At 45.3% G+C, this 288,358-nt stretch overlaps 3 protein-coding genes across 3 annotated transcripts; 1 reads left to right on the top strand and 2 right to left on the bottom strand.

Moving 5' to 3' along the window:
• Positions 1-29,138: 29,138 nt before the first annotated feature.
• LOC119166703 (methylosome protein WDR77) lies at positions 29,139-165,881 on the bottom strand. The gene is made up of 9 exons (XM_037418025.2): positions 165,541-165,881; positions 156,030-156,215; positions 145,369-145,513; positions 127,557-127,609; positions 113,406-113,473; positions 96,975-97,029; positions 83,333-83,510; positions 36,920-36,997; positions 29,139-29,308 (listed from the first exon to the last, which is right to left on the bottom strand). Exons 1-9 carry the CDS (start codon positions 165,728-165,730, stop codon positions 29,158-29,160), a joined length of 1,104 nt encoding a protein of 367 aa, XP_037273922.2. The 5' UTR covers positions 165,731-165,881; the 3' UTR covers positions 29,139-29,157.
• On the bottom strand, positions 69,216-73,797 carry LOC142783813 (uncharacterized). The gene is made up of 2 exons (XM_075882422.1): positions 73,209-73,797; positions 69,216-69,460 (listed from the first exon to the last, which is right to left on the bottom strand). The coding sequence occupies exons 1-2, from the start codon at positions 73,785-73,787 to the stop codon at positions 69,419-69,421; spliced, it is 621 nt and encodes a 206-aa protein (XP_075738537.1). The 5' UTR covers positions 73,788-73,797; the 3' UTR covers positions 69,216-69,418.
• A 19-nt stretch (positions 165,882-165,900) lies between the features above and the next one.
• LOC119166704 (uncharacterized protein CG1161) lies at positions 165,901-225,949 on the top strand. Its single transcript, XM_037418026.2, has 4 exons — positions 165,901-166,059; positions 209,659-209,768; positions 211,534-211,783; positions 219,886-225,949. The coding sequence occupies exons 1-4, from the start codon at positions 165,991-165,993 to the stop codon at positions 220,030-220,032; spliced, it is 576 nt and encodes a 191-aa protein (XP_037273923.2). The 5' UTR covers positions 165,901-165,990; the 3' UTR covers positions 220,033-225,949.
• Positions 225,950-288,358: the final 62,409 nt, after the last annotated feature.

A 288,358-nucleotide genomic window follows, 5' to 3' on the forward strand; every position in this document is an offset into this window, starting at 1 on the left:
ATCAAAAGAAGTAAAGAATTATGAATATATTGGCGTTACTTTCACTGACAATGTTTTTTGGAACCTTTACTTTGTAAAGACATGCTCCACTGCATTCCGCAAACTAGCTTATCTGTGACACAAACTTGAAAATTCTTCAAACGTTGAGTTACTCACGTACCTAACCAAACTAGAATATGCTTGCGTCGCATGGAATCCGTATACAAAACCAAATATAAAAAACTCGAGAGAATAGAAAGTGTTAATTTCATCGCGAGCGTTGATGAACCACCAGACAATGAAGAAGCAGTGTCAGCAAGCACGAGAGAGGGGACGTGGCGATCGTGTTGACCACGGTGCAAGTAGCTGGCCGTGCTTGCTTTAGGGTTTTGGCCAAAGTTTGTGTAGTTACTAAGGTTTCGTTGTCTTTGTTAGGTGCTCTTATAGTGCTTTTACAGTTAAGTAAGCGCATTTAGTGCTAGAAAGAGCACTCAGGTGCCGTTTTTCTTCACCTGTACCAGGGGCTTTCCTCTGGTCTGCTTGTCTTCCGCCACAGGAGATACCAGCGGATCAGTTTCTGCGCAACGGCACCCCCCCCCCCCCCCAGTTCCTGTGTGTTGCGTCTTCACGTGTTGTTGTGTGGGTGCGCGCGCACACATTGACGCTTCGGCTGGCAGCCTGCACCTCATCAGATTATTGCTGCTACCACGTGTTCATTGTTATCGGTCTACCACTAAGCTGCCTATAAATACGTTCTACACTTCTGAATAAATGTTCTTTCGTTCTGCTGAATACGTTGGAATCTTGCTGGTCCGGCGCTGCTATGCGCACGCTATGGCTATGCTACAATGTGGCTCTTTTCCCAAGCAATAATGCCTTCATTCGGATGAAGAATCTGAAAGTGGTCCAGGTAGAGCTTAGAGCTGCTACATCTCACTTTCACAGCATCACAGAGGTCCACCAGTTCGGCACAGGCGGTATTCTAGCTATGCTTTTCATCTGATCAGCTCTGTGTCCAAGACCTAATAAAGTGCTCGATGTTCGCGACGAATCCGGTGAGCACAATTATTCCCCCGCATCTGGCTTGTGTTGAAGGTATTGTTCGCAGCGTCAATGTTAACTTGACCCCATCTAAGGTATTAGATGTTTGCCGTGACTGGTGCAATCTCTTTTTAGGGCCGAAGCTCCTTAAAGCGGCACCCGTTCATCCCTCGTAGTAGTGGTAGTCGTAGTGTGTAACCAGTCTTACGTTTTGACGTGCTACGTGGTGCGGTTGGGAGATTTCTCCTGTGCGTTGTTGAACAATGAAAAAACTCCCAGCGTGCGCCTTAACTAAAAGCCGAATTCTCCTGTCTCTCATTCCCCATCTGCAGCCATTGACATGTACATTGAGCACTATCTGACAAGAAAGGGTTGCTACGTTATACTCGCTGGGTGTAACCTCCTTGGTTTTAGAAATGTTTAGTGAGCGTTGGGCCGCAGTACCATAAATACAGTGAACTAGTATATATCATGAACTCGAGGTGGCTAAAGGAAGGAAGTAGACACGAAGCACAAGCCGTAAGAAAGTGTGCATGTGCCACCTCTCCTTTAGTCCTTGGAATGTCCGCTGGATAGCGGTGCTTCTATATGGGGAATATATGATGAAAAGATGCGAGATGGTGGTGCTTGAAGTGTTGAATAGATGGACGAAGGGACACACAGACAGATGCATGGACGGACGCACGGATTTGCTGCACGGACAGATGGACGCATGGACGGACGCATGGGCGGATGCATGGACGAACGCACAGATGGACGTGCGGACGCACGAACAGACGCACGCACGGATGGTCCCACAGGCGGACGCATGGACGGACGGAAGAAAAAACGGATGAACGGATGGATGCTTCGCCCCACTCTCCATTCTTCACTCTCCGTGAATATGCTGCCGTTTTTAGGTGTGCACGAATTGTAGAGAAGCAGAAGATCCCGACTGAGTCGGTAACTATTTTCTTTGCTGGAGTGAATCTCCCAAGCGAAATCAAGGCGTGGCCACCAATATACAAAGTGGATCCGCTATCACCGCGACCACTCCAGTGTACGAAGTGCTGGCGATATGGTAACACTACTAAAGGATACAGGTCAGCAATCAGATGCCAGGTGTGGGGAGACAACCACAAAGCGAATGACTGCAAAGGTAAAGAAGAGAAATGTTGTCTCTGCAACGAACAACACTGTGCAGATAGCCCTAATTGCTCAGCTAAGGCTCAAGAAATAGATTCTTGAAATTATAGGGCGTAGGCGCTGTTCGCGACGAGAAGCCACAGAGAAAATAGAGGCCAGAACTCGGGGGTATGCCAGTGTTGCAGCATGACGTATCTCGGAAATGAATGGGTCGATTTCCCTGAATATCGCGGGGGTCGTATAAAAGTTTCTAGAAAAGGCCATGGAACGACTGACTTTTAACCTTTGTGATTCCCATTCTCAAACACTGGCTAACCAGAGGACTTGCATATTTGGTAAACCGGGAGAGTCAGGCCTGGTATCCCACATGTTGAGATTTCACGACCAATAAATGACGTTGAATCTGAAACGGTGCCATCGTATTATCCGTCTGCAAGACCCTCTGCAGCAGATATCTAGAGCTAAAGTGAGGATAAAGATGCAGATACAATAGATTCAGATGACATAAATTTGGACCCTAGGTCACTGAAGCGATCTAGATCCCCTCTGTCCATGAAAAGTAACTCATCAAAACAGACAAAGAAGAAAAGTATTTGAAGGAAAAGGAGAACCTTTCAAAGAGAGATTTTTTTAAAGAAAGAATTATAGATAAAGCTGTAGTGGAAGCAGCTCTTTTGAAACCATAAGGCCACTTAAGATTCTTCATTGGAATTGCCGATCAATTTGTTCTGAATCTACGAATTCAGTATACTTCACTTCTAAATTCGCTCCTGATATTCTAGCATTACAAGAGACATGGCAAACTGTGCATAATTTGTTTCAGTTAAATAACTTCTATTCTTAACTACTAGACCGTTCATCGAGAGGTGGGTGTCTAGCTTTCGTAATAATAATATAATTAGTACGAAAGTCAAATGTTCATACAGACATATGTAGCCCGAATGCGGAATTTCGGCAGTAGATATTACATTACCAAACTGCCGTCATTTCACCCTAGTTAATATATATTTTCCCAATGGAGTTCAAGACACATGAAGTTTGGATCTAGCTACAAGGTCATGGTGCAAGGACAAAGCTTTAGTTGGATACTTTTGATTACCATCACACGAGTTGGTGTTTCAGAACTGATCTGAGTGGAAAACACTTGTGGGAGTGAACAATGGCTAAGGACCTGACGTGCCTCAACGTCAGAACCCCCAGATTTATTCATAATCACTCCAGGTCGGTCTCAGATTTAAGTTTCGTCAGTTCGGCTATTACTACTACTTCTTGGAAAGCACTGGACATCTAACATCTAACATGGCACCAACAGTGACCACTTACCGATAGGTTTCGAAATTTCTTGCCCAGCAATTACACCATGTTCAAACGTACGTGCATTTCTAAATTACACTTAATTCAAGGATGATCTGAAGTGAGCGTTGCCTTCTCACTCGGAAGAGAGTGATGATACAAAAGCACTGAAGATAAATGCAGTCCTTAAAAGAGCCTACAAAAGAGTGGAATTTACTGTTGAATCCACAAAAAGGGCTTATAGCCGTTGGTAGAATGATGAATGTACAAGAAAGCACCGACGACGTCCGGCAGCTTGGAAGCAGCTATTACATAATCAGTCCCCCACAACTGGGCACATTATAAATTCATTGCAGCGGGCTTTAGGAGAACGGTAGCTCAAGGTAAATAAGAATATTGTTACGATTGAATAAAGGATAGGTGGGTTTATTTACAGGGTGAGGATAAAGTTTGGCCGTAGCGGTAAAGATGGAGTCCTCAGGCCGCACCAGACAACATCGTCTTTCTCTTCTACCTACCCGGCACATACTATAGCCCGGCTCATACCGTAGCATTCCCCGGTTCACAGACGAAGCCCGCTGGGCGAGTTTAAGTCACTAGAGGGATGAAACTTCTTGAGGCGAGCCACGTGCGCCAACTGCGTTCGATTTGACCGACGAGAAGGTGTCGTCAAGCGTGCCACAACGTACGTCAAGTCAGTCAAGCGATCTACAATGACGTAGGGGCATGTGTACTGCGGTAAAAACTTCTTACATAAACCAGGTTTTCGTTGGGGTGTCCACAAGCACACGGATTCACTTTGCGGAATTAAATGGCATTATGGCGTTCATCGTACCATTGCTTGGAGAGATTTTTTGATGCCAATGTGCGCAAGCGAGCAATTTGGCGGGCTTCTTCAGCCCGGCACAATGTTTCGGCCACGGACTCATCGGTAGGGAGCTTAAATGGGAGGATTGTATCAAGGGAGCTGCGTGGTGATCGAGCGTAGAGCAGGTAGAAGGGCGTGAAGTCCATGGTCTCATGCTTCGCTGTATTGTCTGCGTAAATAACAAATGGTAAGATCCCACCCCAGCTTTTGTGATTGGATGCAACGTACATAGCTAGCATGTTAGTAAGAGTTCAATTGGTACGTTCTACAAGACCATTCATCTGGGGATGGTATGGTGTCGAATGTCTGAACTGTGAAGTGCAGAGGCGAAGCAATTCTTCCACAGCGTCTGCGATGAATTGGCGTCCACGGTCACTGATGATTACTTGAGGTGGACCATGGCGAAGAACAACAGAGCATAACAAAAAGGCAGCGACGTCATCAGCTGTGGGAGATGGTATCGCAGCGGTTTCGGCGTATCTGGTAAGGTAGTCGACGCACATTATTATCCAGCGGTTGTTGTTCAAAGATCGCGGAAACGGGCCCAATAGGTTGATGCCCACTTGCTCGAAAGGCGTAGTAGGCGGTTCTACGGGATGAAGAAGGCCGTGCGGTGCACTGGTAGGTCGTTTGTGACGCTGGCAGTTGTCGCAGCTCGAGACGTATTGTTGCGTAAAATCTCGCATTCGAGGCCAGTAAAAACGCTACTGCACTCGATGCAGGGTGCGAATGAACCCAAGGTGTCCTGACGTTGGATTATCGTGCATAGTACGGAGAATGTCGCATCGAAGGCTTTGAGGTACAACCAGTAAATAACGTGTGCCGGTTGCTGAGTAATTCGTTTTGCACAACAGTCCATCACGAATGCGAAAGCGACCACTGCCTTTGACATTCCGAGCGTCAACGAACAAAGGGTCTAAAATAAACCATTCAGTTGTTCTCGTTTGAAAATATTGGCGTCAGGAAACGTGTGAGAGACCACAGCAAAACAGATGTCGAGGGTATCTGCACTGTCCTCCGTCGTCGCCATAGGTAGGCGAGAAAGGCATTCAGCGTCCGAATGACGTCGTCCACTTCTGTACGAAATGTTGAAGTCAAATTCTGGAAGGCCCATTGAGCAAGGTGGCCAGAAGGGTCTCGGAGGGTAAGAAGCAAACATAATGAATGATGGTCTGTCACAATCGTGAATGGACCACCGTAGAGGTAACATCGAAACTTCTGAATGGCGAATACAGCCGCTAAACATTCTTGTTCTGTCACCGTATAATTCGTTTCAGCCTTGCAAGCAACAACATGTTCTGCATTATCATGGCGCTGAACAAGCACAACTCCGATGCCAATTCAACTTGCGTCACTGTGCACTTCTGTAGGAGCAGAAGGATCGAAATGACAAAGAATAGGCTGAGATGTCAGTAGAAGATTCAGTTCAGAAAGTGCGGCATCACAATCAGGTGTCCATTCGAATGGGCTGTCTTTTCGCAACAAGCTCGTCAGTGGGTGTACTACGACCGCGAATGGGGGCACAAAGCGGCGAAAGTAGGAACATAGGCCCAAGAAGCTGCGAAGTTCCTTCAGTGTCTGGGGTGGTTTGAATGTGCCGACTGCTTCGATTTTGCGGAGATCTGGCCTGACACTATCTTTGTCAACTAGGTGACCGAAGACTAAAGCTTGTTGTTCACCGAACCGGCACTTCTTAGAGTTCAAAATCAAGCCAGCCTTTCCGACACAGTCTGAAACAAGGCTTAAACGGACGTTGTTCTCTTCGAAGGTACGCCCAAAAATGACGACGTCATCCAGATATGGATGACTGCCAGTTGGGCGTGTTGGTAAAGGTTCATGATGAAACAAGCGCAAAAATACACACACTCAGAGAGGACACAGACAAGCGCTTGTCTGTGTCCTCTCTGAGTGTGTGTATTTCTGCGCTTGTTTCATCATGGATCAACCAGATAGCATAAGCACACCTCCCAATTAAGACCACGACGGACAGAGTCCATAAACCTTTCAAAAGTGGCGGCGGCGTTGCAAAGCCCAAACGGCATCACATTGAATTGGTACAGTCCATCAGGCGTCACGAATGCGGTCTTCTCCTCGTCTGAAGGGTGCATAGGTATCTGCCAATACCCTGATTGTAGGTCTATTAAAGAAAAGTACGAAGCCGAGTGTAAGCAGTCAGTAACATCGTCAATCTTAGGCAGTGGATATACCTCTTTTTTGGTCACTGCGTTGAGTCTTCTGTAATCAACGCAGAACCACCATGCACCATCTTTCTTCTCAACCAAGATGACTGGTGCTGCCCACGGGCTACACGACTCATCAATGACACCCTTCTTCAGCTTTTCCTGAATCTGGTCGGCAATAACTTTTCGTTCTGATGACGACACTCGGTAAGGCTTTTGTCGGATCGGATGGGCAGTGCTGGTGTCAATCCTATGGTGAGCGAGAGGGCATGGTAAAGGTAGTGACTTCTCCTCTTGGCAAAAGTGAAACACTGAAGCATGTCGCCTCAAAAGATGGCGTAACATCTGCTGCTCGTGTGACCGCAAAGTGGCGCTAATCATACCTAGGATCTGTGACTCTTAGGGGCAACTGCGCTTGCCAGAGACTGTATCTTTCTCGCTTTCATCGTTGTTAACGACCGCTACGGAACCTTAAGTGGAATCATCCAGGACGCCAAGCTTCATTCCTCGAGGGAGCACAACCGGCATTGGCGAACAGTTCAGTGCCCACAGAAAGGTTGCTCCTTCATCAACAGATACCAAACAACGAGAGACGAGTATGCATTTCTTAGCACATTGCACGATGGCAGGTTCAACGATGGCGTCAAAAGATGTGACAGATTCTGGGGCGAACACCACTATTGACCTCATTGACCATGGCGGCACTCTCAGCTCATCGAAAACAATCAGAGCGTCCTTCGCGGACTTCGGCGCCTCATCGACGAGGGCAGGAACAACGTCATCGCTGACGGAAAGTTCACCGCTTCCACACTCGATGAAAGCGCCACATCCTTGATGAAAGTCAAGACCGAGAATCACATCGTGGGTACAACGTTGCAGCTCAAGAAACTGTTGGGAACACCTTTCCTGCCAATAAGACCTTGACGGCAGAAACTTCGACAGGATGAAGTACTTCCCCACCAACACCCCGAAACCTTGATGATTCGCCCCAAGAAAACATAACTTTGCGGCCAATGCGACTTTTGAAAGAAAGACTCATAACTGATATCGTAGCACTAGTGTCCACTAAAGCATTCGTACAAAAGCCATCTATTTACACACGTATATTGTCCTTAGACATTATAACTTGCGGAGGCATCGGAGGCAAATCCTGTTGTGCGACCTCACCTCAATCGGTCACGCTGGCTAGTTTCCCGGCGGCGGCGGTGATTACAGGCATCGTCCCGGCGAAGGGGAATGATGCAGACGGCCAGATGGAGGCGTCAAACTAGGGTCAGAAGCGGGAGAACTGCCACGGTGATTTCCCCGCCGTGAGGTACTCCTGGAATAGGCGGGCCAATGACTGTTGTTGTGACCAGTGCCCGCTGGCGAAAACTCTAATGGGGAATGGTATCAGGATGTCGGCTCTCTCTGTCGACGACAGAACCGAGCTATATGCCCGGCGATACCGCAACGGTAGCCCACAGGGACTTGGCGGTATGCATTGTACTCCTGGAAGGCATTGCGCTGACGTGGTGGTGGTACAGGTACTTCTTTGTTCGGGTCGTAATAGGTGTTGGCTCGCTGATGGTGGTAACTGAAGCGGTCTTTGTACCTCGGCAGCGGGTAGTTATTGCGCTGTGACCTCGGTGGTGAGGGTGGCGTGTAGTTGCAGTCATCGATGCCTGCTGCAGCAATTGAGACGAGAAGGCGAGAGGGAGGTGGTGCGGGTGTAGCTTCGTACGGCGTCAGGCGAGAATGTCGAGTGAGCTCTCCTCGAACGATCTGGCGTATTGTCGACGCGAGATCAAGCGGCGTGTACTCGTCAACACTTGCCACGGTGGTTACATTCGGTAGGTGACCGAACTTGGGGGTGATACGTCACATCTTCAGGGTCTCGAATGTGCAACAGTGGCTTACGACGTCGGTTACCGTAGCAAGGCTGTCTTTGCTGATGAGGAACTGATATACGTCCTCGGCAATGCCCTTCAACAGGTGGCCAACTTTGTCTTCCTCTGACATAGAAGGGTTGACAATCTTGCAGAGCTTCTAGATTGCGTCAACATAGGTCGTGCACGTCTCCCCCGGGATCTGAGCTCTCTGAAGTAACGTTTGGTCTGCTTGCTTTCTCTTAGCTACGGAGTCTCCGAAGCACGCTCTTATTTCAGAAACAAAGCAATGCCATGACGTGAGGGCATCTTCGTGGTTCTCGTACCATACGAGTGCTGTGTCTGTTAAGAAAAATACTACATTGGTCAGCTGGGTCACTGCGTCCCACTGGTAGTATTTTCTCACCCGTTTGTAGTGTGTGAGCCAGGCGTCCACGTCCTCGCCAGATTTGCCACCGAATGTGCGAGGCACTATCAGATCCTGATGCAACCAGGGACCAGCCGCACGCGAACCTGGCACTAGTGGTGCTGCTGGGACAGGTAGAAGGTCTGCAGCTGCGGGGATCCGGTTTCCTTCTTCGCCGTGAGACATCTCAGCTGCCAGTGGTAACGGGAGCAGTCCAGCAAGGCGGTGGCTTCGTCGTAGATCAGGTGCTTGAAGCGTCGTGTTGGTTGGTTGATTACCCAGCACCTCCACCACAAAACTGTCACGGTTCAATTAAAGAATAGGTGGATTTATTTACAGGGTGAGGATGAAGTTCCGCAGTCGCGGTAAAGATGGAGTCCTCAGATCGCACCAGACAACGACGTCTTTTTCTTCTACCTACCCGGCACATACTACAGCCCGGCTCATACCGTAGCACTATTGATGCATAACATCCACTAAACACTGCTGCATGAAAAAGAAGGACGAAGTGAGTTTCGTTTGATGATGGACTGGCGCCATCTTGTTCGTCGAGTTCTGTGCGTTCTAAATAGATTATTAAAGAAATTACTCGTAACATTATTGGTGGAGGTGCACGACCCCCGTACCTCGATGGAGACGCGCAGCGGTCGCACCATCGGCGACCTTTCGACTGCTTCGACTGCTGGTACTTTCTCTACACCACCCTCATCAGTCCAAGCCACCACTTACGTCACAATTCCGCACCTCCGGGATCCCAGCACTTACTCCGGTGATGGTATGATCGATCTTGACACTTGGCTGAACCGGTACGAGTGCGTCGGTGCTACTCACCGCTGGGTTCCCACGCTCAGGCTCGCCAACGTGCTTTTCTACATGGACGGCACTCCCCGAACATGATTTGAAAGCCCGAGCGGGGATCTTTTCAAAAAAAAGATACGCGACCTGTTTGGCGATTTATCTGGACGTCAGCTCGCTGCGAAGAAGACCCTTGCCACACGGGCCCAGTCTTCTACCGAATCCTCCGTCTCCTACATTCTTGACGTCTTGGTCCTTTGTTCCAAGGCCGACCAGAGAATGTTGGAAGACGAAAAGGTTAACCACGTCTTGAAAGGCATGGCCGACGATGCTTTCAACCTGCTGGTTTTTAACTACGTCTCGAGCACCGACACCATCCTTAAAGAATATCGACGTCTCGAACAAGCTAAAGCCCGCCGCGTAGCCCAAAGCATCGTGCGCCTTTCCAACACAGCGGCAACTTCTTCGTGTGACGACGCCTTCCACCAGGCCCCTCGATGTGACAACCTGACGCGCATCATTCGTCGAGGGTTCGAGGCAGCACAACCGGTACCCACGTCATTACCGACGCCTACGCCTTCCCGATCATGATCTCTTTGATACAAGCCGTCGTTCGTCAAGAGCTATCGAATGTCGGCCTACATCCTGTCCCTGATGTATACTCTGCTGAGCCTTCTTATCGTCCCCCTTCTGCTCCTCGCATACAACGCAATCCGTCCGAATGGCGTACTCTTGATGACAGGCCCATATGTTTTAACTGTCGACGCGTTGGTCATATCGCTCGTCACTGCCGCAGCCGCTGGGCTCCACCGTCCCATTATGCACATCAGTATCACTCCACTTCTGTCCGCCAGTCGTCCCCATCAATTTTTCCATCAACGCCGACCCCATTTTCTGCTCCCGCAGCACCTCTGAGCAGACCTCGCTACGGCCGGTCACTGTCCTCTGCTTGTCGTCAGTCTCTGTCGCCCCCACAATGCCGTGCTGCATCCCCGACCTATTCGCAGCACCTCCGACCGGAAAACTAGGCCGTGCAGCTTCTGGAGGCGGAGCTGCGTTGACGACCTTCGTAAAAAATCCTCGATTGACGTTAACGACGAACCGGAACCTTTTGTACGTTACTGTCGACAATGTTCATGTGAGTGCATTGATAGATACTGGCGCGCATGTGTCCATTATGAGTGCTGACCTTCGCCGCTGACTTAAAATAGTTGTCACGCCCACCCTCAACCGAGCTGTACGAGTCGCCGATGGAGGAACTGCCGCCATTCTTGGCATGTGCTCTGCGCGAGTGTCTATTGGGGAGAGAAGCACTGTCGTTCTTTTCGCCGTCATCGAACATTGCCCTCATGAACTCATACTCGGTATGGATTTTCTAGCCACGCACTCGGCCCTCGTAGATTGTTCAGCTGGCTCTCTCCATCTCGATTAACCTCTCTTTTCCGACCCGACCAGCCCACCGCAAACCAGCCTCTGCTGCATTGATTTCACGCGCCTCCCGCCTAACTCTGCCACACATGCCGACATATCCTCCACGCCGCCAGTACCTGATGGTGATTACATTGTGGCCCCAATTCCTGCCGTGATGCTTACGCATGGGGTTGCTGTGCCGCATATGATTCTGACGATTACGAAAACCGCACCTTCCTTTCACTGGTGAACTTCTCACTCACCAACCAAGTTCAACCACAGGGTATCTCCCTGGCCAATATTACCACTCTCGAAGATGACCATGTTGAGCCCTTCAGAGTTGACGATTGCTGCAGCTCAGTCAGTGGTTCCACTTCATCACGTTCTTGGGGTGCCGACATCGAGCGAATGGTGTCATCGGACCTCACGTCTGAGCAAGCTGCAGCGCTTTGCCACGTTCTTGAGGGCTATCGTAGCATTTTCGACCTTGCCAGCAACTCTTTAGGCCAAACGACTATTGTTACTCATCGCATAAATACTGGCCATGAAACTCCCATTCACCGACGCCCCTACCATGCCTCTGCGTCGGGGCGTGCAATATTCCAACATTATGTAGGCAAAGTGCTTGCGAAAAACATTACCGAGCCTTCATGCAGCTCCTGGGCTTCTCCAGTCGTCTTTGGTAAAAAAAAAGGATGGAACATGGCGCTTTTGTGTCGATTACCGTCACCTCAATAAAATTACAAAAAAGACGTTTATCCTTTACCTCGCATCGACGACGCCCTCGACTGCCTGTACGGTGCTACTTATTTTTCAACTATTGACCTTCGGTCAGAATACTGGCAGATAGCCGTCGAAGAGATGGACCGCGAGAAGACCGCATTCATCACTCCTGATGGCCTTTATCAGTTACGAATGAATGAATGAACAGATTTTATTTCTGGAGAGATACAAAAAAACGAAGCGAAGCTAAAGGCCATTCGGCCTGACGTGGCTTCGCTACGCGAAAAAAGTTCCGCAAAGAGTGCTACTTTGAATAATAATTATCACAATACAAGGAGCAGCATAATAACAGAACACAGAAATAGCATAAAAGCAAAAATAGGTGACAAATAGGTACAAAAAATAGGCTGCATAGACACACAGAATCACACATCTAGGCTCTTTTCATTACATATCCGAAAAAACACATACTTACACATTGATATAGTCATATAAAACACTCATATATTCATACAAACATCTGCCCATATGTACGTACATACTACTCTATATACACGCGTGTTGTACCTAAAGGTGAGAGTATATGTGGAACCTAGCCAGAATTTTATTGGAAACATGATGTTTACTATACTCAATTAATAAGGAGATGTTTTATGTGATTTTTAAATTACGTTAATGAGAGGTTAAAGTTTAATTGTTCACCTAAATGATTTATAAGCTGTGGGGCGCGGTATGCAATTAGGGCTCTACCATATCCAGCCCTATAGTAGCAGGAACGCGAATTTGTTGCCTATGGAGTGAGTATTTGAGTGCGCCTTCCTCTGCCGTAATAGTGGGGAATTTGTTTTTATAAATGTAAAGTAATAGTTTATGTTCATACACCCATCTTGCTTAGAGTATATCATGTTTTATGAATAATGGACCGCTAAGCATCTCACTTGGGTTACCATAATAATCATCGAATAGGCGGATAACTTTTTCTGCAAGATTTCTAGTTTATTCAAATTCTTCTCACTTGTAGTGCCCCATACTAGCATACTATAATATAAACGCAAATAAAAAAGAGCATAGTATATCTTTTTTAGCCAAATTGGTATAAGTGGATTTATTTTAATTATACACCCAACAGTCTTACTTAGTTCGGATGCGAGAATATCAACATGAGTATTCCAAGATAAATTTTCTTGAAACCGCACTCTGAGAAATTTTTGCAATTTAACCTGCGCCAGCCTTTGCTTTTGAAAAAGATGTCAACGTCATCCTCGTATGGCTTCTTGATATGCTGGAATACTATGTACTTACTTTTAGATATATTATGCATAAGCTTATTTTGATGAAGCCATTTTCCAATTTGAGTAAGTAATCATTTACTTCAGTTTCAAGGTGCATGAGTATTCTACCTGTAAAAAATATGTTGGTGTCGTCAGCGTAAATAATCAATTTTGGGGATCGTCGAATGTCACACAGATAATTAATATATGTTATAAATAGTAACGGTCCAAAGATTGAACCCTGTGGTACGTCATTTTTTTACAATTTTCAATGGGGAAACAAGATTACCCACCTTAACATATTGTTTTCTTTCGGCAAGATAACTTGTTATTAATTTAGCTACCACACCCCTTACACCATAATCATGCACCTTAGATATCAGAATATCATATTTGACTGTGTCAAAGGCCTTTTTCAAGTCAACGAAAAGACTTATGGTGTAGGTTGTGTTTTCCATGTTTTTTAATATTTCATCTTTCGTATCTCACAGCGCCAACTCCGTAGACTTACCCCTTTGAAACCCATACTGTTTTTTATTGATTATCAGGTGCTTAGTGAAAAAGCAATCAAGTCTGGAGTGTATTATTCCTTCAAAAAAAAACGCCCCGCCGCGGTGGTCTAGTGGCTAAGGTACTCGGCAGCTGACCCGCAGGTCGCGGGTTCAAATCCCGGCTGCGGCGGCTGCATTTCCGATGGAGGCGGAAATGTTGTATGCCCGTGTGCTCTGATTTGGGTGCACGTTAAAGAACCCCAGGCGGTCGAAATTTCCGGAGCCCTCCACTACGGCGTCTCTCATAATCATATGGTGGTTTTGGGACGTTAAACTCCACATATCAATCAATCAATCAATCAATCAATCAATTATTCCTTCAAAAACTTTAGAGAGTACCGGCAGAACCGATATCGGGCGGTAGTTCGATAATACATTTTGGCACCCTTTTTATGAATAGGACAAACGCGGGCTATTTTTAGTTCTGAAGGAAAAATGCCAGTTTCTAACATAGTGTTCGTGATGTATGAAAGAGGGTGTGAAATTGGTGACGCTACATATTTTATCGGGCTGGCTGCTATTTCGTCAACACCTGCAGCAACATTGTCACGTATTTTACAGGATAAGTTTTCAAGTTCACAAGGTGTAACCGGAGTAAGGAAGAGTGAGTGTGATAGACGCTATTATCTGCTACAGGCAGATCTGTTACTCCACAAAATGAGTCTGTGTAGTCGCCAGCGTTCACAAAATACTCATTCATGGCTGGTAGTGCTTCGACATCTGCCTTAATATAGCCTATGTCTGACTTAGCTCGTCCCGTGTGCTTACGTCGATTTTTTCTCCCGCGGCCTCCATGTGGCTCTAATATTTGTGCCCCTTTAGAACCGTCTTCGGCTACACTGTTGGTCTCAGAGCTCTGAGACCCCCTAAACAACCTGTGGATTGACGACCCATCCTATTCCCAACCCTCCTGCCCGTCGCACCACTGTAGTGAATGCCATCCTGTGCAAAGGGGCGAGCACCGGGCTCGTACACGTCTTGCTTCACCTCCGTTACGCTGTATCCGAGTTGCCGGCTCATACACTTGATCACACCGTTGGCCTCCACTACCCTCCTTTCAGTCTCACGAGACTGCCCCCAGACCTCTGGGACTGTGCATATGGTCACATGCACACCCTCAGAGGCTTCTCAGAGCTTACGCATCCCATCTTTCAACTATATTTGAAGGTTCTCATCCTTGCCCTTCAACACATCATTAAGCCCAGCATAGATAATGACTAGATTTTCGCCCTCCATGCTGTTTTATACAACCTTTCGAGCATTGGCCAGTGCATCCACCATGCTGTTCCCTGACTGTGCCTCCACCGAAGACACCATCCCTAACCCTGGCCTCGTTAGAGTCCCCCACCACTAGGACCCTTCTACGCTCCAATCACTGGCTTCCTGTTTGTGATGGCACCCCTGTTTGCTTCACCTGTTTCTCTCTCTGCCGTCTGTCCTGTGTTTATGCTCCGCTTGAAGACCGCTGCGCCACCGAGCCATATGTTGTCGGAGCCTCCGTGCTGTGGCAAGACACTGCGGCCCCTGACCTCCCTTCTCGCCTGTTCCTTCCCGCCTGCCGCCTTCTCCGCTACCCACGCCTTCCGTCTCACACCGCTCATGGGCGGAGCAAAACGCCATTAGCTCCTTTACCCGCTGCTCTAGCTCGGTCCGCACTTCCCGTTTTTTTCGAAGGTCGCCCTTCATTTGCTCTAATAGGTTGGCGGTAGCCTCCTCCCGCTCACGCGACGCTCCGAGCTGTTTTTGGAGCTCTATCTTCTGCTCCCGTTCCGCCCTAAGCTCCCCCTGAAGCCATTGATGTTAGCCTCCATGCGCTGCACGGCCACCTTCAGTGACTCGCACAGCCTGCACACGAAACTCGCCTTCTGCGCGTCAGCCAAACTCGTGAATGCTGTCTCATCTATTTAGCACCAGCAATTGCATTCTTCGCACTGCACCAGCTCACTCTCGCTCGTGGTTTTCCAAGCCTCCTTAGCCATCGCCCGCCCGACCATCGGACCGTGTGCCCGACAAGACTACCTTCAACCCTAATAGCGCTATTCAGCCGCCTCCGTTAACTCTCCTAACTCAACAACTGTTTGAAGCTGCCACCTACACCGCACACATACGTGTTCGATTTCGCTTGTAGCCTCTCACTAGGTCCCCTTCGTGTTCAACTCTAGCTCTTTGACAACTAACCAGGCGCCCCGACCTTCTTCAAAACAGCCACCTAGCCCGTTCACGTGGTCAACGTCACTACAACGTTGCCCGTGTCCCACACCTACACTACTCGCATCGCTAATTATTGATAAGGAGAGAAAAAATAACGATGGTGTTCACAAACACAAACAATTGAAGAGAAACTTATCTCTCGTTGCGCGCTGTTTCTGCACCAACTAACCTTGCACCACCTTGCACGATCTTGAATCCGCCGAACAGATTAACCCTACCTATTCCACGTCGCTTAATTTCTAATCTTGCTTGAACTTCTGATCTCATGCACAAGACAGCATTGCCGAACGTTAGACAAGGAACCCTGACCCCTTTCCATATTCCTCTCACAACATCATACCTATTGTATTTCCACATTGCCCTGTTTTTCATCACTGCTGCATTCCTGTTACCTTTCGTCATTACGAATATTTCGTGTTCCCTTATGTACTCGGTCGCATTGCTTATCCATACGCCCAGATATTTGTATTTATCTGTTACTTCTAGCGTGACCTCCTGTGTTCTAAGCTCACTACCTTCGTCATCATTAAATATCATGACTGCTGAATTTTCCTTAATAAATATAAAATCTAACCTATCTCCCTCATTACCGCAAAGTCATCAATCTCTGCAAATCTTCCTTGTTGTCGGCCATTAGCAATATATTATCTGCGTACATTAATGCTGATAGTGCCTGATCAATCAGTTTTCCTTGTTTGACTAAAGAGAGGTTCAAGCCAAGTCCACTTCCCTCTAGTTTGGCCTCTAATTCTTGTAGGTACATCATGAATAACAAGGATGACAGTTGACACCCCTGCCTAAGTCCCCGTTTCACCTCTGTAGGCTTGGATACCTGTTTTTCCCACTTTAAAACTACCTTGTTGCTTTTAATGATTGCATTTAAAATATTAGTGACTCCATCTTCCACACCCAGTGTGCCTAGTATTCCCCACAAGTCCTCTTGAACCACACTATCGTACGCTCCCTTGATATCCAAAAATGCTAGCCGCAGGGGCGTGTGTTCCTTTTCGATATTTCGATGCACTTTGTCAGTGAGAACCGATTGTATTCTAACCTCCTGTGTTTCCGAAACCCATTCTGGAGTTCCCCCCGCACCCCCTCAACCTCTATCCATGCCTGCAGTCTTTCTTTTATAATCTGCATCGCCAGCCTGTAGACCACTGATGTCACTGTTATAGGACGGTAGTTGTTTATGTCCGCTTGGCCCCCTTCCCTTTATAGATCATGCTCAGCCTGCTAAGTTTCCATCCATCGGGGACTTCACCATCGATTATTGTTTTGCACCCTGCCCCTCTCAAAGTCTGTTTAGACTTCTGACCCAATGTCTATATCAGCGTAATTGGAATGCCCTGTTGATGTACTACTAAGAACCCTCTTCTCAACCATTTCCCATTCTCGTTGTAAGAATGTCGCCACTTGATCTATGTTTGTCTAATGTGGTGCATAAGGCGCTTTTTGTTGAAATTTTTCTGTCACCCTTGTTCTTATAAATTTAATAGCTTCGCCTTCTTCTACCTTACCACCTTGAGCTGTAGTTATAAACCTCTGTTCTAGGCTTGTCTCATTTCTTAGGAAGTTATGATGGTTCCCAAATTTCGCAGCTGCCTTTCTGTCCTTTTTCTGTACTGCCAACCACTGAGCACCCTTTCTTCTAATCTTTTCAGTTAATAGGAGGGATGCCCTTCTAGAGCTTAGAAAGTTTTCCCATTTTCTTTCAACATCATCTGTCGGTTCATCCACTTGCTTAGCATGTCTGTGTTCCCTGGAGGCTTCCTGACGTTTTAATATGGCCCTCTCAACTTCCTCATCCCACCAACTCTTGGGCCGGTGTCTTCTTTACTGGGGTGACTTGTCACGTGCCTTAGCAAACTCTAGCTCAAACAGCTTAATTAGATATGTGTATGTCCACCTTGTTTATTATCCTCAGTGATTACTTTCTGAATTTAGTAGCAATTGCTATTTGCCTCTCTGAATGAAAATTTTCCTGTAGTTGGTCATCTTGTCTCCTTCCCACTTTCACTGCTCTTCGAAAACTTAGTTTGATACGTTTGTGATCACCATCCAGACTTCTGGAGCCACCTTCATCTATGTGCATTCCCCTGAGCCTATCGTACATCCTACGTGACATCAGTGCATAATCTATCGTCGACTACAGCCTTCCTACCTCCCATGTTATTTGCCCTTCACACTTCTCAGTATTGTTACAAATGATCAGATCATGCCTTTCACACATATATATGATCATTTTGCCTGTTGAGTCAGTATACCCATCTATATATTCTATGTGCGCATTCATATCTCCTAGTATAAATATCTCGCACTCTCCTCCTAATTCCTCAACGTCGTTTATATATTATCTCGATGTTGCCTGGTCTTTCTCTTTGGCCTTTGCTCCCGTCCACAAGTACACCAAACCAAAGAGTGTCATTTGCCCTGCCACTTTTCCTTTTAGCCATATATGTTCCTTGCACTTCTACTTGACCCTTTGCCATTCCATATATTTATGAATGAATGCCCCAATACCACCCCCCTTTCTGCTGCCTTCTGTTCTATTGCATTATTCCCATACGTAGTCCGGATTGCAGGGTGGTTGTTCCATGTCCCGAAGATGTGTCTCCACAACCCCATATACCATCAGCTCCTCCTGCCTCAACTGCTCTTCTATCACTTCCCACTTTAACCTATTCCTGCCACCCAGCATGTTATTGTAGCCTACGTCTGACTTAGCTCGGTCCTAGTGCTTACGTCGATTTCGATTTCTTCTCCCACAGACTTCTTGTGGCTTGGATATTTGTGCCCCTTTATGTCCATCTTTGGCTACACTGTTGGCATCGGGGCTCTGGGTCCCCCTAAAAAAGCTATGGCTTGGCGACCCATTCTGTTACCGACCCTCCTGCCCCGTCGCACCACAGTAGTGAATGCCATCCTGTGCAAAGGGGCCCGCGCCGGGCTCGCACACGTCTTAGTTAACTTCCATTACACTGTATCCGAGTTGCCGGCTCATACCCTTGATCACACAATTCACCTTCACTACCCTCCTTTCAATCTCACGAGGCTGCCCATACACCTCTGGGACTGTGCATATGGTCACATGCACACTCCCAGAGGCTTCTCGGAGCTTACGCATCCCATCCTCTAACTTTCTCTGGAGGTTCTGGTCCTTGCCCTTCAACACATCGTTGAGCCCAGCATGAATAATGACTAGATTTTCGCCCTCCATGCAGTTTTCTACAACCTCCCAAGCTTTGGCCAGTGCATTCACTATGCCCTTCCCTGACTGGGCCTCCACCCTCACTTTCCCGTCTTCCTTCACTGTCTTGAAGACGCCATCTCTATCCCTGGCCACGTTAGAGTCCCCCCCCCCCCCAGGACCCTTCTACGCTGCAATCGCTGGCTTCCTGTTTGTGATGGCGCCCCTGTTTACTTCACCTGTTTCTCTCTCTGCCGTTTGTCCTGTGTTCCTGCCCTGCTCGAAGACTGCCGCGCCGCCGAGCTGTATGTTCTCGGAGCCTCCGTGCTGTGGCCAGACACTGCGGCCCCTGACCTCGCTTCTTCCCTGTCACTTCCCGCCTGTCACCTTCTCCGCTACCCATGCCTTGCGTGTCACACCGCTCGGGGCCGGGGCAAAGCGCCATCAGCTCATTTACCCGCTGCTCGAGATCGGTCTGCCCTTCCCGTTCTTTTCGATGGCCGCCCTTCATTTGCTCTAATAGGCTGGCGGTAGCCTCCTGCTGCTCACGCGACGCTCCGATCTGTTTTTCGAGTTCTATCCTCTGCTGCCAATCTGCCCTAAGCTCCCTCTGAAGCCCCTCGATGCGAGCCTCCATGCGCTGCACAGCCGCCTTAATTTCAGTGCCCCGCACAGCCTGCACACGACGCTTGCATTCTGCGCGTCGGCCAAACTCGAGAATTCTGTCTGAATTATGCAGGACCAGCGCTTGCATTCTTCGCACTTAACCAGCTCACTCTCGCTCGTGGTTTTTCTAGCCTCCTTAGCCATCGCCCGCCCGACCATAGGACCGTGCGCCCGACAGCCCTACGTTTAACCCTAATCCTGCTATCCAGCCGCCTCCGTTAACTCTCCTACCTCAACAACTGTTTGAAGCTGCCACCTACACCGTACACATACGTGTTCAATTTCGCCAGTAGCCTCTCACTAGGTCCCCTTCAAGTTCGGCTCTAGTTGTTTAACAACTAACTGGGTGCACCGAACTTCTTCTAAACAGACGCCTACCCTGTTCTTGTGGTCAAACGCACTGCAACCTTGCCAGTGCCGCACACCCACAGACCTCGAAACGCAAGTTATTTATTATGAGAGAAAAAATAATAATGGTGTTCACAAACACAAAGAAATGTAGAAACTTATCTCTCATTGCGCACTGCTCCTGCACCAACCGACCTTGCACGACCTTGAATTTGCCGAACAGGTGGAGCGCGCGAAAACACGTCCGCACAGCTCGGAAGTTGGGCGAGAAAACCTAGCGGATAAAACATAGCCTAGGACATTGCCTAGCAGATAAAAAAAAGAAGCCTTGAGACGCATCAGTGAACATAGAACGCAACGTGCGCTTATCGCACGCTGCATCCGTGGACAGATTATGCCCGGGATACATTGGGGACGTGTGCGCTATGGATGAATCGATAGATGTCGCTGTACCCTTTAGATCGGGCGATGGCTAACGCCACTTGGCCGTAATACTTAGTGAACTAACCATTATATTCATCTTTTTTTTCTTGATATTGTGAGGTTGAGGATTCGTACTTTGCAGTGAAGGGTTTAATTTTCACTCGTGCCTTGACTTTAGCCTTAAATCAGATAACCTCCCTCTACTTAATTCTACCCGCTTAAAGTCTATTTTGTCCTCCCTGTCCCTAAACCCCAGTGCTTTGAAAAACTCTGCGCCATCATCCTGAACTTTAGGGTGAAGCCCTTTACAGAACATTATCAAGTGTTCGGCAGTTTCTTCTTCCTCTCCACACGCACTGCATACTGTGTCTACCCCTTCGTATTTGGCGTGATATGTCTTGGTTCGCAATACTCCCATCCTGGCGTCAAACAATAGAGAGCTACCCCGAGTATTATTATAGATTCTTTCCTTGGCAATTTCCTGCTTAAAAGTTCGATAGATCTCTAGTGCGGACTTCTTAATCATGCCAATTCTCGACATGTCAGTCTCCGTTTCCTTCACTCTCTTCTTAACCGATAGTTCTTTTTGGTTTGGCCACCTGCTGTTTTCTAAGTATTTACCACTCCACTTCCTGGTTCGCTTCCTCCATTTTGTATCGACATTCTTCATGTACAAGTAGCTGAAAACCTTCCTAGCCCAACGCTCTTCCCCCATTTCTCTCAATCGCTTCTCAAATTTTATCTTGCTGCTAGCTTCCCTGCCCTCAAATGATGTCCATCCCATATCACCTTGTACTCCCTGATATGGTGTATTCCCGTGAGCTCCTAAAGCAAGCCTACCTATTCCAAGTTGCTTAATTTCTAATCTTGCTTGAACTTCTGACCTCCTGAACAAGACCGCATTGCCGAACGTCAGCCCAGGAACCATGACCCCTTTCCATATTCCTCTCACAACATCATACCTATTGTAATTCCACAGTGCCCTATTTTTCATCACTACTGCATTCCTGTTGCCTTTAGTCGTCCCGTATATTTCGTGTTCCCTTAGGGGTCGGTCCCATTGCTTATCCATACGCCCAGATATTTGTATTTATCTCTTATCTCGTGCCTGACTTCCTGTATTCTAAGCTCACTACCTTCGTCATCATTAAAAATCATGACTGCTGATTTTTCCTTACTGAATCTAAAATCTAACCTAACTCCCTCATTACCGCAGATGTCTATCAATCTCTGCAAATCTTCGTTGTTGTCAGCCATTAGCACTATATCATCTGCGTACATTAATGCTGGTAGTGCCTGATCACCGAGTTTTTCTTGTTTGACTAAAGAGGGGTTGAAGAGAAGTGCACTTCGCTCTAATTTGACCTCTAATTCTTGTAGGTACCTCATGAATAACAAGGGTGACAGTGGACACCCCTGTCTAAGTCCCCGTTTCATCTCTGTGAGCTTGGATACCTGTTTTTCCCACTTTATAACTACCTTGTTACTGTTATAGATTTCCTTTAAAGATTAGTGACTCCATCTTCCACACCCAGTGTGTCTAGTATTTCCCACAAGTCCTCTTGAACCACACTATCGTACGCTCCCTTGATATCCAAAAATGCTAGCCACAGGGGCCTGTGTTCCAACCGATGCCAACCTTTGCCAACCGATGCTCTTATGTATAAATGCACTTAGAAAAGAAACGCTTACGTGTCTCTTTTATGAGTGCCCCTAACAGCGAATGTCAGAAACTTTGAGACGGGGCAGTGCGAGCAACGCAGCTCCTCTGGTCAGTGTGCAGTGCCAATGCGGAAATTGCTGCTTGCAGCAGAAGAAAAGTTACGGCAGGCAACCTCTTTGGTCCCCGAGATGGAGATCGTTGATGAACGACACCACAGAAAATTAATCCAAGGACAGAAACAGCCAGATGACATTGTGGAACGTGCACATGAGCAGGCGACATGAAGTGCAGTGCGATTGGATAACCTGAAAACTCTTCGAGAGTCAACCCAGGCAATAGCAACCTGCCAGCGATCGTGCATACGGTCACACCATGAGGTCATCCAGAAGCTCCAAGGGCATTTCGTACCGCTTGCTGAATACGCGTCCAGTAACTATAGTGTGAGCATTGGACAAGGCGACAAAACTCCCTCACCACAAAGGCAACCTAGAAAGGAAGAACTTGCGGGACTGTTTTGGCAAAAAGCGACTTCAAGCGGTAGAAGCACAACAGCTGAATGAGACCGCTGAACCTAATTGCCTATTTTAGAGAGCTGGCTGTAAAGGAGGGCATGCGTCTGCATGACAAGTTGAAGGAGGAGCTTCGCGAAATGAGCCAGCTTGAATAGCAGACAGCTCATCAGGACAAGACAAGCCGGCAACAACATAACGTCAAAGAGATCATTCAGCTAACAAATCGGGTGGTGACAACCATTCTTGCACCGTGGAACAATGAGGGGGCGTTATCCTAACAAGGCCTGTCCGAAAGTGCAAGCACCTGGAACTGCACGACCAACTTCGCTGCGCAGCCGGGAATGTTAATTCTATCGCGATGTGTTGATGGAGCAGGCGATGAAGCAGAAGCGCCAGAAAGCAGGAGTGAGAAACGGGGTCCTCCTCCGGGAAGTAGGTTCTCGATGGCCTCATACGTGTAAATAAGTCTCTTAACTACCTTGACAGAATCTAGTACTTTCAAGGCTGCTCCACACAATATCTCCCATACAAAGAAAAGTGGTTTGCTTTATTTATAATTGATACAAACGTTCACACTCCCCATTCCAACAAATGTTGGCTTACGAATTTCCTTCTCGTCAACTCAGGAGACAGTACCGCGTAAAATTTTATTGCGAGGCAATTGTATGGAGACTCTCAGGTGAATTTTGCCGCCAATGTCGCCGTCACTTACCGTATGTATTATATATATATATATATATATATATATATATATATATATATATATATATATATATATATATATATGTGTGTGTGTGTGTGTGTGTGTGTGTGTGTGTGTTGCGTGTGAAATAGATGATCAGAGTTTCTTCCGGCTACCGTAATAAAAGTTATAAACTTCGAGAATAATGCAGTATGGATATATATATATATATATATATATATATATATATATATATATATATATATATATATATATATATATATATATATATATATATATATATATCTTCATGCGGTAAACTGACGGGTAGTGGGATACTAGCAGTGGAAAGCCACAAGACAGAGAACGAGGAAGACGAAGTGTTTGGAGAACAGGAGTCCGATGGCAATGGCTGCCAGGTTAAAGCCATGTTAAAGTGTATTTTGCTTTTGTGTGTTTAGTGACCGTTACAATACATATACAAAAACGCACAAAAGAAAAATTTTTGAGAAAAATACTCAGACGCGCAGATTCGAACGTGGTAACTCTTAAATGTCAGCGCGAGGCAGTTACCACTGAGCCACAAAAAAGCACCTTCCTTAACGTTCAAATGGCAAGCTACTTATATCTACCATTTACCGCAGGTTGCGGGCATCTCGGGGGAAACTATCGTGTTGTCAACATTATCTGCGAAACGGCGCAATGAGCGGTCGTCGCCAAATCGTCACGACGCGGCGGTGAGCGCTCTCATCTAACACGCGTACTTTGCCCTGCGGAAAGGCAGAAGGGTGGACACTAACGCGCGTGCTTATCTCGCAGTGGTGACGATCGTAAGTCTTGGCTAGCCTTCGGCTTTCACCAGAACGATTCTGTAATAGTTACCGGGGGCACAAAGGTCACTGCGATGGTTGCAGTCTCCGTTTGCGAAAAGGACGCATTTTTCAGACACAGCTAAGTAACAATTCAGACGCTTATTTGCGTTCATCTCTACCTGTGAGCACATTTCGTGTGTCATTTGTGCGTATATATATATATATATATATATTTCTTGCATCGCCTCTAATGCCCGACTGGATTACGCACTCTTCACGATGGTGGGGGTTCGATATAAGGGACGCATATTCAAGCTTGGTGTGTATGGGAAGTGAAGGTGCTAACTTGACACATACACAAAGTTTGTGTATATTGCCGCGAAGCGTATTGCGGATAGTGTTGCGCGTGCCTGCGGTTTTGCGTCGATTACCGACGGTTGAATAGTGTAACCAAGAAGGACGTGTACCCTATACCAAGGATCGACGATACCCTAGATCGTCTTAGTGATGCAAGGTACTTCTCGTCCATTGATCTGAAGACAGGGTATTGGCAAATTCAGGTTGATGAAAGAGACCGAAAAAAGACCGCCTTAATCACGCCGGATGGATTGTATGAGTTCAAAGTGATGCCATTTGGACTTTGTTCCGCTCCAGCAACCTTCCAGCGTCTAATGGACGCAGTACTGGCAGGTCTCAAGTGGCAAATATGTTTCGTATACCTGGACGATGTGGTCGTCTTCGCTTCCAACTTTAGCGACCACCTGAAAAGGCTCCGGACGGTACTGGACGCAACTAAGTCATCAGGGCTGACACTGAAGCAAGAAAAATGCCATTTTGCCTATGAAGAACTACAGTTCCTTTGCCATATTATAAGCAAAGATGGCGTAAGACCAGATCCCGAAAAGACAGCCGCTATCGCACAGTTTCCTCAGCCGCAAGATAAAAGAGCAGTGCACCGATTCTTAGGACTGTGCGCCTATTACCAGTGGTTCGTCAAGAACTTTTCACACATTGCTGACTTTTTGACGCAGCTCACGAAGTCGGACGCCCCTTTCAAATGGAAAGCTGCGCAACGTGAGGCATTCAAAGAACTTCAACAACGTGTACAGTCACCACCGGTGCTGGGTCACTTTGATGAAAATGCCGAAACTGAGATATGCAGACGCCAGCAGCATCGGCTTAGGTGCAATTCTCGTTCAGAAGCACAAGGGCTGCGAGCGCGTCATCGCGTATGCAAGCCGCTCACCGTCGAAAGCGGATGTGAACTATTGGAAGTGAACTATGGAATTCCACGTCTGAGAAGGAGTGTCTTGCGATAGTATGGGTCACCTCGAAATTCCGCCCATACTTGTATGGCAGACCCTTCAAAGTCGTAACGGACCATCTTGCATTGTACTGGTTGGCCAGTTTAAAAGACCCTTCTGGCCGCCTCGCTCGATGGAGCCTACGGCTTCAGGAGTTTGACGTGAAAGTGGTCTACACGCCTGGTCATAAGCACTCCGACGCAGACTGCCACTCAAGAGCCCCTGTCGGCGCACCACCAAGCCATGAAGACGACGATGCCTTTCTTGGGCCTATCAGCAGCAGCACCTTTGCATTACAGCAGGGCTCAGACCCGATCCTGCAACAGTTGATCAACTACATCGAAGGAAAGGCCTCCATACCACCTGCACTGTTCAAGCGTGGGATATCCTCCTTCTGTGTGCAAAACGGGGTGGTCGCTAAAAAGAACTTCGCACCGAATAAGGCAGCTTACCTTCTTGTCGTCTCAAGCAGCCTCAGAGAAGAAATTTTACAAGCGTTACATGACGAACCCACTGCAGGCCACCTCGGTTTTACACGCACACTCCACAGAATTCAAGAGCGATACTACTGGCCCCGCCTCTCGTAAGATGTTGCGCGGTACGTCAAGAGTTGCCGTGAATGTCAGCGCCGGAAGAGACCTCCAACAAAACCAGCTGGATTTCTCAAGCCAATTGAACCCCCGTCGAGACCATTCCAACAGATTGGTAAGGACCTGCTTGGACCTTTCCCCACGTCAACATCCGGTAACAAGTGGATTATAGTGGCCGCTGATTACCTTACCCGATACGCTGAAGCTAAGGCCCTTCCGAACGGCACAGCCGTAGAAGTTGCCAAATTTTTTGTCGAATCAATTCTCCTCCGTCTTGGCACACCTGAGGTACTAATAACAGACAGGGGAACGATGTTTACGGCTGATCTTACTCAGGCAATCTTACATTATAGTCATGCAGATCATCGAAGAACAACTGCGTACCATCCGCAGGCAAACGGTCTCACGGAAGGCTTGAACAAGACCATTGCCGATATGCTATGTACGAGGACACAGAACACAAGACCTGGGACTTAATTCTGCCTTACATGGTCTTCGCCTACAACACCGCGGTGCAGGAGACCACTAAAATGACACCATTTAATCTCGTCCACGGGAGGGATGCCGTTACTACCCTGGACGCCATGCTGCCTATTGTCACCGATGAAAACAACCTAGACGTGGCCGCCTACCTTCAGCGCGCAGAAGAAGCCCGGCAGCTTGCTCGTCTGCGCATAAAAGACCAACAGCGAAATGACGCAAGACGCTACAACCTGCGGAGACGCGATTTGCGGAGACGCTACAACCTGCAGAGACGGAATCGAGGAAGGGCAAGCATTTTGCATTCTGCGCGGTGTGTGGCTGCGACATCAACGTTTCTCACGGAGGCAAACCCGACGTTGTCGCTCACGTTTCATCCAAGAAACACGTAAGTCACGTGCAATGCCAAGAAAAGCAGCAGCAGCTGGGTCAGTTTTTTTCAAAGCGGAACTCTGATAGTGACGTGATCCGAGTGGAATGTCTCTTCACTGGGTTTCTGCTGGAACATAACCTTCCATTGACCGTCTCTGACCACGTGGGTCCCCTGCTACGCAAAATGTTCCCTACTTCGGATGTCGCAAAGCGGTACGGCTGTGCAAGAACCAAGACAAGTGCAATTGTTGGCGAGATGGCAAACCATACTCAGGAGCGCATAGCGAGTTCTTTGAAGCAAAAAGTTTTCTCGGTTGCCATCGACGGCAGTAATGATGGCCACTCGCAGTTGTACCCGATCGTGGCGACATACGTGGGGGAGTCTGGCCTAGTTGAGAGTCGACTACTTTCTTTGTGTACGTTGACGGTACAAGCAAGTGGTCGCAACATAGGCAACCTAATTCTGGAGGCTCTCGCGTCGTTTCATATACCGGTCACGAACTGTGTAGCGTTTTGTTCCGACAACGCCAACGTGATGCTTGGTAAAAAAAATGGTGTGGCAGCGATGCTGACGGAAGTCCAAGAAAATTTGATTAAAATCGGGTGCGCATGCCACTTAATAAACTTGGCAGCCGAGAAGGGAGCAGAGTGCCTTCCAGCAAAAGTGGACGAAGTTCTTGCAGATATATTTTATTACCTGGAAAAGAGTGCTAAGAGGAAGGAGGCCTTGAGGCAGTTTCAGTAAATTCATGATGCAGACTTCAGAAAAATCTTGAAACATGTCCCAACTCGATGGCTATCTCTTGGGAAATGCTTGACCAGGCTCCTGGATCAGTGGAAGCCTCTGTTGAGCTTCTTCTTGCATGAAGTGAAGGACAAAAAGAGTCCCAGCTTTCTTGACTCATACCAGATCCCAAAGGCAGCAGCAAAGCAAGCAACAGCTCCAGCAGAAAAGCCTGATCAGTGCGAAACGAAAAGAAAGAACTTGACACAGGCTCCTTCAGTGCCAGCGAAAAAAGCCAAGGTTTCCTGCACACAGAAGACTGACCAGCACTGCGCAACACGTGAAGAACGGTTTTTTGTTTTCCTCAGCCTGGAAACCAACCGAGCATACTGTCTCTTCTTACAGAATATTATTCCCATTTTCGAGAAAGTGAACCCCTCCTTGCAAGCACAAGCTCCCCATATCCACGTGCTACGGTCGCTTCTCTTGAAACTTCTTCGAGACATTTTCTCAAGATTTGTAAACCCCTCGTGGCTGAAACGAAGCCCAGAGCTGCTCAACTTGGACTACCATAGCAGGGAGGCACAGAAAGGGGACGAGGACCTCATCATTGGACAGGAAACTAGGACTGTGGTAGACAAGCTAAAGCCCAGTGAGCAACAGGAGTTCTTCGAGGCAGTTCGGCACTACTTTGTGACAGTGTGCGACTACATGCGACACAAGTTTCCCCTGACAGACCCTGCTTTGCTTAATGCAGAGGTAGTTCAGCTGAAAACCCTGGACACCATGTCCTTCCGAAAGGTTCGCTTTTTTTGTGGACTCTTTTCCAGCGATGCTACCTCTCCAACCGGGAGAGTCGAAAATGGAAGCGGTCGACGCACTGGAGGTAGAGTTTTCCAAGTTGCAGGCTCAGGATCTTCCTCCCCATATTCTACAAGAAGAACGAGTGGATGCCCAGTGGAGAATGGTGTCACAGCCGAGAACTGCAGATGGAAGGTTGAGGTTCAGCCGAATTGCTGAGGTGATGCTTGGAATTTTGTCAATTCCACACAGCAATGCTGAGTGTGAGCGTCTCTTCAGCCTTGTGAGGAAAACAAGAACTGAATTTCGGTCGTCCATGTCCGACAAAACTCTCGGACATGTTCTCCTTGTGAAGTGTGACCAGGCTGGACATTGCTACAACCAGACCTACACGGAAGACTTCTTGAGGAGGGCCAAGTCGACGACCACCACCTTTGTTCAAAAATAAGACAAGCTAAAGCCCAAGGAACAACAGGAACTCTTCGAGGCAGTTCGGCACTACTTTGTGACAGTGTGCGACTACATGCGACACAAGTTTTCCCCGACAGACCCTGCTCTGCCTAATGCAGAGGTAGTTCAGTTGAAAAGCCTGGAGACCATGTCCTTTCGAAAGGTGCGCTTTTTTGTTCAAAAAAATAAAAAAAATGCCCCCCCCCCCCCGGGCAGGTTCTTCGTAATTCTGTGTCCCAGTATTTGGCAGGTCTGCAGAGAATTAACAAATTGTTTTTGTGTAGTAAAGTATAGCTCTAAAGCAATACAGTCCATCTCAAAAGGACTTTTCGGTGGGACAGTTAGCACATCTTTTAATCGTCTCTTGACCACATTCTGAGCCCCATAGGAACAAAACCAATTCAATAGTTCAAATATGTTTATTGGGCAGAGGGTGGTGCATCTCCGCTCTCGGGTGAGGGTCCAACCGAATGCTGCAGGACTCTGCCATCCCAGGCCGCAGACAGAAGCGTGTGCTGGCCAGTCCAACACAGGCCTCGCACAAAGTCTGTGTGCTCCTCACTGTTGTAGCTGCAAAACATAACATGGGTTTCATATCACACAAAAAATGTGGCTTATTATATTATTGCTTATGATTTGCAATTTGTAGGATTTTGCCTTGATGGTTCTTTACAATGGTTGCTAAAATTCAAAATAAAACCTCATGATTTAAAACTTGGCTCACTTTGCACAAAAAGATATTGTTTTGAAATGCAAATCTCATTTCTTTTCAAAAATTGTTAATACAAATAAATACTTAATGATGTTGTGATCCTATGATTAAAAGGTCCCATTTAAGTGAAGCAAAGCATCAAGTGACCTTTGCAACCTTCACAAAAAGCCACAGAAGCTGTCTGGATTGATAAAAGGGTCTCTCCAAGTGAAATGTCTCAGGCCCGAACTTCACCATCACCGGCTCTGTCCGATTTTGTATGCTTTCTAAACTAAATAAATGACTTATTGCAATTTTCCAGTGCCTAAATATTGGACATGATCGAATCTGGCTACAACCCTCACCGAAAATGAATTTCCGCGCCGTATTGACCATGCCGATGGCATGCATTGTGAAAGCATCCAAATCCCTCGGGGATGAGGCAACCGTTGCACACATACGTGCTATGCACTGACGTGAAAGCAGCGAAGATGACGAAGTGGTTGAGCAACCTGACTTGTCATCGCAGGAGGCTCAACAGATGATGCAACCCCTCCGCAGCCTTGTTTTGGCAAAGGGCTTTCACCGTTTATCTGTGCGAAACAACTAGATGCTCTCAAAAGATGTGCGCCACCTTCAATTGAAGCAATTAGAGCTCAGACTATGAATCTTTTGTAAACAAACAGTACTTAGTTGCTCCAACTTAGTTGCATGCAAATAAAATGTTTTGATCTCTATTTTGTCTTTTCGTCAACCCGCTGACAACAATTATACGTTATAACGAAGGAATTTCTTTGAAACTTGGGTAGCGTCATAAGTGGACTGCAGTGTATAAAATGCTAAACTGTTCACTGTTCTGCACAGAACAGTGCATTTTAGCTAAAATGCTAAAATGCACTGTTCTGTGCGGTGCCAAATGAAGAGGGTCGAAGAAGCTAGCATCACTTCCGCAGCACTTCATTTTCTTTGCAAAACGGCAGCAACCCGCACGACAGTGCCTGGAGCGCCACGTCATTGGTAAGGCCAGGTAGCATGACGAAGCGGAGGCCGAAAACAGTTAGGCCTAAGCTCCCAGACCAATGACGACTGGGTTAAGGGCGACGGAACTGAGTGGCTCGTACAGTGGTTACTGATGGACGGCGACTGCAGCGACTAAGTGAAAGCATTAACGACAAACGTGATGCAAAACGGACGTAGAAGAGTCGGCTTAAACATCATGCGAAAAGTAAGAATGTTCCATTTACGAATTGCACATGAGAGGCCAATGTTGCCAAACTGTTTCAACAGCTGGGGACTGAGCATAGCCATTTCTATGTTGAGTAATTAAGAATATTTTAGATGGGCTCATGTATTTCATGTGAAGCTTGAGTTTATTCTTATCTTATTGTGTGGCAAAGTCAGTTGTGCCAACATGGTCTCTCATATCTCTCTCTCTCACACAATTCCATCCGGTTTGCAAGCACTCCCGAGATAAAAGCACAATGATGTACAGAAATAAACGCGATGTGACCAAAATTTTCTGTGTCTTTAGTTTAGTGTTTTTTATGTCCACAAGATTGGTAAGTCTAAATATTTATTGTTCCTTTTTCTATAAAATTTTCAGACACACGGAGAAGCGCAATGAACATGTACCAACTCATTCAATCCATGGAAGTACTCTGCGTGGAACAAACGAGGCTGAAGAAAGGAGACTTGTGAATTGCACTTGTCCGTGTGTCTCTTTTCTCAGTCGCCGTTTGTTCCGCACAAAGTACTTAAATTAATTCGTTCCAAACAGGCTGACCAGTAGTTTTCAACTCACTCAAAGTGCCATTTCATTGGGATCAAATTATTCTCCAACATTCATTAAATTGACGCAAGAGAGCCAGTGTAGCCAACAACGTAGCCTAATTTGGCATCAACGATTAAAGTGTCAAAAATGTGAAAAGAGGACTTGAAAACAAAATGAACTGAAAGAAAAGAAATTTATAATTAGGAAGCCAGAAGTTCGAAAGCAGTTTTGTCGCTTTAAACAAAATTTACACAAACAAAAATTTCCACATGAAAAGAAAAGACGTCGGAGCATATAATGAGCTCTTTCATGTATATTTTCATCACATGGGCCTCAATGCTTGCTTCAATGAATCTCCAAAAAAAGTAATTTTTTCTAAAACTTTAGGATATCAAATTTTACAACATTTTTAAAAATAAATATTTATTCACATTGGTTGAAAATGTTTTATAGGATAGTATGTTAAAGGGTAAAAAGCAAAATGATTTTTTTGGCTATAACGCAGTCACCTTATTTACAAAACATGTTTGAATCCACATTTATTCTTGCTGCTTTGCTAAGCCTATTTAAGCCAGAAAACTAACACATGGTTTTATCTGATGCATCAACAGAAAGAATAATCAGAATAGAATGCTTTAAAACCCAATGTGTCATTGTACGCAGTTTCAAGATTGAATACTGCTGCCCATTCATTGAGCCAGTGGCGATGACTAAGAAGCAGTGCGAGAACACTTGGCCAGGGTAAGGACAAAGAAGCCGTTGTTGTCATTCTCAAGTGCTAATAAAGTGTGATTGTTTTTTGTCCTCTGTTCAATCGTTCATCCCACATCCTCACGCTGGTGGAGGTGCCGGGTGAGCTTCACGCTTTTCACTTTTTCGTGAGCCGATGATCGAGCCTGGAATCGCCAACATGCGTAAAAGCATCTGTCCTCCCTTTCGGTCAACATCCACTAGGCTTGGCGCTCAAGCTCAATCTACCATTACCACTGCAACTCCATCACAACTCGACATCTGAATCACATCCGCCAGCCCAAGAGGAACAACCAAAAGTCAGGCAGCCCAATAGCTACAGGTCTTGCTCCAAGCTTGGACATGAGTCAGAGGCAATAACTCTGGATCGCCTTCACGACACCGAGTCTAGGCAAGATTCCAGGGAAGACATGGCGAGGCAAGTGGAACTTGCTGTCATAGCACCCAAGACTCCTGTCCAGCGTCGAAGTACCAGAATTTGACAACCAGTATCGTGCTACTCACCTTAAATAATTGTTTGCATCCATTATTAAATGGGGGAGGGATGTGATAAAATTAGTTTGCCGTTTCAGCACCCGGAGACGTCAATGTTCGCATGAAATAAATACGGTGCACATGACCAGCCAGTCAGTGTGCACGAGAGACTGAACGAGAGCATCACTATGTACCAAAGGCATGGCCCACCTTTTCTGTAGGGCAGACCCTGAGATGCCCGAAAAAAGCAAGTTACAGTATGTTATGTGAGGAGTGAAGGAGAAACTGTTTGCAGGCCCACCGAAAATAGACACTAAATTCGTACAGCAATCAAACGAGCTCTACAGCAGCAATACCACTGGCATCACCCCTACATGATTAACCCGGTAGCGAGCACCCTCGTCATGGCTTTGAAAAACATCAAGCCTCTACATGCAGACATTCGGAAAATTCTGCGAAAGGACTTCAGTTTAACTGCACCATCATGACCAAAGCCGGCACTGTCTTATGTTGCTGATGTTGTCTGGGAAAAGATCTGTCAAGCTCTTTATTCATTATACTAAGGCGATGTGTACAGCCAAACCTGCCGAGGATGACGGCGTAACTACGCCCTAAACGTACTATGGATTAAACACTAGCAACAAATTTGCATCTCCTGGCATGTGCCATCACCGTCAACAAAGGAAAAAACTCGGTGCCACTGAAATTATTGGCTGAAATGCCCACCGCAAAGCCATTTCTTTCCTTTAGCCAAAGTACTAAAAAGTTTCTGACTCTCGCACCATTGCCCGATAGCACGGGATGGCAACGCCGATGAGTATGTCGAAACTGCTGCGGGATCCGGGATACGCAGCGTTGTACAGCGACAGAATTGACAGAATCGGATGTTCGTTATACAGTGGTTCCGTGGCCTACTTCAAAGCACAAACTGATGCAGTTTTCTTTTTTAAAACGCGGTACAGTCGCAGAGAGCCAAACCTTTTATTGCGTGGCTAGTTCTGTGTGGCCCTTCGCTCACTCTGCGCATACCGTGACTGCCGATCCCCTTGCTATAGAATACACCCTTTCCATTTCAGGCCATGCACAGATTTGGCGAAAAGCCTGCTGGGTTAACGCGGCGATGAAGAGCTTTCCGCAAGCAATGTGCTCTCCGCGATGTTCTAGCAGTCCTGGCAGCGAACGGAAGCGCATTTGGGCTGTCACTAAATAAAAGCGTGCATCATTGTAGCAGCAGCGCTACGCTTGATGTACAGTGCGCGTGTTGGCATAATACAGCATGGTTTCTTGGTGCCCACGATCCGCAATACTAAACTCCACGACAGTGAGCCGCTTGTGTTTCCGTAAAGCAGTGCGCGCTTGAACACGGTCCCGCAAAACGAAGCAGCAGCAATCGGCAGCCTAGCGCGATCAGATAGTCGCATACTAAATGTCTGCAGTAGTTGTAAAGTGATAGTATGCTACACGCATGCCTGAGCAGATAACCGGGGATGTTTACTAAGATCAGGCTTTTCGCTAGTGATGAGTCATACCGGCGCGTTTGTCGGTGGTGGCCACCTCGCCTTCGTTTTTTTCTCGACGGTTACTCGTAATGTCAACGCCGCAATCGCCCGGAAGTTGATTCAACTCATCGGTTGATTTGCGCACTTATCAACATGACGCAAAATCATTCACGGCACATTGTGGCATCTGCAAAGTTCAGCGGAGCAGTAAAATGTATGCTTAAAGTATGCTTAAAGCAGTAAAAGTATGCTTAAAGCGGGCACGTTCTAACGAGGTTAGTGCGTACCCGCTTTATACTGGAGCTCAATACTGGAGATGACGCTCAATACTAGAGATTTCCCCCTTAGCCCGATTACGCTTTGTACGATAATTGGCATACATACAATGAGGCTCCTCTGAATCGTCCGTCAGTAACGCTTCGCGATAACATAGACAGTCCTCAAATTTCACCCATATTTGTCCGGCCACTCGTTCACTAGTATGAGTGATCCCCATTTGCCTCATTGGTTAATTATACTAATTTTATAGAACCATACGGTCATCTTGCATGCCAAAGTCTTTGTCTTCAAGAGTTCAATTTCACTGTTGCGTACAAATTACGAAGATGACACGGTGATGCCGACTGTCTTTCTTGGTCTCCTGTTGAAACAGCAGACCACGACGATGGCAACACGGCATTTTTGGGTGGCGTGGACACTGACGCTTTTTCATGGCAGCAGCAGGAAGACGCTGAATTGCTGCTGCTCATTGACTGCCTCAAAGGATGAACCAATAGCATGCCAAAATTATTTGCAAGAATGCTGGCATCGTACTACTTGCGAAATGGCATACTTAACAAAAATAACTTCTCACTTTGCAGCAGCAGCTACTTACTCGTCGTTCCCTCAGCCCTTCGACGTGAGGTACTCCACGCCTGCCACAACGAGCCAATTGCCAGTCGATTGGGATACATCCGAATATTGGCAAGGACTAGGCAGAACAACTAGTAGCTCGGTGACGAGTTGAAGGGGCACTTTTTTTTTTATCGAGGCGATTATATTCAGGCACAACACTCCTGCAATAAGTATCATCGACAGCGGTGATGTTTTCATGGCCAAGGTCAAGGACACCGTTTTCCGACAAGTGGCACCACTCAGAGGATGACATACCATCCCCAGACAAACGGGCTTACTGAACGTCTTAACAGGATCCTGGCTGACAAGGTCATCATGTACATAGAGCAAAAGAACTGGTACGACATCCTACCCTATGTCATATTCGCACACAACACAGCTCGTGAAGAGACCACTAGAAAAACGCCCTCCAGTCTCGTATAAGGCTGTCAAGTTGCAAAAACGTTGGATGCAATGTTGATTAAAATGATGCCCGTGAGACAGATGCCGAAGAGTTAATGCAGCGGGCAAAAAAAGCTGAACAACTTGCCCGGTTGTGAATCACCAAACAACAGGACTATGATGCCAGACAATCAATCTCCAGCACAGACCCGTCATATACAACGTGGGCGACAAGGTGAGGGACGCCTATTCATCGTCATGGGCTCTCAGAAAAGGTGTAACGGAGATACTTTGAACTTTACAGGGTTCTCCGACCCATCAGTGACGCCAATTGCGAGGATGTTTCGGACAGCCCTCAGAGTTTGGAGCACTGAAGGCATTCGCCAGGAATCGTTCACGTGCTCCAGATGACGCCATGCCTTCCGTCAGTAATTACTGTTTTTTCTGCTTTCTTAATGTGCATTATAGAAATGATGTTTTTTTTGAAAGATGTGGGGACCTCTGGCGTTCCCGCGACCATTTTGCGGGCTATTCGACCGTACGGCCGCTCCTCTCCCTTTCTCGTGCTCTGGTAAAGGCGCATGGCAATAGCTGGAGCCACGCGCGGGCGTGTCACGTGTTCTCGGGGGTTGTGAGAATCGGCGAGGCCAAGTCAAGTGCGCGCCAGAAAGGCTCTCTCCTCCGTTGGCCGGCGCCTGGTAAGCACGTGGTTTTCCTTCGTCTGCGTCCAATTTGGGAATTGCCGGATTGTAGCCTGCCTGTGTGCCTACGCATACCCAGCAGGCATGTTTATCCGAGTGTTAGCTTTGGTAGCGTACGCTAAGCCAAACAGCGGTGCCTATTGCTTGCCACACCAGCTGCACTTGCCGGAGGCTTACGCGTATGAGGTTTGCTCATGCGAACAGGCCCAGTGGCCAATCGTGAAAGTGCGCACTATAACCGCGAAGGACCCTTTTAGCTCGCCATGGCCAGCTGAAACGTGCTCACGGTCTCCCCGTCATCGTGAAGTCTGCGTGCGGGAGCCTCTGCTCCCCCGCATCTCGGGAGTGGATGTTGTACTGTCATTTGGGGTGCCGCCAAAGGCAATAAAGTGGTTGTGCGTTACTGTTAAGATCGAACACTGTCTGTTTTGTCGTGCCGCGCTGAACGTGTTGTTAGTTGAGCGTGCGCAGAGTGGTGGCTCTGTCGCTCGCTAAGCCTGAACCCGCGGTGATCTTTCGTTACGATGAGTAACGAGGTCATCACAAGGGAGATTAATGCGACGTGTATATGCCAGTGACAATGACCAAGAAACAGCGCGAGAACCCTTGGCCAGAGCAAGGATGGAAAAGACAATTCTCTACATTCTGCAGCAACTAATAAAGTGTGATAGTTTGTCGTTCTCCATTTTATCGTCAATCCAGCGTCAAAATGATACACATAATTTAATCCCACCTAACTCTTCTTTATCGCCAGAACATTTAAAGGGCATCACGTTACCACATAATTTTTTTAACGATAATTCTATTAAAATCAGTCACACAGTTACCTTCTAGCTTAAATTTTTTCAGTAGAATCACTGGTGATTCAATTTCGGGCTGAGACATTTCACTCAGAATGACCCAGAATAAAGTGCACGCATGTAACATAGACTTCTACAGAAACAAAGCCATGACAACAGAATATGCAACAAAAGACTTTAAGATGTCGGATGTATGAAAATCGGTGTTTGTTCAACTCACATGATGCTGTCCTCTGTCTTCAACACATCGACCACCCGCACAATCGAGTCATCAGCACACACCGCCAACAAACTTGGCCTGCATGAAAATGTGGTTGTAGACATATGAATTAAGCACTGTTGTCATCTTACATCAAGATTGAGGCTTTTCTGCATGCGAAATCAAAGCCAGATGCAACAAGTTACCATCAACACACAGGCCACAGTGAATAACAGAAAGCTAATCTAGTTGATATGTATTAATTATAAAATATTAGCACGTGCTGACACAGATGCAAAAAGGAAGTTCGGCCCCAACAAATTGACTGGTTGCCGTACAAGTTTAGTTCAGAAGGTCTCTTTTAGCTACAGTCGCTACTACGTTGGGCAGATATAATGTCGGATTAACCAAAGATTATTGGAACACAGGAAATCGCCAACTTTCTAATCTTTCTTGACATTGTTGAGAATGTAAGCGGACGCCAATGTTCGATGAATGCGCAGTTTTGTACTGGCATAACAGTGAAGAAACACTTCTGATTAAGGCATAGCACATCGACAATAGTAATAGTGCTAGCGTAACTTAGCAGTAACTTGCATAAAGATGAAATCAAGAACCATAATAAATTATCTTTCACAAAGACCTCACGTGTACCAGATAGATAGATTCGCATAAGCATGGGCAAATCAGTTTTCATGTCTTCTTTCATTTCCACATTCACTTGAGGTGTAATAACTTCCTTCTTGTGACCATGTCTGCACGCCCTGTCTCTTTATGATGAACACAGGCAGAGCATGGAAAGCAACACCAACTGCTGTAGAGATGTCTTGAAGTACTTCGCTTTTTTCATTCTCCTGATTTCGCCGAGACATCGACGAACACAACCACTTGAGTTACTTTTTCCCCGCCAGAGATGTCGGCGAAAAACGCAACTTTCATTTACGGAAGTTCATTTCACCGTGCCATTACAAGGGAACGCGCCCCAAATGCAAGCAGTGAGTGCCGGCGATGGGAAGTTTGTCTGCTGCTATGCCTAGCCACGGCAGTGGCAACACACCTGATTTGGATTGTTCGAGCTTCATTCCTAGTGTCAATGACTTCGTGAGTGCTTCAGAGTTAAAGATAAAGGCTGACAATAAAAGCAAGTGTCAGGACGAACACGAAAGCACATTCATTTGTAAGGCCGATGCGACGCAGAACCTCGTCAGCGGCGCAGTATGCCCTAACTGCGACTGGTGCGAGCTGTCCATTGGAGTATCAGCAAGTAGACGATAAGGACTGGCATCATTTTCGAAACTTTATTGCCGAAATGACGCATGTGCTGCAACTGTTGTTTCTTTACACGTACACGTCAAGTCACGTGTATCTGTCATGAAGTGGAGGCGAGGAGACGTTCGCCAGTGGCAGTGCAGGGGACAGCTTTGCCGTGAACGTGAAGTCGGTGGTCACACCGCGTGCGATAGGCGTCAGACACGGGCTTGTGCAATTTTGTGCAATATTTGGTGTTCGAAAACCAGTGCACCAGAATACTTTCACTGCCACTGGAAAAAAAGTGCATACCGCTGCCGAAAATCTCACACGAGCCCGGAAGCATTGACTCATCGCCGCAATATTGCAAAAAAAAAAAAAAAAACCGCTGAGACGAGGCAGCTTCCAGAGACTGTCAGGGTCCAACATATGGTGCTGGGTCATTCTGAAACTAACTTTTTCTAGATAGCCTTGCTGACATTCTCTGTGAATTTCATGCCAATTGATTGAAGGGTATAGTATCAAACATATTTTTGAACTTTCAAACCTGCTTTTCTCAATTCCTCCCTTTTTGGCATTTTTAAAGTTTGTGCATTAAAATTTGTATGCTTCATGTTGTTGGATCACAATGAAACTTGGCATGCTTAAAGATTAACATGTCCTGAATTCAAATAAACAACTTTCAGAGCTCTCCAAGGCATATGAAACTAGATAATTTCAAAAGCTTGTTCATTTGAGTATGGTAAAACTGAAATTCGGCATTAGAATATTTTTCTAGGCCAGTATACATTAGTTACAGAATGTTTCTTTGCATTATTGAATTCCTCAATTCATTATGAGCAAAATTTACTATTATTACAGCTTTGTTTTGTTTATTATTGTTGACTAAACTTGCAGAAAGCTGCATTGTTTTTCTAAATGCACGTTCTGCAAAACATTAACCAAATGAGCTATACAAAGATGAAAGCAGATTTGAAGAGAGGAGCTCAAACTCTATAACAGGAGCAAGTTTCATTGAGCTGTCACAAATATCTGAATAAAAAGTTTTAGGAGGAGCATCTCATCTTAATGGATGAAAAGAGGAAAATTGTGATGGCTAGTTTTTCTATTCATTATACAACACTATAACTATCAGACAAGAAAGCCAAAAAAAGTATAAGGGATGTTGTTTGTGGTAGCTATAGCTCAGTTGGTTTAGCCCAGTTGGTAGAGCATCGGACCTGTTATTCTAAGGTCGCAGGTCAAGTCCCTGCGAGTGGCAAGTTATTTTTTTGTACACTTTGCTTTCTTTTCGTTTACGTTTACACCACGACTGCTACAAGCATCTCTTTCTTTCGTGTTTCTTTTTTGTCTGTTAGTTCTAATTATTGTTCAATGTACCTTTCTGGTTAGATACAACATCACAAAGAAAACAAATAAGCCAAATGTGGTGCTAAAAACAGCAGCCTGAAGATAGCACGTATAAAGGTAAAAATGTTGCTTCTTTAAAGCACTGATGCAACAAAAGCATACCTGCCAAGTTCAAGGATTCTAGTATTGAATCCGGGAGATTTCTGCAACGAGGGTGTGCGGGGAGAGGGGGGTGTTGACGCGATGAATTATTTTACATTTTTACAATTTACTCCATGTTTGGACCAAAAGAAAAAAAAAAAGACATCACGCAAGAACAAAAGGGGGAGGGGGGGGGGGGGCGTCCAATCTCAAGTGCTAACATCGGGGTTGCAGTTTTAATGGCTTGGAGCAGCCGAACACATGAAGTAGGTTTCCCACTAAGTTGAGAGCTTTAAAGGGGAGCGCAAATACTCTAGAAATTTCGCTTCATCAAAACAACTAGCAAAATTTATTTTCGTCAAAACAACTTGCGCGTCTTCGTGCGACACACGTGAATGAATGGGACTGCACAGCTGGCTGCCGTGGAAGCGCATGTCAAAGCTTTGGCTTTACTCGCTGCTAGGTTCTTTAGACAGGAACACCAGAAGGCTTCTAGCCTTTTTTTATGTCTTTACTGCCTTTAATCTACAAATACCGTATTTACTCGATTCTACCGCGCCCTCGATTGTAACGCGCACCCGATTTCCACCGCGAAAAAAAAAAAAACGTAAGACATCGATTGCAATGCGCACCCATTTTTCTTGCTGGCCCGCATGATCACACCACTCGAAAAAACTACTCCTTTCGTGAGCGTCTTCCATTTAAATATGAGGTACGAGCGAAGCTTGTGCTCATCTGACGTGTAACAGAGCATTGCGGTCACTGTAGTTTTACCGTGTCAGCACGCGAACTTGCTTCGCCCCGTTCTTCTCGACGGTTGTGGTGCCAGGCATGTCGAAGTAAAGAGGCGTCTGATCCGCATTCCAGATTTGCCCAAGCAGGTAGCCGTTGTTGCGCCGCGAGTTTAGGACGAACCTCTGAAAACTGTAAAGCTTTTCATCGTACTTCTCCGCAAAAGTTTTCGCATATGCGTGTTCCCCTTCGGAGGGAAGAGCCTTTCCTCTTCATATAGTTAATTAGCCAGCACCTGCTCGCTTTAAACTGGCTCCGCATTAGACCTTTTTCTAAGACATTGCATAGCCCGCACTTGGGGCAGTTTTGTCGTCACGGGGCGCTGTGCCGCTCGCTGCTCAAGCACATACTCGCCGAGCAGTTCTTTAATTTGCGGAAACCGACCGTGCTGTGGTCCACTGAAGCCTTTGCGTGAAGCTTTGCTGTCGACAATCTTCTGCTTTTGTTTCCGCCGGTCCCGCACGCACGTTTCGGGAACGACCGCGCTGCGGCCCGACTTCCGTCCGTTTCTGCACACGCGATGACTTTTCTTTTAAAAGTGGCATCGTGGTGCACTCGAGTTTTTGGAGTCGGCCCTTCCACGCCGTCAATGCTAATGCACTACTAGATGACGAACTCCTCAGCACACGTACGAAGTGCCGCACATGGGAAACACATAGGCAGAAATAGCCGACGCGCCATGCCGACGCACGTAGGGGGCGGCCATTTTGGATTTGCGATGGCAATAGATTGACCGTAATTTTTTTGTTCGTACTCAATTCTAACGCGCATGCGATTTATGATCTCGCTTAACCGGAAAAAAGGTGCGCGTTAGATTCGAGTAATTACGGTACGTTAGCCACATGCCCTCGAAGCTCGTGACGTAGATTGCTATCGCCTCGGCACGACCGCGGTTTCGTGTGCGGTGATCGCGGCAAAGTGTAGTTCCGTTTTCAATCCGTGTGCGGTGGCTGCACACGAGCCTTCAAAACAAAGTTGTTTTATGCTATCTATGATAGCATCTGCTACGATCTTGTCCAGAGCGTTGCTTTAACTGGTCGAGCGTTAGATGGTGCACACTTATGGAGCACTGTCAGTAATGTCGTCGCCATATGTGATCGTGTCAAGAACGACCGTGATTTCGTCCACATCGGCTGCAGCAACAACCACATGCACTGTAGAAGACAATGCCTGCTCTAGTCGCACTCGTATTTCTGAAGCTTCGAGCAAACTACTCTCGATTAGCCTTCGTTCGACGGTTGCGGTACTAAAGTTCATATCACACACCCCGATTTGAAAAAGCTTTCAGAACATTCCAAGTGTTGCCCTATGGACACAGTGGAATTTGGCTGGGGAATTTCATGAATTCGTATCTGCCATGGTTTTGCATCACTGGGACTACTGTACGTTTTTTACTCAATATTTATTAAGAAAGGACATGAAATAGCCTTTTAATGGCTTCTAAGTCATTGTGGAGTAATTGGCAATGAACGATCGAGTTGCCCGCTTTGCTCATACTGAAAGCAATCACATATCAATTCCACTTTTCACAACTAAAGCTGCACGGAAACTCCGCATGCTTGCTCGCAAGCGCACCACATCACAATAGAACGAGTCACATTTCCCCCACACACGATTATGTACCTTAGACCCAACTCTCAGTCTTCGAATTCCTCCAGAACTTCGCCAACAAGACTCTAGTATGCTGTGCAGGTTATGGTTGGGTGTGGCATTTACCAATGCGTATGCGCTCCGCATAGCAATGGCCGACACTGCTGCATGTGACCATTGCAGTAGTGACAAAACAACTTGGCATATTCTGTATGAATGCCATCAGTACTGCTAGCAAAGACAGTCACTCTGCAATGCACTAGACAAACTGGACAACTAGACTCTTCCGAAAGAAAGAATCCTGTGCTTCTTGCATTCAACCGGCCTCTCCAAACGACTGTGATCGGAACGCCCTGCATGTGAGGACATGTGTATGTTTTTCCTCATTTATTTTATCGCTCTCTACCTCTTTCCGACCCTTATTTCCCCACCCATGTACAGGGTAGCAAACCAGTTCTTCTAGGTTAACATCCCTGTCTCTTCCTTTTATTTATTTTTCTCCTTCTAGATGAATGCCTCCTAAATTCATTTATATTAAAATGCGGTAGGTTCGAATAAAGCCTGAGGCGGACATACCTGCATTTTTGTGAATGCGGCCAGATCACGCACAAAAATTTCGATTTCCGGGAGATTTTCATGACAACCGTACAAACGGTAGAAACGGTCGAAATCCGGGAGTCTCCCGGAAAATCTGGGAGAATTGGCAGGTATGCAATAGAGTGCCAAACCGTCAGAAACAACCCAAAACCTGACATACAGACAGATGTGTACCACAGTACAAGAGCACTACAACTGTGGACGGGTGATTCCATGAAATCAACACGGCTCTAAAAAATGATATTTTAGATTTCATTGTTTATTTATATTTTGTGCAAATACCACTCAGTAACACAAAAGTGAACTTCGTTTTTATTAGCTGCATAGTTGTACGGAGGGACCAATTTCCTTCCTTGTCATTTTCAAAAGTTGACAATATAAATACACAAACATTATTTGATGAAGATTATTTTTTTTTCTAATAAATGTATGCATAATGAAGAGTGAAGCAGCATTGTTTGATGTTTGTAGGCTTAAGCAACCTCTTTCTGAAAATGTCTGAACAGGTAACATTTTTTAAAAGTTGCTTGATTTGAGATTCTTTTTTTTTCCTAAGCTAAATAAGCTAGTGTTTCGTAACTTGATGACCAATTACAACATAATGTTAACAATATTTCCTGTTAATACCATTGCTGTACCTCAAACACAAAATTTTATAAATGGCCTCAAACTTTCAAATTTGTCGAACGAAAAGCCTAATTAAAAGATATTTAAAAAACCCCATCTTTGATTTTTCTTAAAATCTCATAAAACGTTCCTCACAGATGATAGAAAAAGAATATTGAAAAACATATTGAATTATCCTATTTGCAGCGACAATAATACGGATGGAAGTTCCAGCTTTTCGAGCATGCAATCAGGCGATAAACGCATGAGAAATCGGGCTAAAAAATGTGGACTTGAGCGTCTGTTTGAACAGGACTATACTTACAGAGGAGAAGCATATTTAGCCCATTGAGGAATAAATTTCTGTAAAGGCCTGATATTTCCTTCACCAGTAAGCACTTTTCTATGCATTTCATCAGTGCTTCTTTAGTGCTACTTCCCAGTTTGTTAATGAGACGGATGGGAGACCCATCTAAGCCCGGGGAAGTGAGCTTAGATATTTTTCCTTCGGCCTTCTTCCAGTTGGAATTCTCGAGTACTGCCTCTTCCTTGGTTGCACTATTTTTCATACTTTTACTCACCGGGGAAGTCCCCTGGGCACCCTTTGTAGATGAATCTGCTATTGCCTTTCGGATATAACCTAGAGCTTCATACCCTTCGAATTTATTTTCTCCTTTATGTACCATACATTGTTGCATTGTGACAGACTTCCTACTTAGCACTTCTAGGTGACTCCGAAATATTCTAGGCACAGCCTTATTCTTTTAGCAAATCGCTGTCATCCAGCGTTAACTTTCATCTTTATTTTTGCCTCAATCAATTTCACCACAATGGTTTCTTTTCTCTAAATATATTTCCCATATTTGATTGACTTCAGCCTGTGGCTGCTTCTCCCTTTTTGCCTGTCTGTGCTCACGCCACTTCTTGATCGCTTCCTGGATTTCTCTGTTCCATCTACTTTTTGGCTTTCTCTCTCCTTTCCAGCAAGTAGTTTTCTTCTCTTTTTTTTTCATCTCCCTCGTTATAACATGTAAAAGCTCACTATGCTTCCAGTCATTGCTCTGTAGTTTTCCTACTTTGTTCTTGACTGTTGCGGCTAAATTTCTTACCTTTGTGTCATTTAAATAACAGTTTCCAAACTTTAATTCTGTGTATCTTCAGTTTTATATCCCATTTGTAATGCTACGCGTTTATTTTATTTATTTATTACATACTGCTGACCTGTTTACCAGGTCTTAAGCAGGAATGGGCATACAGAAATGTTTACTACAAAAACATAATTGACATCACACAGCATACTGACAGTCGTTACAATTCAACACTTTTGTATTAACTAAAGAAAAACATTACAACAATGGCATAGCTTTGCTGATCTAAACGTACTAAAAAAAATGGAACCATTGTGCAACTCTGGGCTGCATGACTGTACAAAAAAAAAAAAAAACTGTTAGTGGTTTTTGAGAGCATGTAGAAATAAATCAACTGTTGGACACTGTACAGCATCGGGTGATAGGCAATTCCACTCACAGGTAGTTCTTGGAAAAAATGAATACCTGAATGTGTCTGTGCGGTTTACGTAATCTAAAACTTTTTTGAATGATGTGAGCGCATAGCATATTCACTTATTTGTCTAATGTGCACTGTTTTCTGATCACTACCCAAGCTGTTAATGCTTTCCTCATCTATTCTCATCACTCTGAGGTTGCCATAGATTTCCCCTGTCATAAGACAATTATCAATGCTCGATTGCCTGTGTTCAACTTCCCACCTGACCTGCCCCTCACACTTAGGCCCTGTGTTCACTATCTCAAGACCATGCTGCTCGCAGAGATCTAGCAGTAACCTGCCATTGGTGTCTGAATATCTGTCACGGTCCTGTATGTGAGCATTCATGTCCTCTAGAAGAATTATTTCGGCTCCACGACCAAATTCGTTGATATCAGTGCGCATACAATTCACCATCTCTTAATTTTTTTTTCCTTGCAGTTATTCCTCGTTCGCAAGTAAGCTACACATACAGACACGTTTTCTTTCCCCCTGCTATGCCCAAACCCCAGAGGTGGCCTGAACAAGTTTGTTTCACTTTATCCCATTTGGCTTTTTGCTATGAATATGATTTTTGCGTAAATCATTTTTTGCGTGATATGTGGCTTGGTCTAGAGAGGCACAGATGAGGCATCTCATCTCAATTTAAAACAAGAAATTACTTATCCCGTATGCTGAAGAACTGAGTCGGTAACACATAGGCCCACACTATCAGTGTCGTGTTGAGAAGCATTCTCCTTTTTACGTGGAGGAGGCCCGTTGCTGCTGAAGTCAAAGCGCTACCGTTTGCATGCGTGCCTGCTGATTCACCATCGCCATTCTGTGGAGTCACTGTCTCTACGCACAATAGATTTGGCATTCTTTTCAGCGGTCGTTTCAGGCACTTCAGATGCAGTGTAACCTTTGGCCCCCGTCGCTTCCAAAAAGTCGGCAGTAGAGCCAGCCGTTCTCGCAGAGTTTGCCTTTTTTTTTTTTTTTTTTGCTGAATGGCCAGGTATTTTGGGAAGCACCGGTAAAATGGGAGGCACAGCATCTAAAGTGAGCTTAGGTTTGTTTGGTGCCTGCAACAGGACGTTTATCTTGCATTCTGGATGATATGTGGAAGATATCGCTTTTCGAAGGAAATGCTTCGCGCACGTATGGTTAGTAGACTGCAAGGCTGTCAGATTTCGGAATCGCCCATTGCCACTTATCCAAGCGCTCTGGTTCACGCGGAGCCCTGAAAAGTGACACACGCTCCATACAAATCTGATACCCCGACTTGTAAATTGGGACAAAACACCACTTGCCGATTTTGAGGGGCAGCCAGTGACAAGACTGCTGATGCGTACTCAGAGTCACATGCAGCACCGAGGTCTACATGCACTGAATCACAAAGCGCGAATCAGCTGAACAAATGTACTGGCAGGGCTCACAGGCACAGGGCGGCGCATTTCTAAATCACAAAAGCCCATGCACACAAAGCTTTTAGGAAGATGCTCTTTGGTGCGCGCATTTCGTAATGAGCGCCGCACTGTGCGAATACCTGGCATGCCATACATTAGCGGCATCGCAGCTTGTGCGACGGCAACTACTCTTACACCGAGCTGTGGGGTGAGTGCTTGAGAGAGGTTCACTTGCGAATAGAAACTCAGTTGAGTTCGGATTCTGACAGCTGAGAGTAATAAAAAATCACGAAAATAAAGAAATCACAATAACACAGTAAATACAGTCACTTTGAATGCTCTGGCAGAGATGTCTGCGAAAAGCACAACACAGCGGAGTACTCAACTTTGGACTATTCATATTAATACACGCGTTACTGTGAGCTTAAATGAGAGGCACACGCTTCTTTTTCTCACTAAAGTGACCTGGCTCAGAACACTTGTATTAAAGCACAGGTGGCTTGTAACTTTGGTGAGGTGAATAATTTATTGCTTCAGATATTTTTCCTTCGATTGATCAAAGCTGTGCATGAGCCAACTTCGTCGAAATTTCAGTCTCGTGTGCATTCTACTACAATCGAATGTGCCCCTGTTCAATGGTGTTTTCATGTGCAAGTTCGTAAGCGTTCTTAAGCCCACAGCTTCAACTAGATTCGTAAAACATCGCACAAGTATCAAATTCCTGGGTAAACTTGACTTAAGCGCTTACAGACTGGATATAACATCAGATTATCTTTCCTGTGCACCCACAGTGACGCAGTCACCGTGACTTTTTAGCGAAGGTTCGTGGACAAACCCACTTGTCAAGCATCCAATAATTTCTTGGCTTTGAGTCGTTCGTGCATTGAAAAACTTGTATATGCACCAAGCAGTCCTTTATGTCTCAGAGTTGTACCTTCAAAACAAGTCCAGCGTCAAATGCCGCTTCCTAGCTCGTAGAATGAGTGGGTCAACACACACTGCAGAGAGCCACTTTGTCCAAGTATCGCTGTTTAGCATCCGCGTCCAATTTCTCAGCGTACACGCTCAAGCGAGCCCAGCGGGCATCGCCCATGAATGCAGCGAAATTCACAAATTATAAATGTCGTACCTTCTAAATCTAAATAAAATAAATCAAGAGCAACACGCCCACAGTAACTTGTGTGCACCTGTTGAAACCGCCGGACCCAACAGCCGGTATGCCGCCGCCCGCCAGTATGATGGCCTTCAAAATGATGGCCGCGCGGTTGCCAGCACAGCTGGCGCACTTTTTGCTGCCGCGCTTCGCCAAGCTGACGTCCCGTGAATAGAACCTATAATGCAACTGAGGCGAATAACTATCACTTTTGTTCATTTATATCACTGGTACCTATAGCACGATTCAAAATAGCCGGCCATCCTGCTATTTTTGGTGCTGGGAGCGCTACCAGTGGCGCTACCTCTCGGTCACCTGCAGATCACACCACAGCTGACCATTTCTCCACAGAAAAGAGTTACGTCAGGCTGAGCTGCTCCTCAAGCATTTTGTCTGCTAGGCGTACATATTTAGTCATGCCTTGTCACCTGCAGTACCATCATCTCCGTACAAAGTTTTGTCTAGGGGTCAAATACAACACTCTGGAGCTTGGAATTGCCACGATTCGGGGCATCGTGAATCATTTTTGCCTTTGCAGAACAGGGATTTTAAAATAGACGGAGTTCCAAAGCAGCAATGACCTGCCCGAGGATGCATGCTTTGGCCATGCTCGCTCGTGCGTTCAAATTAGCTATATTGGTGTGTTTTGACATGCACAGCATTCAGGTATACACAAAGGGGTCAATGGAATATCAGTAGAGGGAATGCGCACCAGTGGAGCAATACAATACGTTTTCTGGTTGCCAGATTTTTTTTCGCGCCTCCAGATGGCCCCACCTATCTGGCCTCTCAAGGTGACGGCGACAGTGACCCACCCGGTATTACGCGGACGCAAAAAAGTCTAGGGACAAACCAAAATTCATAATTAATGATAACTGCACCATGACTTACTGGGTTAAGCTACTTTGGAGCAGCTTTTGCAGCAGACAAAAATATGTTTTAGAGAAGCAAAATTGCCTTTCAGAGAAGATATTGCTAGAGTCAATTTTAGGACCCCTATTGTGTTCACGAAGAAATCCATAAACAGGGATTGTTTCCAGCTGACGTTCTCACAAGTGGTCTTGTGCTTCTAAGAACAAAACTGTTTTGTTCTAGCCTTGAGAAAGACAAGTCTGCTTGTCGAAACGTCGGCCTGACACAGCCTTTGTTTACCGATTTTTTTACCCGCCCTTCCTGATGTTTTTTTTAAATACTGTGCTCATGACCCACGAATGATAAAATTACAATGTGCTGCACGCCACTCAAGCATAATGAAGTGAAAACAAAAAAAATATATCACCGACAGATAACCTGACCATATTTAATATACAAAGCCAAGCATAAAATTTCAAACATAGCACTTCATTATAACATGACTGAAGATCAGTTGACTGGCAGTTTTTCAGAAGCCACATTTTTCAAACATGCTTGAAAATTCAGACAATTGCCCGACAGCCCTATCACAAGCCCTATCGACGTCTATGGATAAGAATATCTGAAATTTTCAATGCTGAAACCCTTCGGCGTTCGATTTCTTGGGCTTTCAGCCATCATTCCAGGCATGAAACAGCATTACTTAAAGTCCCTACCTTTGCTACGTCTATCACCTCGTAGGCTTAAACGAACGCTTTCAAAAATCGTTCGACGTCACAGTAATGTTCAAAAGTCGGCTTTGCCGCAATGCAAAAATACTATGGGGTGAAGATAATTAAATTTGAAGGGGCAAGTATCACCACGGAGTGAGGTGATGTCTAACGGATAAGCACCGGAAATGTTCGAAGGCGTAGTGGAGGATTTGCGTGCAAACACGCCAGTAAGACTTAATCGCTTTACAATAAGCATCTTCAGCTAACTGCTTGTTACTTGTCAACGTATGCACGCTTTTAATCACTCACGCACACTGCCTTTCTGTGCAAATCGGCTAAGTTCCCCGCACAGACGCGGTGCCTTCATGAATGAAAGCAGCTTCCTATCGCCACGCCCGTGTGCAATCAGGAACAAAGTAGACATCAAGAACACTTTTTTTATGACACACACGTTTGTACAAAAGTGCCCCAGTAGGAACGGCGTCAGCTGTGTAGGCTATGAGCTGCATACAACTAAGAACGATCGGCCCCAAGTAGTAGCAAGTGTTACGTGCTTCTCGCCAGAGATTTTCGTACAGTGGCGCATCTTCTAACTGCACACACGCATCGTGGAAGTACGGACGAGTATTTCTCTATTCTGCCACATCCTTTATGTTCTGCGTCATCAATTCCACACACTTTATGCGATAAGTCCGCAACTTATTCCGGGCTTCGCTGGTATCGACGGCACTGATCATGCAATGCATATTTGAAAATGAATGCTGGCAGGTCCTGAATGTATTTAGGACAGCTTGAGCGTGCACTGAAATACCTGATAAGTGTACTCTTGGAGGAATTGAAGCTGTATCAGACGGGGCTGTGGCGATTTGATTACTTGATCGGATAAAAAGTCATGAATCTTTTTTCTAACAATTTTGCGGTCTCTAGAAAGTCCAAAAAATCAGGCATTCACTGCGTCCTGACCATGCATAGTCCCAACATTGACATTTGGCCCAGTTCGGCTTGGCTTGGCTTGGGTTGCACATTACAAAGGTGCACGGCAATGTCATTTTCAACGGGAGAGCCTAGAGTATTTTCGTTTCTGAAAGTCCGAGCACGCCCTTTGGCACATGTTGGGCGCAGACTCGCCAAATTTCGAGGAAATGTAGCAGTGTGTAGCAGCCAGGGCAATTCGGCGCAGTTTGGCGCAAATTGGTGCAGCAGTAGCATCACTTCCTGCATGTTATTTGTTAGCAATAATATCTATCTATACGCTACCCTACTTTGATAGCTTGTGGTCCCGTTGGCGCGTAACATATGTATAATGAAAAGAACATATTGTGGGCATTTATTACTTACATCATTCTCATTTCTGCATGATCATGATCACCATCATCCACTTCCCTCTTCCTCATGGCCACTCGGTGCCATCATCATCGTCTGTGGACTGGCTCTGCCCGTTCGTTTTGCGAGGTCTTCCCTCAAATAAACGCTGTCGCAACTAAGACTACCAAGACTTCATACGTGGTGGAGGTGGATTTTCGGTCCTTTGACCTCCCGCAGTCCGCACTATCCCCTGGAGCTTCATTTAGGCCGCCGACTGCACCCACTGTCAGGCAGCACGTCCAAGACCAAGCCTGCTGGCGCTGATGTCATAAACCACGCACCGCCGCAAGCCTCTTCCCCCCCTATTTACATACACGGACATCAGCGGGAACCCCCGCTCTTCGCTGCTCTTCGTGCAGAAGACGTAGAAGACTGGCTCGATGACTACGACCGCGTAAGTGCCGCTAATCAGTCGAACGAGGCCGCCAAACTGCGTTACGCCCCTTTTTATCTGACCGGAGTCGCAAAGACATGGTATTTTAACCACGCCATTGACTTACCCGACTGGGCTACCTTCCAGCAGCAGCTGCGACACGTTTTTGGGACACTGGACATTCGATCCGCCATCGCGAAGAGGACACTCGATACTCGCCGACAACATCCCGGTGAATCGTACACGTCATACATCGAGGATGTCCTCGCACTGTGCCGGTGTGTCAATCAATCCATGCCGGAATCCGACAAAGTGCGCCACATATTGAAAGGCACTGGGCCTGTTGCCTTTAATGCCCTCACTGTGCAAAACCCAGCTATCATAGCTGACATCGTGACGACATGCCAGAGCCTTGATGCGCTTGACTCCGTTCGTCTCCGACCGGACATAGACGACCACCACTCCACGTCTCATGGCCACCTGCGTGACCTCATCCGGGACATTATACGCAAAGAATTGCGTTCTATGGGCTTCACACCTCCTACACCACGTCCTACACAGTCTTCGGGAGTGCCCTTGCGTGACATCGTCAGGGAGGAACTTACATCCCTGACCGGTTTTGCACCCGTACAGCCACCTGCTGCACGTCCCATATCCACCTACCTTCAAGTTGCTGCCATACCTTCCAGCGACGTACACGCGACATTGCCGCTGCCAACCTACGCGTCGGTTGCTGCCGCTCCCCTGGTGAATTACCGTTCGACGCTCGCTGACTCTTCTTCGGCCCACTTGACCGGGCTATCTCCAGGGGCCCCGAACCCCTTCTACTTCACACCCTGGCGCTCGTCCCGCCCTGTCTGCTACTACTGCGGATATCGCGGCCACATATCTCGTTTCTGCCAAAAGCACCAGCAAGATGAGTGTCGGAACGACATGCGTGGACAGGATTTGTACACTGGGACCTCTTATCAAGGTCGGCAATATTCGTCTCCCCCGCACCGGTCTTCATCTCCCCCGGCATCGACTGCACCGCGAAACAGCCGAAACATGAGACGCTGCTCGCCTTCGCCCTTCCGCCGCTCCACTTCTCCACTTCGGAACGCCTCATTCTCCTCTGATATTAATTCGGAAAACTAAATGATGCAGTTTGTGGAGGAAAAACTGCATTCGAAACTAGAACTGAAATTCCTCCATCAGGTACGTGCAACATGGTTTCTGTGAAGTAGAAGGAGTGCGAGTCGATGCTTTGGTGGACACAAATGCGACATTGTGTTATACGTGCTGATTTGTGTGAACATTTAAAGAAAGTAATGACGCCTTACGATGGTCCCACGTTAGTTGCTGCCCAGGGGAACGTCATTCGCTCTACCGCGTTTTGTACTGTGCGTGTTTTCATCGACGGCATCTGCCATCATGTCCAGTTTGCTATCCTGTCCCGCTGCTCACACCGATTAATTTTAGGGTGGGATTTCCTATCGTCTGCTTCCACGGCTATTTGTTGAGGGCAACGCGTGGTTCACTTTACAGACACCGACTACATGCTTCACGACGACAATCAAAAGCCACTGCGTTTGGTCGCAACAAAAGACATCGAACTGCCGCCATTACAAGAACAAATTGTCAGCATTACGTCCAACGACATCTATCACGGTGATGTATTGGTCTCCCCGCCACCACTTTGCGTTCGTAAAGGCATAGTTCTTCCATCCGGTGTCGTTCGTTTTTGCAATGACTCTGCGCTTATCACCGCTATAAACCTTACACCAGAGAAGATCTTACTGCCACGGGGCACTACTGTGGCCCGTGTTGCCAACTTCGAGCCTGTATTTGTCATGCCAATTCAGGCCATTGCATCCAAAGACCCTTCTCTCGGTGAGCATGTTTCCACCTCCCCCTTTACCACTGCTATCAGCAGCGACTTGACGAATTCACAGTCGCAGCAGCTGTTCGCATTGTTGCATAAGCACGCAAATTCTTTCGATATTTGCTCGTCTAAGCTGGGTCGCACTACTACTACAACACATCGAATTCAAACAGTTGAGACATCTATCTACACCGCCGACCCTACCGCGTGTGTCTAGCTGAAAGAAAAATTATAGAAGAAAATGTTGCTGACATGCTTAAGCGAAAAGTAATCCATCCCTCATCTAGCCCTTGATCGTCTCCTTTTGTTTTGGTTCGTAAAAAGGATGGCACAGTGCTTTTTTCGTGGAATACCGGGCGCTCAATAAGATCACACGTAAGGACGTGTACCCTATGCCACGCATTGACGACGCCCTTGATTCCCTACAAGGCGCGGAATTTTTTTCAAGCATCGACTTGCGTTCTGAGTACTGGCAGATTCCCATGCATGATGATGATAAAGAGAAAACGGCGTTCGCAACCCCCGATGGGCTATATGAATTCAACGTGATGCGTTTCGGGCTCTGCAACGCACCCGCGACTTTTGAGCGCAGGATAGACATCGTGCTGCGCGGCCTGAAATGGAAAAGTTGCCTTTGCTACCTGGTCGATATTATTATCTTTTCGTCAACGTTTCCTGAGCACCTAGAACGATTGGATCAAGTTCTGACGTGCCTTGCACTAAAGAAAGACTCTTTCGCTAGCAAATCTATCAAGGTCTTAGGACACGTGGTTAGCAAAGATGGCATTCGGCCCGACCCTGACAAGATTTCTGCAGTGCTTCACTTTCCGCGTCCCGAAAGACCAAAGGAGCTTCGCAGTTTTCTTGGCCTCGCCTCCTACTTTCGCCGGTTTATAGAGAACTTCACCTCTATTGCTGCTCCATTACACCAGCTACTTGCTTCCAACGTCCCCTTTCTGTGGTCTCAAGAATGTCAAATGGCATTCGACCAGTTGAAGCGGGCCCTCACATCTGAACCTCTGCTCTGCCACTTTGACGAAGCCGCACCGACTTTCCTCTCTACTGATGCTAGCGGCCTTGGTATAGGAGCAGTTCTTCTACAACGCGACAAGTCTTCCCTAGAGGAAGTTGTTCCATATGCCAGTCACGTACTCATCACTGCCGAAAAAAAAACTACACGGTAACTGAGCAAGAGTGTTTGGCTGTGGTTTGGTCGGTGCAGAAGTTCCGTCCCTATCTCCACGGCCGGCACTTTCAATTGTTACGGACCACCATGCTTTATGCTGGCTTTCTACACTAAAAAACTTGTCCGTACGCTTGGGTCGGTGGATACTACGCTTGCAGGAGTACGACTTTGAGATACCGTATTTACTCGCATAATTGGTGCACACGCATAATAGGCGCACCGCTAGTTTGGTCGCGGAAAATTCGATTTTTTTCAATTCCGCGCATACTAGGCGCACCCCGAACTTGGCCGTGATCAGAAACGATTCTACCCCCCAGCGGTACAGTTGGAATGCGGTCCCCGTACCCTGAAGAAAAAAAGAAAGCAAATCGACGAGCAAATAAAAAAAATTTGAAGTGCAACGACCTAACCAAAGTGTTTGTCGAAATAAAACTTGAAAAAAAAAAAAAGCGTTCATGAGCGAAAAAAAAAAGACTGTTCCATCAATTACTGATATCCCCCAAATCGCCGCGCTTTTTGGAGGTCACGTGTACAACGCCGGGGGCTCGATCGCCATCACCACCATCAGAGAAAAAGAAAGAAACGCCATTTTGCAAGCGGTGTGCGTATGTTGTGGTCGTGTATTGAACTTTGGTTCCACCATGGGGAAGTACGCGAGCTACACGGCTGGGTTTAAACTGAAGGCAGTGCAGTACGCGCTGGAGCACAGCAACCGGGCTGCAAGCAGGCATTTCGGCGTTGGAGAAACCAGTATTCGGTATTGGAGGGACCAAGAAGAAAAACTTAAGGCGACTTAAGTTTAGCTTAAGGGAAAAGGAGGAACAGCTACGACTTTTGTGTAAATAAATTTTACGTGTGTGTGTGTGCAGTTGACAGCTCTCGCTTGTTCATTAAAAGGTATGTAGGTATGTTTGTTTTATGCTGAATTAATTGGTAAACGATAAAGTCGCCTTTTACTTGACAAGTGTGCAGATTTAAAGCGCGAGAACCGAGTTAAAAAATTTTTCGAAAATTTTACCCCGCGTAATTGGCGCACCCCTAACTTCGAGCCGCATTTTCTGAAAAAAAAGTGCGCCTATTATGCGAGTAAATACGGTAACTTAAAAACCAGGTAGAAAACACCAAGACGCCGACGCTTTATCTCATTGCCCGCTTCCAACTACCCATATCAGCGTCGGTGAGAACTCAAGCGCCACATCTACCAAAGTTCATACGCTCGCATCGATAGGGCAACCCTTTTCGGACGACGAGCCAACATTTATCTACCGCCAGCGATCCGACCCATACTGCAGATGCATGATTGACCACCTTTCGGGAGTTTCACATCCACCAAACGCGTGACTTCGTCATCAACTCCTGCATTTTAAGCTGGACAATGGGGTTCTCTATTGCCACATTTACCACCATGACGGTCAGCGCTGGGTTCCTGTACTGCCACGCTCTCTTCGACTTCAAGTGCTCGAAGCCTTCCACGATGACTTGACAGCTGATCCTCTTGGTTTTAAAAAACTCTTGACCGCATTCGATGTCGTTATTACTGGCCTGGCCTTTCTTCTAGCGTAGAGCGGTACGTCGGTTCCTGCTACCCATGCTAGCGTCGTAAACGCCCGTCTGCACCTGCTGGACCTCTACAGCCACTTTCGTGCCCTTCAATGCCGTTCGAGGTTGTAGGTGTCGACCTTTACGGACCTCTCCCCGTAACATCTGCTGGCAAACGATGGATAGTGACTGCCGTGGACCACCTGACACGATACGCTGAGATGTCCTCTGTTATTACAGGCTCAGCTGTAGAAGTTGCAGATTTTATTCTTCAGTCATAATCCTGCGTCATGGGGCTCCTCGTGTACTGCTTTGTGACCGTGGCAAAGTGTTCCTGTCACAAATGGTAAATGAAGTACTGCGCACTTTTGGAACTACTCATAAGACCGCTTCAAGCTACCACCCGCAGACAAATGGTCTCACAGAAAGATTTCATCGAACCCTTGCTGACATGATAGCCGTTTACGTCCAACCCGACCACAAAAACTGAGATACTCTTTCACCATTCCTGGCCTTCGCCTACAACACAGGCGTTCAGCGAACAACTTGCTACTCATCGTTTTACCTCGTGTACGGACGCACCTCGACTACCTTTCCTGACGTCTCCTTCTTTAACAGCCATAGAAATTCATGTCAGTCTTCTAGCGAAGAATACATTTCCTGCCTGGCCCAGTCCCGCCATCAGGCTCGCATCAATACTGAAGCCAGACAGCACGAGCGGAAGATCATCTATGACGCATCCTATCGCATTGTGTCTTTCCAACATGGTGACGAGGTGCTTGCTTTTCACACCTATTCGCACTCCTGGTCTCTATGACAAACTCCAACCACGCTTCATCGGGCCACACATAGCTTTAGAACAGACTTCCCCGGTCAATTATCGTGTGACATCACTTGTCGCCCCAACAGACCGCCGTTACCGCAGCACCGAGATTGTCCACGTTTCTCGCATGAAATCTTTCACGCGACATTCCCCGTCACTTTGACTTACGGCGGTCAAGGTGTCCGCTTCCAAGTGGGGGGAATTACTGTGGGCATTTATTACTTACATCGTTCTCATCCCTGCATGACCATAATCACCATCATCCGCTTGCCTCTTCCTCATGGCCACTCGGTGCCATCATCATCGTCATCGTCTCTGGACTGGCTCTGCCCGTTCATTTTGCGAGGCCTTTCCTCGAATAAATGCTGTCGCAACCAAGACTACCAAGACTTCATAATATTGTTACACGACATCGGCAACGAAAGAGCATCATAGCCGACGAAGACGATGGAAGCGACCGTGCTGATGTTGTTGCTGCTGTTGTACCTCCATCTTAGCTGCAGCTGCCTCTGACTCTCCCTGCATATTTTGTAAATATATTTATTTCATTCATTCTCTCACCCCCGTGACAATATGTATAATCAAAAGGCGTCTGGTTCATTGTACCTTTTTTTTTTTTTCAGCATATGGTTTCCCGATATGCTGACTGACGAGTTAACATTGAACCATACCCTTTCCTTTTGCCGATATTTAATGAGTGGTTTGCATCTTTGAAATTTCAATAAATAATTCAAAGTGCGGCAACGAAGATCAAACACGACGAGTGAGTGCACTTTCAGGCTTCGGCGCCAGTCGACGCGACGATAAGAACAATCGTAACGCAGACGTCAATGGTAGCAGAGCATCGTCGCTCAGGATGGTATGTGTGGAATGTATCACACCCAACATCTAGCACTAGTTTCGATGTCCAAGGGGCACTCCATTTTTCATTACGCTCTGGTATGCTGCTTGCTGTTGATATAAAATAACGTCTACATGACATACATAATTCAAATTTGGTGAAGAGGACCTACGCACACCACGCGATCGAATAAAGGCACATCTAGATTCTGAAATTTGATGCGAGTGCTCTTTCAAGAACATGATCATTGCTTCACCATTTGAGGATAAAATGTAAGTAATTTCAGTTTTTCACTTTTGAAAAGCCAGAGCTCAGGAGCACTACTCACTTTTAGGCACATCGACACCAATTAACATTTGTTTTTTTGCTTCGTGAGATAACCATGAAACCCGTGACAGCATTGTACTAGTACTTTTTGAACATACAAAATATCCCCAATTATGTCCTTTTTAACAGGCACTCAGTTCAAGGTGAGCTAAAAACACAGCATGCCTTTTTGGAGTACAGTTTCTTCAAAAGGCAAGTCCCACAAAGTCCCATTTCTGTCGAAAAGTTAATTAGAGCACGAAAACTTGACTCGATCACTCACACACGCACACACCCATGCATCAAACACACAGCGCTCACTTCCAACTGATTTATTCATAGCCCGAAGGCTTCGAATATATACAGGACACATTGTGCGCACACACACCAAAGAAGGCCAACAGCATACATTATCAAAACGTACAGTTAATCAATGTCATAGCCTTAGAGCGATAAACTGAAGTTCGCTTGATAACAACAAAATTGAAGGACCGCTTACACAGTGATCTTTATTTTTTTCAATGGAAAAGGCTTCTAACACTTCACGTGAAGTTTTACTTGCGCTTCTGCCCAAAATCTTCGTTCCAGAAAATCGTGCGTCACAACCACACGAGATGACATGCGCAACCAGGTGCGCATACTTACTTGTCATCTTTTTTCGTTAATTTTGGACGTGTTCCCTTAATTGGTGTCACAAAACGAGCGGTCAAAAAGGGCGCGCCGCCAAATTCTCGCGTCGAAACGCCGGAGTGACGCCGCGAGGTCAACTATTAAAAAAAAAGGAGAAAAGAAAACAAACATTCAAAGACTCTCGGGCGCGCGACTCTCTTCCTCAGAAGCGTGGGCTCGCCGACGAACCTCCTAACCCCACATCGGCGGCCGAGCAAGCACTCGAAATTTCTAGATGGAAAGGGGCGTGGTGATCCCGGGTTGAGTCATCTGTCGCGGACGGCATTCGAACCGTCTCGCCCTCTCCCCCAGCCTTCGCTGCGTATCGCAGCCGACGAGATGACGAGAACTTTCTGGAATCTCTCGCGGAAGGTATTTAATCGAGCGGTCGAGACGAAAGATCAGGAGAAGACGGAAGTTAGCGCCAGAGCGCGTAGGGATTCCGCCGTGTAGTCGGCGAAGGTTTTGTCCGTGGAGGCAAAGCAGGAGAAGAAGATGATTTCCACCTGAGGGGTGACGACTCGAGGTACACGCAAGAGTGTGTGTTTACCGCTATCGAGCGAAGACGCGTGGCAACAGCTGCGTGTATGAAGCCGACGTGTTTCCGGCGAAGAAGTTTGAAGCTTGGAGAGTGGACTATTGAAGGCGCGAGGTTTCCTGGAAAAGAAACTTCGAGGGCCAAGTGAAAACGCGAGGTTTCCTGGAAGAGAAACTTCGGCGAGGTTTCCTGGAAGAGATACTTCGAGGCAGCGGAACTACAGAGGTTTGCTGGGAGAGAAACTTCGGCGGCAGCGGAACGACCACAACGCTGGACTTTGAGTGAGTGATTCTCGGAAGAGTATCATCCAGACTTTTGTTCCAAGAACTTCGGACTGAATAGGTTTTCTATCTCTTTAGTCTTTAAGTGTCTTGGTTGTTCAATCCATGCGACTGCATTGTAGTGCGTATTGTTCTCTGTGTCCGTTGTTCGAGTGTGGCTGATTGTACTGTGTAGTACGTTGTTTGATTGGAGACATATTGTATGTAACTATTGTGAAGTGTGCATTCTTGTGTATTGTTTTCGATCTGCCAATATTGAGAATATAATTTTGTTTGTTTATCAACTCTCGGCTCTGACTTGTTCTTTGGGCCACAGCCGGCGTCCGCTGGCGCACCAATTAGGACCACTTCTAAGTTGTCCACGCTTTCATGGTGTGGTTCGGGGGGCCGATACTTGGGCCCTTGGAATTAGCCCGGCGATCGCCTCCCGAATTAACGGGACCTGTGTGACAATTAATCTGGCGTCCGCATCAGGACCTTTTGGTGCACAGTGTGTCCAAAGTAGTGAGAAAGAGCCTCGAGTTGTTAATAGTGCTATCGGAACAATTTTGTGTGTTGCTCAGTGTTCTCGTTAACGAGTGCAGGAGAGTGTTCCGATAGACTGATTTAGGCAGATACTCTTTGCACGCGGCAAGGTTTTATTTGCGAGACACCATGGATCTCGAAAAGTTAGTAGCTCTTGGTGAGAAGATGGGTTTTTCTGGCGCCGAACTACGGAAGTGGGTAAGCCAGAAGGAGAAAGAGGCGGTGGAGAGAGAGAGGTTGGCAGCTGAGAGAGCCAAGGAAGAAAAAGCAGCTGAGTTGGAACGAGAGAGGTTGGAAGCTGAAAGGGCGAGAGAAGAAAGAGAAGCAAAGGAGCGACAGCTAAAAGAAGAAAGAGAAGCAAAGGAGCGACAGCTGAAAGAAGAAAGAGAGGAAAGGGAACGGCAGCGGCAGCACGAGATGGAACTCGAGCACTCCGTTTGCAACAGCGAAGTGAAACTCCCGTCCAAGCTAGTGTTGAAAGCAGCGAACGGGAAGATCATGGCTTCCGCTTGAACCCAAGCAAGCTGCTCATAGCGTTTGATGAAAGGAAGGACGACCTTGACGTGTACCTTCACAGATTTGAGACGATTGTGAGGAGCCAGAATTGGCCGGAACATCAATGGGCAACTGCTTTAAGTACTTGCTTGAGTGGTGAAGCGCTCAGTGTGTACGGTAGGCTGATGCCAACCGATGCAGCCAAATATGCAAAGGTGAAAACTGCTTTGCTGAAGCGATTTAGATTTACTGTGGAAGGATTTCGGGACAGATTTCGTACAGGAAAGTCAGCTGATGGTGAGACGGCTACACAGTATGCCGCCCGACTTTGCCATTATTTCGACAGATGGATTGAACTTTCAGGGACAGAGCAGGAGTACGATGAGCTTAGAGAGCTCCTAATTAGAGAACAATTTCTTACTAGTTGCCACCCAAGCCTGTCGCTGTATTTGAAAGAGAGGAAGGCTGAGTCGATTGAAGCATGCTCGAATTGGCTCATCAATTCTTGGAAGCGCAAGGTGGAACTAATTTGGCCAGGGTCAAGGAGTGTCCTGAAGATTCGAAGAAATCGGCTCCCGAAGAAAAGAAGCGTGCACTGGAGAGCATTCCGCGATGTTTTCTGTGTAACCGAGTGGGTCACCATGCTAAAAACTGCCAAACTATCTTCACGAGCCCCACGGTTGTAAAGTGTTTCAAGTGTGGTCGGACTGGGCACAAAGCAGACACATGCCGAAACGGAGCGAGTCAAACTCACCAGGTGTCCTGTGTGCTAGCAGCTCCGAAATCCGATAATGCCGTCACCGACGGATTTGTAGATTTGAAAAATGGGGAGAAAATCCCTATTGTGGGTGCTGTAATGACAAAACAGCCAACCGGTGTTTCGAAGGGAATGCCAACGCTGCCTGGAAAAGTTGCGAACAAAAAGATGACGGTGTTAAAAGATACCGGCAGCTCCACTGTTATCGTGCGGAGAAATTTGGTGCGGGAAAGTGAGTTAACAGGCAAAACGAAGCCGGTTTGCCTAATTGACTATACGGTTTGGATGCTTCCCGAAGCACAAATTGCGGTTGAAACCCCGTACTTCAGCGGAAGGGTTACTGCTTTATGCATGACGACCCCCCTGTACGACCTTGTCATCGGAAACATCCACGGGGCGCGAGGACCGAATGATCCGGGATGCTTGGGAGAAGACCCTAAGATAGAGTCCTCGCCAACCCAGCGACCGCGAGATACAAGGGAGGAGCAGCCCATGACGGATCTCACTAGAGCCCAAGGTGAAGCCGCGGCGCATGAGACAGTGAATGAGAAGATGATCGTGTTGAATGAGTTCACGGGCCGGGCAGCTGGACTTACGTCGGCACAACCTCAACCGAGCAACAGTGTGAAGGTGACGGAGTCGGCCAGCCAGGCCAAATGTCGGGACGTGAACAAGCGGGTGAATAACCGGGCAGGATTGGTTGAGCGTCACGACCCGTTAGCAGTGTCGGAAGTAACAACGATGGCTGAGACGCCGCCTCAGATACCGTCGTTGAAAGGGGCTCGCCAGGACAAGGCGAGCAAAAACAATAAGAAGAGATCGAGAGAGCACCACTAGAAAGGGCGCAAGCGCCGCTCGAAATGCACAGGATAGGTGATGTGGTCAAATCGGAATGTGTTTGGCAGGGCTGAGCGCCATATGTTGTGTTAATGTTCTTGTTATCCCGCGTCACAACTGTATGTCGAGCGAATCAAAATGTTTCTTACGGTGATGTGATGTATAGTATTGTATAATTGTTGTAATGAGAGAACTGTGTACATTTGTATTGTTTGGAATGTGTGATGGAGTGTTGCATTCATGTACCTGTGGCTATATTTCATGTGTTGTGGAATTGAATTACAATGTACAATCGTATTGAGTGATCTACTGTGAATGTGAAGTGTCATGAGCTACGAATTGTGTTACAGTCTGTGAGAGTGTGTGGTGACTGTTCGCACTTGTTTGTATGGTTTTGAATATTATGAGATAATATTCTTAAAGTGGGGGGCAGTGTCACAAAACGAGCGCTCAAAAAGGGCGCGCCGCCAAATTCTCGCGTCGAACTGCCGGAGTGACGCCGCGAGGTCCACGATAAAAAAAAAGGAGAAAAGAAAACAAACATTCAAAGACTCCCGGGCGCACGACTCTCTCCCTCGGAAGCGTGGGCTCGCCAACGAACCTCCTCACCCCGCATCGGCGGCCGAGCAAGCACACGAAATTTCTAGATGGAAAGGGGCGTGGTGATCCCGGGTTGAGTCATCTGTCGCGGACGGCATTCGAACCGTCTCGCCCTCTCCCCAGCCTTCGCTGCGTATCGCGCCGACGAAATGACGAGAACTTTCTGGAATCTCGCGCGGAAGGTATTTAATCGAGCAGTCGAGACGAAAGATCAGGAGAAGACGGAAGTTAGTGCCAGAGCGCGTAGGGATTCCGCCGTGTAGTCGGCGAAGGTTTTGTCCGTGGAGGCAAAGCAGGAGAAGAAGATGATTTCCACCTGAGGGGTGACGACTCGAGCTACAGGCAAGAGTGTGTGTTTACCGCTATCGAGCGAAGACGCGTGGCAACAGCTGCGTGTGTGAAGCAGACGTGTTTCCGGCGAAGAAGTTTGAAGCTTGGAGAGTGGACTATTGAAGACGCGAGGTTTCCTGGAAGAGAAACTTCAGGGGCCAAGTGAAGACGCGAGGTTTCCTGAAAGAGAAACTTCGGCGAGGTTTTCTGGAAGAGATACTTCGAGGCAGCGGAACGACAAAGGTTTCCTGGAAGAGAAACTTCGGGGGCAGCGGAACGACCACAACGCTGGACTTTGAGTGAGTGATTCTCGGAAGAGTATCATCCAGACTTTTGTTCCAAGAACTTCAAACTGAATAGGTTTTCTATCTCTTTAGTCTTTAAGTGTCTTGGTTGTTCAATGCATGCGACTGCATTGTAGTGCGTATTGTTGTCGGTGTCCGTTGTTCGAGTGTGGCTGATTGTACTGTGTAGTATGTTGTTTAATTGGAGACATATTGTATGTAACTATTGTGGAGTGTGCATTATTGTGTATTGTTTTCGATCTGCCATTATTGAGAATACAATTTTGTTTGTTTATCAACTCTCGTCTCTGACTTGTTCTTTGGGCCACAGCCGGCGTTCGCTGGCGTGCTAATTAGGACCACTTCTAAATTGTCCACGCTTTCGTGGTGCGGTTCGGGGGGGCCGATACTTCGGCCCTTGGAATTAGCCCGGCGATCGCCTCCCGAATTAACAGGACCTGTGTGACAATCGGTCATTAATACACCGTTCGGTTTGGCCAATGTTCACTTTTCCGCAGGATAAGGGTATGGAGTACACAACCCCCATGGAACACTTAACAAAGGCCCTCTCCTGTTTCTTCTGACAGCCGCGCTTCTTTCTATCGCACACACTTTGGCACAGTCTTCCAATTTTTTCTGGTGCTTACACCAAGTAAAACTGCACGTGAAGTGTTAGAAGCCTTTTTTCATTGAAAAAAATAAAGATCACTGTGTAAGCGCCCCTTCAATTTCAATGTTACCAAGCGAACTTCAGTTTATTGCTCTAAGGCTATGACATTGATTAACTGTACGTTTTGATAATGTATGCTGTTGGCCTTCTTTGGCGTGTGTGCGCACATTGTATCCTGTATATATTCAAAGCCTTCGAGCTATGAATAAATCAGTTGGAAGTGAGCGCTGTGTGTTTGATGCATGGGTGTGTGCGTGTGTGAGTGATCGTGTCAAGTTTTCGCGCTCTAATTAACTTTTCGATGTGCTCTACCAACTAGCCCAACAACAAGTTCTCTTAGTCCCATTTCTGTGCTTGTGCAAATATTCTGAGTACTGTAGACTCTCAGTAAACCAAAATCTATTAAATGAAACTACTGCTTAAACAGAATTATTGCCTCTGCATTGCTTGGTTTCTGCCTTGTATTCTGCACTCATGTTCACCTCTCAGTAAACAGAACTCGTGTTAATAGAATATATTTTCTCAGTTCCTTCAGGTTCTGTTTACCGGGAGTCTACTGTACTTCGAATATTGAAACGAATATTACAATACCCGAATTTGCTTTGATTCAAATTTATGTTATAGAAAAATTCAAGGTATTCGAAATGAACAAATAGGTGGATATTAATTAGCATGTAACCCCTTGCAAAGATGGTTCCACTGCAGTAGAGAAGTGCTACACCGTGAATACACCTACTAAGAGAAACGCGCACTGCTGCAAATCCCGACTTCAAGATTAAATTAACATACTATCCTGACACCGATTTATCATGTTTTACACATAAAAGCTTATTGTCTTAGCTTATATGAGCTCCAAGTACAGGAAATTAAAAAAAAAAAAACTGATTCTACAGATCATTACTTGCACCAACAAAAGTCAATTTCTGATACTATTCAAAGTTGGTTCTTTTGAACCATAACAAAAGACATTCATGACATTTGCACATACCTTCAGATGTTTAAGACTGAATGTACCGTAATTACTTGAATCTAACACGCACATTTTTTTCGGTTAAGCGAATTCATAAATCGCATGCGCGTTGAAATCGAGTGCGAAAAAAAAAAAAATGAATACGGTCATTCTATTGCCATCGGCATTTCCAAAATGGCCACCCCCTACATGCTTTGGCATGACGCGTCGGCCATTTCTGCCTGTGTGTTTCTCTTGTGCGCCAATTCGTACGTGTGCTGAGGAGTTCGTCATCTTGTAGTTCATTAGCATTGACGGCATGGAAGGGCCGCGTATTTGGAATTGTTGGCCCCGCATCGCACGAAAGAGGGAAAAGAAAGAGTGCGAGGAAGACGTCAGCGCCAGCGTCAGGATTGCTCACGCGCTATTGGTTCCTCTCTGTAGGGGACGCGCACGCCTGTAGGTGACGTGCTGGTGACGCACGCATGCACCCGCGATAGAATGCGCGGAGTTTTTCTGGCTGTTCAATCATAGGGAAGCACCCACAACTTGCCGCCACACTCTTTCTCCATCTTTCCCTTATGCCTTTCTGCCTCTCTCTTTCCGTCTCCCTGCAAGAGCTGAGCCGAACCGTGCTGCCCGAAAGAGTTGTAGAAGAGTGAATTTTTTTGTTTTGTTTTATTCAACCAACCACTACATCATATGTGCCACCGCTGACATGGTCGATGGTCATGTGCGAATTAAAGTTCGAAATTATCATCTAACGTTCAATCACATGCATCGCAGCGCTTCTTTCACACACCATACTAGTTCCAACTGCCTTTGCAGAAACGCGATTCCGACTATCATGGCAGACGCCCAGACGCTCACGTCTGAATTAGACGCCAACACATCAAACATGAAGCGTGTTTCGGTCAATGACGCCGCTGCGAATGACATGGAAGCCTCGCGCACGTGCGGAATAGACGCCAGTTCGGCCGGCCCATCAGAGGTGAAGTGCCTCCTCGTCGACCTCTGCACGGACGGATGCGCACGAGTGGCTCGCCAGCTACAGCAAAGCAACTAATAGGACGATCCACGTCGTACTAGTTCCATTGTTGCTGTCTGTGCTGAAGGCGTCACGGAGGCACTTCACGTTGACAGTCAGAACCTCTTCGCTCATCGAAACCATCACCGTGCTATTGCCATCTTATCGAAATTCACTCGCTGGCCTCCTCGCCACACGGTAGCGATCTATCCAAGACACCGAAGGGGCGAGGGTGCTTCAGCACGATGGAACAGCCGTAAACACTTCTCTGTGTTTCCGTGACTCCGCGACGACAGTGACTGCCGGCGTGCCTTCGGGAGATCGGTGGCTGAGCGAAAATTCGCCCCATGTCTTTGCTTCAAATGACCACGAAGCGGGCAATCTTGGGGGAGTTAACAACGGCCTCTGTGAGGCTTCCGCGGCGTCTGAATAGGCAGCTCGAGCACCCAACTGAAGTCTTTTCTTCGCTACCTTATTGTTTAACCCAGACCCCGTCCCTCGTTACCACGGATTATGGCGGGGGCTGCGCCGCTTAGCTGGAGAGGGTCTATGGCAGAGCGGGGAGCATGGCTGAAAATGAGGAGCAGATGTGCAAGTTTAGCCGGTGTCATGCGTCACCAGTACGTCACCTCCAGAGGCGAACCAATAGCGCGCGAGCAATCCTGAGGCTGGCACTGGCGTCCTCCTGGCGCTCTTTCTTTTCCCTCTTTCGTGCGATGCGGGGCCAGCAATTCCAAATACACAGAAGGGCCGACTCCAAAAACTCGACGAGTGCACCACGATGCCGCTTTTAAAAGAAAAGTCATCGCGTGTGCCGAAACAGACGGAAATCGGGCCGCATCGCGGTCGTTCGGAGTACCCGAAAGGTGCGTGCGGGACTGGCGGAAACAGAAGCAGAAGATTGTCAACAGAAAAAAAAACACGCAGGCTTTAGTGGACTACAGCAGGGCCAGTTTCCGCAAATTGAAGAGCTGCTCGCCGAGTATGTGCTTGAGCAGCGAGCGGCACAGCGGCCCGTGATGACAGAAATGCTCTAAGTGCGGGCTATGCAGTTAGCTTTAGAAAAAGAGCTAATGCGGAGCCAGTTCAAAGCGAGCAGGTGCTGGCTAACTAACTTTATGAAGAGAAAAGCCTTTTCCCTCCGAAAGCGAACAGGCATGGGCAAAAACTTGCCGGAGGAGTACGAAGAAAAGCTTCACAGTTTTCAGAGGTTCGTCCTAAACTTGCGGCACAACAACGGCTACCTGCTTGGGCAAATCGGGAATGCTGATCAGACGCCTCTTTACTTCGACATGCCTGGCACCACAACCGTCGAGAAGAAGGGGGCGAAGCAAGTTCGCATGCTGACATCGCACCACGGTAAAACAAGAGTGACGGCAATGCTCCGTTGCGCGTCAGATAGCCACAAGCTTTCCCCGTACCTCATATTTAAACGGAAGACGCTCCCAAAAGGAGTCGTTTTCCCGAGTAGTGTGATCGTGCGGGCCAACGAGAAAAATGGGTGCGCGTTGCAATCAATGTCTTACTTTTTTTCTTTTTCGTCGTGAAAACCGAGTGCGCGTTAGAATCGAGGGCGCGGTAGAACCGAGTAAATACGGTACGTCATGAAAATGCGGTATAGCACTGTTGTCGGGCAAATGACTTCGCTTGGCAGGCAAAAGCCACTGCGTCTACCGCAGTTCCTGCTGTGTTTTCGCTGGTGCATGTGCTGTTTGTGGCGGTGCAAAGAAGAAAAAATAATGTACCTATGAGCTTTTACGGTGATTTGCGCAACAAGGCACAAAAAAGATAGGCCGGGTTTTTTTTTTTTTTTTTTTTTCAAGTTTTCTGTTGATGATAATCGTCGCAGATCAGCCGCAGCTGTGAAACATGAAAACTTGCCTTCGACGCCACTTCATCGGTTATGTTTTGGAGCAGCTTACCCAGAAAGAACGATTAGCTCTCTCTGGTGTGGGAATAAGCCCCAAAATTACGCATTCTTTATTAAGCCGTGGAGGCGTATCGAGCACGTTTACCTCAAAGCACGTTAACATTCTAGAAAGCACTGCCATATGCAAAGCATTTTTAACGGTTCCCATTGTTGATATAGCTGGAGAAGTCGTGACACGTCACAAAGATATCATCATACTCGCACAAACTAAAGGTGTCACTCGGGCATCGAGTCAGAGACTGAGCAGGTGTTCCTTTCTGCATGGGTATGGTTTATTAAAGTAGCGCTCGTCGTCACGCTGCGCTCGTCGTCACGCTGCGCTCGTCGTCACGCAATCGTAGAGTCCGGCAGTACGCTTTTAGCTGGGACGACTGGGCGGAGCATATGCGCCGTGACTTCACTCGGCGCCTACCGTGTTTACAAACATAGAATAGGTTTATAAGTGTACCGTATTTTCTTGCATATAAACCGCACCAAAAATTAAAAAAAAAATCACCTGAAAAGTGGGGGTGCGGGCTATCTGCCAATAATCCGGAATCGGAGGTAAACTTCACAGCAATGCATGGCCTCCCGTGCAGTCCGCATCCCCATCGGCATCATCTGGTGCAAAGGCAATAAAATCCAACGCAGGCCACAGACATATCCGCTCCGTAGTGTGTTTATTTACTTTTTGTGGGGTTTGTTTAATTTGGTCAACAGCGTCACAACAGCGATTTCAAGCGTATTTTTTCGAGTCAGGTGTGCCAGTTTGCACCATTGGTCAGCTTTGTCTAGGGAGGCACCATGAGTTGGTCTCGGCGGCAATCACCGCAAAGAAAAACTCAAGATTGTAGCTGCTGTGGAAGAAACTGACATCAGAGCTGCTGCGAGGAGGCACGACGACACCGAGCCCTGCATTCGCGACTTGCGAAAAAAAAAAAAGCCTCTCTCTCGAAAGTGCATGCAAGGAGAAGCGAGCATTTCGCGGCCCGAAGGCTGATGTGTACCCCCTTCTTGAGACGCAGCTTGTCAAATTTATTGAGGAGCGGAGGAGTAGCGGCCACACTGTGCCAACAGAGATGGCGCAAAGGGAAGCGCTGAGGCTGGCCCGCAAGATGAACATTTCACGTGAGTTTCGGGTAAGCCGTGGATGGCTCCAGCGATTCATGGCCAGGCACAGATTGTAGATGCGGCGGCGAACGACTATGTGCCAGCGGCTTCACAACGCCTAGGGGATAAGCTGTTGAGCTATCAAGGTTACGTCATCTGGCTGCCGAAGGAGCACAACTGCTCGCTCTCCCAGGACGGAAATGGTGATCGAACGGACGTGTACTTCGAGATGCCTATGAACACCATTCTGCAGAAAAAGGGCTCGAAATCTGTAAGCATACTGACTGGCAGAAACACCAAACTACGCTGCACAATGATGTGCGCTTTGGCAGACGGTACTAAACTGCGCCCGTACATATTCTTCAAGCGCCAAACGCTACCCAGCACTCCACCGCCACCAGGGATTGTTGTGCGAACCGAAGATAACGTGTGAATGAATGGTGACCTCGTCTGTGACTGGATTCGCACGAGCTGGGAGAAGAGGCCGGGCACTATGTTGGAACGGCGGTCGATGCTGGTGTTTGACTTGTTTCAAGGCCACTGCACTGACGCAGTGAAAGCGGGCCTCGCTGACCACCGCTACCACCTCGTGATCATACCCGGTGGCATGACTCCCATGCTACAGCCACTGGACGTGTGCCTTAATAAGCCGTTTAAGGCGCACGTGAAGTGGCTGTATGCCGAGTGGACGGCCGACAGCTGTTACTTCACTTTATTTGCTTTAAGTCCTCCTTCAGGAGTATTACATAAGAGGTGGTGTTTATTAAATTTATACAATGATGTTTTTAATGACTTCGGAAAACATAGATGAGTTAATCATGGCAAAAATGGCGTGAGGAAGGCCATTCCAGTATCTTGCTGCTCGTATAAAAAAGGAGGCTTGGAATGTTGTGGTCTAGGCACGTGGTAGTGCGACTTAAAGCGGATGAGATATGTGTGGAGAGGGCGTTATGTACGGTGGATGATTCAGTGAACTGAAATACAACATATGAAAAGAGAGAGGGCGGCAAACTGTCGGCGAGAAGCAAGTGTTTCCAATCCTGATTCTGTCTTCAAAGATGAGATGCTGATATTTTATTTATTTATTTAGAAGAATACTGCCAGTCTGAATGCCAGACTTTGGGCAGGGGTGGGCGGTACAATGAACACAAATGCAGGAAGTACAAAAAAATATTGAACAGATTATACAGTGGTACAAAAAAAAGGAACGCGTTGATTCACATAGAAAGGAAACTGGAAATGCAGTCCACAATTGCCGTGCCATACAAGGCTATACTGAAAACTGCACGAAAGTAGTGCTCAGCAGGTTTTGCTGTGTGGAAAAAAAAAAAAAAAAAAAAAAAAAAAGTTCAAGTACAAGAATAGTCAGCAACAATTCAAAAAGTACATCCGGGCATGTTAGTTACAAGCGTGGCAAATTGTAAGGCAAATATTTTGTCTAAAATGGGCACAAGAACAAAGGCACTGTAAAGGAAATGGGAGTGTAGCTATCAGAAAGATGGAGCAGGTAACGCACGGAGAAATGATTTCAGATCGACACTTTCCAGAGCCTCTGGTGGCAATTTGTTCCACTCGTTGATTGCGCGGGGAAAAAAGGAGTACCTATATATGTTAGTATGACAGAGAAGCTCATCAATTCTTTTAGGGTGGGAGGAGCGCGTTTCGCGGCGCAAAATTGGTTTAATGTAATTGGTTTTCCGAATTGCTAGCTTGTCATTATATATGAGGTAGAACAACTTCATTCTTTCATGGTAACGTCTCCATTGCAAAGTTTTCAGCTTAGCGCTTTCCAAAAGAGCTGATGGAGATGTGTCGTGTCGGTAGGCATTAAACACGAACCGTACAGATTTTCGCTGTATTGATTCAAGTTTATCAATGTTAGCTTGTGTGTGGGGGTCCCATACAGGCGACGCGTATTCAAGTAATGGTATTACGTACGTTTTATATGCGAGTAGCTTAGTCTCGCGGGTTGCTTTAGCTAGCGTCCTTCGTAAATAACCTAGTTTTCTCAAAGCCTTTTTTTCAATGTAAGCTATGTGATCGTTCCACCTTAAATCAGATGTGATTACAAGGCCAAGGTACGTATATTGCGAAACGAATGATAAGGAGTGATTGCCTAGGTTGTATCGGAATTTTAAAGGATCTTTTTTGAGGGTTATGGTCATCGCAACAGTTTTTTTGGGGTTTATGTTCATTTGCCATTTCGTACACCAGTCTTGAATTTTAGATAAAGAATCGTTTAAAAGAAGCTGGTCGCTAGGATCATTCACTTCTTGATAAAGCACGCAGTCATCTGCGAAAAGCCTTATCTTAACTGGTATATCGCGGACAATGTCATTTATAAAAACCAAAAAGAAAAGAGGCCCCAGGACGGATCCCTGAGGTATGCCGGATTGAACTGGCGCGGATGGCGAGTTGGTTCCACCAACTGTGACGCACTGGTACCTGCAGCTCAAGTATGCTTCGATCCAGGCTAATAAAGAGTCATTTTTCAGAATCGCCTTGAATTTGATTAGAAGCTTACGGTGTGACACGCGGTCAAACGCTTTCTCAAAGTCTAGAAATAATATATCAATTTGGCTTTGTTTGTCCAGACCAGAGGCAAGGTCATGTACCATTTCGAGTAGCTGCGTAACCGTCGATAAGCCGCGTCGGAAGCCATGCTGGCGACTGTCTATTATGTTGTTGCTTTCGATAAACGCGGAAAGGTGCTTGAATATTATGTGTTCCAGAACTTTAACACATGCGCATAACAACGATATTGGTCTGTACGCGGAAGGTATGTACTGGTTTGCCTTTTTTGGTATGGGAGTTATTTTGGCGTAACGCCAGTCGTGAGGAAGTTCTGCTCGAGAAAGAGATTTCCGAAAGATTAGGTTTAGGTACTTAGAACACCATTCTGCGTAGCGCACCAGAAAAGCATTAGGTATGTTGTCGATCCCACTAGATTTCTTATCATCTAACTTGAGCAGAAGGGAAAATACGCCCTCTTCATCTATTTCTATATTGTCAATCGGTGGCAAATCACCAAACAAAAGAAATTCAGGTTCCGTGCCATTATCATCAGTGAAAACTGAACAGAAGTATTCATTGAGTATGCGCGCTGTTTCTGAGCTGTTAGTCACCGCATTGCCGTCTAAGACAAGAGTAGGTGCCGATTTTTTATTTGGTGACAGATACCTCCAAAATTTCGCCGGGGACGAAGAAATAAACTTTTTTAGTTGCACGTTTTGATAATGAGCTTTAGCGTCAGCAATACAGTTTTTAAGCTGCAATCTCAGTGCGCAAACCAAGTTGCTTGTGGACGCTTCGTTGCGCCGTTTCAGTTTTTGTTTTACTTTTTTAAGTCTTCGTCCCAAGCGTACTATCTCTTTGGTTATCCAGGGGTTAGTGTTCCGTATTATTTTACGCTTACGTGGTACAAATTCGTCAATGCACTTTGTCACAAGGTTTTTGAAAAAGTTCCACAGGTGATTAACCGAGTGCTTATCCGACTCGTAGAGGGATACAAAGTGTGCGAAAGAGCTGTCTAGTACGTCAAGTACGTCAACATCACTTGCACGTGCAAACACAGGAACAAAAGTTTCTCGCTTTGTCACCTTGTGGATACAGCTTAATTGCATATCCAGGCATACAATTTTGTGGTCCGATATACCCTCTAAGATTCGGATAGTTGGATTTCGCTGTAATACCCTGTGGTTGACCAAGAATAGATCCAAGACTGATTGTTTGGTACCTTGGACTCGAGTAGGTGCATGAACAAGTTGTGTTAAATCATGAAACAACACAAGATCAAGAATATGTTCAGCCTCATTTGAAAGCGCATAGGGAAAGTCATTGTCCCAGGCAACGTGGGGAACGTTAAAGTCTCCAACAAGCATTAGATTACTGGAGTGATTTCTATAAGGCAATAAAAAGTTATTAAGCCTTTCGTAGAAAGATATGTCTGAACTAGGGGGCCTATAGAAACCGCCAATTATCAATGCACATTCTTTCAAGATAACCTTCACGACAACACATTCGATTCCTATGATGTCGGGCAGTCTCAACAACTCCAGCGAGTCCTTGAATATAATCGCAACTCCGCCACCACGCGTATCTCTATCGTTTCGAAGGATGCAGTAACCCGAGGGTGTAATTTCGTAATCACCAATGTCGCTGTTAAGCCATGTTTCTGTGATTACTATAATTTCTGGATTGTGCGCGATGACTATGCTTTCCAAATCGGTTGTTTTATTTACGATGCTGCGAGCATTAATGTTTAGGCAAGTAAAACTTTCTGTGTGACTGTGTGGTCACGCATCTTTTTGCCTTGCCCTAGATCGGCGTTTTGAAACTGATACTCTAGTCATTTGTTCGTCGTCCCATTCAAATAGCTCATCATCAATTCTAATTTTATCGTGCACGAGTCTGACTTTCTTTCCCGATTTGCGTAGGTCAGCCGTGCTATCCCAGAGCTGTTTTCTTATTTGCCTAGTGGCAGCGGAGAAGTCTTCAGACACTGACATGCGCTTTCCTTTTAGCTTAAAACAGTTTTGTAGAACGGTTATTTTTTCACGATGGTCGAACAATTTCAGTATCACAGGGCGAGGTTTATTTGGTTGGCGACGCCCCATTCTGTGTAATCTTTCTACTGAGTGTACTTCTACTCCCAAAGTATCTTTAAAAAGCTCAGTAACGACCTTCTCGCTTAGGACAACGGTTGATTCATTCTCGCTTTCCGGAATACCAAATACCACAAGGTTGTTGCGTCTGCTTCGGTCTTCTAAATCCACAAGCCTTTTTTCAAGGCACTGCACAGTTTTTTCGATTTTGTCAACTTTTTGCAGCTTGGATTCAATGGCGTTTAGCCTTTCTTGTATAAGTTTCTGACCATCAAGTAATTGTTTGAGAAGTTCCGCGGTACTAGGTCCGGGATTGAGCTCTACGTCTCCGCACAACATTAGCAAAGACCGTACAAGATCCCATGTATTCACAAAAAAAGCATGTAGACAGCTTGGGCACGTCAGCTGTATAAAACAACGATTGCTTGTTTTAACTGAGGAGTAATCGACACCAACCTGTACAAAGAACAGGAATGGGTTTGACATGACGCCGTTCCGATGCCAGCCGACGTGCCCACTGCGCGGGTGTTGCTGCAGCCGTCCTTTTATAGCCATAGTCGATGCAGTCGAGGCGCCATCATGCGGTGTAGAAAGATTCAGCACGTGCGGTTCTTGGTCATGGGTAAGCTGCTGATACGGGAGCGTGATGGCATTTATCTTCGTCTGCGTAGTCGATGCGCTGGCCGCCGTAGACACCACAGGCAGGAATACCTGTACAAAGAACAGGAATGGGTTTGACATGACGCCGTTCCGATGCCAGCCGACGTGCCCACTGCGCGGGTGTTGCTGCAGCCGTCCTTTTATAGCCATAGTCGATGCAGTCGAGGCGCCATCATGCGGTGTAGAAAGATTCAGCACGTGCGGTTCTTGGTCATGGGTAAGCTGCTGATACGGGAGCGTGATGGCATTTATCTTCGTCTGCGTAGTCGATGCGCTGGCCGCCGTAGACACCACAGGCAGGAATACCTGTACAAAGAACAGGAATGGGTTTGACATGACGCCGTTCCGATGCCAGCCGACGTGCCCACTCAGCATCTGATATCATGCTGATATCAGATGCTGATATACGGAGTAAATGAACCTAGCAGCCCGATTTCAAATTGATTCAAGTTCATTTACGATATATATATGGGGGGGGGGGGGGGGGGGCTCCAGTTGGAAGATGCATATTTTAGGTTTAATCACACCAGTGATTTATAAGCAAGCATTTTTACATGTGGTGGAGTATGACGTAAGTGTCGTCTAAGAAATCTTAGTGATTTATTAGCTGCTGAAATGATGATAGTGGTGTGATTAGCCAAGAAAGGTCATGAGACAAGGCGACACCAAGGTATTTGAATGGCTCAACTGATTCTAATGGAATATTAGCGATTGAATATTTGAACTTAAAGGGGTTACGGCAGCGAAAAAAGGAAACAATTTTACATCTATTAGGATTTATTTTCACTAACCAATGATTACACGATGTTTGTATGTTGTTAGGGTCGTGCTGAATTAATGTTTGGTCATGAGAGTGTTGGGTACTGAACGGTAAATAACACAGCCATCTGCAAACATGCGAAATTTACACCATGCATGTGTTGATACATCGTTAATATAAATGAGGAAGAGAAGAGGTCCTAGGACAGACCCCTGCGACCTGACGTTACAGGCAGTCGGTTAGAACAAAGATTGTCCATAAAAAGGAACTGGGAGTGGTTAGTCAGGAAAGATGTGATCCATGCAAGTACGCTGTGGTGTAGATTTAACAGAGATTATTTTAGAATAAGGCATTTGTGAGGAACAATATTGAATGCTTTAGCAAAATCTAGGAAAATGGCATCAGTCTGAACGTTACAGTCAAGGTTGGAATGTAGGTCGTGAAGGAAAATGGCCAGCTGTGTTTCACAAGAATAACATTTCCGGAATCATTGTTGACAGGGATGAAAAAAGTGTATTGAATCTAAGAAGTAGATGATATAGGAGTAAATGACATGTTTCATGGTTTTAAAGGGGACACTAGTTAAGGATATGGGACGGTAATTTAGTGGCGAGTCTCTGTTGCCTGATTTGAAGACTGGAACAACCTTTCCCACTTTTTAGTCTGGTGGCAGAATGCTTGATAATAATGACTGCAAAAATAACAGTTAAGTACATGGCACACACATGTTTAATGTTTATCAAGAGTTTTGAGCTAATATCCTCCACGCCTGCAGACGATTAAACTTTGTTACTTTCTATGATCAAAATGATCCCGGTCGTAGTAAAAATAATTGGCGACATAGGCTCTGCACTACTAGAAGGTGAAGAAAGCTCAGAAAATTAACTTTCGTAGGTAAAAACAGAGAAAAAGCCTTGTTAAAAGTATTAGCACATTCAATGTTGTTAGGTGCATCACAATTCGCCTTTAGAGCAGTTAGGTATTGTGCGTGTCTACTGAGGGTTCATCACCCGCCACCAGAATTTGTGAGGGCTGTTTGCAAGCATTTTAGGTAACTCCTCATGAAAAAAAGAGTGCTCGGCGTTTTGTGTAGCCCTTAGATATTCCATCTTCAGTGGCATAATATTTGTCCCATGCAGACGAGAGCTTAGACTGTTCAGCTGATCGAAATAGAGTTTCTTCTTGTTTTTTATAATTTCTTAAGTGTATGGGAAAACCATGGCTTACTTTGGTTTGCGGTGAACGTGGTTTTTTAAATAAACTTCTCGACAAGAGAATATGACCAAGCTTTCACCAACAAAGGGTGTTTGACTTATTCTTTCGAATTCGGGAAGAAAATACGTTAGTTCATTATTAAAGGCGCTATAATTGAGTTTATCATAAAGGCGGATCGTTTTAGTAACTAAATGGCATTTTATAGGCTGAAACGAGAAAGTCGCGTGGATTGCCTTGCGGTCACTAATGGTGCGTAGATATATTGTTACGCGGTGTAAGTGCGGCACTAGGAAAAGGAGGAAGAAGCAAAGGGGGAGGAACAAAGGTGATCTCTTTGGTATTTTTGTTCTTTAACAATAGGCACTCAGTGTATCACATATAGGCTACTACAAGCTTTCATGGCCTATCCCCCAGAGTGGGTATGTGCCAGTACTTACAGGCAACAAACAAACAAATACAGTTGAAACCTGCAGTAACAAAATCGCCGGGGAAACCGAAAAATTTCGTTCTCGTGAGAATTTCGTTGCCGCGAGTATGAGACATAAAAACAGTGATACGGGCAGCAGAACGAAAATTTATTCCAAGAAGTCGGTCAACCTACTTTGCCGACCCTTGCCATTGCACAACTTCAAAGCTCTCCCTTCGCACTGGAAAAAGTGGTCCATTGCTATGTCGTCGTCATGTACGCCGAAGAAGGAGCGAAGGGTATCCAGCGCATCTCAAACAATCCGCGGGTTGGATTTCTCCCCATGCGTCTCTTCTTGGTCCTCGGTGTCGTCAACTTCGCGCGCGCTTTTGATAATTGCCTTGTCGGTCACTTCCTCGTACACGACTACGTCGTCATCGGCACGAACGAATGCATCAACGGTGAGTTCATCTAGAATGTCGATGTCGATGGCTCGAAGTTCACCCCAGGCGTTAGTCAAGGATAGAGGCACTGCACTGCCACCACTCTCGCCGTCAAGTGCGCCTTCGTCCAAATCTTCGTCTGGTGAGGCCGAAGCGCAATCCATGCGTGATGCTTGCACGGTGGTGGTGAAGCCCGGTGGTGGTGAAGCCGCCGTGCCTGTTGAGCTTGTCCAACGACGCCATCTGCACTCCATCATGATCATTTGCCATCGCCTGCTGCAGTGTGGCCAGGCATGTTGCCATACACAGACCCCATCGCCGATATAAGTAAACAAAAATGGCGGTAACCACGCTAGCACGGCAAAAGTAGACGTTTACAAATTTTGAGTGCGCATAACACGCACACGAGCATATTGCCACCATTGATGAACGAGCCACTGTGGCTCATACGCGATTTTGGGCGCGAAGAAGAAGAGAACATCTTCGTTGCTCTGGTTCAAGTGAACTCCTGGCTGCGGGTCTTGTTTTGTTCGTGACATTACTGGTGGAGGTGCTGGGTACGTGTACTTCGGCTGTGTCGGCCATCGTGGAGACAGCTACATCTCCCAGAGCAAGGATCAGCCGCCGCCTGCGTGGGTTACCCCCTGAATTTGGTCCCTTGGCATCGACACCCAGAAAGATGGCAACTGCGATGACAAGCCAGGCGGTCCAAACCAGCGATGCCCATGATTCTCATCTCGCCCATGTTTTTCACGTGCCACAGACACCAAAGCCGTTCCATGGAGACATCTTCGAGGATGTTGATGACTGGCTAGACCATTTTGATCGGGTTGCCAGTATCAACGAATGGGACGATGTTCGCAAGCTGCGCCGAGTTTACTTCTACTTGGAGGATTCTGCGAAGACGTGGTACGAGAACCACGAGGGCTCCTTTGCAACATGGCAAGAGTTTAGCCGACAGCTCTGTGACGCCTATCGCAACACCGAGAGGAAGGAGAGGGCTGAACAAGCCATATCCTGCAGAAACCAACGGCCGAACGAACGTGTATCCATGTTTGTCGAGGACATGCTTGGGCTCTTCAAGCGCGCGGACCCTGCCATGCCTGAGGAAAAGAAAGTGCGGCATTTGATGCGCGGAGTAAAAGAACAGCTTTTCGCTGGGCTCGTGCGCAATCCACCGACGACAGTCGCCCAGTTCATCAGTGAGGCAACTACGATGGAACGTACGCTGCAGCAGCGGTCGTCACAATACGAACGCCAGATCCCGGCCACCACGTGCTCTATCGGCTCTGACAGCGAGAGAGACAGACCCTCGCAGACTTCATTCGAAGTATCGTTCGGGACGAATTGCGACAGCTTCAGGCAGTGGGATCCCATCCACCTGTGTCAGCCCTCGCGGATGTAATCAGACAAGAAGTCCGGCAGGCCGTCACACCCCTGGCCCCAATCGCACCGCCGATTCCCGAGGCCCCAGTCCTGACACGCAGCGGCATTGCGATCCCCTGCGCCACCGGCTACAGACACTGCTATGCGGCCAAGGTACCAGGCTATGCAGCCATTTCACGACACTGCTTCGAGCCCACCTCTCGGCTCAAGGTTTTCGAGCCCACCCACCTATCCGCCGTCTATCTCAAGACAAAGTGGTAGCAAGGCAAGCACGTGGCGCACCTCGGATAACCGTCCGCTCTGCTATCACTGTGGCGAAGCGGGTCACGTATACCGGAACTGTCAATACTGGCAACTAGGTCTCCGCGGCGTCCCCCCTGATGCTCGATGCCCGCGCTACGGTGAGCGCCCCCGCGAAATTGAAGCCTATCTCACGGGCCGACGTACTCCTTCGACTATTCGGCACACCACCAGTCGAGATCACCATCGCCTCGCCGGTCTACGTCACCCAGTTTGCCCTCATCGTCTTCCGCTCCTTTCAGGAGCCGGTCACCAAATCCCCGCAGGGGAAACTAGGAACGGCGACTTCTGGGGGTGAAGTCGCGGCCCGGCGAACTGTAAAACACCCTCCTTCGACGCAACGACCGGACGAGGGTGATTCCGGTTTTGCAGTGTTCTCCCACAGCAAAAAGATTGTTTCTGCCGAAATTGCCGTCTTCGTCGACAATCATGCTATTAACGCCCTCGTCGACACCGGTGCCGACTATTCCGTAATGAGCGCCACACTGGCATCGGAACTGCGGAAGGTTACCACGCCATGGCAAGGACCTCAGTTGTGCACGGCAGGTGGCCATCTGGTGACGCCTACTGGTATGTGCACGGCACGCATACTTTTTGCGCTGTGAATCGCCAGTGAGTGACTGACTTCATTGATAACTTCGCGTCTTTCTTTTTGTTTCGTCTTTTCCTTACATTTTTCCTATTTTTCTTATTTCTCATTTAACTTTTGTCCCCACAACCAACTACGTTATTCCGCCTTACGCCATTCATTTTGCTCGCATGCTAATTTTCATATAATTTTCTTTTCTTTTTTTTGCCTTCATGTACAGCATCAAAACGATGCTTCTTGGGAGAGGGGGTAATGCCACCATTGATGAACGAGCCACTGTGGCTCATACGCGATTTTGGGCGCGAAGAAGAAGAGAACATCTTCATTGGTCTGGTTCAAGTGAACTCCTGGCTGCAGGTCTTGTTTTGTTCGTGACAATATTTTCGACGGTTAACCTTTGGCGGGCGGGTAAAATAACGCCCGCACCATGGTAGAAAATTCGTTAATGCGGGATCGCTGTCTAAAAACATTTCGTTGCCGCGAGATACGTAATACATGGCCTTCTATGAACGTTCGCCGGGGATCCGAAAATACTTCGTTACCGCGAGGATTTCGTACTAGTGGGGTTTCGTTATCGTGGGTTTCCATTGTATACAGTGCAGGTCTCATCGGGTAGCTGAGCTTTATGTGTAAGATTCTGCTCAGCACGCTTATTTTGCAGCTAAGTTACCAAAATACTTCTTGATCTCCTCAAGGACGGGGTTCCATGTATGTAGTCAGAATATCCTTGTGGTTTTCGTACCAAACGAGGGCAACATCAGTGAGGCAGAAAACCACGCGTGATAGTTGGGAAGCAGCATTCCATTTGTTGTAGTTGCTCACTCGCTTGTAATGATTGAGCCAGTCATCTCATCTTCAGTTGCCTTGCCCGAGAAGGGCCCTGGCTTCTTGAGGTGTGGCCAAGTAGCGCTGGGCGCTGCTTTCTGAGCGTCTCCATTGTTGGACATGGAGGGCAAGGAAGGAGACAGGCCGGCGAGGCAACAACTCCGGCGAAGTCCTAAGGGTAACGGTCCCGTCCTTGGTTGTTATACCCCCACCTCAAGCACTCTGTACGTCCTCAGTAGACGTTTGGGGGTTTATTGGTACACGGTTCGGATGACGAGCCGTATAGACCCAGGATGCAAGAGAGGTCTTCTTTTTCGTTTGTCCCCCTTAGCTTCTTTCTTCTTTTCCTAGTGCGGCACTTATTTCGCGTAACAATATTACTGATGATAGGCTCTCGGGATAACAAGTTAGTATTAAATCAAAGATGGAATTGCTTTCTGTGATGCACGCTGGCTGGGATACCAGTTGGATAAGATTGCAGTTGAGACAGGAGTCTACGAAATCTATAGCGGACTCGCAGCCTACAGCTGACGGGATGCTACCACTCCAATCTATATGATTGAAATCGCCAAGAAGGAGCATCTCCGCTCTTGAGTAGCGCTCACTATGGTCACTCAGATTGTTGTTTAGTTTAGATGTGAAATCAGGGATAATATGCGGAGGCCTATAAAAGACACCAATAAGGACGGTATGGAGGCAAGCACGGAAAACAACCCAGAGAATTTCCAACTCGGGAGCCTCAGTCCTGGCCTAAATAGCACGATAATTTTTCATGCACGGCTATCAGAACACCACCCCCTCGTGCGCTCGTATGGTCCTTCCGATAAAGGTGTAATCCTTGTAAGTGATGTAGCACCTCTGCATCGGTTACATCATTTGTTAGCCATGTCTCAGCTATTACCAAACGTTATTGCTGGACGATAAAACAAGCTAAAAAAAAGCGTCGCGCTTTGGAAAAAAAACTGCGTGCATTAGAGAAGACTACTGACAGCGAGAAGCTTAAATTAGGGTGAGGTATGGCGGTGTTCCATGCAAGTTATGCATCAGGGTATCTGCCAGAAGAAAAAAAAAAAGGGGGGGGGGGGACATTAGGCCTACACTGAGAAAAGCTAGGGGGGCAGAGCACTCCCACTTTCCCCAGTGGTCATTGTCACCTGGGCAAAGAGAAACCAAGAACCGAGCCAAATTTTTCCTTTCGCACATTGATCACGTAATTACATAATAAAATTTGTCCTAGGCTTCTGCTGTGAAAATAGCCCTTTGTGTCTCATGACCTCGCACTCTGGGCTTTCAGCAGGCTAGGCCGCTTATTCAATGTTGTCGTGTCTTGCGTTCAATCAATGCAGAATAGGCGACCACTGAGCAGGGGCCCTATGACATTACAGCACCTTGTGATGATTTCATCCTGCTTGGCCTAGCCTAAAATTTTATGTCAATGATGACGCAAACACTGATCGGAGCTAGAAAACGTTTTATGGACCGATAGAACCTCTTTCTGTTTAAGCAAAATCGAAATCTTTATTTGAGAAGGAACATCATCAACGCTGCTTTACATCCAAGCAGCTGTGATTCAATGAGTGTGCATCGATGCTAGGACGAACTGGAAATACTGAAAGAACTGAAAAAAGATACTGCTTTAGTCACACATTAAATTGCTCCGCTTTGCTTATCACGCTGCATTGCTTACGAGCTTGCAGTGATCATGGCGACTTGCAATAAGGCGACGAATAAGGCAGTGAGCTCATAGAAAAGCCCAGTTTTCAAGCTTCCTTCATGTACTGAATCAGGAAGATGGTCAAGGTCCACGGTTTTTTAGTACAAGAAAACTGACCTGACAACTGGCGGCCCTCTTAGATTACATTCTGAAGCAGACACCGTGCGACTATTACAAAAATGTTTAGGTTTTGTTCAGCATAGTAAGGGGCTGTTTCGTGCACAGGCATGATTGTGTTGCTGTGAGGTTTCACAGAATTGTGAAGTGATATAGTCTCATGCAAATGATTTTATGGCACAATTTTTTTTTCACTCGATTTTATATGCAGAGTGCACTCCTTTGCTATGTATATACACCTTGCAGGCGTGCCATTGAATCTTATATTTGCTAGGTCGCACAGTATCTCATGGGCAAGTGAAGCTGTTCTTCATCTGGCGTGATATCTTTGCTTTCATCATTGTTATTCACAGTGTTGGATCCACTTGTGCCTATAACTTGTGCTTGATGCGCGGAGAAAGTACTCCATCAGAGTGGATTTCACGGCCGCCACAATTCCATCTGCCGTGCACACTTCCAAGGTGCACAAGTTTAATAATGTGGTCATGATCCCTGACTTGGTGACACTGTGATAGATGACAGGAATGGCGAGGAATTTTGTGACACTGATGTCGGTCGACTCATGTATGATCAAGCTGTAATAGCTCTCCCCAATGTCCCGTGCCAGATCCGCCTTGTGTGGATGAAGAACGTTCTTAATCACGTAAGTGCACTTAGAGCGGCGCATTTGATACGCTCTTGCAGCTTTGCTGTCAGAAAACGACTTCTTACAGAGTTGGCACAAGTGATCAGCAGTCATAATTGAAGAATGTTCGGCGATAAATAGAGCAGTTCTGCCCTCAGCGGCATTCCCTGGTTGGACTAGCCTTTTTGTAGTGAAGCCCAGTTTCTTCTAGATCGAAGAACTGCCAGCCAGTTCCCTATGCTTCATAGAGTTCGCTAGAGCTTTCACGTCCGAATATCTGCTGCCTAGTTGACAGCCGCAACGCTTGCACGTGGCAACTGGTTTTCCATCAGCAGACGCTTTGCACTCCAGCCATTTGCTGAGTAAGGGATCCCTTAACCATTCCGTCCTGAACTTCTGCGAATATACCACTTTCGGCATAACTCAAGAGGAAGGGGAGTCGGGTTACACGGAGAATAAACAGGACCGTTTTCCGACACCAAGCAGTCGGACATTATCCTTTGTTCTCTGTAACTTTGAACGCCTAACTTCCCACCGGGACTACAGGCGCCCCCTGCCGCTTGCGGTGCAACGAACGAGCCCACTCCATGCATGATAGCGGACTCGCTGTTAGCACGGCAAGCGGCGGGGGGCGCAGAGTCTACAATTTGGTGCATCGCAGCTCCTCCGTTACTTATCACTTAGAAAGCGATCGCCGCTTTGAAACCTCACGGATTTGTTTGTCTTAGATAGACGGAGCAAGTGAACAGGAGCCTCTGAAGTTAAACAATTTCCGCATTTTCAAAAAACACGAAAATGATTTCTTGCAGGGCGATTTTGAATCGGTCCACTGTGTGAGGTATTCGCCAGAAACCCGCTACGTGCACAAATGGCCTGTCAGAAAACCCGCTAGACTGATTTCTTTTCCCGTCAACATAAAATAAAATCTTCCAGACTTAGCGGGAAATCCGCTAAATTGGCATCAGTGGCGCCGAGCCCCTGAAAAGTCAGCTGCAACTTGCGTCAGCATGTCGTATGGCCAAATGATAAGATGGGGCATGGCCGCTAGAGATGACTGCTTACAGCACTGAAAGTTGAAGGTTCTCCACCCATTTTAAGTTGAGCTCAATACTTGCAATATTACTCAATATTACATACATTATATCAACTCTGCATTAACAGTACCAAATCATTACTAGAGGATAGACCACTACATGCCGACGCAAAAACTTGAAATGTGTAAAGTTGATGTCACTGCTTCTTTTAAGCTTTTTAGGCTTATCAATTCAGGTCGGTGCACTAAGTTCTCAATGATCCATTTTTTTTTATGAAAAACAAATACCAAACACAACAATAAATGAAGGTACAAGTGAATTCGAAGTTCGAAGATTAGGCCAATCCATGGACTACCCATCATCTCCATGATATTGAATGATTGGAGCATCAGAGCTCCCTCCAATAGATATTGTGGAAAATGCTACATATTGAAAACCTTAGAGCAATAGGTTGGGATAAGTAAAATGAGAAAGGCGTTGCATCAAGATTAGCAATGGTCACTCACGTTTCTGGGCAGAAGAGAATTCGGCGCAGAGGCCGCTGACTCAACTCCACGCGAAGCACGTCCTGATTGGGTTGTCGGAGGTCACGCACTACCATGGACCCCGACAGCTGGCCGACGGCATAGCTGCTGGCACTAAGGGGCTGCCAGTCCAGCGTGGTTGGGCCACAAGTGTCATCAGCTGCACAACCGTTGTCAATGCAAGTGCCGTGACTGAGTAAGAACAAAGAAGTACTTTCGAGGGCTTGTTTTTCTTCGTTAGACACAATATTAAAGAAGGACACTTCACCTGAAAACTTCTGAGAAGTTTTTCATTGACTGAAACGAAACTCACTCAGTTTTGTGTATGTTTGTTTGCCAATTTAAAATATGCAGTTATTTTCCCAGTGATGCTATTTTTTTACTCGTGATGCTATTTTTTTACCTAAAGGATGTGTGTCACCTGTTTCTTTTGGCTATTATCCGGAATCGACTTGCTTACCACCTCCCTTCTCTTTTTGTCATGACAAAAGTGGCTGAAAACTTGCAATTGTGGCGTTTCTTGAAAGAAATTGTTGAAGCTATGCAGTTTTTGAAAGTCAGATTAACTTTTAAATATCTCTACATTGTAGACAGGACGACACTCACTACTGCGCTTGTCAGCACCCTTTTCCCTCAACCTGTTTATCGAGAGCAACATTCATCTCGAACTGGTCAAGATGCGTTTTACCGTGTGCATAAAATGTGTAAATCGTCAGCAGCAAAAACGTTCTTCTTTAAGCTACACACCTCCACATTACCTGTAAAGATGTGGCTTCATGAAAAAGGTATATATGTGCCCTGGGCTCTAAACTGCAAAGCGTGCAACGAGCCTCAAATAATCAACTATTGTATTATTCATTGCTGTGATGCGTATCATTTCTGGGACATTCTTAAGAGAACCATCAAAAACAAATTTCCTAGAACAGCTCATGGTGTTAGGTTTCTACTGTTAATAAATACCCTTAATAATAACGTGCCATACGATTTAATCATGTTGTTGGGCCTCCATTCATTATTGCGGAGTCGCATGATTCACTGACATGCTGAGCCACCTCGCTCGACAAAGTTTGTTTTCAAGAAGAGACGGCCAATGTACGTAGTGTTGTAGTGACTTTCAACCCTGTTGTGGAGTGGCTTAGACTTTTGGACATGTGTGTTTGTTTACCGGACTTTTTTTTTTATTTACATACTGCAGCCCATTAAGGGCTATAGCAGGAGTGGGTGAAAAAGAACAGAGCAGTGAATTACAAAAGTACCACTTCCGGGAACACACTACAATATAACACACGAACAAAATACAATATACATGGCAATTCCATTCAGTACAAAAATAAATATCCAATGAATGGGCACTGCGGGGCATACATATTAACAGAACAAAGCAAGGAACTATTGGTTAGATACGACTTTCAAGAGAAGGCAGGAATTGATTTATCGATGCACTCTTAATCTCATCCGGCAGTAAATTCCATTGTTCTATCGTTCTAGGAAAAAAGCTAAATTTGAATAGATTGGTGTGTGCATGAAAAGGGGCGAGGTTTAGGGCACGATTATTTCGAGTAACGGTTGGCATAGCATACGTAAGATAGCTGTTATCGGAGAGACGGTTAACTGAGTGAACGATGGCATGCAGGAATTTGAGCGACTCGATATCGCGTCGAGTAGAGAGTGAGGTTAGATTTAAAGTAGTAATGGCGGATGTAGGCGAATAATGGTGGTCATAGCGTCGACAAATGAAACGGATTGCTTTTTTTTGCACAGATTCAATTTGTTTTATTTCTCTTTTTTTGTACGGACACCAAACGATAGAGGCATAATCAAGAACTGGACGAATTAGTGTTTTGTACATTATTAATTTAGTTTCAAGTGGGGAAGTTCTGAGGGTACGTCTTAGGTAGCCTAGTTTTTTAAGAGATTTGGAGCAGACTGAATTGATATGTTTAGACCAGGAGAGGTTAGTGGTGAAAATCACGCCAAGGTATTTATAATCTGAAACCCTTTGGAGCATTAGGTCATTGAAAGAGTAGTTGAAAACGGAAGTCTGCGTTTTGGTAGTGAACGACATCGAGAAAGTTTTATGGAAATTGATATTCATTTGCCATGTGTCACACCAAGAGCAAAAGGCACTAAACGAATCATTGAGAAGATAGTGATCTTGGACGGAGTTAATGGTGTTATATAGAATGCAATCATTGGCGTAGAGACGTAATTTACAGGTAATAGATTGTGGTAAGTCATTAATAAAAATCAAAAATAATAAAGGACCAAGAACGGACCCTTGTGGTACCCCTGATGTGACTTTGATTTGAGATGAATTGCCAGAGTTAAAGCTAACGTATTGGGAGCGATTATACAGAAAATTGGCAATTAGGTCTACTAGACTGGAATTTTTTAGGATGGCACCGAGTTTTTTGAGCAACTTAGAATGCGAAACAGTGTCGAAAGCTTTTGCGAAATCAATAAATATTACGTCGACCTGGTGGCCGCAGTCAAGACTTGCAGAAATGTCATGGGTAAATTCTGTCAATTGGGTTAAAGTGCTGAATCCCCTACGAAAGCCATGCTGCAGATTAGATAAGACGTTGTTAGTCTCAAGAAAGTCGATTATATGTTTATAAATGATGTGCTCCAATAGCTTGCCGGAATGTGGTGTCAGCGAGATGGGACGATAGTTTGGCAAAAGCTGCTTATCACCAGACTTATAAATCGGCCGAACCTTGGCCGGTTTCCAGGCACAGGAAAAACACCCGAGGATAAACACTTCTGAAATACGATGGTAAGGTAACGAGATGTCCATAATGCATATCGAATTAAATAAGAGTTTGGAATACCATCGGGACCGTCTCCCTTTTTTGCGTCTAGATTCAGAATAAGATTCAACACACCAGCATGACTGATAGTTACATCAGTAATTGAGCCTATATCGGAAGGGGAGTTAAAGGCAGGGGCATCATGATTATCGACAGAAAATACAGAGTGGAAGTAAGTATTAAACGCATGGGAGATTTTCTGGTCATCAGTAATAGTTTCACCGTTAATCAAGAATGAGGAGGAAGAGCAGCTACTAGGCAGAAGTGATGTCCAGAATTTGCGAGGATTATTTTTGAGTAAAGAGTGTAATTGTGTGCCAAAGAAAAAATCCTTTGCAGAAGCCATCATTGCAGCAAGCTGTTTTTTAGCTTTCAGGAACTCATTCGTGCTATTAGGTATATCAGGATTCATTCTACGCCTCAGCCTGCGTACACGACGAGATAGGTGAAGAATATCTCTATTCATCCAAGGAAGTTTCTTATTCGTTTTTTTTTTAGTTTTTATTGGAACAAAGCGATGAATGCACGACTTTACAGTATTTTCAAAGTACGACACAAGAGTATCTACGTCACAGTTGCTGCCCATGGATTCGAACAGAGAAAAAGCATCAGCAAGGCCATCCAAGATCGAAGTATCGTTAGCACGATTAAAATCCGGGAATGTTGTGAACGAATACAAGGTTTTAAACACAGGATAAGACAGGGTCACGATGACTGCCTTATGATCCGATATACCTTCGGTAGTTTCACATATAAATCCAGCCTCCGCAATGTTAGAGCTTACAAACATTAGGTCGAGAAGTGCGTCCAGTCGAGTTGCATCACTAACCAACTGCACCAAGTCATGCAACAACGAAAAATTGATTAGCTCTCGGCCGAGGCCAGGTTCTCGACCGAAAGGTGTCAGAGAAGGCTAATGAATTCCGGGTGCATTTAATCACCAATACAGATAATATTAGATGAACCAATATTGTGGTTATAAATATAACTATTGAGATTGCGTATATGATCGACGGAGGTGCCAGGTGGGCAGTAGCAGACACCAACCATGAGATGATGCTTGTTTAAGTAAAGCTTGCACCATACCGATTCAACATCTAGAGGCACAGGCAAAACAGAGAACGTCAAGTCCGACCGAAATAGTAAAGCAACTCCCCCGCCTTTGCCGCTCCGTCGATCACAACGAACTAGGGCGTACCCGGGTGGAGTTATCTCAGAGTCGTAAACGCCTTCATGTAGCCAAGATTCAGTTACACCTACTATGTGCGGGGAAAACGTGGATACCAGAGAGACGAAGCTAGGAAATTTATTCAGTAGACTTCTTGCATTGACATTCAAAATTATTAGGTCATTACATGGATATAGGGGTAGTCAGGGAGGAGATGAAGATTCAGCGGTGGGAGCAGGGTGACGTGAAGATCTACGGAAGGGTACTTTAACAAGCGTGTTAGAAGTTGCATCTAAGGTATACTGAATGTCATCAATAAAAAGTTTACTGAAGCGCAAACGTACTTTAGACCCGCTGTCACGAAATGAAGCAGAAGCATCCCAGAGCTTTCTCCGGACAGAGCGCACACTTTGGGAATAATCTTCCGTAACGTAGCAGTCGGATCCTTTGAACTTTGAGACGTTCTTCATCACTTTTATTTTATTGCTGAAGTCTAGAAGCCTCATAATGACGGGCCGAACATGGTTGACTCGGGACCGCCCTAGCCTATGACAACGTTCAATGGGAGGACAGTCTATGAGCAAGGTATCACTGAATACTTGTGACACCCTCGCCCGGAGACTGTCACTATTTTCGTCGTCCTCTTTTTTCAAACCATGCAAGATTAAGTTGTTGCGTCTCATGCGATTTTCAAAATCATCATTTTTTAATCTCAGTTCATTAACCATCTGTGACAAAGCCGCAAATTCACTGTTGAATGGTACCAATGAAACAGGCGGTGCTGAGACGGCATGGGAAGACTCAAGGGCCGAAACACGCGAATCCAGAGAATCCAATCTAGCGTTGACGGTATGGTGAAAATTTTTGATGTCAAGGATATCTTTAACCATTTGACTTTGACCGTCGAGGATTTTAGAAAGGAGTTGCTCCACAGACGAGTTACCATCCATCAAAACAGTGCCTGCCTCATTCTTAAAACGTGTCGTGGGCCCCTGAGCATTCCCATCATTACTGCTTCCTTTAGCGGCAGAAGGTTTAGGGAGGCCGGGATTTAGTTCAACCTCGCCGCTCAAGAGAAGGCGAAGTAAACTATATACGGCATGAGAACAAACACTGACAAAATTGTGTGGGCAGGGCAGCAGCAGCAAATACCGATCGTCAGAGCGAAAACACTTGGTAAGATCAAGATAACATACCTGCAGAATAAAAACGAAGCGGTTAGGCATACTGCCGGCACTGCCGCTGCCCTGCCCACTGACGACGGAGACCAGGTCCAGGGGTTTAATACTTTTCTTTGATGACGTAACAGAATGATGACAGTCGATGATTGGCTGGTCGAGGTGGTCTTGCGCATGTAGCACTCCGGTTAAACAGCTGCAGGGCACACCACGGAAGGCACACGCGCGCGTGACAGAGCAGTCCGTATGGTAACGGTTGATGCTGGGCGTGAAGTTCCCAAAGAACGATAACGCAGCGGTGGTCGGCCCATGCTCAAAACAGGTTGTTACACAGGAGTGTTGATTGAGGGTCGTCACGAATCTGAAAACCTGCAGAATAAAAACGAAGCGGTTAGGCATACTGCCAGCACTGCCGCTGCCCAGCCCATTGACGACGGAGACCAGGTCCAGGGGTTTTATACTTTTCTTTGATGACGTAACAGAATGATGACAGTCGATGATTGGCTGGTCGAGGTGGTCTTGCGCATGTAGCACTCCGGTTAAACAGCTGCAGGGCACACCACGGAAGGCACACGCGCGCGTGACAGAGCAGTCCATATGGTAACGGTTGATGCTGGGCGTGAAGTTCCCAAAGAACGATAATGCAGCGGTGGTCGGCACATGCTCAAAACAGGTTGTTACACAGGATTGTTGATTCAGGGTCGTCAGGAATCTGAAAACCAGCAGAATAAAAACGAAGCGGTTAGGCATACTGCCGGCACTGCCGCTGCCCAGCCCACTGACGACGGAGACCAGGTCCAGGGGTTTTATACTTTTCTTTGATGACGTAACAGAATGATGACAGTCGATGATTGGCTGGTCGAGGTGGTCTTGCGCATGTAGCACTCCGGCTAAACAGCTGCAGGGCACACCACGGAAGGCACACGCGCGCGTGACAGAGCAGTCCATATGGTAACGGTTGATGCTGGGCGTGAAGTTCCCAAAGAACGATAACGCAGCAGTGGTCGGCACATGCTCAAAGCAGGTTGTTACACAGGAGTGTTGATTCAGGGTCGTCAGGAATCTGAAAACCTGCAGAATAAAAACGAAGCGGTTAGGCATACTGCCGGCACTGCTGCTGCCCAGCCTTTTGAAGGTTTGTTGTACTGTATGAAATGGTGTCTTGTACATGTGTGCACGTGAGCATATAATTAAAACAACTGATTGTATTGCTATGTATCATATCATTTGATTGCATTATTTTCATGTATTAAAAAGAAAAAAAGCACCAGAGTGGCGTAGTGGTAGAATACTAGGCTAGCACACAAGGGATCGAGGTTTGAATCCCAATGTGTCTTTAGTGTTTCTTATTTACTGAGGCTTTTTTTTTCTTCTTATGTCATGCGATAGTGGATACGAACACTAGCGGCAGCGGCGGTGGCGGACAACTACGGCGCTGCACGTGAATTGTGCTGTGATCTCGTGACAGCTTCCGTTGTAAAAACCTGAAGATGCAGGATAGTTGTCACAACTGTCCTCGCAACGGCAAACCCAAACTTGGTTGCACCTGTGCTGCCCTCGTGATTGCAATCTCTTTTGCGCCTGATTATATCAAGTAAAGAAGAACCTTTCCGGTGTGACATGCCAAGTTGAAAATTCCCTGGATAGCCCTAACAAGTGCTGACAACTTGACTGCCTCATCAGTGGCAGCCGCAGATGTGCACTGCGGTGCCGAGTCCACGAACAACTTTACACTAGTCGAATTCTGAAAGGGTTGAATAGATAAAAACAACTTTCTGATTTTGAATGCAGCGGCTCGCGTCAACAGAAATCAGGGTGTGCATGTGCAACAATCGAGTGGCGGCATGGGTGTCGGCAGGATTTGAACTTGGGCGGTGAAAACGGATGTTTCGTTGAGGCTGGAGGAGCGGTTAAAGCACTGGTACAGCCTGAGTAAGTGCTGATGTGGTTTGAGGGGGGCGATTGCCTTTTTCGCACCCTCCTGCCAAACTGGTGGTACACATTTGTCATAGCTTTCAACATCACGCCTGGGAATTCAAAAGCATGTGAAAATTCGGTTGCCCTTCCGCAGGAAAATCCGGCGCATAAACTAGACGTTCTAAATGTTTAGTTGGCAACTTTCTGTAACTGCCATTTTTTCTTTACCTGTATTCACATTCTTAGGAGGGCAGGCCTGCAAACATTAAACTTTCAACATTTGCAAATTGAAGAGAATGAAAGTTTACACCCAAGTTGCCTGACTAATTTGAAAAATGACGTTTTGATAAAAGTGGGTTTCTTCCTTCCTCTGATGAATTATGTTATACGCACTCAGTGGTAAAATCAAAAGCAGTCCGACCAGTACTGCATAGGAGCAACCGTTTTCCCTTAGGTCTACGAATGCTCACAGCCAATGTAGCGTGCTGTTGGCCCAGCGTATTATCAAAATATGCGCATGCTCAAACATTTCGGCAACGAGAAATTAGTTCCGTCTTCAAAACATGAAAACGCCATGCTTGGCAAAGCTCTTGTGCAGAATAGTGAAAATGTAGCCCAATGTACCGCGATGTCTTTTGGAGAAGTTTGGGGCAATTGGCACATATATCACATCACTGAAACAATAAATCTGCAGGCACGGTTCTGTAGGCATGGAGTACGTTACCTCGACGAGGAACGAAAATGCCATTAGCATTGTCAACTTGAGGCCTCACAATTGGTTTGTAAGCTATTAGTTTAGTAGAGGTAAGAGCCAAGGCTAGTATGTGACCAACACAACCAAGGACTCATTTACTAGGATCAGTAATAATTAAACTTCTCAGCAAAAACAGTAGACAACAGCACACACAGAGTTGACGAGGACCAGCTCAGAATCACAACTCAATTTCATTGCACAAACACACAAACATACAGCCTACAAAAAAGGTAAAATGACCTGCTTATACAGCACCAGAAAAAAAAAACGAAAAGGGAAGAATGGAAGTGGAAAATGCATGTAACTACCCCATAACAACAGGTGCTGAAGAATTCAAGTAGGCCAGTTCTCTTCTGGATAAAAACATCAGTATACGGACAAAACTTCCTTGAGCTATTGTTGCAGTTTCAATGATAATTGTAGAGCTTTCGTTAGGGTGAGCTGCAAGAAACAAAGGAATCTACAAGAAGAATCTGAACTTAGTGAGCAAGAATATGACACTTGCCGACATGCAAAAGGGAAGAAGCCACAATGTGCTTTTGTTGAGAGCAATGAATCGCATTGCTCATAGGAACCCGAGATGAGCATTTTACACATCGGCACCAGGCCCACAACTGGCCAAGCTTGCCGCCACCACCAAATGCACGGCCAAGCACAGTGCACGGTAACTATCTGTTACTATAAACCATTATACATACTTAATTTCTGGAAGTTCAAATGGTGAAATTCTGGCATAATTAATATAGAACAGCAAGCAATATTTGAAAAATATGCAAAAGTTAGAATATTTGCACAGCCATAGTTACAGTAAAAGCTTGTTATTTCAAGCTCGGGGGGGATCATATTATAACACTAGTTGAATTAGGCGGAGATCGAAGGAGTGGTTAGGCACTAAAATGCACAAACACTCTATGGCAGAACCCAATTAAGCTACCTCTGAACTGAATATCACAAACTAGGCGCTACTACAAATTTGTAGCAGGTGACTTTGTTGGTTAAGTTCATAGAGCAAACCAAATTATTTCATCACTCAATTATATGCCATAAACAAACACTGGCATACATTCACATGAACAGTGAGCAGGGGTGCAACTGCGGAAAAAATTCACAGCTTTGCCGCAAAGGCGAAGCAATGAATGCCATAGAAACAGATTGAAAGGACACTAGCAAAATGGCAAGCAGATCGAAACAAGCCCGCCATTCCTCACACATAAATAACACACAAAACGTACTCACAGGTACAGATGAACGCGAATAAGCGTCTCAGTTCTTACTTCGCTGTGTCTGAAAAGTGCACTCTTTTCGCAAACTGAGACTGTGCAACCATTGCAGTGACGTTTGTGCACCAAATAACTACAACAGAATCCTTCCGGTGAAAGCTTAAGGACAGCCAAGACATAAGATGCTCCCAATCGCGAGATAAGAGCCCGCGAATGAGTGTTCAGGGGCTTTACGACTACCCACTCCTTTGCACAAGGCAAAGTACACAGGGAACACAGAGGAAGTTTTTTCTTCCTCCATGGCGTGGGAGATGAGGACGCGAGCCGCTGCACGCTCATCGTGCCATCTTGCTGTTAATGCTGAAAACACGATAGTTCCCCTCCGAAATGCTCTTCACTAGTGGTAAGTAGCTCAGTGGTTAACACTTTGCACTCACACGCAGAGGTTCCAAGTTCGATTCCTCGCGCTGGAGTCTATTCCTGGATTTTTTTTTTTCTTGCATTTTCATAATATATACACGTACACATATACGGTGAGTGACGCCGACGTCGACACCGGCGGCAAAATCCAGCCGAGAGTGTCCATATAATAGCTATCGCAAGATTAGAATTTGGAGCAATTTTCGGAGCAGCAGAATATAACTTTTGGAGGACTAAAATCCAAATTTGGAGCAGGTTGCAGGGAAAAAAAAACATCCTCTCTTTATCACAAAATATCAAATTTGCAGCAGTATAGAAAAGGCCTACAGTTAGAAAAAAATGTATTCATAAACCTTTCAACATCACCTAAATAGTAAAAAGTGAACGTAAGAACTCCTATTTTATTAAAATTAATACTTTGAAATATGCCACTGTGCGATCAAGGATGAAGTTCACATTAGCACTTGCCGCACCTGTCAGATCCTAAGACAGACTGTGAATTCACATGTGTATCTGCCAAGCTGGCGACCCTGAAATTCTGCCGATTCCTAAAAATGAGGAGTGGGAGTGGTGAAAAAAAGTGTGGTGCACACTTTTTTGTTTTTCAAGGCTGCTCAAACCTCATACAATGCTCCAAATGATTGCCAGTAAGCCAGTGTAAACTTTTTAGACGTCAGCAATCATACCAGTAATAAACGAATTAGTAATCGGAAAAAATGTGCTGTGCTCTGTGACTAGCGCTAACAGTCCCTGTCAAACCTGAAGACGCTCTTCCACAAGACACCAGTGTACTGTGGCAAAGGTGGCTTAAATAAAGCGTCCTTCACGGCTTAAAACAAGGCCTAGAAACTTTAAAATCACCACACCACCTTCCTCCCGGCCCCCCCCCCCTTTTTTTTTCTTTCCTGATAGGGTTAGGTTTAGGGCACTACCTCTCCGCACGCTTTCAAGGTGCGTTCGACCAGATAACAACATGCACCTGTTGGCCCAGCAACACCGGCTATTTATTGCCGGGACGATGCAACTTTAAGACAAAGGTGTTTTATGTGTCCTTTCTACAGCAACCAACATGATCACCAGCATTCACAGCAAGAATTTGGTTGCGTGCGGAAAACACGGCACATGCTTCCAGCTTTAGTTCCTAAAATAATATAGCCATGTTTGCTGGCTACAAAATAAATATTTCGCGAAAAGCGTTATGGGCTACGGCAACGCGAATTCGGCCTCAAATTGCGTTGTCCCGCCGATCGGTGTCCGCTGCAGTCAGTGGACCGACGGGCGTATGGCGTTGTTACTTTATTAGGTCAATTACGCCTCGCGGGTGCTCAGACCTTAATGAGTATATATCACACCGTGGGTTAGGGTCTGGATGCCTGGACTGATTTATGATGCAAACTGCATCTGGCCAACACAGCTTACATTTCTCGCTCTAGTAAGTGCAAGTGAGAAAAAATATTGAAGCAGCATGAACATTTCGACACAGCGTGGTACAATTTAAGCGAATTTCATGGTTATGGCACAGCTTAGCTCAAAAATAGAAAAGTGTATCAAATTGGCTCAACTGGTACAACTGTTGCACCCCTGAGTGGGCCTTAAGCTCTAAATCATTTGTTTATATGCTAGAGTTAACGCAGAAACATTAAAAGTATTTGTGGTCTGCCCTGGATGTCCTCTGGACCGAAATGAAGTTAAGAGAAGAAAGCTTGGAATAAGATTAAATAATAAAGCTCTATCACACCCTGGCTTCACTACACTGCACAAGAGGTGTGTTGAAGAGAAGCATTAGTGACAAGGCAAGCACAAACATAAGGTTTCTGCAAATGACGGGTGTCATAAGGTCATTCCAAGGAAAAAGGTCCCAACCAGAAAACCAGCAGTCAGACAATTAAAGAAAAGAGACAAAGAAAATTCGGTACAACTGTTTGAAATTACCTGCATACATAATGCTTTTACTAACGATGGCATTTCATTGCACTCAATTAGTTTTGAATGCATGAAAATCCTATGGCATTCTCTCTTTCACTTACCCATGCAGCCAAGATGCGATTTTGGTGCCCCTGTGCTACTCACACGGTTGAGGAATAACTATGACGCCCTGCAAACAGGTCACATGGCAAGGGCAGCCGACAGGCCCTAGAAGCTGAGGAAAGCGAGTGGCTGAACCCCTTGAATCCAAGGACTGAGTCCGGCCAGGAACGTACAGCAAGTGCTGAGGACTAATGCAACTCCCCGTATTTTAGTTTTTCTTAGCAGTTTTAGACTTAACGAAGCAACTGCATGACTCGTTAGGCGGCACGTGAATAGCAAGAAATCCCCGCGGCAGCGCCACTCAGTGTCAGTGCGATTTCCGAACAAACATTGGCTTCGGAGCAAACGAGCTGGAAAGATTTATTTGCAAGCCAGACAAACTTTTTTACCCGTAATTGCAATAGCAATTATACTGACACTCTCTACTGGTTTTTGCAGTCAGCGTCCCCATCTTGTTCCGCATGCATAGTGTGCATTGACATCGCCTTGGCCGCCCTTTGTGAGTCCTTGTTGGTTGAAACACCACGTGCACTCTTAATCGAACTCGCAGAGCGAGAAATTGTGACGTCAGCTTAGTGCCGGTGCCCCTCGTGGTTCTTTGTGTTCCCTCTTGGCGCGGCTGGCAAACTGCAGCAAGTAGCAGAGCACCAAAGATTGCAGGGATCAAACGATGGCATGTCCTCCCCTCCACTGACTCCCTCCAACAAGATAAAAGTTCATGGTGACGACCATGTCAGCACTCAGCGCCAAATACCTGTGACGTCACGTGAACACTATGTACAAAGTTTCTAACTGATAGCATGCCTCCATACATTGTACACAGCTAAGCACATACGAGCAGGGGTGATATAGCTCTGGCCAACTGGGCTGGCCCTACGTCACCTCCTGACGGCGATCTTCGACAACAGCGTAACTCTGACCTACTGGACTTGCACGCCATCACCTGACGCAGACAAGAGCTCTCGCAAGTGGTGCCCCGTCCTCGGACTCCTGTGACCGTGTTTCCATTTTTCCTTTCTCTCTTATCCCCTCGATATGTCCTCGCTCGCTGTCCCAGCGCATCTCTCTCTCTCTATATCCTTACTTCTACCCTTTTAATCCCTCCTCACCCCATCCCCTATGAGCTACTGTTGAGGTGTCGCACCTTGATGCAGACAGTTACAGGGCTCACTTTTCTCTTCTTTTTCCTCTTATAGCCACATCTCTGAATGCGGCTGAAGCAGAGATCAAGCAAGCCGGCTTATCTGTGTTGCTCAGGGGGGACATGCAATAACATTACCTCGTGTGTTAGAACGATCGTCGAATATTCAAGCGAGGAGGAAATGCCTTGCCCATGTTTAACGAGCATGAAGGAACATCGAGAGGGGGTGGGGTTTCTCGCTAGAGCAACAACAGTGAACTTTGATTCTAAGAGCGCAGCAGCTGACGCCTGTACTATCTCTGCGGGCATTAGCAGTCGGCTAGACTACCCCCATTCGTACTGCGCTCTCAATGCGAAGAGATTGTGCAAAAAGTGTGCACCAAAGAGTGGCCATATTCTAAGGCTTAGTCTTATGATAGGCATACCGAAAAACATGGCGCAGTACAGTTAACATGCATTTAGTTTTCTTTTTGTTCGTAATATCAAACTTTCGCATGGTCAAGCTTTGATTCAGATGAAGATGCTGTTTACAGCCCGCAGTGGCCATAGCTGTAGCCCACTGTGGCTGCGTTGCGGCACGCAAAGTTACTCATGAACAAAAAAAAAGTCACTTTTCTATTTGTTATCGCCAGTTCGCTAATACATGAAAAAGACTGTCGATGACATGCTGAACTTTCAACAACAAAGATGCACATGGTGGTGCAGAGACTTTGGTTAGGCTGAATATAATGATAAAAAGCGCATACTTGAAACAGAATGAGTAGAAAACATCGGCGGAATTACGGAAAAACTTTAGTATTGTTTGCTGGGAACAAAAATATTTTGTTGCCAGTAAAAGTTATTTCCGTGTAAAACAGGTGGATTACTCAACTTTGGCACAGTAGGCACAAGTTTTACTCGAATGTGTGCAGCAAGGTGCAAGGACATTGAATTGTAGCAAAATGGCAAAATTGACGACCAGCACTGACTGAAGTGCACTGCATCTCACCTAGAACAGTGGCTAGCTTGCTCAGCCTCATGTCCCAAGACTTCACCTTCCCATCCTGAAAGCAGAGGTGATGGGACACAAAGGTCAGGATCTCGTTTGCAAGGTGTCACTTCTACAGCACTAACGAGAACAGACAATGTCATTGTATGGTGAAACACACTTCTTTACTACAGCATGTCACTTGCAACGCATAAAAATGACAACCATGAGATCCGTTCAAATTACATTTTGCACTCATCTATATACAATAGAATCTCGATGATACGATTACAGTAGATGTGAATTCAGCAATGATATAAACATTAAGGTTGCTTTGGATGAACTACATTATATGAAATACGCCGCAATTCAGCGTTAAATTAAGGGTTTAAAACCATGGATGATACGAACGTGCTATTGACCGCTGCATGTGAGTGCCGCAATGCGCCTTCTCTGTAAGAGGAAGGCCCGTTAACACTTAGCCTCAAAGGAAGCTTATGCAGCAAAACTCATTAAAGTTTCCCTCGCTTCACAGCCGGAAAGGCGGCCGGAAAACCATGTCGCAAGGCTGACGCTAAAAAGTCAGTTTGAAACCAATTTTGCCGCCAAGCAATAGTGTATCGCCTTTCTGTTATGGGTAAGGCTATGCCGGCTGAACTCGCATGGCGGCAAAGGCATCAGCGATGACTCGCTTAGGCGCAATCCCGAACTACCCGTGCAGTACGAAAAAGCTCACAGCCTTGAAAAGGATGCGCTGATTGAGAGCCTGGTTTGAATTATGATCGCTGCGAACACCAAAAAAAAGAAGATGGTACAGCAGCAGCGAGTCAGCATGTCTTAACGTGTCCCGCTTTTGGACTGCCGGCTCAATTCGTCACTGCCGCTGTAAGTGCATCCGCTTGTGTCTTCTGACGTATCTCCCGAAACAACGTTTGCAAAGGTGTAAGCTGTTTCTTTTCAGTGCTTTGCATCCATAACTGGAAGTCAGTACGGATTTTAATGCTCACTAATAAATTCTCAAGCGGCGACGGGCAGAATGGATGTGAACATTTTCGACGAGCGCGGACGTGCTTTTGCAGCCGCTCCGGCATTTTCGCTTGAATTCTCCAGTGTACATGAATCCTCCAGGACTCAATTCTTTTGTGTCAACTTCACGATGCATTTTTACGCTTGCTTAAGCGGCAAAGCGAGTGAATTTTGAACACTTAGTGAACAATAGTGAATTTTCCACATGTAGTGCTTGCGAAGTATAATAAATGACGAACAACACGGACAATTTTGCAATCCCGATACGAGTGATTGTTTGTTGCACCCTGTTCTTTTGCACATGTTAAAAAAACCACGTAACCGCTTTAAATACCTTTTTTTCTGACTAATAAAACTTCAGTTGTGACAGCAAGTGCTGTGTCCTTGTCAGCCTCTTTTGTCCGTCTATTTTTTTATGCGCTTCAACAAAATTTTCATTTTACGGCTATCTTTCATAAAAGATTCCCAAGGTGTGAAAAACTGTCGATTTGTTCCCAGAACTTAGGATGTCATTGGGGCATGAGAAAGGTCAAGGGACCCCTCAGCAGCCCGTCTTAAATTTTGGTAGCACACTTATATGTAAGGCGTTTTGTGGGGAGTGTTTCAGCTGAGATAATATAGGAAGAAAAAAAAAACACAAAACAAGGGGAGGAGGCGGCGAGGTTAACGTTTTGATGAGAGATGAGAGTCGAAAAAAGCAAGCTTTTTTCTAAAATTAAATATTTCTTCTTTTTATTTTTTTTTCCCCAATTAAGTTTCTCTACTTTTGCAACAAAAAGACTAAAAGGGATTTTAATTTACTTCTAGTTTAACTATAATCTTCAGTCTTTTGGTTGGAGCACAAGGTAGCTACTAACACTAAAAAGAGTTTATTGCCTAGAGTCCCCCTGAAATCATCACCAGGCTGCTTACCATTGCATTTCATGAGGAGTTTACTAAAGCAAGAAGTTCATTATAACAATGACAGCCAAGCTCTCATGATGAAATAAATCACCAATTAAAAAAAACATGCATTTGCCGTATAGATGAGACCTAACTTATGCCTTTAAAATGAGTTTTTCACAAGATCCATTTTCCGACAACTTCTTGAGCTAGGACACCATGTTTTTTGTACTTCTGATGATCAGATCAGAATTAAGTTTTGCACACATATTCCTTAGCCTCTAAGGGGTGCAAGTTTCTCCTTTCAAACATCATATTGCTTGTATGATTATTATGAACTTAAAGGAAACAATTAGTAGGGGCTGGGGATTCAATGAATTTTAACATTATAATTTTTCTTCTCCATTAAAATGTCTTAGAATGCACCTCATTGACACTTATTTGCATATCGCAGTCATTGTTAATGTAGACCAAGAAGAGCTATGAATGGTTCGGAACCATAAAAGCTTAGCAGCATAAAAAGTTTATCCAAAAGAAACTATACGTTACCCATGGTCATAGAACAGAACAAAAAATCTACCACTTACTATATAACTAATTCCATATCTGAAATGAGCAAAAAGCCTATATGAACGGAAAAACATATTACCGTTGGCTGCCGATTAATAAGACGTTTTCCTTTTTTGAATCAGACATCTCCCCTTAAGGGTAACAAGGACAGTTTGTGGAACCATGGCTGTCAAAAGTAAGCACCATCTAAAACTTCTTAGATCAAAGGCATAAAACACTGCAGATATGCATTTTGAGACATCACAAAAAAAGACTTTTTCCATTGAATGGGTAGGCAGCCTCACAAGCCGGTGTTGGGCAATGCGTACCAAGTATTTTACTGTGATCTTCTCAAAGCCAGCCGGACGGCAACGGTCACTATCCCAACGAGTCAACACAGTTCCACCGAGTTTGCAAACTATGCCTCTTACGTGTCGCCTAAATAGCAAGCATTACTGTCACGATTGCTGAAGACAATTCACTCATGCTTGTTTATGTTCACCACGAGCAGATGACCCAGCTAGCAAGTCGCAAGTCCCTCCCGGTGATGTCGCACTGCCATGACACCACACTGAGAAGCCATATCAAAACTGGAAGTGATTTTGTTCACATAGCATTATTAAAAATATTTACAATGAGTTCAAAGGCCCCAAAATGTTAGTGTTGAGGTTCAAAACCATTGCCGACACCAGTGCTGTTGCTTAGAACGACAATCCTAAATTATTCTCAATTCAAGTCAGTATTTTAAGTCTCACTGGTTTTCTTTGTGCACAGTCATTTCTCATGGATTCAGAACCTCTTTCTCATGGATTCAGAGCCTCAGAAACATTTACACCGAATCGCTAAAGTGTGATAATATTGTGCATAAGACATGACTTTCTATATTTTCCACCAGCGGAAATCGTATGTTCCAAGTGTGAAAAGTTTCAGCACATGTCAAAGCTATGACTTGCCACATTAATATCCTGTGCAACTGCTTTCGCTAAACTTTTGGCCGTGTAAGTGCAATGCCCTTTTGATCTAATACGAAGAAGCCATACTCTTTTGCCAAAGTATTGATAGTGACCAGGTGCACACTTGAGCACGATTATACAAGTTTGAACTAGTCCACGCAAAACTAGGTTTCGCGTAATAATCGTAATCCTATTCGGTGCCTCAAAGGGACCGACAACTAATTTTTTTCAACCCAGTTTTTTTTCAGTGCAACAGAAAGCTTACCCTTCGTAGTGTTTGCAGCTGCCGTAGTTAATCCCAAAAGCACGTAGTCATTTCATAAGCAGTTTTTTTCTATCTGAAAAGCTCTGAACATGGATAAGCCCTTTCATCCAGCAACGCTGAGAGTCGATAGCTATGCCAGTAGCCTTTCTGGCGAGTTGTGCATGCTGTCATTGTTCTGCTTTCGCAGGAGTTCCTGTAACTATGCTTAGCCAAATTTATTCTGAACTTTACAACTATTGTTGAAAATAACAAGCCATTACAACGACATGATTTGGCTTAATACAGCTCCTCAGTATTTGTACCTGATTGTGTGCGCCTGTGCCCAAGGTTGTTGTGGCTGTCTCATGGATTGCTTGACCCGTAGTCGTTACTCTCTCGACACACGAGCCAAGCCAAGTCACCGAAAATGTCGTTGTGCATGTGTGCCGCCATGCCAACTAATAGTACATGTCATTTATGAGACAAATTGTACATAAACATACCACGTCACTCCAAAATCCTAGCGACCCAAAAACTACATGCATGATCTCGTGAGCATGCAGAAAAGTTGCTCAAGACGCACTGACGAGCATGGGATGATTGCGCCATGCGAAGGCAGCGCCACTTCCATAAATACTACCAGAGTCCTTCAATTTTACTGGTCACGAAACTGCTCCGTAACTCAATGGGAGAGCTTCATATGATGCGTTGGGTTGCCGCGCGGTGGCGCCACCATCTCACTGAGGGGATTCGTCGGGCTGGTCGGGCGGCGTTGCGCTGGCTCGAACGACGTTGCGAGTTGTTTGCTTTGTGTGAGAAACGTGCATATCGTGCTGTTGTGATGCGGCGTTAGTGCAGCGACGATGCCGAACACGTGTTGTGTCCCGGGATGTCGTTCCGGGTACAAGGGCAGAACAGAAAAAGTTTCCTTGTTCTGTTTACCCAGCGACGGCGTGCTGCGCGAGAAATGGAAGCGCTTAATTCCAAGGCAAGAAACGGGTGACTTTTGCTTCGACTCTAAGTATGTGAGAGTGTGCGAGAAGCATTTCGATGACAGTGACATCGTCCGCGCAGATGAATTCGTGGTGAATGGCGAAAAAGTGTCACTTCTGCGCGACAAGCCCCTTCTGAAGCCTTGTGCCATTCCAAGGAAGTTTGACGGCTTGCCAGCGTATTTGACGAAGCCGAAGCAGCGGTCACGGACCCTGACAAGAAGGTCCCCAGCGAAGCGACGTCGTGAATCGTCCTCATGTGCCCGTAAAACAGAGTTCACGCCAAACCAGGCACATCGGGTGCCGCGTCGTGTGATGAAGGTGAGTTTACGTCCAATGTTGTTTTAACTTTCTTGCCCGTGCAGTGATTATATCGGTGAAATTTCGAAGGAGTGTGTGAGCTGAAAATGCGCTATTTGAAACGATTTTTGAAATTTTTTTGCAGATCTTGCACTGCCCACAGATCTTGTCGGCGAGCGGCCAACGCGCACTGCGGACTCGGCGTGCCAGACAGATGAATTTACCAGCCCTCTCGCCGAGGTTAAACTGCTGAAGTGCCAACTTCGGGCAACGAAACAACAGCTGACCTTGTGTCAGACGAAATTAGCCAAGATGAGAGTGCAAGCGAGCAAGCACAAAAAACTTGAAGAAAGCCTTCAAAAAATGTCAACCCGCACGAAGTTGATTTTTGATCGGTGCGTGATGATTGTTGAGCAGGTTTTGCTGGACAATCGTACAGCTTCAGCTGCTGTCGGCTGCCCCACCCACTTTGTTGGGACGACTGCTGACGTTCTACACCTTTTTCTTCGGTGCCGCCTGCATTTTTTCAGACGCGAAAAAAATAAGCAGTCACGTGTGACAAAGCGAGCAACATGCCCAGCTGGTGGAGGGAGAAAGCCAAACTGAAGGAGTAGTGTAAACGCAAAGCAGCCCTTTGCGAGCCTCCTGGACCTATAATTGTATAGCTCACTTATAGGCGGATTTTTGTTTGATCAGTAAAATAGTAGCTGTGTTTCCTTATTTGTTTGCAAACTTTATAACCTTGTGGTCAGGCTCGCATGCAAAAAAAACCTTTCTGGTGTCTTTGTGCTTTCACTTTTAATATTTCCACGAACTATCGCTCAGAATTCGTTTTTTTTTGTAACCATGCGTGGCCGCTTCCGGTTTTTTATCTGGTGTTTCAACTGAAGCGCCCGTTTGCTCTTTTTTTTTGTACGTCGCGTCGGGCAATATTGTTGATATGGAAAGGTTGTCACCTTGTCACTAACTTGATTTCTTGTTTGCTCGAAAATATTCTCGACCCTATTTTCATGGATCGAAAATGAATGACATCCCGAGAGCAATTCATGCATAGCAAATGCCGCGTGACTCACTTTATCGATGTCTTCTGCGCAGGCCACGCTGCGGACTGCTTCTTTGACATTTGCGTTTCCTTCTAGTCTTTAGCAGAGCATGAGTTCGCTTTAATAAACTTCATTCAGTAGAACTTCACGTTTGTCTTTGTTGCGTGGCAATATTCTGTTTCGTCCGTGTGTACACATCAAAGCGCAAACAATAAATTTTTGTACGCTGCACCACGCTCTTTTGTCTCCCTTCATAATATTGAAATTTATTTTTGTAGCATGTGATAAAAGTTTGCGCTTTCTTTTTTGCAAGGATTGAAAAGCGGGTTCGCGGAAAGACACACAGTGCAACATACATCATTTCGTGTTTTGATCCTTTTCCTTTATGCAGCGCTTTTAAATGTTACTGTACCACCTCATCGAAACGAGAATATTACTGGGGTATCTGGGTGCTCAGCGCATTCCAGAGCACTCAACAGATTCATTAAAAGCCTACTCTGAAGGACGCGTACCTGCTTCTTTTCAGTTTTTTTTTCGTTGCATTATTAATAGGCCCGCAGCTACGGAGCTACCGTATGTATTGTGGTTACAAAGTTTTCTTGAAGGAAACAAACAAAAGATATTTTAAAATCGGTAAACAAGGCGCTGCGCTTGCGCCCAAAGACGCGAAAGCAGTTGCCGTTCGTGGCCGAGGTCTGCGGCGATTTATTCGAAAAAATAAAACCCCATTAAAGGCAGGTGGTATACACAATAATTGGGCGATTCATCGCTAACAACTACGAAAAGAAAAAAGAAACCTAGCGCGCAGAGACCAGAAGCAGCGAGCGTTTTCATGCCAAAAGCTGGCAAATATGCCGCACGCGCGGCGGCTGGATCCCCTCAGTGCGACGGTGGCGCCAGTAGTGGCGCCCGCGTACCCTATATGAAACTAGCGCCGAAGTTTCGTGACCAGTAAAGCATTGAAGGACTCTGATACTACTAACACTGGCCTGTATGCACATTTAATGGCATAATATCTTTTATTATGAAGGAGTAAACAATATTTTTTTCAATACTAACAAGAAAATTGTTGACCGCGTCCACTAGTTTTCGGTCACATGAGAGGGCACATCAAACAATTCAAGTTCCTGCTACCAGGTGGCGCTTTTGCAACTTTTGCAAAAGGCCATCTTCAGATTGGCACGGCATGCAAGTGTTTTGTGAAGGCTCCAGATTCACTGCGCAGATAAGTGTTCTTACATAGTTAAAGCCTGCTTTTATTAATTATTAGGGTAGCAGTGTAAACTTTTAGAGCACTTATTACTTTTGTATGGCTTTTGGGGGGGGGGTCAGTCACCTGGTACTTCTTTTATTTGTGAAGGTTTTTTTTTCTCCCGCTGCCCCGTGGTGGAGGAGCACATACATTTTGTAGTAGAGCTTAGACTTTTTTTGCTTAAGGCAGGGTTCGTCATGCACCGCATTTGTATTTATCAACTAGGACAATTCAGCGGAACAATTGGTGTCAGAAAGACATGATTAAAAAAACTAAAATGTTTAGGATGTGGGGTGGGTTTCAAAATAAAGGCTAGAACACACATGAATTCAGACGAGGTTGATGCCAAGTGTAAACAATGTGAGGTCGAGGGAAAAAAATGGGGATAATGATGGTTGCCTAAAGTGAACTGCTGATGAGAATCCTCGAGAGGGAGACTGCGTTGGTGACAGAATAAGAAAAAGCTAGGGCAATGGGAGAAAGGCTTAAGTCAGCCGAGGAGGCACTAGCGAAGGTGAACAAAGGAGCAGCCGATGGCAAGAGCGGAAGGGCACCCGCACCAAGAACAGCGAAGAAGAAAAGAAATACAGGTTAAAAAAAAACAGGTTCAACCGGTTCAATGGTCGGTCCCAAAACCCAGCTTCCGCGAGGCAGGGTTCGTACAGGTTTGCAAAGCGAAAATTCAAGAATATTCAAGGACTTTCCAGGACCTGTTGGAAGTTTTTCAAGGAGTCAAAGCGGCGTGCAAAGTTGAAATTTTTCACTTTAAAATTTTCAAAAATGACCAATTTTATTGTACTTATAATATATCGATATCACATTAAAAAAAAAAAAGAGCATAGTCTTTATAACTTCTTGCACTCTCTCTATAGGGAGAGGGCACGATGTCTGAAAGTTACGCGCTGATGGGCTTCAACGCACATGTGTAGTCAGGCCTAAAAGAGGTCGTGCCACTATATTTGTGGCTTGCGCACTTTGCTGCAAGCTTTTATTATAGCTCTAATAAGCACGATACACCCACCAAGATTAATTTATTCTCGCTATATGATTTGTCGCCTCTTTGATATGGACAATTTTCAGTTCATGTTTGTGGGGACTGAGTTGTGCAGGTACGTAGTAGTGTAGCTGACTTAGTCTCGTGATCAAAAGCTGTGCTCGCGTCATGCTGAGTATTGTCAGCTCTCGCACACATGTGCCACACAAGCCCCTGCAAAACAAACTCTCCGCTACTTGCAGCACCCGTGATGCTTTGCCAGTATGTACGGGGCAAAAGTACGGAGGTCACTCAGCTGACTACAGATCTGGTGTGACATTACTAGAACTTTTGTTGCCCTTCCTGCAGAGCTAGGTCAGCGTTGGACGTACTCGCAATAGGTCTCGATTAGGAGAATGACTATTTAGGTACACTTGGGAAGTGACTTAAAATATATTCTTAAACACAAACGGTGCTTGCTATAGCCTTGAAATTTGATGGCACAATTCCATCAAGAGTGTCAGCTTGTGCACAGTTCAAACTGGCAGCACGTTGCTCAACAATTAAGAAGCAACATCTGGGACAGTGGTTAATTTACACTTATCCTGTGGATACATGCGCATTCTTTTCTAGCACCGTTCTAGGTTTGTTTAAGCAGCAGGCTTCCAGTGTCGAGCTATGACAGTCGTTCATTAGCACTCATCCTGTTGAGCGGCGCGTTGTATGTATAGGGTTGCTTGCCCTTCCTGTGACATTCTAATTTCTTGCTATCACATTTACTGCTCACCCTCACCAGAAACTAACCTTTTTTTTTCACATGCCCCTTTGCAAAATGGGGTCATGTGCACCCATGCTGTATTACTGCTTCAGAAATAGGGAGTTTGACAGGTTCACACACCGATGTACCACATTTAGGAGGTCGCAACGTCAATATAAGAGAGCAGTGCTCAGGAAATTCAAGGATTTTCAAGGATAGCAAAAAACTCCAGGACTTTCAAGGGTCTTGAAAATGTATTTTCGAAATTGAAGGATTTTCAAGGACTTCAAGGACCTGTACGAACCCTGGCGAAGTAGTTGTGGGGGTGGGAGAGGAAAAAGCAGCCGCCGTTACGAGTGCAAGTAACCTCCAGGTGCAGGACACTCTAGCAGAAAAGTCACAGAATGTGATAATCACCAGACACTTGAATTTAAATCGATGCACAGAAGCAATCAAAGAAAAGGCAAGAGGAAACAAGAGGGTTTCAGTAGAGACCTTTCCAAAACATAAGCTGGAATCAGTGATGAAGCAAGTAAGCGCTAAACTCACAACTGTAGCTAATGGACGAAACCTCGTGATAATTGCTGGCAGTCTAAACGATGTCTTGAATGAAGAATCGGCAGAGCTATCGACTACATTGGCAAAAGGGGTCAATACATGTGCACTATTTACCCTCAGGTACAGGTAGCGGTATGCACGATACCGGAGGTATCGGTGCGTGACTGCAACCTGCACACAGCGGTTGTCGACACACACAAAGAGATATGGCAGATGAGTCGACATAAAGGTTTTGAGGTAGTCAAAATGAACAGAGAGATGCATAGGTGGGGTGGATTTCAACGAGACAGAATTCACTCCGGTAGGAGGCTACGTCGGGAGATGGGTGGTGACTTGCAGTATACACAGTAGCTTTTTGGGGGGGCACACTGGCCCTTCAGGGGTCCATGAAAGCTAGTAACGGGGCAAATAACCAGGAGGACTCTTCGACAGGTGGTATAGCCAAAAAAAAAGAGAAAAGGTAAAAGAAGGAAGTAGGCGCGTTTTGCAATTAGTTACATTTGCATGCAGGGTGGCAGAAAGACGGCAAAACGTATAGAGATTGAGGAACAAACAAGGAACAGATAGATGTTTATACGGTTAAAGAAACACACATTAGAGACTTGAAAGAGCCAACAGATTCTGAATTATACATGGGAAGAATGCAACAAGATCATATCAGAAAGGAAAGGTGGGGGTGTTGGAATGCTAATCGCTAGCAAAGCGAAATGGGATAGAGTAAAACAAACTTGTTCAGACCACTTCTGGGTTTCGGGCACAGTAGGGGGAAAGAAAATCTGGATAGGTGTAGCTTATTTGTGGACGGGGAATAACTGCAGTTAAAAGAATTTGGAGACAGTAAATTACATAGGTGCCGATATTAAAGAATTTGGTCATGGCGCCAAAATAATTTTTCTAGGAGACATGAATGCTCACTTACAGGACCTTGATGGATATTTGGACACCAATGGTAGGTTATTGCTAGATCTATGTGAGCAACATAGTCTTGAGATAGTTAATGCGACGCCTAATGTTGAATTCCAATGGCGGAGTCGGAGCAAGTTTTTCTGCTCCTTTCAGAGCAAGTGTGTTCCAATGACAGAGTGAGAGCGAGAGTCAAAAGTTCCAATGAGAGAGCCGGAGGGGATTCAGAGCGGGAGTCCCTCCGTGGAGCAGGAAAAACTGCTCCGCCGAAATCGGTGGAGTGGACCGGAACTCAGCGTGACGCATATCCTTTAACACGTTTGCCTGCTTAGGGGCGCGGCTGGCGCGGCGCGAGTTGTGTTGTAATGGCAGACGGCATGGACGGCTCGGCTGCCTCGGCAAAGCGTGCGGCAATGCTTCTGCTACTCGATAGCGACAGCAGACATCGTGGACAATAGCTGTTGCACGCTTGGGGTGATGTCCATTCCACACATGTGAATAGCGCTGAACAAGCCAACGAACGATGCGGCGATGCTGGTAAACCACGTGGGAAACAGACAGCGGAAAAGACCACGCGCAAGGTATCCTGGGTAACGTGGCAGCTTCCGCCCTGCTCCAGCAGGGCAGGTTGTGTTCCGATGGCGGATTTGGAGGATTTGCTTTACGCCAGAGTCGAGTGCTCGCTCGCGAAGTCGGTCGGCTGCACCGACTCCACCATTGGAATTCAACATAAGTGTGAGGAGCAGATCACATGGAAAGTTGGACAAAGGCAATCAATCATTGTTTATAGTCTTGTGACAAACTTAGAGCGATGAGAATAGACGAGAAAGACATTAACACCTTGGGTGGTGATCGCAAATGCATTGTTAGAAAAAATTGACGAAGAAGACGTGGGGAAGTGCTGGCCTTGGGATTACGCGCTGCAGCAGCAACCCACAGAGCCAGGCTGCGGTTTATTGCAAATAAAACCCTCTTTGTACGTAACAGGAGCCTTGATTTTTTACATGCATAACAATACAAATGAGATATAAAAGTGTGAAGATCAGAACATGGAATAAAACTTTGTGAGCTTGTATTTAAATGACACACAAATAACATATGTAGCCACAAGAGTCAAGGACAAAGTAGAAAAACTACCTGGCAAAGACTATAATGAGCTGGTTACTTGTAATAACAAGGAGGATGGAAAAAGAGAAGAAAACTACTTATTGAAAAGGAAAGAGAAAGCCAAAAAGTTGATGGAACAAGAAAATTCAGAAAGCAATCAAGAAGTGAAGCGAGACATCACGGAAGCACAGACAGGCAAAAAAGGGAGATGCGGCCAGAGGATGAAGTCAACCAAATATGGGAAATATATTTATAGAAAAAAGACATTGTGCAGATTGGTCGAGGCAAAAATAAAGGTGAAAATTAATGCTGGATGACCAAGATTTGCGAAAAGAAGAAGGCTGTGTCTAGAATATTTTGGAGCCACCTAAAAGTGCTAAGTAGGAAGTCTGCCACAATGCAACACGTGTGGTAGATGAAGGAGAAAATAAATTGGAAGGGTATGAAGCACTAGGTTATATCCGAAAGGTAAAAGCAGATTCGCCTACAAAGGGTGCCCAGGGGACTTCCCCGGTGAGTAAAAGTATGAAAAATAGTGCAACCAAGGAAGAGGCAGTACTTGAGAATTCCAACTGGAAAAAAGCCAAGGTAAAAATTCCTAAGCTCCCCGGGCTTATATGGGGTTCCCCTCCACCTCCTTCAGGAACAAGAAAATAGCACTAAAGAAGCACTAATGCAATCCGTAGAAAAGTGCTTAGTGGAGAAGGAAATTTATTCCTCAATGTGCTTCTCCTCTGTAAGTATGGTCCTGTTCAAACAGACGCTCAAGCCCACCTTTTTTTAGCCCGATTTCTCATGCGTTTGTCGCCTAAGTGCATGCTCGAAAAGCTGGAACTTCCCCCCGTAATATTGTCGCTGCAAATAGGATAAACGATATGTTTTTCAATATTCTTTTTCTATCATCTGTGAGGAACGTTTTGAGATTTTAAGAATAATCGAAGATGAAGTTCTTTAAAGATTTTTTTCAATAGGCTTTACGTTCTACGAATTTGAATGTTTGAGGCCATTTATAAAATTTTGTGTTTGAGGTACAGCAACGGTATTAACAGGAAATATTGTTAACATTATGTTGTAATTGGTCACCAAGTCTTAGATGGTGTTCCCATCCGTCTCACTAACGAACTAGAAAATAGAACTGAAGAAGCAGTGATGAAATCCGTAAAAAGTGCTTACTGGAGAAGGAAATATCAGACACTTTGTGGAAAAGTAGACCGAACCTAATCTGTCAAGACAAGGGGGAAAAGGTTAACATTCACCCGTATCGACCACTAACCATTACATCTGTGCTATATAGGTTGGCGATGCAGGCAGTAAAATAAAAAAAATCTAAACGTGGGCAGAGCATCATAACATTTTGGGAGAACTTCAGAATGAATTCCGTATTGGCAGGCGGTCGGACAATAACATGTTTGTCCTTACTCAGTGTATAAATATATCTTAAATAGAAAAAAAGCCCTTATACGTTTCTCATCTGGACATCACTAGGGCATATGACAACGTTAATCACGAAATTTTGTGTGACATATTGAAGAAAGTGGGCATAAGTGATGACTGTATACAGCTTTTGCGAGAAATATACCAAGAAATTACAGCTCGCATAGAGTGGGGAGGATTAAGAAGCAAGGACCCCGGTGAAATTAACAAGGGGCCCTGTCACCACGTCATTCTGCGCATCGAGGGAACATGTAGAGTCTGCAGCCTACCTTGCAGCAAGGGGCTTGGTGGCACCAACTGTCAGCGATGCCAGTGGGCTGGCCCCCTCATTCTAGCAGCGGGGTACAGCGGCGCAAGCAGAGCCTGAGGTCAATGTGGTCGACGTCTCGAAGACGGATGAGGGCGACCCTCGAGACGCGGAAATGAACCGGACCGAGCCCGACTCAAAGGGAGACTCCAGAGGAGCCGACATTGATGACGAGAACGCCATGGATTTTGTGGCAGCAACCCGGGTCGGAGACTCCACTAATGATGCTGAGGCGATCTAAGTCATACTAGCTTACGACGTCATTTTGAACAACAGCGTTGTGATGACGAAAGAAAAGGTGAAAACAGAGACGCCGATATCAGCCGGAGATGCCGCTGACCAGGCAATCGATTCAAGAACGGTTGAAGCAGCAGCTGTAGTCGAGGTCAAGAAAGAGGCCACCGAAGGAGGCAATGCCGTGGCCAAGAGAGCCACCGTGCCTGCGTCATGGCTATTATCACGACGCCCAGCGCAGCCACAGATAATGAATCCAAGCACAACTTATGGGGCAGTAGGCTTGCGAACACCAACCGAGCCGCCAACCTCGTGGCACTGTTCAGCACGCGCAATGAGGTAATGTCCGCCAAGTGTGGCGTTATCAGCAAGATGTTAAGTGCTCATAGTTCCGGTTTCAGGCCAATGAGCACCGGCAAGGCACCTGAAAATTGCACCCAGCGTGGGAAAACTATAGAAATGAGCGCTAGGACGCTCTTCCTCGAGCGCACGAAGCATGCGGCCAGCGGTGCCCCGCTGAAGCCCCAGGAGACCGGAGCTGTTTCGTCGACAAGAAAGCTGGTGAGGCGGCGCCTTTTCTTTGAAAAGGAGGATTGTGTGGGGAACTCCCGATAAACATCATATCCCCACTCTCGTCCATGTCGGCATCGTCGATGAGAACACCCATTACAGACCACTGCGCATGCGTCCGATGCGAACATTCTTTATAAGGGGACAAGGCGAGCGGCCAAAGAGGAGTTGCTCGTGAACTGCTGTGCGGTGTGCATATGTGTGGGGAGTGTGGTTCGCAGGAGCCAGGGTTAACGGGACCGGTGAGGAACTGTTCACGGAAGTTTATGTTTGTGTATTTGCATTGTTCCACAATTAATTTTAAAGCTTCAGTAATAAATCCCCTTTTGAGTTACACCGAAGTCGATGAGTAGCGCGGCTCGTTGGAGTGTATGACAAACCCAACAAGGTACGATATGCCTCGAGCTCTGTGGAAAGGTGAAATGGTTCCAGGGCTTATATTTGGGAACTCAGCGATGAGCAAGAAGCCAGAGGTCCAAGCAGGAATGGATGTAAATCAAAGGACTGTGGGACGTCTCGCATTGTAAGCCCACGTGAAGACGACGAATGAGGCTGTAAAGGGGGATATGGGATGGACAGGTTTTCAAATATTGCAAACGAGTTCTGCGGAAACCTGCACGGTGGCGGAAGGGTTAAAAAAGGGAAAGAAGACAACCACTTGTTTGTAGCACGAAGCCACAAGAAAACCCATACAGATTTCTCAGAAAGAAAAGCCTCTTCATTGCGGAAAAATTCGTCCTGGTCTGGGGTTCGAACCCAGGACCAGAAAGCTAGCAATTGACAGCACGAGGGCAAATTAATCGAAAACTTGGTTAGCTCAATTGGCAGAGCAACCGCCCCGAATAGGCATGGGGTTCGGGAGCGACCCCCCCCGAACCTCATCTTCGCCCCGAATAGGCATTGCTCCCGGGTTCGAACCCCGAACCAAAACAAATTTTTCGGCAAGTACAAGGCTTTTCTTTCTGAGAAATTTGTACTGGGTTTCCTTGTGGCTTCGTGCTACAAACGGGTGAATGTCTTCTTTCTCTTTCTTAGGCTTTGAAGTCCCGGAAAGCTCAGAGCAAAATGAGATTTGAAGAGAGGCTTAGGAAAATGAAGGAGAGTAGATGCGCAGGGAATGTGTTCAGGTATTTGTATAGAAAGAGCGTGGGCACAAAGTGGAGAAAAAGAACTAGAAAGCTCACCAGTAAACATACGACTGGCTGGCAGTGTGTTTGACACGGCAACAAAAAGCATTAAGCAAAAAGTCAGAGAAGCGGAGGGGATTTATTAGATGACATCGATGGAAAAGAAGCCGGCTCTCAGTAACTACCGAAAGAGCAAGAACGAAATAAGGGGAGAGGTTTCATTAAAATTCAAGGGGAAGCGCTTTACCGTACGAAGCGAGGTCAGGTTGCTTTAGAACATGTAGTCATAAAGCGAGATTCAATAAACAGGAAGAACAATGTACATGCTGTGGGGGATCTAAGAAAACGGTGGAACATGTTCTGATAGAATGCGGTGATATCCACCCAGGTATAGGCGTGGGTACAAGCCTACATGAGGCTTTGGGTTTCAGGGACAAGCATGGAAAGATGAACACGTCCGCGATCGAAGCAAGTAAGAGACGGTAAGAGTACTGGTGGCAGAAAAGTAGAGATAAAGGACAGAAATAGTGGAAAATTGAGGTCATTATACCCGAAGAGGCAAAGAAATGGAACACAAATTTACATTTTTCTTTGTTGATAAGGCATTAGGCCAACATAAACAGAAAGGTTTCTTTTCATTTTCCTTGCAAGCCTGGTGGCACACATGTAAATGCCTTGCTATAAAGGAAACGCTGATAGCATCCATCCATCCATGAAGAAATGAAATATAACTGCACTTTTGACAAGAAAAATGGTTGGTTTGAGTCATTGGGAGGGACAATCTTTCCAATCATGCAGTTAACTCATTTCATGTTCTGGGCAGTTGTCGGTCCCTTTCACTATAAATATAAAGCCATTCTAAAGGTGTCTGCAGTTATTACATTTTGGACAAAAACAAGCTGTCATGTGGTTGTCAGAATGAGAGTTTACTTTACAAGCAATAGCAGTTGTTTAATATTTTTACAACAGCAATTAAATGACAGTGGGTACTTGGGAAACATATTTCTCCATACGGATGAAACATAATTTTGCTGCAGTTTCATGCCTAATAAAGCACGGGAAAAGTATCTCTTTAAAAATATAAGTATTACCAAACGTTACTTGCCCAAGCACTCAAGCTTTTGTTATTACAAAAGATAATTCCTATAGTCACTACAATGTTACAGTAACAAGAAACAATCAGAAATATATGAAAAAAAAAAGCAAGAACGCCCTAGTGGGAGCCCTACTGGGAAACTTGCCTTGCTGCAGGAGAGAAAGACGTTGGGGTCTGTGGAAAAGACCACCTTCCAGACTGCATCACAGTGCGCTGCACAGGGCCAATAAAGGGAGAACCTTGGTCACCTGAATACTGAATGTTTTCCGCTTTCCACAGTAACTGACACTGGAGTGGCCAATACAAAGCAATCAATTGAGGTTTGTCTATTTGATGGAAACAACCTAATGAAGCCAACACACCATCAAGGCATAGAGAATGGTCTTTTATAACTTTCAACTGTAGTTTCATAATTATGACATGAATGAAAAAGAATCAAAGTCGATAAAAACCTGCTACTATTCAAAGTTGCTTCCACATTTTTATAATAATTGTTGGGGTTCAACGACACGAATCCCGCATATGATTATGAGAGACGCCGTAGTGGAAGGCTCCGGAAATTTTGACCACCTGGGGTTTTTTAACGTGTTCCATGTTCCTTTAACTATAAAAGAACATCTTGCACATGTGTAGTTTCAAACTTGAAAAAATTCGGCAGATACCACGTACCTGGGTATCCATGTTATGCGAAGCGTGCGGAGGAAAGGCGACCATTTTGCATTTTTTTTGTTGAGCAACATATCATGAAATGACGCTAAATATATGTACAAATGTTGCACGCTCATACATATGGTGAAGAGTTGCAGATGTTTTTATAACCAGTTGTTTCCACTTGCACAACGATGTCACCTGAAACTTTATATTCCTCTGGAGCTTTATATTAGCCTGGAGCTTTATATAACTGGAGCTTTATATTAGTCTCTGGTGTTGCATTAGCAACACCAGAGGCTAATATAAAGCACTGATGCTCGCAAAGATTCTGGCCCCAGACACTGCTATATAAGTCAACCTCAGCGCATGGCAACTAACCACATCTGATGTTAACCCGACGTGACGTCTGTATCAAAATAGCACATATGTAATGTTTATAAAATTAGGTAGGCAGCACTCCAGCCAATAATAACGTTTCACGAGGATTAGCGTCGAGTCCAAAAGTAGTTCCGAGACCTGGCGTAGCTTTGTGATAAATTGCTTCATTGGCACCTAGAATGCTTGGGTTTGATTTCAGCTGGGACTCGTCAGGTCGACGCTGACGACGTCGAGTATTTCTTAACACTCGCACGTTAAAGTTGCCCATGTGTGTTCTCGTCCCTCCTGGGTAGATACCAAGCGTTAATCACCTGTGGCACATACCCGCATACCAGTGGCACATACCCGCCCGTGGGTATGTGCCACTGTCTGATGGGACGTGTTTGACGACGTACGCGACATGATTGTCACATTATTCATGTCTTGACAAGCACATCGTATTCTTCAAACCATCTTACCCTCTCATGTTAATTTTGGTTCACGCCAAGTAAATGGGGTGACCACGAGAGCACCTAAACATAAGCGGCTAGACAGATAGATAGATACGCTCCAAGTCACCGAAGTTCGCTAAAAAATGCTTCACATTTAAAATTAAAGAAAACATAGTTCAGGTTAGTTGGGTCATGACAACTATGTTCATTTTTCTTTATAATAGGTGAAATAGATATGAGGATAATACGTTCAAGTGGGGCTTTGCAAAAGTGAGTACTTGCTCTGGATAGGTCAGTATACAGTGATGGGAAGTGACATTTTGATTTCTGGAGCAGATTCTGGAGCAGGAAAAATGGTGCTCCGGAGCAGCCTTGATTGTTTTTTGGGGCAGGAAAAATGCTAGCCTGGAGCAACCACTGATGTTTTAAGAGCGGATAGCAAAATATTCTAAACGACTCCTGTCTGAGACGTCGCATGAAAACTACCTACACAGTAAAAAACCTTGATACAATTTCGAAAAAAAAAATGAGGATAATAAACATATCATCAAAGAAAAAGCACAATCCAAATCTAGTAAAATTGAGGCTGACAAGCCCATACTCTAGAGCAAGGATACAAAAAGAAGCCCCTCGAAAACAAAAGAACAGAGAGGTACTCATTGATTTTCAAACTTGTGGCATCTGGCTAGCAGCCAGCTATTTCCAGTTCTAACAGAAAACAATGCTACAGTCATGGGTGTTAAAATCCCTAAACGCTCTTAGATTGCTGTCACCTTTTTCTTCAAGGCAATCGAACTGACCGTGTCGCCCACGACGATGAAGGCGCTGCTGGTTCATGCCAGAGCCGCTGCATGGAGGACCAGGCGAAGGCTTGTGCTCGATGACCGGCCTATTCCAAGGAGCAAGACAGTGACATACATGGTGCTAAGCCACCGCCTTACCTGGATACCAGCTGTCAAACTCGCCGCCTTCAAGACCACCAGGGTCAAGACTACTGTAAGCAAGCTGCTCAGCAGCAGCCAAGAATGCACCTCGCAACTGGCCCTTAGGCTCTACGAGGGGGCTGCAACGGCTCCGCAAACTTGTGCACTGCCCCTGGTGCAGCTGGCACCACAAAGCAAGGAGCAACTGGAGCGGCAACATGCATGGCAATCCAGCACTTCATGGGATTTCCACGCCAGTCGCCCGTGGCTGCAACACTGGCGGAGGCCCAGACCTGGCCTCTGTCGCTCTTGATGTTGTGACAGGCACTGCATAATGTGGATCGCCTTCACAGGGCCCCTGGGAGTGCTGCCTTCCTTCAGAGATTGCGGAGTCGACCAGTGTCACTGATGGAAGACATCTGCGCTCACTATGAAGAGCTGGTGCCCGAAGCTCTTTGTCCTGTTCAGTCCTCTCCACCACATCTGCAGTCTCTGGACATACAATTAGGGGTGGAAAACCTCTGGCAAAAGGCGGACACCGGTGTGCGAGCTCCACCAGGTAGCCGTGCCAAACTTCATGACAGGTTGCGAAGGCACATTTTGGTGTTCACACACGGGTTCGTTTGGGACAGCCCCCACTCGGCCACAGCTGCATGCGTCCTAGCATCGACTGGGACAACCATCTAGTGCCGATTCCCTTTCACGCCAGCTCCACCGTAGTTGAATTGGCTGGCCTTCACTCAACAGCCGACTACCTCGCTGTCACGCTGCAATTCTGTGCGACTCCCAACAAGTCTTACAAGTCCTACCCCTTGAAGTGGACGGAGGGATGACTGCCACAGTAGCTCAGTGGTAGAGCATCAGGCGTGCTACGTATTATTCGAAGGTGGTGGGTTCAGTCCCTGCCAGCAACAATTTATCTTTTCGTCCACTTTTCTTTCTTCCCATTGACATAGCAATTACTTCTAATAACACTCCCTACACTTTTCCTTGCATCATTGTTCGTTAGCTCTATTAATTTTGTCACGACCGCAAAGAGTTATCAGACCACAAAGTCTCATGTATGCCGACCTCATGAGAATGGTCAATGCATGTCCAATGTGGGTAACCTAATTAATCTTTCAATCTTGGAGAACACAGAGGCTAAACATGCTGCATTTTGAAAATATATGCCAAATGTGCACCGTGTTACAGTTAAACCTCTTTATTACGTACTCGCTTAATGTGTCACTGCTGTTTATACGTAGTTGCGAGGAATCCCCTGCCAAGTCTCTATTGACCCCCTTGTATTGGCTGACTGCTTAAGGGGAGACGCTCCTCGAAAAAGTTTTTTTTTTTATTTCTAGTAATAGAGACTTGAAAAGTTTGTTATTAGTATAGTTTTTCATGCAGATTTCAAATATGCAATCATTTTTTGTGTAGCTGCTATAATTATTGAGTTATGTCATAAACAATAGCAAAAAGTTACATTTTTTGCGGGCACTCTTTTATGTACTAAACTTTCAGTAAAACCACTGTGTCTGATCTTATTTGACTCTTGGTAGATTGAAAAGTGCAAATATCTATATAGATATGTCACAGAAATATTGAAACCAAGAAAAAAAGAATTGTATTGAATGACTTATTATTTTCAATCTCCCTTGAAACAATAAGCTAATAGTTTCACAACTAATGCTGGTAGGCATTGCAATTTAGAGTAGATATTTGCATTCTGCATGTGTTGAAGAATATGTGTGTCAAGTTTCGTTACTATACAATGAATATAAGTTTCTAAAAGGCTGCCCGGAAAACGTGAAACTGTCAGAAAAAATGAAAATGAGAAAAACAAGTTTGAAAGTTCGCAAAGTTGGCATTTATTAGGAAATCATTCTTTTTGCATCAAATTGGGGCACAATGAAAAGTACCTTGCCTTGAATGCACTGCAAGTGTCTAGAAGTCCCCTGCACCATAGCTTGGTCCTTCACGGCTCTTGCGGTCAGTGTCCTCAACACGAGCTCTCTTCGCTGTGTTGCGACGGTGTGCCCTCGCTTCTGCAGTTTGCTTCAGGTTCATCTTCCTGATGCGCATGACGTCACAGTGCAATAATACGGAAAGACGGGCTAGTTGGTACTGCTGCATAATTGAAGTTTTTGCGCACACACACAAGGACACAGAAGAAGGGAACACAAGGACCAGCGCAGACTAACAACTGATTTTTATTCAGTAAGAAAACAGAATATATACGCTTACTTGCACCCCATGATCACCGCGCATGAGCAAAAACGGCATCGTACAATCTTAAAAACCAAATATCACATGTTGTTCAGCAATTCAATTTCTTTTTCACTAAGCGATATCGACGGATGGCTGACGCACATATCTTTAAGTCTAGAGATGTGCCACGCTTCTACTATTTCTCTTGTTGTCTGATTTGGGTGTACATACACCACCTCAGTTTGATCAAACAACGGCTTACATGCACTAAAAGAACAACGCGCACAGTGCAGTGCTAAATGTGTTTCCGGCCTCCCTTTCAAGTTGGTCATGTGCTCCTTCAATCTCACATTTAAGCATCGGCCAGTCTGACCGACATAAAAGTTCCCACAACTGAAGGGGGTCTTATAAACTACCTTTCTTTTGCACTCAACCACCTGATGACCTGCACGCTTGGAACAATTGCCTCCGATATCCCTCGTCCTTTCCTCGTACAGATTATTTACAGCCGGACACACGCCCCCTAGTTTGTTCTTTGCCGAGAATACAACTTTGACACCATATTTAGCTGCCACCTTCTTAAGTTTATGGGAGAAACCATGCTCGTAGGGAATTACCGAAATTTTCTTTGTATCTTGGCTTCTTTCCTCTTTCTCCCCGGATTTCATTTTCTTCATTAATCTTTCGCTTGCAGTTAGAAGCGTAAGCGTATATATTCTGTTTTCTTATATATTTATATTTATATTTATTTATATATATTATTTCTTATATAAGCGTATATATTTTGTAAGCGTATATATTCTGCGTATATATTCTGTATAAGTAAGCGTATATATTCTGTTTTCTTACTGAATAAAAATCAGTTGTTAGTCTGCGCTGGTCCTTGTGTTCCCTTCTTCTGTGTCCTTGTGTGTGTGCGCAAAAACTTCAATTATGCAGCAGTACCAACTAGCCCGTCTTTCCGTATTATTGCAGTTCATTTCTAGTTTTTCGGGCTCTTTTTCTTTGTACCCTCATTTGGACGTAAATAATCCGTCGATGCTCGTACCAATGATCGCTGTGTGCGAGTGCAAAACGCGCATTTTAGGCTGGCACATAAGACATAGGACTTCGCCGGATGCGATAAAGTTTGCGACTGGATGGCTACCAATGTCGGTTGGCCATTGCCGGAGGGTCTGCAAGATCCTCAGGTCAGAGTGCTGGAGACAATGCCGTTTCCTGAAGGACTGTCTTCGTGCAGCGTGTTCTGAGTCGGCTGAGGGCAAGATTGACTGGAAATCGCATAGCATGTGGTACGATAGTGCTATGAACTTAACAGAAGTACTTTGGCATCAGGTTTGGGCGTGTTTACCTAAGAAGCAGAAGCAAGAGGCGGAACCAGGAAAGGTACTCGTTCTGGGAGACGCACCTGTGGAAGAAGAACAGAGGGATGTGCTCAAGTTAGGACCCAAGTTCTGCGTGGAACCATCGCTACGGATACCTGACAGACTGGCTTTGGTGCGGGACATTTCAAGGAATGTGAGTGAGGAAGAAAAGGATTCTTGCATTAGAGAATGTGTAGAAGTAGTTGCGAATGTAAGGATCAACCGAAGACAACGTCCTATTGTAGGACAGCTTGCTCGCTATCTGTATTCTAAGGAATTGAGGGTAGTGAAGTCAGACAAGGAAAGTCACCTTGTTGTTTTACCGGATAACATGTATTCTAGTAAGGCTTCGGATGTTATGCACAAATGTTTCGAGGAAGTAAAAATAAAACCGCAGGAACTCAAGAAACGTGCTGTGGGGTTGCTGAAGAAGTATAAGTTGGATAGTTTGTCGTCGCTAGTAAAAAAGGAAAAGGGTCATACTTTGGAAGTGTTCTTTGCGGCAAAGACGCATAAACTAGGGGTTCCGTTCAGAGCAATAGTATCGGAACACAATTCGTGGCAATTCATTGTATCTGGGTTTCTTCAAAAATTACTAGCGTCCTTGTCTCCTAAGGACCCGTTTGTCGTCAAGAATTCTGAGGAGGTGATATCGTATTTATCGGGAGTTAAAGAAGGCAGCTACAAGGGTTTTAGTGTTGATATTCAAGATTTATACTACTCTTTGCCGCAGGATGCTCTGCTAGATTCTGTGAAAGAGTGCATTGAACGGGACAATGATGAAGTGGCCTTCCGTAATCGCAGTGGAATGTCACTAGAAACGTTTCTTGAATTACTTTGCATGTACTTGGACAGCACGGTTGTACTATTTCAAGATAGACTGTTCCGTCAAAAGAATGGAGTGTGTATTGGATCCAAGGTAGCCCCTGTACTGAGTACAATTTTTTTGAGCAAAGTTGACAGACTGGTTGATTCTGATTTGGGTGGCAAGTCCTTAAAAATATTCAGATATGTTGATGATTATTTGATTTTGGGTGTAGACACAGACTGGGATGCTGTCACCACAAGTGTAATGGAGACTTTCAGACGGAGAGGCAAAGGCCTAGTTTTTACATCTGAACAACCCACCGAAAACTGTTTGCAGTTCCTAGATATGAAGCTTGTTTTTGAAAAGAACCATGTGTGTTGGAAGTATTCGCCTAGAACAGAGAAGCCCCTGTTGCAGTACGCTTCCTCCCATTCAAGGATAGTAAAAAACGGTATAGCAATGGGGTGTTTCAATTCAGCTCTTACAAAAACATGTAAGCACAAGTTAAAAGAATCTTTCCTTGAACAGAAGGTAAAGCTGGAAAAGGCAGGATACCCTAACTCGTTTCTTCTAACTGCAAGCGAAAGATTAATGAAGAAAATGAAATCCGGGGAGAAAGAGGAAAGAAGCCAAGATACAAAGAAAATTTCGGTAATTCCCTACGAGCATGGTTTCTCCCATAAACTTAAGAAGGTGGCAGCTAAATATGGTGTCAAAGTTGTATTCTCGGCAAAGAACAAACTAGGGGGCGTGTGTCCGGCTGTAAATAATCTGTACGAGGAAAGGACGAGGGATATCGGAGGCAATTGTTCCAAGCGTGCAGGTCATCAGGTGGTTGAGTGCAAAAGAAAGGTAGTTTATAAGACCCCCTTCAGTTGTGGGAACTTTTATGTCGGTCAGACTGGCCGATGCTTAAATGTGAGATTGAAGGAGCACATGACCAACTTGAAAGGGAGGCCGGAAACACATTTAGCACTGCACTGTGCGCGTTGTTCTTTTAGTGCATGTAAGCCGTTGTTTGATCAAACTGAGGTGGTGTATGTACACCCAAATCAGACAACAAGAGAAATAGTAGAAGCGTGGCACATCTCTAGACTTAAAGATATGTGCGTCAGCCATCCGTCGATATCGCTTAGTGAAAAAGAAATTGAATTGCTGAACAACATGTGATATTTGGTTTTTAAGATTGTACGATGCCGTTTTTGCTCATGCGCGGTGATCATGGGGTGCAAGTAAGCGTATATATTCTGTTTTCTTACTGAATAAAAATCAGTTGTTAGTCTGCGCTGGTCCTTGTGTTCCCTTCTTCTGTGTCCTTGTGTGTGTGCGCAAAAACTTCAATTACGTCACAGTGGTCACCATGTGTGGCCAGATCTTGTGAGGGGAGAATTCCAATGCCTTCGAGCACTTCTTCAAAGCCCCTGTGGCCTTCGTTGTACCAGAGTACAGCAAGAGCGGTGGCTGTCTCCACAGTTGTTCTGGAGGCGAACTTTGTTTTTGGACATAGCAGCCATATCTTGCTGTTCAGCGATTCGGCTGCATTCTGTGTCTTGCCATGAAGGCACCGAATAAGGAGTTTCTCCGCTGTAAGGCGCTTGTAGATAGGCATAATTGCCAATCCTTGAGCCTTCGTCAACAGTGGGGTGTGGCGTGGTGCAGGCTTCCCCAGTGCTTCCGCACGCTTGTGCTTGCACCACGAATTTGGTCCCGCGGGGCAAAAGTTGTGGCTACTGGCACCATGTCTTGCCATGAAGGCACCGAATAAGGAGTTTCTCCGCTGTAAGGCGCTTGTAGATAGGCATAATTGCCAATCCTTGAGCCTTCGTCAACAGTGGGGTGTGGCGTGGTGCAGGCTTCCCCAGTGCTTCCGCACGCTTGTGCTTGCACCACGAATTTGGTCCCGCGGGGCAAAAGTTGTGGCTACTGGCACCATCACTGGAGCAGCAATGAAAATACGATGCCCATGTGGCAGTGTACATATTTCGGACACTGTCCTTGTTGCTCGTGATGGCGATCTTGTAATATGTTTGTAGTTTTATTATTGTCGCATCTTTCAGTTTTTCGCCTCGTGGCAGTGGCGTTGCCAATTTCCGTAGGGCAGTTCCCAAGCGCTTTGCAACGTGGTTCGTGCACTCTTCTTTGTCAATGGGGGTGTCACAGTATACATTTGCCTCGCAGACTGCAGTGTAGGCCTTGCTGTCACCATCACTTAGGAAGCTGGTGAATCGCAGTGGAGTTTCATAAGACAAGGTCCTCTGCCATATATTGACAGCTGCCGCAGGTTCCATTGCATTGGATGAGCAGTCAGTGTTTTTTTGGCAAACTGGAAGATGAAAAGCTCGCCATATCTCTTCATCCTCCCCAAGGTCCCTGTGTATACTGCAAGCATGGCAGTAGTTCGAAAGAACTTCAAAATCGAGGCAGAGCCCCGTGTCCAGGGACACGACTGTGCCCACTCCATTGTGGCTTTTATGACCTCTTTTCTGCCAGGTGCCATCAAACATGACTGGCACATCTCTGCCGCCGACTGCGTCCTTCGTGATGTTTCGTGCCTGGTGCAAGTTTTTGCTCACTGCCGTCATCGCCGCACCATGGAGCTTCTTGCAAATGCCATTGAATGTCTTGTGATGCATCGGGCTCGGAAGACCGAGAATCGCACAAAATCGTGAAAGTTGGTCGTGGCCTGCGCCTATAGCGCGTGCTGCCAGAACTGCCTTCACGTTTACAGCAAAGCTGTCACGCGAGCTGCCGCTGTCAAAACGAGCGCTCGTTCCTTGGTCCCCGGCCGAAGCAGTACGTCTCGACGTGTGCGTGAACGAAAGTGCAGATTCAGGGCAATCAGAATTTTGACAGCACAGTTCAAGGAATGCCGAAAGTCCTTTGCGCTTTCCAGCTGCCTCTCGCACGCCGAGCTTCCGTTCGCGGCAGGTTGGGCATTCCGCACTCGCCACAAGTGCCGTCAGCGCATCGATTTCGCAAAGCAGCATGTTCGCAGTAGCAGCATCTACCGGTCTACGTTCACTCTCGAAGAATCCAATCTTCCTTTGGGATGCACTGACGAATTCCACGGCAGCGGCTATTTCACAACCACAAGCAGGGTTGGGTGACGGTTTTAGGCCTATCCAAAGTCGGAGCGTCGGGGCGTTGGTCGGGGGCGATATCGTCGTTCGCTGTCGCTTTGCGAAGCGCCCGACGCCGTTTCCCTCGATACTTGTGGCGAGTTCTGAACTTTCGATTATCTGAACTGCACTTATTCGGGCTTGCCATGACGCAAAAATGCAGAGAAACGCAGAAAAACTCGATCGCGACGTCCGAGGCTTCGCTCTTTTGCCGGAGAGATAGGAGGGGGAGGAGCGTGGAGCGCACCGCCGTCCAATGGCGGCCTCGCGCTGTGTGCCGCGATATTCAAAACGCGTGACGTACGCGTTGTTTTTCTAGTTTTTTGTTTATTCTGCATGAAGGCACGAGACTGGCTACTAGTGGATTATGAAGGATACGGCTCTCGCAGCGTGCGTGCACGATTGCAAATGGCGGCCAACGCGTCGTTTTCGCGACAGGACGACGCGAACTTCGCCGTTTTTCGCGACTTTCGCGCATTTTTCGCGTCACCGCTGCCCACTTGGAAGCATTTTTTGATAATTTCTCGTGCGAACTTCAGCTTGATATTTTCAGAAGTAATAGATTATAGTCCAAGGATGCCAATACAGCCGGAAAAAAAAAGCGAAAATTTTCCGGAAAACCGCGACTTTTCCCGCGTCTCCCCTTAAAACCCGCGTCTCCCCTTAAGCTATAGTTGCTTGTGGAGTTTCATACGGTTAGCACGGAGTATTTATGTTGTTGTTATCCATACACAGGCCTAAAATCGGCAAAATTTCGTGCGCGCAGTCGTTCAATACACTAGCTGTGACAAACTACAGCAGCCAGCGATCAAACTACAAGAGCCAGCGATAGCGAGGTCAAAACATGGCCACGTTGATGTATTTTCTGCGTGTACGGCTGTTGCTGATCGCATTGTGCAAAAGCATGGCCTTTGTGATCGACTTTTGGTAACTCAGGAATTCTCGGTTGCTGCTCCCGGTAGAGGGTGCGAATTTACTGTCGCTTTCCAATTCAAGCCAAGTACATATTCAAAATGACTCAGCAGCGCTGAGCACGTTGTCCTCTCTGACATTTCCTTATTCAGTCTTTTGTCCTCACTTTTCCACAGTGTTGATCATGGTGGCGGTTGCATTACCTACGTTCTTCTTGTGTGACATGTTGTACTTTTTTTTTTTAATTCTTGTTGTGTTGTGCACGAGGAGTGCAATTTAATTTGCACATTAAACTTCACATTATGCCAAAATACCACTTCTTCAGTGTAAAAAAAAAAAAAAAACTTAAGATCATTCACACCATTAAAAACGGGGCCAAAGAATCTGCAGTAGCCCGCGAAAATAACTTGCTGCTTACGAATGTGTGTGAAATTCGGAACGCTCACGAAAAGTTGACGGGTGGCACAGGCAGCAATTTGAAGAGGTGCTCCATTAGAGACTGCTTATCCCAAAGTGGAAAAGGCCCTGCTGATGAAAAAGGCGTGGAGCATGAACCTGCCAGTTAGCGGACTCCTTTTGACCGAAAAAGCACAAACTTTCGCAGATCAGCTGAACTGCTCTGGTTTTGCCTGCAGCAATGAATTTTTGTCACAGTTTAAAGCCCACTACGGCACAGTGGGGAAGGCTGTTTGTGGTGAGGCTACTGCAGCAGACAAAGAAGACGCTGTTGAATGGCAGGAAACTGATTTGCAGGAAGCCTTGACAGCCTAGGATGCTGAAATTTTTTATTTCGACGAGTCGGCACTCTTATATTGCCTGCTTCCAAACAGGACACTAGCATTTCAGAACGACAAGTGCACCAGCAAGAAACATGCCAGAAATCGCATATCTGTCGCTTTTGGCGTAAATATGACCGGTAGCGATAAGCTGCCACTGGTGGTGATTAGCAGGTATGGAAACCCGCGGTGCTTCAAAGGAGCTCGGCTGCCATCCGGCGTTGTTTACAGGCAAAGCATGGATGACAGCCCAGCTGTTCAAGGAGAACGCGCGCCAGCTAGACCCCCGTTTTGCTGCCAAGAAAAGGAGTATACTGATAGTATTCGACCCTGCATCGGCGCACGTCGATGTGGGTAACCAACCTATCGGCTATTAAGCTGTTGTTTTTGCCGCCCAACACGACAGCGCACGCCCAGCCCCTCAATCAGGGCATCATCTGCTCGGTCAAGCAGATCTACCGCAAAAATCTGTCACGGAGGATGTTGATCACCATGGATCACCACAAAACATACAGGATAGACCTCGTGGGTGCTATACACCTACTTTTGCACTAATGAATGCAGGTACAGCCAGCAACGATACGGAACTGTTTCACACGAGCACAATTCAGAATGCCAGAGCCTCCTTATTGAGGTGCTCGAGCGGCAAGGAGAAAAAGTTAAAAAGTTGAACTTGGGCACTTTCGAGATGTGGACGGAGACCTCGTTACATCTCCAGACTTTAATGACAGCGACATTGTTGCCGCCGTCGCACCTCGTTTTGATTTAAGCGAAAGTGAGGAGGAAAGCGATGTCGAAACGGACGACCGCCCTTCGTTATCCGAAGCTGCGCGTGCTGTAACTGTGATGCGAGCCTTCGCCGAGAAGCGCGGCCTAATGGACTGCCTGGCTCGCGGCTTCACTGACTACGAAGATGCCGTCGTCGCGGCAAGGCCATTACAGCGGCAAGTGAAGATCACGAATTTTTTCGCAGCCTGTCTCTAAATAAAGCTTGCGTGCCTGCGTGTGTGTGCGTGTTTTTGAGGATCGTGGTGTTCCTTTCAGACCAGTAAGTAGCCGCTAAACTGGCCCTGACGGTTTGGTGCATACCAAAACGTCCTTCCCAGCCAACTACGTATTAACTAGGTTTGACTATACTAAAGTGCACTAGAGTGTAAGAGTGGCTCTGCTGAAGCTGGAAGCAACAGAACAATAAAAAAAAAACTGATAAAATTTGTGGTGCAGTCTCCTTCCCCCGAAGCTCCAGTCTGCTTGGGGCAGATGGTGCCCAATGTAGTTTTCCCCATACACAACAATGTTCGCACCAGTGGTTTTCTAGCTTGTTTTTCCTGCACCTTGTAAAATATTAATGTTATGAGCTAGCTGCACGGTGCTTTGCAAGATAAACAATTAGCTTCGCTTTAGCTGAATTATACATGAAATGCAGTGTGATCCATCCACACCAGCTCGCACAAACGTGGCGGCAACACTGTGTGGCCAAGCTTTGCGCACAGATGTGAGACGGCCGGCCGGTTGCTTCCGTGACCGGGCGTGGTTGTAACAATGGCAGCCAAGGCATTGCAGGTGAAGGTGACAAACGTTCACTAATACAGTAAAATGTCACTAATTCAAACTCGGTTATTTCGATATCTCTGCTTAATTTCAAGTAGTTCCGCAGTCCCATATCTTACAATGCAAGTCGTAGCGGATAATTTAAAGTGACGTCCAGCACCAGTCCAATTAATTAGAAAACTTTGGGTGTTCCGGATCCCAATTTCGCCTCAACTAAGCGTAAACAACTGCTCATAAGAGCCACATAGGAGAACAACGTAGACATACTAATGAGTGACAGCTGATCCACTCCAGACTCGCAACTTCACGCTAAAAAATATGTTTCGAGATTAATTAAAACAGGACTTGCGAGAAACGATATGCTTCACTGCAACACAGCAGTGACACGCGGGAGGCTTATCGCAAGTTTCGTGCTACGCCAGAGCGTTATGACTTACCCATTCTTTCTGGGATTGTAAAAAAATTTATTAAGAACAGTTTGGCAGAACTCGCAATGTATGCGAACCTTCCAATGCCGGTTGCTCCAGCAATTTGTGCACTTTCGCTGCTGGCAGAGTTCTTGCTTGCAATGCCTACTTCAAAAACTAAGCTCGAAAGCTTCAATGGTCATGCTTTTCAGCCAAAACATATTGCGAATATCATCACACTGGCCTTTATTAAATACTTTATTTTACCATAATGAATTGGCGAATCGTCACGTCATGACATGCTGACACAGCAAAAATCAGAAAACATGCTGCCCGCTTGTCATTACTGTATTACAGTGAAGCATGTCTTGTTTTACAGAGGCAAGCATTTAAAAGTTGATCACATCTGCGTTTTTTTTTCCTTTTCATTTTGGTGGCAGCAGCGAAGCCCACCATTTCTCCGTGTTTGCAGCGAGATTAAGACGAGGTACTGCAGAAAAACATAATCTTTGGAGCCGCAAACTAGCTGGCACAGGAAATAATCCACCCTGATTACTTTGAATAATTGCAAGTTCCTTGCATCCCACTTTTTGTATGTTCTGTTAATACAAAAACCCACTTGATTGAAAGATTTTTGGCGGCAAAACTGACTTCAAATTAAAGAGGTTTTACTGTGCACGGCCCAACCACTATTGTTCTTTTTTTTTGCACCATACGATTCCTAGCATGGCCCAATGAACACAGCACCGTCGTGCCCTTCGCATGAAACATTGTTGCGCTCACCTGTCACATATGTCTTGGAGCACTCCATGGAGCTCATGTCCCACACTTTGATCCTGCACCACACAAGAACAGTGGTTTTTCACTTGGCAGTAGCAGTCTGTCATAACACAATCGCGCTGGTCTAATGCAACACCGGAAAAAGAATGCTCGCTTGGCACCCCGTACATGTTTCATACCCTTCAGTGGTATTTTCTAAGCTTGTGCAAATGCTAAATTTTAGGTTGAAAGCGAATTCCAATCAAATAGTGATTACCTCAAATAACTTCATATTTGAATCAAATAGTATATATCATATTATCTTTAAAAACTTGCATATTTGTGTACCAACTTAACTAACATTGATAACATTTTTTTTTTTTTCAGTTGAGACCAGGCGTGTGCAAATGTCATTCTAATATTTGGTACAAAGCAGGTCCAGCAAGTTAGAACAGCTGCAAGATTTGACTTTCGCTAGAATGCAATTCACTGACAATAGAGCATATAAGCTAGTGTAACAAGCTTTTGAACTTAAAAAAAGTCACACCTTTGCCGTAAAGGAGAAGCAATGAACGCGATAGTAACAAATTGGAAGGTCATGCGTAGAATGGCAAGCAGATCGATACGAGCCCCGCATTTCTCAGGCACAAAGGACACAAAACGTACCCACAAGTACAGATGCCTGCGAATAGGCGTCTCAGTTGTTACTTCGCTGTGTCTGAAAAGCACGCCATTTTTGCAAACGGATGCTGTGCAATGATTGCAGTGTCCTTTGTCCACCCCATAACTACAACAGAATCGTTCCAGTGCAAGCTGAGCACCAGCCAAGACGTATAATCCTCCCCATTGGGAGATAAGGGCGAGTGAGAGATCGTCCAATCACTTCCTCTCCGCGGGCCAAAGTACACGTGAGAGATGAGAGCCGCCGCCGTGTGAGCATTGCGCCATCTTGCTGATAATGCTGGAAACACGATAGCCCCCCCCTCTCCCGAGATGCCCGCCAGCAGCAGTAAGTGGTATAGATAGCTTGCCGCTTGAATGTTCAAGGAGGTATCCCTCGGTAGCTCAGTGGTTAACGCTTCACATTCATGACGCGAAGGTCCCCCGTTCAATTTCACACACTAGAGTCTTTTTTTTTTTTCTGGACTTTTTTTCTTTCTTGCGTTTTCATATATATAGATACGTATACATAAATGGTGCATGTCATCCACACCGGCGGCGAAATCCAGCCAAAAGTGTTCACATAATTGCTATTGCAATAAAAAATGATGAATCAATGTGAGAGCATTACGTTCATTTATTTTGCAATGGGGCTTCGTGGCAGTACAAATTTCTTCTGGCTTGGTGTACTCACAGCATAGCACTCCTCCACTGCAGTGAAACATTTTTGAGGCGTGGGGTGATACGCGTGGACGAATACTTTGAAATTTCCAATAATGTTAATTCAAGTCAAAGCGAATATGAATACTGTGATATTCATTTAAATTTTAAAGCGTTCGAATATTTGCACAAATCAAGAATTTTTGGCTCCCTCCCATGAGATAGATGCTATTACAATGTAATCAGGAAAATGTGCGGGATAACCGGCATTGCATATAAGTTGATGCTCTAAAGCACCTAGATCAAGCTACTGCATGCACAGATTGGGCAAAGTGCTCTCAAACACAAATGTAATCAACATGCATATAGCAAATTATGCAGAATACAACAAGCTTAAAGTGTTGATCACCAATCATAGATTGCAAAAATCATGCATTATGTTTTTTGTCCAACACTTATTTCGTCCAGAAAAAGAAATTAATTTTGGGGGTCACTCAGATCAGTACAATCTAACCTTGGACGCATATTTTTGTTATTGCACAAACAGAAAATGCTGCTGCAATGTAAACCAAATGGCAAAACCAGCAGTCTGAAACAGCTATCAACATGGCTCTCCAAAGAAAAAAAGTGTGTCATATAATCGCTTCACCGCAATATGCACAATGTGTGTTGCAGTGACGCCCCACCGCGGTGGTCTAGTGGCTAAGGTACTCGGCTGCTGACCCCCAGGTCGCGGGTTCGGATCCCGGCTGTGGCGGCTGCATTTCCGATGGAGGCGGAAATGTTGTAGGCCTGTGTGCTCAGATTTGTGTGCACGTTAAGGGGGGAGGCTACCATCGGATACCAACTTTTTTGTTTATTGAGATATCTTAATGAAATTTTCAGGATAGACTTATAGCAAAAGCATTAGAAGAACTACAAAATTTCATCAAGTTATGTTCACTGGTTTTCAAGTTACAGCAGAATATCAGGGTAGTGCACATGGTTCTCTTATTCCAGGCCTGGAGAACTTTCAAAAGGTGCTGGAACTGTGAAATTAACTATGATGATTCCCAGATTGATACTCCAGGGGGTAACAGCGCCCTTTTTTTTAATTTCCTTGCTGAAAAGTTTTAGCAGACCATCAAACTTTGTGTTCGTGATTAGGATATTATCAATCAAATTTTGATTAAATATAATAAATAACACACACAATATATTGAAAAAATGGGCTTGCACCCCCTCAGAAATTTATTCATGTACATAATAAAAATAGACTTATGGAAATCCAATGAGTGGTTCCAGAGATATGGCTGGAATAAGCAGCCTCACTAGCCAAAAAAGTCATTTTGAGAAAACGACGTTTGAAAGTTTTGAGCACATAGGCAGTTCTAAAATGAACCTGCAGCGTAACTGGAGGTGTCCTTTGGCACTCTCTTTCTTTGCCGCCTTTCCATCTTCTCTAGGGATCGCTTCTTAGCCTTTTTCAAGCGCAGATAATCTTTCTCGGCTGCCCGTTGAATGGCCAGGTGGCCAGGTGTTAGCCCCACTGATGAAGCTAGCTCTTGGGTGGCCCTGTAGCAGCCAGCATTGTATCTTAGCACTGCATCATGCAGTGCTGTCTCCACAGCAATCAGTGACGCATGCTGCTCTTTGGGCATGAGGGACCACAGCACAGAGTGAAAGGACTCTGATGCATTCTGCGTCTTTGCTCCCAGGCAGCGTTGCAGAAGAGAAGCCTGTGAGAGCCTCTCATAAATGGGTAGAAGTGCATCTGCAACATAGCGTGGCAGCTTGTACGAATGCTTCAGAGGTGGAACACCGGTAATCTTGCTGGCATTGTGACGACACCAGGAGTCTGCACCCTCTGGGCACAAGTCGTGGTGCGGCTCCTCATCCATCGACGTCACATGGTGGTACGATGCCATCACTGCCCGCCGCATTGCAGCCACATCATCGGAATTGTTCCGTAGGGCCCAGCCATAATAATCTGTCAACTTGTCGATGAGGGCTTTTGTCAGCCTGCCCTTCCCTCCCAAAGCATTGTCCCTTTTCTGCACAAGGTTGCGAAGTGCAGTCCCCGTCCTCTTCTGAACGTGGTTCAGGCATTCCTCTTTTGAAATGGGGACCAGTCCATAAACCTTTTCTTGTACAAGGACAGAGAAGGTAACACTATCTCCATCAGACACGAGCGTTGTGTAACGGAGGTTGTGCTTCGACAGTGAGCGTGAAAAGAGGATAATAGCTGCCTCAACCTCCATTCTCCCTGATTTAGAGTCGGTGTTTTTCTGGCACACATGATTCTCCAGCCAGCACATGCATAGTCTGCGTCTCCAGGCTTTGGCTCTACTTGGCAACCAAGGCACTGATTAGACAGAACAATGGCGTCCAAGATAAGGCCCGTATGGTATTCGATAATTGCCCCGACTCCAATATGGGATGTGTGCCCACGCTTCTTCCATGTTCCATCATAACAAACTGTTATATCCCTGGTGAAATATTGATCCATTTCTTTGTAAGTGGCTTTTACAGCAGAAGCAGATTCTGCATAGAAATTTTCTATGCATTGTGTCTGCGGTTCCCTGAATTTCTTCAGGTGCTTCTGAAAGGTCTTGTGATGGAGGCCACGATGGGACACGTTCATCGCTGCCCAAAAGTTGTTGAGAGCTGTTTGTCCCTTGCCTATTTGTGTTGTTGCCATAATGGCTCTTACATTCACATCAAAGGCCTTTGTGTCCTCCTGACGAGATGAACTCCATGAGCTTGAAACTACTCCACAATGCAAGCATACTAGCTCAAGCTTTGCAGCAAGTCCAAGTTGGGTGCCTCCTCGTACCTTCATCCCAATCGCCGTGCACCGGTGGCACGGGGTCCGAGATAGCAGGTCGTCTAGGGCATCCATTTGCACAAGGAAAAATTTTTCGCCTTCACTTGTAGCGGTGGCAGCTTCATGATCGCACTCCATTGCCTGAAATTTCCGCTCCGTCGCTGGCATAGCGCCAAGTTCTCTTTGCACAGCAGCGCGCTGTTGATCCGCCGCCTCTTTCTCCTCGCACGTCAGGAAACTTGTTCGCAAATGCACAGTTGACGACGCGATCGCACTCGAGGCCGACGAAAGAGATGCGGAAGCCACTGTCGATGAGCACGAGACACCAGACGCACTTGTAACGACAAATTCTTGCACCGGCGGAGCAGGAGTCCCGTTGCTAGGCGCGTCGATGCGACCACTCTCTAGCGTAGATGAAGCAGAAGCTGCCCCACAGGTACCGTCGGCGCGATCACCGTTGGCGCACGTGCGAGCGGAGAGCCTCGCCGCGCGGACAAGCTTCATAGCTCGCTTCCTTGCACCGAACGATTGTAGCGTCTTCTTTTTCGTTGGGCGCATCGTGAGCGAACACAACAACAATCTCGTATAGACGGTTGAAAATCGTCTCGTAAAGACGGTTGAAAATCGTTTCGAAGACAGTTGAAATGTGGAGAGTATGCGAACGGCTGCAACGATACACGAAAGCGAGCGGAACACAAAGACGCCGGACGGAGGAGCAGCAGACGAGCGGCCGCATCGGCCGCATTATGCGCAAGAGCGCTTCGCCCAATCTCAGCTGCGCGCCTCAGCCGCGGGAAACTTGAAAGCGCTCGCGAGCCCTCCAATCATGAGCAGCTTGCTCCTCTCCTGCGCTGCCGCCGGCGACGCAGGTGGCGGGGAAAGAAAGAGCAAGAATTCACAAACAAAACAACACCAAAATGGCGGCGCTCCGTCGAGCGGTCGAGAAACTGCGATCACGCCAAGTTGGGATATTTTGAGCGCTCGCGTGCCGGTCGAGGGCCGCCGCGGCATGTTCTAAACTTTATTTTAAATGGTTTCGCGACGAATTAGACGTTGAAATTTACAGAAAAGGTAGTTTATGACACATACTGCCCGAATATGTGGTTTGCCAAAAATCGACTTTTTCGCGATTTTTCGGTTTTCAAAGGCCGCGTCCCCTTTTAAAGAACCCCAGGTGGTCGAAATTTCTGGAGCCCTCCACTACGGCGTCTCTCATAATCATATGGTGGTTTTGGGACGTTAAACCCTACATATCAATCAAGTGTTGCAGTGGCACAATATCTTTTCATCCACTTTTCTTTCTTCACAATTACAGTGAAACCTCATTAAACCGTAGTAGACCAGAGCTCGGAAAAAGTACGTACTAAACGGTAGTACTGCTTAACCCAAACAGCGTCAGGTCGCTCACTTACCTGTCAAAAAAAGAAACCTTCAGGAAGTGCGATGAAAGAACAAAAAAACATGCAGTAATTTATTAACTTCGCGTGACAAAGTCTGTAATCTTCATTTGACGACGCGGCGGCCTAGCAGCAACGACAGCGGCCTCAAACTCACTTATACTGTGAGCCAGCTTTTCCGCCAGCCCCCTCTTCTCGGCAAATACCCGCATGACGTTGACGCAATGCACAGCTTCGGCTACTGTCGGACCTGGATCACCAGTGTTGTCGCTTTCCATGTCGTCCTCATCACTATTATTTGGCGAGACTTCTACAACCTAGGCAACAATGGCTTCGTCGGACATGTCCGGAGATGTCTGCACATCGCTGTTTGCGTTTCTGAAGTTGGGGAAGAAAATGCCTTCCGTAACGCTCTGCCGCTCCAGCACTTCAGCACTTCTTTTGCAAGTTTCATCTACGATGCCCGAAGTCTGGTCGATGGTATCACTGGCATCATCTACGTTGCCCGCACACACACTGAAGCCAGCACGCTTGAAGCAATTTTGAACTGTCGTTGCTTCAACCTGCCGCCACGAGTATTCGAGCAGGTGAATCACGCCAAACAGGTCGATGGAGAATAATTTGCCACACTCAATGGCGAGAAGAAATCTGCGCAGCAGATTCTTCTTGTAGAGCTTTTTTACAGCTCGAGTGATGCTTTGGTCCAAGGGGTGGGATATCACTGTTGTGTTTGGTGGCAGAAACGCCAAATTTACAGCCGTCAGGTTGTCCAGAGCGACGTGCGCCGAAGCGTTGTCTAAAATAATAACAACTCTTCTGTTCTTAGCCGCAAAACGACGATCGATGAGGCGCACGTACTCCTCAAAGAGTTTTGCCATCATCCATGCTTTGGTGTTGCTGCGATAGATGACCCCTGATGGAAACCGGGCGCCTTTGAAACATCTAGGCTTCGCCGACTTTCCAATCACGAGAAGCGGAGTTTTGTCGGTTCCAGTCATGTCTACGCAAAACGCCACTGATATTTTGTCTTTTGCATGCTTGCTGCCGGTGCACGTCTCGCCTTTGAACGCGAGCGTTTTTTTGTCTGGTAGCAGCTTAAAGAATAGCGCCGATTCATCCATATTAAAGATGTCATCAGGTGCGTAGTCTTCCAAGATGTTCTTCAGCTGACCATTTTGCCACTGCTCTGCGCCATCCACGTCAGCAGCAGCACCTTCTCCCGAAACAGTCCTCGTGGTAATGCCGTGCCTCGCCTTAAATCTGGCCAGCCAGCCATTGCTGCACACGAAGTTGTCATGGTTGAGCTGCGAGGCAAAAACCAGGGCCTTCTTTACGAGAAGGGGTCTGCTGATAGGCAGATTTTTTTACCGTGCAGCTTTTAGCCATTTACCAACGCCTCCTCTACATACGAAAATACCGAACCGCGTAGCCGGCACCTTTTCGCAGTTGCAGCAGCACTGTGGAGCAACTTCTCTCTGGAATACCGAATTCCACACACCGTGGTTAACGACAGGTCCTTTTCGCGTGCCAGCGCCGATTTTTTCGTGCCACTTTCAATAGCACAAATTATGTCCGATTTCTCCTCTATTTTCAGCACTCGATGCTTTTGTCCCACCTTCGGCATGACGCAAGTACGAAGCAGCACAAGCACACATACACAACATGTGAAAAACGACACGAGAGCTGTACGGCAGGGATCAACCAGAGAACACCTATGCACGGCGCCAAAGGAACAAAGAAAGCAAAGCAAGCGCACACCGTGTTTGCGTGTTTGTGCGAAGCGCCATCGCGTGGACAACACCAGAAGCCTAGCCGGCCGAGTGCTTCTTGTTGCAGAAAAATTCAAGAGATGGCGCTCACCAACACAGCCGTACATTGCACGCACATTGAACACGCAAAATTTTATAGTAGAGCTTAGACTTTCTCTTTTTCGTAGGGCAGGGCTCGAGTTTTGTAATTATCGAGTGAGACAAGTCATAGGGACAACTGGTGTGGGAAAGACATGGTTAAAAAGACTGTAAAATGTTCAGGATGTGGGGTTGGTTTGAAAGTGGACCCAAGTGTAGAAGCCGAAGGAGAAGAGGCTGACGCGAAGTGTAGGCAATGTGAGGTCGAGGATAAACTGGAGAAAATGATGGTTACCCAGAGTGACCTGTTGATGAGAATCACCGAGCTCGAGACTGCGTTGGCGACAGAGCAAGAGAAAACGAGGGCTATGGGGGAAAGGCTGAAGTCCGCCGAGGAAGCACTAGCCAAGGTGAACAGAGCAGCGGCCTACGGAGAGAACAGTAGGGAACCGCCAACCAGAACGGCGGAGAAGAAAGCGCAAGCAAGTTTGGAAAAAACAGGTTCAGCCGGTTCAATTGTCGCAAGGCCCAGCTTCAGCGAAGTAGTGGTGGGGATGGGAGGGGACAAAGCAGCCGGCGTCACAAGTGCAAGTAACCCCCAGGTGCAGGACGCTCCAGCTGAAAGGTCACAGCATGTGATAATCGCCGGGTACTCGAATTTAAATCGGTGCACAGTAGCCATCAAAGAGAGCGTAAGAGGTGACAAGAGGGTTACAGTAGGGGCGTTCCCAGAACGCAAGCTAGAAGCAGTCATGAGGCAAGCGAGCGCAAAACTCAAAACTACAACTGATAGACGAAACCTCGTGATAATTTCAGGTGGTTTCAACGGTCTTAAATGAGGATACAGCAGGACTAGCAACTACACTGGCGAAAGGCGTCGATGACATGCGCGCCACTTCTCCTCAGGTACAGGTAGCGATATGCACGATACCGAAGGTACTGGTGCGTGATAGCAACAAAGAGCGGTTGTCAACGAAAACCAAGAGATATGGCGGATGAGTTGAGAGAAAGGCTTTGAGGTAGTGGAAATAAACAGAGAAGTGCATAGGTGGGGTGGTTTTCAACGAGACAGAATTCACTTCGATGGGCGGCTAGATCATGAGGTGGGTTGGTGACTTGCAGGACGCGCAGTAACCTTTTTGGGGTGCAAGCGGGCCCCTCGGGGTGCAGGATAGCTAGTAACGAGGAAAACAACGAGGGAGACTCTTTGACAGGTGGTATGGACAGATACGATTCCAAAGTGGCACCAGTATCTAAGATAGGTAGAGCCCGGGGCAGAGATAGACGTAGCCATGAGCGCCGAGCCAATTCAGACATAAAGTATACAGTAAAAGCTCGTTAATTCGGATTTCACGGGACCGGTAAAACTGTCCGAAATAACCGAATGCCGAATTAACGAATGAACAGGGAAACCAACATTTAAAATCAAGCTGCAGAAGCATACCTTTATTTGTTGAAGTATTTTGTAATTGTCATCTACGTTTTCGCGCAGATTCCGGCTGACATCATAATTTTTCTCAACTGTTCCAAATGGCCAACAGCATGCAAGCTGTCGGGAGTGTTCAGGCAAGCGTCCTCTAATATTAACAGCGCCTCCGAGACTTCCCGTGAGGTGCGATGAGGTGGGGGCTGTATCTCCTCGCATGAATCTTCGCCGGAATCGTGGTCTTCATGGGCGCCCGTGACATCATTAATAATCTCTTGATCGGTCAGGAGACCACTCGTGGCGACACCATGATCAATCGCGATGTAGTTATGCCGCTTTTTCGGCGTTGCCATCACTGTAGCGCACGATGGTGGCGGCATGCAAATGCGGTCACAATGGAAGAAAAAGAGAACTCCGCAAGAAGAGATGATTCCGACATGACAACACAAGGGAAAATGGCGTCGGAGGCGCTGAGTGGAGAAGAAAGAAGACGCCGACGTTAGGTGACGCTGCGAGTGCCCCCACTAGTTGATGATGATGGCGATGCCACTCAGGTTTCGGTTTCACTCCAGTGGTGCCAGTGCTGCTTTATCACACTTTTGTGTAGCAGCAGCCGTCAGCATTTGTCCGAATTAAGCGGTGTGGAGCCGAATTCCGACGAAATAACGAAGGTTTGGTCCCATAGATTAACATGCACTTTGGCCAGGACCAATAGAGCCGTCCGAATTATCCGATTTTCCGAATTAACAGGTGTTGAATTAACGAGCATTTACTGTATTAACATGCAGGGTGGTAGGAACAGGCTGAAGTGGGAAGAAATAGAAGAACAGCTAAGGGAGGAGAAAGCGATGGTATACGGTTTTGTAGAAACACATCTCAGGGACATGGAACAACCTCCTAACAATGCGGACTACGCGTGGGAGTATCGTAATAGAACAGAAGGCAGCAGAAAGGGGGTGGTATTGGGGCATTCATTCATAAAAGTACAGACTGGCAAAGGGTCAAGCAGGAGTGCAAGGAACATTTATGGCTAAAAAGGAAAGTGACAAAGCAAACGACACTGCTTGGTTTCGTGTATTTGTGGACGGGAGCAAAGGCCAGAGAGGAAAACCAGGCAATGGTAGAGTGTATATCAAATGACATTCAGGATCATGGATATGTGTGAAATGCTTGATTTGATCATTTGCAACAGTACCGAGAAGTGTGAAAGGTAAATAACATGGGAGGAAGGCTGCAGTCGACAATAGATTACGAACTGATGTCACATAGGATGTAGGATAAGCTCAGGGGAATGCACATCGATGAAGGTGGCTCCAGAAGTCTGGGTAGTGATCACAAACGTATCAAGCTAAGTTTTGGAAGAGCAGTGAAAATGGGAAGGAGAGAAGATGAGCAACTACAGGAAAATTTTTATTCAGAAAGGCAAATTGAAATAGCCACTAAACAAATTGAGAAAGTAATCACTGAAGATAATAAAACAGTATGGACATACACCAATCTGCTTAGACTGTTGGAGCTAGAGCTTGCTAAGGCACGTGACAAGTCACTCCGGATTGATTGATTGATATGTGGGGTTTAACGTCCCAAAACCACCATATGATTATGAGAGACGCCGTAGTGGAGGGCTCCGGAAATTTCGACCACCTGGGGTTCTTTAACGTGCACCCAAATCTGAGCACACGGGCCTACAACATTTCCGCCTCCATCGGAAATGCAGCCGCCGCGGCCGGGAATCGAACCCGCGACCTGCGGGTCAGCAGCCGAGTACCTTAGCCACTAGACCACCGGGCGGGGCAAGTCACTCCGGAAAAGAAGACACAAACCCAAACGTTGGTGTGATGAGGAAGTTAAGAGAGAGCCATAGCAAAACGTCAGGAAGCCTCTAGGGAACACAGACATGCTAAGCTGCGGGGTGAACCGACAGATGATGTTGAAAGATAATGGGAAATCTTTCTAAGCTGTAGAAGGGATGCATCCATTCTGATCAATGAAAAGTTTAGAAAAAAGGGAGCTCAGTGGCTGGCAGAAGTACATAAAAAAGATAGAAAGGCAGCTGCGAAAATTTGGAACCATCCAAACTCCCTAAGAAATGAGTCAAGCCTATAGCAGAGGTTTATAACTACAGCTCAAGGTTCTAGGCTAGAAGCGGACGAATCTGCTGAATATATAACAACAAGGGTGACAAAAAAATTTCAACAAAGAAGTGCTTTATGCACCATAATAGACAAGGATGAATCAAGTAGCGCAATGGCTCCATTTTCACAACAAGAGGGGGAAAGGGCTGAGAAAAGGGTTCCTATTAGTACATCAACAGGCCCAGGTGGCATTCCAATTATGCTGATAAAGACATTAGGTCCGAAGTCTAAGCAGGCTTTGAGAGAGGCAGTGAGAAAAATAATAATCGATGAAGAAGTTCCCGATGGATGGAAACTTAGCAGGATGAGCATGATGTATAAAGGAAAGGGGGACAAAGCTGACATAAACAGCTATTATGCTATAACAGTGACATCAGTGGTCTACAGGCTGGCGATGCTGATTATAAAGGGAAGACTGCAGGCATGGATAGAGGATGAGGGGGTGTTGGGAAAACTGCAGAATGGGTTTCGGAAACACAGGAGGTTGGAAGACAATCTGTTCTCACTGACGCAGTGCATCGAAATAGCAGAAAAGGAACACAGGCCCCTGTGGCTAGCATTTTTGGATATCAAGGGAGCGTACGATAGCGTGGTTCAAGAGGAATTGTGGGGAATACTGGACACACTAGGCGTGGAACATGTAGTCACTAATCTTTTAAAGGGTATCTATAAAGGTAACAAGGTAGTTATAAAGTGGGAAAAACAGGTATCGAAGTCGGCAGAGGTAAAACGGGGGCTTAGGCAGGGGTGTCCGCTGTCACCGTTATTATTCATGATGTACCTACAAGGATTAGAGGCCAAATTAAAGGGAAGTGGACTGGGCTTCAACCTCTCTTTCGTCAAACAAGGAAAACTCATTGAACAGGCACTACCAGCATTGATGTATGCAGATGATATAGTGCTAATGGCCGAACAAAAGGAAGATTTGCAGAGATTGGTGGACATCTGCAGTAATGAGGGAGATAGGTTAGATTTCAGATTCAGTAAGGAAAAATCAGCAGTCTTGATTTTTAATGACATTGAAGGTAGTGAGCTTAGAATACAGGAGGTCACGCTAGAGATAACAGATAAATAGAAATATCTGGGCATATGGATAAGCAATGGGGCCAAGTACCTAAGGGTTACAAGAAATATACATGTCGACTAAAGGTAACAGGAATGCAGCGGCAATGAAAAACAGGGCACTGTGGAATTACAATAGATATGATGTTGTGAGAGGAATATGGAAAGGGGTCATGGTTCCTGGTCTGACGTTCAGCAATGCGGTCTTGTGCATGAGATCAGAAGTTCAAGCAAGATTAGAAATTAAGCAACGTGGAATAGGTAGGCTTGCCTTACGAGCTCACGGGAATACACCAAATCAGGGAGTACGAGGTGATATGGGATGGACATCATTTGAGGGCAGAGAAGGTAGCAGCAAGATAAAATTTGAGAAGCGATTAAGAGAAATGGGAGAGGAGCATTGGGCTAGGAAGGTATTCAACTACTTGTACATAAAGAATGTCGATACAAAATGGCGGAAGCAAACCAGAAAATTGACTGGTAAATACTTGGAAAACAGCAGGGGGCCAAACCAAAAAAAAATATCGGTTAAGAAGAAGGTGAAGAAAGCTGAGACCGATATGCGGAGAATTGACATGATTAAGAAGTCCGCGCTAGAGATATACCTATTTTTTAAGCAGGAAATTGCCAAGGAAAGGATCTATGATAATACTCGGGGTAGTCCTCTACTGTTTGAGGCCAGGACGGGAGTATTGTGAACCAAGACATATTGGGCTAAATACGAAGGGGTAGATACGGTATGCAGTGCGTGTGGAGAGGAAGAAGAAACTGCCGAACACTTGATGATGTTCTGTAAAGGACTTCCCCCTATAGTTCAGAGATAGTGAGGACAAAATAGACTTTAAGCGGGTAGAATTAACTAGACGGAGGTTATCTGACTGATGGCTAAAGTCAAGGCATGAGTGAAAATTAATTTTTTCACTGGAAAGTACGAATCCTCAACCTCACTCAACCTCAAAAAAAAAAATATATATCTAGTTTTTGGTTCATTAAGTATTACGGCCTGGTGGCGCCAGGCACCGCCTGATCTAAAAGATACAGCCATATCCATCCATCCATCTAGCCATCATCATCAACACAAACAAGCAAGGCGTGCTTTGATCTCTGGGGCTTGCTGTTCTGCCGGGACGCCCTGTGGGGGCAACATGCCCCCACAGGGCGAGTGCGCAACGAAAATTGGAAAAACTACTTATTAACCAATACATACGTGATAAGCTGGTACGGCTTATGCGGATACAAAATGCAATATGTTCAATGGCCGCTGAGTCGGGGATTTGACCTCACTACATTTAAAACGAAACTACTGTTTACGCGAATACGGTTTTGATGAGGCTTCACTGTACATTACAATACCTTCTGAAAAAGTCCCCTTTATCATAGAGTTTTTAAATATACACTAGAAATAGCTCTGGTGCTAGTGTCTATGAGAGCTGCAACGCACGGCGCTTCAGCGAGCATGCGAATGATGGGTAGTACACGGATTTGTCTAATCTTTGCACTTCTGGCTCCGGGTGTGGTCGTGTGGCTTGAAGATGTTTCCTCCGGAAGCAAAAATCAGGCAATGTTTGGCAGTTATGCTTCAGCCCCCTATCTTTTAGACCCACCATTTTAAACCAGGTCACGAAGTTCAAAATTGTTCTTTCTTTCCTTTGGAACAAAACCGAAACACAGTAGTAAAAGAAGCCACAAGTGCGAATCACCACCTGCAAGTAGGATGACTAGTGTACTACCCATCATTCCCATGTTCGTAGAACGATCGCAGCGACAGAGTCCCCTCTAGTTAATCTTGGGAAACCTTTTGCCCTATATTTTCCTTCTCATCATTACCTGTTAGTTCTTGCTGATATTATCTTACATATAAAAACAAACTTTTCTTTCCATCCTCTATTCATAGCAAGGGTCTCGTTCTAGCAAAGTTGATGCCTTCAGGTAGCATGCAAGTGATCATTGGTCAGCTTCCAATAAGATCCCGTGCTACATGACATAAACAACCAAATAGGCATGTTCCACTCTGGCAACAGGCAGTGCTGACTGAAGTTCCTATGTTCAAATGTATACACATAGTGCCACACTCTTTCCTCCAGTTTTGTCCTTGCCCCAATGCACATGTAAGTGCTACCATGTGCAATTGTACGGACTGACTAAGAACCATTGAGATATTTGTATAACCCTTTTATGTGATTATGCGCACAACACAAATAATAATGATTCTTCTAGAACTTACGTGGCTGCTAGGAATAATGCTAGATTATTAAATGGCATTGAGATATTTGTATAACCCTTTTATGTGATTATGCGCACAACACAAATAATAATGATTCTTCTGGAACTTACGTGGCTGCTAGGAATAATGCTAGATTATTAAATGGCAAATGTAAACATACCGATGCACATCATCACTTGTCAGCTGTTGGACAGTCGACGCTCTGTTCACTGCGCCAGTGTATATCACTTTAGCCCGACCAAATGAAGAGTATCTTCTTTGATATGCCGACTGTAGTTTTCGTCGTAGTCACGACCATGTGAAACCTGGTGGAGCTGCCTCCTGGCCCGTATATCGAATGCTGCTATCCAGCCATGAAGAAAATATCAATGCAAGCCGCTGGCACTGGACGACTTGGACCTCTGTGTGTTGCACAGAGTCGTGCACAATTTATATTGAAGGAAAGAAATTTCAATGGTGCACAAGCTCACCACTAGCAGCGCTTGCCGCTTGCAGATGACAGGGCATGGGAGGATACATTTAGGTGCACTGTTGATTGGTCGAGAAAGACTGAAGCCTCCACAATGCTGCACGTAGCTCACACAACCAAGCACTTTAAGCCCTCACTTCTGCCCCGTCTATGATCTCTAGGTAGGAATCAGTTTTCTTGAGTTGATTTCTTGAACTAAAGTTTTCTTGCTACTATGGCGAAGCCTGAAAAGCAGCCTTGCCACAAGAAGGGATTGTGATGAAGTGAAGCATAATAAACATCTGAAGGGGCCACTTCTTTTCGGACATTGGCTGAACTTGTCTTTGGGAAGTTCAAATAGTTCAAATAGCAAAGATTCCAGTGCGAATCGAATAGCAAACACCAAAATTCAAAAAATATATGCAATCTCGCATATTTTTTAGATACCTTTTAAATAAGAGATTTGCAATGATGATGCGCACAAAGAATACAAAAACATAGGCTTCGTGCACTCAGTTAGCAGTGCCACTGCTATACGAGTGCACAGCGCCAATGTTTGTTCTGCCCCCTTCATGGCGCGTCGCCTGAAGTTGTGTGCAGTGTGGGTTGGTGCATGACAATGGCAATGCATTACGAGGCCCGCCTGCTGTTTTGCGGCTACGGACAAATAGTGAGCATTCAGAAATACTTCACACAAAGTACAGAAAAATGTCACTATCTAATTGAAACACATTAAATTCAAACTGGTCCAGGCACAGCCCTCTGTATTTCTCTTCCAATAATTTGAATGCCTCAGTAACCACAATGGTCAATTGGGACTATGAGCACCAGGTTTTCCTCTCTCCTCGGCCAAGATTGATGACAACGTATTCCAAAACCAAACTACACCTGATTTACTTGAAATGCAAAACAACGAAACAGCAGCATTTCTCAGCCGATGAGACTCCAGGCGCTGCTTTAGAGCTCTTGGGCAAGCTGCGATGCTCATCCAAACTCCTGACTAAAATTTAAATTTTTACTGCCTCCACATTGCTTGAAAGTAGGCATGTTTTGAATCACAAAGGGAGTCGCATGTATTTCGACATCAAGGCTCACTTTTGACATGGCTACACGTTGCTGCTTGTTTCTAGTGTATCATTAAGTCGTCAAATAATTGTTTCCTCTTAGACCAGCAGGTCGGCGAATTCACGCATGAGTCGCTCAGACTCGGATTGAGCCGTCAGTCTGAGTGAGATCAGGTGAGTAATATTTTGGTGAGCCTTAGTCAGAGTGAGTCCTCAGTGCGAGATATATTTCAGAAGCGAGCCTTACTGAGCTCTGCTAATTTTGTTGGCTTTCGGTAGGAGCTCTATAACTTAACTCACATAACCAGTAGTCACCTGCCACGAACGTGTAGCAGCCCCCTGTTTGTTATCAAGTCCAGAGGTGACTTCTTTGCGTTTTGCACATGTAGTGTGTCGGAATGCTCACTAATTCAAATGATTTTAAAGCCCCTTTCAAGTTCGAATTAATGAGTATTACTGAAGTTTGTTTCATGGTGGGGACTCGTACGCCAGTAGTCACATTTCTGGTGTGAAACAACTCCACAGTGGAAAAGGTCCAATGAAAATCATTAGAAAATGCATAACGCACATGGAGAGCATGGTACGATGTGCGTTTGGGAGAGTAAAGATCCTTTTTCTTGGCAGATGATAAAGGTACCTTTATCAGCAGCCTGGCATATCGCTAGTTCTACCACTGGCCCGCATTAGCAGGAAATTGGAATAGTTGAGTAGACACATAAACAGCAATGAAAAAACAAAGATAAAGTGCTCGTCTCTTTGTTTTCTAGCGCTGTCGGCAGCTTAAACGAACATATTAACTAGTGCGCAGTGGTCGATTACATTTTATAAAACCCTCCTCAGATTTTTTTAATTAATTTTTTTCAACTGCGGAGATCAGGGCATGTGCACTTTATTAAGCTGGTCTCGTTTTATGGATTGTAGGAAAACATTTACTTCCATGCAGCCATTAACTGGCTGTATACTTTTGTTCTACAACGTAGTTATCAGCGCAGAAAAGAAAAATTGTACAAGCTCATTGCACCTCCAAGGCTGGCTCTTGCAAGCAAGATGCAGCACTAGGCTTGTATGACAGTAGCCCCCAACACATGTCACTGACCTGCCTTGTGCATAGCATAAGCCGGCGACCAGTGCTTGACACAAGAAGTTCGTCTCTGAACCTTTGTTTGCCTCTCGCGAAATCATATTTTTCAACATGTGACTCTGTGTTTTCCGTTTAAATTTTCCTATCATAAAGGCGATGCTGAGGCCCCTCAACTCAACAAAACGGCTGAGCCGACAAAGTGGGCACTGCAGATGACTGCTTTAGGTAACAGTGGTAGCCACCATTCCCCACTTAGGCTAACAGCAATAAAAGAAACAAGGGAACCAACCATTACCCATTAATATTACCTGGAGCAATATTTCTGGGCACATACCCAGGAATTCTTTTTCAGTGGACGTTCAACTGAACTTTGTGCCTTTCCATCCATGCATTTGTTTGTGCACGAGTATATACCCACATGAAGTTGGAGAGGGAAATGGGCTATGCCCTTCCGGCAACGCAAATGACATGAAGAGAACGCGAAAGCAATTGTCTGAACACGGGTCACATTTGGTTTTGAACAACTGCGATCCAGCATTTTCATCGATTAGCCTCGCACGATTTCTAGATGATGATCAAATTGCACCTTTGCCAGTTTCGCGGCCGTGGTTCTTGCAGCTGTATGACGCCCGAATTCGCAACAGCTGATACAAGTTGACGTTTTTCACTGCGTCTACACGCTTCAACTGCTAGGGCCTTTTACCAACCTGCTGTAGTCAGGCACAGCTGTGCGAAAAGAACAGGGACATTATGCCAGCAGCCACCGCAGTGGCGCTGCATGTCTGATTTGAAGGAGCAGGGCACGAGACCTACAGTGGATGTTTCATTGATACAATCACCTCCCTTATTCTTGTGTTGCGAGAAGAACAAAGGAGCTTTTAGTAAGCCCCAGTGGTTCTCTCTTCTATTCTTTGGTTCGTGCTCAAGTTTTTATTTTGAATGCTAAACACTATCAACCAGGCCCCCCCACAGAAGTTTTATATACGTCAATTTAGAGCCAAGTAGTAGCTCAATGGCATTGCTTACGCATAGTCCCATCCTGTGGAGGCCAGCCACCGCCCGTCGGGTGACAAAGCCAGAGAGGTGACGCCACTGTCGTGGTCCCGCTTGTAGAACACGGTGTCCAACAGGTGGGGCTCTTCCTGTGCCAGCTGTATCATCTCCACACCGCCTGCGCTCGAGGCACACCTTCCTGGTCATTCTCCACGTAGGGAATAGTCGATTATAGGTACAAAGTAAATTCGAATAGTTAATATGACATATAAAGAAAAATGGGCATTTGTATCGTGCTCCAACTAACCTGCACAATATATTTTTTTCAATTTGAAATAAGGCCTCTATGCAAATGCCTTGTCTTGTTTTTGTTAAAAAGAAATCGAAAAAACTTTGGATAGTGGCAGGATTTGACTTCCGGTAGGATGTGAGTGATAACCTATAAAATACACGACTTTAAAATTTATACTTACAACACATAAGCCGTCAGAATAAGCTTTTAAGCTTAAAAAACTGATTAAGCGATTTGAGGGTAATATGTTAACATAAAGGGGCTCTGCAACACTTTTTTCAAGTAGCCATTGAATGGATTCACTAAACAGGGGTAAGACGGCTGAAACTAAAGTGGGAGCAGCTTTTGGAGCAGCGAAATTTCATTTTTGGTGCTGAACCTTGCCTTGGAGCAGTTAGCAGCATTTAATATACTGTCTTGGGAGCTTAAAAATACCAATTTTCAGCAACATGAGGGAACCAGTGCATATTTTAATTGGCTTATAACACACACTGAAGTAGATTTTGAAGGAAGGTTTTACACAGATTATCCCTTGGTATGAACTGCACTACCTTTTTACATACCACGTAACCTATTTATCCCCTTGTAACATGTGAAATAACATTTAAAAAGGTTTTGTTGAAAATTAGGTTCTCCAGAAACATCTTAAAAAGAATGCAACACACTGAAAAAAAATCAAAAATTGTGATTGCACAAGAATCTTAGTGACGTAACAGTGGCCGTTCGTTTAAAGAAAAGCCTGACACAATAGCGTCAAGAACTTTTAACAGACAACAAAAGCACAGTGCACTGCCGTTCGCGGCGACCTCATTCAGGACTACCTTCAAGAGTGCAGTGCGAGAGCCAAGAAAGCTCGCCGCATCGACTATCTCGTAAAGCACGTGTGTATGGCACTAAGTGATGAGCAAATAATACTGATAATGCCTCTCCACACGAGCAGCCACGCTTTAATAATGCAACACAAGTTGGCCAGTTCTACATTTGTTTAATATTCTATATGTCATCACCGTCGATGAAGAACTCTTGATGATACATCGACTTGAGAATGCTGCTCACGCCGCTCTGTGACTAGCGTAACGTGCTCGCGCAGCGCAGGTAAAAAATCTGCGTCCACGCAAACAAACCTCTGAACGTAGAGAGGCAGGTTTTATTGAAAAAAAAAAAGAAGGAAAAAAATCAAACTATGTCACACTGCCACCAGCCCAAACACTGATTGAGATAAGCCTAAAGCTCGTGAAGCCCAGGGCTGGCACGCATGCAGCGACGCCTCTTTAAGCGCTCATTGCGAGTTTCGATTACAAAATGAAGCAGTGGCAAATCACCAATCATGAAAACTGTGCTATGTGATCGCCGAAGCGTAATGAGTCACGAATAAAGCACCGAGGTGCCTGTTAATATAGTTTACAATCATATGAATGCGCGTTTTATCACCACGGTTTCGCATGTAACCAAGTGTTTTTATTTATTTATTTATTGAAAAATCCTTACAGGCCCTTTACAGGGCATTGAGTAAGGGGGGTAATTGGTGAAGTTTTACAGATCACACAAAATAATTCACAAAGCGTATCACAAATAATTCACAAAGCGTATCAGCACAATGAAAGTATGACGCGGATTGTAATATAAGTTGAAGTTAACAGGCGATAACAAGAAAAAAGAAAAGGCGATTTCATAGTGCACACACGACAGTGGGAACTGAATACAGTCATTATAGCATATGAAGGCGACATCAACCAAAGATAGCCAGCTGGCTTTACCTCAACGACGTGCCGTTATTTGGTTATAAGTTGCAGAACATACAATATAAAAAGCACCAAAAAACGCAGAACATATGCCCATATACAGAAAACATTTCCAGTGTGCAACAAACATAATCGGGCACAAAATCCGACACGTGCAGAACAGTGGCAAGTCTATTGTGAGAAGAGAGCAAGCAGCAACTGACGGAAAGAATTATTGTCTGATACAGATGCGATGTTATCTGGAAGACCATTCCACAAACGTATGGCGCGAGGAAGAGCAGATGAGTTGAATGAATCAGTTGCCCCGTATAATCGCTTGAAACTGAAGTGATTATGCAACCTACGTGAAGTAATGGAAGGAACATCAAGGTGGAGTGGGAGGGGTCTGTTGGTGTACACGTATTTGTGAAAGAGGCAAAGAAGGGAAATGTCGCGACGAGTGCTCAGGGGTTGAAGAGAAAGATTGTTTTTAATTTGCGTTATGCTGCTGTGATAGTCATGATTGCGTGAAATGAAACGGGCCACCCTATTCTGAACAATGTGATAGCGTTTTCAAATGCAAAATGCAATGAGAACTCGCTTGTCTAAATAAACTAGTAGCTAATGGGTGTAAACCGGGAATGGGTTGCACACGTTCTGCCCCTTACGGAATCTATTTGGAGAACACATTTGCACGTGCCAGAGCATCCAGGAGATGCGTCGGATGCAGGGAAATGACTCCACGTTTAAACGTTTACAGTTACTCGCTCACGGCAAACATGTACTCATAGGTGACCGCACGCAGCAGCGTCAACACGAAAGCCACAGACACCGAGGAACACGCTTCGCACAACGAAGAACTGGAAGGTCAACCCCGCTACACTTGCCACCCAACTCTGCTGTTTCTCCCTAGCCGACAGTGGCACCAGAACACACAGCCTAGCTAGTAGAAGCAGCCCGCTCGATGCACGGCAAGATATTTTTGTCACGCATATTTGCGAAATTTTAAAGATTCTGACGGCACCATGGGGGCCTTCGTCACCAGAAAGGCGCAAAGTGAAATAAAGAACACAATTGGGTGCGTCTTATTAGTCAAACTAGCCCTTTTTTCCCACTGAGGCTCAGGTTGGCATCAAAACTCTAGCTTACGAGGCTATTTCGGAGCAGTTCGGCGCAATATTCTCGATTTTTATGTATTTGGAGCAGCTTGGCGCAAGAAAATGGAAATCTATAAAAAATGCGCAATATGCACCGCTGTCTCATTTCTGGCTTTAAGCTTATTGCCTCACGAATTTACCACCACAAAAATTTTTAGAATCAGCCTAGTTCAAGTGGAGTTGCACAGATTTGTCATACACTATAATTGCCTTCTCCCTTCTCATCCCAACAATAGTGCTGGAAGCTAAACAGAAATGATGGTATGGGGAAAGAAAATACGTCACGAGCACCTCATGACCTTGACCACTTTCTCTCTTTTTTTTCTTCAAATACGCAGCTTTTCAGTGTGATCCCGCACGTACACGTGGGCAAGTGGCGGCCTCCCGCGGCGGCCCCAGTAACGACCAAGCGCGCCATGCTCAAAAAGCCAAGAGCTCGCACAATGGCAGCGACAAGTAATTTCCGAGCAACATTTAGATGACTTTCAGAATTTACTGTGTATTGCAGACCAGGTGCCTCGACTATCTACAGACAGTGTTTTCTGCCAACGCTCAAAAAGTGTTGTGATCACCTTTAAATTTGAAGTGGGGCTTCGCGACAAAGCTGAGTTTCTTTGAAAGTGGGCTTTTACGGCTTGGCATTTCTACACTGAAGCGAAACCACCTTTACAAATGATTACATGCGGAATAATATACACCTTTTTGTTCATTGGGAATACTTCGGAACTCTCAATAATTCAAATATGAATCTAATTCTCTACTATTTGTTCAAATATTCGAAGTATTGGAATATTCGCACAAGCCTAGTATTTCGCATTGTTGAAAGATTTCGGATTTCCACGTTCTCAACCTTTTTCCTAGTCCCTGGTCTTACATTCATGCATTTTGGCAAGTGTCTTTTGCAATGTGCTTTTTGAACTTCTCTATATGACCGGTACCTGCAAGAATTGCATGCTTTACACAATCCAACAATTTACAGTGAAGCAAATGAGGCCCTACAATCGGTCATGAATGCTAAAATAAATCAAATTTAAAAGTGTCCGTTATGACTTTCCTTCTTAAAAAAAAGGACATGAAAGTGAGTTCGTCCGCATTAATAAATTGCTTCCCTACAATACGAGAGCCATCACTCATGCCCATGGTGCTAAGAATAATCAGGTGCGGACACTGAGCGCGCCTGAGCGGCCAGATAATGTTTGGTCTTGCAGGCGTGCAGAGCTGCGAGCCATCAGGTGGCGCCGCGGCCAACGCACCCATGATTAAGAAGTCCGCACTAGAGATCTATCGAACTTTTAAGCAGGAAATGGCCAAAGAAAGGATCTATCATAATACTCGGGGTAGTTCTCTGCTGTTTGAGGTCAGGACGGGAGTATTGTGAACCAAGACATATTGGGTCAAATACGAAGGGGTAGACACGGTATGCAGTGCGTGTGGAGAAGAAGAAGAAAACTGCCGAACACTTGATAATGTTCTGTAAAAGACTTCACCCTATAGTTCAGGATGATGGCGCAGAGTTTTTCAAAGCACGGGGGTTTAGGGACAGGGAGGGCAAAATAGACTTTAAGCGGGTATAATTAACTAGAAGGAGGTTATGATTAGTGGCTAAAGTCAAGGCACGAGTGAAAATTAAACCCTTCACTGCAAAGTACGGGGCCTCAACCTCACTGTTTAAAGGTAAAAAAATAAATAAATCTAGTTTTTGATTCACTAAGTATTGCGGCTTAGTGTACAGCCGGGTACAGCCATATCAATCCATCCATCCATCCATCCACCCAAGCGGTGCTGGTGCATTGAATTTCGTCTGACTCACCAACGTTTTTGCTCCAAAAAATGTGACTAACACTCAAAGCACGAAAGAAATTTGCGATTTCAGATCAAAAGATAGAGGTTTACCAGGTTTCATTAACACAAAAATACATTGTGCAGGGTGTGAATGTCGTCAGCACGGATCGATCAGAGAGTACTCAAAGCTAAGTTCCACTCGCCTGCACTTGTACATTTGTCTGTTCACAGCATTCCTCGATGCAAAGAAATACAAATAAAAAACAATGTTATCCAGTGTGCTGTTCTTCCATCAAAACATTTTCCTTTGGGGAAAAATGGAAGGAACTCCCAAGCACTTAGATGTAGGTGCAAGTTAAACAGCCTCGCATGGTCAAAATCACACAACTAGCTTTATTTTATCATAATATCAGTTCCAGCCTTGACATAAATATACCTGTTGACGCCCTTTTCTTAGACTTTGAAAAAGCATTCGACAAAGTCTCGCATCAACGGCTACTGCTAAAGCTTTCTCGTCTAAACATTAATACAAATGTATTTAATTGGATTCGCAGTTTCCTTACCAATCGCCAACAATTCGTGCATGCTAACTCCGTCTCATCTAGCCGCTCCTCTGTAATCTCTGGTGTGCCGCAAGGTACAGTGCTCGGACCATTACATTTTCTCATTTACATCAATGACCTTCCATCAAACATGTCTTCAAGCGTTCACCTCTTTGCAGACTGCGTCGTATACCGTCCCATAGAAAACAGCGCAGACACTACTACACTTCAAAACGACCTCGATCTAATTGTATCCTGGTGTGATAAGTGGTTAATGTCTTTAAACATAAAGAAAACTTCATTGGTATCTTTTCATCGCAGGCCCCATCATTAGTCAGCAGAATACACCATTTCCGGCACTGCAGTCTCACCTGCTGAATCATACAAATATTTTGGTGTCACATTTTCAAGTAACATTTCCTGGTCAGCCCACGTGACTAACATAGCCAACTCCGCGAATCACGCTCTGGGTTTTCTACGTAGACACTTAAGACTGCGGCCCCATCAGTTAAACTAATATCATATGTCACACTTGTTCGTCCAAAATTAGAGTATGCATGTTCTGTCCGGGATCCCCACCAATCTTACTTATCCAACATTCTCGAATCGATTTAAAACCGTGCTGCGCGTTTTATCTACTCTGAATATACCTACAATTCCAGTGTTTCCAAACTTGAAACTCGTGCTCACCTTTCTAATCTAGAATCAGGACGTCACATATCTCGACTATGCCTTTTTCACAAATTTTATCATGCCCCCATCAAAGTTCCAGCCATCCTGCCAGTCCATCGCTCATCAAGCCGCACCAACCATTCAAGCGCAGTGTATCCTCCACCAGTCCAAAGCACCGCACATCTTCGCTCCTTTTTTTTGACAACCGCACGGGACTGGAATCGTCTGCCTGCAACTACCGTGCACCACTCCGACCCGCATCAATTCAAGATTGCCCTCGAATCACTTTTTTTATTCTGTAATTGATACCCATCCCTTATGTAATACCCCAGCTGGGGCCTTTGAGGTATTCAAAATAAATAAAATAAATAAATAAATAAATTAGTTAAGGGCCCTCCACTATAGTGTCCCTCGTAATCAAATCGCGGTTTTAACGCGTAAACCCCCAGTAACAATTATTACCCTCTATTGAGAGAGGATAGTTCCTGCACCAGTAACGTATTTCATGTGTATCGCTGCTTTCCTTTGCACAAGAAATCGTTGAACAAAAGTTGCGCTTGTTCTATGTGAATGTGATACAAATAAATATTTGAAATGCATTAGTATTCCATATCAGGCACACAAGAGCAATGCTGTTGTTCTGGGAATTATATAAAGATTTGAACCACGCAAGTATTACATATACAGCACACTAAAGCAGTGCGGTTGTTCATGCCTAGATGTTACGATGCGAATTCACATATTTACGTCAACGATCACTGTCAGACGGCACTTTGAAGAGAAGCACACGCTTCGCAAAAGTCCGATAGCCATAACAAAAGTTCTGCACAAAACACGTTCTACCCAGTTCGGGAACGTCTCAGCGATTCAATGTTACCTTCATCATAAATAGCATTAAATACACGCGAACAGCAAAAAAAAAAAAAAAACCTGGCTTCGAAACTGCGTGGTCATCACACCTGCCAACAAAAAGACACAGAATCGAAAGCATGCGCGTTTCTGCCTCGCCGAGCGTGCTGCCGAGACGGCTGACCCTGCCCGTCATAGCGCCATTTAACAAGGCACCGATGAAGCTGCAAGATAACTGATAACGGCCTGAGCATTATCTGCGCTGAGATTGCACTTTTCAACACGTTGCGGGGAGAGTGTCCAGACCTGTATACACTCAAACCTCGTTATAACGAAGTTGAAGGGGAGCCACAATTTTTTCGTTATATGGTAGATTATCACAGTTTGTGGCAATGTATGCTCAGATGGGCGCACACATAAGCATGCAAAGAACCCTTTGCATGCACACATAGGCATGCAAAGAAGGAAACCGCCTTGCGGCCTGATGTACCAATATGCGACCACGCCTGTCACGGAAAATAAACTCAGTCGAATCTCATTAATTGAAACTTTCGGGTAATTCCAACTCACACTGAGGTCCGGTCAAAGCTATGTGTACTCCAATGGGCGAAAAGGCCCTGTTATTCGAACGCGCAAGCACTTCCGACGGATAATTCGAACATACCGCGCTCCGAAAATGCTCTTAGCACCATGCCCAATCCCGCGGCAGCACCTCTCAGCGCTGTGCGCGACGAAGGAAAAGAAGAAATGGAGAAGCAGATGTTTACTCTCCCTCAAACGCCGATCAGCGACGCGCCTGTTCCACGCTTCTCCCTTTTCCGTCTCTACATGTAGAGACCCTTCTGCTTTCAAGGCTGCACGCGCAGAGAGAGGAAAAAAAAAAAAAGCTGTCGAGGAGAGCCCTCCTTTCTCGGTGCATAGTAAGCAGCCATGGTAGCAGCGGAGAAGCAGTCGTTGCCGTCTTGAGATGGAAATCGCTTTGCACCACGGTGCCGCTTCTCGGTCATGTGACCCGCTGAACGCTTCCTCAATCCTCTCCGCTGGCTTTCTGAGGAGGACGGCTCTCGGCCGCGCGGAGCATGGCTGTAGGTCGGCCCAGGAGTTTCGAAAGAGCCGCGCTGGACGAGCATCAAACTCCACAGAAAACGCTATACTTAACACACTAAGGTCGTTTTTTATACACTATTTGATAAACTACTTCAGTTCGTTACAAATTCATTAACCGGTTAATTCTAGTTCGTTACAATGTGGTTCAAAATACATGGTTCTCAATAGAGCTTTCAAGAAGAATTTTCATTTACTTTGTTATATCCATTATTTCGTTATATCCCGTTATGTTATAACGAGGTTTGAGTGTATTCTTGCACCATGCTCATGCCATAACATGAAGCTTGACACGTGAGAAAGAAATTTAAAGGGACACTAAAGGCAACAATTACGTCGATGTTGATTGTTAAAATAACGGCCCAGAAACTTCGTAGTGTTACTTTTGTGCTAAAGAAGGGCCTATTTTGAAATGAAATCACGTTTTAGTGGTCCGCACCAGGTTAGCGCACTTCAAATTACCCGCCTCAAGAAGCGAACTGACGGGACCGATTCACGTCACTGTTGCCGTGCACAGCTTTGCCCAGCTTTACTGCGCTAGTAGCAGCAGACCGAAAGCAGCGGGAGCCACAGCAGCAATAACGGCCATTGATCAATTTCCCGCCATCGGCTTCAACATTGCAGACGTGTTTTGTTTCAACTGCGCCCCTCTAGATGGCACCACCTGTCCCGTGTAACCGCACAAAAATTGAATATTTTAACCACTCACGCCATTCGCCATAGTAACGTACGATGGTTCTTTTTTCCATGAATCAAACAGAAACGAATAAGCAGCACGTTATTGCATCTCTTGATGCACGGAAGGTTCTTTATTAAGTGCAGTTAGATCGATTACTAGTGATTATTTGAAGGTGGTCCGTCTCATGTCAGCAGGATAATTTTGAAAATGTCCTACTGCGACGCTTGTCTTCTTGTGCAGTTTCTCAGAAAGTAGGGCACTGCTGTTGATAATATTATCGTTTTAGATGTCATACATTAAACTTTCACTCTGGCGTAAATTGTTATTTGACTTTAGTGTCCCTTTAAGAAAAGCAAAAGACATGTGGTCAATTTGCCTTCTAATTTCCAATGCACACTTCCTGACAAAATTGGGAGGCACAAAGAAATGGGGAGGACAAACGATATATTATTTGGAAAGAATGCCAGGTAACTTCAGGCGCATGCAACAGTCACTGTGATAAGCACCGCGGCTGATTGACAAAGGTTTTTACGTTGTCAAGAAATGTCAAGAAAGGGCAATTTGCTATGATACAAACTCAAAGACACATGCTGACCTACTAGGAATCCTATCCTAACAGATTGTGCACGTGCGACGGCAGAAGGTCGGGATGTTTCCTACTTTCTGCTCGGTCAACTGCCACCCTGGCATGCTTTCACTACAGGGTGTCTACCAAGTCAGTGTTTCGAAATTCCCTGAGATTTCCAGGTTTACCCCAAGTATTTTTGTGAAATTCCTTAAGTGGCAAATAACTTTCTGCCATGTATATACATAAAGGCACCATGCCACCCAATGCTGTCACTGTCTAGTAAGCATGTACAACACTTTGTACGTTGATATTTCAGAGCTTTCAAATAGATCAAATTACTTTAATGCAGATTTTGAATGTAGGAAACATGTAAAGTAAATAAAAATCAATATAAAAAAATCAGGAACAGTATTTTGGTGTCAGCATTATTTATAACTGCAAACAGTACTATAGGTGGTGCTAAAAGAGTTTAGCCCCACGGCGCCAGTGTAAGTTTACATCTTTGTAAATTTTCGCTGCAAAGGATCAAGAGAGAAGACATGACGCTGCAGCCGGCGACGCCACTGTCGGAGGGAGTTCAGAAACGACAAGAAGCGTGCCTAGCCTCCTCTCTGCTACACACAAGCAAAGCATCCGACTCAGACTGACTGCTCCTCGCCGCTGCACCCTTTTATAGACTAGCGCCCATATTTTAGATAGTTCTGGGGCCTTCGCTTGCGTGGAGCACAGCAGAGGCTATGAATGCGTCCAGTTTTTTTTGGTAGTTTCCGCCAACGATGACGTCGAGAGCTGAGGCGTCATTCTTTCTTTTCTCGATCCTTCACTTCACCCTGTTTCTAGGTGATGCAGGCGGCTATTTCCAGGTGGTAAGGAGGTTGACACACCGCCCCCTTAGTGTCTGACGTATTGTCATGCCATCTATAATGATTGTTTTTTTATTGCGCCCGCTTTGAAGGGGAACCCGCTGGAGGCACTGCACCTTTCCGTCATACGAAGGGGGCCCGTGTGTGCCTCATGGCGCGCACATTTTGTGTTATAAGGTAACAACCCAAAGAGGATTTAAGTGACACTCTGACAGCTTTAGTTCACAAGGTGCATAGTTAGAGCACGCATTACGGCAACTTTCGTTCCCTCAACTACTTTTCATCTAAATTTTGTTTTAAAGAAGCCCGAATTCTCTGAGTTTTCCCTGAGAGTTTCCAGACTAACCGAAATCCCCGAGATTTCCCGGTTGGTAGACACCCTGCACTAGCACACAAAGCATGCACATAGTACAAGGTGATGCTGCTACCCTCAGAACCTCTAAAAGCAGTTAAATAAAGACCGACCTGAGTCGAGGCCCAGCATGAAGCGGCCCGGATTCAAGGGCACAATGTCGGTCACAGTCGAGTCGGTGTTCACCGAGGCCACGCATTTCTCCAGGCTCGGGATGTCCTCCAGCTTGGCGTAGATGCGCACCGAGCCCTCCCACTTGGTGCCACATAGGTTGTTGCACGCCAGCACTAGCGAGTCGTCTGCGCCCCCAAAACATTAGTTTATTTATTCATTCATTCATTGGGGCACTGCCTAGGACAGCTCAGACAGTTACGCAAAAAAGCTTACAAATAAGAACATTGCTATCATGCAATGAAAAATGATTGATTGATATGTGGGGTTTAACGTCCCAAAATTGCTATATGATTATGAGCAACGCCGTAGTGGAGGGCTCCGGAAATTTAGGCCACCTGGGGTTCTTTAACGTGCACCCAAATCTGAGCACACGGGCCTACAACATTTCCGCCTCCATGGGAAATGCAGCCGCCGCAGCCGGGATTCGAACCCGCGCCCTGCGGGTCAGCAGCCGAGTACCTTAGCCACTAGACCACCGCGGCGGGGCTGCAATGAAAAATAGTTAACAAGGTAAAATACATGGTGAAACTTCTAGCGCACAACTAAGTCACAGCCAGAGCAAGTGACATGACAATGAGACGAAGCACTTGGTCACTTACTCTATACATGTTTTTTTTTTATGTGCTAAAATTTTCATCATGTATCACCACCAACAAGTCCCCCCCTCCCACATTTTGGAAAAGAAAACAGTTCCATGAACAAGGGTGCAAAAAAGAGCAAAAGAGAAAACATTGGTAATAACCAAAAGAAAAAATAAGAAAAAAGTAACACTAAGTTGCAAAATCATGTACTTTGTGCCAACACTACTATGCTTCATGAAGAAACACAAATGTTTATGCAACAGCTAGCTTGAGAGTGCTACATGCACAGAGCAAGTGTACTAGTCTTCAAGTTTGTCCAGGTAGCCGATCTTTTGCAGCATAAATCTGTGCTTCATTTAAACCAAACCGTCCAATGCGTCATATATGCTAAATTTCATACATGTATATTTTCATTTGGACACGGCAAATTTAATTCATAAATATATGGGCCACAAAACATTGAACTGGTGTTCTATGTTGTTTGGGAGGCACTTAGTTAAATTACATTTTTTTGCTGACCAGACACCTTTGTGTCAAAATCTGAACCAGTAAACGGAACTTTTTTTTTTCCTTTTTTTGCTAGACACTCCTAGGAATGACTTATCTGTTACCAAAAAATATAAAACAACAATAAAAACAATTGTTTGATGCTTGATAACATAAAATTAGGCATTACATTCATTTAAATGGTACCCCCCAAAGAACATCTTACAGAAATCAAATATGCCTTCCATCCATTTTATTTTATATATACATACGATTCAGAAATGTCATGCACACCATGCCAGCTACATTGCACAAAGTGAACGTAGCTTGTAATCTTCCACCAGTGTTCAACACATTCCTTCAAAACAGGAATGAAAGTTCCTCATTTTTTCCTATTGATGGAATGAGTTCCGGTCACAAGTTCTTACGTTCAAAAAGAACGCATCACAGTTACGTTTGAAACATTGTAACATTAATGTTACATTAGATATATCTCTATAGTATATAGTGTTGAAAACCCTGAAACAAAATAAAGAGGGCAATTTCAAACTTGTACCGAGCTGAATATACAGTAAAATCTCATTAATTCGACACTCGTTAATTGGCAAAATTCAGATGCGTTCTCTGGTCACAGCCAGAGCATGCATAGCTTAATGGCATCAACCTCTCGTTATTTCGTCATATTTACAAATATGATGATCAGACTGTGCCAATCACAAAGTGCCGCACATGTGCGATGCAAGGGCGCGAAAAGAGTGCTCGTAGATGGCCGAGAAAGCTTCAGGCTTTCAGAACTATGTGGTTAACATCTAGTTGCATTGTTCAGACGTAACAGAGTATGAGATCACTACATGTTCCTAATTAAGACACGAAGCTCTTCAGCCATGTTCACACTGCAAACAAAGATAACTATGCCTTTAAGTTTGGATTGCTCTTATGCAAAATAGTGACAGGATTTACGTATTCCTCAAGAAAATGAAAGTGCAATGATCTAATAGACATTTGTTTTCTTCAGACTTTTAATATTTTTAACATTTGGTTAATACCGACAGTTTTTCTCGTCCCATAAAATCCAAAGTAACGAGGTCTGACAGTTCTACAGAAGTTTAAAACATCCTTCATAGCAGCACACCATAAAATAAAAAAAAAATCCCTGAAGGCTAGCAACAACACAATGCTCAATGGCACCGCAACATTGACACATTAAACAACTCTTCGAATGTGGTAGTGCCCTAAGCAAAATTGCCACACGCACCAGTATGTTGGAAAGTAAAGACAAATTTATTGTACAGGAGGTTCATGTCATGGAAACCTTGATAAAGCTTGCTATTTTTTTAGCCAACAGAAACAGCAAAAGTTAGAGGTGTGCAAAATTGTGTACCGAGTGTGTCACAGGGTACCACATGACTTAAGCGGAACACCTCCTCTACCAAAGGAACGGACCCGCTCTTGCATGTGGGCCCCAGCTCGTGACGTCAGTCTGAGCCCACTGGTGGAAACGCCTTATCATCCACTTTCGAAGAGGAAACGCTGCAGACTTCTAAACTTGTTATAGAGGTTTTACTCCTGCCCCTTCAAATATTTGTCTAACGTGCAAAAAGTGGAACCTTAAGGGCTTGTTTTTCTTTGTTAGACACAATATGAATGAGAACAGACAATAATGCCAAGGAAAGTGTAGAGGATGTAATTAGTGATAATTATGTAAATGCAAACAAAAAAAGTGGACAGACAGGTAACTTACAACAGGCAGAGACTGAAGCTAGGAACTTTGAGCAGCTATAACAGCAGCCATTGCCCCCCATCAACTACTTTATGGGGTGTACTTAAGAGGACACTAAAGACAACTAATAGGTCGATGTTGATTATTGAAATAGCAGTCCAGAAACCTCATAGTGTTACTTTTGTGCTGAGGAAGTGGTTATATTGAAATAAAATAACATTTCAGTGGTCTGAATTAAACTAGCGCACTCCCAATTTGTGGTCTCAAGCGGAACGTGTCCCGTCACTGTTGCCTGCACAACGAGCCCGGCTTTACTGCACGGCCGCTGACACTAGTAGCAGCAGAACGAAAGCAGCGGGAGCCACAGCAGCAACATCGGCCATTGAAAAACTTCCCACCATTGGCTCCATCATGGCAGACGAGTTTGGATTCAACTGGGTCCCGCTAGATAGCAGGCCCTGCCCAGTTTAACCAGGAAAAAATGCAAAAATTGAACTTTTGAACCACTCGCGCCATTCTCCACAGTAATGTCCGGCAATCATATTTTCCATGAATCCAACAGACACGAACAAACAATTTTATTATGCCTTTTGCTACAAGGAAGGTTTTTTATTTAGTGCAGTTAGTTCGATTACTAGTGATTAATTGTAGGCGGTATGTCCGACATAATCAAGACTCTTTTGTGAATGTTCTATCGTAGCGCATGTGTTCTCGTGCATTTCTTTTAATTGCTCATTAAGTAGAGCACTGCTGTTGATAATATTGTCGTTTTAGATGTCATACATTGAGCTTTCACTATGACATAAACTGTTGACTTGAGTGTCCCTTTAAACGTGAAAGTGCCAGTCAGTGCCACTAATAATCACGATGGTGAGTGTGGACTCCTTTTTTTCCACCTGCTGGTGCCACGCGTATTACGAGCTAACTACAGAAAGTCATTTCACTTTTTTTTTCCTGGGAGAAAAAAAAACAAACATTTCCATGTGCCTAAAGTACCAGCTCAGTTGTTCTTCACAAACTTCCTCCATTTGTGACTGTGTTGTAGTTCTCCTTTTTTTCTTAGCCCACTAGTGTACCCCATATTTTTCGATCGCAATGAACACATAGACGGCAGACTCTGTAGAGTTCTGCAGACACGTAGCGCTACCTGTCGGTGCAGTTTTGGGTAGTGCAAATCCCGACTCGCTTGCACAATTAGCTGCGCAACCAGGCACAAATAGCGCGTACAAAACAAGTATTGAGCTAAATATTCGGTGTTTTTCCACATTGAACACCAAGAAAAAAAGCTACAAATTTCTCTCCACCAGTCGGACGGTTACATAATCATCATGAAGTGCTGTTCATTCGCCAAAATGGCAGCCAAAACAAGAGCAGACGCAGCAGCTCAGCGCTCTTCGAAGAAAGACCTCAGTGTGTCTGTACACACGCATTAGGGTTTCAGAAAATGAGCTACGGCTTAACAAAAGTCAGTTGTCAGTGTGCGCTTTTCAGTGTCTCTTCTTTCAAACCAACAATGTTCTACACAGCTATACACCAACTAACCTGACGGCATACACTACTGACCCCAGTGTACACTACTGTTGCTTTGTGAATTGCCACACTCGTAAATGACCTCAGTTTTACCGATTTCCGTAAATTTTGCAAAGTAGAACAGCAAGAGCAGTGGATACGGGATGTTGCGAACATGTGCTTTATGGATTAAATTGAATTAGATCGACCTGAACTGCTGTATTTACTGACTCAACTATTTAGGATGTGAATCGGGTTAGATCCAATTCAACTTGAGCCAATTACTCGTGTTCTTCGCAGCCGGTTGCATGAGAAAGTGTGATAATGTAGGTCTTTTATTGTTTTGAGTAGCCTTGACAGAAAACCGTGGTAACTTTGATTATGGAGCTTAACAGAGCCTCTGACGCGGTGTGCGCCGGGCAACAGTAGACTGGTGACGCGTCGAAGCACACGCCACGACCACCAATAATCTTAAAAGTGGCCCTGAAACACTTTTTCAAGTAACCATGGAATGAATTCACTGGAAGAGCTTATTGCCTCACGAATTGAACACCGCAAAAATTTTAAGAATCTGTCCAGTTCGAGAGGAGTTACAAAGATTTATCGCATGCTGCAATTTAGAGTGTCTACCCGATTTATTATTTCTAAATTCCCCGACTTGTCCAGGTTTTTCATGACGATCGAAAGCGAATTCCATGACCACCATATTTGCTTGGAAAACTGTGCACTGGAAACAAACCCTCGAAAGGTAAGAAAATAAGGCGCTCCATATAAAATAAGTAAACATATTTACCAGACGCACTCAGAATGTTCTGAGCGCGGGCGGCAAATGTGAAAGAAATATCTATATCCGGCCAAAATAATACCCCTGAGCCAGGCAGCGAGCAAGTCAGCTGTTTGATGTTCGGTAGAACCACGAAGCTAACATCAGTTGAACGTAACCACAGATGAAAGTTTGAAGGAGCCTGTGATAGTCGGACATCACAGTCAAAGCTGCTAAGAAACATAGAAGTGGTGCCACCTTGTGGCATTCGTGCAAAATAAGGACACGGGAGCCTGGCCGGTTCGGCCACTGGAGTGTAATGTAGTTTATTATAAATGGCTGTAGCTTGCGCAGCCTATGCTAAGGATTGGATTGAATTAGATCCACCTGGAGTGCTGTACTTATTGACTCAACTATTTAGCATGTGAATTAGATTAGGTCTGATTCGACCTGAATTGCAGCATTTGCTATTGATTTGCATCCCCACCTCTAAAATATATAGGTCTATGCAAAAAAATTAATAACTACTACTACTCGCATATTGTGTGTACCTTGCCTTGACAACGAGTAACGACAATGTTGCAAGAATAGAGCCGTACTGCACGCAACCGTTGGCACGAGACGCAAACATGCACAGTAGGGTGTGTAAACACATTGCCAATGCCGGATTTTAAGTAGGTGGAACAATAAAATGCTCCCCATTTAAAAGAAGCTTGCATCATGTCTGCACCTGAAATCTAGATACAGACGACTGAACGTACGCTGAACAGGAGTGTTGGGACGCTTCGGACAATGTACTTTCGCTGCTTAATGACGTATTTAGGTGGACTTAAGTATTCTGTGCCTTTCTTATGCCTTTTATTGTGAACAAAGCTCTCTCCCATATCGGGTGCCAAAATGTCAGCAAACTTTGTGTTCTATGGGTCAATGTATCCTTTCGCGTTTAGACTAAGAAGCAACAGTTATGCACTGTTTTTTTTTATACCTCTTCTAGTAGCTCACTGTAGTTGCAGTTGGAAGAGAGACCTTTTAGGCTTTGATCAACGGTAATGCTTATTTTTGTGAAGGCCACACAGAACTGCTGTCAGTTTCCATGACCTGGCCAGGTTTCTCAGAAATTCCCTGTCTTTTCCATGACTTTTCCAGAAGGTCCGAATTCCCCGAGGCTGATAGACACCCTGCGATTGCATTCTCTCTTCTCTCGTCCCGACGAAAGCACTGGAAGCTAAGCAGGGAGGAATGGCAGGGGCAAGGAAAAACGTCACACACTCCTTGTGACCTTGAGCACTTTTTTTCTTTCTCTTTGAATGCGCGACTTTTTCAGTGTGATAGCACATGCATACGGGACAAGTCACCACCTCCCACGGTAATCTCTTGGAACGATGGAGCGCGCCATATTTAAATCAGCCAATGGCTGATAGATGGGTTTTTTTACGAGTGATTTTTGAGCGTCTTCTGTGACTTGTCGAGAGAAGAGAAAGCAATCTTTAGCCGACTTTGGCAATTATGAATTCTAGGCCGCGTGTTGCGCTTTATTATTTTATTATTTGGCTGACGTATTATCGGGAGCGTCTACTACCGAAAGTCAGTGCTTTCTGAACAAGCTCAAAAAGTGTTGCAGGGCCCCTTTAGGTGGTCACCACCACACAGCATGGCGTATGTAGGCTTTGAGGGATTTAAGTTCCGTCTTTAACTAGCAAATTTCAACAGTATGTCATACAGGTAAATGGCAAAATATTAATCGTGACCACAATCAGTTTTTTTCTTGGCGTATGGTCTATGCGATTGCGTAAGCTGTCTCGGACGCCTTGGTTTAGCCTTTCATTCTAGACTGAGAAAGTGGACATGCATGTATGTATTCCTATTTACACTGAATACAAACGGAAAACAACTGTCAACAAAACATGTAAGAATGTGTAATAAAACAGTGGAACGCACAAGAAGCGAGAGATGGGTGGAGAATTCAACAGAAAAGGCAAAAATCACTGGGGCCATTCGTGCCAGATAAAAGGAGCTTCATACCACTGATTGTAAAATATATCGCTTATTTATGCATTTCATCCTCATGTGTATAGCCAAATTTAATGCATTTAGGCATTAGAAAATGCACATCGTAGTGCTTGCCTCAAACTCGATGTCATGCGCTTGCACCTAAATTACGCCGAAATAATTGAAACACCTTTTGAATTGTACCCACAGTTCGCTTTGATGAGCTTCCTATTTTGTGAAGCAAGGTTGGATAGATGGAAGAAGGTTGCCAGGTCGTTGATTTTCAAGAAACCGCGCTTCAACACCAACCAAAGTGGAAGGCCTATACACATTCACTTGTGGATGGCTCTCTATGCACTACCCAGTTATGGCCCCCGGCGATGAGGGCAGGGCGCCGGTAGTGGCGTTTATCGCAGTGCCACCTGGGCAGAGTCTGATGTCTATGCCAATTATTGAAAATGTTTGTTTTGCTAGAATGAAAACAATTTAATTAATTGGCAATGCACAGACTTGATGGTTTCGGTTGTACATGCTCAACAGTGTGTGATTATCACTTATGAATTATTAAAAGATAATATATAGACACAGAGTTGTCATCCAACTAACCTTTTACTTCTCCAGTGACAAAACGCTCGTTCCGCCTCTGCTGGTGCGCACACATCTCCAGATATTTAGAGAAAACATTCATAGCAGTTTTGACAAGTCACCTTTGCATGACCCTTAATCATTCCTAAATGAATTTTGTGACGGTGGAAGACGAGTGCATCGTTGGTGGTATGCGCAGAAGTCGCACAACAGGTAGAATGCTCGTGAAATAATACACAAATCACTAACGAAGAGCTACAACATATTTTGTTTGCAACAATGTCTTCGTTACTAATTTTTAAAAATCTGATGCTGCCGAGGATTAATCTATTTTCGATTTCTTTGAACGAGATAAAAAATGCTCAACAGTGCAAATGACAGGAGGAGATAGAAAATACGAGACAGAGCGCTGAACTGCCAACGATTCATTTCTGGTGTAAATCTTCGTTTTTATACAGTCACCATTTGTGCCAGTCATGTGTGCGAAACAGAATGATAATGCATAAGTACCTCACACTGCCAAGCAAAGGAACAACTGTTCTTTATTGGTGAGCACGACAGAAGGTGTGCTAACACAAGCATTTTTTAATAAACATATCTTTTCTCTCTCTACGATCTTGCGTGTGGTGCGATTCCTGCATGTCGCAACAATAGCAGAATCTGAAAACACTGACCTGCAGCCACACATGCTGCAGTGAATGGAAAGCCATCGTTGTTTATACCGATCCACATTGCTCGGATGTTCCTTCAGCCTCTCATTAATACAACAATCTGTTTGGCCAACGTAGTATCTTCCATATAACAGTAGATGATACACCAAATTACAAATACAGTCTCTAAATTTATTTGGGAATATGGAAGTGCAACGGAGGGTGGGTCTTGACGGTGGAACGGACAGTTTGTACAGGTGACTTAATTTTTTGAGGGGCTGTAAAGACCACATTCACATTACCTCACTGTGCCACTTTCTTAAGATTGTACACTATCTTGTGCATATACAGAACCACGGCGAAAGCTTGTCTAGCTGTGACAGGTTGAACTATGTTATCATTCGCTTTGGCCTGAAGTTCAAGCAACAGGTCTTCGGCAAAAGAAACCTGCACGTGGCCAGGGTAACCAGTCGACGTCAGCCTTGAAGATCGTATAAATGAGAGGATGAAGGAACATCTGTACGGTGTGGATCGCCATAAACAAGGATCGCTGTTCGTTCAGTGCAGCACTTGTGGCTGCAGGCCATTGTTTTCAGAGTGTATTATTGTTGAAACATGCAGGGATCACACCACACGCGGGATTATTGAGTCTTAACGCCCCTTCTGTCGCGCTCACCGATAAAGAAAAGTTGTTCCTTTGCTTGGCGGTGTGATGTACGTATGCCATCTCATTGTGTTTCGCACATGACTGGTGCAACTGGTAACCATATAAAAGCGAAGACTTAGCAAGAAATAAATTGTTGGCAGTTCAGCGCTCCGTCTCGTCTTTTCTACCCCCTCCTGTCGTTTGCCCTATTAAGCACTTTTTATCATGCTATGCCAACACACCCAATCCTACTTTTTCTTAGAACAAGAACTGCGAATAATCACACGGGCGCAATTATGGGGTGGCTTGAGAGAATTCACCTTTACAGATTTACTTGTACCAGACCACGTGGTCGATGCATTTTGGTGGGGCTGAAAAAAAGCGCATGTCTTGTTTACGATCGGGACTCTCGAGGTCAACTTGCAGAAATCACAAAACAACGCGCAGCATCAGTCGGGGAGACACATTACACGCCCGCGATGACGGCCTAGCCGACGGCCATTACGCTATCGGCGACTTACCTTTGCTGCGTTTGATGTCATCGATGTTTCTGTGGAATGTGTCGCACGGTACTGAAGCCATCGCCAGCTGATTTTGCGGTCGCTGCACGCTCGAAACGTCCAAGACGCTCGACGCGAAACGACACATGCGCACGTGGGGTAAACCTTTGCTCTTGGTGCTTTTTGCCTCTCGCGCGCTGCTCAGCGTCATGATAATCAAAACCGTCAAATAGGCTCTACAAAGCAACTGAACAAAAACAAACTACCAAAACTAGCATTCTTCCATTAAAAAAAAAACGTTTCCGTTTACCAACTGCTGCGACAGCTTGCTGTAAAAAGTTTTTTCTAGTACTCGCGGTAGCTTTGCGAAGCCGATGAAAGCCCAGCGCCAGTCGATGGAATCCAAAGCCTGTCAAACAACAGCCAGAAGCTAAAGTACAGGCACTGGAGGGGTGGTCGACTGCGACAGTCATGAAGTCCGATGAGCTTCGTTATTTGGGCATTGCATTCGTCCTGTTGGCCTTCGCGCACTACTGTGACGTAAGTAGAGAACGACGGGAACGTTTCCTTGATTCTTTCGGGCATTAGAGTAGCGGTTGCACGCTCGAGTGCGCTTACCGTAGTTTCGCGACAGGTTACGATGACGCACAGCTGCGTGCATGTTTTGACGTTTCTCGCGCCCTCCGCAGTGACGGACAGCTTGGAAAACTCGCTTCGTACGAAACAGTGCAGGCTACGTATCGCAAGCGAAACGCCAGACTGCTTTCGCGTGCATCTGTGTAGGGCGAAATCGAAATATCAGGCGCTAACATTCGTATCAAGAAAAGCGTGTATGCGAGATGTTAGCGACGGCAAACACAAATGCACCGCTGCTGCTTCATTATTTAATCCGGAAAGCAGTCGTGTGCACATTTAGTGCAGCGCGGCTACTGCGTTTAACAGTATTCTGTGCAAGTTCGGAGGATCGCAGCGTTCAGTGCAGTGATGTTCCGTACTACGCTGAAGAATTTCTATTCAGAGACATGAAAATTCTCTATCTCGGGGATCTTTCCCTGCAAACGTTGACGAAATTCCCTGCACAACTGTACTAATTTCCGCTACCATCCACGCCGCCACATACTATAAAACACGTGTCAGACGTACTGGCGACTTTTGAAATCACGACTAGACCCTTCACTGCCGCACAACAATAGCATAACAGTACTAATTTCCGCTACCATCCACGCCCACACATACTATAAAACACGTGTCAGACGTACTGGCGACTTTTGAAATCACGACTAGACCCTTCACTGCCGCACAACAATAGCATAACAGTACTAATTTCCGCTACCATCCACGCCCACACATACTATAAAACACGTGTCGGACGTACTGGCGACTTTTGAAATCACGACTAGCCCCTTCACTGCCGCACAACAATAGCATGACTTTATTAATTCATATATTGTTAGTACGCTGCACATTCTGGGCTTCAAGTCTAACACCAATAGTGATCTAGAATCCGCTCCGCGTAAATATCAGAAATAAATCTCAAGAGCTAAACATGCGTGGTGCGTGCGCCAGAATCGATTAGAGCAGATGAAGGCGCACTGTGACCGCTAATTATCGGTCATCATGAGCGAATTTAACCATTCCTGAAATTCCTTGCAATACCAGGAAGATTCCCTTTTTTCCTTTGGCTCAAAATGATAGGCGAAAATTCCCCGTAATCGGGAAAATTTTCTGCACGGAACATCACTGGTTGAGTGTCGTCACCCTTTTCGCTTCTGTTTGTTCACAGCAGGCTGCCAAACGTTTATGCTGCCGCCCTCTTGTCCGATGCCGAAGTACACAGCGTACAACGGTGGCTATAAAGTGGCTGCAAGAGCGAATTGGCATGACATACTTCAATTTTAAAACAGCGCTGAAAAACACAGAGGGCAGCGCTTACTTTTCGAGAAGTCAGCGCTGCCCACATCCAAGTGACTCGGCCACACATCACACTGACACAACCCAGTGCGACGGCGGAGACGCAGGTCGATTAGTTGGTGCGTGAACAGCATGCAATAAGAGATAAGTTTTTTTAAAATTTGTTTTGTTATCACTCGATTTGGTTGTTGGGTTAAAATAATTGTTATGAACACCATAATTTTTTTTTTCTAGTCAATCTTAAGTAATTTGCGTTGCGGGTACTGTGGGTGTGGGCCACGGGCAACATTGTTGTAACATTGTACGCATGGTGAGTGAGGTACGCGGCAGTTTTGAACAAGCTCGGTGCGTCCGTTTAGTTGTTAAACTAAGACCTGAACACGAAGTGGACCTCGTAAAAAACTACTAGCGAAGTTGAATACTGTGTGTGGTGTAGGCGGCAGCTTCAAACGGTTGTTAAGGCAGAAGAGTTAGGGGAGGTGGCTGGACAGCGAGATTAGGGTTGAACTTAGGGCTGTCGGGCGCTCTGTCCGATGGTCGGGCGGGCGATGGCTAAGGAGGCTAGGAAAACTACGGGCGAGAGTGAGCTGGTGCAGGGCAAAGAATTCAAGCACTAGTGCTATTTGGACGAGACAATATTCACGAGTTTGGCCAATGCGAAGAAGACAATTTTTGTGTGCAGGCTGTGTGAGGCACTGAAGGCAGCCGTGCAGCACATGGAGGCTAGCATTAAGGTGCTTCAGGGGCAACTTATGGCGGACCAGGAGCACAGAATGGAGCTCCAGAAACTGCTTGGAGAGTCGTGTGAGCAGAAGGAGGCTACTGCCAGCCTATTAAAGCAAATGAAGGGTGACCTTAGAAATAGGAAGGGCGGGCCGAGCTCGAGCAGCGGGTAAAGGAGCTAATGGTGCTTTGCCCCGGTGCCGAGCGGTGTGAAGTGGAAGGCACTGGTAGCGGAGAAGGCGACGGGGGAAGGTACAGGTGGGAAGAGAAATCAGGGGGCCGCAGTATCTGACCACAATATCGAAGCCCCGAGAACATACAGCTCGGTGGGGCGACAGTCTTCGAGCAAGGCAGGAATACAGGACAGAGAGCAGAGAGAGAAACAGGAATCCAGCGATAGGAGAGTAGAAGGGTCCTAGTGGTCGGGGACTGCAACTTGGCCAGAGTTAGGGATGGCGTCTTCACGACAGTGAAGGAAGATGGGAGAGTGAGGGTGGAGGCCCAGTCAGGGAAGTGCATGGTGGATGCATTGGACAAAGTTCAGGAGGTTGTAGTAGACAGCGTGGAAGGTGGAAATCTCGTCGTTATCTATGCAGATCTCAATGATTCCCTGAATGGCACGAGTCGGAACTTCACAGACAAAGCGTGGGATGCGTAAGCTCCGAGACGCCTCTGGAAGTGTGCATGTGACCATATGCACAGTCCCAGATGTCTGGGGGAAGTCTCGTGGGATTGAAAGGAGGGTAGTGGAGGCCAACTGTGTTGTCAGGAGTATGAGCCGGCAGCTTAGATACAGTGTAATGGAGGTAAACCAAGACCTGGAAGAGCCCAGTGCCTGCCCCTTTGCACAGGATGGCATTCATTACAGTGGTACAATGGGCAGGAGGGTTGGTAATGGAATGGGTCGTCCCGCCACAGCTTTTTTAGGGGGACCCAGAGCACTGAGGCCAACAGTGTAGCCAAAGACGATTTAGAGGGGCTCTAATATTCAAGCCACATAGGGTTCGTGAGAGAAGAAATCAACGTAAGCACAAGGGCCAAGCTAAATCAGACATAGGGTATATTACATGCAGGTTTGCAGGAATAGATTGAAGTGGGAAGAGATAAATGAGCAGTTAGGGAGGAGGAGCTGATGGTATATCGGGTTGTAGAGACACATCTTTGGGACATGGAGCAACTACTTTGCAGTAGTTGGTAGTGATCACAAGTCTGGGTAGTGATCACAAACGTATCAAGCTAAGTTTTGGAAGAGCAGCGAAAGTGGGAAGGAAACAGGATGAGCAACTACAGGGGAATTTTTATTCTGAAAGGCAAATTCAAATGGCTACTAAACAAATTCAGAAACTAATCTTTGAGGATAATAAAACAGTGTGGACGTACATGAATCTAATTAAACTGAGCTAGGGCTTGCTAAGGCATGTGACAAGTCACCCCGGAAAAGGCAATACAAACCCAAGAGTTGGTGGGATGAGGAAGCTAAGAGAGCCATAGTAAGACGTCAAGAAACATCCAGGGAACACAGGTATGTTAAACAGAGGGGTGAACTGGAAGATGAAATGGAAAGAAAATGGTATATCTTTCTAAGCTTTAGAAGGAAAGCATCCCTTCTGATCAATGAAAAGATTAGAAGAAGGGGGGCTCAGTGGATGGCTTAAGTGCATTAAACGGATAGAAAGGCAACTGCAAAATTTTGGAACCATCTAAACTCTTTACGAGACAACCTTAGAGGAGAGGTTTATAACTACAGCTCAGTGTGTTAGGCTGGAAAGGGACGAAGCTATTGAATATATAAGAACAAGAGTGATAGCAAAACTTCAACAAAGATATGTTTTATGCGCCTTTATAGACAAGGATAGATAAAGTGGCAAATTGGCTTCATTTTCACAATGAGAGTCGAAAAGTGCTGATAAGTGGGTTTCTAATAGCTCATCAACAGGCCCGAATGGCATCCCAATTATGCTGATTAAGACATTAGGTCTGAAGTCTAAGCAGGCTTTGAGAGTGGCAGTGAGCAAAATAATAATCGATGGAGAAGTTCCCGATGGATGGAAACTTAGCAGGATGAGCATGATGTATAAAGGAAAGGGGGACAAAGCTGACATAAACAACTACCGTCCTATAACAGTGACATCAGTGGTCTACAGGCTGGCGATGCAGATTATAAAGGAAAGACTGCAGGCATGGATAGAGGATGAGGAGGTGCTGGGAAAACTGCAGAATGTGTTTTGGAAACAAAGGAGGTTCGAAGACGATCTCTTCTCACTGATGCAGTACATTGAAATAGCAGGAAAGGAACACAGGTCCTTGTGGCTAGCTTTTTTGGATGTAAAGGGAGCATACGATACCGTCATTCAGGAGGACATGTGGGGCACACTAGCTGTGGACACACTAACTGTGGAGGATGGAGCCACTAATCTTCTAAAGAATATCTCTAAAAGTAACAATTGGTAGTTATAAAATGGGAAAAACAGGTATACGAGCCCACAGATATGAAACAAGAGCTTAGACAGGAGTGTCCTCTGTCACCCTTGTTATTTATGATGTACCTACAAGGATTGGAGGCCGAATTAGAGGGGACGCCCACACCGCGGTGGTCTAGTGGCTAAGGTACTCAGCTGCTGACCCACAGGTCGCGGGATCGAATCCCAGCTGTGGCGGCTGCATTTCCGATAGAGGTGGAAATGCTGTAGGCCCCTGTGCTCTGATTTTGGTGCACGTTAAAGAAACCCAGGTGGTCGAAATTTCCGGAGCCCTGCACCACGGCGCCTCTCATAATCATGTGGTGGTTTTGGGGTGTTAAAGCTCACATATAAATGAATCAATTAGAGGGGAGCGAACTTGGCTTCAATCTCTCTTTCGTTAAACAAGGAAAACTCATTGAACAGGTACTATAGCAGCATTCATGTACGCATATAGTACAGTGCTAATGCCAACAGCAAGTATGCTGGTCTCGCAGCTCGCATTTGACGGATCAAAGCGTCCGCTATCCAGCTAGTTAACGGTCGAACACTTGTGAACATATAAACAAAAGTAACTTTAATTAACAGGAATTGGGGTCACATTTTAACAAACATTCGCCAGCACTCAGTAAGTCCCTGTAAAAAAGCGGTGCTGTTGCTCGGGCTGGTAGGGTGAGTCTGCCCGCCGCCTGGCATTTCTTCCATCGACGACCAGTGCTTTCACTCTCTCCGTGAGCCGACAGAGAAGATGACCAATGATCTTGAAGGTCGTTTGCGGCGCCCGTTTAAAGTGGCCATAACAAAAGAAAAAGGGTTTTCAAGACGTGGAAGTAGCCCCTATTTCGGCTTAAGCGTCCCCCCCCTCTTCCGTTGGCAGCACTTAAAGGCAAACACGGCTCCTGGCCGCTCTCTTCGAGAGGGGACGGCACACTCCCTGTCCGATGTCTGCTTGTTAGTCGCCACTGTTGGTTGATGGCGAAAACAAGGGCACCATTTCTGATATCGGTCGACAGAGTTTCTTGATTGCGCCATTCCTTGCAATCTTCACCTCCACCTTGCGCACCATTCCGTCTGCACTGGGCAGGCTTTGCGTGACAATGCCAATGGGCCAATCGTTGCGATTTGCTTTTGTTCCTGATGAGCACGACGTCGCCTTCTTTTATATCTTTTTCCCTCACTTGCCATTTTCGACGTTCCTGCAGAGTAGCGAGATGCGTTGAACGCCAGCGTTTCCACAATTGGTTAGCCATGTTCTGGACTTGATGCCAGTGTCGCTTGTACAGATTAGTCCTATCTATTTCTCCACTTGTTGGGGGTGCGCATTCTTTCTTGTGTGTCAGTAGCGTCACCGGAGTGAGGATGATGGGAGGAGTTATAGGTCCGGCATTCATGATGGCTGCGACTTCTGCTAAGACGGTGGCAAGAATGTCGTAAGTAAGCCAATGATAACGTGATTGCATAAGCATGGAATTAAGAATACGGCGTGCCATACCGATCATTCTCTCCCATGCGCCGCCCATGTGGGACGCGTGCGGTGGATTGAATATCCACTTGCAGCCGGTGTTCGCTAGGAACTGCCAAATGGTGAGCTATTGAAGCTCTCAGCACCAATTCCAAGTTCTCTGCATGCACCGGCAAAATTCGTCCCGCAGTCAGAGCATACAAGCTTCACAGGTCCTCTTACTGACATGAACCTTCGAAAAGCATTCATGAAGATCGACGTGTCCATTGATTCGATGAGTTCAATGTGCACTGCACGAATGCTTAAGCATGTCAACATTACTGCCCAGCGCTTGCTGTTGGCAATACCACCTCTCGTTCGGCGGGAGGTAATCAACCAGGGACCAAAAACATCGATTCCCACGTTTGTAAAATGGGGCTCCGTGCTGATTCGGTCGGCCGGAAGGTCAGCCATCTTCTGATCGTGAAGGCGTCCTCGTAGCTTCTTGCACGAAATACAGGCCTCCAACTCAGAGGAGATGCACCTTTTGCCTCCAACAATCGAATATCCAGCAGCTCTCACAGCTCCCTCCGTGATGTGTCGACCTTGATGTTGCACACAGCCATGGTGGTGGCACACTAGGAGTTTCGTGACAGTGTGTCGGCCAGGTAATATTAAAGGGTTTTTCTCTTCATCTGGAAGGTCACCTTTGTTCAAGCGGCCACCGACACGGAGTAGCCCCTGGGTATCCAAAATTGGGTCAAGCTTTCGGAGCGAGCTTGTCTTATGAACTTGCTCTCCTCTCTGGATACAACGCAGCTTTTCTGAGAATACGTCCTGCTGCACAGAGTGAATAATAATGACCTTGGCTCGATAGAGCAGCTCCACGAGATCCATTTCTTCTGGTGGCGAACTCTTCGTGCGACGGGCAACCCGTATGCCAGCCATAGCTCGTGTGAGTGAGCTCCAGTTCGAAAACTTGGTGAATCGTTCAGCTCCTAGTTGCTGTCGCTGGTTGGTTTTTATCACGAAGGTGCGGACCTCAGGGCGTACCTTTTCGTCTTCATTAGGGTCTATAAGCTTGAAACATGATGATGATGGTTCCCCTTGAGGTTGAGAGAGAAAGTCGGGTCCTGAAAACGAGTTCGTCTTCTCGAGCTGCGCTGCTGGAATCGGTCTGGTGACGTGGTCTGCTAGATTTTCTTTCGTACACACGTACTTCCACTGATCAGGTCGTGTGCTGGCGTGTATGCGCTGAACTCTATTAGCTACATACATATAGAATCTTCGCGTTTCATTGTGTATGTATCCCAGAACTTTCTTGCTGTCTGTGTAAAATGTGACAGAACTCGGCTGGAAGTCTAACTCCTGTAGTATGGCATCGGCCATTTCTGCAGCAAGGACCGCTGCACACAACTCCAGCCTTGGGATTGTGTGGTCTGATTTCGGCGCGAGCTTTGCCTTTCTCATGACAAATCCGACATGTTTGTTTCCCTGCTTGTCGATTACCCGTAGGTACGCTACCGCGGCGATGGCACTCGTGGACACATCTGAGAACATGTGAATTTCTCTAGTGGCGGCTTCAGAGGTTGAGTGTGGTACATAAGTTCTCTGCACACGTAGGCAATGAAGTGCTTGTAAAGAATTCTTCCATTCATCCCAACTTTGTTTCTTTGAATTCAAAATTGGCGTGTCCCAGTCATAACCTTCCGTCACGAGATCACGGAGCAGGTGCTTTCCCTGAACCGTTACAGGTGCCACGAACCCCAACGGGTCAAACAGACTGTTGACGGTCGACAGCACCCCTCGCCGTGTATAGGGCTGGTCTTGAAGAGGAGCTCTGAAGACGAAGGTGTCGTTGCCCGTTGCCTAGATCTCAAAGTAGACCGAGGTTTCTCTGCATATTTGATGCGTCTTTGTTCAAGTCAAGACTTCTCAGTCCCTCCACACGGTCTTGTGGAGAAAATGCATTCAGCACAATCTGCCTATTTGAGGCAGTCTTGTGCAGCCTTATGTCAGCTGTAGAAAACATTTTTTGCGTTCTCTGCAACAGACTGATGGCGTCTTCCTCACACGAAAGAGGCTTGAGTGCATCATCGACAAAGAAGTCTCGCTCGACGAACCTCCTGGCATCTTCACCGAATTGTTGAGCAGTCTCTTGAGCGGTTCGCCGAAGCCCATATGTTGCCACCACGAGTGAGGGACTGTTGCCGAAAATGTGCACCTTCATTCGGCACTCCATGATTTCTCGGGAGATGTCATTGTCTTTAAACCAGAGGGACCTTAGGTAGTTCTGATGATCTTCATGAACGACGAAATTGTAAAACATCTGCTCAATGTCGGCAGTTATCGCCACTGAATCCTGCCAGAAGCGTATCAGTATTCCCACAAAATTGTTTGTCAGGTCGGGTCCGGTGAGAAGGACACCATTCAGAGACACTCCTTCGTGCTGAGCGCTGGAGTCAAACACCATGCGGATTTGATTGGGTTTTTGAGAATGGTGAACGTTGAATATGGGTAGGTACCAGCCCTCTTCGTCCATGTTAAGTGGTGGAGCTTCCTCTGCATGACCCCTGACGAACAGTTCTTTCATGAAGTGCACGAAGCGCTCTTTTGTCTCAGGGTTTTTTGGCAACGTGCGTCGCAGCGAGTACAGGCGAGAGAGAGCCTGTTCTCGGTTATTTGGAAGCCGTCTTCTTGGTGAGCGGAAAGGTAGAGGAGCAACCCAGTTGTTTGACCTGTCCTTGTATATTTCCCTATCCATAATATTGAGGAAGGCTCTGTCTTCTATAGACAGGGAACGCTCGTTGTCTTCTCGCGTTGTTTTGAACAGGTTAGGTGCCAAGGTGTCATCTGATGCTGTTATTGATGAGAAATCATTCTTGACCTGATGCCTATCCGCAGTGTAGAGAACCGGCGCTTCTATCACCATGAAATGTTTTGTACATGGGGTGAAAAGGGATGGTCTTTCTTTGCCCAGAATGTGTGTTTTTAACACATTAATGGTGCCTGTTTTACACATACGACCCAGGCAGACGTTTTCGACAATGACCCTCTGAGATCGAGCCTCTGTGCATAAGGAGCGTCAAGGGGCCCGTTGATGGTCTGGCGAACTTTGTGGACTCTGAGAACGTCTCGACAGAGGAGGAGCAGTATTCTTGCCTCTTCGAGAGGTGGAATGTGAGCGGCAATGGCCTTCAAGTGCGGGTAGTTCCGTGCTGCGTCTGGTGTTAAAATTTCTTTTCTGTTGTCCGGAATCTCATCACACTCAAGAAGAGGTGGAAAGGAGAGCTTGACATTGCCCGATACGCTCCGCACAAAGAAGCCATTTGCGATCCTACTAACAACCTCAGTACTGCCGGAACAAGTGGGTAATGTGTAGTGGGTAGGTGTGCCTTCCACACTGAACTCTTTGAGAAGTTCTGGCTGAATTAACAAATGATTACTCTGTTCATCGAGTATCGCGTATGCTCTTAATATCTTGTCAGGCTGAGATTGATGAGTCACATCCACGAGGCAGATTTTAGCGCACGATCTCTAGTTGTCGTTCACATTTGCCACCTCGGTACGCGTAGATGTGACTCTTTCATCCAAATTCTGAGCAGAGCTGTTATCGGGTTCAATAGGCTTCGGCGACTCTGAGCACGTAGTTGATGGGTGAAGCGCTGTTGCACGATTACCGCTGCTGCATATGTAGCATTTTACGACCGCCTTGCATTGCCACTGCGTGTAGTTTGAGGATAAACAACATCGTAGACATATTCCGTGCGCTTTAAGAAAGGTCATCTGCTCTTGCAGTGTTCTTTCACGAAAAACGTGACACCTTGCAAGAGGATGAGGCTTCTTGTGATGCGGGCACCATTTTTCAAAGCTCTTCGATTCAAGTAGCTGCTTTAGAGTAGTTTCCTGAACCTGCTCGAAGGCGTGATCTACGTTTGTTTTCCTTGCTGACACAGATGACTTGTGCAGCGGGGTCTTAGTGGTCGTTTCTTCTTTTCGCTGTGTGATTGAAGGCGAGACATATTGTGGTTGCAGGATGAAGCTGGTATCGTTCCTCATGCCTGCCTGGTCTTGAACGAACTTTGAAAAAACTGCAAAGGGTGGCAGCGCAGTGTTGTTCTGTTTTTTGTATTTAGTCCCCACTGACAGCCAGTTTTCTTGAAGTCCACATGGTAACTTGGAAACAATTTTGTTTATTCCTTTTGTGCTATCCAAATAGTTAAGAGGGGCGAGGTAGGGATCAGATTTGGCAGCTTCGAGTTCCAGCAGGAGGTGTTCGAGCTTTTGCAATTTCGCATTATCCAGGTACGATATTCTTGGGAAGTCCTCCAACCTTCTCAGCAGCGCATCCTCAATTGCCTGAGGACGTCCGAAGCTGTCGTCAAGCCGTTTCCACACGATGATTAAGCCCTTCGAGAAGTCATCCACATGAACAGATTTCAACCTTCGAACTTGATGCAATGACTCAGGACCAAGCCATTTAATTAGAAGGTCGAGCTCTTCCTGTGCAGAAAGGTCTACATCTCTGATGGCGACTTTGAAAGATGACTTCCAAGCTCGAAAGTTCTCAAGTCGATCATCAAACTTCGTAAGTTCTGTAGAGACAAGGTCCTTGCGGCACAGGAATTCGAGGACGCCGGCAAGCTCCGAGCTGGAACTGTTAGGTGCTGGCGTGTACGCAGGCGGCTGATGATAGTCACGCAAGTCTGTGAGGTGGTTGGTTACTTGGCATGCTCCAAGCTCTGGCTTCTTGGATAAATAACAGGTGCCTGAAGAGACGCAAGCTCGACATCATGTATGGCAGCTTGCTCAGTGATGTAGCTCGAAACCCGTAGTGTCCGGTCTAAAGGTGGGTGTGGGCGCACAGACTCCCCGCCATCCTGTTCCACAGCTGCCTTGAGTGCACTTGTCTGTGCGTCTGCAGCAGCTGCCTCTTTTTCATGTTGTAATACCTCAAGCTCGGCCTCAATTCCTGCCTTCTCTAAGCGCATTGCGGCCTCTTTACGACCAAACTGAGCTCTTGCTTTGACAGCCTTTGCTTGCGCAGGCGGGCCTGCACAGCAGCTAGGCTAATCGGGGGGAGCCCGATCGTCGTGATCGCGAGGAAGCTCTTGAGTGAGCCGATAGAGAAAACTGCAATACTGTTTCGTGTGCCTTGTCGCGTTCTTGTGGCGTAGCCTCTCGTAACTTTTCGCACACGATCGCCTCACGGTCTTCATCGATTGCCTGTCGGAGCTGTAATTCGTGCCTGGCTTCAGACGTCTTTGCCTTCTCTGGAAAGGCTGAGTATCTTGCTGTAGCATGCTCGTAGCACTCGTAACTTGCACGAAGCTGCGTTTTGGCGCCGGTAAACTGTCCTCCCTTAGCGCGTGACAGTGCCTGAAGAGCACTCTCCACGTTTTTCCAAACAGAATCTAGTTTACGGCAGTGCTCTTCGCGGCTCGTTTGATACATTTCTTTAGCCCTCGTCGATAGGGTTGTTTTTCTTTGCGGCCGAATGTTTGATGCGGAAGCTTCATCTTGTGGTTTGACATTTGGACACTCATGCATCAGCTCGTCTTGGTCCATTCTTGCTTGCACGTTTTGTCTCAGAGCAGACGTATGTGAAACAAATGGTGCTAAGCTGCACGTTGAGCGTTGAGAGATGAAATGAGCCAACCTTGTTGCTGCCCTTCTGCTGTCAGCTGCTCAACTCCTTGGCGATGAAATCCTTGCAATGGGCGTGTGCCTGGGTTCAACCGGGGGTCTTGCCTTGGCGACGTGTCCCATTGCCGGCGGACGTTGAGTTGGCGGCCGATGGCAGTTGAAGTGCTTTTTTACTATGCTGGTCTCGCAGCTCGCATTTGACGGGTCAAAGCGTCTGCTATCCAGCTAGTTAACGGTCGAACCCTTGTGAACATTTAAACAAAAGTAACTTTAATTAACAGGAATTGGGGTCACATTTTAACAAACATTCACCAGCACTCAGTAAGTCCCCGTAAAAAAAGCGGTGCTGTTGCTCGTGCTGGTAGGGGGAGTCTGCCCCGCGCCTGGCATTTCTTCTTCCGTCGACGAGCGGTGCTTTCACTCTCTCCGTGAGCCGACAGAGAAGATGACCACTGACGCTCTGAAGGTCGTTTGCGGAGCTTGTTTAAAGTGGTCATAACAAAAAGAAAAAGGGTTTTCAAGACGTGGAAGTAGCCCCTATTTGGGGCTTAAGCGCCCCCCCCCCCCCCCCCACTTCCGTTGGCGGCACTTGAGAGGCAAACACGGCTCCTGGCCGCTCTCTTCGAGAGGGGACGGCACAACAAGGATGATTTGCAGGGATTGATGGACATCTGGGGTAATGAGGGAGATAGGTTAGATTTCAGATTCAGTGAGGAAAAATCAGCAGTCATGATTTTTAATGATAATGATTGTAGTGAACTTACGATACCAGAGGTCACGCTAGAGATATCGAATAAATACAAATATCTGAGCGTACGAATAAGCAATGGGACGAAGTACCTAAGAGAGCACGAAATATGCGTAACAACTAAGGGTAACAGGAATGCAGCGGTGATGAAAAATAGGGCACTGTGGAATTACAGTAGGTATGACGTTGTGAGAGTAATTCGGAAAGTGGTCATGTTTCCTGGTGTGAAGTGCGGCAATACGGCCTTGTGCATCATCAGATCAGAATTTCAAGCAAGATAAAAAATTGAGCAACGTGGAATAGGTAGGCTTGCTTTAGGAGCTCACGGGAAAACACCAAATTAGGGAGTACAAGGTGAAATGGAATGGACATCATTCGAGGGCAGGGAAGCTAGCAGCAAGATAAAGTTTGAAGAGCCATTGAGAGAATCGAGGAAGGAGTGTTGGGCTAGGAAGGTCTTCAGCTACTTGTACATGAGAATTCTCAATACAAAATAGAGGAAGCAATCCAGAAAATTGACAAGTAAATACTTAGAAAACAGCAGGGGGCGAAACCAAAAAGAACAATCGGGTAAGAAGAAGGTGAAAGAAACGGAGACTGTCATGTGAAGCATTGGCATGATTAAAAAGTCCGCACTAGAGATCTATCGACTTTTTAAGCAGGAAATTGCCAAGGAGATGATCTGTGATAATACTCGGGGTAGTTCTCTACTGTTTGAGGCCAGTACAGGAGTATTGCGAATCAAGACTTATCGGGCCAAATATGGAGACGTAGACACGGTATGCAGTGCGTGTGGAGAGGAGGAGGAAATTGCCAAACACTTGATAATGTTCTGTAAAGGGCTTCATTGTATAGTTCAGGATGATGGCGCAGATTTTTTCAAAGCACTGGGGTTTAGGGACAGGGAGGACAAAATAGACAAAGCGGGTAGAAATAACTAGAAGGAGGTTATCTGATTGGTGGCTACAATCAAGGCACGATTGAAAATTAAACTTTCACTGCAAGGTACGAGTCCTTGACTTTACTATTTAAAGGAAAAAAAATGAAAAAATAAATTGTTTTTGGTTTACTAAGTCAGCTAGGTGGCGTTCGCTGCCACCCAATCTAAGGAGTGCAGTCATATCAATCAAATGAAATCACTCGTCTGTGTCCTTCTCTCTCTGGTCTTTTTCTTTTATCTGTTTGTATGCTTCTTCACTTTCAGTATTGCTTTTTCTATTTGTTCTCATTTCTTTTTTACTTTTTGTAATATGAGCTAAGTTAACATATACTGAGCAAAAGATCAAGAAAAAAAATAATGCGTCATTGTGTCGAAATTTTAGCAATGATTAGGAAGGCAAAAGCATTTAGTTAGGCTGGACAGGGAGGGAATTGCACATCACTGATACACATATTGTGCGCCCTTCAGTTTCGTCACAAAGTAAAACTTGTGAAATTCACGGAAATTTCTAAATGAAATGCAATCTATGCATCATCCCGTGTATTATCACCAAACCATACAAAAGGTTCTGTGCAATCTTGCTTCATATGTTGTAGCGCTACAGTGCTACTATATTTTAAGTATGTTTTAGCAACTAGCCCCAGTACGTGCTTGGCTAAGTGAACCTTTGTGCCAGAACTTAATGAACAGCGATGTGAAGGCACGGCTGAAATATAGCTTGGACTGGCTGAAGAAAAGTGGGAGGGAAGGAATAATGTGCCATGTTTAGTGTATTGCGTTGTCTAAGTTGTAAACCTTTTCAATTTTTTTTTTCTTTGTCTTCATTGAATCGCACTTGGTTGAATGAACTGGCATTTCAAGATTTTCCCTTTACTGTCTTTCTGACTTACAACAAATGGGCAAGTGTGTTGTTCTTAAATGAATTTTTCTTTGTATTGTTATTGTCTCTTTTGAGCGTTGCAGTGAGCAACAAGATAATGTGCACAATAACTGCCATGCCACCGCCTTGGCATGATGACATTGTTTTTGGTATGTTGTGGTCCATTTGCCAATATAAGAGGCCAGAAGAATCTGCGCAAGCAGGCATTTGGTGTGTAGCGATACCACGGACCCGAGCTAACGGGGGGGTCTCGATCTCCTCCCACGCCTAGTCGTGCGTGGCTTTGCCGTGTCCGGGGAAAAGGGGATCTCGGGGGTTGAGCCGACGCTGGATGATTGGACCTTTAAGGCCCCCCGGCAGAGGCAACACACCCCTTTGGCCCCGGCTTCACGTAGACGGCACCCCTGGGCTGACCCACCCAGGGGAAATTGACAGTCGCCTTTTTCTGTCTCTCTCTCTCCCTACATCTTCGTCTTTATCGCTCACTTCTTACCTGCCCTGTCGTCTTCTCTTTTCAGTTTACTTCCAAATTTCCTGGAGGCTAGAGTTAACCCTGGGGGACTGACCTCCCTTGGTCAGGACCACAGGGTTATAGTAGCAATGTAAGGCTAATGTGTGTATACGTTCCTCTTGTTGGACTCCATGGTGGGTGGCCAGCATAGCTACCGAATGATCAAGCTTTTCTATGGAAGAAAGTACCCCCCCTTTCCACAATGATCGGTCCCATAAAAGGGGTTGCACCGAAGCCAATAGAAACTTACTGACTAAAGAGAGCGATTACACGAAATTCTTTGTTGTAATGTCATTGACTAAAACCAAGATTCAGGACATATCAGCATTCCAGATTGCAAAAGCAATCAAAGAATGCATTGGAAGCAATTTCAGTGCAAAAAAAATTGGATTCAGGAGATCTCCTCATAGAAGTGATCTCCTCATAGAAATTCGAAACCTTGGAAAAATCGGACAACATGAAGTCCGTGTAACAGCTCACCGATCTCTCAATTACACGCGAAGTGTAATATCCGACAACGAACTGCTCAAGTGCACCGACGCAGAAATTGAAAATGCTTTAGTGGATCAAGGTGTACTTGCCGCACGAGCAATCATCATCCGCATAGATAAGAAGGAAACTCGCACAAAGAATGTAATACTAACCTTCGCAAGCACGACGCTTCCTGCTGCAGTCAAGGTAGCGTACCTTTACCTACGTGTGAGGCCCTACATACCTAATCCTCTCAGGTGCTTCCGGTGCCAGAGGTTCGGGCACGGGTCTCATTCATGTCATGGTAATCCAACCTGCATGAAATGCGACCAGAATGAACATGAAGATGGCGAGTGCACCAACGCTCTAAACTATTTGAACTGCAAGGGGCCCCATGCAGCGTACTCACGCTCCTGCCCAGAATGGCAAAAAGGAAAAGGGATACTTACACTGAAAACCAAAGAAAACATACCATATCCAGAAGAGCGCAAGCGAGTGGTTGTTGCCCAAAAGGGCACCTAAGCTGAAGCGGTGCGAAGGGGGAAGGCACCACCGACGGTCTCTGAAGGCACGCAGGTCGAACTCCAGGACCTAGTGGCCACGGTCCGTCCTCCAGACAAGAGCGAAAAAAAGGCACCAAGTGCCTTTTTTCAGGGAGGCCCCAAAGCCTCGACCAGTGTTGGTGCCAGCCAACCTAATGTCGAGGCAAAAGAGGTCTCAACAACGGTGCCTAGTAGCCAGCCTCCCTTGAGGAGGCCAGCATTCTCACCGGGCACCAACACTGTTGAGCACCCTGGTGGTGCTGAGTCCATGGACGTGAGTCCATCGGACACTGAAAGCCTGATAGACCCTGCTTCGACTAGCAGGGCGATCAGGCAGCCCATCATCCCTCCCTGCAAAGGAGGGAAAGGGAGCCGAAACACACTTTCGGCCCCACAAAAGAAGTGACGAAGCACACGAATAGTGTCGCTTTTTAGCTTATACACAACTAACTCAAAATACTAAATTTTATACATATCATTTAACGTAATGGCATACATAATCCATTGTATCTGAAGAGGCATGTCACGAAACTTAAGCGATATTAAGGACATATTTACAAGCTTCTCTCCTGTAGCGTTATGCTTGCAAGGAACGAATCTGGGAGCAAAAAACACCAAAATACTAAAAGGTTACACTGTTATACGTCGCGACCGCTCGCAAAGCAACCGGCTGTCGGGGGGTGTCGCCATTGTTGTGCAAAGTGGTATAGCGGTAAGAGAAGTTATAGTTAACAGTTTCATTGAAACCGCTGCAGTCACCATTTTATCACATAAAACTATCACTATTTGTTCCATATATATTCCACCTCATACACATTTTACTGTAAAAGATCTAGAATTGATCGCAGAAGAGCTACCTAAACCTTTTTTATTGGCAGGAGATTTCAACGGGCACAATATACTATGGGGCAGTGTAAAGACACAGTACAGGGCAGGTAATTGAAGATTTTATTCTTACTAACCATGTGTGTTTTTTAAACACTGGATCACCAACATACTGCTCTCCAGGCACAGGAACCATGAGTTGTTTGGATTTGGCACTGTGCTCTAGCTCACTGTTTGCTGATTTTACATGGGAAACAATAAAGAACCCTTACGCTAGTGACCATCTACCGTCGATTGTAAAACTAACATCACCACTTCCAACCATACGCTCTCGACCACAGCGTTGGAAGCTTCACAGAGCTAACTGGCCTTTGTTTACACAGAGAGCTAATCAACAAGATGAGTTCTCTGAACACCTAACAGTAGATTAAATAAATGACAAGTTCACCGATTGCATACTGTCTGCGGCAGAGCAAGCTATTCTCCAGTCTTCAGGACTAGTGGGAAGAAAGCTAAAGTCATGGTGGACCAGTGAGTGTGCAAAAGCCAAAAAACTATAAAATAAAGTATGGTGCAACTTCCGTAGGTACCCCACATGTGACAACCTCCTCGCGTTCAAACAAGTTAAGCAAAAGCACGATACAGTCGACTCCCGGTAATTGGAAGTCGCTTAATTGGAAGTTTTGGTTAATTAGAAATGAGCAAGTGGTCCCATCAGTTTTGCATGCAATCGTATAGAAAAAATGCTCGATAATTCGAAGTTAAAAACCCATAATATTGGTTAATTAGAAGTTTTTTCAATCGACAGTCTCGTCGCGACCGTAATTTTACAGTAAAATGGGGAACTTTTCATATGCCAAAACATCTGCCGGACCGCGCTGGTGTCTTCGCCATCACTACTGTCCGCAGCGCCACAGATCTTGAAGCGGCAATCTTTTTAACGCTGGCGAATCGCATCGGCGGGATCGACTGACTCTTTAGTTGACTTTTGTCGAGACTCGAGTGTGTCACCGCGTCACCCGCGCGCTGGGTTAATTCCACACGTGTTTCCGCGTTTCTGACTTTGAGTGTTGTGGTGGTGACGTACGTTTGATAATGGCAACTCGTGGCCCTTACCGAACGCTAGACCTAGTGACAAAAGTCGAAGTCTTGAAGGTAGTTGACCAGGGAGGCATTGCCAAACGAGACATTGCAAGAAAGTACGGCATTAAGCCTAGCACGCTGTCGACTTTCATAAAGAATAAGCGCTCAATATTGGATGCGTTTGAAAGTGAAAAATTCAAGACATCGCGGAAGCGGATGCGCACCGGCACCTACCCCGAGTTGGAGGAAGCACTGCTGATTTGGATCAGAGAGGCACGAAACAACAAACTTCCTCTCAGTGGTGAAGTCGTCACGGCAAAAGCGTCATCGCTTGCTGAAATGTTGGGCATCAATGACTTCGCTGCTTCGGATGGGTGGCTTACGCGTTTCAAACATCGCCACGACTTGATTTTTAAAAGCGTGTGTGGGGAGAAGGCGTCACTCAGTCGATGAGGAAACGTGCCTGACATGGAAAGCGGGCAAGCGGCGCGAGTACCTCGAAGAATACCAGCCGGCAGACATTTTTAATGCAGACGAGACTGCGCTTTTTTATCGGCTGCTACCAGACAAGACCCTGACATTTAAAGACGACGACTGTTCTGGAGGCAAAAGTAGCAAAGAGAGAGTGTCAGTGCTAGTTGCGGCGAACATGACTGGCACAGAACGGTGTCGCCTGCTTGTGATCAGGAAGGCTGCCAAGCCTAGGTGCTTTAAAGGCGTGAAGACGCTTCCTGTGGATTATGCCTTGAACAGAAAGGCGTGGATGACATCCGATATATTTAAGGACTGGATCACCAAACTCGACCGCAAGTTCGCGCAATCAAGCCGTAAGGTGTTGTTCCTTGTGGACCAATGTAGTGCCCACATGAACGTACCTGCCTTGAGTGCCATTCGTCTTGTGTACCTGCCTGCAAACACGACGTCCGTGTTGCAGCCCATAGACCAGGGCATAATAAAAAATGTGAAGGTATTGTATAGGCAGCATCTCGTCGAGCGCATGCTTTTGTGCATGGACAACTCGTCGCAATACGAGGTGAGTTTGCTTAGTGCCATCAACATGCTAGCGCGAGTTTGGACCCGTGTGAAAGAAGAAACCATCGCCAATTGTTTCCGGGCCTGTGGTTTTATGGAAAACTCGGGGGATGCTTCTTCTTGTGCGCCAGTGGAAGTGCAAACAAATGAGCTGGACGACGGTAGCTTTCGCGCCGCTCTCGGTGACGTCCGTTTTGACGAGTATGTCGCTGTGGACAGCAACGTCGAAACATGCGGTCCACTAACGGACAGCGAAATCGTGCAGATGGTTCGGCCCCATGACTGCATTCCTGAAAATGACGATGATGACGACATCGGAAATGAGCCATCACCAAGGGCTGCCGATGTAGCTGCGGGTCTTGCTCTTGCGCAGCGGTTTTTTGTTGGAGAACACAACGCCGAAGAAGCACTTCGACACGTGTATTCCTTACAAAACTTGCTAGCCGCAGCCAGATTCGGCAAGCAGAAGAAGATGACAGACTATTTTTTCTCAAAACTGTCGAGCTTTTAAACTAATAAAAGTGCCGTTTTTAGTGCTTTTTGCTTAATTTGAAGTTCGTTTAATTCGAAGTTTTTTGCGGTTCCCGTGAACTTCGTATTAACGGGAGTCGACTGTATATTCGTAGAGATGCAGAAAAATCATCCTGGCAGAAGTACATATCTACAATCAATAGCACAACCACATCCAAGAAAATGTGGAACCAGGTTAGAAAATTCAGCGGCGACTACACCTCATTCGCAATACCCATACTTACAGACCCAGGCACACAGACATCTCTAGAGGAGCAGGCAAACATTTAAGGCGAACACTTCTACACTATATCTAGTTCCGCTAATTACACGCCATCCTTCCTGGCATACAAACAGACAAGCGAAAAACAAAAACTACCAGTAACTGGTGGCCTAGATGAGGCGTATGATGCTCCCTTGACACTTCAAGAGTTAAACACTGTGCTTTTAGCAGGAAAAAAGACAGCAGTTGGGCCAGACAGAATTCATTACACAATGCTCGCGCACCTGTCTCAAGCTGCCGTGCAAGCATTATTGAAGTTTTTTAACGTGATTCGGAAAACTGGCAAAATGTCCACAAAATCGAAAATGGCAACCATAGTGCCATTTCTAAAGACTGGAAAACCACCCACTTCACCGGGTAGCTATAGGCCCATAGCACTTACAAGCTGTATTGCAAAATCATACGAAAGCATAATAAACATAAGACTAACATACACCCTTAAAATAGACAACCTACTAGATGATCATCAGTGTGGGTATAAGAAAGGCCATTCAACGATAGATCATCTTGTCCGTCTCGAACACACAGTAAGTGAGGCCTTCTTACATAGTCAACACTGCCTAGCAGTGTTTTTTGACTTGAAGAAGGCCTACGACACTACGTGGAGGTACGGTATACCGAGAGACCTGGCGAATCTCGGCATACGCGTAAGAATGCTTAATTGCCTCTCTGACTTTCTATCAAACTGAAACTTTCAGGTACGGTTGGGCTCCACACTATCGCGTGTTTTTGTCCAAGAGAATGGTGTGCCGCTGTGTTGCCTGTTAAGCACTACACTCTTCGTAGTCAAAATGAATTCAGTTAATGAATAAATCCCACCCTCCATCATGCACTCATTATATGTTGACGATCTTCAGATAGCATGTCGAGCCTCAAGCGCATCCACATGTGAAAGGCAGCTGCAGTTAACCATCAACAAACTGACCAAATGGGCAGATCAAAACGGCTTTCGCTTTTCTACCCAGAAAACCATTACCCTACTTTTCTCACAAAAGCGCGACTTGTATCCGGACCCTGTTCTTAAAATTAACAACAGCCTCGCAGGGGCGCCTGCGCAAGTAGGCGTTTGGTGTGTAGCGACACCACGGACCCGAGCTAACAAGGGGGTTTTGACTCCCTCCCACGCCTAGCCGTGCGTGGCTGAGCCGTGTCCGGGGAAAAGGGGATCCTGGGGGTTGAGCCAACGCTGGGTGATTGGATTTTTAAGGCCCCCCGGCAGAGGCAACACACCCCTTTGGCCCCGGCTTCACGTAGACGGCACCCCTGGGCTGACCCATCCAGGGGAAATCGACAGTTGCCTTTTCCTATCTCTCTCTTCCTACATCTTAGTCTTTTCTCGTCCTTAAATCTATCCTGTCTTCTTCTCTCTTCCATTTGCTTCCGATTTTTCCTGGTGGCAAGGGTTAACCTTGTGTATGTGCTCTGTCTTGGGCACAATATATTTGGTTATAGCGGCTGTGTACAGCTGACGTTGACATGCCTCATATAAATTTAGGACTTGTCACGTCCCCGTGTTCGGCTCCATGGTGGGCGGCTGGCATGGCTGCCGAACTCATATTTAGTTTATGGCTTTTTCTTCTCTCCCTTCATTGCTTGATCGTCCTCTCTCAAAGAGAGGGCGCACCGAAAACCGAAAGAAACCTTTCCCCGCTACCATGTAATCCACTGTGAAATCGCTGAAAAGAACACCAGAACTATTTTGCCTCTCGTTGTTTCCAAATGCCTCACCACTACACTTGGACCAGGTTACCAGGCTACAAGAATGGCCAGTGGGGATCTCCTCCTCGAGGTAAAAAGTCAGAGCCAGTATGAAAACCTCTCAAAACTAGAATCGTTTGGAAACATTCCTATCTCAATTACACCACACCGCTCACTCAACACTTCCCGAGGCGTTGTATCTGATCAAGACTTGCTTGGCCTGACTGAAAGTGAGCTCCTCGAGGGCTGGAAGGACCAGCAGGTGACACAAGTACAAAGAATCAAACTTAGGCGTGATTAGAAGGAAATCCCAACAAAACACATAATTGTGACGTTTTGCACCAGTACCCTGCCTGAACATCTCGAAACAGGATACTTGAAGTTGAATGTGAGACCCTACATTCCCAACCCACGACGTTGCTTCAAATGTCAGCGTTTCGGTCACGACTCTCAGAGTTGCCGCGGCGAACTCACCTGCGGAAAGTGTGCCACCACAGGATACACCACAGACGAGTGTAAAGAGGAGGATGGGGCCCACTGCGCAAACTGCGATGGTGCCCATCCCGCATACTCCCTAACCTGTCCAACATGGAAAAAGGAAAAAGAAATTGTTACAATCAAAATCACACAAAACATTACTTTCCAAGAAGCCCGTCAACAAGTATCTGGTCTTTCCACAAACAAACCATCGTTCGCCGATGTAGTGCAACAGGGGGCAGCACTACAACGGCCTGCGGCAACTGCCCATGCCAGGCACAGTGTGCCCAGGCGGTTGCCAATGCCCCCACCCACGGTGGGAACAGCCAAGGCTGCCCTGCCACTCGTCAACACGGCGACACCCACGGCCGCTGCAAGCTCTTGCAGCGGCCAGGGTATCTCAGCAGCAAAGGAGGCCCCTTCGACCTCTAGCCCAAGAGGACCGAAGGTTTCGCCCCCCGAGGTGAAGGAGACCCCAGGGTCGGCCGATATGAAGGCCTCGTCTCACCAGGCGAGGCCCCAAGCCCAAAACATCAGCTCGCAAATGCGGGCACGCAGTGCCTCTGAGGAGGCAATGGACACCACGGTACCCCTGGTGCCAAAAGATCGGCGTAGCTCCTTGGAGCGCGCCAAAAGCAATAAAAAGCCAATAACGGGGCCCGGCGACGACCCTGTTCTTTGAGTCTTAACGTTTAGCTTAAGAAGCAGACACACTCATTTTTCCTTACACACAGCACTACGTTACCTCCAATATGGCAACACAAATAATACATTGGAACGTCAGAGGACTGCTTAGAAACCTCGATGATGTTCAAGAGCTCTTTTGCAAACATTCGCCGAAAGTGCTGTGTGTACAGGAAACTCATTTAAAATCTAAAAACACGAATTTTTTGCGTCGGTACGTTCTCTTCCGAAAGGACAGACATGATGCTGCGGCATCATCCGGCGGTGTAGCCGTTATTGTTAATCAAAAAGTAGCATGCACACATTTACCACTGCAAACAACACTAGAGGCAGTGGCTGTTCGAGCAGTTCTTTTCAACAAGCTCGTCACCATCTGCTCTCTGTACATATCCCCACACCACCGTCTTGGAAAACGAAAATTCGAGTCCTTAATAGATCAACTACCCGAACCTTATCTGGTCCTTGGTGACCTGAATGCTCATAGCAGTCTATGGGGTGATTCTCGCTGCGACGCACGAGGTCGTCTCATTGAACAGTTCCTCTTTTCATCAGGTGCCTGTCTGTTGAATAAGAAAGAGGCAACATATTATAACCTTGCCAACAAAACCTACTCTTCCATAGATCTCGGCATCGCATCTCCATCACTTGTACCATTACTCCAATGGAAAGTTCTAAATAATCCCTACGGAAGTGACCATTTTCCTGTCGTTTGGAGTACACAAACATCATACGAATGTCCTCCACAAGTTCCCAAATGGCTTATACACAAAGCCGACTGGGAACAGTTTCATAACAAAGCTCAGTTATGTTGGACTGACATATGTGGGCTAAGCATAGATGAAGCTGTGCAGTACTTCACAGCTCTCCTTATCAACGTAGCATCCAAATGCATCCCACAAACATCTGGACAGCCCGGCAAGCGACACGTCCCATGGTGGAACACTGAGTGTCGTAATGCGCGAAAGGAGCAGAATAAGGCTTGGAGGTTGCTTCGGAACTCACCGACAGCCGAAAATCTTGACACCTTCAAGAAAATAAAGTCTCAAGGCAGGAGAACGCGTCGGCAGGCCAGAAGAGAAAGCTGGCAAAAGTTTTTGTCAGGGATCAATTCATACACACAGAAGGCTAAAGTCTGGAACGTGGTTGGTAGGATAGCAGGAAAACAAGTACACACACTTCCACTCGTAAACACTCAGGGTGATGCATCTTGGAAGATCAGGCTAACTTCCTCGGTGCACACTTCGAACGGGTGTCCAGCCCGTCCCACTATACTGACACTTTCCAAAAATACAGAACAAGAATAGAAAAGCAGAAACTCGAACACAACTGCACTAGAAATGAGGCATATATCCAAGCTTTCAGTCTAGCTGAGCTCCGAACATCTCTAAACTCCTGCAGTACTTCTGCCCCAGGTTCTGACCGTGTGATGTATGAAATGTAAAAAAACCTACCAATCGAAACGCGAACAACCTTACTTTATTTGTACAATGCTACTTGGTTTTCTGGCACTATCCCTACCTCCTGGAAAGAGGCTATCATTATTCCCATTTTGAAAGAGGGCAAGGACCCTTCTTTAGCTTCGAGTTATAGGCCTATTGCACTTACAAGCTGCTTCTGCAAAGTCTTCGAAAAAATGATAAACTGCCGACTTGTACATTTCCTTGAAACAAACAATTTGCTAGACCCATTTCAGTGCGGGTTTCGAGAAAGTAGATCCACCACAGACCACCTTGTTCGTATTGAGGCACAGATCAGAGACGCTTTTGTCCATAAACAACATTTTCTCTCTGTGTTTCTCGATATCGAAAAGGCTTATGATACAACATGGCGCTTTGGAATTCTAAGAGACCTGTCCCACCTTGGCGTGCGCGGTAGAATGTTTTCCATAATCGAGAGTTACTTGTCCAATCGGACATTCCGTGTCCGTGTGGGCAGTGTTCTCTCCCAAACATTTGTCCAGGAAACAGGCGTGCCGCAATGTGGTGTACTTAGTTGTTCACTTTTTATTATCAAAATGAATTCCTTGCACCTGTCCATCCCCCGCAATATGTTCTATTGTACATATGTCGACGACGTTCAGCTTGGCTTCAAGTCATGCAGCTTGGCAATGTGTGAGCGGCAGGTTCAGTTAGGTTTAAACAAGGTCTCCAAATGGGCAGAGGAAAACGGATTCCGACTGAACCCACAAAAAAGCATGTGTGTCTTGTTCTCCCGAAAGAGAGGCATGCACTCAGAACTCGACATTGAACTGAACGGTCAACGTCTGTCTGTAAATGCGGAGCATAAATTCTTAGGCCTAATCTTGGACAACAAGTTGACCTTCGTACCGCAGATCAAGTATTTAAAAACAAAATGTTTAAAAGCCATGAATGTTTTAAAAGTGTTGTCACGTACTACGTAGGGTAGTGACAGGCAATGTCTCATGAATTTGTATAGAAGCCTCATTCGCACCCGCTTAGATTATGGGGCCGTTGTCTATCAGTCTGCGACTCAAAGTGCTTTGAAGATGCTGGACCCCAGGCACCATTTGGGCATCCGCCTTTCTACGGGTGCTTTTCGCACCAGCCCCGTAGAAAGCCTTTACGTTGAGTCAAATGAGTGGTCGCTTCATCTGCAGAGAACTTACATGTCCTTTGTTTATTTTCTTAAGGTGAAAGCAGACAAGAAGCACCCCTCATACTCTACTATTATTGATTTGTCGAGCTCCATTCTGTTTCAAAACAGGCCTTCGATGAGGCAGCCCTTCTCAGTTCGCCTGAAGGGTCTCGCTGAGGACACTGGAGTGTCACTTGAACACAGTTTAATGGCCCCTGTAGCATACCCACCACCGTGGCAGTGGCAGACTATAGACTGCGATGTGTCTTTCCTAGAAATTACAAAACATGCGCCTATTGCCCATATCCAAACATACTTCCTGGAACTTCAACACAAATACACACGTCCTGAGTTCTTTACAGATGCCTCTAAGTCCAACTCCTCTGTGTCCTACGCTGCTGTTGGCCCTTCCTTTTCGGATGCTGGCCCTCTACATCCAGGCACAAGTATCTTCACAGCGGAAGCTTATGCGATACTTGTGGCAGCTAAACACATCAAACAATTACAAATACAAAAAGCAGTAATTTATACAGACTCCCTCAGTTTGGTAATGGCTCTGCACAGTCTTAAAAAACAAAAATGCTCTTTCCTCGTCTCACTTTACTCCATTTTATGCACGCTCTACACACTCAACCAACATGTTGTAGTGTGCTGGGTGCCAGGGCACTGAGAGATTCAAGGCAACGTGATGGCGGATCAGCTTGTCGCATCCGTCCACGAAATCAGTGCCACTACACCTATATCGATCCCGCCCCTTGATTTTAAGCCGTGTCTCAAACGAAAGCTCAGGGATTACTGGCAGAGCAAGGGGGATAGACACACATAAAACAAGCTACACGTTATCAAGCCACACCTTGGCCATTGGCCACCAGTATCAAAATCACGTCTAACAGAGGTAACACTAACAAGACTCAGGATAGGACACACATACATGACACACACACATCTTTTGTCCGGTGGCGATCCACCATTGTGTGATAAATGTGGCGAGGCATTAACAGTTCACGTTTTAATCCAATGTAAACAATTACACTCTAAGAAGACAACACTTTCCATTACCCTACCGACAACATATACCATTACACCCCGCAATGTTCGTTGGTAGGGAAACGCTTTTTAGTTATAAATAATTGTTAGCGTTTTTAAAAGAAATTCATAATTTTCATATTATATACCCGGGCATTCCGTAGCACGACCTCTCCAGAGAGGTTTTCGCTGCGGTGGCTACACAACAAAGCACTTGCCTCACGGCCCTTGGACGCAAGTGTATGAACGAGTGAGGCACTTGTGCTAATGCCATACATGTCCACCATCGTTTTTATTATCATTAACTTTTGTCATCTATTCACACCACACACACCTTTCACGGCATGGTCATGATTTTATTAATTGTATGTCTTTATCCGCATTACCGCGAGGAATTTTATGGCCCTTATACAGCCGCTAATCACAATCATTGTCCATATCTCTTGTTTCATGAACTGGCGCTCTTTGGCCATCAAATGGCCCTTGCACCAAAAAACACCATATATCATCATCATAAAATCAACAACAGTGTACTGCCACTCAAGTCAGAACACCAGTTCCGAAGCTTAGTCTTTGACAGGAAACTAAACTTCATTTCCCACATGAATTACACAAAAAAGAAAGCAAACAAGGCGCTCAACATATGAAAATACTATCGTGTAAACACTGGGGTGTTGATCGAGTCTGCCTTTTACGCATATATTGCTCGATTGTGCGCAGCATACTTGACTACGGCAGTGTTATTTACGGTTCAGCCAGAAAATCTAACCTCGGACATCTTGACCCAAGTCATAATCATGGATTATGCTTGGCGACTGGAGTGTATAGAACTTCACCTGTCTAGAGCATATATGCTGAGAGCAACGAGCCTTGCCTGGAACAAAGAAGAGCGCTACCTACTCTATCTTATCTATTAGAACCCGATCGAAACCAAGCCACATATGTCACACTATTGTCTCTCACATCGGTACCAGAATACAACAACAGACCGCACACGATATGACCACTTCTCCTGCGCTTTGAAGAAATATGTCTAGACTACAAAGTACCGAATCAGGCACTAAGCGTTGTTTTAATGCCAGAAAGACTGGCTCCATGGTTGGACTTTTCGCACTACACTGTCCTTGCTTTAACTCATTTAAAGAAGAAGGAAACTCCACAGGAACAAATTATGCAGGATTTCCTAGCCGTACAAGAAAAATATAACATGCACTCTGAATACTACACTGATGGATCAAAAGCACAAGAATATACAGGAAGTGCTGTCATATCAAAACACTCAGAAACTTGTATAAGACTGCCGCCATTCGTATCTATCTTCACAGCAGAAGTATATGCTCTTTTGATTGCTCTCGAAGATATTTTATCAAGAAATCACAAAAAAGCTGTCATATACGCTGACTCACTTAGCGCATTAAAAGCCCTACATTTAAGGTTGGAGAACAAACCGTTTCTCGGGGACATTTTACAGAAGCTAGAAAGAGCTGAGAAAAATGGCAAGACAATCCGACTTGTTGGCAAGACAATCCGACTTGTATGGGTGCCGAGCCATGTTGGTATCCCAGGAAATGAAAAGGCAGACAGGGTAGCAACAAGGGCAGGTCATCAAAGCATAGCAGAAATAAGGGCACCATTCAGAGACAGTTTCAACCGTTGTAGGACAGCTTTTAGGGCAAAATGGCAAGAAGAGTGGCAGGCTCAATTGCATAACAAGCTTCAAATTGTCAAGGCTATTCTACAAGAATGGAAGTCGTGCAATCACCAAAAGCGCTTCATCGAAGTAACACTATGCCGCCTACGGATAGGTCATACTCATCTCACCCATAGCTTCTTATTGCGCGGAGATCAGCCAGAATGCGAACATTGCAAGGAACCTCTGACTATCAATCATATTTTAATAACATGCCCAGTCTTTGAAAAAAGAAGACACGCTTATTTTAAACAATTTTACACAACATCTCTACACCCAGTGTTAATACTATCAGAGAAGGCACTCATCCCCATACAGGATGTTTTTCGGTTTCTAGAAGCCGCAGGTCTTTTAAACAAACTGTAAACAGAAATTTGTTTTTCACCTCACATTTTAACCCTATTATCAAAATCACCTAGTGTCTGGCGCATCATAGCCATTGTTGCTTTTGCGCCATAAAACCCAACGTAACTAACTAACTATTCTGTGGTGTCGTTTTGTGCTATAAATATGGAAGCTAGGGACCAACTGGCCTAACATATTGCAAAGAAGATCCACATGAATCACTGCAGTGCCATTCATCCTGGCAACCTTTTTCAGCTTTCACACCAAATTCATTATTCATCATGATGAAAATAAAAATGGTGAAGATAGAATACCCGATACACTGTGCTGAACACACACACAGGAGGATGCTTTCACTCCCAGGGTAGCCTTTTTTGCCAGTGAAATGAAAACTGGGGAGTTCATTTTCATCATCATCGTCATCAGCTTGACTACGTCCACTGCAGGACAAATGTCTGTCCCATGTTCCACCAGTTAACCCGGTCCTGTGCTTGCTGCTGCCAATTTATACCCGCAAACTTCTTAATCTCATCGGCCCACCTAACCTTCTGTCTCGCTCTAACCCGCTTGCCTTCTCTGGGAATCCAGTTAGTTACCCTTAATGACCAGCGGTTATCCTGCCTACGCATTACATGCCTGGCCCATGTCCATTTTCTCTTTTCTCTTCTTGATTTCAACTATGATATCCTTAACACCCGTTTGTTCCCTAATCCACTCTGCTCTTTTCTCGTCTCTTAAGGTTACACCTACCATTTTTCTTTCCATTGCTCCCTGTGTCGTCCTCAATTTAAGCTGATCCCTCTTTGTAAGTCTACAGGTTTCTGCTCTGTAGCTAAGTGCCGGCAAGATACAGCTGTTATATACCTTCCCCTTGAGGGATAGTGGCAATCTACCTGTCATAATTTGTGAGTGTTTGCCAAATGTGCTCCACCCTATTCTTATTCTTCTAGTTACTTCAATCTCATGGTTTGGCTCTGCATTTATTACCTGCCCTAAGTAGACATAGTCTTTTACAACTTGAAGTGCACTATTATCTTTATCGAAGCGCTGCTCTATTCCGAGGTTGTTGTACATTACTTACGTTTTCTACAGATTAATTTTAAGACTCACTTTTCTGCTCTCATTGTCTAACTCGGTAATCATGAGTTGCAATTCGTCCCCTGAGTTACACAGCAATGCAATGTCATCAGCAAAGCGCAGGTTACTAAGGTACTCTCCATTAACTCTTATCCCTAACTGTTCCCATTCTAGGCCTCTGAAAACCTCCTGTAAGCACGCGGTAAATAGCAAATGGGAGATAGTATCCCCCTGCCTTACACCTTTCTTGATTATTACTCTGTTGCTTTCTTTGTGAAGCAATATAGTAGTAGTTGAGCCCCTGTAGATTTTTTCCAGGATGTTTATATATACTTCATTGACGCCCTGATTCCGTATTTTCTGCATGACTGCTGATATTTCTACTGAATCAAATGCCTTCTCGTAATCTATGAAGGCTCTGTATAGTGGTTGGTTATATTCTGAGCATTTCTCTATTACCTGATTGATAGTATGAATGTGGTCGATTGTTGAGTAGCCTGTTCAAAATCCTGCGTATTCCTTTGGTTGATTGAATTTTAATGTTTTCTTAACTCTGTTAGCAATTACTTTTGTAGATAGCTTGTATATTTCAGGGAGCAAGCTTATCGGCCTGTAATTCTTCAAGTCTTTGTCATCTCCTTTCTTATGTATTAAGATGATGTTAGCATTCTTCCAAGACTCTGGTTTTCTTCCCGTCAGGAGACACCTCGTAAACAGGGTGGCTAGTTTTTCTAACACAATCTATCCTCCATCTTTCAGCACATCTGATATTACCTGATCCTCACCAGCAGCTTTGCCTCTTTTCATGCTCTCCAAAGCTTTTCTGACTTCTATCATTACTGGTGGGGTGTCATCTGGGTTACTGCTAGTTCTTATAGTATTAGGGTCGTGGTTGTCCCGGCTACTGTACAGATCTCTGTAAAACTCCTCCGCAATTTTAACAATCTTATCCATATTGGTAGTTATTTTGCCTTCTTTGTCCCTTAGTGCATACATCCGATTTTTGCCTATCCCAAGTTTAATTCTCTCCATGTTATACCTTTTTACATCGCATACCTGACGCCTATAATCAACTTCGAAAGCTCTGCCAGATCTATTTTGTCTGTAGTACTTGATACTTTCATGATTTGATGCTTCTTAATGAGATTCTTTGTTCCCGGGAAAGCTTGCCAGTGTCCTGTCTAGCTACCCTGCCTCCAACTTCCACTGCACACTCCGTAATGATACTCGTCAGATTATCATTCATTGTATCTATGCTCAGGTTGGTTTCCTCACTAAGAGCCGAGTACCTGTCTTGAAGTGAGACTCCGAATTCCTGTACTTTCCCTCTCAGGGCTAGCTCATTGATTGGCTTCTTGCGTATCAGTTTCTGTCGTTCCTTCTTCTAGTCTAGGCGAATTCGAGACCATACCATTTTATGGTCACTGCATCGTACCTTGCCAACCACTTCCACATCCTGCACGATGACCGTGTGTGCACTCATTATAAAATCTATTTCGTTCTTAGTTTCTCCATTAGGGCTCCTCCATGTCCACTTGCGGTTTCCTCGTTTTTTGTACAAGGTATTCAAAATCCGTAAATTATTGCGTTCTGCGAATTCTACTAGTAGCTCTCCTCTGGCGTTTCTAGTACCCATGCCATAATCTCCTACTGCCTGGTCTCCAGCCTGCTTCTTCCCTGCCTTTGCATTGAAGTATCCCATCAGTATAGTATACTGTGTTTTCACCTCACTCATTGCCGATTCCTTATCTTCATAGAAGCTTTCAACTGAAGAGTCATCATGGCTGGATGTAGGCGCGTAAGCCTGTACCACCTTCATCTTGTATCTTTTATTCAGTTTAGTTATGATACCTACCACCCTTTCATTAATGCTATAGTATTCCTCTATGTCGCCAGCTATGTTTCTGTGAATTAGGAACCCCCCTCCCAGTTCTCTTCTGCCAGCCAAGCCCCGATAGCAAAGGAAGTGCCCGTTCTGTAACACCGTATAGACCTCATTTGTCCTCCTAATCTCACTGAGCCCTATTATATCCCATTTAACACCCTCTAGCTCCTCGAAGACAAGAAGAGAGCAGAGTGAATTAGGGAACAAACGGGGGTTAAGGATATCATAGCTGAAATCAAGAAGAAATGGACATGGGCCGGGCATGTAGCGCGTAGACAGGATAACTGCTGGTCGTTAAGGGTAACTAACTGGATTCCAAGAGAAGGCAAGCGGGTTAGGGGGAGGCAGAAGGTTAGGTGGGCAGATGAGATTAAGAAGTTTGCGGGTATAAATTGGCAGCAGCAAGCACAGGACCGGGTTAACTGGCGGAACATGGGAGAGGCCTTTGTCCTGCAGTGGACGTAGTCAGGCTGATGATGATGATGATGATGAACTCCTCGAATAGTACAGCTAGACTTCCTTCACTAGATAAAGTTCTAGCGTTAAACGTCGCCAAGTTCAAGTTCCGATGATGGCCTGTCCGGATCCAGTGATTCTTAGCACGCTCTGCTGCGTTGCAGATCTGACCGCCGTTGTGGTCAGTTGCTTCGCAGCTGCTGGTGACTGAGGGCCGTGAGTTAATTGACGTATGCATGTGGGAGGTAGTGGCCAGATACTGCAGTGCCAGGGTGGCCAATACTTTTCTGGTGAGGGAGTGTGCTCCCAGCGGTGGTTGCCGGTGAGGCCGCACCCCAGACCTATTAATGCAGTTCCATCACCATGTGGATTTTTTTTTAATCCCGTTAAGAACTGCACGACACCGGCATTTGAACCACGGACTTTTTGCATGCGAGGTGAATGCTCTAACCACTACGCCTTTGCCGTTGAGTTCATTTTATGTATGCCTAAATTTATCATGTCGGCTCAGTGCTTTGGGTTTTGAACCTTCAGTACGTATCATCCCAGCCAGACAGGCTTTTTTCAAACTTTAAACATCAAAAGAAAAATGGTTAGAAGTTGCTTTCTTAAAGATAAGATTGGCTCTTATTGACAGGTTCTCTATTAGCAAGAATAAAATCTATGTGAAAGCTGATCATTCACCTCAGCTCATACGAGTTGTGAATTATGAAATTGTGTAAATGGACTAGATAGAGACGTCTAGTCACACTTGGCTGTGCTCATTTACCTCAGCTGCAAAAGTCTTGATGCACAGGGTTTTAAGAACACCTAATTCCCATGAAGGCTGGGCGATTAGCATGCGACCTAAAACTTCAATATGAAGTAATTTTAGTGAGTCATAAAAATAAGTTTGAAATGCTTTGATGGAAACAGAAATTTAAGTTTAGGCTTTCATTTGTGGATGGTTATATGTGTCTCTTCATGGTTTGCCATACGGTAAATTCCACGAAAAATTGAATAACATGGTATACTTGATGTCTCCAATTTTTCTGATAATTATGATTGTTATGCCCATAAGACTCAATAGCGTCAAATTGCAATTCGTTTTCAAATAAAAAATTTTTTTTTTCAATGTAGGAAATTTCGACAAGCGTTGCGGGTTGATGCCGACCATTTAACAAGGGGTGTGTTTTTTGAAGTTCGCGACCATGCCTACAGCCACTGATGCTCTATACCACAAATATATATATTTTTTTGACAGAAATAGAAGTAAAGGCGAAGCAGTTCTCCACCTTCTATGAAATTTTTAGGAAACTATATATTCTGAAATATTGCCCCAAATTGCTGCATTCGTAAAAAGGAGTCAATTTTGGGACACTGCAGCTATCTCTGTGAACACGTAGCGTCGTTCACAGTTGCAGTTTAATTAAGTCTTTATGTGAACAAGCAACGTGTCATTTGTTTATTAGTTTTTAAAGTATTAAATTGTTATGCTCGAATCATCAAAAAAATCAAAGGATTTTTTATTCAAATTCAATGTGAAAAATGCACCCTCAATTTCGTTCAATATCCCACAAAATATTCTCGGAGGACTGCAAAATCAATATATGAAAAAACTTGTTGCATCATTTTTTTTGGAACAACAATTCATAAATGTCAAAGATTGTGTTTCCAGAGTTTGGTTGCTAGTGTGAATAAGACATTTCTTTTGACAAAAAACAAAATAAAACACCTTTTTTCTTTTCAAAGTTTGCCTCATCATCATCATCATCAGCCTGACTACATCCACTGCAGGACAAAGGCCTCTCCCATGTTCCGCCAGTTAACCCGGTCCTGTGCCTGCTGCTGCCAATTTATACCCGCAAACTTCTTTATCTCATCTGCCCACCTAACCTTCTGTCTCCCCCTAACCCGCTTGCCTTCTCGGGGAATCCAGTCAGTTAACCTTAACGACCAGCGGTTGTCCTGTCTACGCGCTACATGCCCGGCCCATGTCCATTTCTTTTTCTTGATTTCAGCTATGATATCCTTAACCCCCGTTTGTTCCCTAATCCACTCTGCTCTCTTCTTGTCTCTTAAGGTTACACCTACCATTTTTCTTTCCATTTCTCGCTGCGTCGTCCTCAATTTAAGCTGAACCTTCCTTGTAAGTCTCCAGGTTTCTGCTCCGTAGCTAAGTACCGGCAAGATACATCTGTTATATACCTTCCTCTTGAGGGATAGTGGCAATCTACCTGTCATTATTTGAGTGTGTTTGCCAAATGTGCTCCACCCCATTCTTATTCTTCTAGTCACTTCAATCTCGTGGTTCGGCTCCGCAGTTATTACCTGCCCTAGGTAGACATAGTCTTTTACAACTTGAAGTGCACTATTACCTATCTCGAAGCGCTGCTCTTTTCCGAGGTTGTTGTACATTACTTTCGTTTTCTGCAGATTCAATTTTAAGACCCACCTTTCTGCTCTCCTTGTCTAACTCCGTAATCATGAGTTGCAATTCGTCCCCTGAGTTACTCAGCAATGTAATGTCATCGGCGAAGCGCAGGTTACTAAGGTACTCTCCATTGACTCTTATCCCTAACTGTTCCCATTCTAGGCTTCTGAAAACCTCCTGTAAGCATGCGGTAAATAGCATTGGGGAGATTGTGTCCCCCTGCCTTACACCCTTCTTGATTGGTATTCTGTTGCTTTCTTTATGAAGCACTATGGTAGCAGTTGATCTCCTGTAGATTTCTTCCAGGATGTTTATATATGCTTTATCGACGCCCTGATTCCGCAGTGTCTGCATGACGGCTGATATTTCTACTGAATCAAACGCCTTCTCGTAATCTATGAAGGTTATGTATAGTGGTTGGTTATACTCTGAGCATTTCTCTATTACCTGATTGATAGTATGAATGTGGTCGATTGTTGAGTAGCCTGTTCGAAATCCTGCTTGTTCCTTTGGTTGATTGAATTCTAATGTTTCCTTTACTCTGTTAGCAATTACCTTTGTAAATAGCTTGTATACTACAGAGAGCAAGCTAATCGGCCTGTAATTCTTCAAGTCCTTGTCATCTCCTTTCTTATGTATTAAGATGATGTTAGCGTTCTTCCAAGACTCTGGTACTCTTCCCGTCAGGAGACACTTCGTAAACAGAGTGGCTAGTTTTTCTAACACAATCTGTCCTCCATCTTTCAGCAGATCTGATGTTACCTGATCTTCACCAGCAGCTTTACCTCTTTGCATGCTCTCCAAAGCTTTTCTGACTTCTTCTATCATTACTGGTGGGGTGTCATCTGGGTTACTGCTAGTTCTTATAGTATTAAGGTCGTGGTTGTCTCGGCTACTGTACAGATCTCTGTAAAACTCCTCCGCTATTTTAACTATCCTATCCATATTGGTAGTTATTTTGCCTTCTTTGTCCCTTAGTGCATACATCCGATTTTTGCCTATCCCAAGTTTCCTCTTCATTGCTTTGACACTTCCTACGTTTTTCAGAGCGTGTTCAATTCTCTCCATGTTATACCTTCTTACATCGGATACCTTACGCCTGTTAATCAACTTCGAAAGCTCTGCCAGTTCTATTTTTTTTTTTTTTTTTGTCTGTTGTACTTGAGACTTTCATAATTTGACACTTCTTAATGAGATTCTTCGTTTCCTGGGAAGGCTTGCCAGTGTCCTTTCTAACTACCCTGCCCCCAACTTCCACTGCACACTCCGTAATGATACTCGTCAGATTATCATTCCAAAGTTTCCTATATGGCATTCAAAGTTTGCCTATATGGCACTAATGATGTCTCTACGGTAAGTGGAAACCGTTTTGTAAAGAAAATAATCGTTTCAAGTAAATTTATTTGCTACAGAGCGTGGTCCTGATAGACAGCCTGCATGCACATGTTCATTCATCTTCTTTATGTTTTGAATAATTAAGGTATTATAAAAGCAGTGAATCTAAACTTGAAATTAGGCAGCCTAGCTGATCATGCATTGGAAGGATGTATGAAATCTCAAATAGTGAGAGCAGCTAATGGTGAGTACCGCAGTGCAATCTTAAGTGCTACAGCCGCACATCATTTCGTGGTCTTAGTCGTTCTGCTCAAGAAAACACTGGGATATTCATTGCATTGGCTACATGATGCGTCATGCTCGTTACTCTCCCACCTGTTCTGTGGATCCGCATCGTGCAGGTCGGGTGACCCGTGCTATACCACTATATATGCGTAAAGTCCCGCTGACGCTCGCGTCAAGTCTGTCATAACGGTGTGGTGCCGTTTACAGTCAGCTGCCACGGTCCACGGTTATGGCAAGCTCCGCCAACGAGGAATTTGAGCCTTTGAAAAACATGACTGGTCTTAGGCGTCATTCCTGGACTTAGTGGTCATTCCTGGACAGCTGGTTCCACTTGTCCAGCCACTATCTTAGAGACATGTTATTTGGTTTAACACTGCGCTTTCTTTAATATCACACAATCTAAGACACTATATTAACTGCTCGAACCAAGCCTGCAAGTGACACGGACGACATCCACAATTATAGCGTGAAAACCGTGGAGCTAGAAGAAAGCAGCTCAAAGCCTCCCGCAGAAGACGCTGACAAAACGTACAGCCAAAAGCAGTAGACATGGGAAGCCGAAAGTAGACGACGAGCCTCACTGATGTAGGTGCTCCGTCAGTAATTGACCACGTCGCTCTCTGGCAGACGAAAAACATCATGAAAGTGGGTCTCTAAAAATTTTTGAAGGGCAAAGAAAGGAAGACGTGCGCAAACGAAACAACCCGCGCACTGCAGCCTGAGAACGGCAAATGGCCAGCCGCTGTGCCTCTACTGAGAACTAGCCGTAAGTGAACTAGCCGTAAGTGGTGCAAACTGCGTCCAGGCAGACATCAATGAGCGCGGCTGTGCCAGTGAGCCAAACACCATCTCAAACTTGTTGTGCTAGGTAGTTATTCCTCATATTGTAAGAATTTAGCACAACCTTGACTCTCGCAGACTTTCACACAAGCACTCACACATCCGCCCTAGTAACACACACAAAATGCAGTGCTCACTACCAACTCTTTATTGCTCCTAAATGACCTTATTGTATATGTTGTTGTGACTCGCGTCCATGGGCGCCATGCTGGCGATGAGAATCATAGCCGGGCAGTGTTCTCACGCCCGGAACCCCAGTTCTCTTGAGACGAGCGTCCAGCGGCAGCAAGGGACAAAGGGATTAGAATGTGGCAACTTCGACGGTTCGTGAGGCAACATCCCTACTAGCATTTTCTCCAGGCTTGCTTGTTTAGCAAGACGGCGAAGCAGACTGACCGTGCATGTCATGTCTACGCGATTAAAGTGTCTACTCCTTGGCTGCCCTTCCAGGGAAAGACAGCAGCAGCCACCCAACCACCAAGTTGTTCAAGAAAGGAACCCCTTTACCCTCTTCTCAGTGAAACTCTGCCGGAGGAACATTGCGTCAGGAGATGCGATGACTATTTGGCGGTCGTGTGTTATTGGCTGATGCTAAAGTAGGTGGTGTCTTATGTGTGATTGGTGTTTCAATCAAGGAGGAGGAGTCCAACAGGGCTTAAAACGACGCTGCAAAGTGTTGGACGTTGCTCCCAACCATGGTTTGACGGTTCATCCACCATGCTTGTGGTTTGTGGAACTCCTAACCTCTATGCTGTAAATAGTTGTAAATAGTGCCGTTAACTTGTTTGTTTTTCGTTTCCCCAACTTTTCAGGGTTCGTTTCCTCCACCCGAAGTTGCCCCACGCTATCCCAAGAGACAGGTCCGACGTAACCTTGACGTCTCAGCAACCCACGTCAGTGGGGACTCGGCGGGCAGACCGCAGATTACAACAACGTACAGATGAATGCGCAAATGCAATAAGTAACAGCTGCGCATGTGGAAAGCCAACGGCACGTGAGGTATGTAGGGCCGCCACACGATAAAGAAGTAGAAAAAAAATAAGGTTGAACACGAAAAGCAAATATACCAGCTAAAATCGCTAAATCCTTCAATGGAAAAATTATATTTCCTGTTGATGCAACACCAAGGACAGCTCGCTGACACAGATGTCCTAATTTTTTTTCGATAAAATATGCTTCCAACAGCAGATGTGATGTTAAATTTAAGCTTCTTCCAAGAACCTTCGTATCTTTGAATCTTGGTTCACACCTATATGCGGCAATATCTGACGCAACATGTGCGTACTTATCCTCGTTTTTCTTGACCTTTGGCGCATGCTCCCTAAGCTGCTCATTTAGGCATCATTGGTAATGCCAATGTACACATTACCGCAGGATAAAGGAATAGAGTATACAACTCCCATGGAACATTTAACGAAGGCATTTTCATGCTTTTTCAGGCAACCTCATCTCTTGCCATCGCAAATCCGCGAACACAACTTGGCGAGCTTATCTGGCTCAGAAAAGACCAGACTTACATCATGCCTAGCAGCGACCTTCTTAAGGTTATGGGAGAGATTGTGCACGTGCGGCATCACTTGAAGCTTGGAACCAGATTTATCTCAAGCAGCTCCATTCCTTTATGTTCCACGTTTCATCTTCTGCAGTAGTGACTCGGCGACCGTGTTTATGATCACGAAGGGAAGCCCGCTGCTGTCAGTCGGCTGATCTGATCATAAAAACTAGTATGCATGTGGTGTGGACATGCCCCGCCGCGGTGGTCTAGTGGCTAAGGTACTCGGCTGCTGACCCGCAGGTCGCGGGTTCGAATCCCGGCTGCGGCGGCTGCATTTCCGATGGAGGCGGAAATGTCGAGGCCCGTGTGCTCAGATTTGGGTGCACGTTAAAGAACCCCAGGTGGTCAAAATTTCCGGAGCCCTCCACTACGGCGTCTCTCATAATCATATGGTGGTTTTGGGACGTTAAACCCCACAAATCAATCAAATCAATGTGGTGTGGACATGACTTGGTCAACGGGTATTCTTGACAAAGTGAAGCAATTCTGTATCAGCAAGCCACCTATCTGTGTCAGCGAGCCATCTTTGGTGTTGCATCAATAGGAAATATCCTTCTTTTATTGAAATATTTAGCAATTCTAGCTGGTCTATTTGCTTTTCGTGTTCAACCTTTTTTTTTACTTTTTTTTTCTTATCTTGTGGTGGTGCTATATACCTCACGCACTGTTGGCTTTCCACATGCGCAGCTCTGTTAATTATTATATTTGTGCAGTCATCTGTATTAAAAGGTCATTTAAAAGGAATAAACAGTTTGTAGTGAGCGCTGCGTGTCGTGTGTGTTAATCGGGTGGATGTGCGAGTGCTTATGCGCGTGTCTGCGAGAGTCGAGGTTGCGCTAAATTATTACAATATGACAAATACCATCTGAGACAGGAGTTGAGCTTCTAAACTTCTTGGTGCGATCACTGTCATGCGCTGTGAAGGTGGCCATGGGTAAGCGTTATAGCCATGGCCGAATTTTTTGGGAGGACTCTTAAGGTGCACAAGAAGAAAATTCTACTGCAGCGGAATTTCCGGCATGTAGAAGATATCGGTGCATCTATTTTGCAGAGAGTCTTAATGCAGGATGTACGCTCAAATCAAGAGGGAGACCAGGTATGCCAGCACTGCCTCAAGAGATACAAGGGCATTGTTTCAACTTACTCAGATTCTTGCAATACTGGTGACTCCTTTATTCCGGAGCACGAAACGGTCGGTGAGATCAACAAGTTGACAGATTTTGCTAACATTTCATCAATGATGCTCCCTGGTCATATTCTTTAATTGCGAAGAAAAGCACATGCAGAGAAAAAGTGGGAAAAAAAATGAAAAGTGCAATTTCAAGGAAAACTCAAGCAGAAGTCAGCACCATATTTGGAACAACTGGCAGTCCTGGGAAGTCAATAGTAATTGTGGTGTCTGCATTGAATGGCTTGTAAACTTGGGAAAAGCCTGCCAAGCATCAACCTTTTACAAAGAGCACCAGCAATTGTTGACACTACTGCCAGCAAAACTTGATACACGAACAATCCAAGTCGTGACGTTAAGTCTATCAAGTTATATGCTTCAAAAGTCACAAAGCTGGCATGAGAAGCATGGTGTGTGGGTTGCCCCAGATCCACAGTACAGATCTTGCAGTGGAATATTACTATGGAATATTACTCAAAAGATGAGCATGGGTGCTCATGGCAAAGCCCGTACAAAAAGGACGTTGTGGCTGTTATTGTTGATGGTGAAAAATGGCACATCGCCAGGAGATTCACGACTCACTCCAATTGGGAGGCATATCTTGTATTTAAAGAAAATAATCAAAACATTTCTATGACTTGTCAAAATTTTAATCTCTCCGGCCTGGTTGGGGTCTGCTTCCACACCAAGAAGCTTGTCTTTGTTTATACTGTGCCAACACCATGCTTTACGTTCCGGCTTTCAAAAGCTTGATTGGTGATATCTATATTGTCGAGGACTTCAAGGAACTGTGCATATGCTTGTCACCAACAATGCAGTGTTACCTCAGTGATTGAGTTGTGTCTATTGAGAGATGGAATGAGTATAAGAACGTTGGGGGCACCCTTCGAGGCTGACGTCACCTATGTGGTGTAGGAAAAAAGGGACCTTACAAAGGAAACATCGCCTGTGGCTTCCTTTGTGATGGAGCTTGCAAACTGGATCTCAAAGTGGGTCTTGCGTGATTATATATGGTGAAAACAGTCTGTGGCAATTCATGAAGCAAAACAATGCGAGCAGGAAGCATCGTTTGTACTATATTTTGACTTCACAGAAAATTAAACCGCAGTTGTTCCAAATAAAGTTTAGTTGTATTATTGGCACAAGAAACAAGTGTCAATTTTTACTTGTGTTGTAACTACCAGAAAGGCAACACGCACTTGCGCAGTTATAAGCAGTGACATGTCACATGACACAGCCAGTGCCTGCTTCGGGTTAAGCAAAGTCCATGAGTGCCTTCAAATACACGCTGAAATCCGTGTCACCTACATAAGTGACAGGCAGCAAGCCACTTCAGGAACGAATTTCAGTTGTATGAGCTGTCACAAAAATGCTACAAAGCAACAAACTGGCTCTTCTCTTGCCTATGTACGCATTGGGGCTAACAAAAACCAAACCTTTTGGCGACTGCTCTTCGGAAGTTCTTTTCGATACCTGCAAGCGACCTTGCTTTTAAATTCTGGCTCCAGCACTGCGTCATAAGAGAAGCACGAAGGGAGTGCATTCTTGAGCATATCGAAGATATGAATTCTGTTTAACTGAATTAGGTGAAATAAAAAGAGGGTACGAATGGATGAGCTGCCTGTTTACTCGGGAATTTCAAACAATGTCGGGGAGGTGTAAACCACAAAAATAAATTTACCTGGAACGATACTTTTCTATACAAAATGGTTTCCACTCACCTAAAAACATCATTAGTGCCATCTAGGCAAAATTTGAAGAGAAAAAAAGGCATTTTATTTTGTTTTTTGTCGTAAGAAATGTCTTATTGGCACTAGCGACCGAACTCTGAAAACATAATCGTTGACATTTTTTAATTTTTGTTCCAACAAACATGATGCAACATGTTTTTTCACATTATGATTTTACATTTCTATGAGAGCATTTTTGTGGGATATTAAACGAAATTGGGGATGCAATTTTTTTATATTCATTTTTAAATCGAAGAACACTTTGGTTTTTTTGAAATCAAGCATAACAATTTATTACTTTAAAAACTAATGTACAAATAAAAATGCACGCATTGCTTGTTCACATAAAGACCGATTCATACTGCAAATATGAACGACCCAACGTGTTCACAGAGGTAGCCGCAGTGTCCCAAAATCGACCCATTTCTAAGAGTGCAGCGTTTTAGGGCAATGTTTAAAAATATATAGTTTCCTCAAAATTTTATTAAACAATGGGAACTACTTTCTCTTTACTTCTATTTCTGTCAAGAAAATCTATATTTGTGGTATATAGCATCAGTGGCTGTAGGCATGGTCGTGATCTTCAAAAAACGCACTTTTCGTAAAATGGTTGCCGTCAACCGTCGAATTGTAAAATTTTTCTCTGTTGAAAAAAGATTTTTATTTGAAAATGAATTATGAATTACAATTTGGCACTATTTTGTCTTGGGGGCATATCATGCAAAGTTATCAGAAAAATGGGAGACATCAAGTATACCATGTTTATCGATCTTAAGTGGAATTGACCAGACACATTTCAAAATTAGCATGCATGAGTAGTTGCATCACCTGTTAACAATCCTTCGGCCAATGAATTTTATGGTCATCTAGTTAACGTGCCACCCAGTGGTTTTTCAATAATGTCTCTATTGGCTTTATAGTTTCTGTATGGTGCGAGTACAGCCACATTCATGTCTGTGTGTAACACATGAGCAGCAGCCTTGCTCTGCGGGGTGGCACCTTCTGGGCTTTGACTTGTATGCCCAGGAGCATGTACGGCCTAATGCATATGCTTACCTGCTTTGTACGAGTGACAGCATTGAAATGTGCACTTGCTTAACCGTAGATGTACACTCTTTTAGGAAATGGCGCGTTTCGACTGATCACACTCGTCTGTCAGGCACGTGTTATCAGTCTAAACATGTCATCTTTTTTAATCGAAATGCTGAGTTTGCAGTTCAATTTTGCTTATGCTTTGCCAAGCTCCTTGGGTGCCAAAAAACTACTCCGAGGCAAACTTTCGGTGACGGAAAAATCTGATGTCAACAGACTCAACGTCAATCACAAAACGAAGTATGTTAGATGCAAGTTATCCATGGTATATTGTTTACCCCTATCGTGTGGGAAAGCTTACATTGGCCAGACTGGCCGATGTCTGAACACCAGGCTGTTAAAACACAAAGAGATCTTTAGAAACAAATAATAATTCCCACCTTAAGGGACACTGTACTCAGTGTGGCTGCTTCCCCTATTTAATGACATGATAGTAGTTTTTTATTTTGGAGACCAATTAACCGGGCAAATAGTTGAATTATTTCACATTAACAAAAGAAAGGACTGCTGAAATAGTCAATAATTCATTTTATTAAGTCATCAGAAAGCCATTTTCCTGGAAGGGCTTTAATCAAAAATGTTCATTTTTACATTTGCTATGTTGGTTCTTGTTGCAAACTTTCATGTTAAGCACGTGCGAGTTCTAGTTGAACGTCTTGCAGATTACACTGTGTACATTTTTTGAGCTCTACATTTTTATATCTTTGAAGTGCGCAGGCTGCACTTGCTCCGTTTTTATCGATTGAGTACATGTAAATTGTGCTTCGTGGATAAGAAAGCATTAAGCTCGTTTCAGCACGTGCCGTGATTATTTTACCATTAAGTGCTGAAAATTTGCTATTGGATATGTTTTCGGTGCCTGTTATTTCATTTTTGTGTCACTCAGCGTCAGCATGGGTGCATATACTCTACAAATTATTTTCCTGAAATAAATTTAGTTACGATTGTCGTGTCCTTCTTGTCTCTGTTGTCCATGTTAAAAAGTGGGCCAGATAACCTTACTGAATAATGATGAGAGTCACCACTAGCACAGCTCTCAACTTCATCCGGCTAAGCTGATGCTGGAGCTCACTTTATGTGATGCTGATAGTGAGTCGTCAGCCGTCGTTTGGTGTTCCGCTATCATGTGCAAAGTTTTGGTTTCACGCCCCGCCGCGGTGGTCTAGTGGCTAAGGTACTCGGCTGCTGACCCGCAGGTCGCGGGTTCGATTCCCGGCTGCGGCGGCTGCATTTCCGATGGAGGCGGAAATGTTGTAGGCCCGTGTACTCAGATTTGGGTGCAGGTTAAAGAACCCCAGGTGGTCAAAATTTCCGGAGCCCTCCACTACGGCGTCTCTCATAATCAAATGGTGGTTTTGGGACGTTAAACCCCACAAATCAATCAAGTTTTGGTTTCACGTTCAATGCTGGGTGTTGCGTAAGCTTTATTTCTGTACGGTTTACTCCACAGAAATATTTGTCAAATCTTCCAACTGTGAAAAAAAAAACTGAAAAAAACTATTTTTTTTCCGGAATTTTTCTGTTTTGTTCCGCATTCCATCCCTGGTCACGCTGCAGACCAAGGCCAGCTGTCCCCACGCTTTGTATAAGTTTCGATACAGCTGTACATGCAGCCTTGGTCATTGTATTGTAATCAATTTTACACAGTAAAAACCGCTTGAGAGGGTCAATAGATGCTACATCCTTCTGTATCTGCCTTTCCTTTCTTGTAATTTTTGCTGTGCGAAACTCGGCCCAACGTAATTGTGAGCATTCACCAGCTTTGCCCAATTTTCATGTCCAGGCCCAGTACGAGGATGTGCGCTGCAAGTGCATCTGCCCCAGCACCGCAGTGGTCAAGGGCTCCCAGACCAACCGCAAGCTCTACATTATGAATGTGCCTCCACAGAGATGGTGAGCATCATCCATGCACCTCCCACATTTGGCATGATTTAGTCATCTTGCGAAACCATAAGCATTTCAGGTTTGATGCACCTCAGGGGCTAGGTTTCTCGGCGTCTTCTGTCGTCGTGGAATGTCATGTAGTCGGGGTCTATCATAAAATGCACCGCAGTGACACCTTTCTTTTCTCAATGGTTTTTATTAGAATTGATTCGAGATCAAAGCGAGTAAATGCGTGCCTCTGTGGCTCCTCATGCCTGGCAAGAAGCCTGGCACTACGCTGCACACGTGCTGCTACTAAGTGTGTAACAGGCTCTCCACTTCAATTGCTGCAAGGAGTCTGGCATGTGACTGATTCATCGTGAGCCTTAGTGCCTGGGAAATGGAGAAGACCTGGGACAGGCTCTGTTTACTGAAAACTCAAGTTTATTGATGAAAAAATCTGCTTCTTTTGGTTGACAAAAAAGTCACAATAGCCAAAGATATGCTTAACGAGAACATCTATGAACAAAACAAAATACAAACCAAATTTTGTTTAGCACACGTGAAGAACATAAATCGTTATAGCGAACGGCATACTGAACTGCCTACTGAAAGTTATCTCACAGGTTTATTCACAAGGTCAGCAAACTTGGCTTCCAACAAAAGTAGCAAGTGGTGGCTAACATATATGCCATCTTTCAAGGAACACTAAACACAAATAAATATTGAGTCATTGTTCGTGGCTGCATTAGTGATTCAGACACCTCGTAGTACTAGATTGTAGGGAGACTACTTGAAGTGCTACCTCGTAGTGATCCACACACCTCATAGTACTATTTTGAAAAATAAGATAACATTTTAGTGGTTTGCACGGCATTCGTGCACTTCAAGTCACATGCCTGAAGACGGGCCTCTCTCATGTAGCAGTTGCCTTGCCTAACATAACTCACCTATACTGCACGGCCTCCAGCATACATAAAGGGTTGTAGGACTGCAGGGTTACTGGACGGAGCCGTCGACATACTGTGATGGTGTGTGCAACCACAGTCATAGACGCGTTTGTATTTGCCTGGAATGTTTTAGGAAAAAAAAACATATTAGAAAAGCAACCTATTCATAATTATGTCAGTAGAATGCATGATGTTTTTTCAATAAAATTTTTCTACTTGCCTGATTCAAGTTGATCTCGGTAGATGGCACTACCAGTCCAGCCTAACCTGGCGAAAAAAAAAAAAAAATTTTTTTGAACCGATCTTGCGATTCCTAAAATAACACCAAGTGATTCCTTTTTTTCCTTGAATCAAGTGTAAATAAAGCAGCAGCATTTTATTACGTGTCGTAATGCACAAATATTTTTTTGCAACTGTTGTAATCACTAGTGGTTAGTTGTGATCGGACCCTCTGAAGTCACTGTGATAATTTCAAAATGTCGCACTGAGGGCATGTATGATGTCGTACATTTACCTTCATTCTTCAGTAAGTACAGCACTGCTGTTGATAATAATAATGTTCTAAACATTCTCAAACATTGATCCCCCACTGTAAAATAAATTGTTACTTGACCTTAGTGTCCCTTTAATCATGGCAGCTTCAAGCAGTTTTCTAGCCACTTAGTGCTTGTGTGCAAACAAAATCTGCGTAGCATCTGAACATGGTGAACACCTGCAACAGCTTTTGCTATGCGAAATGCGTGGGAGGCATGTTTTTCAAAGGGCTGTGGTGTTCTCTTAGACAAAGGCAGCACCTATCTTGTTCTCTGTCCTGCTGTGCAAAAGTGGTGATTGACTGATTGCAGCAACTGTGAAGGGGTGATCCTGCCCCAGGCGAACGACATCAAGGGCCGAGAGAGCGAGTTTTGTCCGCGCTGCAAGTGCCGCTACGAGCGCCGCAACACCACCACGATCCGCGTGCTGGTCATCCTCATCATCTGGGTCATCTCCCTGCTCTCGGTGTACATGCTGTTCTTGATGTGCCTCGACCCACTGCTCAACCGGCGTAAAGCAGCCTCTGCCTACCAAGAGCACGTCGATGAAGAGCTCAATCTGGTGGGTGGTCGGGAAGCATGGACTGGCTTTCGCGCTATTCAATATTCCCAAGGAGTCCCTTCAACATTCTTCACAGCTAAGAACGCAGTGGAGTCATTGTAGCACAGTGTACAGCCACGTCTACATCTGTGTGTAGCGTGGAGGCAACTAGGCTTGCTCTGCAGCGCAACACTTTGCGGCAGTTGCAGGCTCTTGCATGGTGTGACCAGGAGCAAGCATGTCTTAATAAACATGCTGGCCTGCTTCGCACGAGTGACAGCTTTAAAAGGTATCCTTGTTTAACCAAAGAAGCATGCTTTGTTAGGGTGCTTTTGGCAACTCGATTCCAAAAGATGGCACGTTTTGGCTGACAACACACACATACAACTGATAACACATGCCTAGGTGCATGCATATTTATTAGGCTGCGCATGCCCCTGGGCACACCACATCAGAGCCCGCAACCACTGCAAGGTGTCGCACCGCAGAGCAAATCTGGCTGCTCATGTGCCATACACAGACGTGGAGATAGCTGTACATTCATTCAAAAAAATGTTCCAAGGGTTCCTCATTATGAGAACTTGCAGCTATGTAAAAGAAAATTTAGTTTTCCTACTGGTCTTGAACACCCCTTCAGCCAGGGGTGGTTACATCCGTGTGCACGACTTGTTCTTGCTGTCAACTGCAGAAGTGTGCTGCATTTCCTATTCTCTTCTCAGGAGGTTATTACCAAGGGCATCTGCCAAAAAGTCTTTTCTAGACTCGGGTTGTACCGTGCTCTCATTACATGGCCAAGAGAGACCGTGCATTAGAGTAATGGAGCCTTTTGCATTGTGAGTGCGTCTTGACTTAAATTTAGTGTGCTGCGTGTGACTGCACTTGATTACTTCGAGTACAGACAACAGTATTCACTGCCTGCACTCAAGGGGCAAAGCCGACAGTATATTTTTTCTTTGCTCAAAATGAGTAGAGCTGCAAATTGTACATGTATTTGGAAAAATAGCTTTGATTCTTGTATGAAAAAATAAAACATTTGTGATATCAAATAAATATAATTTAGCTCAAGGTAAGTACAACTAAATACTGAAAATTACACTGAAAAACTTATCACAATTGTTTTTTACTTCTGTTATTAATTGTTTTGGAATAATCATGTGTGAATGCGACACATTTGCATACAGATCTTCATGAAGTGTATGGATGGGCAGGTTGCCTTCTGGCTTGTTGCTGCATTTATAAAAAGCAAATGCCGTGGGGTCCTGTGGAACATTCACATTAATTACCATTTAATCAACAAATATTGATCATGAAAGGGACACCAAAGTGAAACAATGACTAGATTTAGATTGATGACCTGCAATCTGTAGGGGTGCTAACGCACCTTGTAAAGTTCTCTGTGCCTCGTAGCGCATGTGTCTCGCACAGAGGCCGCATTCAGGGGTCACTACTGTCTAGCGGTAGGTAGCGTTGTGCTCGCCAGCGTGTATCACCACAATCATCATCATGGTTAGAACAGTAGCGCCGGCACCACGAGTTGTCTGCCGGGGGCCCTCATGGTGAGTCAAGCATTGGTGACGCCGCCTTGTGTTTGTCATGTTGTTATGTGTTCTGTAATATTGTGTAAGGATGTTATAGCATGTTGATCACAATGAATGTTATATCGATTTGGCTGGCAATATTGTTGCTCTAAAAGCAGTTAAGTAAATGTGTGTTGTTTGGTTCGTTTCAACCGCGTCTACTGTGTGCGTTCACTCCAAGGGCGTGGCGCTCTCTCCACATTGAGACCCCACAACTCTCAGAACTCTAATGCCTCAAGTTTTGCTATCATAAGTTCACTATTAGTGGTGGAAGTCAAGGTTAAAGTTTAATTTTAAATTTTGCACCACAGTCTTCGTGCATGACGACAAAAATTTTAATATGCATTATTCCTATTTTTTCGGCATTGGTTTGATAAAATTTTCTGAAAGTTCGTATGGCACCAACAGATGGCAACGTTCTTCATTTTTATTGATTACAAGTGGTGTGGGGCCCCAGCATAGGGTAGCCAACTGAGAATGCGTCTAGTTAACCGCCCTGCCTTCTCTCTTGTGGTTCATCTTTCCCTCCTATGGCTGTGGCGGCTGCATTTCCGATGGAGGCGGAAATGTTGTAGGCCCGTGTACTCAGATTTGGGTGCACGTTAAAGAACCCCAGGCGGTCAAAATTTCCGGAGCCCTCCACTGCGGCGTCTCTCATAATCAAATAGTGGTTTTGGGACGTTAAACCCCACAAATCAATCAAATCAATCCCTCCTATGGCATCACGATGCAGGAATCTCAAGGTAGTGCTGGGGTGCAACAGCTGCGCCAATTGTGCCACTTTGATATAATTTCTTATTTTCGTGCTGAAGTGCACCAAAGCAATGAAATCAGCTGAAATTGTGCCGAAATGCCTGTGCACTATTTTCCGCAAGAAATGAAGGCCACGTTGGCTACCTGTAGTTTGCATCCTCAATCAATCCAAGAATGTAGATGCGCCAACCCTTACCCTAAACCACGGCAGGACACTTGTGAAACGATCGACCAGATAAAGTAACAACTCCGCACCCTCGTCGGTCCGCTGACCGCAGCGGATAAAGAAGTAAAGCTGGGAGCCTATGCCGCTGTTACTGCGGCATAGGCTCCCGCACCCTCGTCGGTCCGCTGACCGCAGCGGATAAAGAAGTAAAGCTGGGAGCCTATGCCGCTGTTACTGCGCGTGAACAAACTCGACCTGCTGGAAACGCTGGTGTTGCCGGCAACCACGTTTAGTTACTATAGCAACGGCGCATACCATAATAGATAAGTGGTGCCGACACCAGGCCAATGTGCATGTGTCGGTGTTACATTATATAGTCAAATGCGCCTTGCAAGTGTGCTAGCAAGGTGCAAGTGTGTTTGAAGTTGTGCCCTCAACTTAATTCTATCGTGAAAATAAAAAAGGGGGGGCTGTAGCGGTTCGAAAATTTCTTAGCCTTGCTGTAGACCATGCAGAACACTGCTTAAGCCACCTTTGCCGCAGTACACTGGTGACGTGCACAAAAAGTGTTTTAAGATTTGGAAGAGGCTGTTAGCATTTCTCACGGTACACAGCACAGTTTGTTCAAATACTCATGCTTGTATACGCAGCATAATTGTGAGTACTAGTATGATCGCTGGCATCTAAACATCCAAAGCTGTTAATAGCAATTGTTTAGAGCACTGTATAACATTTGTGCAGCCACAAAAAAATCAAACAAAAGTGTGCGCCACTTTTTTTTCCACCCCTAATCTTGGCAGATCCAGTTTTGAATTCTAAGTCTGCCAAAGGGTTTGACCGGCGTGCAAATGCTAACCTGAACTCCATTGTTTGCTGAGTGTGGTGGTTCAAAATAATTTAATTGAAACAAAAGTTATCTTTTTTTCTAAATGTAAGCTGCTTCTAATGTGACACTGCTTCGGATTTAGTTTTTCGTGATAAACAATTTTTTTTTCTCTATAACCTGCTCTAAATTCGGATTTTAGTGTTTCAAAAGTAACATTTTGCTGCTCCAAAAATTGCTCTAAATTTTATTTTGGCTTTTGTACTTCTCGTTGTGTCTCTACCCACATTTTTTTTGTGCATTTTTTCGCTTACCAGTCACCTCATGGTCTCGTGGCGAGAGTGGTGTTTTTGGAATTGTGAAATTAGACTTCATAATAAGCAAACAATCATTTTTATTTTTAGTGTTGCAAAAGTATAGAAAGTTGTGCTAGATGGTATGGTAGCATATATTTGGGTACTGCGTGAGAGCAGCTAAGATAGAAAGTGCAGAAGGGAGCGCTGTTTCGCAATTAAAAATATTTACTCGAACACAAAAACACAACAGGAATGACACAATGTATTAACATTGCACAAAACTATTAAAAATGAATCAAAAAGGGACATGACATATCACCTTGTGGTACACGTCCTGAGGACAAACTTTTTATTTGTGAGAGGCGATAATGCCTCACTAATACAGGTGCAACCATTGAGTAAATGTGGAATGCCTCTAATCAGTTGTCCGAGAATCATGTTTTGACAATACCTCTGCATCAGCATACTAATTGCTGCGCGATGCCAGATGCAAAGCTTTTGGATTATTGAGCAAATGTTTGTGCTGTCTTGAGTGCACATCAAGTGCACAGCTGTAAACCACACATGAAGAAGCTCGAAAGTGCTGGGTACTCTGCTTGTGTGCGTGCACAGAAGAGCTAATCAAATTGCCGAAAAGTCAGGGTCTTGTGAATAGAAAAAGTTCAAACAAGAAGACTAAAAGTCAGTAGCAGTACTACTGTAGATACATACAATAGTACTGTTACTGTCACATGGTTTGAGCAACGTTGGTCTCGGGTTTGGAGTGAAATCAGTGTGCTCGGCTCCTGACAATCTTTATAGAATTTGCCTGATGGTTATGAGGAAAATGGAGCCAATACATTGAATTTGTACGCTGTAATTGTAACAGCTTTATTGTATTATAACTCTGCTATGTAATGCCTACTCAGACGCTTAGGGTATTTAGAAGTGACAGTGGAAGTAAACCATTTTCTTTGTTTGTACCCTGCAAAAGCAGTAGTGTTTACCAGAGCTGCGCATCGGGCATTGTGCTGCAACACGTGTAACTGCTCACCTGTCTTTTCCGATGCAGAGATAATTAGCCAGACAACTGGAGAAATAATGCCTACTGAAATAAGGCATTGTTGCCTTTTACAGTCGGCACATGATATGCAATGTCCATTAATTTTTAACCGTCTGCACAGTGCTGATAAGCTTTAAAGCTAAAGCTGTGTATGGCTAGATGAAACTAACAACTGTTCACCACAAGAAGCGTCTCCATTGGCTGCTTCATAAGTCACGTTCTCTATGTTCTGCCCTTACACACGCACTATTGTGCAGCACTTTCAATGGAGGGGCTTTGATAGAGGAAAGATGAAGCAAAAAGTGCAGCATCGTCTTTCTCATTGAAGGCCACCTCGACAGCACTGCACAGGGATGTAGGAGAGAAAGAATATGGAGAGGATGGGAAAAAGTCGAACGATGCTTTGTACGTTCCAAAGAGTGTTTGGCAAACGCCTGTGCCCATTCAAACGGGGTCAATCAGAATGGAATGCATTGCGTGCGTCTCCCTTCTCACATGACTAGACCTGCTGGGCAGAGCGACTCTTAACCAACCAAAATGCGAGTGCTGTAGAGACCGACGCGAGGCGCAACTGGCGTCCGTTCACGCACCCTGGTGGCCACCTGGCACTGTTCCAGGGTAGAGACATATGGACGTGAGCATGAGACAACAAAGGCTTTTGCCTTAAAAGGGGGTAAACACCCTGCCTGCATGTGCACTGTCGCCTCTTAGCCAAGGAAAGCCGTCAAGCAGATCAACAGGCAAAGGAGGGATGTAAATGAACATCACATGACAAAGTCAAAGTCGCATGAAGAGTTCAGCATGGCAGGAAGGTTCAACTTCCTCATGGGAACGGCACAGATTGTACAAGAGGCAAATTTCCAAGAACAGCGGCGACAGCTGACCCGTGAGAGAATTCATTTTCGCCGGGCCGATGAAGCACTCTGGGTAGTCCAGACACAAGAACAGGGCTGAGTGGCAAGGTGCGATAGGTACTGCGCACCAAGGATCTGGCGCCCTTGCAAGTCTCATGCAAACGATAATGGCGAGCTGAGGAAATGGCATTGTACATGCAGCAGCATCAATGTGTCAGTGACAGCATCGCGCTCGCCGGGGCCAACACTCGCTATAAGCAGGAGTTTCTCGGGTGGCTTTGGCTGCGATGTCTGCAACTGCCTGGGGCTGCAAGTTTCAGCTTCACTGGTTAGTCAGCTGTAAGGAATGCTTAGACAGTGATTTTTTTTTCTTTTCTTACTTGTATGTATTCCTAGATTAATCTTTTTCAGTTGCAAGTCAGCGCTTGTCTGCGTCTTTTTTACTCTCTTCTAACGTCATCGTTTTTGTGCTGTACCCAGACATGCTAAAGGAAACATATTGTTCGTTTGAGAGATGATGCTACATTGAATGTACATTCCCAAATACATGAATTTGTGGAGTGAAAGTGAACTGTGTTCATGCAGCTCATAAACTGCAAAAATATTGCTAACTTTGCCGCACACATGCTTTTTACTTGCTCCTAATAGAAAAGAATGTCATTGGGCATAGATGAAAATGTAAGTATGAACGTAAGTCATCCAGAGCCTGGATTAGTTCGATCATATTTCAGTTCTGTTTGGCTTTTGTTGTGGCCTTGTGCAAAGAGATGTGGTTATGTACTGTCTTGGTGAATGTGCATGCAGCAGCGTGAAAGTTATGGCTGTTAGTAAAGCTTCTTAGTCTTAATTCACGATACTATATTTCAACTGTTCATCCATGACGCAGTTAAAAGCCATTACTATGTGTAATTTTACTAATATGCATATAGGTGTACGATGTCATACACTGCTGACAGTATCATCGACTGATATTTTAACTTTGCTTGTTTCTTAATAATACAGTAAGCAAGTGAATGTCTGTCATGTGTGTAAATAACTTGACCATCATTGGCTCAGAGGTATTTCTTCATTAGCCTTGCCTGCCCTTTGTTTAAACCTTCGCTCATGCACATGTGAGCTCACCTAAATAATTGAAAAGAGTAGATGCAGTACGGGATGACACACAGTGAGTAAAACGATCTAGGGGAGTCAGTTGGGCTCTATCTATTGAGCTAAGATGGCAGGCAATTTGTGAATTGGTTGGCAGAAGCCTTTGCCGTAGCCAGGCAAATGATAATGATGAAGACAAATCAAACAAACATCAAGTAGTATAGAAAACTGGGCAAGTTGGTAAGGATTCGTGGCTTGTCAAGGTAAACAGCGCAAAAAACAAAGACAGAGTATAGGAAAGACTCAAGACGAGCGCTGACTTTTAACTCAAAGAGTAGTCATCTTGTGTCTTTACTATGCTCTGTCTTATTTTTTTTTGTGCTGTGTCCTTACTATGCTCTTTTTTTTGTGTGTGTGCTGTTCACCTTGACCAGCTGTGAAAAATAAACACCAACCACAAATAAAAGCAACATAAAAGGTGGACACTTTGGCTACTACATGGGAGTCTTGTTCACGAGCATCCTGCTTTCATAGGTAAAATGAATTTCTTGTCCGTGTTTACTTTGTGCTGTCTTTAGCTATGGATACATACCAAGTGGCTCGCATTAACTCTCGTTCTAAGTTATATTGCTTATATCATAGTGTCTTATAAGTATACTAGAGAGAAGTATGGCACTAGTGTCTATAAGTTTAGAAATAAATAAATTTGACTAAACTTTATTGGTTCGACTTCATGTGGCCGCTTTGTTGCGTGATGCAGTTCATTAAATGTTTAGCAGTTCCACTTCACTACCTTAATCTTTTGGGTTCATCAATTCAAATCATCTCACATAGTTCCTGATGATTCATTTTTTTTATTTTTAAAACATATGCTGAAGCAAAATTAAAATCAAAGCTGCAGGTGCGTTTTAAGCTGGAAACACAGATTAGGCAAATTTGTCCAGTACCCGTCATCCTCATGATGTATTAATCATTGCATTGCTAGAGTTCCCTCTAGGTTATGTCTGAAACTTTATGACTTTTATGTTGCTTTCATTTGTGGTTGGTCGTCTTCATGTCTTTTGCCCCGCCGCAGTGGTCTAGTGGGTAAGGTACTCGGCTGCTACATTGCATTGCTAGAGTTCCCTCTAGGTTATGTCTGAAACTTTATGAATTTTATGTTGCTTTCATTTGTGGTTGGTCGTCTTCATGTCTTTTGCCCCGCCGCAGTGGTCTAGTGGGTAAGGTACTCGGCTGCTGACCCGCAGGTCACAGGATCAAATCCCAGATACGGCGGCTGCACATTCGATGAAGGCAAAAATGTTGTAGGCCTGTGTGCTCAGATTTCCATGCACGTTAAAGAACCACAGGGGATCAAAATTTCCGGAGTCCTCCACAACGGCGTCTTTGATAATGATATGGTGGTTTTGGGACGTTAAACCCCAAGTATGATCAGTCTTCTAGTCTTTTCCTGACTACGCTTCTTGACTTCATGATGACGAGTGAGGGCTTTCGTGGTAACGTCAACTGCTGCTGTCTTTCAGGAGGAGCCCCTGCCAGTTCACCAGCAGCGCACACGTCGCTCAAGCAGCAGCGTGCTCAACAAGGTGGGCCAGCAGCAGGACAAGTGGAAGCGCCAGGTCCAGGAACAGCGCAGAAACATCTATGACAAGCACACCATGCTCAACTGAGTTATCTCTGCAAAGCAGCCACCAGAGGAGGATTCATCCTCTTTTGGCCCCACGGGCCTAAATTGCACTGAATCTTGGCTGTCTTTTTTTTCTGTTTTTTTGCATTAGTCTGGAGAATTTCCAAATCTTCCTTGGTTGACCTCGTATGAGACATTCTTTGACATTTTGATTGAGTGTACTAAGACGAGGACAGAGAGAGGTACAACAACATGGGCAGTCAACGTTCAACTTGCTTAATCACAGAAAGGCGTAGCTGTACATAGTGACCTATGATATGGGGAAAAACCATTACATCTGCTTGTCAGCCTAGCAGGGAGACCACTTGTAAAAAAAAAACATAATTCAAATTGAAATAATCTAATACATCGCTTACACAGTAACTGTTTTTTTGTTGAACATAATATGCCTGTAGCAGCTTCCTGACAGACCAATAACAGCGTGAGCAATACGTCTATACAATGTTTCATTCAGAAATACAGTTGCCTGCCGTGCTAGGCTCATTAGCAGAGGGAACTAACTGTTCCTGCGCATGTCAAAAAATCCTACATACGGCTACGTCTTTTTGTGAATACTGTATATACTTGAACAATTTGCACACTTTTTTTCATGATTCTGGAGCTCCGAGAAGGGTTGCGCAAATTACGCGGGCATTTCGTGAGCGCATACAAAATAATGTTCAATAGTCCTAATGCAGGAAGAATCGTGCGAAAGAAGTTCGCACAGTAAAGAAAGTAAAAGAAATTGGAGCACCAACCAAGTGTACTTGTTTATTTAACAGAATTAGCACATACTTTAACCAGTCAGACCCGGTCATGCGTGGTACGTCTAGTCGTAATCGAGAATAATCGTTGCAGCGGCTGCCACCGCCCTTCGAAAGCGAATCACCCTTGGTTCTGTCCAGCGCGTTCGAATGTTCCATTTTGTTGCTCTTCTTGACAATGCTGGGACAAACTAGGTCTCCCAACACGGTGATACTGGGGGACCTAAGCATTCGCACATAACTGAAAAGTCCTCCTTCAACGGCAGGAAACTTGTTTCAGCAAGCTCGCACTCTTTTTCTCACCGATTGTCATGCGCAGGAAAACTTCACCCTGAAGTGGTTGTTGGTGGCACGATTCCCCCCCCCCCCTTTTTTTTTTTTTCGGCTAACTTCACAACAGCAAGTTTCAATTTTGCGTTATATATAATTACTGCAGCCAATCACAAGAGAACAGTAAGAAGGCGAAGGACAGATGGTGAAACCTAAACTTTCAAAATCACCGAAAGATGCATTGCAGTGCGGACGCAGAGAACGAGGGGAACAGTTGGCACGACAAGCCTGACAGGCTCTCACACGCCTCCTGTGCCGAAAGTTGTCCGTGACATGACGCGAGCGTGCATTCAGAAGATGGTAGAGATGGAGAGGTACAGGGGACAAAGGTTTGTGCAGTTCTGACAACCCGTCAACAGGTTTCAAGTTCGTGCACGGTATTCTAGGGAACCTAGTTCAGGGAAAGTCTTCGAAAGAACTGCACTCTCAGCCCGTCTGACTGCACTCGCCCGATCGGCGGTGCGTGATCCTGGGGTGCACATCCAAAGAATCCGAAGGTCCACAGTCTCTTCATGCACGCACTGGTGAGCTGGCTCACCAGTGAGTGCACTGCGAGTAAATGTGCGAGTAAATATTTTTTTTCATAAAGCTGACAAAATAATGGGGCTGCGCAAATTATGCAATGGTGCTAGTTATGCAAGTAAATACAGTAAACGAGCTGAAAGTTTTCCACCAATGTCATCCTACTTCTCTCTAACATCATCCTTAGTGTGCGGTGAAAATGTAAAAAAGCAAGTACCAACTCGGCCGGACTCAAGTTCTCTTGATTCGTACGAGATGAACGACAATGGCCTAAAGCTCAGTATCTAGTTAAAAGCACAATGTTTCCGGGACCCTGGAGAGAAAGATGTAGTCGATTTAAGTGTGCATTATTTGAAAATGAAAAATCAATTAGTGAAAAAGAAAGCATACTTGGAAAAGTTTTAATTTCATCCTAGAACCACAAACCAAGCAGCCAGCGCAATGTCACCAACCTAAGCCTCCTATAGGAGCAACACTCCTAATTTAGATGCTAATGGCTTTAGAACATTATCTAGTCTCTTTTATACTGTGTAATGAGCTCCATTTCCCAGTAAAATGCAAAAACTTTTTTTCTTGAGTGTGACAACTTTAATGTTAGACTCGTGTGAATATTTGTAGGAATATTACACTATTCGAACTTCCTTTGATTTGAATGTAAATTAATGTAAGTATGTATTCGGAATGAACGAATAGGAGTAGATGTATATTAGCCGGCTTCTTACCCCTCTGTAAAGGTGGTTTCGCTGCCATAATGTTGTGCTCTGCCGTGCTTGAACATGTATAGCACATTACAGGGAAGAAGAAACGGCCGAGCAGACCGACACAAGAGGAGGCTTCCATTTCTTCTTCCCCGTAATGCGCTATACCTGTTCAAGTACGACGAACCAACTCCCCCAATCTTCAACACTCGTGCTCTGCCGTGATTACACTTAATCAGAAGAAATTCACACTGCCGTGAAGCTTCACTTCAAGGTTTATTGCACATATTGCCTTCACATTGATGCATCATTTTTAAAATTTAAAAGCTTGTTATACTAACTTACAAGCTCTAAGTATAGAAAATTTTAAAGCTTGACTTATTTCACAGGTTATCTTGCAATCTATCGGAAGTCGTACCCTGCTGTTCTTAAAGGTTGCTTCCATTTTTTTTAACCAAAAAGAATGACATTTGCACATGCCTTGTTACGATTTTTTTTTAATATTGCACAGGTTAAAGTGTTCATCATAAACGTGTGGATTTTTCTTTATAATATGTGTTATATACTATTGTAATTCAATTCAAAATTACCCGACGAAAGGACTATTTTGAAGTCACTTCAAACCTAAAATTTACTAGTATTTGTGCAAACAAAGTCAGTACAGCCAAGTTAATTTGCCCTCTTCATCAGAAAACCAGCAAATGCATGGGTGGGCACTGTGCACACTTGTTTTCCTTCATCTCATGACTATTCTGCTGTTGTTACCTGGTTTGTTTAAAAAAGCCACTGACAGCCTTTTCATTTTTATGTTGCGCCGCACTTCAGGCAGATGTGTGATATAGTCTGTTCTTTCCTTATCTTTGTAGAACTCTCACCAGGCCACATAGCCAGTGTTAGTCATGCACTGGAAGTAGTTAAATGCCTAACACAAAGCATCCTACAAAAAAAAAAAAACCCACAACATTTTCGTATTAGTTCACCGCAAGCAGAAAGAAAAAAGTTTTGAAGCAGTGTGCAGCCATGATGCAATCAGAGTTCATTCATCAGATACTTGAGAAACTGCATTCCGAAACCTAGATTCTGCAGGTACCGGTAAAGCCCCTAAAAAAGTAGTGACGTATGTGATTATTCACGCGCCTCCTCTTTGCCCCCTCCTCTGACCTCTCCGAAGCTGGCACCGCGTCCGTATTGGCCAGATGCCATCACGTGGGACTGCTAGTTTACAGTCTCTTGCGACTACTATCTTTGCTCTCAAGATGCAGACTCCTTGATGAACACCACATCTGTTTTGATGGATACCAACTTGTCCTTCTGTGCACGTTGTGCTGTGAAATACTTTTCACCCAATAATGACGTCACTGCTCGTTGCGGTGAGTGGTTGTTGCACTTTTTGATGCCAGAACAAGTTTAGTGACGGCCGAAAGCTCTTTGATACCGCCCACTAAGTGCAAAGAGTTGCGACAAAAGACATGGTTGCTTAGAATCGAAAGTGAAAATTTCAGGCCATCATTTTCTAATCTGCCTTGCAAAGCAAGTTGCACATCTTTCATTATGAGTATGGATTGATGTTTGCTCAATTCAATGCCTACTCCAACACAATAGACAAGTCGCAGTTAATTGTGCAGTACGTCGCGATCCCTCACTCAGGTTTCAATAAAGCTTCTGCAGGGGCTGTTTTTTTGTCAACAATGCAGGCTTGTGTGTTCAGCTTATTTTTATGCGTCGACTGGCCTGAGCTCTTGGTACTGGTTCGTGTGTTTAACATGCATACAGAAAGATGCTCGAAATTATGATTGCGAAACTTTGGAGATACCGCACTGCTTTCTTCAAAAATATAACTGGAGTGCAGCAACTGACATTAATGTTGGTACTCTCCATTGCTTTTTGTTGTGTGCTCGTATATTTCAGAGCAAATCGGTTTCTGTGGCTCTCTTGCATTGACTGATGAGACGGGGGACTCGCCATGTGAGGGCAGCTATGCAAAGCGTGCATGCCTTTGAGTCAATGGGTGCGTGCATCGTTTAGGAACCTCACACATGCGTGCCATTTCGCGTAATAGTTTATTTGCTATTTCATGTGAAGGTTTATATTGGCGAGTGGAGCTCTTGCAAAGTAATTGCGTATGGTGGCGTGCTAGTTAATTCATACCCTAGTTCCTATGTGAGATACGTCCACAAGGCGCACTTTCTAAACATGATTGATTCGTAAAAGACTTCGCAAAAAAACCACAGCTGTTTGAGTGTATCAGCTATAAATTAGGTACACCTTCTGACACTCTATCAACGTGAAAGCCTTAGATGGCTCACCAAACGCTAAAATTGGCTGTCGGTGACATTGCCGTCTCACGTTGACAACGTCCTCGCGAGTTGTTGTTTCCACTGCGTGAAAGTGAGTTTGAATGCTCTCTGCATATATTGCATACCCCAGATAGGGAGGAGCTTGCACCAGCCATGTGCTGTGTAAGGAAAAACACTCACACTGCCCCCTCGGGCGCTATCACGCCAGCTATGAGAAAGGTTAGCCGCTCATGAACGTTTGAGTGATGTTATTTACAGCGTAAAACTTATTTGGAGACAGGCTGAAGGATGGGCCGAAAAAGATGGAGGTTATCACTAACAGTGACACTTTTACGTTTAAGAACATGCTTACCAAAGGGGTGGTGCGCACAAAGTTAACATTCGGTCACTGCAACACAGTGGCTCGATCAAGGCCTGACCACACATATATGCATTGCATGTGGCACTAAACATAGCTTTTATGAGCCAACATTACACTTCTTAATATTATTTTAGGGTGAGTTAGATGGCTCGCGCGAACGCTCTCGGCCCACTGCCGGGCAAGCAAGAGCTCTCTGTGAAAGGGCGTCTGCTACGCAGAAGCAAGGCAGGTGGCGCCACATTCGAAATGCAAGTCCAAAGGAGGTGAGAAACACGAGTGGAGGAAGAGAGAGTTGCTGCTTTGCGAAGTTTTTGAGGCTTTAGGGGCTGGTAGAGTGCCTCGATGCCTGGCGCGCATCGAGGCATCCTAGGGGCTGGCAGATTATTGCACCATATGGGAGGGGCAAAGCACTCTGTAACAACAGTGCCACCTGGCGTGCATTTCTCACAACTAGGCATGTGCGAATAATCGAATGCTTTGAATCATTGAACGAATAGTAGAGGATTGGAATTTGCTTCGAATCGAATTTACATCTGTAATGGTGGTTTTATTGCAGTGTAAAAGTGCTAAGCCATGAAAGCCAGAGGAAATCCCCGAGGCCCCCCCTTCAAACTTAAAGGCCCCCTGAACACTTAATGAGCATGGTCAGAAATCGCTGTCGATCGAAAGCCGAGGCTACCAAGAACAAACAAGCCAAATAGTATAGCGCAGCATGTGGCCTGCAGTTCACAATAAATTCTAAAAGTTCGCTAAAAATTGCTATCTTTTCTCTGCAAATGATGCCACAAACTCAAAAATCACTCGTCCAAGCCATTGTATCAGCCATTGGCTGATTTGAGCATGGCCTACTCCGTCGTTACTGGGCCCGCCATGGAAGCTGCGCGCGCGACCACACTGAAAGGCCGCAAATTCAAAAAAAAAGAAGAAATAAAGAGTTGAAAGTCAGGAAGCTCGCGTGACTTTTTTTTTCTGCATGCCGTCTCTTTCTTCTTAGTTTCCAGCGCTTTCGTCGGGACGAAAAGAAAGAATGCACCTACAGTGTGTGACGAATCTTTGAAACTCGGCTTGTACTAGATGGATTTGAAAACTTTCGCGGCGGTGAATTTATGAGGTAATAAGCTTCTTTAGTCAATCCATGCCATGGCTATGTGAAAAAGTGTTGCAGGGACCTTTAAATATAGATATTACCCTCAAATCATCATCTTATTAGGCTTACGAGCTTGTTATAACGTCTTATGTGCTCCAAGTATAATAAAGTTTTAAATGTTACGTATTTTACAGTTTATGACTTGCATCCTGTTGAAAGTCAAATCCTGCAATTATTGAGTTATTTCGACTTATATTGAACAAAAAAAGGTGGCGGGGACTTTGCATAAAAGGCATATTTTAATTTTTTTTAAATATTGTGCAGCTTAGTTAGGTCATGATAAATATAGCCATTTTTTTTCTCGTATACGCTATATGAATCGAAATTATTCGACCGAAATCACTGTTCGCCTTTAATCTAAAATTCACTATTCACACAAGCCTACTCAGGACCTTTCAGTCTAAATTGGTGAAGAAACATCTCCTTTGGAGGTCCAAGTAACTTTTTGGGACGTTAAACCCCACATATCATCAAGGTTCAGGTAACTTTCATACGAAGAAGTGATTCATGCACAGTGTGTTAAAAATGCAAGCCCACACAAAATGCTACGTCTGTGGTGCAAGGCTAGCAGATAGCTACAATAGTTACGGATACCTTGTTCAAGAATTAAAGTTTTTATCTTACACAGAAGTAGCTTGTTACACAGAAATAGTTTGTTATAAATTTATATGTTATTTATCTTGTTATAACTAATAATTTGTTATATCCATGTTAGTCACATTAAGATTTTCGTGTATTCACGCACTCTGGAAACAACACATAAGGGTCGACATAGAGAGTAGTATACACAATTTCTCCAGGGGAGTGGGGGTCGATTTATGGAAGGACTTTATAGGTCCTCTTGAAGGTATGAATTGAAAAATCGTACAGTGAGAGAGCGGCGAGGGGATGTTTGACCCCTCACCTCTCAGGATCCTATAGTGGAGGTTACTGTTGTGAACATGTGCTCCTTGCACAAATGCTGTATCGGACAGCAGTTGTGTGATTTTGGCAATGATAGCCTGGCACCGTAGGCTGTCAACGATACACAAGCGACATAACACACAAAGTACTGCATCGTAACTTATTTTTAGAGCACACTGACAAAAAGAAGGAACAACAAGGTACTGCGATTGAATCATCCCTGACGTTCGACTCTCCACGAGGGGCCCACAGCAAACAACTCGCAGTGTTGTCCCCCTTGGACCCATCGCAGGAGACGTCCATGGACGCACGCTGTCAAACCCCAAAGAGATTCGCTGCTGCTTTCTCTGTGCGCGCCTAATCTTTTTTGCCATGTAGCTCTGCTAGTGGCACCGTGCGAACCCAAGCACTGATAGCACTACCACTCGCTTGGCAGCTGTTAAACCTAACCGCAGCCAATCTATAAGACGCGCGTGCACCATGAGGTTTGAACGACTTTACAGGGGTGGAAGCACGCCCACAATTCCCTATGTTGTATGTATTGATTCAAGTTTAAGCAACCATGAAATCATGTGCCAACCGTTAGATGGGCAGTTTGCCATAAAATTGAGTGTATACTGAAAGACAGGATGCTGCGAAGTTTTTTCTGGTGTTAGATAAATGCTTATGAAGGCATGATAGATCAGTCTGCATGTTGTTTTGCACGCTGAACTGCCGCTTCAAAATTTAAATTATGAATTTAAATCACTAAGTATGCTATTTCGTTTTCTTTATTTGTAACATTTGAGTGGGAAGGGGTAGATGTTGCCAAGTAACAATGACAACTTCGTGTTTTCTATTTCAATAAAAAAAATAGAGAGGGCTTGTTTTTTTGTCAGGCACATTAATTTTAAAGTATAACAGACAATGATGTCAAGGAAAGTTTAGGGCTTAGAGTTTTATACAATACTTGCTAGAAGGAACTCTGACGCTACTGTCTATGGGAGCTGCAAGGCGCGGCACTTCAGTGAGCATGGCAATCATCGGTAGTACACATATTTGTTGTCTCCATACTTCCGGCCTGCTTGTGGCTCTTTGTGTGTTCGTATGGCTTGGAGCTGTTTTTTCACGAAACGAAAATCAATAAATGTTCAGCTGTTGCACCTCACCACCTAATTCTTTTAGGCTTACCGTTTCGAATAGGGTCACGAAGTTCAAAAGGGTTCGTTCTTTCTTTTAAAATGAAACCGAAACCAGCAACAAACGAAGTCGTTAATATGATTCGCCGCCCGCAAGTATGAAGACTAGGCAAATCCGTGTACTACCCATCATTCTTATGGTTATATTGACCTATTCTCGGTCACTTTACCCATGTTCGCTGAACGATCACAGCGCCAGAGTCCCCTCTAGTTAATTTTAGAAAACTGTATGGTTTAGGGGTGTTATAAATGTGAAGAAAGAAAAGTAGAAGAAAATATAATTTGCTGCCGGTTGAGCATTGGAGGCGTTATTCGAAAGTCGCAGGTTCCGTTCTTGCCAGCAGCAAGTTACCATTTTGATCCACTTTTCTTTCTTTTCATTGAAGGGTTTGTGCCGTCTTGCTGACAAGAAAATGGTGCCAGCCGGTTGAACTACCAAGCCAAGAATTTATTAACACTAATCAATGTTTATTTTTAAAGCTCGTGAGTGGGCCATACGCATCAATGGTGCGCATCAGGTGTCGCTCCAGCCTTGGAATGTGTGATTCCAACAACATTTAGATTACAGTTACTTTTAATAATATCCGCTACACTCTCCTTGGCATCATTGTCTCTTGGTTCTCATTATTGTTCGAAATTGTTATATGATCACAAAATGCTTTTTTGTGCAATATTCAGTGCAGATGTGCTGACAGATTCAAGCTAAAAACTTGCAAGCTTTTTATTTGTGCAATTTTTTATATAAAAAGATTGAGTTGTTCCATATTTGATATGTCAAAGTTGCACTATATATGTATATATTTATAATATATAGAGAGAGAGAGAAGAGACAACTTGAGGGTTGTTTTAATTTTATTTTCAACGGTTTCGATCAGTCTTCATTAGGGTTCGTGATCAGGGTTGCATGAGGGTTTGCGAAACCATGACGAAGACCGGTCCACCGGTCGGAACCGTTTAAAATAAACTTAAGACAAAACCGCTAAGCTGTGTCTCTTCTCTTCCCAAGTACGCTTGACCTATTGGAAAAACTGTGGTGCGTGCGTGTGTGTATATATATATGCAAGCATCTGCTGTATCTATCCTTGTATCACAAGCAGCTTTTCAAAAGTTTTGATAGGAGGATTCACGTTTGTCAAAAGCCCCCAGACATTTCTGGTTGTTGTTAACATGACTGATTAAAGAATGAAAGGGTAAGACTTTTTGCATAAATATACATAAAAATATGTTCATCAGGACCTCTATCATAGCACAGACCGACATTACACATACCTGTGCCCCATGAATTGCATGTTTAGAAATAGAACTACTTAGCTTGGCGGGTAACTATAAACTCTTTTTGCCTAATAATAAAGTTCACATTCAAATCTTCTACTGAGTGCTTAAACTTCTAGATGCAACCATCAGGTTAAGGGTGAAACATCGAAGATGAGTTTGTACAAAAAGCCCTTTCACAAACATGTAGAATGTGGAAGCCAACCCCGATATTGTGCACTAGGGCAGCACTGAGGCTCGAAAAGATACCGTATTTACTCCATTCTACCGCGCCCTCAATTGTAACGCGCACCCAATTTACATGACGAAAAAAAAAAGTATGGCATCAATTGCAACGCGCACCCATTTTTCTCGCCGGCCCGCACGATCACACCACTCGAAAAAACGACTCCTTTCAGGAGCGTCTTCCATTTAAATATGAGGTACGGGGGAAGCTTGTGCCCATCTAACGTGTAACAGAGCATTGCCGTCACTGTAGTTTTACCGTGGACCAATGTCAGCACGCGAACTTGCTTCGCCACCTTTTCGGCTGTTGTGGTGCCAGGCATGTCGAAGTAAAGAGGCGTCTTATCGGCATTCCCGATTTGCCCAAGCAGGTAGCCGTTGTTGTACCGCAAGTTTAGGACAAACCTGTGAAAACTGTGAAGCTTTTCATCGCATCCCTCCGCAAAACTTTTCGCATATGCCTGTTCACCTTCGGAGGGAAAAGCCTTTCCTCTTCATAAAGTTAGTTAGCCAGCACCTGCTCGCTTCAAACTGGCTCTGCATTAGCCCTTTTTCTGAGGCTAACTGCATAGCCCGCACTTGGAGAGTTCTGTCGTCGCGGGCCGCTGATCCGCTAACTGCTCAAGCACATAATCGGCGAGCAGCCCTTCAATTTGCGGAAACCGACCCTGCTGTGGTCCACTGAAGCCTTTGCGTGAAGCTTTGCTGTCGACAATCTTCTGCTTTTGTTTCCGCCAGTCCCGCACGCACGTTTCGGGAACTCCGAACGACTGCGATGCGGCCCGATTTCCGTCCGTTTCTGCACACGCGATGACTTTTCTTTTAAAAGCGGCGTCGTGGTGCACTCGAGTTTTTGGAGTCAGCCCTTCCATGCCGTCGATGCTAATGCACTACAAGATGACGAACTCCTCAGCACACGTACGAAGAGCCGCACGTGGGGAACACATAGGCAGAAATGGTCGACGCGCCATGCCTACGCACGTAGGGGGCGGCCATTTGGAAATGCCAATGGCAATAGAATGACCGTATTCTTTTTTTTTTTTTTGTACTCGATTCTGACGCGCATGCGATTTATGAACTCGCTTAATTAGATTCGAGTAATTACTAGTTATTTATTGCTCGACACGTTTGATGTTGACCAGCTGAAGGATTTCGCTGAAATGAAGAGACTTGTTGGACCAACAGCATATGGGCAGCAGCAGGAACGCTTACACATTCTCTTCTATTGATTTTCAAGAGGTAGCTTCACAACAAATGACAATTGGGGATTTCTACAGTGCATGGCTGCTATGTTTCATAACGACTTCAACGTTACATCTCCTCCAGAGCAGGCTTTCTTTCAACCTGTGAAGAAATGAACGCGTACACGCGAGTGGTGCAGATATCTTTTTCATGACTCCACAAATTGGTGTAAGAACACGGGGACAAAAGGAGAGTCACAAGATGTTTTGTTGTGATTTTTTTCTCCTTTGTGGCACTGTGCATCCGTTCCAAAATGGAGCAGTGTCGTTATCTGGTGGCGATAGGCTCAAGCGTGCGTCTGGGCTAGCATAAAGCTTCCTCACTTTTTTTCACTAGCGACCTACGTCTCACAAGTTGTCGTGGTCAACACAACCTGTTTTGCCACACTGGTCAGTTTTGCTGGTTCTGCCCTTCACCTCGTCTGCTCAACATGACATTCTGTCATCGCATTATTCCACGTGGTAAACACATTTTCTATTCCTTGCAAGTGTTCTTTTTTCTTCTGAATGTTTATTTAAGCTATGGATTTGTTGACTAGTGACATTCGTGACTGCACACTTGCGCTTGTGATGTATTCATGTATCGCAAAGTGAACCACTGACGAACACTGGAACATTCTTCGTGTGAGAAATTCGTTGAGCCACACGTAGCCGCGCACTTCTAGCAACATGGGTCACTGTTGCATCCTTAGCGGCAAAGGAAATCATGACAGTGCACCACAGGTTCATGTGTTTTCGTCTCCGAGGAACGTTAGCCGCATGAATAAGTGGCTGCGAGCCATTCCGAGGAAGGATTTTATGGCAAACGCCAATTCAAAAGCAAGTAAACAAAAGTGACAATTACAAATAGTCAATGCACATTGCCACAGGCATGGAACGAGGTTAAGCCATGCCAATGCGTGTATTTGCCATTGTGACAAGAAAGAAGGCTGTGCGATGGGCTCGTGTTCATGGTGATTGGTTCGGCTCGACATCCAGTGCTGCTGCTCCTGTGAACAGACGTTGTGTTCCATCCGCAATCACAAGACATTTTTCTGGTGGAGGTGCTGGGTAGTATTGTATGAACTGAAATCAGCAGGAAGATCCCGGCAATAGTAACGTCTAAAAAGAACCAACTGACTTACGGAGTAGCTGGCGGCAACTAAGCCTATCTGCCACCTGAATTCGGGCCGCTTCCACAAATCGACAGAATTAAGGCCAGTGCAGAAACACAATCACAAGAGACATAGATACTGCCTCTTCTATGGTTCTTCAATGCCCTCTAAACCCCAAAGACATTTAAAGGTTACCCTCACGAGGACGTCGACGGCTGGCTTGACGGCTACAACTGTTGCACCAGTGTCAACGAGTGGAATGAGCACCGAAAGCTTCGGTATGTCTACTTTTACCTCAAGGACTCTGCGCACTTGGTTCGGAAACCATGAAGGCGCTATGACAACCTGGCCAGAGTTTTGCACCGAGTTGCAGAATACCTTCCAAAGCTCCAACCCAAAGGAGCAAGCAGAACATCTCCTTAATTCCCGAAATCAGCGCCCGAACGAGAGCGTTGCCATGTTCGTTGAGGACATCTCGCGGCTGTTCAGGGGAGCTGATTCCTCAATGACAGAAGAGAAGACGATGCGCGTATACTGATGCAGGGAGTGAAAGAGCAGTTGTTCACAAGACTAGTGTGCAACCCTCCCCGCATTGTAGCGGATTTTCTCCACGAAGCCACGGCGATAGAGATAATGCTAAGGCAACGTTCGTCTCAGTATGAGCGTCCTGGCAGTCTTTCACCAGTGTCATCAGTCCTGGCGACACCTGATGTCAAGACATTAAGTGATCTCACGAAGCTCGCGCGCAGTATTGTACGCGAGGAGCTGCGAAAGTCACTCGCGGTGTCTCCTGAGCCCCATTTTGCTGCTTTAACAGATACCATCCGTGAAAAGGATCGGCAGCTGGTGCAACCCAAGATGGCTCTGCCTCCAGCCGAGGTCCAACCTATGATGGCCCCGCGTCCAGCCGAAGCTCCATTATTACCGTACAAGGAAGCGTTATGTACTCCTGCGCCGGCTGTCCTTCCCGTCTGTTCACCCTGCAGACTGTGCCGTCGTTCTACTCAGGACCACCGCAATTTGGCAACCCACCCCTTTATACGGAAATCCAGTGTGTGGCGCGCTCCCGACAACCGGCCGCTGTGAACCAGGTCACATCTACCGTGAGTGTGCATATGGGCACATGGGTCTTCCTGGCTTTCGCTCATCGACCCAGAGATGGTGAGCGGCCCCGTGCTATCGCCCTGGCAAGCCAGGAGTCCCCAACCCTCCCGCGTCGTTAATACCGCTCACCGTTTCTACGGTACTCCACGTCACCTGGCCAACAATTGACCTTTGCGGACGTCCTTGCGGGCGATCACCTATAGGTTCACGAGCCCCAAGGAGGTTACACTAAAATTTCTGGAGTGGTGGTCCCGCATGCCGTTGTCAGATAGGAAGGAGACGCGGTGCCCGGCGCTTTGTCTCAGAGTCTCACATAACTCATCAACCCATCATCATCCATACGTCTGTCCCCACATGTCCACCCCCCCCCCCCTCACAGGGTCGTGTGAGGGGGAAGTTTTCGTTTCGGGCAGACGGCCATGCCCTGGCAAGGAGGCCACCGCTGGGCGCCAAACAGACGCGGCCTGCCTCCCGGCGTACGCGACAGGGAGACCCAGCATAGGGGCTACCCTTCGGTGCGGTAATTCAATCACGACACACAAAGCGGGCGTACCCTCGCAATGTGGGCTAACGCAGCGCGTTGGGCGCGCTGCGGTCACGGCCCGTTTCCTGACGGCTAGGGCCCAGCGAGACACAATCCTTCCCTTGGGGACTAAGGAACATCTGTTTGGTGCAGAAGCGAATGCCGCTGCACGCAAACCCGACGTAACCTGGTGAACCAGCACGGCTAAAAGCCGGCTTAGCCCTTCACAAGGAAGGGAGCCACCCTCCTCCTCGACGAGTAGATCGAGTCGCTGAGTACGCAGAAAAACCAGCACGGACCTTGCGGGTAAAGCCCAATAAGGCGGCAAGATCACTGTAGCGCGTGCGAAAACCCGGCGAACAACCACACAAACTAAACTCGGGGGTGACCGGCTCACTAGGACGAGTCGTGCAACTCTAAAGCACGCCATCATTAAATATTGATGGTTATCTGCCCTCCTGACTCACTGAAAATCACTGGCGGATGGTGCCACGTTTCATAAAACTTTGCACGTAGGCGCTGCCAGTCTCGTTGGAGATGAACCAGACCTCCTTCAAGTACCAGACTTCCTTCCAAGTACTTCGTGAAGCCCGGATAGTCTCCCACCGACGACGGCACAGCACCATGCCACCCACACTTGTAACACTCGACGAGCAGAAGCGCGTACTGCTTAACCGCTCGTCCCGACAGGGGTTGCAAAAACCGAACTGTGTCGAAAGGAACACCGGGGTGACCATAAACAAGCTAGCTCCTTCGATGGAGGGCGGCTGGTCGTTGTCACACAGGTCCCGTTAATTAGGGAGGCGATCGCCGGGCTAATTCCAAGGGCCGAAGTATCGGCCCCCCGAACTGCACCACGAAAGCGTGGACAATTTAGAAGTGGTCCTATTTGGCGCGCCAGCGGACGTTGGCTGTGGCCCAAAGAACAAGTCAGAGCCGAGAGTTGATAAACAAACAAAATTATATTCTTAATAATGGCAGATCGAAAGCAATACACAAGTATGCACACTCCACAATAGTTGAGTACAATATGTCACCAACCAAACAACGTACTACACAGTAATATCAGCCACACTCGAAACAACGGACACAGACAACGATACGCACTACAATGCAGTCGTATGCATTGAACAACCAAGACACTTAAAGACTAAAGAGATAGAAAACCTATCCAGTCCAAAGTTCTTGGAACAAAAGTCTGGGTGATATTCTTCCGAGAATCACTCACTCAAAGTCCAGCGTTGTTGTCGTTCCGCAGCCCCCGAACTTTCTCTTCCAGGAAACCTCGCCGAAGTTTCTCTTCCAGGAAACCTCACATCTTCAATAGGCCACTCTCCAAGCTTCAAACTTCTTCGCCGGAAACACGTCGGCTTCACACACGCAGCTGTTGTCACGCGTCTTCGCTCAATAGCGGTAAACACACACTCTTGCGTGTAGCTCGAGTCGTCACCCCTCAGGTGGAAATCCTCTTCTTCTCCTGCTTTGTCTCTACGGACAAAACCTTCGCCGACTACAAGACGAAACCCCTACGCGCTCTGGCGCTAACTTCCGTCTTCTCCTCCGAAGTTTCTCTTCCAGGAAACCTCACGTCTTTTCTTGCTTTGTCCCTACGGACAAAACCTTCGCCGACTACACGGCGGGATACCCTACGTGCTCTGGCGCTAACTTCCGTCTTCTCCTCCGAAGTTTCTCTTCCAGGAAACCTCACGTCTTCTCCTGCTTTGTCCCTACGGACAAAACCTTCGCCGACTACACGGCGGGATACCCTACGCGCTCCGGCGCTAACTTCCGTCTTCTCCTCCTGATCTTTCGTCTCGGCTGCTCAATTAAATACCTTCCGCGCGTGATTCCAGAAGGTTCTCATCATTTCGTCGGCGCGATGCACAGCGAAGGCTGGGGGAAAGGTCGAGAGGATACGAGGGCCGTCCGTGACGGATGACTCAACCCGGTATCACCACGCCTCTTTCCATCTAGAAATTTAGATTGCTTGCTCGGCCGCCAATGTGGGGTGAGGAGGTTCGTCGGCGGACCCACGCTTCCGAGAGAGAGAGTTGCGCGCCCGAGAGCCTTTAGATGTTTGTTTTCTTTCCTTTTTTATCGTTGACTTCGCGGCGTCACTCCGGCGTTTCCTCGCGAGTTGGCGGCGCGCCCTTTTTGAGCGCTCGTTTTGTGACACTGCCCCCCACTTTAAGAATATTATCTCATAATATTCAAAACTACACAAACGAGCGCGAACAGTCCCCCACACTTAGAGACTGTAACATAGTCCGTTTCTCATGGCTCGTCACATTCACAAGAGAACACTCAATACAATTGTACATTGTAATCCAATCTCACAACACACGAAACATAACCACAGGCGCATGAGTACAACCCTCCATCACATATTCCAGACAATACAAATATACAAAGCTCTCATTACCACAATTGTACAATACTATACATCACATCACCGCAACAAACATTTTGATTCGCTCGACATACAGTTGTGACACGGAATAACAAGAACATTAACACAACATATGGCGCTCAGCCCTGCCAAACACATTCCGATTTGACCACATCACCTATCCTGTGCATTTCGAGCGGCGCTTGCGCCCTTTCTTGCGGTGCTCTCTCGATCTCTTCTTATTGTTTTCGCTCGTCTTGTCCTGGTGAGCCCCTTCCAACGATGGTATCTGAGGCGGCGTCTCAGCCATCGTTGTCACTTCCGACACTGCTAACGGGTCATGACGCTCAACCGATCCTGCCCGGTTATTCACCCGCTTGTTCACGTCCCGACATTTGGTCTGGCTGGCCAACTCCGTCACCTTTACACTGTCGGTCGGTTGATGTCGTGCCGACGTAAGTCCAGCTGCTCGGCCCGTGAACTCATTCAACACGATCATCCTCTCATTCACTGTCTCTTGTGCCGCGGCTTCACCTTGGGCTCTAGTGAGATCAGTCACGGGCTGCTCCTCCACTGTATCTCGCGGTCGCCGGGTTGGCGAGGGCTCTATCTTAGGGTCTTCTCCCAAACATTCCGGATCATTCGGTCCTCGCGCCCCGATGTTTTCGATGACAAGGTCGTACAGGGGGGTCATCATGCATAAAGCAGTAACCTTCCCACTGAAGTATGGGGTTTCAACCTCGATTTCTGCTTCGGGAAGCATCCGAACCGTACGGTCAATTAGACAAACCGGTTTCGTTTTGCCTGTTAACTCACTTTCCCGTACGAAATTTCTCCGCACGATAACAGTGGAGCTGCCGGTATCTCTTAACACCGTAATCTTTTTGTCCGCAACTTTTCCAGACAGCGTTGGCATCCCCTTCAAAACACCGGTTGGCTGTTTTGTCATTACAGCACTCACAATAGGGATTTTCTCCCCATTTTTCAACTCTACAAATCCGTCCGTGAAGGCATTATCATCGGATTTCGGTGCTGCTAGCACACAGGACACCTGGTGAGTTTGACTCGCTCCGTTTCGACATGCGTCTGCTTTGTGCCCAGTCTGACCACACTTAAAACATTTTACTACCGTAGGGCTCGTAAAGATCGTTCGACAGTTTTTCGCGCGATGACCCACTCGGTTACACAGAAAACATCGCGGAATGCTCTCCGGTGCACGCTTCTTTTCTTCGGGAGCCGATTTCTTCGAATCTTCGGGACAATCCTTCTTGACCTTGGCCAAATTAGTGCCACCTTGCGCTTCCAAGAATTGATCAGCCAATTCGAGCATGCCTTCAAGTGAGTCAGCCTTCCTCTCTTTCAAGTACAGCGACAGGCTTGGGTGGCAACTAGTGAGAAACTGTTCTCTAATAAGGAGCTCTCTAAGCTCATCGTACTCCTGCGCTGTCCCTGAAAGTTCAATCCATCTGTCGAAATAATGGCAAAGTCGGGCAGCATACTGCGTAGCCGTCTCACCATCAGCTGGCTTTCCTGACCGAAATCTGTCCCGGAATCCTTCCACCGTAAATCTAAATCGCTTCAGTAAAGCAGCTTTCACCTTTGCATAGTTGGCTGCATCGGTCGGCGTCAGCCTACCGTACACACTGAGCGCTTCACCACTCAAGCAAGTACTCAAAGCAGTTGCCCATTGATGTTCCGGCTAATTATGGCTCCTTGCAATCGTCTCAAATCTGTGAAGGTACGCGTCAAGGTCATCCTTCCTTTCATCAAACGCTACGAGCAGCTTGCTTGGGTTCAAGCGGAAGCCATGATCTTCCCGTTCGCTGCTTTCAACTCTAGCTTGGACGGGAGTTTCACTTCGCTGTTGCAAACGGAGCCGCTCGAGTTCTATCTCGTGCTGTCGCTGCCGTTCCCTTTCAGCCATCTCCGCTTCTCTTTCTTCTTTCAGCTGTCGCTCCTTTGCTTCTCTTTCTTCTTTTGCCCTTTCAGCTGCCTACTTTTCTCTCTCCAACGCCTCTTTCTCCTTCTGGCTTACCCACTTCCGTAGTTCGGCGCCAGAAAGACCCATCTTCTCACCAAGAGCAACTAACTTTTCGAGATCCATGGTGTCTCGAAAATAAAACCTTGCCGCGTGCAAAAAGTATCTGCCTAAATCAGTCTATCAGAACACTCCCTTGCACTCTTTAACGAGAACACTGAGCAACACACAAGATCGTTCCGATAGCACTATCAAAAACTCGAGGCTCTTTCTCACTACTTTGGACACACTGTGCACCAAAAGGTCCTGTCGCGGACGCCAGAATAATTGTCACACAGGTCCCGTTAATTAGGGAGGCGATCGCCGGGCTAATTCTAAGGGCCGAAGTATCGGCCCCCCGAACCGCACCACGAAAGCGTGGACAATTTAGAAGTGGTCTTATTTGGCGCGCCAGCGGACGCCTGCTGTGGACCAAAGAACAAGTCGGAGCCGAGAGCTGATAAACAAACAAAATTATAGTCTCAATAATGGCAGATCGAAAACAATACACAAGTATGCGCACTCCACAACAGTTGAGTACAATATGTCACCAACCAAACAACGTACTACACAGTACAATCAGCCACACTCGAAACAACGGACACAGACAACGATACACACTACAATGCAGTCGCATGCATTAAACAACCAAGACACGTAAAAACTAAAGAGATAGAAAACCTATCCAGCCCAAAGTTCTTGGAACAAATGTCTGGATGATACTCTTCCGAGAATCACTCACTCAAAGTCCAGCATTGTTGTCGTTCCGCAGCCCCCCGAAGTTTCTCTTCCAGGAAACCTCGCCGAAGTTTCTCTTCCAGGAAACCTCACATCTTCAATAGGCCACTCTCCAAGCTTCAAACTTCTTCGCCGGAAACACGTCGGCTTCACACACGCAGCTGTTGCCACGCGTCTTCGCTCGATAGCGGTAAACACACACTCTTGCCTGTAGCTCCAGTCGTCACCCCTCTGGTGGAAATCGAAATCCTCTTCTTCTCCTGCTTTGTCTCTACGGACAAAACATTCGCCGACTACACGGCGGAACCCCTACGCGCTCTGGCGCTAACTTCCGTCTTCTCCTTCGAAGTTTCTCTTCCAGGAAACCTCACGTCTTCTCCTGCTTTGTCACTACGGACGAAACCTTCGCCGACTACACGGCGGGATACCCTACGCGCTGCGGGGCTAACTTCCGTCTTCTCCTCCTGATCTTTCGTCTCAGCTGCTCGATTAAATACCTTCCACGCGAGATTCCAGAAGGTTCTCATCATCTCGTCGGTGCGATGTGCAGCGAAGGCTGGGGGAAAGGTCGAGAGGATACGAGGGCCGTCCGCGACGGATGACTCAACCCGGTATCACCACGCCTCTTTCCATCTAGAAATTTCGAGTGCTTGCTCGGCCGCCGATGTGGGGTGAGGAGGTTCGTCGGCGGACCCACGCTTCCGAGAGAGAGAGTCGCACGCCCAGGGAGCCTTTAGATGTTTGTTTTCTTTCCTTTTTTTTATCGTTGACTTCGCGGCGTCACTCCGGCGTTTCCTCGCGAGAAGTTGGGGGCGCGCTCTTTTTGAGCGCTCGTTTTGTGACAGTCGTGCACACTGAGAGAAAATGTGAACAATCAGGTCTTCCCTACTGCCGCAAAAGGGGCGCGTTCCTCTTGTAGGGATTTACGTGGGGGGGGGCTTGAACTTTACGGGCAGGCGCCCTCTGGCCAGGCAGTACATACATGTAGCGCGCTTGGCGTCCAGGAAACTGGCAGTAATGAACCGCCAGTTAGGATTATGGTGGGACAGGTCATGTTTTTTACAGCCTGCAGGTAGCTCTGGGGTGAGTCTATCGATCGACTAGATCGTGGAGTTCAATCGAAGCTAAGTCTCTCTCGGGGTCGACCTCTTGGAGAGGGGCCAAAGTAGAAGATGCCCCTGCATAGAAGGCAGCTGGGGTCCCCGCCCGAGGCACCGAATTAAATAATGCCCCCGGCGAGAACAGCCTCAGCCGCGTGATCAGGAAATATGACGCAAGGCTTCGAGTGAGGAGCATATCCGAATCGCGAGCTACGTGTGCATCTAACGTGTAGCGCCGTGGTCACCACGCAAAGGTCAGGAATACCGAGTCTTCCATCTATGCACAGCTTGAGCATGGGGTGCGGCAACCATGCAGATACACGACTCCAAAGAAGACCGAAAAGTTTCTTTTCTAGGAGAACCTTGGTGTAGGGCTTAGCCGGCATTACTGAACCTACATACATGAGAAAACTCAACAGTGATCGAATTACCGTGGCCCTAGCTGTAAGCTCACGAGACAAGGCACCGAGTTCCCGAATCCTGTTGGTCAGCTTTTCCCTAGCTAACCGCCAGTTTTCGGTAGTCAGGCCATCCGGTTCGAAATAGAAACTCAATATGCGTAGACGCTCCTTCATAAGGAGGCCGTGCACGGGACGTGGGCTGGAGGGTGCGCAGTTCAGGTACATGACTGCACTCTTCGACTTATTTATCCTGGTGCCGCTCGCCAAACAGTACACCTCCATAATGTCCATGACGATGCAAACATATGCCTCGTCCGTGACGACAATAGAGAGGTCATCTGTATAGGCGAACATTGCCACTGGTGGGAGGGGGGGTGAAAGGGGAAATCTATTAATGGTGGTGTCTTTAGAAAGCGGCTCTAATGTGAGCTTGTAGAGAGTAGGCGAAAGTGGGTCGCCCTGCCTGACTCGACGGCACACACAGAAAGGCTCCGAGACGCGATCTTGTGACTCGGACGAATAGAGAGCCCTGACCATGCTGATGAACTTGGCAGTGAAGCCTGCCTGCTTTAAAGCTTTATAGAGGTATTTATGACTGATAATATCAAATGCCTTCTCTTTATCAAAAGAGCAAAGAATTCCACGCATGCTGCGCGAGTTCGACCATTCTATAAGATCCCCTATAGCGAAGCCATGAGGCTGACACGATCTAGTTTGCACAACGCGCCTGGTACGGACCCGAAGCAGAACTATTATAAATACCGCATACCCGCCCCTGTGTCGAAGTGAAACCGTAGTGGCCATATTGCTCAGAGTAAAAGAAGGCGGCGCCTGCCTTGTAGCACCGTAATTATCTGATGCAAGTTCTTAGACTGTCGCGCCGCCCAGAGGAATTCAGGAGCGTCCTCTCAAGGATGATCAGTAGGCAGATGCTCCCTTGTTTGGCGGTGATAGCCAGAGTGTTAATGCGTTAGCAAGAGACGAAAACCACTTTGTATGTTGCGTGCATAGGCGTATCAGCCGTGAGGGGGGGAAGGGGAGCGTTATCCTCCCTCCTCTCCACTAAGATGAGCTGGGGGGGCTGAGCCCCCCCACTTCCGCCAGTGGTCAATGTTGGCTGCACGATGGGGAAACAAACAATTAAGGCGATGTTTTCTTTAACCACAGTAATCACTCAGTTATAATATTACGAGGGTATCATATTACGAGAAATTGTTACATATAATGAAATAGTCCCAACAATTCTGCTGTGAATATTTTTCTACCGGACTCTTTGCGGTGCGGACTGATGTACAACGCTTTCGTGCCTTGTGCTGTAGCATTGCAGAGCAGGCTAGCTCTGAACAGGGCCCTATAAGATTACTGACTGGCTCATTCCTTTATTCGGATGTGCCTGGCTGGCTGATGCAGCTACAGATGGGAATGAGCGAAGTTTTTATGAACTAATGAAAGCACTTGCTGCTTCACGAAATAATTTTCTTTTGTAGAAAAGGAATAGCATCACCGCTGCTCTATCAAAGCTTCTGTGAGCCTGTGAGTGTGATAAATTATTTTCAATGTTTGATTTTGCCGTACTAAAAGAGGAAAAAAAAAGATTGTGCTTCAATCTCCGATCAACCAAACCTGTGATCAGGTTCGCTTATGGTACATTGTAACGGTGGCAGCAGCTTTCAAAGTGGCGATGAATAAAACAATGGAATTGAGCAGGGGGAAGCTGAGCTTATGAGCTTATAATCTTTCCCTGAAACTTGGTCCCACGAACCAGGGAGATAATTAAAGTCCGTGGTTTGTTTTTTGTTTTGCTTGCAGCACTGCTTATTCCTCTCTTATTCTCGGCAAGGATGAACGAATTGCATTTATGCAGGGAGTTGTGAGGGGATGCATAAAAAGTCGCCGCCATATCCACAAAGGGGTGTGATGTAAGAGGCGCTTGCTCGGAGATGATCGCGCAACCCACGAATTTTGCGTGTACATTTCCACCATCATATATAGACGTGACAACATTAGTATATATCCCAGCTCTGTCCGTTTGCATGTTTCTGCGCATACCCATACTTTGTAGTAGAAAAATGTCTTACTCGCAATATTTTGAATCTGCCGCTAGGGGGCCGAGCCACTCGGATGCCTCTCAAATGGGCTCTGCCAGTTTTCATTTTCGCGGCTGAATAAGGACAACCACGAGATTCAAGATCATCACAGTTGTCGCCAGACGATCCCCCGATTCTTCCGATGCCAGGATATACCAGGTGAGCCTACTTTTCTTGAGCCGTGACACTTCTTTCAAGTTCCCACAACGGCATCGCCCTAGCTACGCCATCGCACTGCCAACGCAGTGCCATCGACGCGTTGGCAACTAGGCGACAAGCCAGGCCCCTGGCTTGTTCGAAGCTTGCGAAATGGATGTTGCGGAAATTGAGGGGGAGACGCTGTCTCCCGAAGAGTACAACGACACTCAAGGATGGGTTGTGGCCCATAAACGACGCAAGAAGGCAAAAAACAAGAGAAACGTGGTACCAGCCATGAACGCGGGAGGCGCGTCCAAGGAGGCGTCTCGGAGACTGGAGGATTTTTTGCATCGCCGGCCAGTGCCAAAAGAACCGCAACTACTAGAAGACGATTACAAGGTAGTAATACGCCCAGGAGGTGGTCTGAACTTGACGCGACAGAGTCTAGCGCTCATAAGAGTCTGTGTTCTACGAGCGGCAAAAGTACAGCCTGACATTGCTGGGGAAGATACTCTCAGAATCAATATGCGACAAAATACCATGATCATGAGCACACCTAGTCTGACCAATGCGAAGGAATACAGCAACAACAAGGAAATTAACATCCATGACAAGAGTTACGCTACAGCCGCCTATGTAACAGCACCAGAAAACACATCCAAAGGGGTTATCCGCTGAATACCGAAGTATGATAATCAAGAAGACACAGAAAAAAGCTTGGTCAATCAGAGGAACCTGACGATTCTACATGCACGACGTATGGGACTTACGAACTCAGTGGTCATTGTTTTCGAAGGGTTGTTTGTGCCGTATTTCGTATACTACCGTGGTGCCGAATACAGGTGCTTCCTATACAAGAAGCAATATGGAACATGCACTACTTGTGGACGAATTGGACATCGGGTGGATGTCTACCCACAGCCTGACAGCAAGAAATGTCGTGGTTGTGGGGTGCTCAATCCAACTGAAAACCACCAGTGCGACCTTAGTAGCTGCCTTTGCGGGAAAGGTCATCTTACAGGGGACAAAAAATGCAAAAAACGGTTTAGGACCCCGTACCTTTTGAAGAAAAGATGGTGGGAAAAGGAACAACGACGAGATGATGAACAAAGAGAAATTAGGATTTTGTCAACACTAGAGCAACACAGGCATGGAGGGAAGAGTATACATCAGGAAATCCAACGGAGGAGAATGGCAACGCCACCCAGGACACAGGAGGACGACGCAGAGATCGTTCCAGCTCCTTCCCGCGACTCGTCGAAGGGAAAAGAAAAGGGACTCAACACGAACCCAGATCCACATCAAGATCAAAGTCCACTCGTCAACACAGATCCAGGTCACGGGCCAAATCCTAGACAAGGGCAACGACATCACCTTAAAGACAGTCCCACGAGGGTCTTGATGGCGGTCAGGGAAGTCAACAAATGGTGAGCTGGGTGGGCGAGGTATCAGGGGAGCCTCTCCTGTCTGGGAGTTTGCCTGAGGTTGTGGCAGAAGGATCCACCCTAGACCAAGCGCTAAACAATATTAGAAAAATGCTAGAGCAACTCACCCGTGACAACGCGAAACTGAGACGAAATAAAACAACTAGAGGAAGAGAACGCTAAACTCAGGCAAAATAAGCTGCGCGAGTCAACTAGCTCCATAGCATCGTGTAGTCGAATTTCAACTCCTGCGCCTGCACAGGAGTCAGGAGTGCATGCAGCAAAACGAAGAGCAGAGGAAATATCTCCTGTAGAAAATGAAGACCTCTCAAAACCCCTGGAAAAGAAAGTTGAGAATATGCTCGGAGAACTTACTAAGGTAATGCAACAACAATTCGCAGGATTGCAGCTGCAGCTCGTAGAAATAAAACCAAGAATAGTTAGCATAGAAAATCGACTAACGCTGGTGGAGAACACGCAAACAGATTTGGGATCTATAGGAGCAGGCCCGGTTAAAACTACTACTAAACCCTACAACCGGCCGCCTACGACCGAAGTAACCAAAATCGCAGGGGAAGTAACCGTTCCTAGACATGACATGACGTAATCAGTATAAAATTTGGCAGTGGAACTGTCATGGGTATCACCGGAAACGGGGTAACTTACAACAGTTCCTCAACGGAAAGGGGGCGCCAGACGTCATCGCCTTACAGGAAACTGGAGGAATGGCTAAATTGTCAAATTACAAATCCTTTGGTACCCCTGATGAAAAAAATGTCCGTAACAACCCTCGTGCGAAGAAATCTCACGGTGATAGAACATGATACAAAAATCTGCGATGTCGATCATGTTCTTGTTGAGTTAGTTCCATCGAAGAAGAGTGGTGAAAGTCTATTCATATTAAATGTCTATAGCAGCCCTAGACAAAAAACCAAATTTAGGTCGCTTTTCAGAAAAACGATCAGCATTACTAAAAAGCAAGCACTGATTATAGTAGGAGATTTCAACGCGTTGCATGCGGCATGGGGTTATGACAAAGAAAACATCAAAGGTAGAAATTTGTGGATCGACGCCCAACAGGAGGGCCTTACGTTAATAACCGACCCCTTTTTCCCAACTAGGATTGGAAACAGCGTATCCAAAGACACGTCTCCTGACCTCACGTTTACTAAGAATATCATCGAACCTTATTGGCCTAACACACAAGAAAATATGGGCAGTGACCACTATATAATTGAGACCACGTTTAAAGCAGGTATACGTAAAAGAGGAGGCAAAAAATTAAGGATGGTTGAATGGTATAGTTTAAAAAAATTAGAGAGAAGGAAGCATGCGATGTCATCGAAGACTTAGTTTAATGGCTAGGGAACCTTTAGCAAAGTATTCAAATGGCAACTAAGACCAAATCACAAACAGAAGGACTAGAAAGCACAGACAGTAAGCTCCTACATATGTGGGAGGAAAAAAGAGCCTAGAAAAACGGTGGAAAACGCAAAAACACAACAAACGCCTTAGAAAAAGAATAGCCACCCTCAGTAAAGATATTGAGAAGTACGCGAAGCAACTATGCAGGCAACAATGGGAGGAAGAATGTGATGCGATGGAAAAACAAATAAGTTTCTCTAAAACATGGAACCTGTTAAGATGTCTGATAGACTCAAAAGCGAGCAAGACAGCACAACAACAAAACTTTATTAGACTTGTTCATAAATACAAAGGCACGGAGGAAGAACTGATTGAAGAAATCAGACAAAGTTACATTAGGGATACAACCAAAAAGCAATTAAGCACGTACAGAGGTAAAGAAAATGATTCCCTAGACCAACCCATATTAGAAGCCGAGGTACAATCGGAACTAATGAAACTGAGCACAACATCCGCCCCGGGTCCCGATGGGATCACGAATAAAACGCTCAGAAATTTAGACGACAAATCTATCACAGCCCTTACCGAATATATGAACAAGTGCTGGGAAAAAGGTAAGATACCCAATCAATGGAAAACGGCAACAATCATAATGATTCCCAAGCCAGGAAAGAAATTAGATCTTGATAACCTTAGGCCTATTTCCCTGATATCCTGCATAAGAAGGTTATTAGAGCATGTCATCCTCACTTGCCTGTCAGATTATATGGAAGACAATGAGCTCTTTCCTTATACGATGGTAGGCTTCAGGGCGAAACTGTCTACACAGGACATCATGCTTAAGATTAAATATCAAATAATTGATTCGGGTCACAATACACACCACACAAAGGTCATACTTGGCCTATATCTTAAATAGGCATTCGATAATACATCACATAAAGCTATACTTACCAATCTTCAAGCGCTAGCGGTAGGAAAAAGAGTATACGATTATATAAAAGACTTTTTAACTGACCAGACTGCAATAATAATACTAGGCGAAGCGGAATCCTAAGAGTTTAGTCTGGGCAGCAGAGGTACTTCGCAAGGATCAGTCCTATCTCCCTTTTTTTTAACGTGGTCATGATAGCTCTCCCTACCAGACTGAAGGAAATTCCAGGACTCCACCATAGCCTCTATGCAGATGACATTACTTTATGGGTAGCAGAGGGTAGTGACGGATATATAGAGGAAACTTTACAAACCGCAGTGAATGTTGTGGAAGAATATGCCACCCATACAGGATTACAATGTTTACCAGAAAAATTGGAACTTCTTTTCTATAACCCGTCATGTAGGGGTCGGAAAAGTATCCAGGAAAAACCTGACACTAAAGTCTTTGTTGGAAAAACGCAAATACTTATGGTCGAAAGCATAAGAATTCTGGGACTCCGAATCAGCTCGAACGGGCATAACGGAGGGGTGATTAGATTACTTGAAACCAGTGCGCAGCAAATTATGCGTCTCCTTAAACGAATTGCAAACCGGCAATACGGTATGAAGAAAAATAATATGATGAGACTAGTAGAGGCTTTTGTCATCAGTCGTATTGTATATGTGATTCCGTACCTCAGACTGCAAGTGGCCGAGAGAGAAAGGATTGACAGAATCATTAGACAAGTTTTCAAACAGGCGATCGGACTTCCAATAACTACCTATAATGAGAAATTACTTCAATTAGGGCTTCACAACACATCAAAAGAGCTTATAGAAGCTCAAAGAATTGCACAATGTGAAAGACTAACGCAGAGTAAAACAGGCAGGGCCATACTAGAGGAACTGGGTATAAACTACGCAAATCAATTTGGCACAAAAAGGATATCCCGTACGAGATCAGGAAATGTTTAGTCATCTTACCGATTCCAAAAAACATGCACCCCGACCATTACAAGGCAAGAAGAGCCGAAAGAGCAAAAAATATACACAACAACTTAAAAGATTTACCGAAAACAACATACGTAGACGCGGCAAAATACAAAGAAAATGACAACATGACTAGAGCAGTAGTGGACTACAAAGGAAATCATAAAGTCAGCGGCTCTGCGAGAACCAGCTTTGCAGAAGAGGCGGAGGAAGCAGCTATTGCAATGGCCATAGCATCGACCTCGACTTCAGTAATTGTTAGCGACTCGCAGACGGCTGTGAGAAACTTTGCACGAGGGCGAATATCCCAAATGGCTTTAAGAATATTGGCTGGATGCAAAGACCAATGAACAATAGATATAGTCTGGGCACCCCTTCACTCCTCCTTCCCTGGCAATGAGGCCACACACCAGACAGCTCGATGACTTACAGACCGAGCCTCTGGATTGCCCTGGTCGAGCGGGGAGGACGATGAGAGATTTGAGCGTATGACCACTTACAGAGATTGCGCAGTAGTACAGGTTGAGCAGGAAAATTTATCCTCCCGCACACTCGTCATTAAACAAAGGACAGGCGGTGGCGTGGCACCTACTCCAGACCCATACGTTTCCTACTCCAGTAACAATGGACCGCTGCGTGCCGGCACTTCATTCGGACAAGTGTAAATTTTGCCACAACCGGGCGGACTTGAGCCACAATTTATGGGCATGCCTGCAGGCCGCCATGAGAGGAAAATTTCCAGACGGGAGTGGATGGGATGCCGCGCTCCTCAGCTCTGACTCTCAATTACAAGCCCGCTTAATACGGCAGGCCGAAGACGCCGCCAGGGCCCATGGGATCATGGCCGTCATCTAGTTTGGTCCTCCCTTCTCCTCTCGCACCTGAATGGGGAGGAAGATCTTTCTGCTAATTAAATAAAGTTTGCTCATCATCATCATCATCGTCGCAATATTTTCATGCAGTCATAACCATATCGCACAAGTGCCTATGTTTATTGATAGTGACATGATATATGCCATATTGATGACAGTAATAGTTAAGCACGTTTTGAGGGCCCCCACCATACTCATCTGTTTAAAAAGTGCGTTTTTGCGTGTACCCTGTCTTCCCTAACAAAGGCGCACTCTCCTGCGGAAAGTTTGGAATAAACATTTTCGCACGTTCGCCCGTCGTTCGCTCCTCCCCGCCCACACACACACACACACACACACACACACACACACACACACACACACACACACACACACACACACACACACACACACACACACACACACACACACACACACACATATATATATATATATATATATATATATATATATATATATATATATATATATATATATATATATATATATATATATATATATATATATATAGCGAGACCGACACGGCGTAATTAGAAAGCGGCAGCATCTCAACAGAGTAGGGCAGAGGTAGATGAGAAATACCATCATTGTCAACAATACCTCCCCCGCACCCACTTTTCCCCAAGTAGGCAGTGTGCCGCCGTTCTTGTATTTCACCTTCCCGTGTAATCCGCTGGCGGCTCGTTCCTCTTTGAAGTTCAAGACAAGTTAATGGGGAGAGCTTAAGCGCTTCGAGTGCGTGCTGGTGGCATCAGGAGGAATGAAAAAGCCGGTATTTGAGGCGCCGCCATCGATATTCATTATATGCAATGGCTCCTTGTCAGTGAAGGAACAGAAAATGTGCGTTAGAAATAAAAGAAGAAAAAAAAGAAAAGAAAAGGGGGGGGGGGGCTGTTCGACATCCGGGACAACTTATCTCTACGTTCCGGCTGTGCTTGATGAGGCAAACCATTTCACGTTGTAGGTGACGCCGTATTGGAGTTGTGCAATGACGCGTTGTTGGTGCTATCGAAGTCGTTAGGCGGAGATAATTCCTCAGATTTCTTTCAGCAGTGATATTCCAAGAAACCGTCTTGACGCCGCGGAATTTTCACTGAACGTAGATGGTTGTCAACGCGCTGCGAGTGACAGCGACAATGAACGATCAGCTGCTAGCTCAGGAGCATTGAGTTGCACTTCCCGACCCGTCGTGCTTTAATGTTCTTTTTCACGCTCATATTTTGATTGTATTTATTGTGTAATATTCTTCAGCGAGCTCAAAATGAGAAAAAAAACATGTTCTTTATTGCGCATTGCATGTACCCAATTACAGTGAATATTACAAAACGCCGCGTGCCGCCAAATACGACTCGCTCGCTGAATTCCATGCTGACCGGTTGTGCCCTTGCAATCATAGAGTTTCTCAAAATTAACTAGAGGGCACTCTGGAACTGCGATCGTTCAGCGACCATGGGAATGATGGGTAGTACACACATTTGCCTAGTCTTCGTACTTGCGGGTGGCGAATCGTACTTGTGGCTTCGTTTATTGCTGGTTACGTAGCAGTGTGGCAGCTTGGGCTAGTTGGTATGGCATGACGATAGTTATAGCGCGAGAACAAAACGACGACACAGAGACAAGAAGGACACGAAAGACACGAGCGCTAACTTCCAACTGAGTTTATTGCGCAGAGCACGAAAATATATAGAGGAGACAGTGACCATGGCACAAGAGCAGAACATGAGTAAGAAAACCAAAAACAAACAACACAAATACAAAGGCACTGAAAAACAGCAAAGAAAAACCTAGAAGAAACCGAACCAGAAAGGTAAAGCTACCTGCCCGCACCGAATCCTTCGAGGAACCTGCGTTCCTTCTCGGATAACGCCACGGAGGGCTTGCTAATACAAGGCACCTGTTCGCGTTACCTGCCCGCACCGAATCCTTCGAGGAACCTGCGCTCCTTCTCGGACAAAGCCACGGAGGGCTTGCTAACACAAGGCACCTGTTCGCGTGTCATCTGCGCAGCCTCGACAATGACCTGGGAGCCTACATCTCTGTGTTTGTACAACGTCGCTGTTTCCTCGAAGAGGGGAACACACTTGCACTCAGTGCAGTGCTGGGCAAAAAAGCCATCTTTCCCGTTTTTAACATTGTTCGCGTGCTCTCTCAGCCGAGCACTCGTGTCTTTCGTGTCCTTCTTGTCTCTGTGTCGTCGTTTTGTTCTCGCGCTATAACTATCGTCATGCTGGTTACGGTTTTGTTTTGAAAGAAAGAACTAACCCTTTTGAACTTAGTAACTTGATTCGAAATGGTAAGCCTAAAAGAATAAGGTTGTGAAGCGCAAACGGTGAACATTTGCTAATTTATGTTTTCGTGAAAAAACAGCTCCAAGCCACACGAACACACACGGAGCCAGAAGCAGGCCAGAAGTACAAAAATTAGACAAATGTGTGTAGTACCCATCATTCCCATGCTCGTTGAAGTGCCGTGCGTTGCAGCTCCCATAGACACTAGCGCCAGAGTTCCCTCTAGTTAGTATTGTGGGAAACTCTATGCTCGCGATCTCCGACGACAGCGTAGCTAGGGTGGCTAGCGTAGCTCTGGCCGACTGGGTTGGTCCTACGTCACCTCCTGCCGCCGGTCCCCTACGATGACGACAGCGTAGCTCTGGCCGACTGGATTAACTCTACGCCATCTCCTGTCGCCGACAAGAGCTCGCGCCACTGGTGCCCCGTCCTCGGACTCCTGCAAACGTGTCCTTCTTTCCTGTCTCCTCCTCAGTTCCGTCGCTCCATGTCCCACCACCCCACTCTCTCCTTCATCTGTCTCTATCTTTCTGCCTTTTAATCCTATACTTTTAATCCCCCTCACCTCCATCCCTCGTGAGATACTGTTGAGGTGTCCTCCCCCTGAGAGACAGTTATGGGGCTCACTTTTTTCTTTTTTTTCTTTTTAAAATCACTTCCCCTCTCCGCCAAATACGCTCGAGCTCGACCAGCGAAGCGAAATGGGCACAGCAGTAAAATATGCAGCTACGACTACAGCCTACGCTAACTTTTCCTGCACTTCACCGGTGCCGTCCGAACGACGTTGTTGTTCGACAAATTTTCACAGTTTTGACGTTGCGAAAAGCGTACGCGCGTATTCATATCGATATCATTGTTTCAATCGCGCCGATGGAACCTGAAACATCTGAGTGAACTGTTGGATTCTAATTATGGCTGTGACACAAGCGCTGCCTAATTGGAAGTTAAATGCTTGTCTTCCGTTGAAGAAGCATTTGCATGATACTTACAGTGCTACCATCGCAACGGTAAACATTCGGTCATCGCTACGGTAAACATTCGGTCCTGTGCAGCCGCTACGGAGCGATACTCCCTAGTGGCATACTACTGCAGAAAAATCGCCAGGCAGGCAGGCAGGCTCGGCACAAATTATCTCGGAGTGTCGTTCAGTTCATTCGTGAATGCTAGTTCGCGCAGTATTTTGTTGCACGCACAGGATTACGCAAAGCACCATTCATTCACGGACGATCAGCTGACTCCACCACCCTTCACACTGTGGCAAGAAATGAAGCAGCGAACATTCAGCAGTTTTCATTGGTTGGGAAAGTACTTCGGTTCACTATACATTCATTTGATGATCAAGAGTTCATACGGTGAAATCGGCACGGGGAGTACGTGCGTGCGTCCTATCTTTTTCTATGCGAGTTCACCGGTTGATTATCCCTCCGCAGCCATCTTGGATTGCACGGCACGCCACCTATAGGCCGTGGGCATTTCGAATAGCTACTAAAGCAGCTGTTCGTTGTTCTTAAGAGGTGAGGGAACGTGGGAGGAACTTTAATGCACATCTGCTTTAATTTTTTTCGACACTTGGCGTTTGAAGCGTATTAAAAAAAAAACGCCAGGCCTGCTCGAAACGAGCAGCACTGTCACCGCGAAAGCTCTAGAAGAGCGGCCTTTCAGAGCCTTTTCTAAACACTCTTTGGAATGCTCCAAGTACACTGCTGGGTACCCTCAGCGCCATAAATAATCATAAATGTTTTGTAGTGGGCCAGCATTCACTATGCTATCCTTCGTCATTCTTTGGAGAACCTTACGCTGTACTAGCTACACACAAAAATTTTGTGCATTTTTTTGAGCAGTGGCTAAGGATGACGAAGAAATATGAGTGGAGTGGTACGCATGTACGTTCGTCCGATTCTTTAATTCGTTTGTGTACTGTTCTCTCGTGGACCAGCATACAAAATTCTGAAAAACACTAAGCCTATAACAAGTAATATTCTTTCGCACATATTTCAGCAGTCCATTTCATGCGGAGTGGTGCCGGAAGACTGGAAGCTTGGTAAGATCGTTCCTGTCCCGAAAAATGGTCTTTCATCTTCACCGAGTAATTATGGCCCCATATCCATCACAAGTGTATGCTCTAAATTAACGGAACACATAATTTATTCCCACATTGTAATTTTTCTACGTTCAGTACATTTCTTTCACCCTAACCAACACGGTTTTCAAAAAGGACTTTCATGTGACACTCAACTCGCCCTGTTCGTTAACGATCTGAGTTCTAGCCTGGATAATAACATATCTGTAGACGCCATTTTCATTGATTTCGAAAAAGCCTTTGACAAAGTTTCTCATAACAGAATAGTTTTGAAACTTTCATGTCTTAACCTTAATTGTCTTGTTTTTAATTGGATATGTGACTTCTTGACCAACCGTAAGCAGTTCGTTTGTGCTAATAACCATCGCTCCTCCTTATCCGCTGTAATCTCCGGCGTACCTCAAGGCACGGTCCTTGGTCCTCTACTATTCCTAATCTATATTAACGACCTCCCCAATAACTTAGCGTCTAACATTCGTCTGTTCGCAGATGACTGTGTCATTTATCGTCCTATTCAAAATCCTAACGACCCTGTCATCCTACAGTCTGATCTTTGTTTGATTCAATCATGGTGCGAAAAATGGCTGATGTCCCTTAACATAAAGAAAACTTGTGTCATTTCCTTCTATCGCCGTCAATCCTATTCCTCCATCGAATACTTCCTATTTGATTCTGAAATAACAGGAGCTAATTCATGTAAATACCTCGGTATCACTCTAACTTCAGATCTGACCTGGTCATCCCACATTATGAACATCACTAATGACGCCAACCGCGTGCTTGGCTATCTCCGAAGAAACCTACGTCTAGCCCCACCTTCTGTTAAACTTTTAACCTAACACTAGTCTGCCCGAAGCTAGAATACGCATGTGCCATCTGGGATCCCCATCAAATAACTCTTATTAAAACGCTTCAAACTATCCAAAATCGTGCAGCCAGATTCATTTATTCTGACTATTCCTATCTTAGCAGCGTCACCAAACTAAAATCTCAAGCTAACATGATTAACTTAGCTTCATGCCGCCAAATTTCAAGACTGTGTTTGTTTGACACATTTTATCATGCATTGCACCTAAACCATGTTATCGTTCCAGCCCATCGTCTTTCATGCCGTATCAGCCATTCGAAAGCGGTTTATCCACGCCGTGCGCATACCACTGCTCATCACTCTTCATTTTTTGTGCAAACATCAACAGAACGAAACGATCTTCCTGCTGACATCGTGCACCACTCCAGCATCGCCCATTTCAAAAAAGCCATCGAACAAATCATCTGTTTGTGAACTGTCTACCCCCTCATGTAACACCCCTTGACTGGGGCCCTTGAGGTAATATAAATAAATAAATAAATAACGTAAAAATAAACCCCTTGATTCTCTTGGAGCGGGAAGTTCTTCGAAGTTGTTTAGGTGTGCCAAAATTCACAGCAAACAATGTTTTGTATTAAGAAGCTCGGATACCCACTCTTGCTTGCAGATTCCGTATTTTAACAGTCAAAACTTATTTAAAATTTTCTGAATCCACTTTAAGAAGGCGACAGTTTGTATTCTTTGCCGAGCCTGGTGTCTTTTTCAACGAGCATTGGTCCCGTGTACATAAACCCCAAGTGCTATTTGTTCAAACACATGGTGCTTTAATTGCTAATATATTCGAGATCACACCATCTCACAACCCAATAGGCCAAGTGCAAATAGAATTTGACGATATCTTCCCAATGAATGCTGAACACTTGCCGTATAAATATTTGAGTGCCTTATTAGAACAACACCTGTCTCAATTAGGTACTAATATAGTAATTGCAACGGATGCATCTATGAGTGGCGAGAAGGCAGGTGTGGGTATTTTTTCTCTCTCATTATTCTGGTCATTTTCATTACGCGTCCCAGATTATACACCAATATTTGAAGCGGAATTAACGGCGGTTATACTAGCTATTCGTCAACTTCCTGCGACTCATTCGACAGCTGTGATAGTGACTGACTCGTATTCCGTGTGTTCGTTTTTATCATCGTCGTCGGCATCAGCAGTACTAGAAACTTTTAAATAATTAATCCCACTAAAAATTCGTCTAGTGCGAATGATATGGGTGCCAGGCCATCGTAGTATATTTATAAATGAAATGGCTGACACACTCGCGCGAACATCCCTTGATCTCCCGATTGTGCCAATCATGCCTCCTACAGCCTATGTAACATCAGCGAGGTTTAGAAAACTTTCCCTCCTTGAAGACTCATCAAAAATTACGATATCGAATCCAGATTTCTCGCACCTGCATTTCGCATGGAATAATAAATGGTGTCCCACGCGTAAATTGGAAGTCTCTATAACAAAATTACGTTTCCGTGTACCACCTCTTAATTTCCACTTAAACAGGTCTCGTCTTGTGCCATCTCCTCTGTGCTCAAGCTGTAACGAACCATAACATATCGACCATTTTCTTATCACATGTCACCGTTTCAAAAATCAGAGAAAGAATTGGTTCAAATTTTAATTAAAAAACTAGCAATATCACTTACTACTCCAAATATTTTGTCTTTTTTTTGTCTTTTGGGGCCGCTTCATTGGGACACAGCGACAAGAACATCTGAGGGGCTCTCTGCGAATTCCTATATAGCACTAGAAGATTACCTTGCTGAGCCATTGATCAGCTCTCGAATCTTACTAGCCAATCTACCATTTAATATTTAACTGTTACACTGCAATGATTTAACCTTCAGAAGAATTTCATATAACGATTACACCTGAGATAATAAACAAATTCTATTATTTGTCTCCTTCCCCCTCCTTTTTCTACATTGCGCTAAATTAATTTCACACTCAAAACAAAGTACTATTCTCCTGGTCTGGAAAACCTAAAGGTATTGACTTGCATTAACCACCGGCTTCTTGGCCAATCCCCCTTAGTGGGTGAGAGCCACAAAAGAAAGGATCAAGCAAGCAAGTATGCACCGCAGTTACCGCGTGATCACGAACAAGTTTTTTAATGGGTTGGAGCATTGGAAGACCCAGTCGTTACGCAATTTGCTTTGTGTGACGCCTGGCTGTTCCTCTGATGTTTTAAAACGCTTTATCGCTCATAATAACGCGATTTCTTTCCCGACATCAAGCCTGCCTAAGGCCAGTTACAAACGAGTTCCTACCAAGCACTGGCGTGGCTTCTCACTCGTTTCGCCTTCTCACTCGTTTGAGAAGCTCCTGGACATCCGGAGAAAACGATGCGCGAAAAACTTCAAGACTTACATTTGATAATATGTTCTTCTTCATTATCTGGTCAATGAAATTCCGAGGAGCCTCAATATAGTTTAAAAGACCTCATTGGTACTGACTAATATTTTCCAGCTTTTAATTGTACCTCGTCCATGATTAATTCAGTTTTTGTTTTGTTTTGTTTTGTTTTTTGCCTGTACCACTTCGTTGTGAGTTAAGTTGTGGGTGGCGAGATTTGCACAGCTCCATAAATGAGAGGCGTTTTAGGGGAAAGTTAATTTTCAGGGGCGCTCGTTTTTTTTCTCTGACATAAAGAGAGGCATATCGCAACTTCGAAAATTTCGGCATTGGGAGCGCAGTGCTCATGCAAATATGAGGAACGCAAAATCCTAGAAATGCAGAGCCGGTGCACTAACTACTACCTCTTAAGAACGAAGTGCTCACTTGTATTAGGCGCACTCATGTACTGTAAGTGCCCTGGAAATGATGCAAACACGGTAGTAATGTTACAAGCCCGTCATCTTGTTATTTACCCTGTCTCATCGAACCAGCTTGCTTCAACAGGTGTACTAACAGGTGTACTTTTTGACGCTTAACCTTCTCGCTTCAAAGCACACTCTCATGTGCTGCGCAATATGACGTCTTTGGAATCCTGAAGCGTACAGAAATTATTCAAAGTGTCTCTGTGCACCCGGACGCAAAAAAAAAAAATCTATGTACTCGCGAATACAGTCGTAGTTGCGAAAATATGTGAGGAAAAGTGAGCGCCGGAAGCATCGGAAGTTGTACCCGGTGTCCGCTTCACACGACTCGCGCAGCCAAGTGGTACTCAAGAGCCCACCATCACCGTCTCGAAAAGTGGTCACAGATGTGTTCAGAACAGTCTTGTTCAATTAGAGGCACCGCACGCAACATTACTAGCACAAAAACGGCGCAAAAGCCACGTACGCTACAATGCGCACATCCACTTTTTGCGAGCAATATAGCGGTGCGTCAGCTTCAGCCACAGATCCCCCCCCCCCCCCCCCGCCACTCCAGAAGTTTTAGTATAACTTCCTTGACGAGCCCCCGCCGGATCGATGGATGGACGAATGTGTTTATATAGCTGTAACCTTATATTGAGCTGCGGCTATCGCCACCTAGCCGTAATACTTCGTGAACACAAACTAGGTTCTTTTGCCCCTTTAAATAGTAAAGGACTGGCATTTGCAGTAAAGGATTTCATTTTCGCTCGTGCCTTGATTGTAGCCACCATTCAGATAACCTCCTTCTAGTTATCTCTAGCCGCTTAGTCTATTTCAGTTATCTCTACGCGCTAAGTCTATTTTGCCCTCCCTGTCCCTCAACCCCAATCCTTTGAAAAAGTACGTATAAAATGCCCGATGATGAACATATATATAAATGCCCGATGATGAACGATGGGACGTATAAAATGCCCGATGATGTTTAGATGTACTCAACGGTAAAATGCACCTCAGTTTCACTGGCTATGCAGTCCGAGACGCGGCTATTTCGGCCACTTTTATTTAGAATGAAGAACGAGTTTGAAGATATATCGCTCGTCTGGTTTCCATGATGCTCTTAGTGTAATTGTTTCTTTGCGCGCCTTGGTCAAGGACAGTAGGGTGAGATTTTTACGTGGTAATGTTTCTTCTTGTAAGGTATCTCGCAGGGCCTAATGACGCGATGGCGATAGAGCTCATTTCGCAAAAGTTCTGGAGTTGGCGTCGTTGGTTGTGAACGAAAAATCATCCTATACGTGACCATGAATTCGAGAAAGATGCAAATAAAATATGAAAAAAAAAGTTCGGAGTCCGGTGTGGGACCGAACACGGATGTTTTGCGTGAAACGCGAGTTTTCTACCACACAATCTCGCCCCCGTTTTTGAATATAGCGACAACAAAGCCGAATTCCACTGGTAGATTCGGAGTGGCCGCCGAAATCTTGAAGCGAGCACGCGGAGTGTTCCAAACTAGATCTGCAAGTAGAACACGTGAATGCCCCGCGTGAGGTCTCTGCGGAAGTTTTGTACGCATACGTCACTAAACTGGTACCGGAAACGATTTTCTTTTTTGCTCTCGACGTTTCAATGACAACTGTGTTGCCACTGCAAAGCACGCATTTTGACCACGCAGTCTCACGGAAAGCAGGGCTACCGCTTTATATAGAGTTTCCTAAAATGCCGCTTTTCAATTTTAGGAATGTAAACAAGAGCTCAGGGTTACTAAACCACCTGAAAAAAACGCTGAAGGCAACCCAGCGGCCCGACTGTACTGGAAATTACAGCAACGCATTCTCGGAGTTCCGGCGAAATCCGTCTCTGCAAGACGGAGCACGCGGAACGCTCCTTCGCGGAGTGGATTGCTCCGAATCTACCAGCGAAACGCGAATTGTCAGCTTTGGAGCAAGAAAACTTGCTCCCGCTCGACGAGTGGAATCCGCCATAACTTCCCCTGCTTGGAAGTGCAGTGAAAGCAACTTTCATGGTTTACAAACACAGGTGTCCTGTATAAAATATTGCAGAGATAATGCATGGTACAAGCGTACTTTGCCATCGGGCGCCAGTATATGTGATTAAAACGTGCACCTTTCTAATACCACTATTTAATAACGGGTTTTGCAGGACCCATTAAAAGTTGATTCACTCACTCACTTGGAGCATGTGATTATCATAATGGCTTCACTGTTCAAAGGGCCACTCATCACTCCACGTTTAAAAACGATGGGGTTATTTTTTTCTCTCCTTCATACACACGGTACATCCTCCTCACCCCTTAGTTATTGAGTGCTCGTGAACAATATCAGCACTAAATGCTGGAGACTACCAGGATTTTGCGCTTCTCGGCTGCACGCTGTTATCGCACTTGTAAACACAAAAATCGAACTTTGCTGGGTTGATTGTGCACGATATTCATGCGAGACAAAAAAACTGCGTATGCATTGAAATTACTCACCAAGTTGATGCCATGTCGTTGCCCCGCCATTGTGGTCTAGTGGCTAAGGTGCTTGGCTGCTGACCCGAACGTCGCGGGATGAAATTCCAGATGTAGCAGCTGCATTTCCGATGGAGGCGGAAGTGTTCTAGGCCAGTGTGCTCAGATTTGGGTGCACGTCAAAGAACCCCAGGTGGTCGAAATTTTCGGAGCCCTCCACTATGACGTCTCCCATAATAAAATGGTTGTTTTGGGACGCTAAACACCGCAAATCAATCAATAAACGAATAAAAAGCCACGGGGAAAAACTGTTTACGTCACTATAGCGCGCCAGAAGAACTAGAAATGTCAGAAAACAATATTGCGCTCTTTTTTGTATTTTGGGAGCCTAATCAGTGACCGCTTAATGCCTGTCACTCACTACAAAGGGCACACACGTAAACCGCACCTTTTAAAGACCATAGTCTTTCTTGGGGACCTTCGACGCGAAAATTTTAGTTTGTGTGTCTGTCTGTCGTCCGTACATTTGTCTGCTTGTCCACCATAAACGGTACTTTAAACGGCATCAGATGATACACCAAACGGCCGACCCCATCCGCCGCGCCCACCAATGTTGCTCAAGATTCAGGGTTCATACTTGTGTGATTGTCAATCAAAAAGCCATTATTGCGCATATCTCAGGCACCATAACACGTCAATATTCTGTGTGTGTCTCTTACAAGAAAAGGCATACGTAAGTAATTCTAAGGACCGTAGCGTTTATCACGTTGCGCTGACCATGTAACGCGTGCACGAAACGGCCAGTGTTCCCAACGCTTTGCTAAGATGACACAGTGGTGGCACCTACCCATCGCCTTGCGTTCTACACCTTATCACCTCCGAGACGGGCACGCAGCGTGCGCGCGCTTCGTTTTCCAAGATAACTGCCAGACAGACCTCATGTCTCACGTCTGACGTGACTTGACGTGACTTGACGTGCTCGTTTGCCTCCAATGCACGCTCGAGGTACTCTAACGCAGCGCCTCCAAAATACCATGCACCGATTTCCTTGCGCAGAACATCAAATAAATGTTTTGTTAACTCTCTCCAGACACAAGACTATGGTCTTTCGACGACATTTGCCGTGTAACATGCAGATACGGGGCCAACTTTTTCCTTAAGGCGGCGTAGTGGTGCATAGCTTGTTCGAAAATATTTCATACACTAAGTGTTTGAGTATGCACTAGAGACAGGATGTCGCTATCGCGTTGAACTTTAAAAAGGCGAAGCTTAAAGATTCTCCTAATTTTTCTTATTGCTTGTTTGATGCATTTATTGGCGAGTTTTTAAAGCAGTCACTAATTGTACAATAAATGTTTGACGCAAGTGAAATTGTACGCTTCTGCGGCGCAAGATTACACGCGTTAAGATGCCTCCTCGAACTACTATACATTATCGTAGTTTTTTTTCACACAGTTTAAAGCACAGACATGGCTATGTTGTAAAAAGAACACCTGTTTTCCGTGCAGTAATACTAGGTTCAGTTCATGCGCGAGCTGACTATTAATATTATTCCTTTATTTGCATCTATCTCGACAGACGCCGACACCACCGCCGACACCGCGTTTTCGCAACAAATCGCCCTTTTTTTTGGTATACTTAGTCACCATTGAATAGTCACGCGCTGCTCCAAAAACGCAATGTAGGTGTAATAGCTGCAGTACTCCATGCATCTATGGTGGTTTTGGGACGTTGAACCCCACACACCAATCAATTACTCCATGCATCGTTCCTGTTAGTGACGCAACTAATAAGACTATACTTACTCTTTCGAAGAAAATTTGTGACTCGTATAGTGATAATATTAGTAATATCAATCATAAAATAATAATTAAGATAATCACGGTGATGATAATATTAATAAAATGTATTGTTTTCATTTGAATATTGTATTACTGTTGTGGCTGTTCAAAATTTATTGAAACTCTGGCCGAGGGATCGACCGGTAGCTTGACCAACGACTCCAATCAACGGATCTTGCGCGCGAACGAGCAGCGCCCTCGAACAATGCGTAGTAGAGACAGATCTGCCATTTCACAGAAGATTATGAGCCACTATAGCATCCGTTCCTATTCATTTCATTATTACTATGCGCTAAATCTGGCAGTGACGCCATTGAGTACAGAAAAATTTAGTAGCATCTACAACCATTGTTTTGCTATAAATGCATTGGGATCTCGTTCCAACACTGCCAGATTATTATCATTGCCACCACTTCATTGCTGACGAAACCGCGCTGGCCTCCTATTTCTTTACGCCCTAATTCAAGATATGTTATCCTGCCCTTTGCTTCTCAGTTAGCTAAATTTTCTAATTCCGCGTAATCTAACCAGAGAAAATTGACCATTTGATGTATCGGCCAACTTCTTTGAACAATACTGCTCACAGAATGCAAAGTCTATATATACTTAACTTTCAAGACCTTAATTTTTTTCACAGTCCACTGTGATTGTTTTCATCTCAGCTTTGCACTGTCATGAGATATTTTTTCACAATGTGCAGATTGTTCCCCTTTCTGCTTTTCAGGAAGCCTTCAAATAGTTGCGTATATTCTCCTTTAGTTTTCGCTTTCATTTCATGATTATTATCTTGTATTTTAATCTTCCTATTTTGCGCTGATTTCTTTTTCTTTGTGCGTTTTCTCACTTTCTTTTTGATTTTTTTTTGCCGAGTGTGTAGTATTGTTTGCTGTTTTATTTTTGCGTGCGCTTGCACAAAGACCCTATGGTTGTTCCTGGGGATGGTAAATAAGTTATAATAATAATAATAATAATAATAATAATAATAATAATAATAATAATAATAATAATAATAATAATAATAATAATAATAATAATAATAATAATAATAATAATAATAATAATAATAATAATAATAATAATAATAATAATAATAATAATAATAATAATAATAATAATAATAATAATAATAATAACAACAACAATAATAATAATAATAATAATAATAATAATAATAATAATTATTATTACATGAACCACAAGCAGTGAATTGTTCTCTTTGGCAGAGCGTCACTAATGTAAACGAGGCATGTAAGTAGGATATTTCTACAACCACCCGTTTTAGAGCATTGCGTGATTTCGTTGGCGACTGAGTATTGTTAATGAAAATAAGCGTCGTCTGGGTGCCAGAATCGAACCTACATACAAATAAATAAACACTATAAATATTCGGCTCGAGCGAAAATCTAATCAAGGACTTCGCACTGAAAACACGTGTTATACACTGTCTCAAAAAAAACAGAAAAAACTATAGCAATGTTCCTTAGAGCGAGGAGCCCCCATCACACATGTAACATTGCATGGCAGCAGTGTATAGTCGCACCAGCATCGTACGTTTGCATTGCACGATGAGTAGTTTCTTTGAAGACTGACTGATTATTAAGTGCACAAGAATAATTAGTCATAATTATCAGCAACACCATCAACAAAGTGTGTAGCTACGCATTTGCGCTTGTAGCCTTCTGGATGTCACAAAAAAAAAAAAATAGATTATGCCCAAGCGAGCATTTTGCACGGTGTACTTACAAAAAGTGTTGTCGGATAGTTTGAAACAGAAGATGATACGTGCACAGGCGTACTTTTCTTTGCGACAGGGTAGATGTGTGCGCCGAGAAATTGAGCGAGTCTACCGACTGAGAAGGCGAAGCGAACGAAGATCGATTGCTCTAACGCGTTCTCTCATCGTCAAGGTGAAGCTTAGGCACGCTTAATGTTTTTTAATTGGTTTATGGCGGACTAAGTAAAAGCCGGTTGATCGGTGCACTGGGGTGTCAAGAAATTTTACTTTAAATAAAAAGCTTTCATTCACATCACGTGGTTTATGTGCTGTGCCTGGTACACGTGTACTCCTGTAGAAATTTCGCCAATGACCAAGCTAGATATATACGTGATTTAGCTGAACAAGGCACAATATCGGCTGTCTTTCTTTGAGATGGAAGCAACTGTCTCAAATATTATCAATCTGACTGAAGCCTAACACACCATTATGTCAGGAAAAGTACAGGAAAGGTCAGTACCGTAATTCTAATGTATATATGTAGAAAGAAAACGTAATGAAAAGATAACTTGCCGTGGGCAGGGACCAAACCTGTGAGCTCCGAATTACGCCTCCGGTGCACTACCGACTCAGCTGTACGATGGTGGTGATTGACTCGTCTATTTCATGTGATATATATTTGCATTTAAACACGAGAGTGTTAGTGAGTGCTGACTAACAAACCTGGGGATAACTTTTCGGAGTGTGTGACTAAGGCGCTTCAAGTTGCTTGCAAACACATTTACAGTAAGATACCATTGTATTGAAAGTTGGGGCCCCGCCGCGGTGGTCTAGTGGCTAAGGTACTCGGCTGCTGACCCGTAGGTCACGGGTTCAAATCCCGGCTGCGGCGGCTGCATTTCCGATGGAGGCGGAAATGTTGTAGGCCCGTGTACTCAGATTTGGGTGCACGTTAAAGGACCCCAGGTGGTCGAAATTTCCGGAGCCCTCCACTACGGCGTCTCTCATAATCATATGGTGGTTTTGGGACGTTAAACCCCACATATCAATCAAAGTTGGGCTAGTTGTTACGGGTGTCTTTTCGGTTACCGCACGAAAATAACAAACACTGAAGCAAAAGAGACGCAAACAAATGCTGAATCGCAACTGAAATTTTTATTTCAAAAACACAAAAACGTGAAAACAAATCATAACAAAAAGGCGTATACATATTGCGCAAAAGTGTCAAAAAGGAATATAATAGGTTACACAGAGCATCGCTTGACAGCACATGTCCTGAGAACTCTTTTTCTGCGACATATAGCGATGCCTCTTTGACGCATGCTTCGTTCATTCGCTTAACATGGAAAGGGTCTATCCCTACCACAGTTATCTGTGATCTGTGCTTCGACAAAACCTTTATATCTGCAAAGACAGATGAACAGGCACATGTGCTGCAATGTGATGCCAAATGCAAAGCATCCGAATTCCTGTCGCGTTGCGGCCAAGCGAAAGGTCATGCGCATCCCGGCTGGCCGCAAAGGGACTGAGCCGCTTCCGATGCGGGCGAGATAACATCAACCAACCCTTATTCCATGCAAACAGCATACATATATAGTAGACACTCATGTGACCCTTGACGTCACGTACAAGCAACACTTTACAATTGTGGGCGATAGCGTCTGATATCGCAGACACTTGACGCGAATAAGCACTATAACCACATCTCCGCTTCTTTAATAATACGCTGACAGTTGCAACCAACTTGCAGCACTGCCAGCGAAAGAACACTTTACAGAAACGAGAATGCGCAAGAAACAGTACAGTCGATTGCTGAACGCGTAGCGGTCCGGCTGTCGAACAAGACGACCAGATCCCCGTGGGCTCAGATTTGGGGCACGTTAAAGAACTACAGGAATGACAGAAACTAATACGCAAGAAGCCAATCAATAAGCTAGCACTGAGAGGGAAAGTACAGGAACTCAGAGTCTCGCTTCAGAACAGGTTCTCGGCTCTTAGTGAGGAAACCAACCTTAGCATAGATACAATGAATGATAATCTGACGAGTATCATTACGTGCAGTGGAAGTTGGAGGCAGGGTAGTTAGACAGGACACTGGCAAGCTTTCCCAGGAAACGAAGAATCTCATTAAAAGCGTCAAATTATGAAAGTCTCAAGTACAACAGACAAAATAGAACTGGCAGAGCTTTCAAAGTTGATTAATAGGCGTAAGGTATCCGATGTAAGAAGGTATAACATGGAGAGAATTGAACACGCTCTGAAAAACGGAGGAAGCGTCAAAGCAGTGGAAACTTGGGATTGTCAAAAATGGAATGTATGCACTAAGGGACAAAGAAGGCAAAATAACTTCGAATATGGATAGGATAGTTAAAATAGCGGAGGAGTTTTACAGAGATCTGTACAGTAGCCGGGACAACCACGACTTTAATACTATAAGAACTAGCAGTAACCCAGGTGACACCCCACCAGTAATGATAGAAGTAGTCAGAAAAGCTTTGGAGAGCATGCAAAGAGGCAAAGCAGCTGGTGAGGATCAGGTAACATCAGATCTGTTGAAAGATGGAGGACAGATTGTGTTAGAAAAACTAGCCACCCTGTTTACGAGGTGTCTCCTGACGGGAAGAGTACAAGAGTCTTCGAAGAACGCTAACATCATCTTAATACATAAGAAAGGAGATGACAAGGACTTGAAAAATTACAGGCCGATCAGCTTGCTCTCTGTAGTATACAAGCTATTTACAAAGGTTGGTTCGTTGTTGGTTGGTTTGCTTTTATTCAAGGCAAAATTGAACAAGATTGCCTTGAGGGACACGACTAAAGGCTAAGTAAAAGCCTCACTAGGTCGTGCCACCCTGGCAGCAAAGCAGAAACATACCGCAAGTACAGTACTCAGAAAATTACAACATCGCGTGTTATCTTACACGGGTACCATAATCAAACAGGAACTGCCAGAAGTGGGAATAAAGAATAGAAATATAAACAGTGCTTATTCGGGTGGTGGCAAATACAAACAAAGGCATGTTTTCTATCAAATAAATTAACAAGAAACATCTTGACTAGAAAATCGAGTTGCTCTACAAGACAAATTAGAGTATAATAAACAACAGGCAAGGGACAATAATGAACAAGGTGCAACGAATACAAAAACATCATTAACTACAAATTTTAACAATGAAGAAAACCATCGCTTTCATTCTCTAGGAACTCTTTCGTTATTTTTTTTAAAATTATCTAGCTGAAACTCCGTCTTCCAGTAAATGTAATATAGTTGGGTGTTTGTTTAGAATGTTTGGAATTTGTGACGCTAATCGTTGGTCACCGTAGTTCGTGCGTGATCTATATTTGTATATGAGGCTCTTTCTCAGCTCGTATGGTGTTTGTTTCACATAATATGTGTCCAAGAATAGTGATGTATTTAGTTTATACTGGTGTAATATCTCGAGACATAGCTTATGTCTGTATAGCAGTTTTATAGGTAATTCTTTGTACATTTTAAGATATGGTCGAGCACTTTCGTAAAGGGGAGTGTTAGATATAGCACGTATAGCATGTTTTTGTAATACCAACAGAGAATTAAGGTTTGAAGTGGTCGTTGTTAGCCACACCAAGGAGCAGTATGTTAGTCGTGAATGTACTAGTGCATAATAAATTTGCAGCTTGACATTTGATGGGACGTAGTATCTCAGTCTATTTAAAATGCCGATTCTCCTGGAAAGATCTTTTTTTATCGCGTCAATGTGAGGAGACCAAGAAAGTTGTTCTTGGAATAGAATTCCTAGAAATTTTATTGTTGTTGTGCGCTGAATCTCGGTGCTCTGGAAGTAAATTGGAGTGCATGGTATGTGAGCTACCCCTTTAGGCTTGAAAAACATTTACTTTGTTTTAGCGATATTCAATTGAAGTTTATTTGCATTTAACCATGAATTTAGTTTCTCCATCCAAACGTTAGCTTCTTTATATAGTTCACATACGTTTGAACCTGCGAAAAAAACGTTTGTGTCATCAGCATACAATATTAATTTCTCGTGTCCATCGATATTTACAATGTCATTAATGAACAGCAGGAATAGGATTGGTCCAAGAATCGATCCCTGGGGGACACCATACTTAATGTGTTCAACCTGAGAGTGTGTATTATTTACAACGGTATATTGTTTTCTAGACGAGAGATAACTTTGTATTAATTGAGCTGTGGTACCTCGAATGCCATAATACGGTAGTTTTCGTAAAAGTAGATCGTGTTGTATACTGTTGAATGCCTTTCTAAAATCCAGAAATATTCGTAGTGTAAAGATTTTGTTTTCAATGTTGTCTAGAATGTATTCTTTGATGCTGAGTAGAGCCGACTCAGCAGACTTGTTTTTGCAAAACCCATACTGGTCTGTTGCTATTATATTGTTTGCGTTTAGAAAGCCCGTAATCCTCTTATATATAACTCGTTCAGCCATTTTCTCGAACACAGAGAGTGCAGATATAGGTCTGTAATTGTTAAGCTGATCAAATGACCCACCTTTATGGATGGCAGTTACTTTCGAAAGTTTCATTTGATCGGGAAAAACACCTGAAGATAGCATCAAGTTATAAATGTGCGTTAGTGGTGTAGCGATAATGTGACTTATAGCCTTTAAAGGCTTTGGCTTAATGTCATCTGGGCCGCAAGCACAGTTATCCTTTAATGACGTGATTAGCTTTACCACTTCTTGTTGATCAGTAGGAAACAGGAATACACTAGACGGGTAATTTGATGCTATATAGTTCTCGCAACACGTTTCCGTGCTGTCTGTGGTAAACTCACCAACTGTTAAAAAGTATTTGTTAAAGGTGTCAGCGATTTCTAATTTACTCATGCCAGTTTTTCAAATTTTATTCGTCTGGATATCTCCTTTTTGTTAATGAGCTGATTTATTGTGTCCCACAGCAGGCGCGCGTCTCCTGAATGAGTGGTAAATTTACCAATGTAATATTCCGTCTTGGCTTTCTTCAAATCTTTGTTCAGTGTATCACAAAATTTTTTGAAATTACGTAAATCGTTTTCGTCTCTGGAAGATAGGAAACTTGAAAAAGGTTGTTTTTGACTTTAATTCTGTTGTATAGTTCCACTGTCACCCATAGTTCCACTGAACCGCAGGCGGGAGGTCCCGCCTGCGGTTCTTACCTTGGGACCTCCCAGTGAATCTGTACCCATGCACTTTTCCATGTTCACGCTTGATGAATAAAATTCAATTCAATGGTTTTCTGCATTTTCTGTGTTTTTGTAGGGCTTAAGAGGGAAGCATGCGTCATATAAAGATGTCAAGTGTTTTAAAAATATGTTGTATAATTTATTAGGATCTCTTTCTTCTATAACCGTGCTTCAGTCAATTCCAGAGATAAGGTTCTCAAAAAGTTTAATGCTGCGGCTAGAATAACTCCTAAAGAGCATTTCATCCTTACTTTTCATTACACGATTGCCTGGTAGGAAGCAGTATGTTGGAAAATGGTCGCTAATGTCGGTAGTAATTGCGCCTGCTTTGACATCAGTAGTATCGAAACTTGTAATACATAGGTCTAACGTTGTTTCCGATGTGGCGGTTATTCTTGTTGGGGTGCTAATTACATTCATACAACCATATGCTTCGATTAGTTCATTTAGGCGTACGTAGCTGGGGTTATCTAGTGACACATTGATGTTAAAGTCACCTACCAAGACAGTCTGTAGGCGAGAATCTAGAGATCTATCCAGTGATTTCTCAATGAAATTCAAAAAGCTTTCTATTGAACCAGTAGGAGGGCGATAAATCAAAGAAAATAACAGATTAGAACATTCTAACATTCTAACACTCATAGCTATCACCTACGACTTTAAACTCGGCAACAATTCTATATGGGAGGTTTGCACGGACATACACACAGACACCACCACCATGCTTTCGTAATTGGTATGCAGAAATGCACTCGTAACCATCAATCAAAATACAATCATCTTCTGATGACAACCATGTCTCAGTAAAGCAAATTATATCAAATGGATAATTAGTTTCCGACAACAACATGCTTATCTCATCAAAATTCTTTCTTAAACTTCTGGCATTTAAATGAAAAACTGAGAGCGCAGAGCCGCTTCTTAATGTTGGAAGATCGCGTAGGAATTCGGATGGTGAGTACGACATCTTGGGACTGGATCACCCGAGAAATACACAACTGTTACCACTCTTCATGATAAACGTATCATGTCCTCGCTTCCCCGAATGACCACTGCTCTTTCGCCATTCGCTCACCTCACTAGCACCTTGCCGTTGGCATGCCACACGAATGCAAAACCCGTTTTCGTAGCCCATTCTTTGGTCATAGTGAGCAGTTTTCGCGCCTGTCGAGTCATGTTCTCACAAATGTATGTGTTACTGTTTTCGCTTTTTAGCTGTCGCCGCATTGAGAGTCAGTTGTCCCTTGTTTCCTGATTCATGAAGCGCACAATAATGCCACGAGTCTTGCCTGGCTTAGCGGGTAGCCGATGGATGGTTTCAAGATCACTGCGGGTCAGGGAGGGAAATGATATTTGTTTCGCAATTTCATTCACTTTGCCACAAGATTAGGTAATTCCTAACAGAGTAAAGAAAACATTAGAATTCAATCAACCAAAGGAACAAGCAGGATTTCGAACAGGCTACTCAACAATCGACCACATTCATACTATCAATCAGGTAATAGAGAAATGCTCAGAGTATAACCAACCACTATACATAACCTTCATAGATTACGAGAAGGCGTTTGATTCAGTAGAAATATCAGCCGTCATGCAGACACTGCGGAATCAGGGCGTCGATAAAGCATATATAAACATCCTGGAAGAAATCTACAGGGGATCAACTGCTACCATAGTGCTTCATAAAGAAAGCAACAGAATACCAATCAAGAAGGGTGTAAGGCAGGGGGACACAATCTCCCCAATGCTATTACCGCGTGCTTACAGGAGGTTTTCAGAAGCCTAGAATGGGAACAGTTAGGGATAAGAGTCAATGGAGAGTACCTTAGTAACCTGCGCTTCGCCGATGACATTGCATTGCTGAGTAACTCAGGGGACGAATTGCAACTCATGATTACGGAATTAGACAAGGAGAGCAGAAAGGTGGGTCTTAAAATGAATCTGCAGAAAACGAAAGTAATGTACAACAACCTCGGAAAAGAGCAGCGCTTCGAGATAGGTAATAGTGCACTTCAAGTTGTAAAAGACTATGTCTACTTAGGGCAGGTAATAATTGCGGAGCTGAACCACGAGATTGAAGTAACTAGAAGAATAGGAATGGGGTGGAGCACATTTGGCAAGTACTCTCAAATTATGACAGGTAGATTACCACTATCCCTCAAGAGGAAGGTATATAACAGCTTTATCTTACCGGTACTTAGCTACAGAGCAGAAACTTGGAGACACACAAAGAGGGTTCAGCTTAAATTGAGGACGACGCAACGAGCAATGGAAAGAAAAATGGTAGGTGTAACCTTAAAAGACAAGAAGAGAGCAGAGTAGATTAGGAAACAAACGGGGCTTAAGGATATCATAGCTGAAATCAAGAAGGAGAAATGGACATGGGCCGGGCATGTAGCGCGTAGACAGGATAACCGCTGGTCGTTAACGGTAACTAACTGGATTCCCAGAGAAGGCAAGCGGGTCAAGGGGAGACAGAAGTTTGGGTGGGCAGATGAGATTAAGAAGTTTGCGGGTATAAATTGGCAGCAGCAAGCACATGAGCGGGTTCACTGGCGGAACATGGGAGAGGCCTTTGTCCTGCAGTGGACGCAGTCAGGCTGATGATGATGATGATGATGATGATGATGATGATGATGATGATGATGATGAAAAAACTACATAGGTGGTCGATATTTTCGGAGCCCTCCACTACGGCGTCTCTCAGAATCGTATAGTGGTTTTCGAACGTTAAACCCCCACATATCACTCACTCGCTCACTCATTCACTTACTCACTCACTCTCTCACTCGCTCAATTACTCAATCAATCACTCAATACGACCAGATCATGTTCAGTAATAAGGAAGGTCAGTTCCCGGCAAGGAAGTGCTAGATAGATCGTCAGATGCCATGCTGTCTGTAACGTGATTTGATTTCTGTCCCGTTTCTACCCGACTATCATTTGCCTAAGGGAAATCATAGCTACCTCCATCATCCTCACCTTCTTTTGGCTGGGAAACAAAGCGAACCAAAGATTTGCTGTTTCTTTCTATAACTACACCAGTGGAAGTTTTGACCACATACGACCTCGGCCGCCCAGCAAGTCGCCAGACTCGCGCTTTTGCTTTGCAGTCCGTCACTCAGACTTCCTCGCTCGGTTCGAGTGCCCGCAACGAAGTAGCCCGATGACGACTGTTGAAGTTCCTACACTGCCGCGGTCGGGCGGTCATATCATGGCTTTTGAACTTCCTCAGGTTCACCGTCTGAGGCAGAAGGCTGGTGGGACGGACAGGCACCGTTGTCGTAGCCGCCTGCCCTTCAGAAGTTCTGCAGGGCTTTTCCCAAGTAGCCTCGGAGTGTCCCTGTACGCTGGAAGAGAAAGACATGGGTTCTTCGCTTGTGTAATGAGACCTTTCATTGTATCGACCATCCTCTTGACTACGATCACCATTTGCCTGGGGATAGCTGGGGTTAGATGTCACAGCGCGAAAACTGTAGTTGCGAGCAAACAACTTGTATTCCTGCGACACAAATTGCGCTCCGTTATCGGAAATAATGACTTCTGGTATGCCATGTCTTGCAAATAAACTTTGAAGGTGTGCAATGACAGTGGTATACGATGTAGATGGTAACAACACAATCTCTGAGTACCTATAGAAAAATAATCCACGACTATCAAATACCATCTTCCTTGAATATGGCAGAAATAAGCGCCTAGTTTTTGCCAAGGAAGCTGTGGAATGGTTGTCGGGATCATTGGTTCCGACTTTTGGTGTCTGTGCTCGGCGCATACGCGGCAATCGGTAACCAAAGCTTTCAGCTGACAACTCAACCCTGGCCACTATACCAACTCTTTGGCTCGAGCTCTGCATTTTTCGATCCCGAGGTGACTCTCGTGCTAGCGGAACAAGATCTCCGAGCGCAATTTTCGAGGGATGACCAACCTCGCACCTTCAAGTAGCACGCCTTCAGCAACTGTAAGCGTGGCTCTTTCCTGCCAATATGAACGCAAGACCAACGGAAGAGATGAGAATTTTGGCCGCCCTTTCCTACTGAGTTTTACGAGGGCTTGACAAACTTTGTCAGCGGCTTGTTCCGCTTTCACTCTCTCGAAAAGGCTGGCCCCGACTGCGTTTGACAAGCATCCTGAAACGTGCTTGCTGACTTCACTAACAGACAATGCACTATCACTTCCTTTTCCCCTAATCGGGGCCCTCGACAATACATCTGCAGTAACTAGGCTCTTGCCCGGGACATGCACCTAACCGCATGAGCCTCATACGAAAACGCTGAATGCGAGGTGGTAAAACATTTAAAGGAGATTTTCCCAGAAAGGTTATAAGAAGTTTGTGGTCGGTTTCACACACAACTTCAAGGCCTTTGATGTATCTTTTGAATCGTTCTGCCGCCCACGTCATTGCTAGCGCTTCTTTTTCAATCTGCGAATATCTAGTTTCAGCAGGCGTCAACGAGCGCGATACAAAGGCAACGGGTATTTTTTTCGTTGTTTGGTTGGGTTTGCATCAGTACCGCCCCAAAACTGAATGATGACGCATCGGCGGAAAGAATCGTAGGGTACCATGCCGCGCGCCCAACCGATAACGTCTTTTAACGTACGACAGCGCTTGCTCTTGGGCTGGTCCCCACGTCCATTCAAAGCTCTTCAAAAGCAAGTGACGTAACGACGCCGTTTTCAAAGCCGAATCTGGTATGAATCTTGCCAGATGATTAGTCATACCGAGCAACCGTCTAACGCCAGACACGTTATTTGGTGTCGGCAGTTCTTTGATGGCCCGGACCTTCTCAGGGTCCGGCCCGATTCCGTCTCGACTTGCAACCTTGCAACACAACCAAGAAACTTTATCTCGGTTACTCCAAAACAACACGTTTCATTGTTTAGCGTAACACCAGCACCCATGAGATGGTCTAACGTAAGACGCAGATGCTCATCATGTTGAGTTTGGTCGTAGCCATAAATGAGCGCATCATCCATCATGTTACCACGTCTGGAATTCCTTCCAGAATCTGCGACATTTTCTTTTGAAAAAACAAAACAAAAACTCAGGTACGGACGTTATCCCAAATGGTAGCCTCTGAAAACAGCATCGCCCGAATGGCGTAAGGAAGGTAGTTAACAATTGGCTTTTCAGCGACAACTTGATCTGATAAAATCCAGAATTACGGTCCAGCTTCCGAAAAAACCGATGCTCCACTTAACAGACCAAGGCTATGTTCAACAGTCGGCATAATATAGCACTCACGAAGTACACTTTTATTCAGTTGCGTCAAGTCCACGCAAATACGAACGTTTCCGGAAGCTTTGAGTACTGGTACAATATCCGCGCACCATTCTGTTGGTTCGTCTACTTTGCGGATTACGTCGTCTCACTCCATACACTCAAGCTCCTGCGTAACTCGGTCCGCAGGGGTAAGGCAATGCGACGAGCAACCTGAATAGCAAAGGGCACAGGGTTCGGCTTCAGTTTGATATTGTATTTCCCTTTCATAGCTCCCAGACTACCGAAAAGCTGGGGTTAGGACGCTTCGATGGCTGTCGCGCTACTGACCGAGTCAGTGAACTTTATCAGCTCAAGGGCTTCGAGCGTCGCTGCCGCCAGCGTGGCTGCGCATCGAAGCTATTCTGCGAATGCGCAGGAGTGCCTGCAGGCGTGGCTTCGCGTCGTCTGCTACAATGCTCGCACTCTTGCTGCGCGCAAAGCTTGTAGCGCCGTGAAACAAACTTTGGTCACAGTGTCACGCATTTACTACTGCCAATACAACTGTTAGTGTCGCAACAGGAAGACGTGCCAGACGCCAAGCAATCTCAATTTTATTCACCAAAATGAAATTGTCCCTTCGACGTGCAGGCACATACGTCGTTTTTAGTGGGCCTAAGTTTATGAACAGTAACGGCTTTTAATATTTTTGTGCTATTCAGTACTCTAGAAAAAAAACTACCTAATTTTCATGTTTCCCTTGCGGCGAGGGGAGAAAAGATGCGAAGTTTCACCCAAAACAATGAAGACGCCAAATCGCACTTGCTGCAAAATAGAAAAACGGAAACAAACGGACGTAATTTTACGTTCTGTTCAATCGGTGTACTATCAAAGCAATAGCTTCAATTTCATTTAGACTATCGCAGTTAGGGTATCGGATGCTTCTAGTCACATTTGCGCTACGATATCTCTTATGGAAATTAGTAGGATGGTATTACACTATGATCACCCTCACACTTGTTATATTTGTTAGGGTTTTACGTCCCAAACCAAGACATTGTTATTGAGGGACGTTAGAGTTGATTGCCCGGGCATTTTCATCATTTGGTATTCTTTGAAGCGCACCTCAACCTAGGTACGTGGGCCTCCAGCACTTGCTTTCACCGAAATTTGGCTAACAAGTCCATACAGCATTCAATCCCACCACTGCTTGCGCTTGACCAAGTCAAGATAAAAAGTATTGAGTACAGAGCAACGCTATCACCTGAAACCATCGGATGAAAGTTTTTATTTTGATATAGATGTTTTTATTTTCATGGTTTAGCGGCGATAAAAAACTCCCAAGAATTTCCCCGAGGGTGAACACGGTTAAGTGCGAATGCGCGGGGTGATGCTATGAGGGGTATTTATTAATTCGCACTATTATATTTATTATTCACACTATGGTGCCTTTATGGTGTAATGGTTCCTGGGAATCGCAATTTGATCACACGGGGGAGTTTACGTTAACTCACTGGCGAATGCCAACGAATTTTAACTTTACTCCCCCTCATAGCATGCGAGCCCCGGACGAGCAAAGTCCAGGGCTCGCACCCTCTCCCGCGCGGCACGTTCACTGGCTCGAACGGCTTCGGGAACGTCCACTCGCCGTTGACGAATGCGAGCGGCGTCTTGACGCCGGCCTTCATCGCCCTTCTCTGCCTGACGCTTGCGTTGTCGTTCTGCTTCTTGGGCCGCGTTCGCGGCTCGATGCTGACGCCTCATCTCGGCCTCGCGAGCGCGCAGTTCACCATCCGCTTCACGCTTCGCCCGCTTGTCCTCGGCCTCGCGAGCGCGAAGTTCGGCATCCGCTGCACGCTTCGCCCGCTTGCACTCGGCCTCGCGAGCACGCAGTTCGGCATCCGCTGCACGCTTCGCTCGCTTACGTTCGGTCTCACGAGCCCTTCGCAGCGCCACCTTGTCTTCAAACGTCGGCGAAACAACCGCGGTACCGTCACCTCCAACGACGGGTGCAGTGCTGGCATTCGGTTGTACTGCATTCGTTGTTGATGGTAGCGTTGCCTCCGGGACATTCATCGCGCGACCCGCTCTCGACGGGAGACTGAGAGAGAAGGCGGGCGCGTGAGAGAGAGGGGTACGAGCGCAGCTGCAGCGAGCGAGGAGAGCGGAGGAGCTAGCGAAGGGGGAATATCAGCGCCGCGTCCGTGGCTTATTCGGTAGAGCGTCGCGCTGCGGCCCGCCAAGTCCTCTTTCTTTTAAAGATAGAGAGAAGACAGCGGACGCCGCCGACGGCGGTGAATGGTTTGGGGTCGCTTATTAAGTGTATTCACACTTAAAAAGCGACTGTCGTTGATGCCCAGTTTTTTTACCTGCAAGCATTTAGGGGCCTGTGCGTGTTCGGACAATGTCACGCGTTCCGGATGAAGAACAGATGCGTGTTGTTGAGCTAAGCATCAAAGCATTTTCACAGAGGGCCATTTCTATAATCACTAACAGGACGTTACTAACTATGAACAGAATAATTCAAGCCTACAGGACGAAGAGTAGGACGAAGCATGCTCTCAGGAAGGCCCGTGTCAAGCTAACCACGGAAGATGAGGATATGGCAGTCACATCGGCGGTAAATGACTTTCCTGCTCGGACCGTAAGAAAACTGAAGAATTGTGGGGGTACCGGCGGCTTCGGAAACAACAGTGAAGCGTCGCCGACATTCAGCGGGACTCAAAAGCAGGAGACCCGTCCGAAATCCGTTAGTGAGTGCCGTCAACAAGGAGAGGTGCCTCGCGTTTGCCCGAGAACATAACGACTGGACTGCCGAATGGCACAACGTCGTTTTCACTGACGAGTCAACATTTACCATGAGGTGGGACCGAAGGCAGCAAGTATGGTGCCCGGACAAATATCGGTGAAAAACAGCTCATATGAGCCGATAAATTTGTAAATAGTACACATAGATCTGAATTTTCCCTATCATAACGGCCCCATACACGGCTTAAACGCAAAGCGCAATATCCAATATTAATTTCAATTAGGATAGGTTGGTACTAAATACAACGTTTCCAGAGGGAGCGAAGCTATTGTTTTCAGAAGTACGCGTGGAATAACACATCACAAGCGACGCTTTTATGAAATTGCATTCTTAATTTTTACGAACCTTCAAAACTCCATTTTGGACACTGCTTCAACTTCTCTCGTCGTAAAAAGAGTGTTAAAATACGCCAAACGAACACACATGGCAATTTCTACAACACACTGATACCTCTTAGAATTTGACTGATTGATTTATACGTGGGGTTTAACGTCCCAAAACCACTATATGATTATGAGCCTGAGACGCCGTAGTGGAGGGCTCTGGAATTTTCGACCATCTGGGGTTTTTCAACGTGCACCGAAATCTGAGCACACGGGCCTACAGCGTTTTTGTCTCCATCAAAAATGCCCTCTTAAAATTTCAAAACGTTTACCGGGTGCATTCGTGTATATAAGAAAGTCCGAACAGGTGCACACTTTTGTATTAGTCTTCTTTCTTTGATATTGCATGTTACAGGCTACATAAAAAAGCTCAACTCTACAAACACATCCTTTTTTTAGATATATGCACGAAGTAATCCAGCGTGTAGCAGCCAGTGGCCGTGCGTCTGTGAGTGTCTGGGGCGCAATGACACGGGCCGGCCTGAGAGCACTAGTGAAGATTCATAACAAGTTCAACGCTGACATTTAATGTTCAGTCCTGGACAATTTCATGTTGACATACCTCCTGGACAGACCCTTTCCCGGGGGCTACTTTATTTTGGAGCAGAACAACTACCCCATTTACAAGTACAGAAATGTTGGGGCGTTTCTGGAGTGTAGGTATGTGCCAAATCTGGAGTGGCCTGCGCAGTCTCCAAACTTCAATATTATTGAGAATGTGTGGGACACTATGAAAGCGTCAATGACACGCCGGCACCTCCACGGACTCGGCAATGGACCCGATACGCCAACAAAAATTGACATCTAGGTCTCTATAAAGACGTGGTTCAGAAAGAAGTCATACATGAATAAAAAAAGTGCATGCACCAACCAAGTATGAATAACACATCAAAGAAAGAAAGAAAGAGCGGCACTACTCGCGTCGAGCAGCCGCGAAGTTCTCGTCATCAAACCAGCAGAAAAAAGAGGCGCTATTGTTGTTCTCAATAGGTTAGACTACATTGAGGAAGGCAAGCGACAACTAAATGACAAGCGATGCTACAAACATCTTGATTGGGACCCTATATACCACCGAGCACAAAAAGATCATTGTAACAGCCCTGGAGGATCTTACACGCGAAGGCGCCATTGATTCAAAGCTTCAAAAGGCACTTACTGCGGTACATTCACTGCCTGGTCGTTTTTACATGCTGCCGAAGATCCATAAGAAGGGAAACCCTGAAAGACCCAATATATGAGGCACCGGAACGTTAACGGAACCTATTTCATGGTATTTTGACTCCTTAATCAAAGACATACCACCCAAACATAAGTCCTTCTTGCGTGACATAAACAATTTCCTTCGGGAAATATCGGACGTAACAATTCCACACGGTGCATTCATCGTAACATTGGATGTTAGTTAACTCTACACAAACATCCCCCATTACGATGGCGTAAGGGCACTTGTTGAATCATATGGCAACCACATGCTTCTCGCATATCCAACCAAAAAAGTAATTGAAATCCTAACGAGGCTTGTGCTCGAATTGAACAGCTTTGAATTTAACAGTCAGTACTTCCTTTAAATCAGCTGTCCGGCTATGTTTACAAGAATGGCCCCAAGCTACGCTAACATATTCATGCACCATATAAAGTCCAATTTTATTTCATCTTGTGATTTTGAAGCTTTATTCAATAAACGGTACCTAGACAATATATTCATAATTTGCACAAATTCGTAGAATGAGCTAATCAAACTCATAGAGGCATTTAACCAAGTGCACCCCAGCATTTATTTCACACACCTACTTTTAACACTGAAATAAGCTTCCTTGATCTACTTATTCGAGTGGACGATGGTGCGTTGGTAACTAGCGTATACAGAAAACCTACGGGCAGGCAACAATACCTAAACTTGAAAAGTTACCACCTCCGACACTGCAGTACCAGCATTCCCTATTCCTAAGCGCACATATTCCGACAAATCTGCTCCCGCACCGAGGATTTCCATAAAAACAGCACACATATGCGCAAAGTACTCCTTCATAAAGAGTACCCACCAGCTATCATCGATGACGCTATCAAAAAGTGAAAAATCTGGCCGCCAGACTTTTCTAAACCACCAGAAAGATGTCGACCAACACCGCAACAAAAATTTGTTATTAGCTTTCCTGAGCAACCCACCGAACATAAACAAGGTCCTAAGAAAACACTTCCCATTTTGGAACAGAGCGTGCGACTATACGAAATTTTCACTTCTCCTTGTGTGGTATACAGGCGGCCGGAAGGTGTAAAGTATCATTTATTAAATTCACAGATAGGTATAAAACCTCAAACAGGGTGTCACACTTGCGGGAAAAGCACATGCAAAGTGTGCAAACACATGCAGAAAACGACAGTGGCGGAAAGCACCCACTTGGATTTTAGGCAGAGGATAAGTGGTGCGCTAGACTGTCACTGAGGCAATGTCATATACCATCTGGAATGCGCGGTATGTAACATACAATGTGTGGGCCAGCCAGACACGCCGTTTAGAGTTAGATTCAATAACTATCTGGCACATGTATGTTCCTTGCCAGGCCTTCCACTTTGAAAACAGGCACATTAAAAGACCACAGCTTTGATGACAGCAGGGTTACACTATCGGAAAACAATTTTTGAACAATCAGAGAGCGGGAACAGCAGGAATCTTACTTTATCTACGAATTCAACGCTATAAAAAACGGAATGAATGAACACCCAGGCACTCTGTCAGCGTTACGATCACCAAAAGACGCAAACGCTTATTTCTAATCAGTCCTCTGCTTCAAGCCTCCCACTGCGACAATGATATTATCCCCTAACGAAGCTTTAAGCGTGTCATCTGACAAAATAGAAATGGTTTGCCGCTTCAAGCTCAGCGGGATGTCGTATAGTCATTTTTTTCTGCTGACTGTCTCTTACTTCTTTAACGCACCTTTCCTTTTCTTTCACTGACAGGAGCCAATGTGTGTAATGAATATTGATGGTGGGGCCACAATTACTGGCTTTTTTATATCTTCCAACGCCGCCAACACGCACTCGAAGAGCTTAAGCTTTTACCCTCCGATTTGTCGTAAACGGCAAAGGAGGACAAGGTGCCAGCGAGTTGAACCAGAAAGTGCAATACAAAAACAATACAGAAAGTCGCAATACAAAAAATGCAATACAAAAAATGCAATACCAAAAATGCAATACAAAAAGTCGTCACACTGTTCACTTGGGGGAAGGGTGGGTGCGTGGGAGGTATTGTTGACAATTTTATATATTTATTTATTTATTTATTTATTTTATTTATTTATTTCATATACACACACTGCGGTCTGATGTTTAAGACATTGCAAGAGTGGTCACAATAAACGAACAAAAAAGAGCATAAATAAAAAAATCAATTACGTAATTAGACACCCGTTCAACAAATAAAAGTTGATCAAACAAAAGGAACAACAGCAAATTGGAAACCTCAAATTCCATAATTGGACACTTGTTTAACAAAGAGTGCATGCAGTAGTCGTCTCAAAGAAGTGTCCAAATTATTCCAAGTGTCAACTGTGCACGAAAAAAAAGAGTATTTATAACAGTCAATAAAACATCTGAATACCACAATGCTCAACGTATTGTATCAGTGACTCGCATGGGTAGGATGACTGGCGAACGGAATGAGGTGACTTTGCGGACAGATTTGTGCACGATGTTATGTAGCACGGTAAGCCGATCCCACATACGTCTGTGTTCTAAACGCTTTAGCAATAAAGCATGGTGGTACTCTGAAGGGGAAAAATCACGGTCATAACGGCTAAAAATGAATCTAATCTCTTTTCACTGTACCACCTCAAGTTTATTTATGTCAATTGCAAGATGTGTTGAGCACACAACAGACGCATATTCAAGAAGAGGCCGGACTAGTGATTTGAAGTCTATAAGCTTGCATTCTGTTGTGGTGTCCTTTAGCGTTCTTCTTAACTAACCTAGTTTCTTAAGCGATTTTTCATAAATAAGGTTGATGTGTTTGTGCCACTTCAAGTTGAGAGACAATACAACAAAAAGGTACTTAAATTTCTGTACTTTTTCTAGTGTGTGATTGGAGTCGCCATATCTGAGTTGCAATGGCTCCTTTGTATTTGTAAAAGTTATTGTCACAGTTTTCTGAAAATTAAGCTCCATGTGACAAGCTCTGCTGCATTTGCAAAAGAAAAAAAAACACATCATTCAACAAATCTTGGTCAGTGAGGCTACGTACACGAGAATACAATTTACAGTTATCGGCGTATAGAAGAAGCTTAACGCGAGTGTTAGTGACAACCTGAACGACATCGTATTGTAAGGTATTAATAAACGGGGTTCCAAGGTAGAACTTTGCGGAACACTTGAGGAAATATAAGCTGGTGATGACTGTTCATGGTTGTAGCGAACAAAGTGATTGCTCAGGTGCAAATAATCCGTAATACAATCAAGTAATTTGTCAGTATATTGGGTCTATAAGAAAGTCACGAAATTTTAGCAGGAGATATTTTATGACATACCTTGTGAAAAGCTTTGCAGTAATCAATAAAGATGTCATCAATTTGTTTATGGTTATTAAGTGATGAGACGATGTCATGTGTAAATTCGATCAATTGTGTGACAGTGGAAATACCGCTGCAAAAAAAAAAACGGTGAAGCTGTGAAAGAATATTGCTGTCATCTAGGTATTGAATAATGTGCTTGTGAATGATGTGCTCGAGAAGCTTGCAGCAAGTGAGAAATAATAAAATTAGTCTGTAGTTAGAAATAATTTCCTTCCTACCCGATTTGAAAATAGGAACAACAGTAGTGATTTTCCGAATTCGCGGAACCCGCCCGGAATCAAGCAATTTCTGGAATATAACTATGGGCCTCTTAAGGCCCATAATTATATGCGGCCTCACCGTAACCACCGCCGGGAACGCACTCCCTCACCAGAGAAGGATTGGCCACCCTGGTGCAGTATCTGGCCACTACCTCCCACATGCATACGTCAAATAACTCACGGCCCTCAGTCCCCAGCAGCTGCGAAGCAACTGACCACGGCGGCGGTCAGATCTGCAACGCAGCAGAGGGTGCTAAGAGTCTCTGGACTACAGGCCGTCATTGGAACCTGAACTCGGCAACGTTTAATGCTAGAACCTTATCTAGTGAGGGAAGTCTAGCTGTACTATTCGAGGAGCTAGAGGGTGTTAAATGGGATATAATAGGGCTCAGTGAGGTTAGGAGGACAGATGAGGCCTATACTGTGTTACAGAATGGGCACATCCTTTGCTATCGGGGCTTGGCAGACAGAAGAGAACTCGGAGTGGGGTTCCTAATTCACAGAAACATAGCTGGCAACATAGAGGAATACTATAGCATTAATGAAAGGGTGGAAGGTATTGTAATTAAACTGAATAAAAGATACAAGATGAAGGTAGTACAGGCTTACGCGCCTACATCCAGCCATGATGACGCTTCAGTTGAAAGCTTCTATGAAGACGTGGAATCGGCAATGAGTAAAGTAAAAACACAGTATACTACAGTGATGGGCGACTTTAATGCAAAGGTAGGGAAGAAGCAGGCTGGAGACCAGGCAGTAGGAGATTATGGCATCGGCACTAGAAACGCCAGAGGAGAGCTACAAGTAGAATTCGCAGAACGCAATATTTTCCGGATTTCGAATACCTTCTACCGAAAACGAGAAAACCGCAAGTGGACATGGAGGAGCCCTAATGGCGCAACTAAGAACGAAATAGACTTTATAATGACTGCACACCCAGGAATCGTGCAGGATGTGGAAGTGGTTGGCAAGGTACGATGCAGTGACCATAGAATGGTACGGTCTCGAATTCGCCTAGACTTGAAGAAGGAACGACAGAAACTGATACGCAAAAAGCCAATCAATGAGCTAGCACTGAGAGGGAAAGTACAGGAATTCAGAATGTCGCTGCAGAACAGGTACTCGGCTCTTAGTGAGGAAACCAACCTTAGCGTAGATACAATGAATGATAATCTGACGACTATCATTACTGAGTGTGCAGTGGAAGTTGGAGGCAGGGTAGTTAAACAGGACACTGGCAAGCTTTCCCAGGAAACGAAGAATCTAATTAAGAAGCGTCAAAGCATGAAAGTGTCAAGTACAACAGACAAAATAGAACTGGCAGAGCTTTCGAAGTTGATTAATAGACTTAAAGTATGTGATGTAAGAAGGTATAACATGGAGAGAATCGAACACGCTGTGAAAAACGGAGGAAGCATCAAAGCAGTGAAGAGGGAACTTGGGGTAGGCAAAAGTCGGATGTATGCACTAAGGGACAAAGAAGGCAAAATAACTACCAATATGGATAGTATAGTTAAAATAGCGGAGGAGTTTTACAGAGATCTGTGCAGTAGCCGAGACAACCACGACCTTAATACTATAAGAACTAGCAGTAACCCTGATGACACCCCACCAGTAATGATAGAAGAAGTCAGAAAAGCTTAGGAGAGCATGCAAAGAGGCAAAGCTGCTAGTGAGGAACAGGTAACATCAGATCTGCTGAAAGATGGAGGACAGATTGTGTTAGAAAAACTAGCCACCCTGTTTACGAGGTGTCTCCTGACGGGAAGGTTACCAGAGTCTTGGAAGAACGCTAACATCATCTTAATACTTAAGAAAAGAGATGACAAGGACTTGAAGAATTACAGGCCGATCAGCTTGCTTTCTGTAGTATACAAGCTATTTATAAAGGTAATTGCTAACAGAGTAAAGAAAACATTAGAATTCAGTCAACCAAAGGAGCAAGCAGGATTTCGAACAGGCTACTCAACAATTGACCACATTCATGCTATCAATCAGGTAATAGAGAAATGCTCCGAGTATAACCAACCACTATACATAGCCTTCATAGATTACGAGATGGCGTTGGATTCGATAGAAATATCAGCCGTCATGCAGACACTGTGGAATCAGGGCGTAGATGAAGTATATATAAACATTCTGGAAGAAATCTACAGGGGATCAACTGCTACCATAGTGCTTCATAAAGAAAGCAAGAGAATACCAATCAAGAAGGGTGTAAGACAGGGGGACACTATCTTCCCAATGCTATTTACCGCGTGCTTACAGGAGGTTTTCAGAAGCCTTGAATGGGAGCAGTTAGGGATAAGAGTTAATGGAGAATACCTTAGTAACCTGCGCTTCGCCGATGACATTGCATTGCTGAGTAACTCAGGGGACGAATTTCAACTCATGATTACGGAGTTGAATAAGGAGAGCAGAAAGGTGGGTCTAAAAATTAATCTGCAGAAAACGAAAGTAATGTACAACAACCTCGGAAAGGAGCAGCGCTTCGAGATAGGTAATAGTGCACTTGAAGTTGTAAAAGACTATGTCTACTTAGGGCAGGTAATAACCGCAGAGCCGAACCACGAGATTGAAGTAACTAGAAGAATAAGAATGGGGTGGAGCACATTCGGCAAGCACTCTCAAATTATGACAGGTAGATTGCCACTATCCCTCAAGAGGAAGGTATATAACAGCTGTATCCTGCCGGTACTTAGCTACGGAGCAGAAACCTGGAGACTTACAAAGAGGGTTCAGCTTAAATTGAGGACGACGCAGCGAGCAATGGAAAGAAAAATGGTAGGTGTAACCTTAAGAGACAAGAAGAGAGCAGAGTGGATTAGGGGACAAACGGGGGTTAAGGATATCATAGTTGAAATAAAGAAGAGGAAATAGACATGGGCCGGGCATGTAGTGTGTAGACAGGATAACCGCTGGTCATTAAGGGTAACTAACTGGATTCCGAGGGAAGGCAAGCGGGTTAGGGGGAGACAGAAGATTAGGTGGGCAGATGAGATTAAGAAGTTTGTGGGTACAAATTGGCAGCAGCAAGCACAGGACCGGGTTAACTGGCGGAACATGGGAGAGGCCTTTGTCCTGCAGTGGACGTAGTCAGGCTGGTGATGATGATGATGATGAATTATCGGCCCTGCCGCGGTGGTCTAGAGGCTAATGTACTCGGCTGCTGACCTGCAGATAGCGGGATCCCGGCTGCGGTGGCTTCATTTCCGATGGAGGCGGAAATGTTGTAGGCCCGTCTGCTCAGATTTGGGTGCACGTGAATGGTGCATTCAGACGACGGACCGAATCCGGATGTCGCGCGACGGACGGCGTGTCACGTGACCTCACATATGCGATTCCTCTCGTCCGCGACTCGTCTGCGCGGCTCGTGGACGTATGACCCCAACCTGTTTCTCACATCCAGATTCTGACGGGAGAAAGCCGATACTTCAGCGGATCAGCTCGGGGTTTCGGGCAACCAGTACACTTTGCGTCTGCTCGCGGCATGTCCTCCATGGCTCGCTGGCAGCTGCATGACTGGTCGGCATCATCTACGCTTGAGCATGGTTTACTTAGTTTCCAGGGGCTTTGCCCTCAGGTGATTAAATACACAGAAACCACTTTCGGTGGTTCAGGAAATGTCACCGCCGTCGTTTGACACGCGAGATTCTTAGCCGTCATGGTGGTGAAGTATTCTAACTTCTGCAAACGCTGACGTGCCACTTCTAAAAAAAAGATGGGAGACGCGTTCAGAAGTTCTAGAAGTGGGGAACTATGTAGTTGCAAGAACATTCTGCCAGTAACTTCCTTTTCTTCTAAAAGAATAACACTCCTCGTTCATTTGTCACAACGCGACAGACATCGCAGCCAAGCGTCGCTTCTAGCGGGCTTCCATTTTGAACACTCTCAAACCAGTCTGCTTCCAGTGGGCGCAGGTGAGCGCTTAATCTGCTGTCGAGGGTAATCCGGCTGTTTGCTCCTATAGGAAACTGTCCGTTGTGTAGATGTGCCTGCAGGCGTATCATCCGCGGATTAGCCATCCGCGTCAACGACAAGTCTGGATTCAATCCGTCGTCTGAATGCACCATAAAGAACTCCTTGTGGTCGAAATTTCCGGAGCCCTCCACTACGGCGTCTCTCATAATCAGGTGGTGGTTTTCGGGCGTTCAACCCCACATATCAAAGAATCAGTATAATAATGAGGTATCGTGCAATCACTTTTCAGAAAAGCGTTGGGGATACCGTCTGGACCGGCACATTTAGTAATGTCTATGTTCAGTAAGAGATTACGAACTCCAGAGCAGCTTAATTCAATATCCGAAATAGCTACCGATACAGAAGGTGCGACAAAATAAGGAACATTGCCGTTATCAGCTGTACAAACAGACTTGGAGTAACTGTTGACAGCCTGCGATATCGTCTGAGCGTCGGAACATATTTTGTTTTCTATAATAAATTAGCAAGTTCACGTGGAGGGTGGATTAATTGCCTTCCAAAATTTTGTCGGGTTTTCCATAATGAACGTTGGCAATGTGTTATTGTAATAGCAGTCTCTAGCTTCATGCATTTCATGTTTGAGTGTTGCCTTTAACACACAAAGTGAATTGGTGGTTTGGACTGGAGCGGCATCAGCGACGTAGTCGCTTCATGCGGTGAATAAGCTGCATTATTTCTCGGTTATACCATAGTCCTTCAATACTTTTTTTCTGGTCACGAAACTGTCACCTCAGTTTATTATAGAGCTACGCCGGCCGCTAGGGGTGCTACAGTCAAAGAAAGGCCATCTCGACGAGTGACCGCCGCAGGCTACGCTTGCATATTTTTTTCTTCTCGGGCACGTCGCAGCCGAAAGTCCGGCTCCTTCTAGACATTATTTACATTATAATTTCTCGCTGAAATTACACTAACATACTAACTAAACTTGAACTTCTGAGAATGTTTGCTTACCGAAGACAAGACGCATACAGAAAAGTAAACAATCTCAGTCAGCTGGAGGCTCAGTGTGCCAGCAGACGATGCGCACGGACCTATTGCTACTGCGAATGGTGTGTTTTGTTGGCCCAACAGGCCTCGAATAAAACCATTTGATGCGACTGTGATACGCTCAGAGGATAAGACATCAGCAGCGCTGTCAGTAAATGAAACCTGACCTCAATGTCGTGCACTGTCAGTTTCGGAACTCCGACTGCCCGCGAGTCGTTGCAGCAGTGGTGATAGGCTTTATTGTACTCAACATAAGCTTTTCTAGGACGTGAGCTTGCATTTGACGGTGCGCTGTTTTAAACAGGTGGGTTGACGGCTTGTAGCCCTCAATGAAAAGCTTGCTTGACGGCAACTATTGTCGTATTCAGGTCTCGCAAGCTTTGCTAACTTTCGTGCGTATCAGTCCAAGTGTGCGACAAAGTTTTCTTACGCGATTTTTTTCTGTCAATGTCCCCGATGAAAACCTCGTGAATAAGAGTGACACAGGGGCATATTAATGCCCCCTGTCTCAGCAGTGCGGTTTTTTATCTCTAACACATTCGGAGCAGGAGTCTCTGTGAGGCTGTGGTGCCTTTTGCTCTAGCCACCTTAATGTAATGTTACAGAAGAAATAAAGTATTTTTCTTTCTTTCTAACTTGCTCAAGCAGGGTGACGAGGATTGACGCGTGATTGCATACAGTACCATATTTCCTCGGTGAACGAAGACGCATAATAGGATTGTTAACGCGAGCTTATTTATTCAAGTATTTATTTATTTATGAAGGAAATGAGGTCGTGCAGATGCTTGAGAATTAACATCTAATTTTCGCCTTCACTCAGCACTGGGGTAGTGTAAAGCACAAACAATGGTAAAGGAGTCTTGACACAGAAGTCTTATACCTTGTTTTTTTTTTATGTTGCCATAAGGTACGAACGGCCCATTTATGACGGCTGGAAGCCTACTTTGCTTAGGAAACGAAGCCACTTCCGTGGGATGGCCTTTTTTGCAAGCAGCACAGAGCTGCAGTAGCAAACTTAAGAAAATGTTAGAATTTTCAATAGCTTTTGATGTCAGCATACAAGATGCATATGCAGGAACTGATACTAAGTGGTCATGCAAATAATTTGCTGTCTCTAAGTACTGACACACAGAGAATGCAGTCAAGGTTACAGGACGAAAATATTTTATTGCACAAACAGCAAAGCCGAGTTTTTTTTTTGCGCTTGGGGGCGATTATATTTGCAATATTCAAGCAAACACAAGTTACGTAGGCAGTGCAGGGCCGACATGTGCCTGCTGCTTCGAACAAGCTGATTTTTTTGCCTCCGCTTGCTGGACAGGTTGTTCACACTGATGCTCGCGTGCGCTTATTTTTTTCTCTAGTAACGAAATGCAGGCGAGTCCAAAGAAAAAAAGCTGAATGATCTCAGCAGTTATGCTAATGAAATGTAGTGTGCAACCAACTGCTCCCGAAGCCGTGCGGCCGTCCAGCAAAACGCCCTCAAGAATGCTCATGTATGCATTGGCACATGCCACTTTTTTAATTGTGAAGAGTTCCAGGTGATGTTCCACAATTTTCAAGAGCGTAAGCAGCTGGTTCGAGGGCACTTGATGATGACCTTTGAATCTTGCAAGTATTAGGCCAGCTGGCACTCGTTCAGACTTTTGCGTTGCGACACAGCCGGAGCATTTCAGAGAAGAAAACTTTTTCACCATGTAGCCTGCATGATATTCCAGAATGTGCTCTTTCGGCGATTCTAGGGAACACAAATCTGAAGCTTCCTCCACACTGGTGTCTGGCTTCATTAGGACATAGTCTAGCAGGACTGCTAGAGAGTCGGCCTGCAATGTAAGCCGCCATTTCGTCAGAGAAGTAAACAGTGAACCAACGAGAGAAATGTACATTTGGTGCTCTATAGGTAGGGCAATAATGTTTGACATGCCTGAGTTTTTTATATTTCAGTTAAAGCAATTTTGTGTGCCCATAATTGGTAACAATTATGCACTCATGTATCGCCCAACAACCATATTGTTAACAAAGCTTTGCTCACATGATTTATGGGTGCTGTTGCTCGGTTAAAAATGTCCTGGAGCTTGAGCAGCAACTGTGGCCCATCTCCAGCCACTGACGCTCGTTTAGGTGGTTGTACCAGGTTGTTAACGGAGAGCATTCTGTATATAAACAGAAACTGCTGCGCCGTCGGCTGCCCTCCATCACCAGCAACATGTCTCACTGTGCCTAAGAATCTCCGAAAGAATGGGCATGTGTATTAGTGAAAACTTGTGAAAAAAACAGTTATTTACCTCCAATGGATCCTGCCCGAAGTTTCCAACCAGCACGTAACGAAAACCATATGAAAGCAGGCTTTCAACAAGAGAAACGGTGCTGAGGAAAGTTATGTGCAGAGCTTCACACGTAGGTTTGCTTAGGAAGCAGCTTCTTCTCTGTTTTGACAGTCCATCCAGATACTTGCAGCAGCTATCTAGCCACATTTAGTTCTCTTTCAGTGTCTGCAAATTGGTCACATTTCAGCCTTGAGAACAAAATGTTTACGAAATGAAAAGAACTGATTTCTTACAGCAACATGCTCGGCTTTATTATATTGTACGTGCTCTGGCCGTCGAGAGTTTAGCAGTCAAAAAGGCTGTTCATTCGTCTTGTGAACTGCGATGTTGCCGAGGAATTGTGGAGTTTCTTGCAGCCATCCTGTGTAATGTAAAATTTCATTGCTGCAGCAGTGGATTCACTGAATAGCTGAAACATGGAAATGCTCTTCTGATGAAATTGTTTTTAGCTAAAATACCGTTATCAAAAACATTCTCA

Source organism: Rhipicephalus microplus, unplaced genomic scaffold (genome assembly GCF_043290135.1).
Source record: "Rhipicephalus microplus isolate Deutch F79 unplaced genomic scaffold, USDA_Rmic scaffold_12, whole genome shotgun sequence".
Taxonomy (NCBI): Eukaryota; Metazoa; Arthropoda; class Arachnida; order Ixodida; family Ixodidae; genus Rhipicephalus; species Rhipicephalus microplus.

Bases quoted from the DNA above. Each gene is read 5' to 3' on its own strand.
- LOC142783813 (XM_075882422.1), bottom strand. From the start codon at position 73,787: ATGCTGAGTGGGCACGTCGGCTGGCATCGGAACGGCGTCATGTCAAAC. The intron at 69,461-73,208 runs GTTGGTGTCGAT...TTTTCCACACAG, and splicing joins CATTCCTGTTCTTTGTACAG to CAAAACCTGCTGAGCACTAC.
- LOC119166703 (XM_037418025.2), bottom strand. From the start codon at position 165,730: ATGACGCTGAGCAGCGCGCGAGAGGCAAAAAGCACCAAGAGCAAAGGT. The intron at 145,514-156,029 runs GTCGGTCTTTAT...CCTCGAGCGCAG, and splicing joins CATGCTGGGCCTCGACTCAG to GCGGTGTGGAGATGATACAG. The intron at 36,998-83,332 runs GTGAGTGACCAT...ATTTTCATGCAG, and splicing joins ATTCTCTTCTGCCCAGAAAC to GCCAAGTTTGTTGGCGGTGT.
- LOC119166704 (XM_037418026.2), top strand. From the start codon at position 165,991: ATGAAGTCCGATGAGCTTCGTTATTTGGGCATTGCATTCGTCCTGTTG. The intron at 166,060-209,658 runs GTAAGTAGAGAA...TTTCATGTCCAG, and splicing joins CCTTCGCGCACTACTGTGAC to GCCCAGTACGAGGATGTGCG. The intron at 211,784-219,885 runs GTGGGTGGTCGG...GCTGTCTTTCAG, and splicing joins TCGATGAAGAGCTCAATCTG to GAGGAGCCCCTGCCAGTTCA.